We start from the raw sequence: 266,386 nt of genomic DNA, 5'->3' as shown, positions 1-266,386 counted from the left end.
CAACACTTTTTACCCCAGTGAATACACAGTCATCCGCAAACAGTCTCACATCACAGAAGAGTAAGCAAGAGTGGGTACATAATGTCAATGGCAATATCACAAACGTAAATATACTAAATACAAGGTGCAAAAAATACAAAAACTCTCAACTCAATGAGGAACATAAATAATATATAAGAGCATTTAAAAATCAAGAGAAGGTTAGTCACAAGATGGGCAAACGATTGTGTTGTGTTAGCATTAACCACTTCTTCCGGTAATTTTGTTCCGCAATGAAAGAGCATGAGGAATTAATGAATTTGATGCACGTTGAGGTGACTTAATGGTTGCCTAACTGTCTTGTTGTGATGAGTATGATCAAAGCACATGGACGGGGCAATTGTGTAATGTTCGGATGGTATTTTGAAGTGACCATGGTATATAGTTGATAAATTAATTTTAATCAGGAGACTATTCTATGATGGAATATATGCATAACAGAATCATCATATTGCATCATGACTATGATGCAACACACACACAACACACACACACGCACACACACACGCACACACACACACACACACATGGTGCTGTGATCCTCTGCATATAAATTGACGTCGATTGAACAAATCAGTTGTGAGCTATTAAAAGGACACCAGGTAAGAAAATTTTTATGATGCAATGCTACAACCATGTCGAAAACTGTCTCTATGCAGTTAATTCAAGCATAAGACATCTGTATAAGCTAAGATTTTTTTTATTACTACACATATACCACACAAGGCAAATCAATAGCATTTAATAGGAGCCAGGCCTCGCCCAAGCGTTTCAATTAATTTTTCTGATATGCTATCATAAGTCAGTTCTGAACAGTAAACGTACAACTGGTTCTGTATTGAAACCCCTCCCATGCCCTATAATGTCAGCCGCCACTGCTCCTTCATGTAGCTACAAGTAATTGACGCTACAAAATTTTCATGTAAACAAAATAAAGCGATAACTGCAAAAACAATAATATAAGTGCATACCATATTTACTCGAATGTAATGCGAGTTTTTTTCAAGATTTTTGCTACCTCATGTCGACCCTCGCATTACAATCGAAGACCAAAATACACATGAAATACCTATTTTTTCTTCCTGGGTGCAATAAAAAGTCACCCCTCGTGTTGCAATTGTAGTTGCGTTACAATCGAATATTGGTACATTTAGTATGTCCTTCATTAGTTTGTTGAAGTGGAACATGAAAAGCCTGATCATTTATTGAACTGATGCTAAAATTACAAATAAAACCATTTTAAAAAGGTTGCTTGATGTCAATATTGTTTGCTTCTGTGATTGGCTGCCAGAGTAATACCGACCCGAGCAGACCATCTGCCTTGTTGCCAAGTGCTATTTCTTTAACCTAAGTAACATAGCTATAATGTTGAGCCTGCATGCTCCATTCCGCCACATCCTTCGGCATAGAAAGCGAGAGGGGCATTGGCCCATTTCCTTCACTTCCTCAAGTTTCAGTTTTACATTCTCTCCAACGTCAGAATTAAGTGGGTCTGTAACTATATCATTTGTTATTGTCTGCAATCAACACATGCTTTGTGAAAATGATCATGCTTACTTTAATGTGCTTGTGTGCACATGTCACTACAACAGAAGTATGCAATGGTGCCGTGCAGTTTTCTGTTCCTTGCTACAATTGTGCTGCATGCAGAGGAAGTGGTGCCGTGTTGGCAATTGCGAATGACACTACATCTTTTATTATGTATTCAAGCAAGGATCTGGAAGCTGTCTGGCCATATGTATGTCGTAGTCATAAATAGTTTTATCATATACCATGCGTTATTGCTCACCCTCCACAACACCTATATTCTTCAATTAGCTATATGATAGTATTAAACCTTGTTCACATGTGATTTCTTTCGTAATCCATATCCTACTCCTGGGTGATTTCAATCTTACAAACACAACCTCGACCGATCCTCCTCCTCCGCTCTCTCTTTTCAGTCGTAAGCTAAGGAGTAATACTAGTGCCGAGCTTTTTCATTATCACAAATAGTAACACAACCGACACGTGTACCATCTGATGTTGCGTGTATACACCCGACCTTGACCTTGTTTGACCTTCTACCATGATACATAGATTATGTACCTACCTACTATAAGTGAGACTGCATATCTTCATTTTATTCATTTATTCACCTAATTATTCAGGATACCTCAAAGGTTCCGACATGGGACATTGCATAAAGGGTGGGCAGACAGAAAAAAATGGCCGGTCATGTTAGATTTCGTAACTTTACGGATCATCTTCAAAAACAGCTTTGAAACGAGAAATATACTGGTGATTAGGGCATCGTCAGGAGGAAGGGCATGACATTGTCAGGAAGCAGAAATAATTTATGAACATTGATAAGTAGTATTATGGGAACGTGGCAGATAAGCAGCATTCTGATGCATGTGGTGGGAGAAACGATGTGCTGGAATGATGAGTTAGTCTCCTGGGGCAGTGAATAAGAAAATAGCAAGAAAATTTTGTCGAGCACTTTTGCGGCAAGAGGCCTGTGAGAGAAGACACAACCTTGTTTTTAGAGCAGAAACACTTCAGTTGTATACGAGCAGTCCAAAAGAATGAATCTGGTACATTTCTTCTGGACCGATTCTAGAAAATTAATTATGCTAATTTGATGGTTGTCCTAAATAGTACAGGCATATTCTACTTTAGATTGAGGTTTTACATGCAGCTCGTCTGACTGCAGCTATAGGTGGTACTGAAGACAACTTTCGGCATAGATTACCAAGTAACCATTTGCAGGAATTCGTTAACTCATTCATATGATGGTTCCAGGACAAGTCACTAGGTACATATGCACTCCTAGATACTTAAACGCCTCTCACTGAGCTAAAATGTAGTTCTTAGTTGGTAGTGGGAAGGCACTATGTAATTACAACCCCAATGAAAAGACGTGTGGGAGTACCTACTCACACTGCATGATGATCGAACCTGCACGATTTGCTGCACCATGCCTGGATTAGGAGGATGTCTTGCTGGAGAGTAGAGCAGTCTTATGAATTTTGTTATTGGTTGGTGCAAAACACGATCATCTGCAAAAAGGCATATCTTGGACCACACTTTGAGTGGAAGGTCTTTAATATATGTGTGAAATAGGAGCAGCCCATGGACAGAGCCCTGGGCTGCTTCTCAATTATTTCAACCTCCAGAGCAGAGAAACTAAAGAAAGTGCACATATTTACAAAAAAGTAAACGTTACTGCCAATATATAGCACGCTAACTGCATTTTTCTACACTGAATTTTAAAAATTCTTTGCACCAGCAGAATTGAGACATGTTTGCTACTGAAGTTCCAGAACTAACAAAAATTACATTCAATCTTACTTCATTATCTCAAATTTTGATGGTCCTAGGTACAGTGACCAACGGAAGTGGCTATCTAACTGTAAAAAATGCCTGTATCACTCCACAAAACACTTGTAAACTGCTTATAAGTCTGCATTTGGCGCATATACTGTCACTAAAGAACTCTAAATCTAAGTTTCCTTATAACGACTAATGTTAAACAATTTTGGACTATGATCAACCTGTGCACGATGAACATATAATTCTGGAAAACCCATTGCTATATCTATCCCTGTGCATAATGAAGAATGCACTGCACCTCTTAATAGGACACATTTGTGAAAAAATTTTCTGTCTCCTGCAATGATTGCCTATGTCCTACTTGCCAGAATGATTATGTCGTGGTTACTCCAGTGATTGTTCATGTGGCTGGTGTCGCAAAACTAATTTATTTGCTGAAACAAAACACTCACATCCTGGTTCTCAAAATTATGAAGAAAATACCAGTGCCCTTCCAATATTCTAACAAAACTTTTTCAGCAATCAATATACGTCTACATTGCCCTACACTGCAGAGTACACTACTCCGTATGAATTTAAAAATACACATCAAAGTTAAACTCAGTTTAATTTTTTTTATATTTACTCATAAATTACATCATTCTCTCGATGCAATCATCTTCACAGAGTGAATTGTTTTAGAATTTGCTAACGCATTTGATAAGGTCTGTCATAAACATTTACTTTAAAAGTAAGTCATCTGGACTTCAGCACTAACATCCTTTATTGCATTGGATGCTTACTACCAAACTGCACTCACTTTGTAACCACAAGTGGCCATTACTCACAACTTTGAAGCATAACTTCTGGTGTACTACAATGTTCTCTACTACGCTAGGCCCAGTTTGTTCCTCATTTGTACCAAAAACCTCCCTTTCTCTTGTGCATGATTTTTAGGATAGTACTGCTATTCACAAACTAAATACTAGTTCATTTGTACTCACTCAAGATAATTCAATTTTCATCTTCTGTAATTACAATAGAACTGCAAATGAATCTGCCACAGAAACCAATCTCTCACTGATGTCACTGTTTCCTCATTATAAATTTGCATGTTTGGTTCTTTTTCACAAGTTAGGTATACCATTATCCAACACTCCACAACTAACTCATTCATCAACCACAGTATCATATCACATTGAATCAACCGTCATTGTACAGTCGGTCTTGAATCAAGTCACCTGTAAGACCCATAACGTTTTTCTTAAGGGGGGCCCTGTGCCCTTACGGTGCGCTGAGGCCACTGAAGTGTCAAGCAGGGCAAAAGGCATTTGCAAGGCTTGTTTGTAGGCACTGAACAAATTTGTTTACAAAATGTGGTAAAGGCACATGCATGTGCATATTTTTGTTTGGTCGTACAAGGATAGAATAAAGAAGTATTTTTAAGGATGGAGTGGCCGAAAATTTATGGCACAAGCCAAGCACTTGGTTAGCATATTGCTAATTTTGTAGTCAGTAAGGGTATTCCAGAATAAGTTAACAGACATCTGCACACCGAGGTATTTAAAATACCTAACAAGTTCCTAGGGACAATTACTTTAACAGGACACATGCATGACTTTACATTCGCTAACACCTACTTTCATTTAGCAATGTTCACACCAGTTAGCTACAGTAATTATGGCAGGTGATTAAAATCGTCTGTGTTTCACAAGCGATAACACCATTATCAGCAAATGATGAGTGAATGTTAGGTGATAGCAAGGAAGGGAGGTTGTTGGTATAAATGAGGAACAAACTGGGCCTAGCGGAGTAGTGAGCCTTGTAGTACACCAGAAGTTATGCTTCAAAGTTGTGAGTAATGGCCACTTGTGGTTACAAAGTGAGTGCAGTTTGGTAGTAAGCATCCAATGCAATAAAGGATGTTAGTGCTGAAGTCCAGATGACTTACTTTTAAAGTAAATGTTTATGACAGACCTTATCAAATGCGTTAGCAAATTCTAAAACAATTCACTCTGTGAAGATGATTGCATCGAGAGAATGATGTAATTTATGAGTAAATATAAAAAAATTAAACTGAGTTTAACTTTGATGTGTATTTTAAATTCATACGGAGTAGTGTACTCTGCAGTGTAGGGCAATGTAGACGTATATTGATTGCTGAAAAAGCTTTGTTAGAATATTAGAAGGGCACTGGTATTTTCTTCGTAATTTTGAGAACCAGGATGTGAGTGTTTTGTTTCAGCAAATAAATTAGTTTTGCGACACCAGCCACATGAACAATCACTGGAGTAACCACGACATAATCATTCTGGCAAGTAGGACATAGGCAATCATTGCAGGAGACAGAAAATTTTTTCACAAATGTGTCATATTAAGAGGTGCAGTGCATTCTTCATTAGGCACAAGGATAGATATAGCAATGGGTTTTCCAGAATTATATGTTCATCGTGCACAGGTTGATCATAGTCCAAAATTTTTTAACATTAGTCGTTATAAGGAAACTTAGATTTAGAGTTCTTTAGTGACAGTATATGCGCCAAATGCAGACTTATAAGCAGTTTACAAGTGTTTTGTGGAGTGATACAGGCATTTTTTACAGTTAGATAGCCACTTCCGATGGTCACTGTACCTAGGAGCATCAAAATTTGAGATAATGAAGTAAGATTGAATGTAATTTTTTGTTAGTTCTGGAACTTCAGTGGCAAACATGTCTCAATTCTGCTGGTGCAAAGAATTTTTAAAATTCAGTGTAGAAAAATGCAGTTAGCGTGCTATATATTGGCAGTAACGTTTACTTTTTTGTAAATATGTGCACTTTCTTTAGTTTCTCTGCTCTGGAGGTTGAAATAATTGAGAAGCAGCCCAGGGCTCTGTCCTTAGGCTGCTCCTATTTCACACATATATTAAAGACCTTCCACTCAAAGTGTGGTCCAAGATATGCCTTTTTGCAGATGATCGTGTTTTGCACCAACCAATAACAAAATTCATAAGACTGCTCTACTCTCCAGCAAGACATCCTCCTAATCCAGGCAAGGAATTTGTGGCCTTACGAGGCATAGGATGGCTGTCAGGTGCAATTATAAATGCAGGGCAATTTATTATTTCTCATGAGTTTCCTGGTCCGTGCAATTTTCAGGGTGTTCTTCTAGGGGAGAGCTTGAAATTCAAGAAGCAAGACAAATTCATTGAAATTCTGCATATTCTTGGGCATTGGGCTATGGTGACAAACTGTGAAGCCCCCAACAACAGTGTTTTTTTATATGATTCATTAGACCAGGACATTATGCCGAGTGTAGGAAAGGAGATGACGCTTAAGGGCTCGTTTTCTTTGTTAGACACAATGTTAATGAGAACTAACAGACAATAACGCCAAGGAAAGTATAGGGGGTGTTATCTGTAGTATATAGAATATAAAGGTGAAGAAAGTGGACCAAAAGATAACTTGCCACCGGCAGGGACCGAGTGTAGCAGCTCAAGTAATGAACATAATGCATCTTGCTTCAAACACTCTTACCATTCACACTAAGGCAGTACAGCATCAAGAGAACTTATACGACTGTGGTGTTTTTGCCATTGCTAATGCATTCACTATTGCATCTGGCATCAACCCATGTACCGTTGCTTTTGACAAGACCGTAACGTGCAGTCATTTAATATCATGTCTTGCGGACAATGAAATTGTGCTGTTCCCTCTTAGTACTATGCGAGTGCCCAGGGTAAAACCAAAATCAAGTTGGTATTTTAGTTCAAAAATAATGTCCTAATTATGCTGTTTCAACCACTTAGAAATCAGCCTTAAACTGAAACCCTACACTCCTTCGGCTATTGAAATGTAGGCCTTTCTATGGATACCAACTCTAGGTTATTAGTCAAAATGTACTTTTGGGCTAGTTGGTTCATAATCGTAGTAGAACAGCGCCGGCGAAAACAACAGACCAGACGAGGAGAAGGACACGTAACACAAGGCGCCTTGTGTTACGTGTCCTTCTCCTCGTCTGGTCTGTTGTTTTCGCCGGCGCTGTTCTACTAGGATCTAGGTTATTAACACTGTCATCGTCCTGAGCTCCTCAGCATTAAACCATTTCCTTGTATGTTCTTTGATAGTGAAAAGGCACTGCAGGTGTACTTGCTTCAATTAATTAACTGCTAGTGGATAAACTTTTTGAAGCAACTGACATTGGGAAGTACATTATCACTGAGAGGTTGCTGTGGTCAAGGAATGTTCAACTTTTGCTGCTTGTCTGCTGTATAAAGTTCTTTATGAATGAAACTCAGTTGTATCTGTGAATGTCTGCACAGGGCAAAGTTTAAAATTTTGTGCTATTCTCCCTACTTTCATTGTTGTGCACATGAGATAGCTATTAATACCGTAATTTTTCATACAGGTCTACAACATAAAACTAAATATGTCAGTAATAAAATCAGATTCTCCAATTTATATTAAGCTGAAGTATAGCACTCAGGGGCGTAGCCAGAAATTTTTTTCGGGGGGGGGGGGGGGGTTCAACCATACTTCATGTATGTTCGTGCGTGCGTTTGTATGTGTGCGTGCATATATACGCAAGCAAAACTGAAAAATTTCGGGGGGGGGGGGTTGAACCCCCCACCCCCCCCCTTGGCTACGCCCCTGATAGCACTGCTGTATGACATGAAACATCACAGTCTTTCAAGTGCTTTTCTTGAAGTGTTGGGGCTGTTCCTTTAACTAAAATATTGAAACTTCTGTGGATGCGCACTGCTCAAAGTAAGACATCTAAACAGTTCTTAAAGCTTGATGTTTGAAGACTCAATGGTGCATCTAGACCTGTGCGCTGCTGCGCCACACCGCCGCTGAAATCCCAAGAGCGATCACAACAATGACATGAAGTAATTGCACTGCGCTGCCATTTGTCTTTTCTTTCAAACCGAACGGGGTATCCAACCCTGCGGCATTCTCCAGCATTAAATGGCAATATCTCAACTCGTTGGATAGTACCTTTTCTTGGAGCCTTGGACCTATTACACTATGCATAAATAAATAAAATAAATAAGTAAATATATCGATGCATTTGTACTCTTTGTTCCTTTAATTTTTACTCGTGTAAACGATAAATTAATACAGAAGTAGACGATGAACTGGGTGCTGGGTTATTTGATTCTTCACACGGACGAATTCACAGCGGAGACGATCGATGCAGCTGGCCAGCAAAAACGCAAACCCGCTTCCACGGTTTTTGCATATTTGTTTATTGCGATAGCAGTTTTATGGACCCTCCATGGGTTTTTGCCGTGGGCGTCGCCGTCATGTTCTGTAAGAAGTCCAAATCGATAACATCGCTCCGCGCATCATATGTTCTACTCATGAGTAAAAGCTAGTGAGCGCTGGCGACAACGCAGCTTAAGCAGAGATGAGAGGAACCGCGGCCACCTCGGTCGCACAGAGGTAGCATGTGCGATAACATATTACCTCGCGTGCGAGGCCTGCCGTCGACTGCTCTTCAAGCAGAGAGAAAACGCCCTGCCTGTTTTTTGTTGGGCGAAGGAGCATGAACGAACACCGGGGAAGGGCCCGGGGGCGATATATCTCGGCAGAAATCAGCAAAAAATGCTGTAGTTTCAATGCTTCGTGTTGAGATGACAGAATGCACGAAAACCTTCTCTATCGGCGTTTTATAGTCGTTGCTCTTAATTACTTTGTATAACATTATGATTTGTTGCTATTGCATCATTATATTGCCATTTCGGCGAAACTGTCATTTGTTTTCTAAATGCAAGGGACTACTTCCCCCAATCTCTGTAATCTATAACCTCACTCCCTCTCTTCCACGCCACGCCACCGCCGATCCGGTGCACTTCGCGCCGTTTACACGCCGCTGCTGTTGGTGGAAACACTGGTGCACCGCCTTCGGTGATTTCTGACCGGCGCACAGGTCTCCACGAATGTGCATCACTCTTACTCAAGCTCCTCTTATAAATTACCGCAGAGTTATTTATTCTCATAAATGGAGCTGATAATTTTCGCCATATCTAACTTGCATATTTAAGATTACATTCCTTATTTCTACAGAGTAGTATTGTCACTCGCCCCCAGAGAACAGTTGTCAGTGCAAACCTTGAAGTGCCATATTATTAAAATTTACTCATATATGTATTGCATATATGTGTCCATACAAGTCACAAGCCAACTATCACTCAAGTTCTTCACCAGCTCACAAAGGCATATGCGTATTTCAAAGACCATTGATCTCAATGATTACCGAAAGTGATTGTGCTGCTGTGACATCAAGCATGAAGTGCTTTCTAAAATTTCTTTTCAACTTTTTGTAAGCTAAAAAGCTACAACACATATTTTTAGAAAAATTAATAATTGTTAAAATTAAAATTTTTATGGTAATGATAGTCATGACAATTTAGATCATAAAATTAAGAAGCACGTAGGGCATGCAAGTGAGGCTATCATCCAAAACTCATACACACAAAAAAATTTTTTCAGGACATAGTCGTGGAATTGCCTTTTTTATTTATTTATGCCGAATTCAAGGTTACTTGTGCATTGACAGCTTACCCATGAAAAGTCATGAGGTGCACTGATGCTGCAGTTGACATTTGCAGTGATGTACAGTAACTTACATTTGTGTTTTAAAATGAAAAAAATATTTTTGCATTTCTCATGTGCTTCTGCCCCACAAAAAATTTAAAATTACATTCTTTGGTCTGTGTTATTCAGCAAGATAACTTTCTGCAGGCTACTTATTCAGAAAATAATGTAAACCACTATACTAAATGCATGCACCTTGCTTATGAAAACTAAGTGGTTGCAGAAAAATTGAACCAGTTTTGATGCCTACTGGCCCAGTGAACTGTGTAAATAATGCAGACCAGAAAATTATTATTGTTGTGGTATTTTGTTGACAAAAAGCATCCAATTAAACATGTCACAACTTAGATGTTCTAGGTATAAAAATATGTTAAAGCACTTAAAAGGAACCTAAAGGCAAACGTTAAGTCAACATGAACATACTATTAACATACCATTCAAGAAATAGTGCAGTGTTTGTTTCGGGCTAAGAAAATGTCTAGTTCGAACAAAAATTATATTTAGTGGTCAGCATGACACTACAAATATTCAAACCACCATGCCAACTAGGTCCTGTTGACATTTTCTCCCTTTTGGCAGACAGTCCAGCTGGCGGCGTGAAAGGCAGAAGCAGGTGAGGGAGAAGGAGGGTTTAGCTATTGTTGTGAGCAGACACCACTGTCAGCAGCTGTGGAGAAACTTCTATGGCACGGTAGGTAGAGTTGAGTTGAGGGAGCCGGTCACTGACCGACACTTTTTGCGGTGATTGAAGCTATAGCCATGGATCTCATCGGTTCTTACTTCAAAGAATGAAACAGAAGGAAGCAAGCAGCATTTTATTCCAGGTTTTAATGCATTGAAGTGATCTTTTTTACTATTGGCAGTTTGAGTATCAGTGACTTTTTCTGGGACTCGACTATGTCGCCGCACACAGAGTTAGTAGAATATCCCGCTGGTGGTGCAAGCCTTGTCGTACATTTACTTAATTTCTTGGTGAACAAAGCCCTGGTGCAGATAATACTGACGTTTAGGCATTCGTAAACTTTCACCCATCATTCGAACAAAAAACGTTGTTGGCCTTTAGTATCCCTTTAAGAAAAAAAAGTTCTGTTTCTTTGTGACTGAGTGCCCGAGTTCATTTGCTAAGTTGTACTACGTAGACGCACATACTTAAGTAAAATTAAAGGTAATGCAGGCAGCTGACCATAACTTACATTGCTGTTCCCAGCTGTAAATAAGTTTCATAATTACCATGTTAGGTTTTCTAAATGTATCACTCTTTTTATACAAACATCACAGTAAACACATTATTAATATTCAGCACATTTCCTAAAGATCAACTTCATTCCCAGTAAAAGTCCTAATGTTTGCTATGACAGCGTTCAATTCCACTAGCCCGGCTACAGTTTGATGCAGCAGCTGTTTAGCATGGCCTGTATTAGTTTCATACTGCTCAAGTCTGTCGACGGAGCATGACCGCTAGAGAACGCGTTCTCAGATGGCGGATTGAGAAACGTTTCATGATGTGAGGTTGCCTAAAGCTGCTTCATTTTATGGTACGTACATTTATGCCCGCGGACCAACAGGCATATAATCATGGTTCATAGTAGTAATAACCATATTTTTGCTGCTGTTTGCAGTCATTGCTTTATACACATCACCTGAATTTAAGTCATTGCTCGTACTTAATGACATTGTGATGAGTGAGTGACATCAGTGCGGTGTTCATGGTGCTGTCCACGAGCCATGAGAACCTAACAAGGGCCTGCCGCCAACCACCAAGTCCTGTTCCTAAACCACCCATGGGAGGCTGACTTAGCTGTTGAGGTTTGCAAGCGGGTTCGTGCTATGCTACTAGCCACCAGCCACGAGACCATAACAATTAAGGGCCTACTGCCAGCCACCATGGTGCATATGTGCAGATCTCTCGGCTCACATTTGAAGGTCGCCTACCCGCTAGCATGACAGAAGGCACCTCTGTCCATGACTTCTGGGTGGACTTGGCTTCATGTCTGCTTCACAAGTGTCACCCACCACCGACAAATCCACCTGCCAAGAGTGAGTCCGCTGCTGTGGTTGATGCCAGCATCAAAACTAACAAAGACTGTTTTTGTTTCGAACGTTCAATGGAACTTCATTTAATTACCAAGCCTTGCTTGTCTTAGTAGTTTGGTAACATGTGTGATTTCACTGTGGTTGTTTTCCTTACTTTTTTCTTCATTCCTTTTGTTCTAAATGTTCCACTTTTCTGTGTGAAAAACTGCCTCGTCTTTTCCTGGTCTGAGGCCTTGCCTCAATCAAACCAGCTAACCTGCATTACAGACATTCAGCTCCATTTAAGTTTGCGCAAATAAACTGTATAAATCACACACTATATATTTATTTTGTAGTTAGGGATGCTAAAAACAAGCTGAAGTAATAAATTAGCACTCTAAAATATGCAAAGAAATATACGATTGCTGAACAGGATTAGTGCGGTAGTGATTCCACCCGTGCACCGTCGTGTGCTAAGCGGTATATTCACAGTGCCATCCTGATAAAATCAATGCAAATTGCATCAAATAGAATATCGGATGTCATAGAGACACCCTGCACACACCCCAGAAAGGGAATGGGTAATTATTTCAACCTGCTATTTCTTTCTTTGCCTTTTTCTCCCTTTTCTTTCCTATTTTTTTTTCTCTTTAGCTGTCTTGCTGTGTCTTGGTTTCTCTATATGTCTCAGTGTAGTCGGTCTCTCACCTTCTATGTTTTCACCTATTTCTTCTATCTGTTACTTCTTTCACTCCCCCCCCCCCTCTCTCTCTGTTGTCGGTCTCTCGCCTAATACCTGTTTCTCTGTTGCTTTGAAACTCTTTCTCCGTCTGTTTCTTTCGGTGCATTTCTGTCTTTTTCTCTCTCTCTATTCCCTTGCTTATCTCTATTTTTTTTCTCTTTATCTTTTTTTTCTATGTCTTTTGTTGTCTCCCTCTCTCTGTGCAGTTGGTTTTGTCGCCTTCTATCTTTTTTTTTCTCTGTTGCTTTTCTTTCTGTCTATTTCTCAGTTTCTATGTTCTCTCTCTCTCTATGTGTAGTCGCTTTCTCGCCTTCTAACTTTTTTCTCTGTCTCTTCCCTTTCTGTCTATTTGTCTGTTTCTATTTTTTCTCTCCCTCTGTACTCGTTCTCCCATCTTCATTTTCTTCCTGGTAACCCTCATGCCTCTCTCCTTCTCACCCTCACTTCCCTTTCTAATAACCTTGCTGAGCTGCATATACTATTCAAGGCTATGCTCTCCTCTGCAAGCGGGCCTGGATAGCCGAGTGGTTATGGTGCTCGCCTTCAAATAGTTAGTTCACTGGTTCGAATCGCGCCTCGACAAAATTTCTTTTTTCGCCAAGAATTTTTTGTTCTCTTTCCTTCTATTTTTTTCTGTTTATTTCCTCTCTCTCTCTCTGTGCTATGGTTCTCTCGCTCATGAAGTTATTGCATCGTTTGCCGGACAAATCGGCACGCGTCTTCTGGTAAAAAAGCAGAAGAGGAAGAAGGCGACGGCGACGACGAAGATGGCACGTGCTGGTTCATGGTGATGATCATTTTCTATCTACGGCACACGGCCAACCTCGACTTTAACAGCTGTGCTGTAAAAGGGTGGTTCGTCGTAGGTGGGGCCCATCTTCCAAAGCCACACTGGCCCAGGGTTGCCAGTTAGCTTCCCAGTATAGTCAGTCAAATAGTTGTGCCTCCCCAAACTACCTATATTGTGCGCACATAATGGACGACAATGAAGGCGTGGCTAAGCTTGTTGCTGACCTATCACCAGCCTTGCTGCAATTGTTTTAAACATACGAGGGCTATGTTTGTTTTCAAGTTCTAATTCGTTCAAGGTGAAAACCACAGCGAAATTAAAGACGCTTATGTTTGGAACATGTAGAAACACTTTCCAGTTGCCCCTGTTCATAGTCGCCACTGCAACTGAGGCATTTATTGTGGCGTTGTGCCAGCGTTCTTTATGGCCCCCACATTGAAGACAGCCACCTTTCAGCCAATTCTGTATGCCGCTCACTGTTGTCTACACATCCTGCTTCAATGTTCCTGCACTGTTGCTACACTTTGCTGTCACTCATGAAGGCTTTACCATACACAATACTCTTTCAACGATGAATTTCGGCTGTATTGCTGCATGCAGAAATCAAATGACACCACGCACGTCACACATAGTGGGAGACTTAATTGTTCGAGGCATGTTTGTGTGCCCAGTGTGTGCTCGGAATTCACAACTGCTACCTCGCAAGATCGGAGGACATACGAGAGGTGCTGTGCAACACGTCTGCACACAACGTCAGACTTTCACTATGGCTTTAATCGATTAAAAAAACTGATAGGACCTCAAAAAAAAAAAAGGAGAAAAAAAAATGAGCGCCGCTTTCACGTGCAAGGCAGGGTCACTGCAGAGTTGGTGAGCTTTTATCCTCTAAGCTCTCTCTTTCCCAGCCCTTTCGCTGTTCTCTCTTTTTCTATCTTCTTTCTTTGTGACTTTGTATCTCTTGCTCTCTCTCTGTTTATTTCTTTCTTTGTCTTTCTATCTTTTTCTCTCTTTTTTTCCTTTCTTGCTTGCTCTGTGCAGTCATCCCCTCACCTTCTATCCTTTTTTCTCTTCCCTTTCTCTCACTCTCTTTCCCTTCTTCCTATTTCTTTCTATTTCCATCACTCTCTGTCCTCGTTTGCCCCTCCTCCTTTCCTTTCTCCTTACACTCACATCTCTGCTCCTCATCCTCAGTTCCCTTTCCCACCCCCTTGCTATACTATATACTATACAAGGCTATGTTATGCTCTGCTAACGTGACCGGATAGCCGAGTGGTGACAACGCTTTCCTTCTATTCGTTGGTCCGCAGGTTTGAGTCTCGCCTCGCCAAGAAATATTTTTGCCGAGAATTTCTCTCTTTGTCTTTCTTTCTCTCTGTTTGTCTCTTTCTTTCTCTCTATACTCGTTCTCTCGCCCATCCGAGTTATGGCACCCTGTGCTGGAGAAATCGGCGCGCCTGTTCTGGGAGCGAAGCAGAAGGGGAAGAAGACGACGAAGAGAGCGTGTGCTGGTTCATGATGATAATTTTCTATGATAAACCTCAAGCATAACACCTCTATGGTAACTCTACTCTGCTGTAAAAGAAAAATAGCTTTCAAGCAGATACTTTACTATGCCCTAGCCAAAGACGAGGGCGTAGTAAAGTATTTGCTTGACCTATCTGCATAGTAAAGTATCTAGTATAACCTATATGCATAGTAAAGTACCTAAAGTAACATAGCTATCTGCTTAGTAAAGTGTCTGCACAGCATAAACTTTACTGTGAGTAAAGTTTATGCCACGCTGTGATAAATGTCTCAGTTGGAGTGACGACAGTTTAGAGGTACCTGGAAAGTATGTGTAAGTGTTCCAAATAAAACAGTTTTGAATTTCATTTTGGTTGAAATTTTGCGACCAAGTGGGCTTTGAAAAAAAAAAGGTCGCCCTCATACTTAAGGTTAAAAAGCACATATAGTTGTGATGAATTAGCAGTGCAGTCTACACTGAGCCATAGGGGTATGTTATATGTTGTGCTCACTGGTTTGCGTGTACTGCTAGCTATCACTTTAATATTGGCATAAAGGGAAAGTAAAAATATGTGCGTTCATCTGCTTTTTTAAGGTGCAAGCCTTTATGTCTCATGCGGAGGCTGCACCAACAAAATGGTGGCAGAAAACACGGTACAAAAATATGGCACAGATACAGAAAATAATGGTACTAGAAAAAAAACAAAAACTGGCAAACGTAAAATGTCCTGAAGCAGCACTGCTGCAACCAAAGCCGTGTCTGAGAGCACAAGGTGCCCAACCAAATGGGGAGAGTCGGGGTGGCTGGCGACGTGTCGTATGATGCGCCGTCGCTCCTAACTCATTTCTTGTTCACTTGGTATGAACAAAAATTGGCATAGAAAGGTAAGAATGTATGACTGATTGAATGTTAACTTTTACAGCCTATGCCAAATTACATTCGCTATGATGTTGGAATTCCTAGGTAAAACGCATCCACAGGAATTCTTTGCTTATTACGCAGTAAAAGGAATTGATGCTGAGAAGTGGTGCATGCACCACGTTTGAAAGGCATTTCAGACATGCACTCTGTCATGGCAGAACCTGGCGCAAATAACACCCAAAAGCTGTCGGCCACTGTTTGCAACATGTGTTGCGTATAAGACTCCATCGGCAACAAATATGATAAAAAATATTTCATCGCCTTTTCCCTATTGCCATTGCATGATTAGACACTCTGAATTGTAAGCTGAATTGTAAGCTTTCCATTGCAATAAAAAAACAAGTACGTTAAAATTTGGTTGCCTGTCTATTTAAGGTATAGATAAGAACTCCTAGAAATTTTAAAAACAGAAATACAGCATCTCTAGGAAGTAGTCAGGCCCTTCGAATCCACAGAACTCTTAAGAAAGGGTAAGTGGCCATTGTATAGCTGGTAAAATCACTTTCCTAGAGCGAAGTAGCCAGCTGCACTACATAAGCTCTCATGTTGAGTGCTTATAATCTACCAGCAGGGATGAAATTTGTCATACTTTTACACAAGTTTTCTGTTTATTTTGGTGTACTTAACATTTTGAAACATTCGTAAGCTATTAACAAAATATTCAGTTTTACGCATAATGGATACTGAACCGAATACGACAGTATTCAATTCGATGTGTTATATCATTGAATATTTGCACACCCATAGAATATTTGCAGTGTCGGAATTTTCCTGGTGCATATAATTCTCCGTGTTGGCTTTACGTGTTTCCTAGAGAAAGCTTTTGTGCCATGTTTTGGAATAGAAGAGCGAAAACTCGTTGATGTGCTACATCGACAAGTTTTCTAGGGTAGCTGTTTTCACTCACATTGACAAGTTTTCACTCTTCTATTTCAAAACATGTCTCACCAACTAGCCCAACAGTTCACGCTTCTGTGCCATGATCATAAACTATTTTAAGCAAGCCTTCATAGAGAGTGTTGTACTTGTACTACATTTGTTTATTGCAAAGCAACTGTATGGTTCACATATATTCATCTTCGACAAGCACAGTTGTTTAGCTAGGTGAATAATATAATGACCCATCTGGCCTATGACCAATGGGAGGGTGGAGGGTGGAGGGGGGTGGGGGGGAGTGTACTTACAGGCTGTTAAGAGTGGACAGGCAAATCTGTCTTATTGTTGCATGAGTGGCAGAGCATGTCAGTTGAGAATAAATATGAGGTAAGGATTCGAGGCACGGGTGGTGAGAGAATGGCATGTGAACTGTTGGAAGCATTTCATGATGGGGAAGGAGTGATGTGTGTATTAGTGACCCATCTGTTGAAACTCGGAAAGGCAGAAAAGTTTCTTGAGCATTCTCTTGTGATGGTTGTTAATGTTAAATGGCTGTGACGTTGCACCTTGCCCTACTGCGCATGTGTCTGTTCTAGAGCTGTGTGAATAGCAAAATTTTGGGTGGGAAGCGAATTGGAATATTAAAGTGTGAGTGCGAATCGAATCGAATATTTTTCGAATATTTCTCGAATATTTCTGGAATATTCTTCGAATGCTTCGAAGTGAAATCGCAGAAAAAAGGTTAGAGAGGATTCCTAAGCATATTCTTATGAGATATCAACATGAAAGTGTTTCTTTTCGCTAGGCTGATGAAGGACTGGTCGGATGGTGTTTCATAGTTGTCTTATCAAGGATGAGGCAATGTAGAGGCCGAATTCTATTTATGTACATGATTTGGTGCATTCAAAGTGTTGCCGACAACACTTTACACGTGATAGACAAAGATGCCATTTCCTCAGCCTCTCCTCCTCTTTCAACTCCTGTGGAAGCCCAACTGATGTGGCGGACAAGGGCGTGCTCCCTTCAAGTCTGGAGTTCCAAATCTGCCTTGTAGACGTCGATATATCAGAACATCTGAAATTTTGGATGCTAAAAAGCTTCGGCGTCCGATTTTTCTGACTTCCTGCCCAAATTTCAGGCCCATAACAGCATTAATTGAGCCTCCAACTTTGCCAGATCTTTCATCTCCATGTTGGAACCAGCGTTTTCTTGAGTTAATAGAAAGGAAGCTTTGCCGCAGTACGAGAGTGTATTGAGGTGAAGCATGTTGAAAATCTAGCGACCACTTCTAATCGGACGTTGACTAATTGTGTCTTGACAAAGTTCGATTGTAACGAAGCTTGAAAAACAGCTTTGCCGCAATACCGGTGTGTGATGAGGTGAAGAATATTCAAAATCTGGGGCCACTTCATTCGGGCGTTGACTGTCTCTTGGCAGTGTTCGACCGTAACGGAGATTGAAAGGCAGCTTTGCCGCATAACGAGAGTGTAATGAGGTGAACCATATTAAAATCTAAAGGGGTCACTTTCAATCGGACGTTGATTGTATTTGTTTTTGGGAAGTTCAAATAGGTTCGAATAGTAAAATTCCAGTGCGAATGGAATCGAATAGCAAACACTATTCGAAAAATATTCGAAATTTCGAATATTCGCACACCCCTAGTCTGTTTCCTTACATATTTGCTGGCAAAGCCACAAATAAAGATAGATGGAAGTTAACACATATCCTGTGTTTCTTGTCGTGAGTGTCATCTTCTGCATTTTATTACCTCCCTGAAGCTATGCACGTACATCTTGCTGAGTTATAAGCTTTGTTGAACTATTTATTGTATGCGGCATCGTTGACACAAGATGACAACAGGGCATATGCTGAAGCTCCTGTAAGATCACAGGCCGAAGGTAACAAGCAGCTTAACTATGTTAGGACAAAAAGCGCTGACATTTAGGATATCACTGTTCTCCTATGTTGTAAGTGCTTCAGTGGAGTCTTGTGAGATTAAAATGTGGTGCTCCCACAAAGAATTTTTTATTTCTGTACTGTCACCAACCTGGAAAACTATGTAGACAATAAGTAAAGGAGATCAGGGTTAGGCCGAATGATGTGATGCCTGACACTGCAAATGAATGCAAGAGTACTTAATTACCATTGTATTGCAAGTGGAATATTATATTCAATATGAACCTCAGCTTGCTTTGCCATGGTGTTCCTGTGGTTGTACACCTTCTTACCACCGTGGCAGGATTGCGAGAACTAACGTCTCTGTCAAAATCTTGTGCAGGTGTGTGACACAAGCAGTCACTGTTTACAACTTCAAGGTACCTCTTACCACCTGTGGCAGTATTGCCAGAACTAACGTCTGTGTCAAATTCTTGTGCAAGTGTGCAAGGGACAAAACAGAAGTGGTCACTGTTTACATCTTTAAAGTCCTAAACAAGCACACCAGACCATGAATGTACAGTGTCTGACAGCTCCAGTGGAATACACATCACGATGGCTGGAGCCATCCCTGTGTGGCACCAGCTAGCCTGTGACAAGCTGCATACTTTTGCTTGCGACAACTGTGTGGGAACAAAAAAGGGACACCGCACAAGGAAAGGCTTTTAGGCAATCTTAACGGCTTGCGGTGAGGGAATTCTGAAAAGGTCTGATGTGCCATCTTGCAATAAAGAAGCAACTTTTATACCTAGTCTGTCTTGTGTTAGTAGGAGTCTGATAAACGTCGACAGTACAAGTTCGTGGCTGGGGAAGGATGATGGTGAGGAGATGCCTTCTTGAAACGTCAACCTGCACCCTCCTCCCATCCCCTTCTTGGTGCACTGGAAGCTTTGCCCCTCTAGGTATTAGTTCCTTCAGTGGTGCTCCTGAACGGCTTGCGATTGAGCTTGCTCTTACTACCTGCTTTACCCAAGTACAATTCTGGCGTTGGATTTTTCTTGCTCCGTAGCAATTTTGAATAGAAAAAGAGGCTTCAAACATTACACAAACAAACAGAGCGTTAAATGATTACCATGGATATTCTGTACACAGACCTCCCCTATACAATTCACTAAAGAGACCCAAATTATATGCCTGATTAAACTGTAAGAAAGCATGTAGTTTCTTGATGTTATTTTTTTTAAACAGTACAATAACCTTGCAAAAACCAGAGTGTCATCAGTGGTGCTTGATATACAGTGCATGAAGCCAGTGAATATAAACTGCAATGATGCCACCAGAAGCATTAGCAAAAGTAAATTCACCCTGATAGAAACCTCATTCTGCATTAAGACTGTCCAGGCATTATTAACAAAGTATATTCAATAATTTCATTACTTCTAATTGCCCCATTTGCATAATCCTATCTCATCCATACCATGCTGTGAATCCAATAATTATTGACCTACGAGGGGTATTACTAAAGTGGCCAGCTCATTTAAGATACCTGCTAGCCCCAGTGCTAACCTCATTAAATTGGAGGCTTTAATAAGTACTGCGTTGTGTTAATTCCTTCAAGAAATTTTTAGCATCCCCTTGATAGCTATTTTTTGAAGATTTGATGATGCATCTCCCCATCTGATGACAGGCACTTGCCTAATTACCACCCCTTATTTCCAACAAGCAGCCCCTATAAGATGCTTCAACGCATGCTATAATCGCAGGTCACCATAAGTTTCCTGATACCACCTTGCTGTTAGTTCTGGCACAGCATAGTTTTCATAAATCATTTTCTTGCAAAGCTCAACTTGCTTCCTTGACCAACTGCACCTATAATTTTTTACCATTCTTCAATAGCTATTTTTCTTGATTACTCGAAAGAACGCAATAATGTGAACCATAAGCTACTAATTTTCAGAAAAAATTAATGAAATATAGATGATCATCTTCTATACCTAGCCTGAGTATATACTTCCTTAATAATCATTTTCATTTTGGAGCATATATATGTGAAGGCACGAAATCTGAAGTACCACTGGGGTGTGTCATAGGCATTTCGCACTTCTTTAAGGGTGCGATGCAACAATTTTGAATTAATCCTGCAATAAGTTAGAAGAATTACTGCCTTGCGAATCGCTTGCCACATTTTTTTTACAGAGTAAATTGATATGGGCTCGTTACAGAGGCTGGAGTTGGTGGCGATGCTGGCCACCGCATCAGCACTAATTAATGAGACAAAGGACGGCGCGTGTATAATTAAGAGACACACACGCGCGCGCGTACTATGTATGCTTCACTGCAATACATTTCGTGCACTTCGCCGCATGACACAACTGTATTGCGGCAATGTTGACATTTAGAAAGAAGTTTAGGTGTTGTGAATGTAAGCTAGACAATGCTCCTTGCAATAAAATATCTATTTTATTTCCCTTTTCATTTGTACACAACTAGCTAAACAGACACTGCTTAGAAAAACGATTGTCATCATCGGCGACAGCATCGTTAAACAGCCACTCGGTCAATAACGTCGGGTGAACGCCTGTTCATGTCCCGTCGCTGCCAACTTGCGCATTCCGTATCGGTCGCGCGCAGTTACGCAAGACGAAGCTTAAATAAAAGTGTTTGTTAAAGTAATTCGCCCAAATGACAGTCCAACTGTTAGCGATCGATCCTCGATCACGCAACACACGCACTTACCACACATCCACGCAAAATCGCATAACACATGGCTTTTATTTCATGTTCGCACAGCTCATTATCAATGCTTATAGATTTGGCAGCCAACACTTCGGGATATTGACGTTACCAACAAGTAACGTTGGGCGTTACCTACTATAAGCACCGCGGAGAAGGTCCCTCCGCTCATAAAAGCGTCTGCTGAACACGACGACATCGCAGGAAGTAACAAAAGCGCAACGACTTGCATATGAATCACCTTCTACTCTTACACAACGCGACCACGTCGACCACGTCGCCACGGGCAGAGGCGGTTCTCGCTAACGCACACAGCTCCCGGTCATAACCAACATCCACCACGGAGAACAAGCCACCATAGAGTTTTCACAAGTTAGTGAGAAAGTCTACGGTAACCACACTACCTAAGCCGCCTAAAAAAATTTCCAGCCGAGCTACTCTGCTGCCACCTACTTATACGCTTCAAGCCAAGTCAAGCCAGTTTTAAGCGGCTATATGGGTGCGCCGAACGCTTTTGCCACATTTTGCCTCGTGCGCCCTGGGCGTACGAGACACTGCCTATTTTGTAACGCGTACAAGATCGCACCACAGGATTGCCGGCATGGCAAGACGACGCGGCATGAGCAGCATGAGCGGCGACGCATACATAATTGGCTCTACCTGTTCCGTGGAATTCGCTGGGATCGTCTGCCGGGAAGTCACTCTGCTTGGCGGCTGCTTGGTAAGAACGCCTTCATTAGGTTCTTTTTTCCCTTCATTACTTTGCAGTGTATTTGTCTCTACAGCTTTAAGTTGACATTTGACGAACTTTGTGTTTTAGCGCCGAAAGCTTCTTTGTGCTTCACGCTTCGCGTATGATGCTCGTGAATTGCTTTGCATTAAGAAATAGCAACTTGAAATGCTGCGCAGCACGTTAGCGAAGAAATCGTTTCTTGGCGCCAAAAATGAGTCGCCGCTTGCGTCGTAAGGTTTTCTTTGTGCATACAGTGCCGTTACACGCAGTTCTAATTCACTGCATGGGTGTGCAAGTGTGTGAAAGAGTGCAGTTATGCTTAGAATCGTTATTTGTGGTATTCGCAGTTTGCTTGACGCCTATGTTAAGAGCCGAATTAGAGAGAACTTGAGAAATGAGAACAGTGTTCGTTGGCCGTGGCTACGACGTAATATTCTCGTTAAATACTGCCTCAGTAGTTCATGCTCCGAAGGTTGCTTTGTTTTCACTGCGGCAACTGCTTGGGGCTGTTTTTCGCGAAAGGGCGCTGACAAGTGCGTCAGAGACAATTTGTGCGAAGGCCAGAGAAAATACGGTAAACTTTTTTCTCTTTTTCCAGGTCATGCCGTCCGGAGTCAAGTACTACGGCAGCTACTGCTGCGCTGCGCGGTGCAACAACAACGGCAGGATAGGGAGAGAGCGTGGTACTAAGTGGTTCAGGATTCCGCGAGACGACAGGTAGCCCTTTGCACCTTTCCAAGATGTAATTTTGAAGTTGTGGTTGTCATTAGCTAACTATCAAAGTATGTCCGCATCTTTCGCACTATTTTGCCGTTCAACTAGTTAGTGTTTGGATGGTCATACATATTCTTCATTCGCTTAAATCGAGTGGCCCCTTTTCACTCTGAAAAATCGTCCCCTTTTCACTCTGAAACCCCTTTTCCTCTGTGATGCTAATGCTGTCTTCTGCCCTTTTATTGTATTGTGGAAATTTTCTAAATATCGCCTATTTATTCCTACTGTGCAATTTCTCAACATGTGGCAGCTGTCTTGCATTGTACAGTGCACCCATCTTTTGTATGTGCTTACTGAGAATGTGACTTGAAATAAAATGTTTCGTCTCTCCCAACGATTGTCATGTCTGCAAAACAATGGCATTGTGTGCTCGCCGCTCTGGCGGTGTGGCTTACACGGAGCTACTTATGCATGCAAGTAACGCGTTAAAAAATATATGTATGACCTCCGAGACAATCACACGAACAGAAGTGGGCTCGGGGGCCGAGTAATTTTACCTATAGCTAAATAACGGCCTCTGAGATCGGCATTTTAAATTTTTTTTTTGCGATTTCTGATCTCTGAGGCGGCTGTTAGGATTCCCCACTTCCGTTTGGTGCGCTGCGAACCCAAATCAGCTAGGGTGCCTGAATGGTTTCCCTCGCCCGCCGCGGGCGAGGGAAACCATTCAGGCACCCTAAAATCAGCCGCAGGGGCCTACGGGAGTGTCCTGTCTTAACCTTTTTTATATTACTCTATGGTGCAACTAGTGATGTCCCGCTGTTATTATGAACGTGCATGTCAAGCGAAAGTTGTTTTGCACGGTGAAAATAGCTGCGTCGCGTCCTTCTGCGTGCTCAAGACCTGTGACTGCGAGTGCCGCAAACAAGGGCAGGAGAGCAGCTGTATGTCGACCAGGAAAAGTTTCCACGGACCGAAAACGTGAAAATATATCTGGCTCTCAATGACCGGTCAGCTGAAGCTACTCAGTGTGGAGAGAGCTTGTCTAGGTAACGACCCTGGATACGCTCGCAACCGAGGCGTATCCAGAAGCTATCTTAAAAGCCAGGAAAACTGGATTGCAGAAGCGCATGAACTGCCAGGATAATAAGTTTACTGTCTCACTCTCTACTTTTGTAATTGTCAACGTAGGGGAACGAGAGTTCTTATTGTGCACTCGCAAAGACGTGGTCAGCGTTCAGATAGAAGTAAACAAGGTGATTTTTTTTTTCTCGGACGGAATCAGAAAGTCGTAAGATGCGGGGTCTGTGTAAAATTGCGTCGTATAACGAAGGTTTTTAATACGTAATTATTTCTATGGGGATCTTGCCGGGGCCAAACCGATTCGTCGTGAAAGGCGGGTCGTCGCAAATCCGGGGGACGCATAATCGAGAATCCACTACTAGGTTTAGAACCCAGAAATATCATTGAGGAACCACGTACAATAAAATATCTTCATGTATACCCCTCACTAATCGAAATATAATATTGACTTGTTCGCTTGATTGTTCTATTATACTGTTACGTGAATGACGACTCGGTAGACTGTAGTCCGTAGACTATTTACACGATATATTAAATGCGAAGCATTTCTTAGCGAACCTCAGACACTTTGGTCGTTTCTATCTACGTATCTATCTATCTATCTATCTATCTATCTAGCCGCCTACGTCTCGGCGCTCTCCTGGTCGTCTCCATAACTTGTAATATGCCAAGATTGGCGTAGCAGGGGATCAGTGTATGACGAACACAATTCACTGGTCGTGACATGAATAACGCCAAATACCTGTCGCGTACGTCATGAAACCCTTTCTCTCAGTCACGTGTGGCACATACCCGTACACCAGAGTTCATGTTATGCGGGTATGTGCCACAGGTGATACAAAGTCTCAACCAACACAGTAACCGCGAACACACACATCGACACGCAAGGAAAGTGATAATATTAATAACTGTTGGGCTTTTATGTCCCAGAACTGCGATGTGATTATGAGAGACGCCATAGCGAAGGGCTCCGGAAGTTTTGACCATTGGTTGTTCTTTAACGTGTACCGAGATCGCACAGTACACGGTCATCTAGCATTTTGCCTCCATCGAAATGCGACCGCCGCGACCGGGATCGAACCTGCGACCTTCATGTCAGCAGCCGAGCACCGTAACCGCTACACCACCGCGGCGGACGCAAGGAAAGTGAGGAAGCTGAAGACAGAACACCCGTGGAAGACGCTCAACTACCATCCACTCGTCCAAATGGTCCGCAACGTGGACCACGTGGATTACGCAAAAACCTGGGTCAGTGCTTTCTACAATAAATCTGCTAAGAGAACTAGGCCTCTCATTATTACCGGTGACTTCAACATTGATTTATCAAGACCCAACAATGATTGGTGCTTATACTGTGTGAAAGACGGCCTGGATGTGGACAGGGCATCAAAAGACCTCGCTGCCACGTCCACGACAGAAGGCATCATAGATCATTTCATCGTAAGAGGCATCCAGGATTTCCACCAGCTTCACAATATCTCGCACTTCACTACACTTAGATTCCTCATAGCCGCGATCACGAACGGATCCGATTAACAAGTCCGGTCCAGCTGCTGGTGCTCACTGATCACTGTGATGGTGACCTTGTTCAAGGACTGTCAAGAACCCCTTTACACATACACACGGGTTCGTGAAACGTGCGTGCGTTCTCCGTCATAACGGAAAAGTATAAGCATAACAACTGTAACTGTGACTGTAACGTACGTGCAGTGCGCCTGCGCGTGGCACTCGGCTATGTATATATCTAGGGAAACTATCCTGAATGAAGCTTAGTTGCGAGTAACGCCTGTCCTGTGCATCTGTGTTCTTTCTTTGTCCTGTTCGGATTCGTGCTATCCAGTATTGAAGAATAAAGCTTACCGCGTCTGGTGTTGGTAACACCCATGTTGCTGTTGGCGTCGTTACGCAACTGTAAACAACGGGTTATGTAATACATATTTTTATGCTATTCTTGAACATATGAGTGTGCGTATCCACTTCCACATTTCTGTAGTGTCATTCCGTAACGTTTCGCTCAATGTGAAAAATTACGCCACAGTCACCATCCTGCGCATGCTTCGCATCACGTCGATTCCCACGGCACGTGGGATCTGCCGAATATTTAATATTATCACTTTCCTTGCGTGTCAATGTGTGTGTTCGCGGTTACTATGTTGGTTGAGACTTTGTATCACCTGTGGCACATACCCGCATAACATGAACTCTGGTGTACGGGTATGTGCCACACGTGACTGAGAGAAAGGGTTTCATGACGTACGCGACAGGTATTTTGCGTTTTTACAGTAGCGGTTGCAGCGCTGACCAGTTCAGCTCAGAGCCCGAGCGGAGAGAGATCTTCCTTCTCTTCGTCCGGCGCACACGCGCATGGTTCGAGGGGCTGGCAATATGCATGTAGCAATATGACCTAATTGCCAGTAAACAGTTTAGTTGTGTAACTGCACATAGGGCAGCCCAAATGACTGAAATAAGAACTAGTATATGCATCTCCTGCTGGCCTTCTACTTCATTTAAAAACCCTGCACAACATTACTGAAGACCTATGAAAATGTCACTGCCTTGCGTTTACACGCAATGCCTGTGCATTGTTTTGTATTGTATTTTATTTATCTTTAAATATATATATATATATATATATATATATATATATATATATATATATAATTTACTTGCCTGAGTGCACTTGGGTATCAATTGCATTCCTTAGTGAGTCGCTCTGGGCCCGCACCCTGGTGCTTTCCATCACACTTATGCATTGTTCAGCGCTCACAGGTTGAAACTGTGCAATTTAAAGCTAAGCTATGAATGCAATTTCATATCTAGCGTCTTCAGGTCGTGTCGTTTTGGTGTAAATTCAACTTTAAAGGGACCGACAACTGATTTTTCTCGACCCAGTTTTTTACGGCGCGACAGGAAGCTCACCCTTCGTAGCATTTCTAGCTGCAGCGGTTTATCCGAAAAGCGCGTAGTTATTTTAAAAGCAGTATTTTTCGATCTGAAAGGCTCCAAACACGCATGGAGGCTTGCTGCAGCAACGCTGAGAATTGATAGCGATGCCGCAGCCCTTGTGAAAGCTGTCGTTGTTCTGCTTTCGCAGGAGTTACTGTAACTATGCTTAACCACCTTTATTTTAAGCTTTCCAACCAGTTTTGAAAATAGCAAGCTGTTACAATTAGATGTGTGGCTTTATACACCTTCCCGGTATTTGTACAGCGTTGTGTGCGCCTGCGCCCAAGGTTGCCCGCGCCTGTGTCATGGGTGGCTTGTCCCGGCGTCGTTACTCTCTCGGTACACGAGCCAAGCCAAGTAATCGAAAACGTAACTGTGCATACGCACGGCCGCACCGAGTAGCAGCGTGCGTCATTTCTGAGACGAAGTGTAGGTAGCAAAACTATGTCGCTCTAAAATCTTAGCGACCTGAAAAACTGCGTGCACGGATGCATGAGCACGCTGAAAAGTTGCTCAAGACGCGTTGACGAGCATGGGATGATTACGTCACGCGAAGGCCGCGCCACTTTAATGCATACTACTAACGCAGGCCTATATGTACATTATTATGGAGTAGTACCTTTTAATATAAAGAAACGTACAATATTTCAATACTAACAATAAAATCGTCGACCGCTTACAGCAATCAACGGTCACGTGGCCGTCTTCATCGGATCATGCATGTTTTTTCCGCCAGAGGCGCCCACAGGTATAAATACAACTCTCACGAAAAAAACAGGGTTGGTTTGAGTCAGTGCAACGGACAATCTTTAAATCAGTGGAGTCAACTCATTTCATATTCTGGGTAGTTGTCGGTCTCTTTAACCCTCAATCAGAGGCAATATTACTTTTGGCAGCTGCATTTGTAGCAACATAACTCACTTAAAGAAGCACTAACACCAAAATTTTGCACCTTGTTTTTTTGTTGCAATAGATAGCTTATGATCCACTTATCACGGCTGCGAACCTCGTTTGCGCGAGTGCGCGACGGTTATTTATTTAGAGACGTTTTTAGAGCGCCCAGTCGCAGTTTCGGTTTCAAAGAGCACCGAGCTAGGCAGCAGTACCATGGAGGAAGGAAAAGCTAAGGAGAGGCCCTATTGTATCCCACTGCATTGCGAAAAATGTGGCGGAAGTGACGTCAGATTTATGAGGCAAACAAACCGGTATGGGGCAAACAAAACAGCAGACGCCCCGCGGCGTGCTCTCCCGCGGCGTGCTCTTTGTGCAGGTGACATGCCTATCGTGTCGGCAATTAACATGTCCGGCCTGTCGAAGACCGGCGATAAACATTGATTATCGATCACCAGTTTTAATTCAGTTCGCTGCAGCGGCGGCGTCCAAAAATACCAAAATTGGCCCGAGCGTCAGCTTCTCCGCAGTGCATGGCTGCTAGCGGCGTTTGGAAAACAGATGCGCAACTCTGCTACCTAAAGGTAGCATATACAGTAACTCTAACGGATGGATGGATGGATGGATGCTATGAGCGTCCCCTTTGTAACGGGGCGGTGACATGTCTGCCACCAGGTTCGGAAAAAAAAAAGGCTTCCTTGTTTCATGTTGGCCTAATACCTTATCTACATTGATTAAATCTATGTTATTATACCAAAAAATACAAATTCACGGTCTATCTCTCTGCCTCTTAAGGCAGAATGACCTTATTATTCCCCCATTATTTATTTTTGTTCTTTATCTCTACTTTTCCGCCACCAATACTCTAACCGTCTCTTACTTATTTCTATTGCGGACATGTTCAGCTTTCCATTGTTGTCCCTAAAACCCAAGGCTTCATGTAGACTTCATGTAACGGGTCCGGCACGGCAGCGCCGCGGCGCGGAAGTTCACCGCAAAAGGTCCTCGCTCCTCCCATGTATTCGCGCGGCACTTTGGACACTCCCCCTATTCTAGGTCACTGTACCTCAAGTACCTCAAGGTCCGTTGCTCTACTCCGCGTGACGATCGCCGCCGGAAGCAGCTGTACGTCGATTGGATAATGGTAGCTAACCAGCATGTGGAATCCTTTTGGAGGGTGAAACTTCGTGAACTTCAACTATGTAAGAGGAAGATTTTTTTCTTTCACCGCAAATAGACGTCAGACTCTGGAGTTTCCAAGATGTGTGGCGCCACCTGTCGGAGAAGTATTGAGTAGTGCATAGACCGACTGTCTCGCACAGTTTGCTATGGGACCAGGTGCAACTAGCGAGTGCCAAATAACGATTGTGCTTAATATCGCGGGTGTTTGCGCATTTAGCACTCAGAACGAGAGCTGTGAATTGCTCTCCGCTAGTCAGACGCGCCACCGAACCGTCGTGAAGTGCTTGCTGGATCACTCGCCTGTACGACGGCGAAAACAGCAGCAGACGAGAGCCCTCCGCACGCTACGAAGAAACTCCGCAAAAGACGCACTGTTGCGTTGTGAATTGCCACGGACGTAAAAGACTGAATAACAACGTTCAGTTTTACCGATTTCCATAGTTGTCGTACGAAGAAGAAAGGCGAGAGCGCTGGATACGGGTCGTTGCGAGCGTGTTGGGTAAGCGAAGTACCCGCGTTCTCCCCAGCCGGTGGCATGAATGTGTGGCTCTGCTGTTGTTTTGCGTAGCCCTGATGCAAAACCGTGGTAACCTTGACTATGAAGCTCAGCAGAGGCTCTGACCGCGGTGCTTGTCGTGTAACATGAAGTGAGCAGCTAGAGGCAGACTGGAGACGCGTGATACGCACACCGCGACGAGTTGGTCGTAACAACACAGCATCGCGGACGTATGTACGTTTTGAAGGCTCAGAGTTCTGGTCCTAACTAGCTAACACCACGTGCATCATACAAGTAAATCGCAGAATGTTGGTCGTGACCCCCTTCAGGTTTGTTTCGCCCGTGTCCTCCGCGGTTGCCGTAGCTATCTCGGAGGCCACGGTTTTGCCTTTGGTTGTACCCCGCGAAAGTGGACACGCACGTATCCCCATTTACAGTACATACAAACGGAAGACGACCATAAAGAGACCACTTGAGGATGCGTAATAAAACACTCCAATGCACAGGAAGCGAGAGATGAATTAAGGGAGAATACAAGTGAAAAGGCGAAAATCGCCGGAGCCATTCGCCCCTGATGAACCGAGTTTTCTACCACTGATCGTAAGATGCATAGCTAAGTAAATTGATCGTGTATGTAGGTACTTTATCGCTGTGGCATACGTATATACCCGATTTTAACGCATTTAGGCTCTAGAGAACGGATGTCGGAGGGCTTGCCTCGAACTCGGTGTCGTGTGATGCTCGCTTGTACTTGCGAGTTGCAGCGCGCGGGAATAACTAAAACTTATTTTGCATTGTACTCGCAGTTCGCTTTGATCAGCTTCCTTTGTTTCTGAAGCGTGGATTGGCGGAAGAAGCTTTCCAGGTCCTTGATTTTCAGGAAACCGCGCCTCGACACCAACGAAAGAGGAGGGTTATATTGCGGCCTATGCACATTCGCTTGCGGGCGGCTCTCTTTGCACTACCCAGTTAGTGCCAGGGCTACGATGAGGGCGCTGGTGGCGGTGTTTTTCGCAGCGCCACCTGGGCAGAGTCTGACGTCTATAACTTACTAGTTCCGGAGGAGCTGTCTTAGATGATAGTCACTGCAAAACCCTAGCCTTAGGTCCGAAATATTCTTTTAGCATAACCTCAAACCGATAGACGCTTTAAGCCTGCCGTGTACATCGCTAGACTAGTACCTGAAGAAGAGGGCTCGCACTGCATTTCAGACTGCTTTGCTATTCGCCTCGAGATCGGGCTATAGGTGGCAGCACCGTCGCCGCGTTTTTGTGGATAGGCGGTGGGCGGCGCGTATACAAATGTAGGCAGCGGCGCTTCGCCGTATGCGGTTTGAGTCGATTGTCGGCGAATAAAGCGCGTTGACTGCAGCCTAATGGTGATGTATACGCCCTCCACTGCCACATTAATGCACGAAACCGGCCTAACGTTCCTATTACGTGTGACAGAAGCGTAATCTGCTAATCAATGGGGTACTGGCCTTCGGTTACACTCGTGTTTTGCACTGTGCTCAATGTTTTATCTTGCTTTATTTGCAACTTTTTAAATTGTGTTTTGCCTATACCACAATATAAATTGTGTTGCGCGACTGAGTATTTACTTCTTGCTCTAGCGGCTACGAAAAAAGAGAGCCTGTATTCCTGTAATTAGATGAAGTAGAACTTTGTGCACTCTACTTTTCTGTTCGCATGAATATACGCGTACTGCTATTGGCCGCGAGATCGAGCGGAGTCGCCGCCTAGCGGCTTCTGGCTAAACCGCGCCTAGTGTGGATTGCTCCGTGCGTCGTCTGCTAGCCCCGTTGTGTTTGCATGTGCGCGTACCATGCGGATCCTCAAAAGGCGGTTTGTTCAGTTGCGTTAGTGCAACTTTAACTGCTTGTACGTATGCCTAACACGATGTAAAGAAGCATTTGGCCTTGATCGGCTGAATATGTACTGTAATAAGATCAGAGAATGCACTTGTCAAGAGTGCTGTGTGTGGTCGTCGTACCCTCCGTTCACGAGAGTCATATCAGTGTAGGTGCCGCTCAGTGGTTCAAGCGCACTGCAAAGTGCACTTGGCGTTGCCCTAAAGATGAGAAGTATTAAATCTCATGTGAATATAGCCTTTTAGCTGCGCGGTGGTAAAAAAAGGCTCGCATGTACTTGAGCGTTGTGGCTAGGTGTTGTTTACACGTTACGCGACGAGCTTTAGTTGTGTACGGTCGTGGTCTCGCTAGAGAGAAATATTTCTGTTAAGTCACGTCTGACACTTCGGTACTAAATTGTCCCCTAAGAATAACAGAAAACGAAATGACAAGGAAATGCAAAACTGAGTTGCCTTGCGCAATCTTAACTTGTGGCGAAGTTTATACAAAAACACCCGTGTACTTAGATTAAGGTGCGCGTTAAAGAGCGCTGATGGTCAAAATTAATCCGAATGGCGTGGTTTACATTTATGTCGTTGTAATTTTACGCGAAGCCACATTTTTTTTTCTTTACATTAGCCTTGTTTAGATTGACGGAAGGCAGCGGACATTATTCGTATGAAAGAACGTACTTTGGTCCCGTGAAATAACCGGACCTTTGTTCCATTACTGTCGTGCAAGTAATCAATCGAAGAAATTTCCGTACTGTACAGTTACCTTTGTGTACTGTTACTGGAATAAAAACAAGCGTGTGCGTGTTAAACATCTCCGTAGCGCTAAAGCGCTGTCAGCCACGCAGCTTTGCTCAGTAAACCTATAAACTGTTCTACATTTCATGGAGAACTGAGTAAGAAATGCGAATGAATATTTGAGCACGCAGTCCACAAAGTGCTATTTCAACTCATCGCGCAGGAATACGGGCTTTCTTTTTGTTGAGCGGCATCTAAATGAACAAGAAGTAAATAGTTAATTCAGTCGCGCTATACAGCAGTGCGTAGTAGGTGGAACACAAGCTAAACATGTACAAACAAAACAACAAGAAAACGTCACCCATTGCGAAAACGCCGACTGTCGCCGAAGGCGAGCAACCCGTTCGTTGGCAGAATGCGCTTCTCTCACAACTAACTGTAACGTTCGGCGCGCTTCGTGCATTAATTCGGGAATGAAGAGCGCACATATTACCACAAAGCTGCCGTCAACGCATTCTGTTTGCCGGAAATCGGGTCACATCGCTCACAACGAAGCGCTGATACGCGCCGACAACCGCCTATCCACACTAGCGCGGCGACGGTGCTGCCACCTGTAGCCCGATCTCGCGGCGAATAGAAATGCGTGGCTTCAGGTCTTTTTTACCGCTAACCGGCCTCTACAGACGCTAGTTCATGCTTTGCGGCATCACAAGGATTTCCAAATCGCCAACACTTTACGAGATGATGTCGCTAAAATTCTGCATTCACACCTCGACATTTAGTACTTTTTTTTCTTTAGGACGGCGCCAAATGCACTATGTGATGTGCTTGAACGACAAAGTGGTACCCACATTGAAATGATATTGGCGAATGGACGGTACGATGGTTAGACCTAGCGCCATACCGACACGTGTATGCACTCACTTATTAGAGTGCATACAAGTCACGTAAGGCGAAATACTTATGTATATCATGTAGGCATACGTGCAAGGATTTGATACTCTACTAGCACAACGGAATAAGCTGTAATCTGAGGACGTGTATGACGTACGCGCACATGCGAACATGGCGTGGCTAGCAGACGACGCAAGGAGCCATCCACGCCACGACCTCCGTGATCCACGCCACGGGGTTTCATCCCCTCGCCGCTAGGTGCCGACTCTGCTCGATCTCGTAGGCAGTAGTATCAAGGGATCTAATATGCACCTCAACCAGGCCCGTAGCCAGGAATTTTTTTCGGGGGGGGGGGGGGGGGGGGGGGGCGCCCACTTGCTGAAAACCTAGACTTTTTGAGAAAAACACCTATTTTTATTCTTTATTTTCGGTACTTTGGTTAATTATCGTGTAGAGAAGAAACTCAGACCAATAATTTCAGATAAGGAAATGTATTTCGTAATTATGCCGGATTGTATGGTATCAGAAAAAGCGTTTACAGCCATAAAAAAAACAAAAAAACTTTAAGGCAACGAGCTGTCGACCTTTTGATAAGACAAACTTGAGAGGATAGCGTGTAATGTCAAAAGGCTAAATACTTGTTTAAAATAGTTTTCTTTCAGCTAAAACGCATAAGAACGAGATCCGTTTTCGAGCAATTGTTTCAGAGAAAGGCACCTGATAATTCGCTGGATTTAGTTACTTGCAGAACTGCTTAGCCTCTTCGGGTGTTTCAGACCCTCCCTTTTCTTATGCGTAATTCTCAGGCGCTAGTTCAGTGTCTCTCAGAGGAGAACCCCGGCGGTTCTAAACCTTTTAGTATGAATATTGAAGACCTTTATTACTCCATACCGAATGAGTCGTTGTTGAAATGTGTTAATGAGTGTATTAACGGACAAGGGCACAAAACGGTTATGTGTGGTGTTTCTACGGGGCCTTTTCAAGAAATATACCTAAAGTCGACGCTGGCAGCTTGGAAGGAAGGCGTTCATGTACAGAATTTGTATTGGTTCTAAGGTTGCCCCGATCCTTAGTGATTTATACCTTAGCAAGATTGACAAACCGTTTAGAAGGCGCCTTAGGCAATTCTATTACAGTAAAAGTTCTTTCATTCGAACTCGAAGGAGACTATAATATTGCTCGAATTAAGCCGAGGTCGAATTAGCGGGCGGGCGCCAGAATGTACGAACATCGCGCCACACTGCGCGGGCAGAGTCCACAGAAGCCGCCTCTAGACCCTTTATCGCGAACAAGGTGCTACTACACGTTTGTGGCCGGTGATTTCATAAATTAGGTTCATGGAGCTCTAACAGCGAACAGAAATGAATCGATCAGTCAGTGATACGCCAGAAACTAGCACCGACATTCACTCATGAGAGAAGGAAACCTTAATGTCCAAATATATGACGCTATTTATGCTCCAAAACACGTTTATTCACTAGGATGATTTGGAGGGCTAGTTGGTACCGCATCATGAAAGGTTACAGCGCACATCACACAACGCACGAACACACAACAGCGCACGTAGCACGTTGTAGTACAGCGCACGAACACACAAGACATAGCGCTGAACTACAACTGACACTTTATTTCTGATGGAGCAAACATGGGCTTCACAAGCCAACGACAGGCCCCTTAAGCCAAGCACCAAGAAACAAAGTTAGAATAAAACACTCATCATATTGCACTCTGCCTATGGCTCATATTTTCTGATAGCGTCACGGAAGGAGCGCTCACGCAGTTTTCTTTTGGACAATCAGTTTCATAAGCTTCTATTATTAGTTCTCGGGTGCCCTTCTCTTGCCTAATCCCCGAACACTGCCTGAAAAGCGGTTGACAACAGTGCAACGATAAGTGGCCTGAAACGAGAGTATTTCCAACAAGGTTCTTGTGCTCCCTGAGCCTGTCGTTCAGACACCCACCAGACTGTCCAATATACCTTTCGCGCGCTGGTGAAGCTGTAATCTTTTCCGCTCCTAACAAACTGTCAAAAAATTTTGATGACGAGCTTTTACTGTATTAAGGTTTTTCGTTAAGTGGACGATTACTTGATTTTTTGTAGCGGTGAGGACTTTGCATCCGTGACGATCCGTGGTTACCTCAGTGAGCGAAAAATTTGGATTAAATGGAGGAGGGCTGAGCTTTACTAATGAATTGCCTCAGAATAATGGAATATAATTTCTAGACATTTCCTTAGCGTTCCAGAAGAACCATGTATGCTGGCAGCATCCTCCTAGATCTTCAAAATCGCTGTTAAACTTTTCGTCGAAGCATTTTAAGGTGATACCAATTGGTATAGACATGCTCCCTCACCGAGTCGTGTGAGCACAAAATGAGTGCCAGCTTTAACGCACAGGCTATGCGTCTTTTAGACGTAGGTTGTCCTCGCGTTGCAGTGGCCACTGTCGCTGGACGTTTAAAGAAGTCCGTTTTGTTAAGTCCGAGCATGGTTGCAGAAAGCAGTAGGAAAAAACGTGTCGTTGCTTTCCCTTAGATTCATTGCGCATCTCACAGGCTAAAGAAAGTGAGAAATAGATACGGCGTTAATGTTGTTTTTACGGCTGCCAGTAAGCTGCGTAAGATTTGTGCCGCTGTGCAGAGAAAGAATGAGCGAGTAGTGGACAAGAAGCGGAGTGACATGTGGTTCGTAAAACACACCAACAAATTCACTGATTACTTTACAGGTGTGGTGTATAAGGTGCGGCCGCTTCTCCATAGGCCAGACGGGCCCTTGTGTTAACGATATATTATTAGAACATAAGAGATCGCTCACCAGAGGCTTACCTTCTAATCTCTCTTTATGTTGTCGAGAGTGTAAGTGCACGCCAAAATTCGATGTTTTGTACAGGCACAGGAACGAAGAAACGCGTCTAATGATTGAGGCATGGCATACCGATAATAGTGGCAGCGCATGCTTGAGCCAAACGTCGTTTAACTTGCATAAGGATGAAATCAAATGCCTTAACAGTTATCTTCCACGTAGACCACCACACGTGCCGGATTGATAAGTTTGCCTACAGCCTAAGCATGCGCAGATAAGCTTTCGTGCCGTCTTTCTTTTTCGCCGTTGTGCGCCTTTGCAGTTGTTAGTCGGCGTTTGTGGTGTCCTGACTTCTTCCGTGTGCCCGTGTTTGCACGCCCTGTCTTTCAGAATGAATATTTACGAGCCAGCTCAGCTCTCAGTTATACTAAGCTACATTGTTTAATTGTGAGTAACTCGGACTTTTCTGGTGAACAGTAGAGTCCCATTGTGCTAATATGCAGCTCGATGACGTTGACATATAAAGCCTTGTCACACCCACAGAGTCATATGAGCATGAAATGCGTGCTGTAATTCAGGTATATCTGCGAGTTCTTCGGCCAATGGGGCCATGGCTAGATTGAATAAGAGTGGCGATAGGACAACTCCCTGGGGTGTGCCCCTGCTTGGGAGGGTAAAAGCGGTAGATGTGAGTGACCCTGATAGAACCTCGGCGATGCGATTTTCAAAACGGCTTTGACATAATGCCAGGTCCTACGGCTGCAGCCACTAGTGGCCAGTGTCCTGAGGACGTATTCGTACCCTACGTTGTCAAAAGCCTTTTGTATGTCTAATGCGAGAATGGCTCTGGTTCGGGCCGTCCGTAGTTTGGGATGAAATAGGGTATCTTTAACATGCAGGAGGACATCCTGCGCCGATAGGTTGGGGTGCTAGCCAAACTGAGTGTTGGGGAAGATATTCTTAGCTTCTAAATGTGGTTGTAGTCGCCGGAGAACGACGTGCTCAACAAGTTTGCCTACAGAACTCGTGAGGAAGATGGGTCGTAAAATTTGGAGAAGTAATGATTTGCCCGATTTGGGAATCATATTAACCTGGGCATGCTTCCAATCGCAAGGTAGAGTGCCCTTGCTCCAGTGTTCGTTAAAGAGATTCGTCAGCTCCTGTAGATATATGTCATCCACATTTCGGAGGACCTTGTATGTTATACGGTCCGGTCTTGGTGCAGTGTCCCGTGTAATACAAGCAAGGGCCTGTTTTACCTCCACAAGTGTGACATCCACACCCAAGTTCTCGTCCTGATCGGAGGGTGTTAAAGGGAGTGCGTTCGGATCTACCGGTAGGGGCTGAGGAATGTAAAGATTTTTTTATGTGTGCCATAATGCCCGTGCCTTTTTGTTCTTCTAAGTAAATGAGCCTTTGGGTAGTGGTGTGCATGTGGTTTTTGGTCGACGTTGGACCTAGAATGGCCCTCAGGATTTTCCAAGTCCGTTTTGTGCCATGTGTTCCTTTCAGGCTGCCACAAAAGTCTTCCCAATTTGCTTTAGCTAGCTGGTGGCATATTGTGCAGCCTCCTCCGTAACTGCAGCGATACGTAGGTGAATTTTGCGGTTTAGTCTCCGGCGCTTTCAACGTTTAGACAGGCTTCGACGAGATGGGCGTCAATTTGGTGTGCATTCTTCGTGTTCTTAATCTTTTTACCAGTGGCAACTTGTGTAATTCAATCCCAGGGCTTGCGGTGTGGTGTCCTCCGCGGCTATGTACGTGAAGACGTCTACCTTCGCTGTTATCATATTTAGGTGCGAAGCACCTTACGCGCTCGTGCTGTCGGCGTATCCTGTCGTCGTAGCCCGTCACGGTAAAGCAAGTAGCAAATAAGACGGCGCGTTCGCACAGGGAAAGCCCTGTTTCTGCGATGGGCGCTCGACGCTGTCTGTGACGCTGTCTAGCAATGAGGGGACGCTGTCCTCATTGCTATTGACGTGTCCCTATGGGAATCACCGGTGCTTCGCACTTCCCAAGCTTCAACGTTAGTGGAGCTGATTTTTTATCTTTCATTGTCTTTATTTTTGATTTCATCTTCTGACCCTTAAGCACGCGTTGCTTTTCAGTAGTCTAGTACACTTTACTTTTCAGGCTGCGTGGAAACGGCCAGACAGATAGCACCGCTGAATGAAGGGCCCCACATTATGAAGTTGCACAAAAGGTCCCGACCGCAATTATTTCTACGACCTACAAACCGCCCGACGTGTGAGCCTTATCAAAGCACCAGACGGATGACTTGCTTCACAAGCTGTTTATTTTCTCACAGGACATATACATTCTACAAGTGTAAATAAATATTTTTGCATCGCTACCATGTTGACACAAAGCAATGACAGGCACTTTTCTGCTTTGATGAAAGAAAATAGCACAGCGAGTTGTCAGCACACATTTAAAACATAAAATATCAGGATATGTGACCCAGCAATTCCTTTGTGTATGTACACTGCAGACAAGAACACCTTACATAAACTACACTTTTGCACTGAAAGAACAATGGCACGCAACGAACATTCTACAAATAATCTGACGCATGCGAGGTCACGGAGGGCAGTGAAGGCGCTTCAACGCCACCTTGGAAGTACTACGCATCGCGTTTAGCTAGGGAGCTGCGAATCTCGAAGGCACTTGGCATAAGTACATGAAGCGTGGCGTGTTTTTTGTAGTCGAGTTTTACACCGCGAGTTTCTTTTTGCACACAATGACACATGTTTGTGCACGAACAGTATTTGTACAAGAGTGTCATGGAACCTCTTTAGTGAGGTATTAAAAAAGACGAACGCTTCCATTTGGCATCAAAGCATTGCCGCCGACGCACTGTGGCGCTCTCGAATCGCGCGGTAAAACGAATGTGCAGGCCGGCAGCATTCCCTGCGACGATGAATTTTTCGGTCTAGCCATATAAGTACTCGAGCAACTTTTCTACGCGGCACAGCACGAGCGTCGTGCGACGAGTCACTGAAGCTCGGCGGAAAGAGTCGAGCTCCTGACACACGTTGGGTGCTCGCCGATCCACTGCCGCTGTCGGCAGTAGAGGGCGCTCGCCTGGGCGTACTTGAGCGTGTAGCCCAGCAGGCACTTGTAGCGAGCCAGGACGTAGTGGCTTTGCGCTGGTTTGCCGAGCACCTTGCGCTCGTACTTGTACACGTACGCGTGCTTCACCTTGGGCGCGCTGAGGAAGGAGCGGCCACGCTTGCGGTCCTGCAGGCAGCTCTGGTCATACGTGGCCTTGGTAGACGACTCGGTCGATGTTTCTGACGAGGTGTCTTCGGTGGTGCTCTCCGTGGGCTCATCGGCGAGCATCTCGTCTGCTGACACTGCTGCGTAGAGAATTATTCGTCAGATGGCACCGTGACTAGAAAAACTTAATGACACACGTGGTTTGCCGTCACGTGATGCTCGTAAGGATATTACTATATTGCGCCTAATGAATCATTTATCAAAGATAAATTGTACAAAATTTGAATAGTCGCTTTAGGGGTTTCGTTACGTTGCAGAGGGCCGTCGGCGTACCGGTCCGTTAAGACACACGCACGTGTATATATATATATATATATATATATATATATATATATATATATATATATATATATATATATATATATATATATATATATATATATATATATATATATATATATATCCTCAGGAAACACGTGTTGTTCGTGTGTCATATGGTTAATTCCATTGGCGGATTCGCAGTGGCCGACGAACTCTACGCCGGAGCACTCCTCTCCGTGGAGAGCATCCGAAGGTAATCTGCCAATGGAACACAAGCGCCCTCGCCAGAGCAATCGGTAGGGGGCGCTAGCGCACATCTACTCCCAGCATTCCTCGCGATTCACGCAGTTTTCGCCTTCACAGGCGCGAGCGGAGAGAATGGGCGCGGTCGGACAGCGCATTTCATCGCACACGCGGTACGCCACGCTCTGCGCACGCGCCGGGAGCTTGCGACTTCCGGTCGAAACCGCCGCTTTTTCGCGGAGTAGAGAGAGCTGCTCCGTGGAGTGCATCTGGCGCCGGAGCTGCTCCAGATCTGCCAATGAAACATACAGGGAGCACTCTCAATCAGCCAATGGAACATACTTGCTCCGAATGGAGCAGAAAAACTGCTACCGGAAGTGCTCCGAATCTGCCAGTGGAACTCACCAATAGTATGTGCACTCTTTTTCCTTTTTTTACTTCTCTCTCTCTTTCTTTCTTAACCTTTTTTTACTTTTTTCTCTCTCTCGGCTCGGAGGGCGACGATATAAAAGCGCATCGACGCCTGGTAAATTTCGACTTGATGAAGATCGGTCTCCGATCGAAACGTCGACAATAAAGTTGTTTTTTATGAAGGCGCATCTACTCTTAAAGGGACCGACAACTGCCCAGAATATGAAATGAGTTGACTCCACTGATGTAAAGATTGTCCGTCGCACTGACTCAAACCAACCCTGTTTTTTTCGTGAGAGATGGATTTATATTTTTATTTCTTAATTCAAAGTCTCGAAAAATGACCTGTGGCGCTTCTGGCGGCAAGAACATGAATAATCCGATGAAGACGGCCACGTAACCGTTGATTGCTGTACGCGGTCGACGATTTTTTTGTTAGTATTGAAATATTGTTGGTTTCTTTATATTAAAAGCTATTACTCCATAATAATGTACATACTGGTCTGCGTTAGTAGTATGCATTAAAGTGGCGCTGCCTTTACGTGACGTAATAATCCCATGCTCGTCAGCGCGTCTTAGCAACTTTTCAGCGTGCTCATGCAACCGTGCACGCAGTTTCCAGGTCGCTAAGATTTTGGAGCGACATAGTTTTGCTACCGACACTTCGTCTCAGAAATGACGCGCGCTGCTATTCGGTGCGGCTGTGCATATGCACAGTAACGTTTTCGATTACTTGGCTTGGCTAGTGTATCGAGAGAGTAACGACGCCGGGACAAGCCACCCATGACACAGGCGCAGGCAACCTTGGGCGCATGCGCACACAACGCTGTACAAATACCGGGAAGGTGTATAAAGCCACACATCTCATTGTAACAGCTTGCTATTTTCAAAAATGGTTGGAAAGCTCAAAATAAAGGTGGTTAAGCATAGTTACAGTAGCTCCTGCGAATGCAGTACAACGACAGCTTTCACAAGGGCTAGCGGCATCGCTATCAATTCTCAGCGTTGCTGGAGCAAGCCTCCATGCGTGTTTGGAGCCTTTCAGATCGAAAAATACTGCTTATAAAATAACTACATGCTTTTCGGATAAACCACTGCAGCTACAAACGCTGCGAAGGGTGAGCTTCCTGTCGCGCCGTAAAAAACTGTGTCGAGAAAAATCAATTGTCGGTCCCTTTAAAATACTTATATATATATATATATATATATATATATATATATATATATATATATATATATATATATATATATATATATATATATATATATATATATATATATATATATATATATATATATATATATATATATATATATATATATATCAGGCAATTGCTTTCAGTGCTTCCAGACATTCATAAATAGTCGATTGAATGGACGAAAACTTTTATTTGTGCCTACCAAATAAATGTTTTCGTCCGTTCAATCGAATATACAGGGTGTTTTTTTTTTAGACGATACAGATTTTTTATGAAAATTTGCAGTGGCTTAGCTCGGCTATGCCAGGATATGCGTAGCGTTAGCAAAGGTTCAGCTGAATATTCTGTGGTAGCCTCGATGCTCACCGTAGTCGAAGACCACCGCGGGTTCAGGCTTAGCGAGCATCAGGGCCGCGTCTACCGTCGCCTGCTGTATGTTTAGCGCACCGCTTCGCGCACGCTCAGCTAGCAAAGGCGTTGAGCGCTGCGCGGCATAAACGCAGTGTTTGACCACTGGGCCTGGACCTGGTCGCGAGAGCTAGGGCAATCTCCGTACGCGTGGGTCTCCGGCAAGTGCGGCTCGGCGTGGTACGACCGCGCACGAGCACTAGGCACCGGTCTTTGGCCTAAGGTACGAACAGGAGCTAACACTGAGGTAAACTCAGTGTTAGCTCCTCAGCCCGCGAGGATGCCGAGGCACCCAGGCAGGCTACAGTCCGGCAATTCCCAAAGAGGACGTCGGACCAGAAGGAAACGCGTGCTTACCCAGCGGCGTCCGAGGAGAGAGAGTTCGTCCCGGCGTGCACGCGCGTCAGTCACGCCGAATCTCGCGGCTCCGAGACCGCGTGCAGCGCCGCCACGAGAGCCGGCGCGTAGCGCAAGATGGCGCCACTTGCCGTCGCGGGAGAACAGGAGGGGGAAAGGATTCGCAGAACGGCGGAATGCCCGCGCAGTGGCTTCGGGCGCGCCTCGGATCCCCACAATTCTTATCTTTCCAGATTGTCTAGGATTATTAGCCTGCTTCTGTTCATTCTTCGTACGCTGAACCGCTAATTGCCAGGCAACTACTTCGGGATCCGATGAGATAAGCTTCTCGGCTCTTCTGAGCCGTCGAGCAGCATTAGCGCTCTCCTTCTCCATGGCGTTACCCACCTGCAAACGCCAGTCAGAGGCGCTATCAAGTGGCCCCAGCGCAGTGTCAGACGGCGACTGAACAGCGAAGGCGAATAGCTGCGCGCGCGCCGGCGCCACTGTGTCTATGGCTACGACGTCACTCCTCTCGAATGCGGCGCAGACCAGCAGCGGCGAGCCGTGCGCGGTGGTGTTGGAGAGTGCGTGAGATGCCAGCTCCGGTGACCCAGCTCTGTGACATCACTGATCCTCGGGCATGCGTAGCACGGCTCATGACCATCCACGCAAAATCGGCTCCGGCTGGGAAGTGTAGCTAACGCTACAAAAACTCTGTGGCAATAAGGCTCCTGTAGTTTCCGCACACGAACTGCACGTCGAGGCGGAAATACTTTGCCCCAGTTAAATTGACACTGTTGCGACTAATTAACAAAAACTCGTTAATTATATTTTTAATTATTGACTTCAGGGCAGGTGTTTATCTTAAAAACTTGTAGTGCGTGCCAGTATATGGTACACCTATATTTTTTTTAAATCACAAAAGTTCGACGTAGTTCGAGATCGACTTTCAAGGGTGAAATCGAAACTGATTGCGCCAGGCGCGCAAGAAACGCGACCGTTCTGCCACGTCAGACCGAAACTACCCGTCACATGGGAGTGAAGGAATTTGAATGAGGGCGCGCTGCGGCCGAATGTTTTCATGAAAAGCTGCAAGTCATCTCTCTGTGCCTACGCGTTGCCTTACTTTTACGCGTAGTGTTTGGTGCTTATCCGTTTCTTTCGAACTGTACACAAGATAACCGCAATATCAACCTTTTCTTTGCCTGGGAAGCATAAAACTCAGGGGCAGCCACTGTGGCGCTTCTTGCAGACAGGCGAAACAGTTTTTCGCGCCTCAGAGTTTAAGAAAGAAACAGATAAGCACCACACATCGCTCGCAAACATTAAGCTATCTACTCGTGTATTCCAGAATGCTTGCCGGTTTTTCTGACCATATTATCACGGGGTCGTGACGTGGACGTAGACCGCAGGCGACGTGTCCGAGATGAAAGTGTTTATTTGGCCGAACTTGTGGCCGAGAAACGGAAAGGTAATTTACAGCAATACACACTGTATGCACTGATAGCGGCGAACAAAACGTCGACCATCGATCAACTAACAAGCGTTGAAGCGCGTCGGCATTTAAACATGTACCGTCGAATATTCCAGCGTTATCGCTGGCTGTCGCGAAAATTCTAGAATAAGCTCGAGTGTGTGCGTCTTGCGCGCAGTCTTAACAAAACGATCTACAATGATGGCGAAGCTTCTCGAACAATGAGGTGCGGTTCGCGCTGAGCGTTGCTTACAGTCTTTGTGGCCGAAAACCGAATCCAGCAAAAGTGATAAAGAAACGCACGTTGCAATATTCTGCTTCGGTGCGCCTTCATTCAAAATTCGTGACCTCCCTATCACGTGTCGTTCCGGTGTTCCGACACGCTTTGTGCGCGCCGGGCACCATCAGTTTCGATATCGCTCTTGAAATTGAATGCTGAATATCTCGAACTAGATGCAACTTTTGTGACTTCTAAAAAAATGGGAACGCCATGAATTATCACGCACAACTTTCTAATATAAACGACTGCCCTCAAGTGGATAATTAAAAAAGTTAATTAACGACTTCTTGTTAGTTAGGGAGCGCGCTGCTAGAGTTACTGTATATGCTACCTTTAGGTAGCAGAGTTGCGCATCTGTCTTCCAAACGCCGCTAGCAACCATGCATTGCGGAGAAGCTGACGCTCGGGCCAAGTTTTTTATTTCTCGACTCCACCGCTGCAGCGAACTGAATTAAAACTAGTCACCGATAGTCATTGTTTATCGCCGGTCTTCGGCACGCCAGCTATGTTAATCGGCGACACGGTAGGCATGTCAGCTGCAAAAACGCAGTGCGACTTCACCGCATAGCTCTGGTTGCTAGCCAGACCTATGCGCAACTCTGCTACCTAAAGGTAGCATATACGGTAATTCTAGGCACTGCTAAAGTCACTGGAATGGGAATACACCATCTCCCACTAAAGGGGACCATGAGGCGATGCGAAGCCGGAGCACTTGCACGATCGCGTTCCGTTGGCGTTCGTTGGGCATGCTACCGACCTCGCGTCGTGGAACGCGAAGAGGGACGCTACACGCGTCGTATCTTCCATCTAGCCTGGCCATTAATTCTCACAGGGCGAGCGGGGAACGCGGTCGACAGGCGGGCGAGCGGGGGGCAGCGTAGGAGAGGAGAGAGAAGGGGAGGGGACGCGCATGCGCTCGAGCTCATCGCGGCGTTGCGCAGGAGAGAATTTCAGCATGTCTAGCCCGCGTTTCAGAGGAAGAGTGGAAAGGGGGAGGGGAGAGGGGGAGGGGAGAGGGAAAGTGGAGAGGGAAATTGGGAGGGAAAGTGGAGAAGGAAAGTGGGGAGGGGAAGGGGAGAGGGGAAGGGGAGAGGTGTGTGGAGAGGGTATGCGCATGCGCAGTAACGGTGGTCACGCCGCACAGCACCACCACCACCACCGCCGGATTGAGCTCGACCTTAAGATACTTCGCATCTAAAAATACCGTGACCGCCCGGCCCGCCGCCATATTTGGTCCAGCGCGACTGAAAGGGACCGACAGCTGCCAAGAACATGGAATGAGATGACTCCACTGATTGAAAGATTGTCCGTCGCATTGACTCAAGCCAACCCTGTTTTTTTCGCGAGAGGTGGACTTATATTTTTACTCTTTAATTGAAAGTCGCGAAAAATGGCCTGTGCCACCACTGGTTGGCAAAAACATGAACGATCCGATGTACCCGGCCATGTGACAGCTAAATCCTGTACGCGGTCGACGATTTTTTTGTTAGTATTGAACTTTATATTAAAAGCTATTACTCCATAATAATGTACATACAGGTCTGCGTTAGTAGTATGCATTAAAGTGGCGCTGCCTTTACGTGACGTAATGATCCCATGCTCGTCAGCACGTCTTGAGCAACTTTTCAGCGTGCTCATGCAACGGTGCACGCAGTTTCCAGGTCGCTAAGATTTTGGAGCGACCTAGTTTTGCTACCTACAATTCGTCTCAGAAATGACGCGCGCTGCTACTCGACGCGGCTAGCCACCATAGGGCGGCCGCGCATATGCGTAGTGATTTTAAATGCGAAACATTTCTTAGCGAACTTCTGCGACTTTGAGCGTATCTATCTATCTATCTATCTATCTATCTATCTATCTATCTATCTATCTATCTATCTATCTATCTATCTATCTATCTATCTATCTATCTATCTATCTATCTATCTATCTATCTATCTATCTATCTATCTGTCTGTCTAGCCGCCTACGACTTTGTGCTCTCCTGGTCGCTTGGTTATTCGAATGTACACCAAAATTGGTATGACGTAACATGACTGTATGACGAACATAAATGACAAGTCATAACATGAAAATCATGACACGCATGTCATGTACAGCAGATTTACATGCCACGCTCATGGTGCGCTGGCGGCCGTTTCGCTAGTTCTATATACACCACAATTGGTATCTTGCGACTTGACTGTGTGACGAACATAAATGACACGAGTTAACATGAAAATCATGACACGCATGTATGTACAGCATGACTTACGTGCCACGCTCATGGTGCGCTGGCGGCCGTTTCGCTAGTTTGATCTACCCCGAAATTGGTATTGCGTGACGTGACTGTGAGACGAACATAAATAACACACGAGTTAACATGAAAATCATGACACGCATGTCATGTACAGCATGACTTACGTGCCACGCTCATGGTGCGCTGGTGGCAGTTTCGCTAGCTTTATACACACCAAAATTGGTATCTTGCGACGTGACTGTGTAACGAACATAAATAACACGAGTTTGCATGAAAATCATGACACGCGTGTCATGTACAGCATGACTTACGTGCCACACTCATGGGGCGCTGGCGGCCGTTTCGCTAGCTTGATCTATCCCGAAATTGGTATTGTGCGACGTGACTGTGTGACGAACATAAAAACACGAGATAACATGAAAATCATGACACGCGTGTCATGTGCAGCATGACTTACGTGCCACGCTCATGGTGCGCTGGCGGCCGTTTCGCTAGCTTGATATACACCAAAACTGGTATCTTCCGACGTGACTGTGTGACGAATATAAATAACAGGAGCTAACATGAAAATCATGACACGCATGTCATGTACAGCATGACTTACGTGCCACGCTCATGGTGCGCTGGCGGCCGTTTCGCTAGCTCGATCTACCCCGAAACTGGTATTGCGTGACGTGACTGTGAGACGAACATAAATAACACACCAGCTAACATGACAATCATGACACGCATGTCATGTACAGCATGACTTACGTGCCACGCTCATGGTGCGCTGGTGGCAGTTTCGCTAGCTTGATCTACTCCGGAATTGCTATTGCGCGACGTGACTGTGTGACGAACATAAAAACACGAGTTAACATGAAAATCATGACACGCATGTCATGTACAGCATGACTTACGTGCCACGCTCATGGGGCGCTGGTGGCCGTTTCGCTTGCTTGATATACACCAAAATTGGTATCTTGCGACGTGACTGTGTGGCGAACATAGATAACACGAGCTAACATGAAAGTCATGACACACATGTCATGTACAGCGTGCCTTACGTACCACGCTCATGGTGCGCTGGCGGTCGTTTCGCTAGCTTGATCTACTCCGGAATTGGTATTGCGCGACGTGACTGTGTGACGAACATAAAAACACGAGTTAATATGAAAATCATGAAACGCATGTCATGTACAGCATGACTTACGTGCCACGCTCATGGTGCGCTGGCGGCCGTTTCGCTAGCTTGATATACACCAAAATTGGTATCTTGCGACGTGACTGTGTGACGAACATAAATAACGGGAGTTAATATGAAAATCATGACACGCATGTCATGTACAGCATGACTTACGTGCCACGCTCATGGTGCGCCGGCGGCCGTTTCGCTAGCTTGATATACACGAAAATTGTTATCTCGCGACGTGACTGTGTCACGAACCTAAATAACAGGAGTTAACATGAAAGTCATGACACACATGTCATGTACAGCGTGTCTTACGTACCATGCTCATGGTGCGCTGGCGGCCGTTTCGCTAGCTTGATTTACCCCGAAGTTGGTATTGGGCGACGTTACAGTGGGACGAACATAAATAATAGGAGTTAACATGAAAACCATGACACGCATTTTCCTCAATGACAGACAAGACGATGTATGCAGCTCTTTGCGGGCTGCTTCGCATTACATCAATTCCCACAATGCGTGGGATCTGCCGGCTTTTTCGGTGACTTGACTTGGCTCGTGCATCGAGAGAGTAACGACGCCGGGACAAGCTACCCATGACACAGGCTCAGGCAACCTTGGACGCATGCGTACACAACCCGGTATAAATACAGGGAAGGTGTATAATGCCAAATCATCTCATTGTAACAGCTTGTTGTTTTTACAAATAGTTGAAAAGCTCTAAATAAAGGTGGTTAAGAATAGTTACAGGAACTCCTGCGAAAGCAGAACAACGATAGAGCTCTTTCACAAATCGCGAGAAGGGCTGGCGGCATCGCTATCAATTCTCAGCGTTACTGTAGGAAGGTACGTCCGTCTTTAGAGCCTTTCAGATCGAAAAATATTGCTTTTAAGATAACTACGTGCTTTTGGGATTAACTACTGCAGCTATTAACACTGCGAAGGGTGAGCTTTCTGTCGCGCCGTAAAAAAAAAAAAATGGGTCGAGAAAAATCAATTGTCGGTCCCTTGAAGCTGCGGCGGCGCGGTGTTGATTTTCCGCGGAGTAACGCATGTTTTACGCATTGCGTGCGCTTTTGCAGCCCCGCATGAAGTATACCGTTGTTCTCGAAGCGATTAGGAAAGAAATAGCGGCAGTTTTCACTTGCCTACACACCCACGCGTGCGTACTAGCGCGATAAAGAAATATGACTGCGCGGCATTTATGCGCAGTGCCCGATTCCCGCCGGTTGCTACATCCAAAAGCGCAGCAACCAGGCATTCTTCGATGCCTTGACAGCTGAGCGTCATAACGATACCGGACGTGGCAAAATTTCTGCACGCTTTTCTCGGGCTATAAATATAATCGCCCTCCAAATCGCCGTGTGTCGGCGGCCGGGAGACACTAGCGAGGCGAGCGAGCTGGGCCATTTATGGCGCGAAGAGAAAACGAATGCCGCACTTTTCGCGTTCTAGTGATTTTAGGCACCGCGAAACTCCGGCTCCGCACTTTGATACTTTGACCTACAGGGCGAGGTCGCCTGTGCTCACGCGCTTATTCCTAGCGGAGCGTTCAACAGACGGCTGATAGCTTTGTACACGTTATGCTCTCATCGCAAAGTTTGCGTTGATACATGCACTGATCAATACATAACAGCAGATTACACTATTTACAAAGTTTCGTTAAGGCCCGCAAGAAGGTCAACAGCGCTTTCGTGGCGCTGTTTGTTCTTTGCCATGGGCCGAGAATATGCTGCAACTGTAATGTCGCTTTCAGAGGCCGTCTCTCTGATGTGTATCGCCTGCAGTCGCACAGAACATGTTGCAGGTCTTCTGGGCCGTTAGATTGACATGTTCTATAGGCGGTAAAGCCACAGACCGCACGAAAGTCACTTGGCTTGCTGCAGCCGCTTGCTAAAGTAGTGAGCCTTTCTTCGTGTGCCCACCTTGTTGCTATCGCATTCATGACTTGCGCCCTCTGCCTTTTAAGGGGTATTCAGACGGGGGAGAAGTGCTCGGGGGATAAAGGCGGAGCCTAGTGACGTCAGCTCGCGAGGAGAAGTGTCCACAAATGCCCCCCACTCACACGGACGAGGCGAGCGGAGGGGGAAACCAATGTTACTAGACTACTCTGGTGGCTTGCACCACCCGTTTGACGAGCTGCTAACGACGAGCTGCAGACGACCATGTAGCTGCAGACTACACCCGCTGCCGCTCTTTGCAGGAGCAAGTGCAACAATGTGGCCAAACAAGAGCCCGAAATTCCGCTATATCCCCCCCCCCCCCACCGGGGGATTGTTTGTCCTTTCGAGGAAAAGGTCCCCGTCACCCCTGAAGAGGCGCGGGGGCGTCACGCCCACTCGCTAATCCATGACGTAGCGGTCACGTGATCCGCAATCCCCTCGTCTCCCCCGAGCATTTCTCCCCCGTCTGAATACCCCTTTAGGGGCGAAGCTCCTTATAGCATCACCTGGTCGGTCGTCGCTCCGTCCGGCGTTCCCCCGCCGTCGCGTCTCCCGTATTATTCAATAGATGGCGCTGTCCCATAGAGATGCATAGAGATGCGGAATGGGGCGGAAAATAGAGGTTTGTGAGGATGAGACGACAGAGAGAGCTGACGCCAAGTGTAAGCAATGCGAGTTAGAGGCGAAGATGGAAATAATGATGGCCGCCCAGAATGAGCTCAAGGTGAGAATATCCGAGCTGGAGAAAGCGGTAGCGACAGAGCGGGAAAAAACGATGGCTATGGCGGAAAGGCTTAAGTCAGCCGAGGAGGGATTGGCAAAGGTAGCCATGCCAGCAAAGGTAGCCATGCCAGCAAATGTAGCCACGGGGAACAGGGAAGCAGGCGACAGCGGGAAAAATGGGGCATCGACCCCCACAGTGGTAGGCGCGAAGGGGGAAACAGGTTTGGAAAAGACAGGTGCAAGGGACACAGGACCCACCTTCCGCGAAGTAGTCTTGGGAACGGGAGGGGACAAAACAACAGCAGTAGCACGCGCTAGTAACAGGTGCAGTGGCCAGGTGCGGGAGAGTCCACCAGAAAAGTCGGATCACGTGATAATCGCCGGGGACTCGAATTTAGCTACATGCGCAGAAGCAGTCAAGGAAAGGGTGAGAGGCGACAAACGAGTTTTAATAGGAAAGTTCCCGGGCCATAGGCTGGGATCAGTGATGAGACAAGCTAACGCAAAACTCGCAGCTAAGTCTAATGGACGTAACCTCGTGATAATCGCGGGAGGTCTAAACGACGTCTTGAGTAACGAATCAGCCGAACTAGCGACCACATTGGCGAAAGGGGTCGATGACATGCGCGCCATTTCCCCTCAGGTGCAGATAGTGGTATGCACAATACCGGAGGTACCGGTGCGTGACGGCAACCTGCAAAGAGCGGTTGTCGACGCAAACAAAGAGATATGGCAGATGAGTAGAGAGAAAGGCATCGAGGTAGTGGAAATAAACAGAGAGGTGCACAGGTGGGGTGGTTTTCGAAGAGACGGAATACACTTCGATAGGAGGCTTGGCCATGAGGTGGGTTGGCGTCTTGCAGGACGCGCAGTAGCTTTTTTGGGGGGCACGCGGGCCCTTCGGTGCCCATGGTAGCTTGTAATGAGGAAAACAACCAGGGGACTCTTTGACAGGTAGTATAGCGAAAAAACAGAGAAAAGGTAAAAGAAGGGAGAAGGCGCGTGTTGCAATTAGTTACATTAACATGCAGGGTGGCAGAAAAAAGGCAAAATGGTTAGAGATTGAGGGACAGTTAAACAAGGAACAGATAGGTGTTTATGCGGTTACAGAAACACACCTTAGAGACTTGGAAGAGCCACCACATATTGAAAATTATGTTTGGGAAGGATGTAACAGGATCACATCAGAAAGGAGAGGTGGGGGGGTTGGAATGCTAATTCATAGCAGAACAAATGGGAGAGAGTGAAACAAACGTGTTCAGAGCACATGTGGGTTTCGGGCACAGTAGGTGGAAAGAAAACGTGGCTAGGTGTAGCTTACTTGTGGACAGGCAATAACTGCAGAGAAAGAATCTGGAGATAGTGAAATGCATAAGCACCGATATTAAAGAATTTGGTCATGATGCCGAGATAATCCTTCTAGGGGACATGAACGCTCACATTCATGACCTTGACGGATATTCAGACACCAATGGCAAGTTATTGCTAGATCTCTGCGAGCAACATAGTCTTGAGATAGTTAACGTGGGGCCTAAGTGTGAGGGGCAGATCACGTGGGAAGTCAGAAACAGGCAATCGAGCATTGATTACTGTCTCATGACAGAAGGAATATATGACAAACTTAGAGAGATGAGAATAGACGAAGAAGGCATTAACAGCTTGGGTAGTGATCATAAACGCATAATATTACAAATGGGATATAAAGCTGAAAATAAGAACATAGAATCAAAGTTTGGCAGCTCGTATCTAAATGACAAACAAATAACAAATATAGCCGCAAGAGTCGAGGAAAAAGTAGACGAACTACCAGGCAAAGACTGGAAGTATAGTGAGCTGCTACATGTAATCACGAAAGAAATGGAAATAGAGAAGAAAACTATTTGTTGGAAAGGAAAGAAAAAGCCAAAAGTTGGTGGAACAAAGAAATCCGGGAAGCGATCGATATGCGACGTCAGGCATCACGGGAGCACAGACAGGCAAAAAAGGAGAAGCGGCCACAGGACGAAGTCAACCAAATATGGGAAATATATTTAGAGCAAAAATCCATTGTGCAGAAATTAGTCGAGGCAAAAATTAAAGGTGAAAGTGAACGCTGGATGACAGAGATTCGCGAAAAGAAGAAGGCCGCGCCTAGGATATTTTGGAGCCACCTAAAAGCGCTGGGTAGGAAGTCTGTCACAATGCAACAACATATGGTAGATGAAGGAGGAAATAAATTGGAAGGATATGAAGCGCTAGGTTACATCCGAAAGATAACAGCCGATACGTTTAAAAAGGTCCCCCAGGGATTCCCCCGGTGAGTAAAAGTACGCAAAGGAGTGCAACCGACGAAGATGTAGTACTAGAGAATTTCAATTGGAAGAAGGCCGAAGGAAAAATTCCTAAGCGCACTACTCCGGGCTTAGATGGGTTCCCGTCAGCCTCATTAACGAACTCGGACATAACACTAAAGAAGCACTGCTGAAAGCCGTAGAAAAGTGCTTACAGGAGAGGGAAATACCAGACAGTTGGAGAAAAAGTAGAATGAACTTAATCTATAAAGGCAAGGGAGAAAAGGATAACATTCGCTCGTATAGACCGCTAACAATTACATCGGTGCTATACAGGTTGGCGATGCAGGCAGTAAAATTAAAAATAGAAGCGTGGGTAGAACAAAATGATATTTTGGGAGAACTTCAGAATGGATTTCGAATCGACAGGCGGTTAGACGATAATCTGTTTGTTCTTACCCAGTGTATAGAAATATCTAAAATAGAAAACAGGCCCTTATACGTAGCTTATCTAGATATCACCGGGGCGTATGACAACGTTAATCAGGAAATTTTGTGGGATATATTGAAGGAAGTGGGCATAGGTGACGACTGTGTACAGCTTTTGAGGGAAATATACCGAGGAAATACAGTTTGTATAGAATGGGAAGGAATAAGTAGCAAGGACAGCGTTGAAATTAGCAAGGGGCTGAGACAGGGATGCCCTTTGTCCCCGCTGTTATTCATGCTGTACATGGCGAGGATGGAAAAAGCGCTAGAAGGTAGCAACATTGGATTTAATTTGTCACACAAACAGGTCGGAGCGATGGTCGAGCAGAAGCTTCCAGGTCTATTTTATGCTGATGATATTGTCTTATTTGCGGACAGTCAAGATGATATACAGCGACTGGCAGATATATGCGGAAGGGAGTGTGAGGCTCTAGGACTAGGATTTAGTGCAACAAAATGTGGATTGATGGTATTCAATGATCACGGAGACCATACGGTATTAATACAGGGCCAAAAAATACCGAGGGTAAGCGAGTACAAGTACCTCGGAGTATGGGTAAATGAGGGGGATAGATATATGGAGGTACAAGAGAAAGCATCGGTAGCAAAGGGAAAGAGGAATGCTGCAATTATGAAGCACAGAGCTTTATGGGGATACAATAGGTACGAGGTGCTTCGAGGGCTGTGGAAGGGTGTGATGGTTCCGGGGCTTACATTTGGGAACTCAGTGGTGTGCATGAAGTCAGAGGTGCAATCAGGAATGGATGTAAATCAAAGGATGGTGGGCCGCCTCGCGTTGGGCGCTCACGGGAAGACGACAAATGAGGCGGTAAAGGGTGATATGGGATGGACAGGCTTTGAAGTGAGGGAAGCGCAGAGCAAAATGAGATTCGAAGAGAGGCTGAGGAAAATGAAGGAGAGTAGATGGGCATTGAAGGTTTTCAGGTATTTGTATAGAAAAAGCGTTGACACGCAGTGGAGAAAAGAACTAGGAGGCTCACCAGTAAATATACGGCTGGCAGTGCGGGCGATATGGCAACAAGGAGCATTAAGCGGAAGGTCAGAGAGGCGGAGAGGACTTATTGGATGACAGCGATGGAAAAGAAGCCGGCTCTGAGTAACTACCGAAAAGGAAAAAACGAAATAAGGAGGGAAAGGTTTTATGATAATTCAAGGGGAAGCGCTTTACTGTTTGAAGCAAGGTCGGGCTGCCTTAGAACGCGTAGTTATAAAGCGAGATTTAGTAACGAAGAAGAACAATGTACATGCTGCGGGGGAACTAAGGAAACGATGGAACATGTACTGATTGAATGTGGCGATATTCACCCAGGTATACGTGTGGGCACGAGTCTACATGAAGCCTTGGGTTTTAGGGACATCAATGGAAAGCTGAACACGTCCGCGATAGAAATAAGTAAGAGACGGTTAGAGTATTGGTGGCAGAAAAGTAGAGATAAAGAACAAAAATAAATAATGGGGGAAAAATAAGGTCATTCTGCCTTAAGAGGCAGAGAGAAGGACCGTGAATTTATATTTTTTGGTATAATAACATAGATTTAATCAATGTAGATAAGGTATTAGGCCAACATGAAACAAGGAAGCTTTTTTTTTTTTTTTTTTTTTCTTCGAGCCTGGTGGCAGACATGTCACCGCCCCGTTTTAAAGGGGACGCTCATAGCATCCATCCATCCATGCATGCAAACTGCAGTTGGGTGACGATATACTAGATGGCGCTGTCCCATAGAGATGTGTGCAATATGGCGGTTGGGTGAATGCACGCTAGATGGCGTTATAGGTGCCGCTGCTCTCAGATTGGCTGCTGCGCCCTTTATATCTCTCATTCTCCTTGATTGTCGCCGTACGTGGAGGAGTGCGCTTGCCGGATCGTGCTGCTTGACGGACCATGGACGACGAGGAGCACCGGGTGCGGAAGGCCGCTGCGTCTCGTGCTCGTCGGCAGGATCCCGAGGTGCGAGCTCGAGAGGCTGCCGCCAAGCGAGCGCAGCAGTAATCAAAGCGGCTTATCGTTTTGATTACTGCTGGGCGAAACCACTGAACATTTCACGGTGTAACCATGATTGCTTGAAAAGCTTCGCCCAAGCTCTTCATCATTCACCCGTGGATATGCTGTAATTTTTCTTCCTTGTTTTATTTCTACTTTTAAAGCGAAGCTGTCCCATTCTACCCTGTGTCGTCGTCGTAGTAGTAGTAATGGCCGTGTAGTAGGCGTCACGCAGGTCACGGGACCAGAGGGAGCAGTTTATAAAGAAACAAATAAAGCGAAATGACGACCATGATGCGCGCATATTTCAAATCTAGCTGAGCATTTACGACACCACGTGACCTCGCCAGCCAACTGTCCGACGGGCTCAGAACGGGCTGACCTGCTCTTCTCGACGACGTATGACTGGATAGAGTGTTTATTTCCATAAAGTTTCTCATAATGACATCTGGGGTTTTACATGTCAAATCCACGGTATGATTGCGAGGCGCGCCGTAGCTCCGCCAATGTCGACCATCTGGCGTTCTTTCACGTGCATGGCACAGTACACGGGTCTCTACCATTTCTCCTCCACCGAAAGACAATCGAACCCACAGCCTTCGGGTCACAGCCGAGTGCCGTAACCACTGTACAACTGAGGCGGACTATAAAGTTTCCAAGCTCTGAAATATTTCAGTTGGCAATCAGCGCTATGTCGCGTCTCTTCTTGCAGACTGACATGTCAATCTTCGCTTCATTCTGCCATACGTATTTTCTTGTAGCTTGACAACCACCATACTGTGGTGGTTGAAACAACAGTGAACGAACCGTGAAAACAACCACTACCCTACGGTGGTGGTTCTCAAGCTACAAGAAAATGCGTATGGACCTCCTCAGCTGTAGCTGCCACGAATTAGTACAGCGCTCACCGAACGAAACGCGAAACTTTAGGGCTAAGTTATGCGCGTACTTTCGTTTCCCTCGTCTCGTGTCGTGTGGACATAATTTTGACTGGAACCCGAGCCAGCCTTACCATTCGCGGCCAGATTTGCAGCGGCATGACTCGGCTATCCCGAGCGATTACTCGTAGCAGTCGTTATACTAAAATCCAGGATTACTGTGCATGCTATCTGATTTATTAGTAAACCCCTGTTTCCGTAACACGCGCAAACACACTCGCCAAAAAAAAAAGCAGTCGCAAAGCTTCAATTTGGGCTAGTTGGTACGGCATTGTAATGTAGATGCGCTGAGCGAAATGCACAAACGAGAAACGTAACAAGAGGACCTCTTGTTACGTTTCTCGTTTCTGCATTTCGCTCAGCGCATTTACATTACAAAACACAGTGGGCTCAATTGTTTAGTGTATACTTTGAGCTAGATGCTGCACGTCTCGTCGTTGATATGCGACCGAATTTGATGTCATTTCATCCAAGAAGATTTTATGTTATCGCCTTCCTGGGTATTGCTGCGAAAAAAAAAGGGTGTTTTTCGTCGGGAATTGTCGTACAAAAAGCTCGCCCTCATGTAAAACTGATAATATCTTTCATGAAACCGAAACTCGAATATGCTCCTTCCATCAAGAACCTCGTCAAAGCCCTTGAATCCGTACAGAATCACGCTACTATTCACTCAGAATATGCGTATCACCCTTAAAAGCAGACTTCGATTCTTACGTATAGACGTCGCATTTCTAGTTTATCATTATTTCACAGACTTCCTCGCCCGATACATCTCACCACCGATACGAGTATCGCATCGCTCACACATTTGCGTCTTCTTTCTCATGCCTTTCAATCGCTACTCATCTACCTTCACGAAATAGGTGTTCGCTGGCATGAATGAAACATTCAGTATACAGGCAAGTTCTTTCTTTTTTGTAGCTTTTCTAGTATTAGGTCGTTTTGCGGTGCCTGAGTACTTACACTGGCTGCGATAGCGGCTGAGGAAGCGGTTGGCCCTCTCCGGGTCTGTCTCTTCCTTGATGCGTGCCTGGCGCAGGTCCCGCACGAAGCTGGCGCGCAGCTGCGGCGACAGCCGACTCATGAGCTCCAGGTCCTCTCTGCTCAGCCTCAGGGCTCCGCTCGTGCCTTGCTCGCCGTGTTGGTGCCTGTGTCGGTGCTCCTCAGTCGGCCTGCCTCTCGCCTCCTGGAAAGCAGCACCGCGCTGGGCCATGTCGTACTGCTGTCGCAGAAGCTCTGTCTGCTGGCCCGCCTTCTCCCCCGTGAGAACCTGCACGGGCCGGCCGAAGTGGTCGAACGGAGGCGAGCTCGCGGGCTGCACGGGTCTGCGATTGAACTCGACCGGTCTTCCCACGGCGTAGTCCGGCTCACTCGGTCTACTGCTCAGACGTGCCTGGTACTCCTCGTACTGCCTTCGCAGCATTGCCTCGGCCTGGGCAGCCTTGTCACCCGTGAGAACCTGCACTGGCCTGCCGAAGTAATCAACAGGCCTCGACGTGACTCCCGACAGAGGTTCCCTGTCTCCCCGGTATTCCCGCGCGTCCTCACTCACTCCCTGTCTGGGGAAGTAATCGGCGTCGGGACGCTTGCGGACCTCTTGCAGCTGGTTGTCCTGCATCCTTTGCTGTACCATCTCGTATTGGCGTTTGAGAAGAGCCTCAGCCTGGGCTGCCTTCTCGCCCGTGTGCACCTGCACTGGCCTTCCGAAGTAGTCTAGTGGTCGTGACGTCACGGCCGTGTTGTCAGGCGGAGGTGGTTCAAATCGCACCTCCTCACGAGCCCTGAACTCTTCTACCTTGGCGCGTCTGTGCTGCTGGGCCATCTCGTATTGGCGCCGTAACAGCGCGTCCTGCTGGTGCGCTTTTTCTCCGCTGAGAACTTGCACTGGACGACCAAAATAATCTACGGGGGAAGACCGCGAAGCACTCGGGTCGTACGGCTCCCGGTCGCCCTTGGGTCCCCTTTCGAACGTCACGGTACGCGGACTGTTTCTACCGTGCTCTTCCTCGTCGTCGTCGTAGGGACTCATGTCACCCCTGTGTGTAGACTGCGTACTGTCGTCGTCGTCGTCGAGGTCATAGTCGTCGTCTGAGTGAAGGTAGCTTCTCTTGAAAGCGCGGCTGACCGCCTTGTGACCCGTCGTTTCATTGTTACCAGAGCTGAGACCTTCCGCACTGTGCTCTCCATAGTGGCTCCTCCAGAAACGAGATATGTCTGACTGCTTCCGTAATGCTTCTCTGGGAGCAGACAGCTCAGCCGATTCAGTGAGCGTCCCATCTTCTCGGTCGGCTTGCTCCGCGCTCGACAGGGAGTGGTGGCCCTCCTCCTTCTTTAAGTGCTGCCAGCTGTCGGCTGAATGGACGCTGTGACGCGAGAGCACTTGTTCGGCTGCCGATTCGTCTCTTTCCCTGGAGCCGCGAACGCCGTGATGCCTCATCCGTTGATCGCCGCCGAGCTGCGCTTTCTTCCAGTTGGTAAGCGGCAACCTTTCCTTCGACGAGTCCCACTCGAATGGCTGCCGCTCACCGCGTTTATCCTCACCAGGGTGAGGCAACCTTGCGCCGCCACGTCGTGTAGCTGTGAACAAAACGAGCAAGCGTAAGAATACATTTAGTGAACGCACAAAAATGACCCTGATGATGGTGAGACAAGCCGTTTATGCCACTGCTGAGTGATTTCTGGACAGGTACATTATAGAGTACCCGAGGTAAGAGCCACAGAGTAGACTGCAAACATTTCACGAGGTAGGCCACACTATTGGCCGCGAGATCGACCTATAGGTGGCAGCACCGTCGCCGCGTTAGTGTGGAGAGGCCGTCGGCGGCGCGTATACAAATGCACACAACGGCGCTTCGTTGTGAGCGGTTTGAGCCGATTGTCGGCGAATAAAATGCGTTGATTGCAGCTTACTGGTAATATATACGCTCTTCATTGTTGAAATCGATGCACAAAGATTATCCAACGTTACCAATACTAGTTAGAGAAGCGCAATCTGCTAATGAAAGAGATGTTTGCCCTGGATGACAGTCTGCGCTTACGCACTATATGACGTTTTTGGTTGTTTTCTCTGCGCGTGTTTAGCTTGTGTTCTGCGTACTACGCACTGCTGTAGCACGACTGAATTACTTAAGTGTTCACTTCTTGTTCATTTGTATACCAACCCATGTTCCTGTGCAATGAGTTCAATAGCACTGTTCGCGCGAATACGCATATACATTTTTTTATATTGTTCAGTTCTCCATGAAATGTAGGACAGTTGATAAGTTTAGTCAGGAAAGCTTCGTGATGGACAGCACTTTGGCGTCACGGAGACGTTCAACGCGTACGCACTTGTTCTTGCTCCAGTAACAGAACAAAAACAGGTAAGAGTTTAGCACAGAGCTTTCATCGATTGATTACGTGCACGACAGTGATGCAACAAAGGTCCGGTTATTTTATGGAATAAGTGCCTTTTTTTTCGAACTAATGTCCGCTGCCTTCCACCTTTTTATAACAACTCCACACAAACGCTCAAGGTAATGTAAAAAAAAACATGGTTGATCCCTCCGTCATAGAAGTCGGAATAACACGAAAGTAAAGCGTGCCCTTACAGAAGTAAATGAATGTTTACTGTACATTGATATAAGAGAGTTTGCACAATGTATCTTGATGTCTGGCAGCTATAGCACCGTTTAACGTGGATGCACCCACTTTGATTATTGGTGGTACATCTCCATCTCGACGACTAACGTCCATGTTAAATGATTAAACAAACCCCTGTGGTAGCTGTAGTAGTCAACGGTGAAAGCGTAATCAAAGAACGAGGTGTGATAGCCAGAAGAGCGTCGCATATTGGACGCAGAACTTGGTCGCCATCCCGCGGCATGTTATTATGATTGAACACCATGGCCGGACTACAGCGAAACGCAAAGCGCGTCGTGCCGCCCCGGTAGCGCGGCCGAGATTCCTCTCGGAGCGCGTCAGCGGGGAACGCGGTGTTACAACCAGTTGAGGCAGGCGCGCGTCGCAGAGCTATTTTCGATTTGGATTAGCGTGATGCCATGAGCGAGGCCGACGCTTTTACGACGCTTGGGCCAATGTCGCCACCTCGCGGTGTGTTAAGACATTGACAAAACTGAACTTCTATTGAAAACGCGCCGAATGGGACGGACGTATAACGCGTTGCAGGGGCTAATCGCAGAGGCCATAGTAATGCCGAATTTCTTTACCTTACCGCTCCCAGAGGGCAACACCACCCCGCCGACCGGGATAGTGGTAGATATAAAAGGCGCGTTTGTAAAGCCTCTAGAGTCTCTGACCGTGGCGCAGTGGATAGCGTGCCCGGCATCTGTTGTTGCAGATCGAGCGGTCGTAGGTTCGATGCCCGGTGACGAAACATTTTTTTCTTTCACATCCGATCGCGTACCTTTTTTCGATGTCATTTCCATGACGGAAATACGTCATTGAAGTCTTGGTGGACCCCGGCATAAAACACTTTCATGTTAAAAAAAGGGACGAGGTTTTGCGTGAAACAGAAATGTAAGGCACGCCGTCGGGATTTATTTTGAACATTTGGGTTCTTCAAAGCATATCTAAATCTAAGCACACGGGTGGTTCCGCATAAATTTAGTCCCAAGTTAAAATTGCGCGCGGCAACTCGGTCTTATCACTGCCGTGTCATTCCTTTGTTTTTTTAGGGGATAGTTTGAGCACCGAAGTGTCAGACTTCACTTGATAGAAATATTTCGCTGTAGCGGGATCACGACCGTACAATAAAAGGACATCTTAACCACATAAAGCTTACTGCATAACCGATGAACTACAGTGCCACAGTTGTACACCTAACAACGTGAACGTGCATGGCCTAGATCCTCGTTTTTGTTTACCATCGAGTCGCTAAAACGGTGCCTTCATACACTGTTTAATGCTCCTCATGTTTGGGACTATGCCAAGCGCACTTTAGGATGTGCTTGAACCAGAGAGCGGCACCAACACTGAAATGATTCTGGCGAACGAAGGGTACGACACCAATACACAGCCCTCTCGAATGTCGCACTCACTGATCTTATTATAATGCGCATGCAGCCGAGCAAGCCCATTTGCTTCTGTACACCATGTTAGGTATACGTACGAGCAGTTAACTCGCGCAAACATAACAGAACAAACCACCCTTTGAGAACGCGGAGGACGTACGCGCACATGCAAACACGACGTGGCTAGCAGACGACGCAGGGAGCAATCCACACTAGGCGCGCTTCAGCCAGTAGCCGCCAGGCGGCGACTCCGCTCGATCTCGCGGCCAATAGTGCTTCTAGCGCTGCCATTTAAATTGAGCAGCGGCAGCGTTTCCACTGTTTGCAGCTTCAAAACTTGTAGAAGCCAGCGAGAAACTCCTACTAGTAAGCGTGCTTTTTCTCACGTGCAAAAAAAAAAAAAAAAGCTGCGTGACCCGTGACGACTCGCGTAATTCCCAATCTCTGCATTTTCCTGTGCACGAGGACGCTCACAATATATTAGCAAGGCAAACGCACAGACATCAGCGTGTGTGAAAAATGGGATCGACTGGAGGACACGCAAGCAGGTTATGGAACTAAACTTTCAAATTAAGTGGCAGTTTCCGCACCATCCCATCACTGAAGCCTCAGTGGGCGAAAAGAAAAAAAGTGTCAGTGGGATCTGACGCAGAGCACGAGTGCTTTCGCGTTTCGATTCGTGAATACTAGTCAAGGCGGTGATGCGGGATAGTTGGTTTGAATCACTTGTAATCATGTTCGTAGCGCAAAAAACAAGACGCAGACACAGGTAAGGAACACATACCAAGGACGGGCGCTGGACATCAACTGATTTATTACTGCAAGACAACATAAAAAAATCACAGCATATCCACGGAGTGAATGATGATGAGTGGGCGAAGCTGCGGAGGTTCATCGGTAAACCGTGAATCTTCCGTGAATTCTGCCCAGTACATCATCACCGACGTGAGATCGGGCGCGTTTATACTAAAGGTTCGATGAGTTATGACGACTTGCAGCTCACTTTAATTTTACATGTACGCTGTGAATTTTCATTGTTTAGAAAACCATTGCTTTAGAAAACATCTGGCGTCTTTCGTTAAACAGCTGGCGTCTTTTCGTTTTGCTTTAGAAACATCTGGCGTTCTTTCGTTTTGCTTTTACAAAACATCTGGCGTCTTTCGTTGGTTTATTTCATCAATCAACGGCGTTTTGAACAAAATTTTTATTGTTAAATCACGCACAGGAGAAATCTCACCAGGCACTACTTTGGAGGTAAACAATGGCTGCTAATGGGAATGAGAGGCAGAAGAAGTCGGCTTTTAGCTAACACTTACACTTCTACTTCTACTAACGTTTCCTACTGGAACATGCCAATGGCTGCTAATGGGGAATGAGAGACAGAAGAATTCGGCTTTTAGTTAACGCGCACGCTGCGAATTTTTTATTGTTCAACAAAGCACAGGAAAAAAATCACAGCATATCCACGGAGTGAATGATGATGAGTGGGCGAAGCTGCGGAGGTTCATCGGTAAACCGTGAATCTTCCGTGAATTCTGCCCAGTACATCATCACCGACGTGAGATCGGGTGCGTTTATACTAAAGGTTCGATGAGTTATGACGACTTGCCGCTCACTTTAATTTTACATGTACGCTGTGAATTTTCATTGTTTAGAAAACCATTGCGTTAGAAAACATCTGGCGTCTTTCGTTAAGCAGCTGGCGTCTTTTCGTTTTGCTTTAGAAACATCTGGCGTTCTTTCGTTTTGCTTTTACAAAACATCTGGCGTCTTTCGTTGGTTTATTTCATCAATAAACGGCGTTTTGAACAAAACTTTTATTGTTTAATCACGCACAGGAGAAATCTCACCAGGCACTACCTTGGAGGTAAACAATGGCTGCTAATGGGAATGAGAGACAGAAGAAGTCGGCTTTTAGCTAACACTTACACTTCTACTTCTACTAACGTTTCCTACTGGAACATGCCAATGGCTGCTAATGGGGAATGATAGACAGAAGAATTCGGCTTTTAGTTAACGCGCACGCTGCGAATTTTTTATTGTTCAACAAAGCACAGGAAAAAAATCACAGCATATCCACGGAGTGAATGATGATGAGTGGGCGAAGCTGCGGAGGTTCATCGGTAAACCGTGAATCTTCCGTGAATTCTGCCCAGTACATCATCACCGACGTGAGATCGGGTGCGTTTATACTAAAGGTTCGATGAGTTATGACGACTTGCCGCTCACTTTAATTTTACATGTACGCTGTGAATTTTCATTGTTTAGAAAACCATTGCGTTAGAAAACATCTGGCGTCTTTCGTTAAGCAGCTGGCGTCTTTTCGTTTTGCTTTAGAAACATCTGGCGTTCTTTCGTTTTGCTTTTACAAAACATCTGGCGTCTTTCGTTGGTTTATTTCATCAATAAACGGCGTTTTGAACAAAACTTTTATTGTTTAATCACGCACAGGAGAAATCTCACCAGGCACTACCTTGGAGGTAAACAATGGCTGCTAATGGGAATGAGAGACAGAAGAAGTCGGCTTTTAGCTAACACTTACACTTCTACTTCTACTAACGTTTCCTACTGGAACATGCCAATGGCTGCTAATGGGGAATGATAGACAGAAGAATTCGGCTTTTAGTTAACGCGCACGCTGCGAATTTTTTATTGTTCAACAACGCACAGGAAAAAAAACATGGTTGATCCCTCTGTCATAGGAATCGGAATAACACGAAAGTAAACCGTGCCCTTACAGAAGTAACTGAATGTTTACCGCACATTGATATAAGAGAGTTTGCACAATGTATATTGATGTCTGGCAGCTATAGCAACGTTTAACGTGGATGTGCCCACATTGATTATTGGTGGTACATCTCCATCCCGACGACTAACGTCCCTGCTAAATGATTGAACAAACCCTTGTGGTAGCTGTAGTAGTTAGCGGTGAAAGCGTAATCAGAGAACTAGGTGTGATAGCCAGAAGAGTGTCGCATATTGGACGCAGAACTTGGTCGCCATCCCGCGGCATGTTTGATTGAACGCCACGGCCGGACAAGAGGGAAACGCAAAGCGCGTCGTGCCGCCCCGGTAGCCCGGCCGCGATTTTTCTAGGGGCGAGCGCGTGAGCGGGGAACGCGGTGTAACAGCCATGTGAGTCAGGCGCGCGTCGCAGAGCTATGAGCAAGGCCGACGCTTTTACGACGCTTGGCTAAGGTCGCCACCTCGCGGTGTGTTAAGGCATTGACAAAATTGAACTTCAATTGAAAACGCGCCGAATGGGAGGGACGTGTAACGCGTTGCAGGTGCTAATCGCGGAGGCCACAGTAATGACAAATTTATTTTACTGCTCCCAGAGGGCAACACCACCCCGCCGACCGGGAGAGTGGTTGATATAAAAGACGCGTTTGTAAAGCCTCTAGAGTCTGTGACCGTGGCGCAGTGTAATAAAGAAAAAAAAAAGACCGTGGCGCAGTGGATAGCGTGCCCGGCATCTGTTGTTGCTGACCGTGCAGTCGTGGGTTCGATGCCCGTTGACGGAACTCTTTTTCTTTGCCATCTGATCGTGTATATTTTTTCTACGTCATTTCCGTGACGGAAATACGTCACTGAAGTCTTGGTGGACCCCGGCATAAAACACTTTCGTGTTAAAATCTCCCACCGGCACCACCTTGGAGGTCAAAGCGTAAGACTGGTTACGCACTACGACTACTACGACTACGAGGGACGAACGGGTGCCGCCTTAAGGAGCTTCGCCCCTAAAATCTCCCACCGGCACCACCTTGGAGGTCAAAGCGTAAGACTGGTTACGCACTACGACTACTACGACTACGACTACGAGGGACGAACGGGTGCCGCCTTAAGGAGCTTCGCCCCTAAAACGCCAAAAACCGTCGAACATGAGCGCATGCGCAGCGTCACACTCCGAGGTGCTTTCTTATACCTGCATCCCCACGTGTTACCACCTCACATGCGCAAGATTTCCTTTCAGATAGTCAAGCTCTCTACGGGACAAAGCTACCGAGGCAACACTGACACATTTTCTTTCATTCTCGCTTATACAATTTCTCGCTTCTATAATTTCTCGCGTTTCTGGAGTAACTCTGGAGCACAAACACACCGGCGGCAATGTTCACACCGGCGGCAATGGTGTTTTGAGATGCCTGAGAAGCACGTGTGCTGGAGCTACAAACCACGTTCAAAAAAGGAAATGCTCAGGTATGATTCGGGCCATTCAAAACTAATAAAAAGGGGGATCGCTGTCAGGTGCCTTAGGGCGGCCCTCACAAAGTCATGTGAACACCTTGTTGGGCAAACTTTACAGCGCCAAGTAGAACGCCTCGACAGGGCGGGTTTTTCCAAGGAACTCATCTGTTATGTGGCAGAAGTAAGGAGTCGGTGGTTTTAACACGAAAGTGTTTTATGCCGGGGTATAACAAGACTTCAGTGACGTATTTCCGTCACGGAAATGACGTCGAAAAAATATACACAATCAGATGGCAAAGAAAAAAGCTACCGTCAACGGGCATCGAACCCACGACCGCTCGGTCCTCAATAACAGATGCCGGGCACGCTATCCACTGCGCCACGGTCACAGACTCTGGATGCTTTAAGAACGCGCCTTTTATATCTACCACTCTCCCGGTCGGCGGGGTGGTGTTGACCTCTGGGAGTGGTAAGGTAAAGTAATTCGTCATTGTCGTGGCCTCCGCGACTAGCACCTGCAACGCGTTTACGCGTCCGTCCCATTCTGCGTGTTTTCAATAGAAGTTGAATTTTGTCAATGCCTTAACACACCGCGATGTGGCGACCTCTGCCCAAGCATCGTAGGGAGCCTTCATTTGTGCGCGCCGCGCACACATGAAGGCTCCCTAAAGCATTGTAAAAGCGTCGGCGTCGCTCATAGCAACACGCTAATCCACACCAAACATAGCTCTGCGACGCGCGCCTGCCTCACCATGGCTGTAACACTGCGTTCCCCGCTCACGCGCTCGCCCCGAGAAAAATCGCGACCGGGCTACCGGGGCGGCGCGACGCGCTTTGCGTTTCCCTCTAGTGTGGCCGTGGTGTTCAATCACATTTTAACATGCCGCGGGATGGCGACCAAGTTCTGCGTCCAATATGCGACGCTCTTCTGGCTATCACACCTCGTTCTCGGAATACGCTTTCACCGTTAACTACTATAGCTACCACAAGGGTTTGTTTAATCATTTAACATGGACGTTAGTCGTCGGGATGGAGATGTACCACCAATCATCAAAGTGGGTGCATCCACGTTAAACGGTGCTATAGCTGCCATACATCAATATACATTGTGCAAACTCTCTCATATCAATGTACAGTAAGCATTCAGTTACTTCTGTAGGGGCACGCTTTACTTTCGTGTTAATCCGATTCCTATGATGGAGGGATCAACCATCTTTTCTCTTTTCCAGAGAAGCTGGCCCGTACGTGCCCTGTGGTGAACTGTGGGAAAGAAAAAAGTGCGTGCGCCAAAAAGCACGCGACACCGTTCGTACCTTGGGAGATGGGTGTCGTGTACAAGGTACCCCTTACTTGTGGCAATGCTACATAGGACAAACCGGGCGCTGTCTTAATGACAGATTGCGAGAGCACTGTGCGGCAGTTGATGCGCATAGAGTGCCTCGATCTCCTCCTCGGGCGAGGAGGGCATCTAGGTACTCTAGAATATGCGCAGGCAGCGGGGGGATATCTGGCGGACCATTGCCGCCGGTGTGGTTGTGCTCCAGAATTCACCACTACACGCGTGCTTAAGAAAGGCAAGGATGAGGCAACGCGAGAAATTATAGAAGCGTTTGCTATAAGCGAGAATGAAAGAAACTGTGTCAGTGTTGCGTCGGTAGCTTTGTCCCGTAAAGAGCTTGACTCTCTGAAAGGAAATCTTGCGCATGTAAGGTGGTAACACGTGGGGATGCAGGTATAAGAAAGCACCTCAGAGTGTGATGGTGCGCATGCGCTCATGTCCAACGGCTTTTTGGCTTTTTAATGCTGTCTTGCAGTAATAAATCAGTTGATGTCTAGCGCCCGTCCTGTGTATGTGTTCCTTACTTGTGTCTGCGTCTTGTTTTTTGCGCTACGAATATGATTACAAGTAGCAAATACTAACATCCGTTCTGACATTTAAGATGCTCACTCTCCTCGCACGTCGGTTCCGCAGTTATTCCTCAGCTTATCCTGATCAATGTGAAAATCTCTGGAACACAGTCAAACCCTGTCGCGTGTATGGGTGCCACAAGCCTGGGCCGAGCATTGCTTCGGTATTCGCCATTCTGCTTGCGGTTGCTGCAGTGCGCAAAAACGTCGTCTGCCTTTTCCTTTACGGAAGACTTGAGAAATAAAAACATCAGAAGGCCTCAATTTAAACCATGCTTGCAAGTACTTTTCCAACTTGAGCAGTCCTGAAAAGATAGCGTCGTCGTGGCATCCTTTTCTGGAAGCGCCTTTAGAGGTTCGTTAGGGCTTCAAGTGCGTCACCAGACGGTGACGAGTAAAGTACGGTACACAAACTACAATTGCGCTTGGTCGCCGAGAAGCAAGGAACGAGCTTGGCACGTCATCATGTGACGTAATCACGGCGTCACAGATGGCCGCCGTTTGTGACGCTATCATGACATATGCATCCCATAACGTCGTCGCCTAATCGAAGGTGGGCCCATGCCGGAGGCACCGCAACAAGAGAATCAATACTGAGAAGAAGAATATTCAAATGAGTGTTCACTGGAGGGCAAGGAAAACATTAAAGCAAGGCTCGAATGAAGAAGGAAATGTGAAGGCCTTCTTAGGAAACGCCCAAGAATAGCGCCCATTCTGCTGCTCAAAAGGTGGCTGCTGCCTAGGGCTTTGTCACCGCTCCGGGAACTGACATTTTGACGCTCGCAACGGAAGTGGAGATATCTGCCTTTCTTCCTTTCTTTTCTTTATTTTTTTGCCATGGCGTTCAGCGTTCAGACTCGAGATCAGTTGCAAGTATCACTGTGCCATGGCCTGTTTTCTTGCCAATCAATTCAACCTAGCAATGTGCATGTTTGGGCTAGTTGGTAATCCATTGATGCTCGGCTTGTGCGAATAGTAAATTTTAGGTACGAAGCGAATTCGAAGCGATAGTGATTTTGTCGAATAATTTCGATTCGAATTCGAATAGTACATTTTTATTTATTTATTTATTTATTTATTTATTTATTTATTTATTTATTTATTTATTTATTTATTTATTTATTTATTTATCGAATACTGCTGGCCTCAATTTCCAGGCCTCAAACAGGGGTGAATGGGTTACACTTTCAGTACAAATGCACTTGAAAAATGAAAGAACAAAACGACAGAAAAAGTCAACTGGTTTGTCAAATACGGCTCTGCACACAATAAAACAATTTTTAGTGGCAAACATTCGGTATATCAACGTAAGTAGTGACGTTTTTACACAATGCATTGCTCAGCATTTCCCATGAGTGGAAATGGCTTAAGTGCGTTAGACACGCGCTGCACATTGTCAGAGAATCTAACTAAGAGCAAAAAAAAATCAAATAATGAAAAGCAAGAAATATGGACGACGCGTTGCTGCCTCACTGGAGATGAAGGCACTCGAGGCGCGGTAGCGGAAGGGCAAACGTTTCCTATCTCGGATAGGAAAAAGAATTCACGTTTTGCACGAAACCCTTTTTGAGCGGGAAGATCGAGCGAGACGCTGCATGAGAAGTTTCAAGTTTTGCTGATTCCGATCCTTCATAATATAACATACAGATAGGGCTACGTGTTTTCGGAGTTTATTTTTCTTGAAATTCGGAGGGTGTTTTTCGGAGTTAATTTTTTCGCGGAAACTCGGCATTTATCGGAGTTTATTTCTCGTAAATCCCAAATTCTCCGAAATTCGGAGTTTAATTATGAATTATTCTCAATACTCCCATAGCTTAGATGAAATTATATCTGATCTGAACACGATGTCATCACAACACACGAAGCGCTTTCTATAGTCGTCTGGAAGTTTTGAGCACACAAACACGTATACACACAGGCACAAATACTTGAATACAAAACACCTACGTTTGTGCGTATTACAACCTTAAAGCTTGTTGTAATAGACGCAAGCATACTTTACGAGGTGCCAGCAGGGGTCCCGACGTCTGTGCGCGACAAACCCTTTGTTAAATGAGTGCAGTCTACGTGAGGCAAAGTTTATCAATGGCCGCCTAGAACATGCCCTGTCGATGAATAACAGAGCAGAGTCACAGTGGCCGTTCAAATAAAAGTTTATCGGACAAATCCGAATTATGAAAAATTTTACCAGCGAGTGTTTATCAGATTTTTTCGGATTCAACCGAAAACAAGGAGCCCTACATGTAGAATATTTTTGGCATTTCGCGATAGCGTCTGGTTTGTAGGGATTCTAGATTTGCCGAAATTAAGAGTGCTTTCCAGCTGTATGAATTAAAAATAAACCTAGCTACCTTTCTATCCGTCCTCGTATGCTGTCCGTGTTTAAATTAGCACTGTGTTTTATGATGGACCCGTACCGACGAGCTCGCATCCAAACTCTGCTAAGTCATTTTTCTCTGAATATTTTCTAGTTTGCTTATGTTTGTATTTGTGCGCTGATCCCATACTGCTGCAGCGTATTCGAGTGTTGGCCTTACATAGTTTTCATAAGCCAAAAGCTTTACATCCCTTGAAGCCTTGGAAAGTGTTCGCCGTAAGTACCCTAGTTGCCGCACGACCTTCTTGTGTATGTAGGTGACGTGGTCATTCAATCAAAGATCGGCTGTAATGACAAGTATTTGTAATTGGAAACTACAGATAGATTATTACCGCCGATACTATTTATAGTACTTGTAGGTGAGTGGATTATTCTTACGCGTGGTTGTCATTGCTACCGCTTTGCTGTGCTTTATTTGCATCTGCCACGAGGTACACCAGTTTTTAATTTGGTCTAAGGATTTGTTAAGAGAAACCTGATCGTTATAACTACGGATATGTCACATGTTATAAAGAAAAATGAGCATGTTTGTCATGTCCCAACTAACCTGCAAAAATTTTTTTTAAATTGAAACAAGGCATGAGCAGATGTCATTCTTTTCGGTTCAAAGAAAATGGAAGCAACTTTGAATTTGACTTTCGGCAGAATAACCTGCAAAATATGTTACGTTTTAGAATTTACTATACTTAGAGCATATAAGCCGGTATAACAAGCTTTTAAACGTTAAAAAATGATGAATCGATGAGAGAGTAAGCTTGAAGTGGCGCTTCAAGGTTATCCTCACATTTAACATTGAAGTGGGGCTTCGCCCCAGTGCGGATTTTTCTTGAAAAGGTGTATTCACGGTATAGCAATCCTCCACTACAGTCAAACCAGCTTTACAAGGGGGTTACATGCGGACAATATACACCTATTCGTTCATTTCAAATACTTGGAAATTTCCAAGAATTTGAACTCGAATCGTAACGAATTCGAATATTCGAAGTGCTCGAATATTCGCACAAGTCCAATTGATGGTACTATAACGCGAACTTGAGAGACGAGTTCTTTCGTCTCTGCATCAATACAGCCTGATCGTCCCAGTTGCTGATGGTCTTTGTAAGATACGAAAAAATAATAAACTCTCCAGCCACTTATAGTCCAAAGTTGCTAAAGTTAAAATTTAAAAACTATAAACAGACCCGACGTTTCGGGACCAATTCGGTCCCTTCCTGTTAGTGTCACCGACCTCAGTACGCCAGCGACGTAACGGCCGGGAAAGCGCCCCCCACCTGCATTCTGCAAAGGGTGACACTAGCAATGAAGCCAGGTGGCGCACAAACCTGTTTCAACAAACAGGCGACTTGCCACGGCCAAAAGACCGGTTGCCAAAAAAAAAAAAAATTCTCCGGGTTAGTCTACGAGGTTCCATGCACGGACTGTGATGCCACTTACATCGCGGAGACAAAAAAACTTCCCCGAAAGGATACGACAACATCGAAACGACGTGGGTAGCTTCAACGCTGCGCGAAACGCTCTCGCAGAACACAGCGAAAAGATGGACCATCGCATCAATTCTGACGACGCCCGGGTCATCGACACGGAAGGCAGCCACACAAAAAGACAGTTCTTAGAGTCCTGGCATATCCAAACAACAGCTGGAAATGTTAACCGCTCAACTCGAACCTTACCGAGTGTGTACGTGCACGGTCTACGGAACCAGTGGAAAAGACACCTCAGCAACAAGAACGGCGGAAAGAAGGACGATGGAGAGGAGGACACCACCAAAAAAGGTCGCTAGCTTCGGAGCCGGCTGAGCAATCACCCCTGACGAAGGGACCGAATTGGTCCCGAAAGGTCGGGTCAGTTTGTAGTTTTCAAGTTTTAACTTTAGCAACTTTGGACTATAAGTGGCTGGAGAGTTTATTATCTTTTCTTATGAATTTTTACCCAGCCAGACAGATCTCTGTCGAATATGTTCACATTTAAAATTCGAGGCTTCTGAAGTTATATATTAGTCAATTACGCATGTTGGAAGTCTCTTGGCGTGGTGCAGATAGCAAGAGCGTTCACATGTATCTCGCCGGTCGAAGAGATTCAGGACACTCCAGGCCGCAGTCAACACGGTAGTGGCTCATGCTGGGAATGGTGTCATGCGCTACCCCCAGAAATCGGAGCTATTTATTCTGCCATCCGTCGTGTGGTCGGGTGGCGTGAAAAACACATTATTCTAACACACAGGTCAATCAAAACCACATCCCAGTTACTAGGGTCGGCATACTCCGGTTTACACATTCAAAGAAAGCGACTCGACACATATACCATTCAGACACTCCCGACCACACCCTGCGAGTTCTAGGACGAGTCACCAATAAATATGGCGGACTAAAGCAGGCCCTACTCTCGCGCTTCATCCAGGCCTTCGTTATCGGTAACACTGCATTCTACATTCTTCTGAAATCAGAATCGGATCAGATCGACGCACTTGTAAGCAAAATAGGTAAATTCGCCCTGGCAGTGCCCCCACAGGCACATCCACTAAGGGACTCACGCCTGCTTCCCAGTATAGGAGACACCTTCTGTCACTCCGGGATCCAAAACAGGAGGCCTGTTCAGCGCATACTGCAAACCACTTTACATCCTTAAGGCGTTTTCAAGCAAGCAAAACACCCTTTTGCCTAACCGAAAAACGAGGGCGTAAGGATGTTTTCCTTCCCCAAGTAGCCTTTAAGGGGCAATGTTCTACCTAAAACACCATTTAGGAGCCTAGGGTGTTATGGTTTATCGAAACACCTGTGGCCCATACGACAGCGTGCCAGATGATAACTGGGACTCGCTGAATAAAAAATAGTTGGATATTAGGCGAACTTAAATAAAAAGATATGTCTCTTTTAGGGCTATATACAAGCACACCATAAATTTAAGCCTATTCTGTTAATATTTAATGCTCATCTGTACGGATCAGGAATACTCTCGCCGGCACTAAATGGTGACATAGTATATATATATATATATATATATATATATATATATATATATATGTGTGTGTGTGTGTGTGTGTGTGTGTGTGTGTGTGTGTGTAGTTGGGCGCGTAAGTGCACCTTCTATGCTGATGTCATCTGTAACTTTACGGCTTTTCAGCGAGGATGTTTAGGCCATTGGCAAGGCAACACACCATGGTATGGGTGTTTTGATCCGTGAAAACACGTTTTTCCTAAGGTGTAAGGGTGTTAGCTATAGACACGGTAAAACGCCCTTAAGGATGTAAACTGGTTTACTGTGCAGGAGGATGCCAGCCAAGGCTCTCTAAAAACAGTTCTTCTCGAATATCTGTTCTATGTTGATCTCACTGATGCCGAAATGATTGTTAGTCATCAACTCTCGCGGCCGCATCCATTGCTACATCGCTCTCGGAGTAGGCAATCCTGCACAGGATCAATCCCATATTCATCAGAGACAACAGCCATATCCAAAACTTGAGGCAAGCCAGCCGTTTCCCTCCTTCTGGCCCTTCATCAATCATTAATTTGGACTCACGCGCATGCGGGCCTTGCCGGAAACGAGGCGAAACTCGCTACGGAGGAGGCTACGTGTACAGCGCGCGTGATCGCTTTACAACCAATTACTTGCGCACACTACCAGTTAGACCATTTAACTTTTCCGTCGCTCATGTGCAAATACCCACGCAGCTAGGTGCCAAGTTTTGTAACGACAGCTGCGGACTTGTCTCCTCATTCGGATCTCAATTTACCCTTCTGCCTGGATAGACCGCATCTGCCTTTCCTGAAACAACTGACTGCGAGTGCGGACCAGCTCCGACCTTCCATCCTGGCTGCGAAGGTAGGCCTACTCCAACTCTCCTCGTTCCTTTCCTGAGGATAAAAACAAAGCCTTTCATTCATTTCTTCTTCTTTTCTCGAAATCAAGACCAACCCTGGGCCTATTAGAATTTCACTATCGGCTCCATTGAAATAATTTTCGTTTCTCCCTCTGGGATTTTTCTGTTCCATTCCCCCGATTCTTTGGGACGCTAATTGAGCCGAAATAATCCAATAAAGAGGCCTACCATTTTTGGCGAGGCACAGTGGGGCGGGCCTATTCCAGGTGTTGTGGTGGCAGACCGCCTGACCGTGTCCACGTAGCGTGAATCCCGGGTGACAGCGGTAGCGCACCAGGCGGCCCCTGTTAAAGATGAAGCTCAGGCCGTTCTCGGGCGAACGGGGTGCCGGGCATCCCAGGTCCGGATCGCGACCAGACGACGGGCTCGCGTGCACGGCTGCTGCGGGCAGCGACGACACATTCCATCAGCCAGGTAGACACACTGGGGCGAAGGGCACTAAGAGGCAAGCACTGTCAAGGTCCACGCCTACAAGCGATCGCCTAACCCGGTTGATCAAAGCCCGCATCGCTTTGCGAGTCTGCGACGCGCAGGGCCACGGTACATTCTCTCCCGAAACCGGTCTGTTGCAGTCTATAGTTTCTTCAGCGCAGCGCGAAGAACGTTGCGTTAGCTCACAAAGAGATCACACAGTAGATGTCGTCACTGTTGCATGAGTCACATCGGACTTCCGACCGCGGCACATCGCACCCACCCTCGGCTATGCGTATGGACCCGCTTCTCACATATACAGAAATTCTACAACACCAGACTCGAAAGACGGAAACTTCCGCCTCCGGGGCCGAACCTCAGTAAGGAATCGCAGGTAGCGTGGCGTCGCCTGCAGACACTGTCCTACCCAAATCCATACGTACTATCTAAGATAGATCCCGACGCACACAAACCACAGTGAAGGTTCTGCGACAATAAAATAGCCACCCTGTACACAGTAAACCACTTTACACCCTTAAGGGGGTTTTGCCGTGTCTATATCTAACACCCTTACACCTTAGGAAGAGGGTGTTTTCACGTATCAAAACACCCATACCATAGGGTGTTGCCACTGGCCTAACACCTTTATCATGGGGTGTTTCCAATGACCTAAACACCCTTATCACTGAAAAATTTCAAAAATAAGATCTACCAGTCAGGGAACATGTAATTACAGATGACATCAGCATATAAGGTGCACGCACGTGCCAAACCGCGCACACAACAGAGCGTATTGTAAAATACCGCATGGATGGAGCGCTCGTGCAACACGGCCTTACACTGACCATCCGGTATATATAGCCGCAGTATCTTAAGCCGCCGTTCAGTGCCGGTGGAGATATTCCTGTTCCGTATAAATGAACATTAAACATTAAGAGAATAGGCGTAGATTGATGGTACGCTTGTAGATAACCCTAAAAGAGACATATCTTTTAATCTAAACTCGCCTAAGATCTAACGACATTTTAATCAGCGAGTCCCAGTTATCATCTGGCACGCTGTGGTATGGGCCATGGGTGTTTCGATAACCCACAACACCCTTAACTCCTAAAGGGTGTCTAGTTCGAGCATTACCCCTTAAAGGCTATATTGGGGAAGGAAAACACCCTTGCACCCTAATTTTTGCAAATTTTAGTTAGGCAAAAGGGTGTTTTGCTTGCTTGAAACCCCCTTAAGGGTGCAAAGTGGTTTGCAGTGTACCACATGGTATGGGAATGTCCGCACAATCCACCCATGCAACCCAGGACACAACTAAACATAAAAGGGTGGGAGGCAGCTCTGTCCAGCTCGGATCCGAAGTCCCAAGAGGCCCTCGTGAAACGTGCGAGGACAGCGGCCCACGCCAATGGGATCCCGGACTAAGGATCCCACTCACCGATCTTCTCAAGAACATCAAATAAACGCTTTATTCTCTCTCTGAAAGTGTATGCCATTCCTACGCGAAAGAAGGACACTTCCATCAGTTGAGCGCTTCGGGATAGTGCAACTGCAGTGACAGCGTCTGCATCGCAATGTAACTGCGGCGCTGTATGAGGAAGCAGAGGGAGCGCGTCATAAAGCACAAATATATTGTGACCATCCAACGTTATTCTATTTCTAGTCGAAACGCGCACGTTTTGCGCCACCGAAGGTAAATGAATAAAAGACGGATCCTCGATGCTTCTGAATTGCTTTAAAACGAATCCCTCGCACCCATTCTGAGTGGAAAAGTATTCCGGCAGATCACACCGAGGTCAATTTCATGCGACGCAGCCAAGGTTTTAATTTGATTCAAGCGCTACGAGGTGGCGACTTTGCGTACTTTATATAGTTGGCCTTACCAGGCACGTCGGCAACACTGGCGCCTAAAGGGCAGCTTATGGTGTGCTATTCTGGACACTGCCATTGGTCAACTTTGATTGATCCAGAGGGCTGCTACGGCCGCTCTGATTGGCTTAAAATGCCGCCATTACAAATATTTACAATATGGCGGAATTCGACAGTAATAGCACCCACGGTCTGATGTCGGTACTCGCGCTGCAGTAGAGGCGCCAATTTTGTTTAAACGAAGCTCGCGCTACGGTGCGATGATCTGAATATCATAAATAGCAATAGTCGGCGTATTCCTCCTCGCTTGAGCAACTCTTGGCTATAGCATTCACAGGATTACATATGTAATGTTTATTGCATTGACATAAAATCGGAACGCTGCGACCACAAACGATGTTGCCCTGATTTTCTGCGGCATGGCTGCTTAGCGCTAACGCGTCAAAACTTCCAGTCGATTCTCGCCGTTCCTTGTTTGATATTGGGCGCGAGGCCAGGGTTGCCACTGACTTTCGAGTAAATGTCGCCAAACGACGAGCAAAAAGTCGCCAAAAGTCGCCATTTTTTTATAAAATTTCGCCAAGAAAGTAGCCATTCTAGATATGTGCGGCATACCCAGTAATAAAAATTTCCACTCACGTATAGCCCTGTAGAATACAGTACCATCCAAGACCCTTAAATTATATTGACGTTTCTCGATGCCAGTCGTATCGCCCGCTTCACCATGGGAGTGCATGGTGCTGCATCTCCGACGAGCCGCAAGATGTGCGTGGTGGCGCAAGGGTGAATGAACGAAACGCTCATGATATCCTTCCATCCCTGTCCTCTCGTTTCAAAGCTAAAAGTGGGGTATAAAGCTTGGGCGAAAACCGTGCAAGCATTATTTGTAGACAGCTTTTACGTACCCTTATATGAATTGAAAGGATTAAAAGGTTTATTGAAGGTAACACGACAGAATTCTTACAGGAACCGATCATTAGTGAGTCTTACACCTTTTCAGTGTGAACTAATATGATACCGGACATCACCGACCCTTTCTTATAGTTACTTATATCTACACGCGATCCGATGCGTTATTGCTGTATAACAATGTAAAATGTTATATAGCAATTGTTTTTATTGCACACGCTCACCGAGAACAGTGAAAAATGCCTCAATAAATAATTTTTATTGCAGAAATAGCCGCGTACCCGCCTCTCTTCGCTATTCCAAAACAGTCTTTGTGAGCTGAACTGGGGGTACTGCAACAGTGAATAAGTCGCCAAGCTATTCAGAGAAGTTGGAGCTTTGGCAGAACAAATGGTCGGAACACGCGGCCAACCCGTCGTCTTGCCCCTTCAGATGCGAAACTTCAGATAAGCTTAAAGCACCTAAAGCCATAAACCTATAGTCAATCACTGCCCGCTCGCGGTTTGCAAGGCAGTCCGCTGACTTACATTTTGCTAGAATGTCGCTGGGGGACGTTCCAGTACCTCCTGCATCTAGATGGCATCCCGAACTAAGGATCCCACTCACTGATCTTATTTTCACAGAACATCAAATAAACGTTTTATTATCTCTCTAGATGAATTGAGGAGGTACACACGAGTTACAGGACGGACATACCGAATGACGCGTAATGTGCACATTCTACTCGTGGGTCTAAAACCAAGAAAAGTACTGAGAATGTTGCCGCTCATTCGTTGGGAAGACACTGAGCTTAGGATTCAAAACTCGGTGGAGACCTAAGCCGAAAATCGCCAAAAATTCGCCATGTCGCCATTCATAATTTTAGGTCGCCACGGGCCTCTCAAATTCGCCAATTTGGCGAAAAGTAGCCACCATTGGCAACCCTGCGCAAGGCCCACCACTGGAGACGCGGGCGCTGCAGTCGCTGTGATGTGCTGGGTTGGATCACGTGGTCTCACCTCGCTCTGGTGAAGGGAAGCGGACGGTTGAATGCGTTGTTTTAGATGCGAAGTGTCTCTTGCTCGGGGGTATTTAACGCGGCGTGGTAATCCGCACGCGGCGTAGTAGACCGCACTCATACTGCGCATGCGCGACTCTCCTCCTTCCCTCTCTCCAAGAGCTGCGTGTTACACTCTCCACTTCCCTACCAGCACCTGCTTGCGCTTCTCCTGCGTTCTCGCTTCTGCTCTCACGGCGCATACGCTACTCTCCTCCTCTAATATCCTCTCCTTCAAGTGGTAGAGCGCTGCACGCGTTCGGTCCAGCGCTTGCCTTGGTTGGCTCCTCTGAAATGCGGGCTCGACATGCCGAAATTCTCTCCTGCGCAGCGCCGTGATGAGGGCCATCGCATGCGCGCCCCTCCCCCTCTCTCTCCTCCCCTGCGCTGCTCCCCTCTCACGCGCCTGTCGACAGCGTTCCCCGCTCGCCCTGTGAGAATTAACGGCCAGGCTAGAGGGAAGACACGACGCGCGTAGTGTTCCTCTTCGCGTTCCACGACGCGAGGTCGGTAGCATGCCCAGCGAACGCCAACGGAACGCGATCGTGCAAGGGTTCCGGCTTCGCGCATCGCCTCATGTTCCCCTTTAGCGGGTGATGGTATAATTTTTAACCGCTATTTCGTGCTGTTTTTCCTCTTGAACAGCGTTGTTTTGCTCTCACTTCATGTGTGCGGACCCCTACAGACTACAGAATCCGAAAGAGTGCAGTAAAAGTTATCGGCGGCACGGTACTTTTCGGCTCCGTGCCACAGTGCGTTACGTAGGCGAAGGAGCCATGCGTGAGCTTTCACTTTTACCTCTACCCTGCTTTGCAAGAGCATGATACCGCTGTCACCTGTCTTTCTTTTATTGATATTTCAAGCCCATTGTGTTGAAATGGACACCGACCACGAATATTCACATAAAAGCCAGACGTTTCGGCTCCCCCACAGGAGGCTTGTTCACAACGAAAGAAATGAATGCGCGAACAGTACGGTTGTGTATGAATCAAAATGTGACGTAGGCAAGCAACGTGCGTACATGTGTGGAAAGTTGCCGTCATGACGCTTAAGCGTGTGCGCCGTTGTCTGGACTGTCAGAGATTCAAGATAAAGCCAAGAAGTCCAGTTCTCTTCTCGTTCCGTTATCTTTGTCATATCCCAGTCTATTTCATGGCCAGTTGCTTCTGCGTGTTCGGCCACCGCATCTGATGAAACCTTCTTTCTTATACCCCTGACACACGGGCAATAGTAAAGTACTTTGAGGTAAACCCCTTTTGTCGCCTAAAGGGACCATTTGCAGAAAGGAGTTGTGCCGATGACACACGGCACCGGACAACTGCTCACGGCCGGGCTAGACCGCGCGCGCGCGCTCGCGCGTGCGGTCTAGCCCGGCCGTGAACTGCTTTAAGTGGTTCCTCAGAAAAACGCTGTAGAAAAAAATGGCGCTGTTTGTGCAAGCAACAAAATAGGAAATGTATTCAAAAAATGCACATGTACATCATATTTCGCGATATTAAAGCATGAAAACTTTTTTTTTATTGTCTGGCGGCTTATAACTCGCATACTCGCAATTTCCGTTCGTTTTTTCCGTTTTTAGCAGCAACTTAACTTCGTCTGGCAACTATGAACAGTTGTTTTGCTGTATAAACGTTCGCTTTTCGACAAATCGTTCTACTGCTGAAAATTAAAACATTTTCGCTCGCAAAAAAAAAGTCACTAGGCACCTTAGTGTTGCAACATGTTTTCTTTTATTCATAAATTCTGCACACTGTGTGCGAGAGTACTCCCTTTCTGGCCGAAAAGTAGATGCGCGATCTGCCTTTCCGAAAAGGATCGTTTCTGGAAGGGAGTTACTCCTTTGTCGTGTGTCACTGCGCTCGAACGCCTTTCCGGAAGATGTCCCCTTTTCTAAAGGACTTTAGAGTGGCCGTGTGTCAGGGGTATTACATCAATCATACATGTACTGCATATTAGTGAGAACTAACAGACAATAATGCCAAGGAAAGTATATGAGGTGTTATTTGTAGTAATTAGAATATAAATGTGAAGAAAGTAAAGTGGACGAAGTGGTACAGCATCAGACGCGTTATTCGAAGGTCGCAGGTTCGGTGCCTGCCGGCGGCAAGTTATCTTTTCGTCCACCTTACTTTCTTCACATTTATATTCTAATTACTACAAATAACACCCCCTATACTTTCCTTGGCATCATTGCCTGTTAGTTCTCATTAATATTGTGTCTAACAAAGAAATACGAGCCCTTAAAAGTGGCCTCTTTCCTTCATTCATAGCGAGGGTCTCGTTCTGGCAGACTTTATGCATTCAGGTAGTATGCGACGGGTTATTGGTCAGCTGCCAGCTAGTAAAAAGATCACGTGCTACGTGACGCCAACAGGCAGAAAAAGAGTGTTCCACACTCGCCATCGTGGCTGCGATCGGCGCTAACACTCCTAGGGTTTAAATGCACATATATACCCCATAAAGTGGACGAGAGGATGACCGCCGCCGTAGATCAGTGGTAGAGCATCGGACGCGTTATTCGAAGGTCGCAGGTTCGGTCCCTGCCGGCGGCAAGTTATCTTTTTGTCCGCTTTACTTTCTTCACATTTATGTTCTAATTATTACAAATAACACCCCCTATACTTTCCTTGGCATTATTGTCTGTTAGTTCTCATTATTACTGTGTCTAACAAAGAAAAATGAGCCCTTAAAAGTCACCTTCTTTCCCACAAGTACTGCTTGAGCCTTTGCTGAAAGTTACCTGTCTCGCCGACGTAACTTCCACCACAGCCCGTAGCCAGTGTCACTTGTTCTTCTCTATGTTCTTTTACGCTACTGGCGAAAACGTGGCCCGTTCCAAACACTGATTCACCTTCTAACAGCTTCCGCGAAGTGTCATACTGCTTATCAATAAAGCTATAAAATGCTGGACGCTGGTATTTTCACTGAAACATAAAATTGCTATTTAGGCCACGGTAAGCCACACCTTGCAGCATGATAATTCAAGGGCGCAATGTAACACGGCCGGCTGGCGCACAGCGCCATTTGCTATCGCAATCGAGCCCTATGGGCGCCGTGTTTTTCGATCACGATTCGCACCTTTGTGCAAGCTGGAGAACAGAGTCAATCGTCGAAAATGTTCATCCCGACGTGGCTCGGTGGCGATCGAACATGCACCGTGTGACAACCTTGGAAAATTCGCGCAATGAGAAGCAGCAGATAGATATTAAAATGGCGCCGCAGACAAACTCATGTGAAATGTTATCTATAGCTACAACTCTGAATGAGGCGCGTGCGTGCATATGGCTCTCGTGCGTTTGTCTCCAATCATATGAGAAAGGTCGCAGCTAAGCATGCTGCATTGCTTCCCACAAAGCGGAGAAACCGCTTGCGCTGTGCTTCATAGGGCTATGTGTGCTAAACAGGAGTGTGAATTTGCCCATGCCTGTCGTGTAAATCGCAGCCCGTTTTTAGCTGCAAACCTACAATGAATGAAGTTGCACGGTTGCACGCATTTCTTGCAGAAGAAATCTGTTTCTTTACGGCAAGCATGCGCTAAAGCCCGTTTGATGCTTAGTTTTAATTCGACGCAAAATTATTCGTTACCCTTTACAAAAGCGGCGTGCTGGGCCCCCGTGGCTTCCATATCGGTGGCCATAGCAGTCTACCCCAGCAGCCATGCCGTTGTCTAACGCATTATGAGGAACGTAACATTTTTTCTGAGCAGTTATTTAGCATTTCGTGCAGTCCGTGTCCAAGCTGCAGCAGTATTTAACTGACTTTGTTAAAATGAAGTACAACAATAATAATAAAAAATGAGGCGCGAAAGCGGCTGCGCGCTTCGCGGGAGAGGGCTGGCCGAGCAATCCAACCTTGCACGTCACAGGGATGCCTCCGCATGGCGGCGCCACGGTATGTCCTCGCGCCCAATAGACTGTTAATAACTGTGGGTATGCGCCGCACGTGACTGTGGGAAAGTGTTTCATGACGTACGAGGCAGGCATGCCACGTTATTCATTTCATAATCGTCATGTCTTCGTATGCCAATTTTGGTATATACACCAAGTTAGGGTGACTACAAGAGCGCCCAGACAGCTAGATAGACAGAGAGAAATTGCCGAAGTGCCTTTGGTTCGCTAAGACATTTAATGGTTTGCCTCTCACATCTCTACGTAGCACGCACTTCATTGCACAAATTCTGTACAGTGCTTCACATACCCAGAAATTCGGGACATCGCTTCTAGTTCACCGTTTTTCACACCACGTGGCGTACGGACCTTCAACGTTCAAAATTCGCGCGATTACGCTTGCCGTAATCGCACTTATTGAGAACACCAACCACAATAAATAAAAAAAAAGCACGACGACGACATCCGCTACAACCAGCGAGCGCGAACCTCAGTGGCCGAGAGATAACCGCAGCGCATGCAACGAGCGGCCGGTTGGGCTACTCGACTGTGAATCAGCAGTTCTGTTGCAATGAAAGGGTGCACACGTATACAAGTCGCTTGGCTGTGCTTGGTGACGACGAACTCTCGAAAGAGAGCGCTGCCCTTCTTCTCATCCCCTGCCTTTTCAAAATATTTCGTCCGATGATGCCGTTGGCTCCAACGGGATTCCTAAAAGAAAGCAAGGACGTCCTTTAGCGCTGCTGTTATTGTAAATGTGAAAAAGCTAACTTCCAGAAAAAATGCAAGCTTGGGAGGTGGTGACGACTATCGCGGGTTTCCGAATGTGCAGAGAGAGTCTTGACGTCCCTGATTTCTGTTAGCGTCAGTTTATAAAATCTATATTTCGCACTATTACGTGAAGACGCCTGGCCGTGTTATATTCGCTGCCACAGACATTTTTTTTTTTTTTGCTCAATAAGAACAAGAAGGAAAGGAAGAGTACCTTTGCAAGCAGAATAGTGTTGGGTGATCTTCTTAAAAAGAATGGTTTTAATAAAGTCGCTTTTGTTTCAACAGCGCGCTTTTCGTTTCTAAATAACATAACTAAAGACGTCGGAAAGCACTGACTTCATTATACGCATGACATGCTACACCGGCCGCGTTTTCCTCTCTGTTAAGTGTTGGTGAAGGAGTAATGAGACAGATTAGATTCCTATAACGTATCGAGAAACCCGCCTTCTTGTTTGACTGCCTATGCTGGTCTGCAGAAATGCTGGAGGTCGCGGCTTGGAACCCCGCTCTTGCGGCCAGCCTTATTTGGGACAGAATAGCGCGTTCTATTTTTACATGGTAAAGTTCGCTAATATACCTGTCGTCAGGACCTGTTTAATATATTGATTACGAGCTGCAATATTTCATTTATGTGAGCAAGGACACCTAGATGGTTCTCGAAAAGCCGTTTTATTTTTATTCGCTGTGTCGTGTGTTTGTTTACCGTAAAGGCCGAAACATACACAACGTTTTTGCCGGCGTTTTCTGGCGTTGCGTACCTCGGCGTCGTCGCATCAACGCCGTCAGAGAGGGCGGCAAACAATATGAAGAGCGTTAACTCAGCGTCGCACAGTGTGACCAGAGGGAATGAACCTCACACCTCGTAAAGCAGTGTACAGTTTCCGTCAATGGACCAACAAGATATATTCCTGATTATAGCTTTTATGTCTCATTTTCAGTTCTGTGGTGCAAAAAACGAGTCACAGTGCCGCCTAAAAGTCTTTTTTTTTACCTGTAGCGCCAGCTATTGGCATTAAGAAGAACCACAAACTCGTAATATATGGCCTCTGAGCTTGAAGCTGCCGCACATCTTTGAGGCCACGTATTCGGCCAATACACTCATTCCTGCTAAGCCTACCGATGAACTTGAGTACGGCTCTCGGAAAAAGTTCAAAGATATCACGAGCGCTTTGCTGTCGAAGCTTCTAGGGAACAAGCTAAGTCAAATACAAGCATCAGTTGAGAACTTAAGGGCCACACAGCGCACGGCGACGACTTATTAGATCCATTAGCCATTTTGGCAGCAGCGACGACGCCGTTACGTAGCGGAAGTCGCTGCTAGCCGCACGCCGTGATGTCTGGACCGTGCAGAGGTGGACGCTTCGGCCACCGTCACCGGTAGCGTCGACGTCGAGGGACGCCGGCGTACGAAACGCCGGGAAAACGTCGGCAAAAACGCTCTATGTGGTTCAGCCTGAAGACAACGTATAGCACCTCACCAGGCGATGTTTGGGGCAAGCTGAGCAACCTTTCACAAATGTCTTTTTTTTTTTACAATAAGTTCGCTGTGCACTAGTGTAACAGTTCGAAGGCATTGAACTGCCCTGTTACCGTGCCGCCAGAAGATAAACGTTGCTGTCAACGCAGGCCTTGTCCGCCGCTATGGAGCAGTGATTATGGTGCTCGGCCGCTGACCCGAAAGTCGCGGGTTCGATCGCGGCCGCCCAATGGTACAAAAGTGCTCGGCACGACGCTGGCCCAAGGTCATTGGCCAACCTGGCCAACCTCGGCCATAGGTCAGCTGCCGACGTCGGCCCACGTTTGGGGATTGACACTGGCCTCAGGTTGGCCGATGTTATGGCCACCGACATTGGGCCGACCTAAATGGCCAACCTGGCTGATTGCCAGCCACCCTAGGGCCACGTTTGGCCCTGTGAAAATATGCTCATGGCCAGACGCCAGCCAGCCTAGTGCCAAGCTTGGGCCGGTGAAATTGCCGATTGCCAGCCACTGCGGGACCACGCCTGGCCCGGTGCTTATTCGCGCATACGGCCAGCTGTAGGCCACGTAGGACCCAGCTTGGCCGAGGAATAATTAGCCTTGATTTTTCGCGATGCTACATTTTCGTACATATGCAACAGGAAGCGAGCCCCGTATTGCACACCAGTAAAGTCGGCAGACACAAGTACAAAATGCAGGAAATTCTTTTGACCATTTATTGAAGAATTTTACACATCAAAACAGTGCAGAAACACACATGTTAACTAAGATTGTCTGTGTAGGAACACAAATGCAGTTCACCACATCACCAGTACATGGACGTAAAATGGCACAAGAAAGTTTGCACAAGTCTATTGCACAAGAAGATTTACGGCGCGAAAACTTTCACGTTGATACATGTGAGCTCGCTGCCTAGCTGCCGCCTCTGCGTTCCTCCATCTTCTCTGTTATGCGGTGTCAGGCAAGTAGATTAGCCCACCTCTTCAACAGCTCTCACACCTTCGGTCGGGACTCTCATGCTTTATTCGCGTCCCATATTTTCTTCACTAAGTGTAGTGTTCCAGCGTGTATTGCCGCGATGATTTCGCGTGTCTGTCACGTAATTGTTATTTCTTGAGAGTGGATTCCGACGTTGTGTTCTTTTCTTGCGTCGCGGCAGAGTGTGATTTGCTTTTGTTTAGTTTGAGTATTCCTTGGTATGTGATCACTTATTTCGGGGGCGTGGTTTTCTTTTGTTAAAGCGAGTGTATATTTTGACGTCGTCTTCCGTCCGATGCCCCTGGCCCGCAGTCGATCAGGCGTGGACCTTATCGCCGGTCAGCCTGTCGAACAACCCGCAAACTCATGTGGATGGAATCGTTGTCGCCGCATCCCTTCCGGAACGAATACTGCAAATAATTCAATTAACATATAAAATAGAAATTACACATAAAGGCTGATTTTCTGCACTATTCGTTCCGCAGGGAATTGGCGACAACAACTCCACCCACGTGCGTTTGCGGGTTGTTCGACAGGCTGACCGGCGATCAGGTCCACGCCTGATCGAATGCGGGCCAGGGGCATCGGACGGAAGACGACGTCAAAACATACACTCGCTTTAACAAAAGAAAACCACGCCCTCCGAAATCAGTGATCACATACACAGGAATACTCAAACTAAACACAAGCAAATCACACTCTGCCGCGAGGCAAGAAAAGAACACAACGTCGGAATCCACTCTCAAGAAATAAGTTACGTGACAGACACGCGAAATCATCGCGGCAATACACGCGGCAACCCTACAGAGACAGAATATTCGAAAAAGAAACACGAGATGGTTAACCAAAGCAAAGATTGAACGCGATTAAAGCAAGATGGTCCCGACGGAAGGTCCGAGAGCTGTTTAACAAGTAGGCTTATCTGTTGTGGAACGTCCGCATGCTGGTGGTTTGCCGCCGTACACCGCTGCCGACAGTTAGCAGGGACACGAGTCACACGCCGCTGCCGAAGGTGGAGATTTGATTCAACCCGTGGGTCCTGCTACGGGACCACGCTTCAGCTGCCAGCTAGCAGTTCGAGTCTTCGCCTCGCGTGCCGCTCGGCTCGACGGTTCAACAAAGTGTTCGTTCGTTCACTCTCCTTTGGAGTCCCTAGTCCCTCGCTCCCATGCTCATCCCCGCTCACTCACCGGTCACTCTATGTCCCTCTCCCCGTGTGCCGGCTGCCGCGAGCAAGAGGAACCGGTCCACCACGTGAAGAAAGAAGGGTGTGTTCGCTCCCCTCCCGCTGTGCACACAGCAGTGTCACGGTGGTGGAGCTTGTCGAGTACGCACACTTTGAAACCATTGGCATAGATGGGGGGGGGGGGGGGGGGGAGGATCCGAACCTTCCTAAATTTTCTCAATTTTGCATGTGTGTAGGTACACGAATTAACAGGTATAAATGGTGGCTGACCACCTCATCCCCCCCCTCCCCCCCCAATCTTCCCCAGAAAATATTTCTATCTACGCCCCTGTTAATGGCATATAGATGTACATAACCTACCAATTTACACCGCGATTCACGACATACCACTGCCTGCCTCAAAAAAGAAAAAGAAAACGCAGCAGGAATATCCGTTGCTACTTACACAACAGGCAAATTGACGAGTGCCAAGCACCCGCGTCCTAGCATAGCACACCAATCTAAAATAGAGGTCGGCCCACGCTCTTGTTCCGACCAAGCCCGCGTGGCGTTGGCAGAAGGGAAACAGGCGACGTCGGGCCAAGCGCGCTGGCCAACTCGCTGCCGACCTGGTCGATGGCCAGTCACGGGCCAACCTCTTTCTTTGGTTGTATGGCCGACTAGATTGGCCAACGACTGCTTCCCAACTCGTTGCCAACCGTCGGCCACTGGCCATGTCCCCTTGGGCGTCGCATTTCGATGGAGGCGAAATGCTAGAGGCCCCTGTACTGTGCGATATCAGCGCACGTTAAAGAACACCGGATGGTCGAAATTTCCGAAGCCCTCCACTACAGCATCTCTCATAATCGTATCAGGGTTTTGGGACGTAAAACCCCAGATAGTATTAGACCATTTCCATAAATACGACACCTGACGGTGGGCTTTTCGTCAGTTTCGCTTCGCAAAGGAGCGTGGGATAGCCAGCATCGCGAAAGTCGGAACGAAAAGTGGCCGGAAACCTATTGCGACAAACATCAACACCCGCGTGACGATTAAAGCGCTACTAGGTGAGGGGGGGGACAAGTAATGAAAACAAAAAAATTCGGCAGATCCCACGTACCGTGGGAGTCGATGTTATGCGAAGCATGCGGCGGGTAGGTGACTGTGGCGTAACTTTTTTTACTGAGCGACACGTTACAAAATGACGCTAAAGATTTGTATAAATTTTATACGCACACTTATATGTGTTGAGGAGCCGCATATGTGTTATATAACCAGTTGTTTACGGTTGGGTAACGCTGCCAATGGCGACGTGGGTATTACCAACACCAGAAGCGGTAAGGTGATATGTAGTGCTTATACGTGTCCCGAGTACGCACGCACGTTTCACGAACCCGCGTGCATGTGTGCAAGAAGTTCTTGACAGTTCTTGAACAAGGGCATCATCACCGTGATCAGTGAGCACCAGCAGCTGGTCATGACATGTTATAGGATCCGGTCGTGATTGTGGTGACGAGGAGTAACGTTGTGTGGTATAGTATAGAGCTGTTGAATTCGTGGATGCCTCGGTCATTTCGTCGACAAATTGTCTGTCGACAGAGCCGGCGACATGTCGGAACCTGAAGCCACCCTTCGCGTTGGTGAGGTATACTCCGTCGAGGCTGGTAGGCCTGGATAGTGCTAGGTAGACCAACATCAGTGGATGGTGTTTGTCGTATTTGTAGACTACCTGGGCGTCTGTGGCCTAGGTAGCCTAGTCTACAAAGCGGCTGTCAATCAATCTGGCATCATCCTCGATCAGCATGAGGCCATCGCCCAGCCTCGAAAGAAATGAAGAGGACACTGCGTCATTCTGGCTGACTAAGTGTACTTTACGGTGCAGTGATGTGGATATCATATGTAACTTTCGTTAATGTATTCATCCGGGGTAGAGCAACGCTTCAATATAGCTTGCTGAATCATAGGAATACAAACGTAATGTTTATTAGACTGCTATAAAAGTGGAGCCAACACTGGAACTTCAGACGTTAATCTGATATGACGCCTGTATCGTGGGAGTAGACATCGTAGGAGTATCATGTAGTGTTTAATGCTTTCTTGTAAAATTAGATAGCCAGCAGCAAACCACAATTGACGTTGCACCGATATTACGCCTGCATAGGCTGTTTTTCCAAAGCAATTTATAGACCTGGCGTGGCTCAGTGGTAGAATACTTCATTGCAACGCAGAATGCTTGGGTTCGATTCCTGCTGGAATCCTAATTTTCATTCTTTGCATTCGTTGAGTCAACGCTGCCTGTGTTGGTTTTCCTTAACGCTCTAGCATTTAAGTTAACAATGTCAGTTCTCGCCGCTCCTGGGTAGATATAAACTATCACCTGTGGCGCATACCCGTACACCGCGGCCAGTGGTAAACGGGTATGTACCACACGTGTCTAGTGGAAAGGGTTTGACGACGTACGCGACAAGATTTTAACGTCATTCATGTCATGACCCGGCAGTCATATTCGTCAAATTCTCTTACCCTCCCATGCAAATTTTGGTCTACACCAAGTTAAGGAGGCGATCATGAGAGCACCCAGACGTAGGCGGCTAGATAGATAGATAGATAGATACGTAGATAGAAACGCTCAAAGTGCCAGAGGTTCGCTAAGAAATGCTTCGCATTTAAAATTAATTAAACGTTTATTTTCATTAGTTTTAATTTTATTTGTCACGAATTAAATTAGTAGATTACTTTAATCCAACTTTAGTCTTGGGTATGTGGTTGAGTGGCCAATTTTTTTCGTTTATTTTCAGAAACAGCGGGCACATGCAGGCAGTCTGGTAACATGGGCCAACGGTTTTGCGCATTTTCAGATGCAAATGGCGTCGCTCGTTTTTGCGCAGTAGGTTTGTGCCTGTCGTCCGTAGGTGATTTCCTCGCATAAGCGTTGTTTTCTAGTCGTGGTACTTGGCAGAAGGTAATATAGCCCATAGCAGCCATCGGGAACCGTTTCAGTGACTGTGTTTTGCCAGCGCACGGCCAGCGTGCTGTCGCCCTTCGGGACGATGAGTCCGCCACGCTACGCGAAGAAACGCTGCGCTGTCTACGGATGCAAGAACAACACGTGTGCAAGGTTTGTGTGCACGTTGAATTGTTATGCTACTTCTGATTTCTGTGTTATATATTTTGGGGTAATATCCTGTTCAACTGTAATATTTCGCCAATAAAATACACCTTATTTATCAAATCTGTCTTTTTCGTCTACCCGTTATCTTGCAGGCTTCCATTATGGAGCCGTCATAGTGATAAGAAAAAGAACGTGCAGCTACAAAAAAAAAGTAAGAAGCGGCGCCCTGTCAAAAAATTTCATAATTTCGCGCCCATCGCGTTAAAACGTGACGTCATTTCCGCTTCCGGTTGTGACGTCATCTTTTTTCTTTTTTTTATTCTGTTTGTCCCCTCCTCACATAGATGGCGACTGTTGCACTAGCCACCGGCTTGATACGTGGGCTTCTACGGAAGTTACGCTACCAGTTTAGCCAGCCCCATCGTGAGGGCATGGAAAGCGAGCCGTCATATGCGTGAGTGCTGTGATGTTTGTGTTGGCGGCTAGTTCTCCGTGCCATCCGCTGAAATCTCACCGTTTGTGTGCTTGAACGAGCTCTTAGTACTCTCCGTTGGTCTTTCTGAGGTGCTTCCAATGCACAATGAGCAACACTTTGTACCCTTCAACGGGTTGGACGGGCAGTTTGGCTCGACTGCTGCGGTTGCGAGACCGTGAGCACAGCCAACTCGCGTGCGCGCCCGGACCGGGAAAAAAAGGCTCGCCGAAGCTAGAAACTTCTCACCGAAAGTTACAACCTACAAACTTCTAACCGAAGGAAAGGAAGGATGTCACTGTCGCGGAACTATGCGACCGCAACCGGTGAAAATCCTATCTGCCGCAAGCCACACCACGCAACTATTTTCCGGACGCCACGCAGCCACGCGTCGGGTATATTTGTATGCAGTGGCGTAGCCAGGGGGAGGGGGGGCACACCGGGCCCGTGCCCGCCCCCCGAAATTTCTTTTGCCATGGCACACAGAGCACAAAATGACACTCGACCACATCTGCCTGCCCGGCCCCCACTTCAGATCAAGGTGGTGCCTCCCCCCACCTCCCGAAAAATATTTCTGCCTACGCCCCTGTTTGTGACATCGTATGCGCCTCAATGAGCTCATCTATCACTCCGTGTCTACTTGATCATATGTTTTGGCTGTGCCCCAACCAAGGGGCCTCAGATCTCAACAGTGAGGAGGACTGGAGTAGGCATATAACCAGTGAAGTCCTCCAAGATCAACTCCTGGCCGTCCGGAGAGCTCACGACATCGGGAAAGCCTTTGGCCTACCGGCGCCGACGTGGCGGAGCCACAGACTTAGCCTGGGGGCTTTGCCCTCGGGCTGTAGTTTCTCTGGACCATAATAAAGTTCTTGCCATGCCATGCCATACGCCCCTGTTTGTCTGTACTAAAAAATGTTGACGCGTGGCTTACGATATGCGAGTACTGTCGCTACTAAATGAACGGTACGCAACTCCATTTTTATTTTTCTGGCTGGCCTTACGAACCCTCGCAGCTATTTCTGCACAAACAGTCTATCGCAATTCACCGCATACAGGCACTCGGGCGAAGACAATTCATTCGTAAAAGCAAGGCTACACATGGCGCTGTGAAATAAGCACGTCCGTTTCTGTAGCACGTCCGGAGAGAGAGCACGTGCGTCTGTTGTTTAAGTTTTATCGCGGACCTTATCGCTGTTCTCGTCGCGATATCCTCGATGGTGGCACATGGGAACGCAGCACGTCTGCACCATTGCAGCACCCCGTCTCTACGAAAAACGTTGATGACAGTTCACAATTCGGCGGTGCTGAAATGTCACGCACGGGGACGTTGCCGAAGCCTGCGTCGTCTGCTGCGGTGCCCTCACAATGGCGGCAAACTGTAGTTTGCGTGCGCGGCGCTAGGGGCGCCCTTTTTCGAAAAGGGTCTATATTAACGCTGCCCTTACCTTTGCGGCCTGCAAGCGGAGTTCTTTCCCAGCCTTCCCTTGCTATCGTAGGCAATGTACCCTGTTTTGCTTACGTGACGAGCCCCACCTTCTCTCTGTTTTTCTTCGCGGCGCCTTTAGAGTGACCGTATTCAGCATCTCGCAATGGGAGGTTAACTGAAGTCACGTACTGTAATCAATGACGCTGAAAGCAGTGTGCTGCAGTGCGCGACTCGCGTCTCGCAGGAAGTGGGTCCCCGTCTGAGATGCGCGGACTACTTTTTATTATTCGCATGCTTGGCAGACACGATGTTCACCTACTAATCTACAGACCTAATTTGTCAGAAATCTTAGATGATGAAATTCTTCGGTTTCCTCGACTACCATATCACTCATTCCATCGTCTCAATTATACAGTATTGTCAATAAACACATCACACCGTCAGCGGGTGCTCAGTAACTATTATTCATTAGGAGAGAGCCTTGTATGGCTGGTGATTTTAAAAATCTGGCGTTCGGCGGCGCGAATACAATTGGTAACAAAACTCGAGTGGGCCGATACCGAAGGCTGTGCAACAACGGGTGAGGTGGAAAATGCTTCAGGGTGAGGGTGGGACGAACAATGCAATGGACTAATAACGTTAAAGTAGTTTAATTAATGAACGTCTCTCCAGGGCATAGGCTACCGTGGTCTCCTTAGCGTGAGCTAAAGGGGTTAATTTTTATTCCAGCGCCGTCGAGATAATGTATATACCCTCCGTGGGAGCGATTGGCAGATAAAGTGTGGCGCTGCTAAGCGTGAGGTAGCGGGTTCGATTCCCTGTCATGGCGGCCGTATTCCAGTGGGGACGAAATGCAAGAACACCCGCTCACTTAGATCCTGGTGCACGTCCGGCGGGTGTTTAAGTCTATTACAGAATTCCCCACTGCGACTTGCCCCATAATGACAATGTGGTGATGGCAAGTAAAATCCCCTAAATTACTATTATTTACGTAGGACGCTACAGGACAACAGAAATAGTACGTGAAAAACAACCCCTTACACACGCTTCGTCATTAAGACGAAAGTGTCACGCACAGAGCTTTGCCTAAATTAATGTTGGGCTTGTTTTGTCATCTGCTTATTATTAATTCGCAAGTATCCACGTGTATGCGCATGTGGACACTTCGGAATTACGGATGCTCTTGCCGCAGGATATATATATATATATATATATATATATATATATATATATATATATATATATATATATATATATATATATTGTCACGGGGTCGTGACGTCGAAGAAGACAGCAGTCAGCACGTCCGAGATGAAACTGTTTATTTGGCCGTACTTGTGGCCTGGAAACTGAAAGTCAAACTACAGTAATACAATGATAGCGGCTAACAAAGCGTCGACCGTCAATCAACTGCTCATGGCTGGGGTGCACCGTCTTTTATACATGCATCGAACTTTCCAGTCTTATCCCTGCGTGTCGCGCAAGCACTGGAATAATGTAGACTATTCGCGTCCTGCGCGCAATCTTAACAAAACGATCTACTACAATCGCGAAGCTTCTCGAACACTGCGGAGCGGTCAGCTTCGAGCGTTGATAACCGCTCTTGCTGGTCAAACCCGAATACTACAAAAAAAAAAAAAGAAGCGGGCGTGGCATTGCCCCCCTCTGAAAAAGCATCGTCCCGATGCTTGCGGCAGAACATAGAAGGAAAAAAAAACAACTGCATACACAAATAAATTACAATAACAAAGGAAAAAGTAGAATCCCCAGGTTCGCTAACGCGCAAAAAACGGCTTAAGGCGCACGACATGGACGACTTCAGGTCGTGCGCGGCGTCGCTGAGAGTTCGTAATGCCGTCCGGGACGACCTCGTAGTCAAGAGCGCCGAGACTTCGAAGAACCTTGTATGGCCCGAAATATCGCCGAAGAAGTTTTTCACTGAGCCCACGTCGGCGTATCGGCGTCCAGACCCACACACGGTCACCGGGTTGGTACTCCATGTGGCGTCGTCGAAGGTTATAGTGACGGCTGTCGGCTCTCTGCTGGTTCTTGATGCGCAAGCGGGCGAGCTGTCGAGCATCTTCGGCGCGTTGCAAATAGGCGGCAACGTCGAGATCGTCTTCGTCGGTGGTGGTTGGTAGCATTGCGTCGAGCGTCGTTGCCGGGCTCCTTCCATAGACCAGCTTGTACGGCGTCATTTGCGTCGTTTCCTGCATGGCCGTGTTGTAGGCGAAGGTCACATACGGAAGGATGGCATCCCACGTCTTGTGTTCGACGTCGACATACATTGCCAGCATGTCGGCGATGGCCTTGTTTAGCCGCTCGGTGAGGCCATTGGTCTGTGGGTGGTACGCTGTTGTCCGGCGGTGGCTCGTTTGGCTGTATCTCAGTATTGCCTGAGTTAGGTCAGCAGTAAACGCCGTACCTCTGTCGGTGATGAGGACCTCTGGGGCGCCATGACGCAGGACGATGTTCTCAACGAAGAACTTCGCTACCTCGGCGGCACTGCCTCTGGGTAGGGCCCTTGTCTCGGCGTAGCGGGTGAGCTAGTCGGTAGCTACGACGATCCATTCTCGATTTGCTGGAACGGCCATCGAGGTGGCTCCACAGGCTGCAGAAGTCCGGCTGGCCTAGTCGGCGGTGTCTTGCGTCGCTGACAGTCCCGGCAGGTCTTGACGTAACGAGTTACGTCGGCGGCAAGGCGCGGCCAGTAATACTTTTCTCTATTCTTGCGAGCGTGCGAGAAACACCCAGGTGTCCGGACGTCGGGTCATCGTGCAGAGCCTGGAGGACCTCTGGTCGCAATCTCGAGGGCACTACGAGAAGGGAATCGGCTCGAATCGGCGAGAAGTTTTCCTTAAGGAGAACATCGTTGCGCAAGGAAAACGACATCAGTCCCCGCGTGAATACCTTCGGAACAACGGCGGTCCTGCCCACGAGGTATTCCACAAGGCCCCTGAGTTCTGGGTCCGCTCACTGTCGTTCGGCGAAGTCGTCGGCACTTATGGTTCCCAAGAAGCAGTCATCTTCCTGGTCGTCCTGCGGCGGTGGGTCGACGGGGGCGCGGGACAGGCAGTCAGCGTCGGAGTGTTTTCTTCCGGACTTGTAAACGACGGTTATGTCGAATTCTTGAAGTCGTAGGCTCCACCGTGCGAGGCGACCTGAAGGGTCTTTCAAGTTAGCTAGCCAACACAAGGCGTGGTGGTCACTCACAACTTTGAAGGGCCGGCCCTAGAGGTAGGGGCGAAACTTCGATGTAGCCCAGATGATGGCCAGGCACTCCTTCTCTGTTGTAGAATAGTTGATTTCTGCCTTTGATAGCGACCGGCTAGCATAACTGATGACCCTTTCCAATCCGTCGGTCTTCTACACAAAGACGGCGCCGAGTCCTACGCTGCTTGCGTCAGTGTGGATTTCTGTATCGGCGTATTCGTCGAAATGCGCAAGTATCGGAGGCGTCTGCAGGCGTCGTTTCAATTCTTCAAATGCTTGAACTTGCGACGTTTCCCACCTGAATTCGACATCGGCCTTTGTGAGTTGTGTCAGTGGCTCGGCGATCCGTGAAAATTCCTTGACGAAACGCCTGTAATAGGCGCACAAGCCGAGAAAACGGCGTACGGTCCTCTTGTCGGTGGGCGGCTGGAAGGCAGCGATGGCAGCTGTTTTCCGTGGGTCCGGGCGAACACCATCCTTGCTGATCACGTGACCCAAGAACAAGAGCTCCTCGTACGCAAAGCGGCACTTTTCAGTCTTCAAGGTGAGTCCGGAGGTCTTGATTGCTTGAAGTACAACTTCAAGGCGCCGAAGGTGTTCGTCGAAGTTTGAGGAAAACACAACGACGTCGTCCAAGTACACGAGGCAGGTCTGCCACTTCAAGCCGGCCAGTACAGTATCCATAACCCGTTGAAAAGTCGCAGGTGCCGAGCAAAGACCAAAGGGCATGACCTTGAACTCGAACAGGCCGTCTGGTGTTATAAAGGCAGTCTTTTCTCGGTCTCTCTCGTCGACTTCTATTTGCCAGTAACCGGTCTTGAGGTCCATCGACGAAAAGTACTTTGCGTTGTGTAATCGATCCAGTGTGTCGTCTATCCGGGGAAGTGGGTACACGTCCTTCTTCGTGACTGTTCAGGCGACGATAATCGACGCAAAAACGTAGTCTCATCCTTCTGCTTTATTAGCACCACCGGGGATGCCCGCGGACTCTTCGACGGCTGGATGATGTCGTCGCGTAGCATTTAGTCGACCTGTTTCTTCACAGCCTCGCGTTCTCGCGACGAAACTCTGTACGGGCTCTGACGGAGTGGTCTGGCACTTTCCTGTGTTAAGATGCGATGTTTTGCCACGGGGGTCTGCCGAATTCTTGACGACGACGAAAAGCAGTCCTTGTATTGCAAGAGCAGGGTTTTGAGCTGTTCTTGTTTGTGCTTCTGAAGGCTGGATTGACTTTGAAAACTGGTTGCGGCGCTTTATTCGTCGGAGTAGGCTCGGGAGAATCGGTGAACCCGAAAGCATTGCTGGCTTCTACGATTTCTTCGATGTAGGCGACCGTCGTGCCTTTGCTCACATGCTTGTACTCGTTGCTGAAATTTGTGAGCGTAACTGTTGCTTTCCCTGCCCGCAGCTTCGCTACTCCTCTTGCGACGCAAATCTTGCGGTTAATCAAGTGGTGCTGGTCGCCTTCAACGACGCCTTCCAGGTCCGCTGATTTCTGCGTGCCGACGGAAATGATGACGCAGGAGCGAGGGGGAATGGTGACCCGGTCTTCCAGCACATTCAAGGCGTGCTTTCATGACGGAGTGTGCGACGGTAGGGCCTTTTCCGTGGACAGTGTTATCGACTTGGACCTTAAGTCGATGACTGCACCATGAAGGCCTAAGAAGTCCATACCAAGGATGACATCTCTCGAGCAACACTGCAGCACTATGAAGTTCGCGGGATAAATCCGGTTGTTAATGGTGAGTCTCGCTGTGCAGATTCCCTCCGGCGTTACGAGATGACCTCCAGCTGTCCGGATTTCGGGGCCTTCCCAGGCTGTCCTAACGTTCTTCAGCTTCGTGGCGAACGGTCCACTGATGACATAATAGTCGGCTCCGGTGTCGATAAGGGCTGTGACGCTGTGGCCGTCGATAAGAACGTCGAGGTCGCTAGTTCGTCGTCTTGCGTTGCAGTTAGGTCGTGGCGTCGGGTCACGGCTACGTCGGTTTGTTCCGCTGCTTCCACGATGCGTCGTCAGGTCTACTTCGGTCCGCGAGGTTTCGTCGTCAGGGCTCTGTCGGGTTCGCGTCGCGTCCTGAAGGATTCGTCGTGGCGTCGTCGGCGGCGGCGGAGGATCTTCGGTATTTCGTCGTACAGCAACCGCACCTCCATCGGTTGCTGCCCTTAGTTTTCCTGATGCGGGCTAGGTGACCGGTCCCGGGTTGGGCCAGTGTATCGACGGCGTTGGGGAGAGGCGTAGCGGCCTGGCGACGGCGATCAGGAAGGTCCTTGGGGGGTCCACTGCGCACCTGCCAGATAGTCGGCGATGTCACGTGGTCGTTCTCCTTGCTGTGGACGCGGCGCGTCGATGGCGAACCCGCGCAGTCCCATCTGTCGATAATGGCAGCGGCGGTAGGTGTGGCCGGCTTCTCCGCAGTGGTAGCAGAGTGGGCGATGGTCGGGGGCGCGCCAAACGTCGGTCTTCCTCGGCGTGGATCGCTGGCCGGCTGGCGGGCGGTATGACGTCGGTGGTGATGGCGGTGATGCCTGGCGGCGGAACTGCTGGGGCGGCGTGGCGTCTTGACGTGGGCGAGGAGCGGGGGGGGGGGCGTTGCGTCGGGCTGCAGCAGCATAGCTCATTGCTTGCAGCTGCGGCGGTGCCGGCTGAGGAACACCCAGTGACTGTTGGATTTCCTCGCGCACAACGTCCGCAATCGACGTCACTTCGCGCTGTGCAAAAGGTGCGAGCTTTCGCAGCTCCTCTCGCACGATGGCTCGGGTCGTTTCGCGCAAGTCGTCGGAGCCGAGCGCATGAACAGCTGCGCTGTCTTGAAATGCGCGGCGATTGTACTGCAGGGTGCGCATCTCGAGCGTCTTCTCGATGGTCGTTGCTTCCGAGACGAATTCTTGAACTGTCGATGGGGGGTTCCGAATCAGCCCGGCGAAGAGCTCCTGTTTGACTCCTCGCATAAGAAAGCGGACCTTCTTGTCCTCAGGCATGACAGGGTCTGCATGACGGAACAGCCTTGTCATCTCTTCCGTGAAGAGCGCAACGTTTTCGTTCGGCATCTGCACGCGGGTTTCGAGCAGAGCCTCAGCGCGCTCTTTCCTGACGACGCTCGTGAATGTCGCGAGGAACCTGGTGCGAAAGATGTCCCACGTTGTCAGGCTTCGCTCTTGGTTCTAGAACCAGGTCCGAGTGGCGTCTTCCAAAGCGAAATAGACATGCCGTAGCTTGTCTTCGCTGGTCCAGGCATTGAAAATGGCGACTCTCTCGTAGGATTCGAGCCAGCTTTCCGGGTCTTCGAACGACGATCCGCGGAAGGTTGGCGGCTCCTTGGGAGTCCGGAGAAGGATCGGTGCGGGGGGCACAGCGTCTGTCATCGTCGTTGTGGTCGAGGTCAGGGTCTTTGGTTGCCGGGTCTTTTCAGGTAGAGGCCCGTGCTCTGGCGGTAGACCTTGTTGCCTGCGGATTGCTCGCTGCTCGGCCTTGGCGTCGACGTCTTCTTTGCGACTCGGGCTTGGTTCACGGCTTGAGGGGGGCGTCCGGAACATGGACGAACAGCACCTCCACCAGATGTCACGGGGTCGTGACGTCGACGAAGACAGCAGTCAGCACGTCCGAGATGAAACTGTTTATTTGGCCGAACTTGTGGCCGGGAAACTGAAAGTCAAACTACAGCAATACACTGATAGCGGCGAACAGAGCGTCGACCGTCGATCAACTGCTCATGGCTGGGGTGCGCCGTCTTTTATACATCATGCATCGAACTTCTCTGTCTTATCACTGCTTGTCGCGCAAGCACTGGAATAATGTAGACTATTCGCGTCCTGCGCGCAATCTTAACAAAACGATCTACTACAATCGCGAAGCTTCTCGAACACTGCGGAGCGGTCAGCTTCGAGCATTGATAACCGTTCTTGCTGGTCAAATCCGAATACTACAAAATAAAAGAAGAAGCGGGCGTGGCAATATAACGGGAGAAGGTTATGATATTCCTCTAGTTTTGCTTGCTTTGCTCGCTAGGCCGTCTTCTGGCGCTGCTGTCGCATGCGAAAAGCTACACCGCGGTGTGTATTTTCGCGGGTACATGTCAAGAAATGGCTTCTCCTGGCCTCTGTATTATTTTTTTCAGTCATATAGCAAGTTGAGAAATCGAAAACACGACTAGACGCTTAAGACGAGTGCGGTTTAAACCAATGCTCTGCGGAGAAAACATTAAACCAGGTTGAATATAAAGGCTTCGAGCTTTCATTTTTGGTAATTCAATTTACATGAACCAACACTTTAACAGTATTAAGTGTTAATAATAATGATAATTGTTGAGGTTTAACGTCCCGAAACCACGATATGATTGTGAGGGACGCCGTGGTGGGGGGCTCCGCAATTATTGACCACCTGGGGTTCTTTAACGTGCACCTAAATCTAAGGTTTATTCCAGTATTTTTATATATGGTTCGTCGACGCCCTGATTCCGTAGTTACTGCGTAACTGCTGTTACTCGACCGAATCAAATGCCTTCTCGTAATCTATGAAGGCTATATATAGGGGTTGGTTATATTGCACGCATTTCTCTATCACATGATTGATAGTGTCAGTGTTGTCTATTGTCGAGTATCCTGTACGACATCCTGCTTGGTCCTTTGGGTAATTAAATTCTAATGTTGTTCTAATTTTGTTAGCTATTATGTTTGTAAATAGCTTGTGGACAACGGACAGTAAGCTGATCGGCCTGCAATTTTTCATGTCCTTGACGTCCCCTTTCTTATGGATTAAAGATACTGTCTACCGCTCGGAAAAAGTTTTCCGATTGTGGTGAAAATGAGAAGATCGTTCGTCACATCGGCGGCGACAAGCATGCTTTTGTCCCATAAAAAAAGGAATTATATGTTTAATTTGATGTTGAAAATCGTGAAAGAATGACCGCTAGCGTCACCTAACGGCGATGTGATTCAGTCTACTGGTAGGACAAGAAATACTCGCAGGTAGACTCATTTTGCTTAAAAACAAACACGTATAACTTAAAATTGTATTTTACGCACTTGAGGCAGCTTTCGGTTGCATCAGAGAGTAATTTTTTGCCTTTTTTTCCACACGCGTCTAAAAAGGCGCCCGGTGGCACTGCTTGCGCCACCGCCCTCGATTTCGTCTGCTTCCACTCATGCGCTATTCCATGCGGCCCTCCGCGCTGGTCGTACCGTGCCGCTGTATTGCTGTTAGGATGTGTCACATGTGCTGCGCTGTGAAGGCGTGCATTTATAGTCTCCTTTTGATGAATCAACTTGGCTTGGGTTGCAGCAGCAGTGCTAAAAAACGCATAGTCTGCGATCACAGCAAAAGAAGTGTTCTGTAATCGTATAATAAGGCTTCATTTAACCGCTGGCGCGCTGAAAATGACTGTTACATTCATTACATTAGTGTTCAGCGAAAAGAATGTAATCCTACAGAAATCACATGCGCTTTCGGTTTTGACTTTTACTGGCACTACAATCGTCATCGCGTCCATCAACCAGTGTTGTGGGCATGTTTCACGCCAATCGAAGAAGACCGAACGCAGACCTAAAAATCGTTTTAAAAATTTCTACTCACTTTCCAGAGACACCGCTGCAGGTTTGGACACTTCAGGCTTCATGCTTTCGATTGCGGTTTGAAACAGAAAAGCGATGAAGGACGGTAGACAGTCCCTTTAAGATTATGTTAGCATTCTTTCAAGCTTCCAGTACCTCACCGTCAAGAGGCACTTCGTATATAGGGTGGCCAGTTTTTCTAACACATTCTGTCCACTGTATTTCAACGGATCTGATGTTACCTAATCCTCACCAGCGGCTTTGCCTCTTTTCCCTCCAAGGCCTTCTTTACTTCCCCTGTCGTTACTGGTGGGATGTCCCATTCCTCTGGGCTACTACTACTTTTTACATTATTGTCCTGGTTGCCGCGGCTGCTGTACAGATCTCTGTAAAACTCCTCAGCTACTTAAGCTATTCTATACATATTGTTAGTGACTTTGCCTTCCTTGTCCCTTAGTACATACATCTGGTTTTTGCCTGTGACCAGTTTTCTCCTCACCGCTAGAGGCTTCGTCCTTTCTAGAGATGACTAATAAAAGCATGGCACGAAGTCAGTCACGTGCGAGTCTGGCCGGGTCCCCCGCCCCTGCAGCATAAATTAAATAAAGCAATACAATTCTGCTTCCTAGATGAAGTTCAGGAGCGGTCTATGCAATTCGCGGATCCACTTGGAATCAACGTCCGTCGACACTGTCGATGAGCTGAAGGTGAGGCTCTGATATTTAAAGATTACTCGAGAGAGTATAGTAGGCGTTTACTAAAACAAAGTATACATTGATTAGACCGCGTGCGCGTCGCTCGCACCATATATGTAACAAACGGTAATCTTTTATCGCCCTTCGTTGATACTAATTGCAGTTGTTGCATTTTAGAAACGCTGGTTGTGCTTTCGCGCGTTCATACTTGTGTTCATACTTGTGCACATTGTCGATCAAAAAGCAAACATTACGCATATCTGAGGCGCAACATTACTAGGGGGTGTGTTCCTTTACCAGAAAATACATAGATACGTAATTCTAAAGACCCTAGTTTCTTAAGCTGCGCTGAAAATGTGACGCTATGCACGCCGACGAAAGCCCTCTGCCATGGAGGAAGGAAAAACTTTCCTTCTTCCGTGCCCTCTGGGCAAGCTCATGTTTCCCGACGTATTGCCAGATGGCGTCGATGTCTCACGTGGCAACTCCTCTATCGTGAACTACGGGTAAACAGCGCCACAACGGGACATAGAAAGAAGGGACAGGATCAAGGGCTGTCCCGTGTTTACCCGTAGTTCAGTATGCACCAACAAGCCCACATTAACACTCTGTATCCTCTATCGTCTTTCGACGACATTTGCAGCGAAGCACGCAGATAAGCAGCCAATTTTTTCTATTTTTTGTTTGTTTTCATTTTTCTTGTTATGGCCTCTTTCTTCTTCTTGGTGAGACAGCCGGCTCTAATATAGCCTACCTTCTGATGTTATTTTCTTTTCTATTTAAATAAAAAAAACTTTGAGCTCGAGCGAGTGGTCCAGAAAAGGTTTAGGTACTCCGGATGAAGGAAATTTCGTGAGTCTGAGTCTCAGTGAGCTCTCTGAGAGAAATATTTTTCAGTAAGCCAGCTCCAGTTTTTTTTTTTTTTTTGCCGACCTATGGTAACAAGTGCGAAATCTCAGTTGCCATGCATTTCCAGCTGAGCGTTGTTATGGTTATGTTCTGTGTCATGACTCACGCGTGTAAAATGTCATGTTGACATCGAGTGCCAGCAAAAGGTTGTAATGGTTATTACGTTCTATGTCGCAAGTGCATTAATCTTATGAATGTCAGCAAAAAATTGTTATGGTTATCACGTTCTGTACCATAAGCGCAAAACAATGTTGACACAGAGTGCCCAAAAATACTGTATTCCCCACTGCAGAAAAGCTTTCTTATTTGCGCTTGAAAGCCTATGTGGAAATGCTTTTGTTGTCGGACATAATGATTAATTTGAAAAAAAAATGTAAAATGATTTGTGAATTGTACAAGACTGATTTGTCACCGAAGCGTCTGGAAAATCCTGATTTAAAGCAACAAGAACTTTTGGTCTTTTTGTTTGCAATGTGCCTTCTTGTGCTGTAAAATATAATTACTTGCATTTGCTTTCCTGCTGTTTCAAATCACGCCTGGATGCAATGCAATAAAAGATAAGAAGGGATTTTTATGCTTTATTTTTTTCTACCAGTGACAATCGGTATTATGGACAATACCTGTTACATACTGCATGTACAGATGGAAAAACATCGGTGGCCGTTATGCTCTGTGAAGGTGTGTGACCAGCGAAGCTTGATAAAATAATCTGCGTCAGAGAGAGAGAGAGAGAAGCAACTTTTATTGAAACGGCAAGTGTCAGAGGAGTTTATCTCCCCTCCCTTAGATGGCAGCTAAGAGTCCTTGGGCCCTAGCGGCATCTTCGGCTTGCCTGATGACCTGTAGTTGGTCCTCGATGCTTGAGCTTAGCAGCGCGGTCTCCCACTGCTCCGTATTCATATATGTGTTGTTTGGCCCCTTCACGATGTTGGGGCAAGCCCAGATAATGTGTTTGAGGTCCGCCCGCTGATTGCAGTATTTACATCTGTCTGAGTAGAGGTCCGGGTAACAATGATTATAGGCGATTGGGTTTGGGAAAGTGTTTGTTTGTAATAGGCGCCACGCTGTCGCCTGCTGCTTATTTAATGAGGAGTGTGGTGGCGGGTAATGCTGCCTGCCTAATCTGTAGTGCTTTGTAAATTCATTATAAGTGAACATGCGGTCTCTCTCCGCACGCGGGCTCCGCGTCATTCCTGCCCCTGCTCGGCTCGCTAACTCTCGAGCGAGGGTGTGTGCGGTTTCATTGCCCGGGAGGGAGGAGTGGGCGGGCGTCCATATAACATAAACGTCGCGCTCTCCGCGAAAGTTATTTAAGATCCTTAACGCCTCTTTCGAGACCCTTCCGTTAGCGAAGTTATGAATCGCGGCTTTAGAGTCACTGATTACGACGCTGGCCGTTGTGGACGCAAGCGCCAGCGCTATGGCCGTTTCCTCCGCGATTTGCGAATTTCCTGTTTTAATGGTGCCGCTAGCCAGCAGGTGGCCCGCTTGATTTGAAGCGACTATTGCCATGTGTCGACCGTCAGCATATTCGGCCGCATCTACACAGACCACGTCCGCATCGTGTTGGAACTTCTTGTGTAGTGCTCTCGCTCTTGCATTCCTCCGCTCCCGATGATGTTCGGGGTGCATGTTTCTGGGTAACGGATGTATTATGATGCGCTCTCTGGTTTCTTTTGGTATATTGTATTTATTGCCGCTTTGGCCAGCGTACGTTATTGCAAGTTTGTGCAGGATGTGTCTTCCCGTGTTGCTTTGCGCAAGTCGTTCATATTGCGCTATCGTATGAGCCTCAATAAGTTCGTCTATCGTGTTATGTATTCCTAACGCTTCGAACTTTTCGTTAGACGTGGTGATCGGTAATCCGAGGGCTTGCTTATATGCCTTTTTAATCATGCATTCTATCTTTTGTTTTTCTGCCACTTGCAACTTGAGGATGGGGTCACATAGACTATGCGGCTGACGACGAAGGCTTGGATGAGCTGCACTAAGTTGTGTTCTTTCATGCCGTAGTTCTTGTTGGCGATTCTTCGAATCAATCTGATAGTTTGATGGGTGTTGTTATCCAGTAACTTTATTGCTTCTCCGTTATGTCCGTTCTCGGATATTCGGAGTCCCAGAACTCTTATGTGTTGTACCTGAGGTATCGGGTAACCCCCTGCTAAGATTGTGATGTTGGGTCGTTCTTGAATGCGCTTGCGTCCTCTGCTTGTAGGTCGGTAGAGTAATAACTCTGATTTTTGAGGAGAGCATTTTAGGCCAGTGTTCTCGACGTATTGCTCTACCGTTTTAACAGCTTGTTGTAAAATCTCTTCTATGTGACCGTCGCTGCCACCCGTCACACATAGGGTGATGTCATCCGCATAGAGACTGTGCTGAAGCCCTTCGATGCGTTCTAGCTCTGAAGGTAGACCGAGCATCGCCACATTGAAAAGGAAAGGGGAAAGCACCGAACCTTGTGGTGTTCCCTTGTTGCCTAGTTCGAATTCTTCGGATTCCGCTTCCCCGGCCATGATTATGGCTTTACGGTTAGTGAGAAAATCTTTTATGTAATCGTAAACTCTCCGACCTACGTGTAGATTTTGCAAATTGCGCAATATGGCCTCGTGGGTGACGTTATCAAACGCCTTCTGCAGGTCAAGACCCAGAATGGCTTTTGTATCCAGGGTGTCGGCGTCTATGATTTCATTCTTTAGCTGCAACATGACGTCTTGCGTCGAAAGTCTTGGTCTAAAGCCGATCATGGTGTGTGGGTATAGCTCGTTGTCATCCATGTATCTGACGAGACGCGTTAAAATTATTTTTTCCATTAACTTTCCGATGCAGGACGTCAATGAGATGGGCCTAAGATTTCCTATGAGAGGCTTTTTGCCCGGTTTGGGTATTAATATGATTTTGGCGGTTTTCCATTGCTGGGGTATGGCCCCCTTCTCCCAGCATTCGTTTATGTACTTTGTGAGAGCAATGACGGATTCGTCATCTAAGTTGCGAAGTGTTTTATTTGTTATACCGTCGGGACCCGGGGCGGACTTGGGATTGAGTCGTCCGAGTTCGTATCGAATCTCTGCCTCCGTTATGGAGGCGTCGAGGTCGACATTATCCTTTCCTTGGTACTCTGGGAGTCGTGTCTTTGTTGCATTTCCGACGTATGTCTGGCGTAGTTCGCGTAAGAGCTCTGCCTCTGTGCCTGCGTAGCTGTGTAGTATCCGTTGCAGGTTTTGTCTTTGTGCTGTTTTTGTGCCTTCTGGGTCAAGGAGGCCTCGGAGAATATTCCAAGTTTTGGACATTCCGAACTGCCTGTTCATTAAAGTGCACATGCCTGCCCACTGCTGCTGGGACAGCCTATTTGCGTGGTCTTCTATGTCTCTTTCGAGCGCGACGATTCTCTTTCTTAGACGCCGGTTGTGCTTTTGACGTTTCCAGCGCTCTTTCAGGCTGCGTTTGGCCTCCCACATGTGTAAGAGCTTGCTGTCCATTTCTTCCATGCCTGCCTCTTCGGGAACGTGTTTGGTGGCTTTCTCCACGCTACGCTGGAGTGTGTCTGTCCACTTCTGTATAACTTCGATTGTCTCTGTGGCATCGTCCTCTCTTATCTTACGAAAGGTGTCCCACTCGGTTAACATTATTTTTCTGCCTTTCTTTTTACGCGGGCCTGCTTGTAGCATTGTGCATACAATGTAGTGATCGCTGCCTAGATTTACGTTAGTGTTGGACCAATGCGCGTTGGATATATTCTTTGTGAATATCAGGTCCGGCGTGGTGTCTCGACTGACGCTGTTGCCCATTCTGGTAGGGTCTTGTGGGTTAGTTATTAGCGTGAGCTCCTCGTGCTGCGCATCGTTCCACAGGTTGCGGCCTTTAACGTTTTCGATGGTGTAACCCCAGGCGGCGTGTGGTGCGTTAAAGTCGCCCACGACGATCAGCGCCTGTCTTTCCGCTACGTTTAGCACTTTGCGGAAAAGCGAGCCAAACTTTACCTTTTGTCGTGGCGGACTGTATACGTTCAGCACAAACAAGCTTCCCTCCTTTTTTCGAGACGGGAGAATTTCTAGTAGGACGTGCTCTATGTTTCGTACGCCAGTGTCGTGTTCTACAGCCGTTATATTACGATGTATCAGTGTGGTGACTGTTGCTTTTTCAGCTAGAGTGCTATATGATTTGTATCCTGATAACTTTGCGGTCCCCCCAGTTTCCTGGAGGGCGATTACATCTGGTGCTTGCTTGGTTTTTACGAATTGCTGCAGGTTACCCCTTTTACGACGAAACCCACGACTATTCCACTGCCAAATTGTGTACTCATTAAGCGACGCCATGTTGGCTACTCGAGTTCTCTATGCAGCTGTTCTCAGCTGCAGCTGGTCTGCTGTACGGCTTGCTCTTGACTGGCCTAGCTCCTGCGGGTCGTGCGTCTTTCCATAAGTTTTCCAGCTGCGCTACTCTACCTTCGAGGGCGTCGAACCTCTGAGACATTTCTACTCGCATCTGCGTTATCTGTCCGCGCGCATCTGCGTGAATTGCTGCTGTAAACCTACGGACATTTCCTGAAACATGCCTTTTACTTCTCCGAGTGTAGAGTCGGTTTGCTCATCGGCGTTTTCCTTTGCCCTTCGCTTATGCGGTGGCGTCTCTGCACTCATCGACGCGGGAACGGGCGTCGCCGGAGCTCGAAGAGGTGTCGACGCCCTGATGGGTGTTGGCGTGGTATGGGTCATCTCTGAGTGTTTCTGATTCTTAAGCTTGGCGTTTTCCTCTTTAAGCATTTTTACCTCTTCCCTTAGCGTCGCGTTTTCTCGCGTTATTTGCTCTAACAACTGTCTGATCTGTGTTATTTCCTGTTCTAAGGCGGACCCCGCGCGTGTAGGTGTAACAGCAGTGCCAGAGACGTCTGCAAAGCTCACCTGTGCCTGGGGTTGTACCTCTCCTTGGGTGGATTGCAATCTTGACGTTGCCGTGGATCTTGATCGGGTTCTCGAACGGGTTTTCGAACGGGTTCTCGAACGTGTTCTGGACCGGGTCTTCGACCTGGGCCTGCGACCGGGCTTTTCCTGACTGTTCCCCTCGTATGGTCTCGGGGGTGAGCCTTCTGTTCGCTGGCCTTCTGATCCCTGGGTGTTCTCGCTCGTTGCCTTGCCAGCTCGTTTATTGTAGTCGTTGATGCCGTATGGTGTTTCGGCCTCCGCTTCTTCTCTTCTTCGTCGCTCCCAGCGTCTTCGCCGGACCAAATACGGTATCTTGTATTTTGCCTTGCAGCGTCTGTCTCCCGTAAAGTGACCTTGTCCGCATAGCTGACATCTTGCTTCACACTGGTGTTCTTGCGTCGGATTCGCCACGCCGCATCTTTTTTTTCTTTTTTAATTAAGCATGAGTTCTCTTTAAATCTAAACCCAATTCAGCGGCATCATGGTACTTGCATTCCGTATTTATTCGAATACAATGCGAGCTTTTTCTCCAAATTCTTGCTACTAAAGTCGCCCCTCGCGTTACACTGGAGCAAACGCCGTCGTATTCAGGCTGCGGTGTGCGCTTGGTGGCGTTCATCATAGTGTCTAATTTCCTTGTCTTCGGGCCGCAAGGACTCTTTGGAACGTTCCGCGCAGACCGCGATGCGATGTTCCAGAAGCGCCACGATTGTTTTAGATCTTTCTGTTAAGATTGCGCGCGGTACGCGAATAGTCTAGAGATTACGTGGCCACCAGCGATAACACTGGAACATTCGATAGAACATGTATAAAAGCCGACACGCTTTACGACTTGTCAGAATCATTGACGGACGACGCTCTGGACTGACTCGTTTCCCGCCCACAAGTGCGGCCAAATAAAGAGTTTCATCTTCGACACACCCACTGCTGCCTTCGTCAACGTAACAACCTTGTGACAATATACAGTACAGCAGATAGATGCATCTACGCACGCTGATGTTCCCATTCTGCATGTAGACGTGGTGCTAAACGCTCTAGCGATGCGAGCAAGCGAAACCGAATCTAGAACTGAAATCGGCTGCAAGATGCCGAACTACTTGCGTAGTAACACAAATGTGCGGATGCCCCGTCTCCGTAGCCTTCGCTCCAATGCCAAGATAAGTTGTCGCCGAGTATAGTGAAGTTTGGATCAACTTTATTTGCAGTTTATATTTCTTGTACATTTCTATAATTTTTGAGTGCCATGTGTTTGTTTAGTACATGTGTCTTGGTGTTCGACTAGTCTTGTCTCAGTTCATCATCAGCAACCACCCGAATCCGTGACAATTGGCGAGCCTGCCAGGATTGAACCCTGCCCAGTCACCGAGTCTCGTGTGTTGCGGAGATGGATTGGGACACGATCTTAAGAGTCATTGCAAAAGCTCAATAAAGAGCAGGGTTTAAAGTTTATTGAAGACGAGAGAGCGCGCGTTCGGAAAGAACGGGAGAACGCAAAAAAGGAGCACAATGCCGAACTCGAGGCAAAACGCGCCCAAGCTCAAGAAGGCTACGCTAGAGAGAAGCAGCTGCTGGAACGCAAACCGCGATTGGCTCGAGACACAGCGGGCATTAGACTGGATGAAAGAATGCCCACAGAGGTCTTATCAAGAGCAGTTACTATGCGTGATGTTCATTGTTGTGCTGCAGTTGAGCAAATGTGTAGCAAGCATGCGTTTAGGGTAAATGAGAGCAGTCATTTAAGTGATGACTTGACGGGAAAGGGTCCAGATGTTACACATAGTTGCAGTAAGGCAACATTAAATGAACTGTATGCCGATGTTGTTGTAGAGGGCAAGGAAGAAGCGAACGCGACGCATCCAGGCAACAAGGAGATGGAATATTGCTCTTCGATGATGTACATACCAGTTGAAGGAAAAAGCATTCAGAGTTCGCGAAATGTAATGCCAGATGGTAACAGGATCAACGACGTGTTGCAGACGCATGGTGTTAAAAGCTTAAAATTGGAGGAAATGGAGACACCACCGAAAGCACCTAAAACTGGTTGTAATTGTCAGCAGGACACAAGGAGGGTCGCCAAAGTTGCCAATGGCAGACGCGTAAGACGAAAAGAAAAGAATGCTCCGAAAATGCGTAAAGTAGGTCTAATTATCTGACTGAAAATAGAGTGGGTCAAGGAACCAGTAACGGACATCGAGGTAGGACGCAGCCTGGGAAAATTGATCCGAAGAAGACTCGGGTAATTAAGAGTAGGAACACAGGCAGCAGCTTTAGGGAGCGTTCTAGACGACATGTCGCGAGTAAACGCAGAAAGAAGTTGAACAAGACGCGGACCGTGAAAAAGCATAGGTTTAAGTAAGTCGTATCAAACTGGTGGCTGTTATAGTGGAAAAAAGATTTTGTTAAGGGGAATAAGTTATAGGCAGTAAAACGAGTGACTTTATTCTGAGTAGTGCTTTGTGCACCATGCATTTCTGAACATTTTTGAACAGTGAAGGCTGCATATTGTATGTAGTTGTGCTTTTTGTGTGCGTAGCCATATAGTTTTTCGGACGACGAACCGCTGGACATTGTAATAGGTTCAGTGTAGTGTTTGTGATGTTTCCGAAAGTGCGTTGTCATGACCAGTGAGTGAACCAAAGTGTCAGCGCAAGGCAAGCAAAAACAAGTGAGAAGTGACTGACCAAGGTTATGGCAAGCGCAAGATGAGGGCAAGAAGCAGTTTTTTGAGAAAAAACTCTTGGAAAAGGGGGCGTATGTCATGAGCAAGAGCCCCTCGGAGGCAAAAAGATGAAGAAGAAAGTGTTCGAATCAGCGCGAGCGCGCGCCTGTGGAAAATTCTAGAGAGCTCGCGTCACGTGAACCGAGGCGTCAAGGAACACGAAGAAAAGATAGCTGACTGTCTGCGTGGGCTCGGCAGAGGAAGGTCGGATCGCCAGCCGACGCACTGGCGACGGGAGCGACGGGCGTTCGGGTCTGCGGCTGGTGACGCGGGAGTCCCGAGGCGTGCCCGGCGTACTCGACGGCGTTCGAGCAAGGCACCTCGGCGGCGCACCTACCGCGCCCTGCAAGTACGTACGTACCCGGCGCAAGCCCCCTTCTGAAACAAGCCACCGAAGGCAGTGCCCGGAGGGCCACGTCAGCGGTGGAACGTCATGCCCGGCGAAGGATCCGACGACGACGTTAGGCCTAACGGGCCTAGCATTCAGGGCAGCGGACGGCCTGCTTGTACAGGCGGCGACGGCGGACTCGTCGGACTACAGACTGGACTCCGAGATTGGCGAGAGCATCGTGGGCTAATAGTGATGACCGACGGCGACCTACTGGACCTTGGCAACGAAGCAAGTCATCTGTAACAAGTAGGCCGGCCCGAAGCAAAAGCAGGTGTAAGGCGAGCGTAGAGAGACTAGTTAGGACAGTTTAATTATTAGTGAAGTTTGGATCAACTTTAAATTTATTTGCAGTTTATATTTCTTGTACATTTGTATAATTCTTGAGTGCCGTGTGTTTGTTTAGTACATGTGTTTTGGTGTTCGACTAGTCTTGTCTCAGTTCATCATCAGCAACCACCCGAATCCGTGACAGGGACCAACCACGGCTGCACGTTGCAGCGATGCCGGCGAAAGCCGTCTGGTACGCGTGGCTCGTTATATCCCGGAAACGACATCATAACTGGCCGTTTTAAACCCTCGTCGCCACTGTAATGAAGGAGTGACGCGACTCCCTTTAAATGACGTTCCACAATTATATGCAAGCACAAGGACACAGTGTTGTCAATCTAAACACTGAACCCAAAACTGCAAGTAACTATGCACAGAATACAACAGACAGACTTTGTTTTGGGCGACTGTTTATCAATATGACCATAGGCAAACTGCCAGCAAAGTTTCTTATAGTGTTTCTGTTAGTTGCGTGCCTCTTTGGTTAGAGCATTACTTTGTTTTTCTCTCACATGCACATAGCTTTCTATCAGATAATGGAAATTTGTTGAGAATCATTTTTCATTCATCTGCCTCCGCATAAGCAGTGTGTCTGGTTGGGCAGCTATAAATACCAATGCGTCCGTCCATGTCACTTCTTGTGTTCATCTCGCTTGCGCCTTATTCCTTCTGTTAAACATGCACCAACTAGCCCAACAGAAAGTTCTACTTAAGTACCAACAGGTACCAAGCAATACAATTTCTTGTGTGTGCAGGCCGCTCACATTACAAAACGTGTAATCTGAAAATTCCTGTTCGCATTATGGTCCACATGGTATAAATGACCTGAAATTGACATTCATGACCTCAGTGTTCTCGCACATGTCTATAACGGCCCAGTGTAAAAGCAGTATTTTCAAAAGTGCACAGAACTTAGAGCAAACAACACGTGAGCGAAACAGCAAATTTATGTTTGGCAAAAAATCTCTATCGACCTGCCGCGGTGGTTCCCGACTGCTGACCCGAAGGTTGCGGGATCGAACCCCAGCCGCATTTCGATGGAGGTGAAATGGTCCGTATGCTACGTTAAAAAACCCCAGGTGCTCGACATTTCCGGAAGCCCTTTATTACGGTGTCCCTCATCGTGGTTTTGGGACGCCAACAATTATTAATAGATCTTCTCTATCGAGATGGCTGACGAAAACAAAAACAAAAACAACGTATGTGCACGTTTGACACGACACAAGAAAATTAATACTTGCCTCAACATAGCGCATGACGACTTGTATCTCGTCAACATATTTGGTCAAGGGTCATGATCGAGTGAAGCGGCGATAACGACTCACATGTCGAATGGCGGCGATAACGAGGCAATAATCGCTACTGTCGTCACTGTGAAGCTGGTGGACGACTGCATGGCCGTTCAGAAACGCATTTTGGCGCGACGAACTGAAAGCACGTACAGTCGCGCTCAATATGACTTGCAACACGGGAGCGCGTGGCCTCACGAGTTTAAAGATTGCGCATTTCTTCCACTAGTCCTTATTTCTACAACTAGACGCTGTTCTGTCACTGGGGGATATTCCCAAATAAGAAAATAACATTTACTTACAGAAATGAAGCAAGTTGAAGCCGTGCGCAATCATTACACTCGTGAGGCCACGCGCTCCCGTGTTGCAAGTCATATTGAGCGCGACTGTACAAACAGCTGCACGCGGCGGTCGAGCGCGTTTGATTTTTGTGCGCAGTGAGCATCACGCGGAGATTACACGTGATGGTCCCAGACCAAGGCTAACGACGGCATAAAAGACGCCCACTCGTCGGCAATCGCTGATGAGGGCTCTCAATGAATACCGCCGCCGGTGCTGGCCGGCCCATCAAAATAACGTGAAAATAATCTTGTTTCTGCCGGCTAGGCCTCGCGCCCCGATTCACTTTTGCTCCGAAGAGGTCACTCCTTCGTTAACCAATCAGCGATCGAGAGAACGACCGGACGTCGTCTGGATGAACGGAACAGAGGGCGGAAGTATTCGCTTTGAGATGCCGGACGTGCGCGCGCTGCTGCTGCAGAACGATAGTGGGCTCTGCGCCTGTCTATAACACGCCTTCAACTGTCTGATTCACGAATCCTCAGGCAGATTGTGACGCGAAAAATTACAGCAACACTTGACTGACTAGCTTCCTCGAGCGTATTTTGACGATTCGTTCGCGGACTAGTTGATACGTGATCTAAGAACAATCGCTGTGGCTTTACGCGCCAAAGCCACGATATGATTATGAGGCACGCCGTAGAGGAGGGCTCCGGAAATTCCGTGGCCGGGATCGAACCGGCGACCATCGGGACAGCAGTCGAGCACGGTAACTACCGCGCCACAGCAGCAGCATTTTCATTTCAAGGTACCTTACTGGCCCCATGAGTAAGGGGGGCAATACACAAAATATATGTACACATGCATATCAAATTGGAAAAAATACAAAAGAAACAATTCCGAAATACTAAGTTAAACAGTAAGCATTACAGTTCAACATGCACAAAAAAAAAAAAAACACGCGCGGGAACAGTGAACGAAACGGTGCGTTTCTTGCGCACAAGAAACGGAGCGGCTACAAGGCGCAATGTTCGCATACGTAGCTGTGACAATCTTAAAAACGAATTCATATAAAAATATGTTTGCAACGGAGCATGGAAAATTACAGAAAAGAAAAATACTACCAGGCAAGATAACGAAAACGATAGATTTCATGGCAGCAATACAGCACGGCGCATTTCCTGCGCGAAGAAAAAGAACAGAGGCAAGAAGTGGCATAACTGCCGGACAGAACGAGGTTCAGTACACGGTTTGTGCAGCGCGAGTAAACAGCACTGCGTGTTTCTTCGTGTGCACCGGAGAGCAGCCACGCATGAATGCGACCCCTTCAAATCTAGCACTGACGCAGTTGGACAAGACTCTTGTCACGGCCTCAAGGCAAAACCGCCGAGCAGCCGCGTCGGGGCGGAGAAAGCATTAATGAAAGGAACATCGCCAGCCGAATGCCGAGCAGACGTTTCTTGCGAACAGGTTTTGCAGATTGCCGAAAGCTTCCTTCTCCGGCACACTGCTTTTGAGGGCCCTCCCTTCAATAAAGCCGGCAATGATTTCGACCGACCCTGGTTTGGCTTCACCGGAACGTCATCGACGTAGACACGCAACGATAAAAAGCCGACGATGTGGGTCTGGCAGCGGCATGGCAGGCTGTTCTTGCGAACACGTGGGCTTCTTTTTGCAGGTAAGGCCGATATATCCTTCTCACTTGTATCGGAGCGATGACCGTTTCACAGCGAAAGCTGTTATGAGATCACAACAAGGTCTGTTTTTGGCGCCGTAGCTGTCCGCCGCCGCCGTCGGTGTCCGTAACCACTATCGCTCGAAATAAGAAAAAACTAAATAAGAAAAAAATTCCAGGACGGAACGAGGTTCGAACCTGGGCCCTGTGCGTGGGAGCCCAGAATCCTACCTAAGAGCCATGCCGGTGCTTGAAATTGCTAAGCAAAAAGGCCCTATACAGCCTTCATGTCGGGAAGGAACCACATTAACATATGTAATGTAGTGTGGTAGAAGAGTAAAATAACAACCAGGCGTCACACGACGCGATTTCTGTAACCTGGCGTCACACAATGCGATTTGCGCAACGAGGGGGTTGTTGAATGCTTCAAACCCATTACAAAGGTCCCTGCCATAACTCTTAATCGTCATCAGCCACAGCATCAACAAAGTGCATATTATGCCTTACAGGTGCTTAGCGGGTACCACGGTTCTCCGCAGAATGCCAAAAAATTGCATAGTGGCTGCTTCCCTACTTCACAAAAACTATGATTTATAGCGTAGTGGGTTACTCGCAAGTAACCCACTACCAAGGAATGGGCCAAGGAAGCCCATGAGGTCTCCATCATCAATTTCCTCAGGGCCTCAATAATGTTATTTCCCCCTCTCTCTCTCTTTCTCACGTTAACATATGTTATAAAGCATGGTGGGAGAGTTAAATAACGACCGGGCGTCACAAAATGCGAATTACGTAACTATAGTGGGTCGTTTAAAGTTTCCAACCCATTACAAAGGGCTCAGATATAATTCTTCATCGTCATCAACCATCGCATCAACAAAGTGCACATAATGCCTTACAGATGGTACCTCGCTTCTCTACAGAATGACGAATAATGTCGTGGTGGGTGATTCCCAACTTCACAAAAATTATGATTTGTGGCATAGTGGGTACGTTGCTAGTGTACTTGTATTAGTAGCCACAAGAGAGTTTAAAACGGGCTCTAGAAATTCCGCTCTTCCAGCTTTCGCTGTGACTGTGCTGCGCAGGCTTGGCGTTTTGTTTTTTTTTTCTGCTGCCAGGACCTCAGCACTTTGTGTGAATTTTGTCATGTCTCTTATACATTCAGTGCGAATCTTGTTACAACTCTCTGGCGATGTCGGCCCTGATGGAAAGGTAGAAAGTATGCTTAAGAACTGATCACCGGACAGAAGCGAATCGGTGAAGAGCTTTTTACGCTCAGCTCAAGAATGACTTCTATTGAACAGCGTTTAGAAAACATAGAAACGTTGCCTTCGACTGTAAATGATGCCCTTCAGCGCGTTCACGAACAAGAGGTAGCCTAAAGGTTTGCAGAGATATAACCGATAAACTTGACCGCAGAAATTATGACTAGAGACCGGATTTTAGGCAAATGCCTATTTTGTTCCTTGCGCTCCTATCGTACCACTTTAATATATGAGCATGAATTAGAGGTTAAGAAAGGCTTTTATAGTGTTTTTATAGTGCCTATAAATGCCTCTTTTTGGCGTTTGTGCCTAAATGCTCACAAATGCCAATAAATGCCTATTTTCAAAATTGGCCCTTGTATTAACACTATTTAGATTCAAGTTGCGCTCCCGGGAGCAGTTTGAGACCGTTATTCACGCTACCGCGCAACACTGACTGTCCTGTAATTCAACCAACTCCCGGAAACAACTGCTAGCAGCCGTGAAGTGGGACACGCAAATTCGCCGCCGCAGAGACATGGCGTCTGCGGTTCACGAATGCGAGACCGTGGAGCAGAAAGTAGAGTGAAGAGCAAAAAAAAAAAAGGAAAATATGATGTGCAAGCGGCTTTTGTTTTTGTAAGTTAACTTGTCAGGTGTTCACTGCATAAGCGTAGCCAGAAAGTCTTTTTTCGAAAGGGAAGGGGGGGGGGGGGTAACCGTACTCTGTGTTCGTGAGTGCGCTTGTATGCAAGCGTGCATATATACGCATGCAAAACTGAAAAGTTTCGGGGGGGGGGGGGGGAGGGGTGTTGAACCCCCTCTCCCCCCTGGCTACTCCAATGATTCACTGGAGGGGAGAAATTGGCTCTACGCGATTCGACCCGGACAATAGGAGGAATCCCTCCCTTCTGGTATTTTAGCGATCTGGCTATCTGCTCGTGCTCTGCCCTTCTCAGTCATCCCGAGAAGACACCCAGGAGTGCGTTGATTCGACAGTCGAATCTTGACTCGCCGTGCAGAACACGGGAGAGACCGTGTTCTGCGAACCGTGCGGGACAAAGCATATTGCACGGCTATGTTCAACTGTTTAACGCCTTTGTGCCATCTTAAGCAACAACATTTTCGTTTTCCTTTCATAGATAGAGCTCGCGCACGTCTTCATTTCAAATTATTTGCATTTATGTGAAAATTTATTGTGTCTATATTTACTATTTTGGAAGCCTAAAACGTTGTTTTGCCTGCCTATTTTTGGCGCCTAAAACGAGCTTTTTTAGGGCCTAAAAACCCGGCCTGTAATTATGACCTTGAAAATCGATCCCGCAGGAATAACTTGGTCATTTATGGCTTGAATGAACCAACGGATGAAACTTCCGAAACTTTGTTCGTTTCTGTGACGAAGTTGCTGTCTTCCAAGATTGGAATACAATGCCATGGCACTGGACGATGCCACAGACTGGGCACGCGAGGTAATGGGAAGAAGCGCCCTCTAATTTGCTGGACTGGAGAACTCAGCTCAGAATTCCTAAAAATGCCAAAAAGGAACCAACATACACATTAACGAAGATCTTTCCTGGGGTGCTATGCAAGATGGCCCCAGCTTCTCGGGCACACGAGTTTGCTTCGAGCTCGCACTACGGCGATCATGATAGGAAGACAGTGCGGAGCGAGCGATATATCAGCGTTGATAAAAGCGGCTGCAAGAACGAGCATGGCGTCACAAACGAATGTGCGGCATTTGCGGCGGTTTTCAAAAGAACACCGCGTGCGAACGCGTCAGCGTCGCCACTCAGTGAACATTTCAACAGCGCAGCGACGTCAGCGTGATTGTTGCGCTATATTTGTGCCAAATAAAAATCGCGGGCGTGTTCGTGGGTGTTTGTCCTCTTTCGGGCAAGTTCTTTCGTTCCACCTGCAGCATGGAAATTTCCACTCTCAAACGCAAAGGTCGCACACGCAGCACTCTCGTGCAGCTCGTTTCACTTCTTTCGAATATCACGGATAAATAAGCAGGCAGGTTACTGCAACTTACATTACACGCCTGAAAAATTTTCTGCAGTAACGAATCGGTAGAAACAATGTCTCCACCAACATGTAAATAGTAACATTTCTCGCCGCAGATGCCTCCAGGGGCGCTTGCTTCATATCTGTGATAAAGTCCCTGAAAAATATAAAGTAGCGCCAACTGCGTCCCTTCGCCTCTGCCTCCTCTCTAGGGATGGTCGATTAAAATTTTTAATCGATTCAGCCTTTAATCGATTATTTGCATTCGGTGGAATGTTTGATCGATTAATCGATTAATTGACATTTTTTGTGGGTGCTTTAAAACATATATTTCTTTGTTTGAGAGGCATCGTTCGTGTTTGATACGGACCCAAATCTTTTTATCAGACGCACTGACGATCGAAAATTCCCATTTTCGAAAGCGTCGACGACGGGCCCCTTGTGTCCAGTGTGCGAAAATTTCCACTTTCGCGCACTGGACACGAGGGGCTCGTCGTCGTTGGTTGATGTCGCGGATTCAAGCATCTGTGGCCATCATCCCTGGACTATTCGGCAGCAGGTCGTATTTTCTCTAAGCCTGCCTACTCGAGCTCATCGAAACAGGCCTGAGGCGCGTTCGGGGACCACACTGGTTGGAAAGTCGCAGCTGAAACATGCAGTGTGGCGGAGGGTGAGGAAATCCCGAGAAAGGTAAAAGAGAGACGAGGAGGAAGAGGAATCAAATAAGACGCTCGCTGTCGTAAGCACGGCATCTTTTCTTGGTTTGTCGGTTAGATATCGTGGAAGCCCTACATAATACTATAATTGCGGACTGACGCGATCTTTTCCTTGAGGTCACCCATGCAGATTACACAAGAACATAATGACCTCAAACAGACCATCGCTACAGGCAACTGCGGGAAATAGAGTGACATGAGTTTCTGCCTCCCGGCTAGAATAAACAGCAGCTGCGCCAGTATACTCCGCAGGTTTCATCTGATCGTTGCCTTAACACGGCGCCACTCGCACCTTTTCAATCGTGCGTACAGCCTGAACTGTGAGCGCTATCTAGTGTATCAGACATTACAACATAAATTTCGCGACTGTCCTTCTTTCTTGTCACAGCAGAAGACGGGGGCCTCTAGCTGTAGTAGGGCCTCTAGCTCTAGCTGTATTTCTCCCTAAATATGCGACCATACAGTATTACTAAATGCTACAAGGTCACTTCTTCAATAGTAATGCACTGGATGCGAGACGTTCGGTAAACCGGCGCGTAAAGTTGCGGATTACATAAAGGGTCTATAAGACCCTTTTCAAAATTCGCGAGTGCGCATTCCTGCGCTACATTTTCTCTCAACTAATGGCAGCAACTTTCGTGCTTCAAGTGGAGACGAGGTAGTAGTTGCACGTGCTGTCTGTTATGCGTGTTCGTGTCAAGAGAGCCGAGTCTATATTTTCCGCGCCCCAGCGCAAGCAAACCGCGCTGAACACTCTGTTTGAAGAAGTGACTAGCTGTCATTAATTGGGCTAATTGCATCGCAGGAAAGCTAGCTGAACAATTATGAAAATGGCATATACCCAATAAGACGGACAGTTGGGCTAGTTTGTATACAGCATAATAAAAGATGGTTGCTAGCATTCTTGTCCACTTTACGCTAGCAAACGTGTCTTATTATGTATATTCGGATTACCTAATCCTCTCTCCATCACCGTACTTCATCACTCTTTTTCCCCCGTTGCGTTTTCCCCGGTGCAGAGCAGCAGGCAGGGGCATACTTGCTCAGGTCACCCTCTCTGCCTTATAATATATTTTCTCTCTTTCATTATATTTTTATTGGTAAAGAATATTTTATTTGCTGAAGAGTAAAACAGAACGGCACTAAGAACCAGCCAGGAAATAAGCAGCGCATATTACAATGCCGCACTTACACAAGAAACGAGTAAAATCTGAGGGTTTAATAAAATACAAAGAAAGTTGTGATTGACACTACAGGCGATGAAAACTACTCGTTTATCGAATGTAAGGAGAGATGCGTTTATGCGGCAACACGATGAAACAACGCGGCAAAAAACGAACACGACAAAATAAGCAACAAGACGATGCGCTGGCACGTATGAGGCAGTGGCAGCAGTAGACTGTGAGCCGGAGAGAAGCGGGCAAGTTCATTTCTGACTCGATGGGGTGGAGCCCCCTCCTGCCCGGGCTTGAAGCATTGGGTAGTGCTTGGAGTTGGACGCCGTACGCGACGGAGATCAGGGCTAGTTCATATCTTTCTCTATGGGGTATGGCCGCCGCCAGCTCCGGGCTTGTTCTGCTAGCGCAGAAATGTGCGCTGTAGTGAAAGCAGTCAAAGAGAGGCGACGTACACGGCATCCGCGTCTCAGGATAACGCGCCTCGCAGTCACGCGCTCTGGCCAAGGGGCGAGCTTGGGGACGGGAGTGGGGGGAGCCGTAATCGATTAATCGAATAGTTTTAATCGATTAATTTCATTAATCGAAAGCCGGAAATCGATGACGATTAATCGATTAATTGTGTACCTTTAATCGATTAATCCATTAATCGTTCATCGATGTTACCATCCCTACTCCTCTCCTAGCAGCTTCAGCAACGCCTCTAGAGTGTCCTCCCGGAAGCTACAGATTTTACCCGCTGTAGTGAAAACCTCTTCCTTCTGCTGTTGTACCGGTGGTTGGTGCCACTGGCACAGCAGGTCGGCATCATGAAGCATCCAGAACCACCGTACGAACTGACTCAAGCGCGGTCGACCAGGCACCGTGCACCGATCAAGTAAGCAACCCAGACGAGGACAAACAAGATGGCGCTCAGACAACCTTCTGAAAAGCTAGTGCGCCACTCTAGCGATTTCTTAGTGCCGCCGAGTTTGCAGTGGCGCTGCCATCAGGAGCGAGCAATTTTGCGTACTAAAAGATTATGTGCCGTACACTTTTATGCTGTCGGACACCATGAAAAGACGCCACTTGCTTCGATTACATTGCCGTATTTATCGCTATCAGGAGCTGGTTTGCCAGGTTCTTAAGCTAGGCCGCAGTTCCGCGCCGTAACCTGCATCCATCATTTCAAAGCGTCGTAGAACGCAAACAGGAACGCTACGCGTATCGTGTCTTCCCTCTAGCCTGGCCGTTAATTCTCACAGGACGAGCGGGGAACGCTGCCGACAGCCAGGCGAGCGTCGGGCAGCTATTTTTAGGGCCACTTTGTCATGCGCGTCTCGACGGCAGTTTTCAAATTGCAAGAACATTAGGAGCGTTGCATCTGCAAGTGTCGACAATAGAGAATCAGACGCTCTTGGATGTTTCTTATATATATACTTCATCAATATGTATATAATTGTAAATTGTGCATACAGCGTTATAGTTCATCAAAACTGTAAATAACCAAACCTTGTTTATGTATGTATATATAACAACGTGTGTCACGTCTTCATATGATGGTAGAGCAGTTGTACGGAAGATTCGCGGGTTTTCCCGATCTTCTCCAAGCCAGCTCCTCAATCATCATTCACTTCGTGGATATGGCGTGATTTTTTTTCTCATACCCTTTATTTCGCGGACTTTTCCAACTGCGTCACTTATAACTGCAGCGCCCTCGGGCGCTCTAGCGGAAGAATTGCACAAACCTCTCTTTGTGGCCAAGAGCCATGCTCTGCGAGCTACGCAGCTCAACTAACTTCAACTGCAATCTACAAAGCGCACGAGTGAGGAGGTGCCTGTACACTGACACGAATGGCGCTACTTTAGTTATTTTTCGGGGACTTTAATCTGTGAGTGGTACGTCGTGAGCGCGGTGCAATTGAATGCGAGACAGTGTAGCCACGTGATGATATAACCGTTAATTCTTCGTGCGGATGTGCATAGTCTGTGCGAATATTCTCATAGATCAATTGTGCCGCTCGCTGGAGTTTCGGCGTGAACACTGCTCCTCGGTAAGAGCAAACGTGGTGGGCGGACCCGATCTTCGCCGTGGGCGTCTGTCAATCAAACTGATTGACGCGCGAACTCGGGTACAAACTCGTTGATTCTGAAAAGGCCCCAGTTCAACTCGTGACTGCCGGTGTTGTTGCCACCGGTAGTCACGAGTGGCCAGTGTTGCTGTCAAGCGGTTCATGCGGTGGACGCTAAGCAGCAGCTTCTTTGCATATGAAATATTGTGTCAGCTTGCACTACTTGTGCAAGGCTGGAGCCATCGGACGAGCTTGTGATCACCTAGCTTCTTTCAGCTTTTTACGTGGCTCGTCTACTTAGTCTGCTTCCGCGGGAGTGAAGACCACGTCAGTTCAGACTCAATTTTGATGGTAATAATTAGCAAGGTCTTAATTAAAGTGATATTGAATAGCTTTCTCTTAATTGGTAACGTTTTAACCAATGCGACATTTTTACTCATGTTTAATTGACAGGGTTTAATTAGTCTGAAACTAATTAGCATAATACTGATTAACACGATCCTAGTTAGCGTGGTCTTAGTGAGTAAGGTCCTGATTAACTCGGTCTTAGTTATCGCACCCATAATTAGCGTCAAATTAATTAGCATGATCCTAACTAGCTCGGTCTAGCTCTACACGGCTTCATTAGCATTGTCTTAGTAAGATATGGCTTAATTAGCTCGGTCTTAGCATGACCTGGCTTAATTAGCTTGATTATAGCATGCCCCGACTTAATTAGCTAGGTATACCGCCCAGCCTATTGCCTAATTAGCTGGGCGCACGTGCTCGGGGAGCGAACAGACGATAAGTAACCGGACGAAGAGGGCGCGCGCCGGCCCAGCAACGCGCTAGAATGCACAGGCCGACCATGAAGATTACACACGTGGTCTCGGCAATTAGCTCTGGCCGCGGTGTTGTAACCCGCTCGGCCGGAGCTAATCTCAGAGCTCACGGTGCTGATTATTCTAAATGATACTTAGTGCTAACATTAAATTCCTGAAAAGGAATTTAAACAACCCGTACCTCTAAAAAATATCGTTAGTAAAAGTTTCTTACACTTTTCTTGCATGGGTGCACTTTTGCACTCATTGGAACGACAAACAAATGAAAGAAGATGCCTCTGGTTTGAAGACAGCACCCAACTTTGTCGACCGCCCTTGACGTGACGCGCCGTTTCATCGTAACCAATGAAACGCAGCGCGCGCTCAGGGATGGATTTGACCTTTTCGTACTGTTAGCTTGTTCAAAAGGGGGTGTTGCCAGAGCTCGGAAAGATTCCGAGTTTCGCCAAACTCGGGCCATCCTGCGTAGCACCCCTGTACGGCGAATCCGCGAAAGCCTTCATTCGGTTAATGCCCGCAGACAAGCTTTCTTAAACATAGATATTACAGCACGATTCCTTGATAGTCCACAGCGTTCGCAAAATAATTGCTCAGGCTCCTCCGTTTCTAGGGACACAAAGTGACTCAGTAGGGAACGGAAACTGACCCTTTCGAACATAAATGCTTGTAGTTTGCTTAACAAGATTGGAGATTTCAATAGACCGATCTCGCCAGATGATCTGCGCATGCGCGAGTTTCCGATAGCGGCTCTGCCGCCACCTTAGTTGGAGTACTCCAAGCACTGCTGGTGCGGCTGCTTGCTGCGTGCTGCAGGTATATATTGACGTTTGGCATGAATCCTCGGCACGGAAGACAACTAACTGAACGCTGTGTTAATCTGTGTCCGGACCTCTAATGTATGTTATTTTACTGCAGGTTACACTGCATATCCTAACGTTAAGAAAAAAAAAAAAAGAACAGTGGACGACGCTTACATGTCGCCAGGTCGTCTCGTCGTGTTGATGCGCTCGCGTCGCTTCGCTGAATAAGTATTAGTCAAAAAAAAAAAAAAAAACGGCAACTCAGGTTCTTCTTTAGTGAACTTCTTTGAAGTTGAAAAATCTTATTTAGGGAACGTCAGCAAGCGAGCGATACAAGCTACAGTGTGCGGAAAATAACTTGTCCAAACTGCGTAGAGCTCTCCGCGACTATACGAAGACGGAAAAAAAAAAAAACCGATGGGACGAAAAAATAAGAAAGAAAGAAAGCTTTTTGCGCTTCATTTTGTTCAAGCAGTACTTTCAATGCACACTGTGCTGGCAACGCAGGACTTCGATCACAGTGATGCGTTAAACGTGAATGAATATGAGACGGTCGCCGTGAAGCAGGTTAGAAGCGCGTCCGCGGGGGGCGACTGGCCGTATGCCGTTTGCAAACGTTTAACGTCACCGAAATCTTGTTAACGGCAAAGTATTTCCTGCTGCACAAGGGATGAATGAGTCAGTAAGAGGTTTTGGTGACACATACAATGCGGCGGATGAGCAGTAGCCCGAGCTGAGCCTGCGGCGGCAGCCTCAGCCGATGGCTCGGCGCCGATATCGTCGCTAGGCCTACACCGCTTCGAAGCTGCAGTGTGCGGTACGTTAAGAGCCGCCTACGCTTATACGAGTATAAGAAGCTAAGCTTTGCTACCGCTGTTGCTGCGTTCGCGAAAGTATCATATTTTGAAAGGAATAGAGGAAATCCCGGCGGCGAAGTTGGCTGCGATGCCGGCACGGTCGAGTTTTCGCCGTGCACTCCGTGGAGCGATCGAGTTGTACACAGCATGCAGTTTTAGGTTTGGCTTGTATCACAGCTCTCGTTCATGCTAGACACTTTACAGACGTCATCGCTTTTGATGAGAGGTCGGTTCAGGTATGGCTACATATTTAAGCGATCTCTGTTTTGCCCGGAAAACACGCTGCGTCGCCCCGGCGAGGGGATCGAGCACACGTTGTATGGAGTTTTGCTGTCGCTAATCAGTCCCGCAGAAAGCTTGTTATGACGCAGCGCTGCTAAATTACCACGGAATTCACAAACACGTTGAACAATACGCTGAAAGTGCGCGGTAGTTGCCGCTCCTTCCGACTTTGTTGACTGTCGCACACATTCCTGTCGGAGCTTGACATCCTTTGAGAACACGTCAAATCCGAGTCCTTTTGCTTCAGGTTGCTGTTGTAGCATCTCAGCACGCAGCACGTGAACCCAACCATTGCGATTCATCCGAACACGGCCGCTAAAGCTCGTTAATGCAGCTCGCCGATGCACCAGCTATATGCAGCTGAACGTACCCAGTACTCCAAGTACCGGCATGCACTGCGGCAGCGATGGGGTAGTGCAACTCGCGGTGAGATCGGTCTATTGGTTAGTAGAGTGTCACGCACCCCTCCGTTATTTGCATTACGGAAACGTGGCTAAACAACTCGATATCGGATTCCAAATTTCTGCCTCCAGCTTATTCGGTCTTAAAAAGTGACCGTCGAATGTAGTGGTGTCGCTCTATTTCTTAGGAAAGGCAGTGGATTTTTAGTGCTTCCGAATGCTGAGTCTGTTTAGTGCCGGATAAACTTTCTGGTTTTGTGACGACAGAGGGGCTGTTTGTTGTCCACCTGGTTCTGAAGATGTACTTTCCCATATTACAGGATATATAGCCCAAAACCGAACTAATAATTACAAAATAATCATCACAGGCGAGCTCCTTGTATTGACTGGGACTCGTTAACTTGAACGGGTTGTGAAACGGCAGTATGTGACTCCCTGATTAATATGGCTGTTTCTTTTGACTTAACACAAGTGGTTGAACGTCCAACCAGAGTTTACCGAAGAACTGCTGCAGTACGGTTTTGAGTGTGACATAGTTGACGGTTTATATCATCACAAGGGTGTCTTGATGCAATTTGACGTGATTCGTGAACCTTGCAACCCAAGATTCATCACCGTTACTGATTTCACGCATGCTAAAAATCATGCGATTGTTGAGTTGCTATAGAGTCCTCTTTTGGTGGCTCCGTGGCAAGCAGTGTTGATGCATTGTTAGAACAGTTTTATAGTTTGGTGCGTACCTGCAGTTCGTCCCTCAAAAATGTGTAAAACATAACCCGAAGCATCCTTGGTACACGCGTGGCATAATCCACCTCATAGGAGGCATCAAGCGCATGCGCAAGCGAAACCGCCTCGATCCATTCCTTTTTACGCTCAAGTCTGAGCTAAAGGCAAACATTACAGAAGCTATATTACAACACCACGTTAACAACGTTCATGAAGGATAGCCCATCGACATTTTGGAAATATCCTCATGACTCTGCAGCATCAACGATCAAACTTGCGCTGATCATGTCGCCAATTCTGAAGGCTACTTTCAAAGTAGCTGACTGCTAGTTGGTTGTGCATACTTGAAATAAACAGCGATGAGCTGTTTGATGTGTGAACAGCGATGAGCAAGTACGAGTAATCAGTGAGGCTGCGCAGATGACGCGAGAAAAGCACGGTTGCATTAGCAAGCCATCGGTTTTGCTATCTGACAGAGAGCTGGATTTTTTAGAATGCTCGGGTGGGCGCAGCCGGCTGCTGTGACTGTTAGTATTTTGCCTGGTTCCTTCATTGCATTCTTTTTAGTTCTGTTCTTTTTTCTGGTTTTAACTTTCCCGCAAGCACTTGCAAGATGCTTTCTTGTCAATAAAAATTCAGTTGGAAGTCAGCACTTGTCCTATGCGTTTCCTTTCCGTCGCCTTCCCTTTTTTGCGCTGTTTATTTCAAGCAGGCTACTTTCACTCTGTCTTTAGCCGCGATGATGGTTCTAGTCGTTTTGTTCGTAGCTCGGCACAGGCGTTACCCTACCTCGAAGTAACTTACGCTGGGGTTCATAACCTGTTGCTGAAAAATGACACGACTAAGAGCGCGGAGCCTGATGGCACACCTGACATGTTCTTGAAGAGATACTCAGAATGGAATGCCCATTACCTTACTGTGATCTTACATAAATCCCTTGACACGTCAAACGTTCCCAAAGCTTGAAAAATTGCCAGCGTCGTTCCAGTATTTAAATCTGGCGGTAAACAACTTATAGCAAATTATAGACCAGTATCTCATATTTCGACTTGCTGTAAGCTTCTTGAACACATTATTCATAAGCCCATTGTTCCGTATTTAACTTGTCACAATATTCTTTCACAAAAACAGCATGGCTTTCGCTCTGGTTTTTCCACTGTCGCGCAACCCATTCAGTTTACACACGACATAGTTTCTGCACTCAATTGCCACGATAAACGGTAGACGCCATTTTCATTGACTATTCGAAAGCCGTCGACATGGTCTGCTATGAAAAGCTTCTGCGTAAACTACGAGCAATATTAAATGGGTCTAAAATACTAGACTGGATCATTGACTATTTACACATAAGATCTCAGTTGGTAACTTTTAATCACTTGCAGTCTTCATCGGCAACAGTCACACCTGGCGTGCCTCAGGGTTCAGTGCTTGGGCCTCTGTTATTTGTTATTTACATTAATGATGTAGCATAGTAAATGTTATTAGTCACACCGCCGTCAAGTTGCGCCTATGACTCTGTCCTATACCACACTCTTACTAATGCTAACGATGAACAAGAATTAAACAAGGTTTTTTTTTTTCAATGTTCTGCGAATAGAGCGATACGTGGCGAATGAAAATTAATTTTGCTAAAACAGTCGCCATGACTTTCGGTAACAAAAAGAAGTCGCTGAATTACTTTCACAATGCAATGGCAGTTCCTTGTCCCAAGCTAGTGACTTCAAATATATCGGTGTTATTTTTAACATAACCTTTAACATAACATAACGTATGGCATAAAGCGACTAGAATCAGTTCAGAAGAAAAGCCGTCACATGCTCACACTGTGGACTTTGGCGCACACGCGAACGCGTAATTTTGCCGCACAAGATCGTCCACATGTCATTGAGGAGCCCTCGTCTGTTATATCCGCTAACGCACGTGCCACTAGACAAATCTACAGACTAAACATTATTTCTTTCAGGACACAGAGTTTTCGTTTTTTCCATTCACAGTTGAAATTTGGAACCAACTTGGATGGTTCGCTTTGTGCATTCACTTATGAAAAGTTCGCTGCTGAGCAACTACCCAACCCTGTCACCCTTTATGTTATGTATTATCTCAGCGGTTGCTCTTTTTCTTTGTAACATCTGTACCCACATGCATGGCACCTGATGAATGACTTGGTTGAACAGTTATGTAAGCATATCACATTTTAATCACTTTTATTGTTTGTACTAAAATATGTACCCGCTCCTGCTGTGTCTCGTATTCGAGACAGCAGTACTTGTGAATAAAATACTAAATCAGAAGGATGTTCGTCCTTCGCTGTTTCTAGTTTCTGGCATTTGGTACTTCTGCTCCAGTAAACAACGATGGCGTACACCCTATCAGGGAGGGCTACGTGCGTGGTATGTGGTTTTTATTGAGAACGGCACCTGAAGGAGTGACAGCGTGGCTCTCTCACGTACACAGTTTGCGAACACGGAATGTCTCTCCAGTGAAACGAGCGTACATTGGACACAAAGGCGCACTTATTAAGGTGTGGTTCGCGATGTATGCAATGTTCAGACAAGTGGCTGTCCAGCAGCTTGTCTACACAAGGACACGGAATAAAGAAGCCAAAACAAGCTGGTTGCCTACATTATTCGCGCATAGGGTTTCCCGCATTCCCCCCGTTGGTCCAGTCCCAGCTTACATTTTAGGTTTCGGTTAGCCATATCGATCTTCCCGTTTTCTAAGCAAACCAACAGGTAGACACATAAGCATGAGAACGGTCGGGTCGGTTCATTCCCAGTTTCGTCACCTTATCCATCCACGTCGCGGTATGCAAAGATACGAAAACAGTTTTTAACAGCCCAGGGTGGCGGCACCATGTGTCCTATGTACAATCGCTTATCGAGTGGGATCGTTTCAGCTTGTGGGGTTGCCTGCGCAACCCAGTGTCTTCGATGCGGCGCCTCGGCTCATGATATGTTTACGCGGCGAAACGGGTTGCGTTGGAGGGGGCATTTTGCCACCCCCGCTGCCCTGAGCTCATTCTGCAGCAGTTCCCTCATTCGCCTTTTGTGGGGAAATTCCTCCTCTCAACCAGAGAACGCGCATCGCTTCCTCCACTGTGTCTTCCGTCTTGGGAGGTGTGACTGACTACATCGGACCCAAGCCGTGAGCACCGCCGCCGCCATCAACCCCTGAAGCGCTCTGGCCATCGAGTGGGAACTGCCGCCCCGGACCAGAGTGCAAAAGCCGCGCGAGGTGAGCTGAGCACTCGCTCGACGTGTGCGTGCGTTAATTGTTGTTTCTCCTAGTAGTGCGGAACGCTCAGCCGCTGAGGTGTCCTTGTGTCAGTTGGACGTGGTACTGCATTTGTTACTATTGGCAGATGAGGTGAATAAACACCTTTCAGTTGAAAGACTTGTCTCTGTCCCCACTGGCCTCAAACCCGCCGCGGTCGCGACTCAACGTGAACCGCGGGTCACAGCTCTGACTGCGCTGCGTATAGTACTGGAGAGCGTGACTGCCACTCCGAGGCAAAGGAGGGACAAGTTGGCCTTGTTGTGTTCGTGTTTAATGAAATGTTTGCCCCATGCTGAGCGCCAAATAATGAACATAAAACACGAACCTAAAAGCGAAGCTCGACGCAGAGAGGGTGCTGGATGGCATAAGCTCGTTTGTTACGTCAATCGGCGGCAATATTTGCGCTTTTGTAGTCGAGTCATAATGTTTTTGTTCTGTATATATGCGGACCATGCTGTGTCCTCACTCGTTGGGAAGCTTATCTGCTCGCAAGAAATTTAGGAACAACTGCGCATGTCCCACATTCCACACCTCTAGATTGCTTTCTGTAGCAATGACACTCGTTTCCGAGTGATATACAAATGAATCTGCTCAATTTCTGGGAACTCCAGCCTGCGAGAAAAGGACGCAGCAAGGAGCCCTCCCGGCGCGCACAAGTGCCTGCTACGCGCTCGCCTTTTTGGATATCGTAGCCATCTCTGTTTATTTGAGCAGTACTGCCAGCACAAGAAGCGTTTTCTCCAGTTAAGAATTGAATGGCACATCTGACCACAACGTCGTTGCAACAAAATTTACAAAACATTGTGACGACACAGATTTCAGTAATGTAAATACCACATTAGGCTATACTGTTGGCGCGTTTCTTGCTTTATTTTGATGCATTCGGGTTTCACCCACAAATACTGTTAGCAACGCTCGGCGCGGACCGCGCCACAATGTTCGGAAAGCTTCGCGATTGTTTCAGATCATTCTGTTAAGTTTATGCGCAGGACGCGAATAGTCAAGATTATGCGAGAGGCGCGAGCACCAGCGATAACGCTTGAAGGTTCGATGACTGATGTTAAAAGACGGCGCGTTCCGCCGATGATCAGATTACCGATGGCCGACGCTGTGATCGCCGCTATCAGTGTACAGTGGGTATTGCTTGTACATACATACTTTCGTTTCCCGGGCACAAGTTCGCCCAAATAAAGAATTTCGTCTTTAGACCGAGTGCCGTCTTCTTCACGTGACACGACTACGTGACTATCAGCGTGCTAGCGGGCGTCAGTACGTCCAATGTTGGATGGGGATTCCGGCGTTCTTTTAACTGTATTACGATATCGCCGTTTTCAAATGGCATGCAGGAACTCGCCAGTAAAATAGACAAGAAATTATGACGTAACAATCTACCCACCGCAATGTGCGTGTGCGAGAAAAGTGGCGATGCCATCCGACCATGCAACGAGCTCTTTTTGCAACGGCCATTTGGGATGATCGCCCAACTCAGCTCAAGGCCGAAATTTTCTTATAAAGCGGCAGTTGTGTACTCTACAAGCGTTTTCCAAAACGATGCAGTTGAATTATTGTCAACGCCGCTCGTTTCTCTCTTTCTTTTAAGGAAGCACCCGTTTTTGCCATGACGACCTGTAGTCATCTTTGGTGAGCGGAGTTACAGGGCCCCCGGCATTGGTGCTTGCGGTTGCTGTCTTGGTTTCATGGCTAAAAACAGCACAATAGACAAGTAAGGACGAGCGCTGTTTTTAGACACGCACTAACTGGTAAGCATTCAGAAGCTCTCCAATTTCCCCCCGCTGTTTTTCGTGCCGCGTTCGTGATTTTTTATGCGCACGTAGTGACACACGCAGTGTTTGCGAAACCCTGGTTGTAGTTCTTGCAGAACAATTCCGGGCTTTGTCAGATCGGACGTGAGTAAAACAAACTTAGTTTCGACCCTTACAAGGCGAGTGCCCTTCACTACCTGCACGTAGCGACGATCCATGCTTACATAATGGTTGAAAATCTTTCATCTATGTGGCTCACATTTCCCGAGAAACTCTGGCACTGAATCACTAACTTGTACAGAAATTTGAGATCATTTGGCGAGGCCGGGGAAGACGGTATAGCAACCAATTTGAATAAAGATGGAGGATACTTCAGAAGCTTGCAGCCCTGTGAAAAGTATGTCCTAAAAAAACAAATGTACCAGAGAAAAAACTGTGAATATTTTACTACTAAACAAAAATGGAGACGTGAAAGACCTGAAGAACTACAGAGCGATCAGCCTTGGTTCAGCATTGCACAAAATATCCTCGAAGATGGTCCAGAATAGTGTAAGAGCCCCCTTTAGTCAACTTAGTGAACAAGCCATGGCTTCGAGAAATAAAGGCTATCCTACCGTGGATCACCTTCACGTGATTAATAATATAATTGAGAAAACTGCCAAATACAAAAATTCCACGCGTTGTGGGAATCGGTTTCATGCGAAGCAGTCACCGAGTACTTCTATGCTGTATTTTATGGCTTTGAGCCGAGCGTTACGATGTGGATCGACGTGTTTTTGTAAGTGCAGTAGCTGTGTGCACATCGTGAGCAAACAAAGCACGTCGGAAACACTGAGGTTAGAGGGTAGCTTATGGTGCGACGTAAGGTCAACCCTCACGTCAGAGTACATGCGTCAGTATTATCGAAACTAAGAGCACTTTACCGTGCAGTCATGCGAATATCATACGGAACTTTCGTTAATGTATTCCTCCAGGGTCGAGCAATACTTCAATATAGCTTGCTGAATAATAGAAATACAAATGTAATGTTTATTAGACTGCTCTAAAGCGGAGCCTACACTGCAACCACAGACGTTAATCTGATATGACGCCTGTATCGTAGGTGTGAATATGCTATTGCTTCCTTGTAAAATTAGATAGCAAGCACCAATACCACAATTCACGTTGCAGTGACATTACGCCTGCATAGGCTGTTTTTCGGAAACCAATTTATTGACCTGGCATGGCTCTGTGGTAGAATACCTTATTGGCACGCAGAATGCGTGGGTTCGATTCCTGCTGGGGTCCTAATTTTTATTCTTTCCATTCGTCGGGTCAACGCTGCTGATGTCGGTCTTTCTTCACGCTCTCGCATTTAAAAAGTGAGTGTCGCCACAAGGGCGAAGCAACGAATGCGATAGCAAGAAATCGAAATGCCACACGAAGAAGCAGACGCAGCTCGATACTTGCAGCGTGCCGCTGAAGCACAAGGAAGGACGCCCTAAATGAACGCACAGGCATGCACAAGGCAAGCGTGAACCAACAACTGTCACAATTGTCACGTCTATGTGCTTGAGCAACACGCTGCAAGTGTCGACAATGGAGAATCAGGCGCTTGCTTGACCCTTAATTCTTGGCTCTTAATCACTACTGGGGAATTGGCCATGAAACCGGCCGTTAATATAAGTGGGCAAATTTAGAATTTAGACGCTCTTAGATATTTCTTCTTTTAAACTGCGGCGCGTGGAGTGACCCTCTGCGTCTCCTACCACAGGGGGCGTCTGATGCAAAGTGTGCCTAAAGTCCCTGAAAAATAACTAAAGTAGCGCCAACTGCGTCCTTTCACCCCTGCCTGCTCTCCTAGCAGCAGCAGCAGCGCCTCTACGGTGTCCTCCAGGAAGCTACGGAGTTTCCCCGCTGTATAGTGAAAACCTCTTCCTTCTGCTGTTGTACCGGTGGTTGGTGCCACTGGCACAACAGGTCGGCGTGCTGCAGCCTCCAGAACCACCGTACGAACTGACTCAAGCACGGTCGACCACGCACCGTGCACCGATCAAGTAAATAACCCAGGCGAGGACAAACAAGATGGCGCTCGGACGACTTTCTTAAAAGTTGCGCGCCACTCTTGCGATTTCTTAGCGCCGCCGAGTTTTCATTGGCGCTGCCATCAGGAGCGAGCACTTTAGCTAACTAAAAGATTATGTACCGTACAATTTTATGCTGTCGGACACCATGAAAAGACGCCACTTGCTTCGGTATACATTACATTGCCGTATTTACCGCTATTAGGAGCTGGCTCGCCATGTTCTTAATCTGGGGCGAAGTCCCGCGCCGTAACCTGCATCCATCCATTCAAAGCGTCGTGGAACGCGAAGAGGCGAAGAGGAACGCTACGCGCGTCATGTCTTCCCTCTAGCCTCGCCGCTAATTCTCACAGGGCGAGCGGGGAATGCGGTCGACAGTCAGGCGAGCGTCGGACAGCTGTTTTAGGGCCACTTTGCGAAGTATCTAGATGCGAAATATCTCTTGCTCGGGGGTGTGTAACGCGACGTGGTAATCCGCACGCGGCGTAGTAGTCCGCACTCACACTACGCTTGCGCGCCTCTCTTCCTTCCCTCTCTCCAACAGCTGCGCGTTACTCTCTCCACTTCTCTACCAGCAACTGATTGCGCTTCTCCTGCGTTCTCGCTTCTGCTCTCACGGCGCATACGCTACTCTCCTCCTCTAGGCTCCTCTCCTTCAAGTGGTAGAGCGCTGCGCGCGTTCAGTCCAGCGCACGGTGCAAGATATATACGCTTTAGGTGGGGACACTCCTCGGCTTGCATGCAGAGCGCGTTCGACCAGATAGAGTAACAACGGCGCGCGTCTGTCGGTCCGGTGACCGCAGCGGGTATCTATCGGCGGGAAGACGCAACTTAAGTAGAAAAAATGCTTTCTGCACCGTTGCTATAGCAACCAACGTGGTCGGCGGCAACGCCGGCGTCCGCCGCATGTGTCGTTTTTTGCTCGCGAAAAACGCAGTATGCGTTTCTAACTTTACTTGCTGGCGTGCCATGGCCGCGTTCGCTGACTAGGAAATTCAGATTTCCCGCGAAGCGCCAGTTGCTACGGGAACGCGTTTTTGTGTTGAAGTTGCGTCATCCCGCCGATAGGTATCCGCTGCCGTCAGCGGACCGACGGGTGCTTAGCGTTGTTACTTTATCTGGTCGATGGCGTCTGGCGAGTGTCCTCACCTAAAGTGTATATATCTTACACCGTGGTCCAGCGCTTGCGTCGGTTGGCTCCTCTGAAATGCGTGCTCGACATGCCGAAATTCTCTCCTGCGCAGCGCCGCGATGAGGGCCAGCGCATGCGTGTCCCCTCCCCCCTCTCTCTCCTCTCCTACGCTGCCTCTCTCTCGCGCGCCTGTCGACCGCGTTCCCCGCACGCCCTGTGAGACTTAACGCCCAGGCTAGAGGGAAGACCCGACGCGCGTAGTGTTCCTCTTCGCGTTCCACGACGCGAGGTCGGTAGCATGCCCAGCGAACGCCAACGGAACGCGATCGTGCAAGTGCTCCAGCTTCGCATCGCCTCATTGTCCCCTTTAGCGGGAGATGGCGTAATATTTTTTTCCTTCCAAATCCCGAGTGGGTACAGAAAATGGCCACTTTGTCGTGCGCGTCTCAAGGGCAGTATTCGAAATGAAAGAAAATTAGGAGCGCTGCGTCTGCAAGTGTCGACAATGGAGAATCAGACGCTCTTAGATATTTCTTCTTTTTTTTAACTGTGGCACGTAGGGTTACACCCTGCGTGTCCAGCCACACGGGGGCGTCTGGTGCAAGGTGTTCCCGGTGTTCTTTCTTTTTTTTTCCTTCCACATCACGAGTGGGTACAGAAAAGGGCCAATTTGTCATGCGCGACTCAAGGGCAGTTTTCAAATTGAAAGAAAATTAGGAGCGTTGCGTGATAGAAAACACGCTCACGCTCCTCCGAGATTTGCTTACTACCAGCGGTGCATGGTGTATATAAATAGCTCGCCGTTATTTCGCCGGCGCATACATGGCACGTTCCGAACGGTTGCGTCTTTCATGCTCTCCGCTTCAAAGGCTTCATCGGCCTTAGGCCGAGGTGCTGCTCAGGCCTCAGCTAGCAGTAATGACTACCGTGTTGTGCTTTCTCGCCTACCTTCCGGTAAGCTGGTCGTCGACTCCGTTTTCCTACATGCAGACTTAGCTGGTCGCCCATACCGGGCTCAGGACTTCAGAGACGCCCTTCGGGATGTCATCGACATAAAGGAAATCAGTTCTATAGGCCTGTTTCAAATGTCACATGTGTGGATGGTGACGTGCAAGTCAATGCTAACGAAAACAAAGCTTGTGACACGTAGTGAACTCTTCGTAAAAAGCCGGCGATGCCTTGTAATCGACCCTGAACCCACAGAAGTGAAGATGAAGCTTCTATGGCTTCCCGAACATTTGGAGGATGCCTACATTCGAGAGGCGCTACAGGCTTTCGGGAAAGTCAGGACAATAACAATGGAAAACTGGAAAGTGGCAGACATGGAAGAAATGCGGACTCTTAATCGTGATGTGGTATTGTCCCTCGCCGATGGAGTTCGAGTGGGTGACATTCCACACCTTCTTACTGTCTGTGGAGTTCAGAGCCTCATACTGCTTCCTGGTCGCCCGCCACTTTGTCTACGTTGTAACAAGGTTGGATACATCCGTCGCAACTGCAGAACTTCCCGCTGCGATGACTGTCGATCGACGCTTCGGTCATTCCACCGAGGACTGCGTGGTGACGTACGCTAACAAATTACGGCAACGCACGCAGCAACAAGAAGATAGCTTACAAGAACATATTATGGATGCCACGGAGGTTTTGGATGCGACAGGCGACTCTCCGGCTACAACCGATGCGGATGGATTGAGCAAAATGCCCCCTGAAGGCACGCAAAAATTGCACCCTGATACGGCTGCGGGAAGTGCCACGTGCGAAGTAACAAGAGACCCATCCAAACAGCAGCCCAAAGGTAACTTTGAGAAGCCTGAGGCAAAGGAGGTAAGGTAGTCCCTGCGAAGAAGGCGGTTGAAGATATTCCACTTGCCTGTCCTTCAGTTCCTCAGCAGCCTTTTCATCACGGTGCAGCGTCAGAAGACGACATGCAAGGTTCTCCTGAGGCTACAATTCTTAAGCGACGCGCGACGTCCTACAGTTCGGAATCCAGCAAGGACAGCGACACTGCGAGTGTGAATAGGAAACCACGCCGTCGGCGAACTTCCAAGCACAAAGGAAAATGTCGGAGGTCAAGGTCTAGGAGGCCTGGTGGAGGTTCAAGGGAAGCTTCTCCGTCGTCCTCCAGGACTGACCACATGGGACAATAAGCATAACTGTAGGTAACCATCATGGCGCACTCCGAGCGACTCAACTTTGCGACTTTGAATGTACGTGGTCTTAGGTCTTCGCAGAAACAGGCGCAGCTCCGTAGACATATCGCACGAAAGCGCCTCGACTTTGTCGCCATTCAGGAGACAAAGATCGAGAGTGACGAAGAGACTGAGAGGGCCTTACGCCCTTTCCTGTGTGACTATAATGTTTGTGTTTCACATGCAAACGGTTTATCTGCGGGCTGTTGGTTGTTTCTGCGAAAAAGCCTACCCCGTTCAGCCATTACTACCAGTGTCGATAACGAAGGCAGATATATCTGCTGTGATATTGTATTGCAAGGAGTGCCATGGCGAATCATTAACCTATATGCGTTTAACGAGGTTTCACAGCGCCTTGATTTTTTCAACAATTTATCTAGTCTAATTGCTTCTGATCGATGTACTGTGTTAATGGGAGATTTCAACTGTGTGTGTGATCCTAACGACCGCAGAAATCGTGATAGTCGACGAGATAAGAGTGGCGAGCTTTTGTCTGACATTGTAGCTAACGCAGGGCTTATTGACATAGATACTTCGGGTCACGTAACTGCGTATACCAGACTACAGGGATGCTCTTGTGCTCGCCTTGATCGGATTTACGTGTCATCATCACTTATCTCTCGTGAATGGTCATGCAACACTGAACCGGTTTCGTTCTCAGATCATTGCATTGTTATTGGACAAATGGGTGCCAACCGCCTAAATCAATTCCGACCACAATGGGCGCTCTGGAAGATAAACTCAGAGCTTCTACGCGATCAGGAATTCATTTATCGAGTTAGAGCGGCGAAGATGAAATCGTTTTCCATGGTGTTGCATATATTCGCTGCTTGGGAATTGTTTAAACAAGAGGTTCGCTCAATAGCCATCGAGATTGGGTCTGTGAAATCTTACTACAGGAAGAATGAGGAAAAGACACTTCTTAAAAGCCTCTGTAACTTGTATGAGATGGAATGTGAAGGACCAGGCTAGTACACCAATGACATCGAAAACATTAAGTGTCAACTACAACTTTATGAGACTATCCGCTACAGAGGGGCACGTGTTCGATCACGAAACAGGCGGACACTAAATTCTGAGCAACCGACACGTCAAGCTCTGCTAGATGAACGTAATCATGCTATTTCTAAAGCAATTCCTGATCTATATGCTAACGGAACTCTGATAACAAACACAACAGACATAATTTTTCAGTTTGAAAGGTACTATGAAGCTTTGTTTAGTGCCATTTCATGCGATTCGGATGTCGACCTAAAGGCTACTTTTGTTTCTTTTTTGAACCCATTGAATGACGATGATTGTGCTGCCATGAACAGTCCAGTTACAATACAGGAAATTGAGCAGGCAATAGATCAACTACCTTTATCGAAGACACCTGGCCCTGATGGAATTTCAGCCGAGTTTTACAAAACGTTTAAAATTACTCTTTCTCCGATTTTGCTGGTTATCTTCAAAACAAGCTATGACATGTAGACGCTCCCACGGTCTTTCTGTAAACGTCATACGGTCTTGATACCAAAAAGCTCTGATTAAGAAAAACTGCGTTGTGTTGAGGGTTACAGACCAATATCGTTATCAAATGTTGATTACAAAATCTTTGCGAAAGTCCTATCAAATCGGTTGCAATTTGCGATGTCGATTCTCATTGGTCCTCATCAGACATGTGGAATTAGAGGTCGCTCCATACAAAATAATATACACGTCATGCGTACAGTTCTTCAGTACTGCTACAGTTGTCAAAAACAGCTGGCAATGTTGCAGGTAGACCTCGCAAAAGCTTTTGATCGTGTGAGCCATTCATTTCTTTTTTCTCTCCTTGAACATGTCAATATTGGTTCCATAGTACTTAAAGGAATCAGACTTTGTTATAATGATTCTTCGACTCGTCTAATTGTTAATGGTAATTAAATTGTATGTCTTCAGGTATGCTTTCTAGTTTTTGAATTTGGTTTTTATGTTCCTCCGACAAAAATGAGAAATATGTATTTTTTGTTGCACTGCTTCTGAGCAAATGTATGGGTGGAGGGACCCTAGTCAGGCAGACGTAATCTGCCTTTAGTCCCTTCAACCCAGGCAAACTTTCCTTTTGTCGAAATAAACTGAATGAATGAATGGTCACCTTTCAAAATCAGATGCTATTGGCTCGTCTGTAAAGCAAGGGTGCCCAATGTCACCACTTTTGTTTGCCCTTTATCTTGAACCACTGTGTTTGAGCATAATACAATCGAGTCGTATCCGAGGATTCAGTATATTAGGCAATGAAGTTAAAATATTAGCTCATGCAGATGATGTAGCGATCCTTTGCACCGATAAACCAAGTGTTGAAAATGCGATATCTGAAATTGGGAAATTTGGCATTGTTTCTGGAGCTCGTTTAAACTCCTCAAAAAGTTTAGGATTATGGTTTGGCTCATGGGGCAGTACGCCGAACCAGTTTGCAGGGGTTAACTGGACTCGCATTCCACCAAAGTACCTTGGTGTACCACTAGATGCGTATAGATTCAGTGCACGCTATTGGAAAGAACGTTTCCTTTTGATTGAACGGCAGGCCCAGGCATTTGTTCCATATCGCCTTTCAATTTTTGGGAGAGCCGAAGCTTGTAATACTTTTTTAGCAACAAAGCTTTACTATGTGCTGCAGCTTATTCATTGTGCTAGGTCTTACGTGCAACGCTTCCATTGTATATTTGCAACTTTCATATGGTCTTCGACTTTTGAGCCCATGCGTCGTGACAACATTTTCAGACATGTTAGTGATGGTGGTTTGGGTTTAATACATTTGTATCTATGGAAAACAGTTTCACGCTTCTTCTTTTTCCGTGACAGTTCCCATCCCATCATTCGTTCGTTCTTGCAAGTTAATTTTGTTAATTGTTTCCCTTACTTGGTTGTTTCCTCAAACTTCTCCGCACGCCCATGCCTGTGGGGATTTATGGAGGAAGTTTACTTTGCTGTTCGATTTCTTAAAGCCCCATTTTCAACAGAATATTTGTACAGTCGAAACCCGCGATAACGAATTCCCGAGGGAACGAAATTGTCACCGCAACGAAATATTTTCGGAGCACCGGCGAACGCCTATAGGAGTCAATGCATTTCATAACTCGCGACTACGAAAGATATTCATACCGCAGTCCCTCATTAACGAAATTTTTGAAACACGAGGGCGCAAATAATCTACTCTCGCAACATTAACTACACTCGAAAACTGCTAAAATGCATTCATGCTACACTTAAATTGTCCAAAACTATCGCTACAGCGCACTTGAGAAGCAGCCGCTATGGTTGTTTACAAAAAAAAACATAAAGCTGGCGACAATGATGATGATGATGGCTTGTCGAAACACCTGCTCGTTATCGCGGACAACGTAGCCAAATCCACATTCTTCGTGGAGTTTCGTTCGTTGGCTTGGCTCTGTGCTTGGCTTTGTCGGCTTTGAGCGCACATGGTCGCGTGTGTGGATACATTTGTGGAGCGTTTGCTTGGTCGCTTTGTGCAACGTGAACTGTGCGTTGCGATTGCTTCGTCCAATTGCGCTGCCTACGAAGATGCCGCCTCCAGCGAAAAAGCGGAAGTTCATCACGCTGGAAGATAAAGCTGCAATCATCAGTGAGGTGGAAAAGGGCAGGGAAAAAATGGACATCGCCGAAGGATTCGGCGTTGCGTGCAGCTCGCTGTCTACGATTCTGCGCTGATCCGCGCTGATCCAGCGGAGCCGGAAGAAGGTTCGCCTGTAGGCGCACTTGATGACGATACTGGTGACAGCGCATTGCCGTCGTCACTGACCAGTGCATGGGGCGAACTTTTTGCCGTGGCAAACGAGATTCCCGATCGAGAGGCATGAAATTGCTGCATGGTAAGGCCCGCCAAAGCAAATTTACTGACTTTTGGAAATAAAATGTGTTTTTTGGAAATTCCACGTCTTTTCTGCCGCATTCTCGCGCCAACGAAATTCCCGCAACAGCGAAATTTTGTGCTTTCCCCGCCGATTTCGTTATTGCGGGTTTCAACTGTATACCGTATCACGCAAAACACTATATAAGGACTTAATATCTATGCTCTTCCCTCCTCCGCTGTACCGATCATCATATTTTGATCTTCCAGGCCATGATGTGTTGAAACGCGTGCAAAAAATGTATATATCTCCCAATTCAGAAACATTCTTCTATAAACTCCATTCTGAAACACTCCCCGTAAAAAACATGGTTACAAACAAAAGCCATTTTTGTATCGTCAGTCAAGTGCCGTCTCTGTGATGTACCTGAAACAATAGAGCATTGCTTCGTGAGCTGCAAAGATGCGATTCTTTTCTGGGATGTCCTTCAGCGAACTCTGCAGAAAGAATTTGAAATTAATTCGTACACTATTCGTTATTTGATGCCAACACCTCTTGATGAAGTGCCGTACGATATGTTCTTTGTTATTGGTATGCGCAGTTTGTGGAAGACGCGAATGCAGGACCGTAACGCAGAGCCGACCACCTCATCACGTATACATTTCACCCGAATGGTTATTAACTTAAAAGAAGTTTACGACGAACTTGATTTCAGACCGGAATGGTACACAATCTTGGCGAGGTGCTTAGCCTCGCCACCTTTTCTGGGCAGCACCTGATGAAGAACTCTCCCTGGAATGAAGGACCATAAGTTAGTCTTCAGTTTTTGTGGTAGTGCTTGTAGTTTCATTGTCGCTAAGTGACTGTAGTAGTGTAACTCTGTGTTATAGACTGTTGTGATACTGTGTACCATTTCCATACGCATTCTATTAAATAGCATGATAAAAAAAAGAAAACAAAACATGGCGTGTGGCTGAGTTGTCTAACACAGCGCACTGGGGAGCGAGGGGTTGCCAGTTCGAATCCGCGGTCTGGTACTTCAGAATTTTTGCTTTATTTTTCTTTGTGCCTTTTTTTATGTATATACATACATATACATATCCGGGACATGATGGCGTCGACAGACGGTGACGGCAAAAATCAGCCGAGAGTGTCCATACAATTGCTATCGCAATAATACGAATGCCTCTTCTCGCCGTTCCTGGGTACATATAAACTGTCAATCACCTGTGGCGCATACCCGTACACCGCGGCCCGTGGCAAGCGGGTATGTGCCAGTGTGCCACACGGGTCTGGAGGAAAGGGTTTGACGACGTACGCGACAGGATTTTCACGTTGTTCATGTCTTGACCCGACAGTCATATTCGTCAAATCTTCTTACCCTCCCATGCCAATAATGGTCTACACTAGGTTAAGGAGGCGATAATGAGAGCACCCAGACGTCAGCGGCTAGATAGATAGATAGATAGATAGATAGATAGATAGATAGATAGATAGATAGATAGATAGATAGATAGATAGATAGATAGATAGATAGATAGATAGATAGATAGATGGATAGATGGATAGATAGATGGATAGATGGATAGATGGATGGATAGATGGATAGATGGATAGATAGATAGATAGATAGATAGATAGATGGATAGAAACGCTCAGAGTAGCAAAGGTTCGCTAAGAAATGCTTCGCATTTAAAAATCCCTCTATATGCTGGAGTAGCATGTCAGTCGAATAACCAAGCTAACATCTCCAGCTTTTCATTAAAACATTTTTGTTCTCTTTCTCTCCCTATATGACATTTTTAGACAACGAAAAGGCATTCGTATCGGTAGAGATACCAGAAGTTCTGGAGGCACTGCGTCGACAAGGAGTACTTGAAGCATATATGCATACCATAGCCAATATATACAGAAATTCCACATCTACTCTGCTCCTCAACAAGAAAAACACGAAAATTCCGATCGAGAAAGTGTCCATCAAGGAGATGCAATCTCTCCGCTGCCATTCACTGCTTGTCTAGAAGAAGTATTTGTAGTAGTCGTGGCCGGTGTAACTTAGGAACTGTTTATTGATACATGCTAGGTAGTACGTAATCGCTGATGCAGCGGCGCCGGCCAGTGAGTCTCCCCGCCAGTCTCTCAGTCTTTGTCGTGCGCTTCGCTTTCTTGCCGCTTGGAGCGCTGTTCTCGGTGGCGCCCATAACACCCCCCTTTCTTAAGAGGATTGGGTCCTACAGGCCCAAGCGTTCTGGTCTCCTGCTAACACGTCCACTCTTTGTGGTGCTCCTGCACTGCAGATGTTGCAGAGGTGTCTTGACGTGCATCTTGTAAGTCATCTGTCGGTTTATATGACGTAGGCCCTTGGTTGCGGTGCTGGCTGTGTCACCAGGCCATGTGATGCAGCTCCAGTGAATATGCGTACAGCTGCGCCCGGTGGTAAGCGACCTTGACACTGTGCCTTGTGCCGGGTGTCACATGTTTCTTTTACTTGCGCTCTATAGGCTTCGTTCCCTTTTCTGAACTCGCTGTCATTCCACTTCGGCGCTAGCATTCTCGGGGTGGTTGGTACTGTGGTGTTCAGGCGACGGCCCATTAGTAGTTCTCATAGGCGTGCGCAGGGTTTCCCATCAGGGGGGCAAGGCTTCATCGCAGCGCCCCCCCCCACCCTACTAAGTCAATGTATAGGGCCTATTTTGCGCCCCCCCCCCCTCCTAGGTGACTAGAAGGGTCAATGCACGGGGCAGATTTTGCGCCCCCTCTTAGGTGATTAGGGGGGCGGCCACTCCCCGTGCCCCCCCCCCCCTCCTGTGCGCACGCCTATGGTTCTCCTGGTGAGAACACCTCCACGCCGGGTGTGGCCCTGTAGGCAAGCAAGGCTTCGTTTACATTTGAGCACTTCCTCGGAATCTGCTTTGCTGTCTGCACGACCCTCTCAGCCATACCGTTGCTGCGCGCATAGTAAGGGCTTGAGGTCGTGTGTGTGGCTCCACAGCGATGTATTAGTTCCTTGAACTGAGTAGACGTGAACTGCGGGCCATTGTCTGTGCGTATTGTCCTCGGAACACCATACCGTGAAAATATTGGTTCCAGGACTAGGGCGATTTCTTTTGTAGTTCTCTTCAGCTGCTCCAGCTCACAAAATCGGGAGTATTAGTCTACTACTAAGGCATACTATTTCCCCTCCAGCATGAAGAGATCGATGCCGACTGTGTCCCAAGGGTGTGCTGGCAATAGAGTTCGAAGCCGGGGTTCGGTTCCTCTCTTCCTGTGCTCTTGGCAAGTTGGACGTCTGTCCACGAATTCTTCAATGTGCTTTCCTATGCTCGGCCACTATACGCTTTCTCTTGGCCTTGCTCGACACCTTGCTGTGCCCAAGTGGCCGGCATGGATTTTTCTAGTACTTCTACCCTGATGTCTGGTGAGATGATTATTCTGTCACCTTTGAAGAGCAGACCGTTAACGAGCAAAATTTCGCTCGCCACCCCGACATAGCGTTTCAGGTCAGGAGGCAGCCCATGCACAGTTGGCCAAGACATAGTGCAGAAGGTTGCTACCCTGGGGAGTGGTTCGTCTGACTGGATGCTTGCCCTGATTCTGTTCAGCAGTTGGTTTGAAGCAGGAAGTTGTTCAAGCACTAATTCTTCGAACTCGTGCACCGCAGCCTCGAGTTTTCTCTCACTTTCGTCGACTGGTTCGTTTGACGGCTTTCCGGAAAGATCAGCTGTGTACAGCTTGTTGCCAGAAGTGTGGGACATGGTGTAGCCATACTCCAAAAATTACTAATCATCTCCCCCTATGGGCAACCATGGTGGGATGCGAAAGCATCGCGGGGGGTGCGCATGGAGTTTCCGTTTCTATTATGTGACTTATGAGACGGTGGTTGTCGAGGCATTTGAATTACCGCTCGCCGACGAACGCTGACGTTTACGTTCGGCTTCCCGAGCCTTTCTCCGCTCCGCGGCGGGGGCGCTGCCGCTGCAACTAGCACCGGCGTTAACGTTGTTCATGGCGTTTCGCACACCGTTGCACAGAGAGAGAATGACGGAAGCACAGTGAACGCGCGCTTTCGCAGCCTCGCAGCTTCGAGATTCGCTTGCCGGCATTGCCGTTTACGTTCAGCTTCGCGAGCGTTCATAGCGCCGTTGCGAAGGAGAGTGCAACGCTTGCCGGCGTTGTCGTTTACGTTCAGCTTCGCGAGCGTCCATAGCGTCGTTGCGAAGGAGAGTGCAGCGGGAGCGAGCGCGCGCCGCATTATATACGAGCGCACAGCTGTGGCGCAGAGAGAGAAACGGGAGAGGAGAAACGAAGCGGATGCAGCGCTCATGCTGCCTCCTCCACCCCACCTCCTCCCGCCTCCTCGAGCTCACGCAAGGAGAGGGGGGGAGAGTTGGCGCATGCGCAGTATGGGTGCGGACGCCGTAGAACGGACATTGTTCCGAGCATAAGATGCGCATCTAAAAGACGTGTCGGAGCTAACGCGAGAAAGATCCAGCCCTGACAGCGTTCAGTTTTCGAACTGATTTTTTATTATTGCGCTGCACCCGACGCGTGGCCGAATGCCAACTTCTTCTTCTTTTTCGAGCGCCGCATTCTGAGGCGCTACAGGGCTCCCCCCCGTAGAACGAGAGCCATAGGAGTCGCCCAGTGGACATGCTTGGATGAGGGCATCCAGGCTGAAGATTGAAGCCCCGCGGACGCGAGAGCGGCGATATACGCAGGTTTTAGTCGATCGGCAGCCACGACGTCTTCACGGCCATTGATGTCCAGCGTGAACGTCTTAGGTGTACGATGGAGTACGCGGAATGGGCCATCATAGGTTGGTGTGAGTGGTGGCCGTATTTGGTCACGCCGAACGAAGACGTGACTGCAGTCATGCAGATCCTGGCTGACGAAGACAGACTGAGGGTGTCGGTCGGCAGGAATCACAGGAGCAAGGTCCCGAAACGTGGTGCGCAGCTCTCGAATGTACGTGGAGGCATCGTGAGTGGAAGGTGGCGATGATGGCTCGAAGAATTCTCCTGGAAGACGCAGGGAAACGCCATAGACTAGTTCGGCTGATGAGCAGCCGAGATCCGCTTTCAATGCTGATCGGATACCCAGAAGTACGAAGGGGAGGTGGTCGAGCCAACGTTCCCTTGGCTGGTGAGCAGTGAGGGCAGCTTTCAATTGTCGATGAAGCCGTTCGACCATGCCATTGGCGGAAGGATGGTAGGCAGTTGTGTGGATGTGTCGAATGCCCAAGATATTGGCAAGTGCGGTGAAAAGGGCCGATTGAAATTGACGACCGCGATCAGTGGTGACGACAGAAGGGCATCCAAAGCGCGACACCCAGCCGTTTGTGAAAGCCTTAGCAACTGTTGGTGCTGTAATGTCGGAAATGGGAAACGCTTCCGGCCATCTGGTGAAGCGATCCACACATGTCAGCAGGTAACAGGCTCCTTGCGATGACGGAAGAGGGCCGACGATGTCGAGATGGACGTGAGAAAACCTTGCGTCTGGAGGCCGAAAGGGGGATGTTGCCGTGACAGTGTGACGGTGAACTTTAACCCGCTGGCACTCAAGGCAGGTTCGCGCCCAGCGTCGGACATCAGCATTGATGCTTGGCCAAAGGAAACGAGATGTGACTAGCTTCTGGGTCGCACGAATACCAGGATGGCTCATGTTGTGCAATTGATCAAAAATTGCACGACGAAAAGCTGAAGGCACGAAGGGCCGAGGGACACCAGTAGACGTTTCGCACGTTATTAATGAGGTAGAAAATGGAAGCGGGCACTCCGTGAACGATAGAGACGTGGATGAAGAACGAAGACGATGCAGCTCAGGATCGTTGCTTTGGGCAGCTGCTAGTTCTTCCATGTCTAGTGGTGGCTGGGTCGACAAGGCATCGATGCGGGATAGTGCATCAGCAGCAGCATTTTCCGGCCCATGGACGTGTCTGAGATCCACAGTGAACTCGGAAATGAAGCATAGTTGACGGATCTCCCGTGCAGTGTAATTGCTGTGATTGCGATGGAAGGCAAACGTCAGGGGCTTGTGGTCTGTAACGACGTAAAAGTCCCGGCCCTCCAATAAATGACGAAAATGTTTGATGGCGAGGTATACCGCGAGGAGTTCTCGGGCAAATGTACTGTATTTTGCTTCCGGTGGCTTTAGTTTTTGCGAGAAAAAACCAAGGGGCTGCCAACCGGATACGTGCTGCTCGAGAACGGCGCCAACTGCCACGCTTGATGCATCGGTGATGAGACGAATTGGGGCATCAGGGACGGGATGTATGAGCATGGTGGCGTCTGCCAGAGCCTTCTTGGCAGTGCCGAAGGCAGATGCAGCGTCCTCGGTCCACTCCAGTGGCGCAGCCGGGTCTTTCTTTTTAGCCAATAGGTCGGTCAAGGGCTTTAGGAATGTGGCACACTTTGGAAGAAAGCGGCGATGGAAGTTTAGTAGGCCCAGAAATTCTCGGAGTCGCTTCAGTGAAGTCGGGGGTGGAAAGTCTTGAATAGCTTTCACTTTGCTGGCGAGTGGTTGGATACCCTGTGGAGTGACAAGGTGGCCTAGGAACTCTATTGTAGCGACGCCGAAGAGGCACTTATTGGGATTAATTACGAGGCCGTAATCATCCAGGCGGTGGAACAGGGTGCGCAGGTGGGCTTCATGCTCAGGGCCGGATGAGCTTGCTACAAGGAGGTCATCAAGGTAGGCAAATACGAAATCGAGACCTCGCGTGACCTCGTTGATAGTGCGCTGAAAGGTCTGTGCCGAGTTGCGCAATCCAAAAGGCATCCTCACATATTCAAACAGACCGAATGGGGTGGTGATGGCCGTCTTCGGAATGTCGGCGGGTTCTACAGGAATTTGATGGTAAGCCTTCACTAAGTCAATCTTAGAGAAGATTGTGCACCCAGCCAAATTTGATGTGAAATCCTGTATGTGAGGAAGTGGATAGCGGTCTGGTAAGGTGTGGGCATTGAGAGCGCGGTAATCCCCACATGGTCTCCAGTCGCCAGGATCTTTCTTCGGCACCATGTGGAGTGGCGACGCCCAGTTGCTTGAGGAAGGCCGCACAATGCCGAGTTCAAGCATGTGCTCAAACTCACGGCGGGCGATGGCGAGGCGTCCTCCAGATAGTCGACGGGGTCGTGTAAAAACGGGAGGTCCAGTGGTCACAATGTGGTGAGTGATGGAATGCTTCACCGGTGACTCTCTGGTGTGCGGCTTCGTGATGCTGGGAAAGTCGGCGAGTATTTTTGCATACGGCGAAGCAGGTGTGAGAGCTCGCAGTCCCGTTGACGAGGAAGTACAGAGTACACCGTTGATGGAGAGGCGGGTGTTGAGATCAATGAGGCGATGAGCATGCATGTCCACAGCAAGGTTGAAAAAACTGAGGAAGTCAGCTCCAATAACACCTTGCGAGACATCAGCGAGGATGAAAATCCAGCGGAACGTACGGCGTAGTCCAAGGTCAAGTGTAAGAGAGCGTTGACCGTATGTGCGAATGGCGGAATTGTTGATCGCTTGGAGTGGGCAGGTCTGTTCGTTGCGACGGCGATCTGCACACGAGGCCGGTATGACGCTAACCTGGGCTCCTGTGTCGACTAGGAAGCAAGCGCCAGTGACCTTATCAGAAACATAGAAAAGGCGGCATGAATTTTGACCAGTACCACTTGCCGCCGTCAGTGGCCGGTCGTCGCATTTCCCGACCAGGAGCACGGGCGAGTGCACTTGCGAGCAGAGGCACCGAATCGGCGGTGGTACCAGCACACGGTTGAGGATGAGACGTCCCGCGGCGCATCGGTTGACCGAAGTTCCGGAGAACGTGGGGGCGTCGACGAGCGACTGTGTATCTGGAACCTGGATGACGGTCGACGATGCGCAGGTACAAAGCCATCGAGGCGCCTGACAAGGGCGTCCAAACGGTTCTCGATGCTCGCGAGCGCCGGGTCTGCAGCGGTGGCCGGTGGCGGTGCGGTAACGGCGTTGAGGCTATGTGCCCGCGAGTAGTCCGCCACTCGGTCAGCCATTTCAGCGAGTGTGTCTACTGGGACATCTCCTGCAGCCACGAGGACCGGGACCATGCTCTGCGGTAAGCGCTGGAGGAACAACTCACGCAACAGCTTCTCCTCTTGAGGGGCAGACGGGCCGCCAAGGAGCTGGCGCATGCGTCGCAGGAGCTGTGATGGGCGACGGTCACCGAGCTCTGTGGCCGTGATGAGCTGTTGGAGTCTGCTGTGTTCGGACTCAGACTTGCGGGAAATGATAGCTGCCTTCAACGTGTCGTAGGGATGGCTCGTGTGCGGCGACGCTAAAATATCAGCTAAGTCGTCGGCTACGTCCGGAGGTAAGCAGGACACCAGATGCCAGTACCTGGTCTGTTGGCTGGTGATTTGCCGTAGACGGAAGTGCGCCTCGACCTGCAGAAACCATGTGCTGGGGCTGTTGGGCCAAAATGGTGGCAGGTTGACATGTTGGATCGCAGCGACCGCAGCACCGCTAGGTCTGGCGTCTTCTTGGGCGTCAGGAGCGGTAGGATTGGTGGCAGAGCCGGCGGGATCCATGCGGGATGATCGGGGCTGCGTGTTCTTTATCGGGTCACCATTAACTGTCGGAGCTAACGCGAGAAAGATCCAGCCCTGACAGCGTTCAGTTTTCGAACTGATTTTTTATTATTGCGCTGCACCCGACGCGTGGCCGAATGCCAACTTCTTCTTCTTTTTCGAGCGCCGCATTCTGAGGCGCTACAGACGCATCCTGAAACGCTGGAGGCGAGGTCTTCGCTCATCGAGTCGTTTGGTCGTCAGTAGCGGTACTAGGGGCTTGTGATCAGTCAACACGTGAAAGGTTGATCCTAACAGATACTTGCGGAAATGTTCGCAAGCCCATGTGATCCCCAGAGCCTCCTTTTCTATTTGGGCATATTGTTGTTCAGTCTCCGTGAGGGAACGTGATGCATATGCCACAGGTAGGAGTCTCGTTGTGACTGCTGTGCTGTAGCAGTACAGCCCCAAGACCGTATTAGGAAGCGTCCACTGACACTATATGAAGCAGCTTAGCATTATAGCAAGTGGAAATTGGTGTCCTGCTTACAGCTTGCTTGATATTGTCAAAACTCTGCTGTTGAGCTGGACCCTAGTGCCATTCAGCGTCTTCGTGGAGCATGTCTCTGAGAGGCTTCGTAAAGCCTGCTAGGTTTGGGAGAAACTTCACTAGATAGTTTGCAGAGCCCAACAAAGACCTGACTTCTGACACATCACGTGATGGGTATGGCCCTGACTTTGGGTCGGCGCTGATGCCTGTCGCGGATACAACGTGCCCTAGGAATGTCACTTCCGCTTGCCGAAAGGAGCACTTGTCGATGCTGAGGGTAACACCTGCATCTCCAAGCTTCCTCAGCACCAGCCGTAGGTCGGCGTAATGTTCCTCAGTTGTCTTTCCTGAGACAATAATGTCGCCTTGCAGACAGCTCACATCGTCTAGTCCTTCGAGAACGCGAAGCATCTCTCGTTGGTAGAATTCTGGTGCTGTGGAGATTCCGAAGGGAAGCCTCAGGAACTGGAACTTCCCGACTGGTGTGATGAAGGTGGTGTATTAACGAGAGTCCTTGGCCAAAGGAACCTGCCAGTACCCTGATCGCGCGTCTTGGCGGCTGAAAGCCGTTGCACCAGCTAGTTTTGCGAGACACTCGTCCACTGTAGGCACACGTTCACGTATTATTTGTTGATTCAGCTGGCCATAGTCAACGCAGATGAGCAGGTCATTGTTCTTCTTATGTGCAACGACCATTGGGAAACGCCATTCGGCTGCATGCTCAACCTTCTAGACTACTCCCATATCCTCCATCCTTTTTATCCCCTTCTTCACCAGTGGTAGTAGTGGAAGTGGCACGCGCCTAGGGTAGGACTACGTATGGCTTGGCATCATTTTTTACTTTGATGCGGTACTCAGTCTTCATGAATCTAAGCCCGGAAGTTAGCTTTGTGTAAGATGCCAAAAAGTCGGGCACATCCGTCGCTTGCGTGCATGTTTAAGCTAACTGGAGAGGACGTTGCAGAATTCCGAGTGATTCTATAGCTGGTCGACTAATCAGCGCTTCCTTTAGTCCTTTGATGATGAAGACTGTTTCTTGGATCTCAGTGTTGTGCCAGGCTACTGTTGCGTCGATGTATCTAACAGTAGCTATCGCCGTCTGACCTGGGCCTATCAATGGCTGTTGTGTTGCCTTGATGGGTCCCATGATATCGCTCGGTCGTAGTGGTTATGTGCGATTGCACTCACATCCGCGCCGGTGTCGACCTTGAAAGTGAAAGGCGACTTGTACAGAGTGGCTGTAATCCGCAACGACACATTTGCCCCCACAGTCATTTGCTCTTCAAGGCCTTTTGGTCGTTCTCGGGAGCTCGAGATACCATCCTTCGGCTTTGACAGGCACACGCAGGCATAGTGGCCTTTTTTCTCACAATGGTTGCATGTCTTCTTCGCCGCCGGGCACTGCGTCTTCGTGTGGTCACGCACACCACTTGCAGCGTTCATCTCCCTTCTTGCCCATGCGTTGCGGGCGCGACCCGGATGGGGCTTTCGCCTCGTTTCGGCGATTTTTTGAGTTCGCCTAGCTGTGCAGTTCTCCCGCGTCGAAAGTCGACTGTTCGATGGAGCGGATTTCCTTGTGTTGCAGCTTCACGCTCTCTGATTTGCGGGCAGCTGTGATCGCCTTCTAGAGAGTGAGTTCGGCAACAAGTTGCGGCCTCTCACTGAGTTTTACGTCTTGTGAGCCTACCACGAGCCTGTCCCGAATCAATTCATCTTTGAGAGTTCCGTAATCGCATCTTTCAGCCATTTTGAACAGGGTCGCGAAAGTATCGACGTTTGCGGCTCTTGTTTCCGAGATTGGACCACGCTCTCTCATAGATGACGTTCCTTCGAGGCAGAAAATGCTTTTCAAAAGCACTCACCACGGCGGCGTATGATGACATCTGTTCGTCGGTCAATAGACAGATTTAGTTGAGCGTCCGCAACAGCTTTACGGACGCAGCCTGCCATAGGAAATGGCTGGCAGTCTGCGTCCACAGAGCTGATGCGGACGCCCAACTAAATCTGTCTAATTTCAAGGCGGTGAACAGGTCTTCCGCTTCTTCACCCATGGCGTAGAGTAACGTGTTGATTTGCGTCATCTCGTCCTGGCCCGTCAGACCGGAGGTGAGATGCGATGGCATCGTGTCCAATTTTCGGGCTTGCGGAAATCAAGCTTTGACGACAGTTCCACGGCGAGCAGGTTGAGCGCCGTTCTCAGAGTGCCGCTCGCGCGCGCTTCGTTTCTGTCGTGAGCGCCTGGCATGACACCAGTTCGGTGTGCGTCCGTTTACGTTCGGCTCGCTGTCCTCAAGGGCTTCATCACGCTGCGTTGGTTATCCCTCCGCTGGCACCATGTAGTACTCGTAACCGGGGAACTGTTGATTGATACATGCTAGGTAGTACGTAATCGCAGATGCAGCGGCGCCGGCAACTGAGCCTTCCCGCCAGTCTCATCATCTTTGTCGTTCGCTTCGCTTTCTTGCCGCTTGGGGTGCTGCTCTCGGTGGCGCCCACAACAGTATTCAAATGACTAGTTTGGGAAGAAATAGGAATGGATATTAAAGAAAATCTTAGCAATTTGTTAGAAAAAAATAACGATTGAAGAATTGAAGCGAGAAACTAGGGTTGAAGATGAATGTGCAGAAGAGAATGATGGGTGAGCCGGCGAAAGAGCGCTAATTCGCGATAGACAACCGGACCCTGGAATCAGTAGTATGTCTATCTGGGCCAAATAAATCGACCGAAGAATAAGGATGGCGAGGTTATTGGTCTGGGATAAGCCAAGGGGGGTAGCCATTCGTCATAACCCAGCAGCTATTATAGTGCTGAAATGTGTCCTTCTTGACTAATCAGATGCGTTAGATTGGGTTTTCCTTTAAATTGAGCCCGCCTGCGCAATTGTGTTTTTTATGTTATAAACATGCACCCCAATTACAACAGAGGCAGAACAAAGGCATGAGCGGAGGCTTTGCTCCTTTCTTTCGGCAGGGAGAGGAAAGCACGCTTCGTCGACGCAGCCGAATATCACGAGGTCATAAATACGCTGCCGTATAGTCACAGACACAGACTCCAAAAATAAAATCGCATGCAGCTTATGCACAAAACACTCGGAAATAGCGGAGGAAGTAGCCATCGCACTGGCTCTGACAGACCAGGAATGCGAAGTTGTCCTATGCGACTCGCAAATAGCAGTAAAGAACTGCGCCAAAGGTAGAATTTGCAACGAAGCCCTCGCCATTCTGGTCAGAGCGGGCGGACCCCAAAGCGCGAGCTCGATGATCGTATGGTACCCCGCGCACGTCACCACGGAAAGCGACGCGCTCCCGAATCTAGACGAGACGGCGCGAGACATGACCCACCGCCGCCGAACAGGGACACGCCTCTCGCACGATAGAGAACACTCCTCGCACAGAGCGGGATAGTCTCATTAGATATAATGACGTAACAAAAGCATCATATCTTAATGCCAGAAGCCACCGCCGAGTCCCCAGGAGGCAGGCCGTCGCCTTTGGGCCTGAAACCGAGCCTGCCCCTCCTCTCGGGTTGGTTCAGGTGTGGTATGTGCCAGCCACCTACCCACACTATTGGCGCTTGCCATTGAAAGAAGAATCGAAATGTTTCAAGATTGCTGGGCACAATAAAGTGCTAGTGAACAAGATGCGTTCTTTAGCCTTGCCCCGACGATTCTACATTACTCGTTGTAGTTAAATCACAAGACGATCAAGATCGGCAATAACCTTGAGAAACTTGCCGTGTGTGGCGTAAATGAGCGCAAATGGACGCTATAGGCGAATATGAAGTCGATGTGGACTCTTTAAATACCGTTTCAGTGCCGGTTTCGTGCCGAGGAAGTTTTGGCGTTTTTGTCGTCTGCGTACCGCTAGCGCAATTCAAGTTGCCCGTCGGGTTTGCGACGTAGCATTCGCCATCTCCACCCTTAGCCGGCCCTACGCCAGAGTTTTTCGTCCTCTGGCAACATTGCGCCTGCACCGGAAACGCATGCAAGAATACTTGTTATTTTCTGGCCGCTGCTGCTTGTATTGTATTGCGATGTTTTCCTCTTATACTGGATGTGGTGACCGTGCCAGTACCGCCGGAGCATAGTTGGCCCATGTCGTCCTTTTTGCCGTCGCCGACACCATCGAACCATGTGTCCAACTCGGTATAACGAACGTCAATTTAACGAAATTTTCCAGGTAACGAATTTCTTTCATTTAACAACCTATGCGCCATTGAAAACCATGTCTTTTTTCGCGATTGAACGAGGCAATTTTACATTGCGCTCTTGACTTGACATCGCGAACACGTACCAGGCACCCCCGTGAGAGAGTGATTTTTCAGCTTGACAAACGGGACTTTCAGTTCAATGTTTGCCGGCGGGCTTCAATCCGTGGAGCAGAATGTTCCGCTGGCTGTCTGTTGTCTGTAGGAAGGTGACCACACCTTCGAACCAGTGAAATTCGTGACAAGCGGGAGGGAATAACTAATTTTGTGATTTTTGTATCTTCCCCAGCAATATTTTATCATATCTGAAAGGTACCACGTCCCGTCGGACGTTCACGAACAGCCTCATTCACCCAGCTGCAGCACTTGGGCCGTTCGGTGCACACGGTGTGCTGAGCGAAGAATTACGTCTGAGTTGACATTTTTGTAAACCGTGTATTCCACTTCCCTTTGACGGGCGCGAGGCATCCTGAAAGACCGAAGCGCTACGGGAAAGCGCTGCTTTGAAGGGCGCATTACACGACTAGCTTACGCGCAGGCCCGTAGCCAGTGGGGGGAAGGGGGTAAGGCCCCTAAGGGCCCCCCCCCCCCTCGAAATTTTGGTGAAGTAGGTGTTTTTACCAAAAATAAATAATGAAAGTAGGTGTTTTTCACAAATAGTCAACGTTTTCGGCAAGTGCCCCCTCCCCCCCCCCCCCTCCCCCCCCGCGTAAGTAGGCCACAGGCCTGCTTACGCGTAAACGAAAACGCGGCGTGTGCACGTTTTTTGGCTGTCGCACTGTCGCAGAAGCTTCCCTCCGTGGCGCCCAGAGGCAAGCCGTACACAACTGGGCCATCGTCACGTAGTTCTTGGAGCGAGAGCCGACTCTTGTGACGCGCGCCCAGCGGAGCGAGAACGAAACCTTTCGACAAGTTGTCGTTGTTTTTCATGAAGAGAACAGAGATGCGCAAGGTGCATTTTATACTGCCTTGTAATTCACTGGAGTGATCTTTTTTTTTTTTTTTGTGGGTGGTTTGAGTACTAGTGATTACAGGGCCTATTACGTCATAGGGCTAGGACTTGAAGATCTTACTGGGGAAGCAATTTCTGGATTGACGCTTCAGACGTTCTCAAGAATTAACCTTTCATTCTAGAGTAAATTGTTGTTGTTGGCCTTGAGAGCCACTTTAAAGGGATTAACAACCAGTTTTTATGGTACCTGTTTTCTTCGGCGCAACGAAAAGTTTACCGGCCAGAGAGTCCTCTAATCACGGAGTGGTAGCACGGAAAACGCCGCCAAACATTTATAATCAAAATTCTTCAATATGCGGCGACCATGAAGTCGTATACGCACAAAACACCCCAAACAGTGGTAGGTGAGCGCGAGAGCGGTTTGTGTTTGTGCGCGACAGTTTTCCTGCGCATGCTTGCACTGCGCGCGCATGCGCCGTTGCTCGACAGGTTACACTATAGTTTCCGCGAAGGCAGCGCCGCGTCTCAGCGTGCAACTCCTTTTATCTCGTAAGCAGCACAGAATGGAGCGGGGATGGATAATAATATGCGTACTCTAATTTTCATCATTAACTATGGTGTGCATGAAAGCATCAGACTACGTACATCAAAGTGAGCCAGCTGCAAGGCCCTTCCGCTAGGCTGCGCGACATACCGGTTGTTTGTTACTTTTACAAGGCATTAAAAATGTAAATCCTACTCTGATTGCAAAAAGAGCGCTAGAATCTGCCACTACAATTCACGATCTTTTCATTGCCACCAGAATCTAATCACACGTGCTGGCCAGTTGTGGGTCTCTTTAAACGCGAACAAATGCTCAGCTATGAAGAACAACATCTACGCCACGCATACGGAAATGCCTACAAATACTGCGACGGCAGAACATACCAGCTGGAAAGAGCATGTCCAAAAAAAAAAAAAACTAAAATTGCGCGAGTGCTCCTAGAACTGCGCGGGGCCTTAGATCGGTAAGGCTTCCAAGATCCACACACCAGTTATATTGTATTACAAAGAAGTGAGCTCAAGATTCACTACATTAGAGCGAGCCGGTCGCTCACAAGGGCCTCTGTAGTCAAGACTTGCGTTGTACGGACTGATCATGATCGCCGTTGCCCGCGCAAACGCTCGTCAAGAACCGCGGAAGGCCTTGCATGATGTCCATTTCTTGCCAAGAATGAAACAACTCGCCAAAGCATAAAAGTAGTAATGTGTAAATCAAATTACTAATTACTTTTGCAGAATTTATGAAATGTACATAAATTAGATTACCAACGGTAGAGGGCAATTACATTACATTGTTATTACTTTTCAAAAGTAGTGAAATTACATTGAAATTGCTTTACCAAGTTGATCATTCATGCTCTAACTCATGTACACTTTATTTACAGCATCGAAAACTCGGATATCTTTGTTCCAACGCTTGAATGAGGTGTGGCACTCACGTCTCCTTTCCAATTCTTTATGCCAGAAGGGAAGCTATATTTCAGTCTAAAGTGACTGGGAAAATGAGTGATTTTCACCAGCCCTCATTGCATTACACTAGCTGCGAGTATGGGCTCTGTTGGCCGACGTCGTCAAGAGGGCGGAAGCAAAACAAACAAGCTGGGGCGCGGCCCGCCGGTGAGAGCGAGACAGGTCCTCCTCGCAGCCGAGGCGCCCACGTGCAGCGACCTCCGCCGCGAGCTTTGGAATGCCACCGCCCGTGGTGTGCTCGCTGGCGTTCACCAACACCGCGTTCCAATGCACTGAATGATCACTACATGGCACGCACACGCGGAAACGCCCTCAATCGCGAATTCACTGAAGAAGGCCGCTCAACGACGGCGCAAGAAATAACGGCAACCAACTGAACAGCAAGCTCATCTGACGCGGCGTCATCATGAGGAGGATCAAGTCCAAGTTTCCGACACCGAACGTTGTTTTCCCATCGGCAAGGATGGAGGCGAGCGCGTGTAAACAAACTTTCGCTGCGCGTCATCTGCTGTTTTTAAATGATCCTGACATCCACAGCCAAGCGTGTGGTGACACCGTTCTAAACACGCATTTCTTTCCCCTTATCTAATAAACGTGGCAATCGATATGATGCGGTAAAGGAAGCATATTCGGCTTTGTTTCTTCCTCTCGAATCCTCGAGGAGCTCAGCATAATTGGTTGGCTCATCCTGAGAGCGTACGAAGACACTCACCTCCGAGGAGCGCGCAGAGGAGCCACGGCCATGCTGCGGTCATGCTCGACAATGGGACGTCAGGGCTGCGGCGCGCACACACAGCCAATACCAACAACGCCCTAGTGATCCATTTGCTCCGTCAGTGCGTTTATAAGCGACCGGCTCCCCGTTTTCCTCTCGGGCGGAAAGGGCGCCCTCTATGCGCCCATCCCGCCAGTCTTGAAGCTGACGTCACCGTGACGTCAAATAGAGGCCGCCGCCGAGACGGGGACCAGTTCCGGCAGCCTGTCGCTGCGGCTGCACCCTTGCACGGTCGTCGCTCGCCAAGATAGACGATGTGCTTGCTCATATCCGAGGGGTCGCGCGGCTATGCGACGCGGATCTTGCATTGCGCAGCGGACGCCAAGGATGTTGTGGGCGTCCTCTTGTGATTTGCGTAATGACGCTGGCTCGTGTCGAAACGGTCTTACGCACCATCTTTCCAGCGGTTCGAACCTGCCGATGCGAGGGCGTCACTTTAGGAGATGCGCCCGTGAGTGCCGCAGTCTTCCCAGCCTCTTGTTGACGGACCGTTCGTGCTCGCAGTATCAACTATCATGGAAGTCAGGACCGTATTACTGGCCGTCACTTATCTGCCCACATTATGACTGCACTTTTACAGCGAAAGCTGTTATGAGATCACAGCAAGAGTCGTTTTTGGCGTCGTAGTTGTCCGCCGCCGCCACCGCCGGTGTCCGTCACCACTATCGCTCCAAGTGACAAAAAAAACTATAAAAAAATTGCGGGATGGAACGAGGTTCGAACCTGGGCCCTCTACGTGGGAGCCCAGTATCCTACCTCAGAGCGATGCCGGTGCTTGAAATTGCTAAGCAAAAAGACCCTATACAGGCTTCACGTCGGGAAGGAACCACATTAACATATGTAATGAAGTGTGGTAGAAGAGTAAAATAACCAGGCGTCACACGACGCGAATTCTGTAACGTGGCATCACACAATGCGATTGCGCAACGAGGGGGTTGTTGAATGCTTTAAACCCATTACAAAGGCCCCTGCCATAACTCTTAATTGTCATCAGCCACAGCATCAACAAAGTGCATATTATGCCTTACAGGTGCTTAGCGGGTACCACGGTTCTCCCTACTTCACAAAAATTATGATGATTTATAGCGTAGTGGGTTACTCGCAAGTACACTACCAAGGAATGGGCCAAGGAAGCTCATGGGCCAAGGAAACCCATGAGGTCTCCATCATCAATTTCCCCAGGGTCTCAATAAAGTTATTTCCCCCTTTCTCTCTTTATCACGTTAACGTATGTTATAAAGCGTGGAGGGAGAGTTAAATAACGACCGGGCGTCACACAATGCGAATTACGTAACTAGTGGGTCCTTTAAAGCTTCCAACCCATAACAAAGGACTCAGTCATAATTCTTCATCGTCATCAGCAGTCGCATCAAGAAACTGCACATAATGCCTTACAGATGGTACCTCGCTTCTCCGCAGAATAACGAGTAATGTCGTGGTGGGTGCTTCCCAACTTCACAAAAATTATGATTTGTGGCGTAGTGGGTACGTTGCTAGTGTACTTGTATTAGTAGCCACAAGAGAGTTTATAACGGGCTCTAGAAATTCCGCTCTTTCAGCTTTCGCTGTGACTGTGCTGCGCTTTCCGCGCAGGCCTGGCGTTTTAGGGGCGAAGCTCCTTAAGGCGGTACCCGTTCGTCCCTCGTAGTCGTCATCGTCGTAGTAGTCCGTAACAAGTCTTACGCTTTGACCTCCAAGGTGGTGCCGGTGGGAGATTTCTCCTGTGCGTTGTTGAACAATAAAAAATTCGCAGCGTGCGCGTTAACTAAAAGCCGAATTCTTCTGTCTCTCATTCCCCATTAGCAGCCATTGGCATGTTCCAGTAGGAAACGTTAGTAGAAGTAGAAGTGTAAGTGTTAGCTAAAAGCCGACTTCTTCTGTCTCTCATTCCCATTAGCAGCCATTGTTTACCTCCAAGGTATACTGCCTGGTGAGATTTCTCCTGTGCGTGATTAAACAATAAAAATTTTGTTCAAAACGCCGTTGATTGATGAAATAAACCAACGAAAGACGCCAGATGTTTTGTAAAAGCAGAACGAAAGAACGCCAGATGTTTTTCTTAAAGTGTAGTAGTAGTAGTTGTATGTAGCCACCTCGCCCGATCGTCAACGGGCGAGGTGGACCGGCAACGGCGCGAGGACCCTGCCGTACGAGAGTTAAATCACACTAAAAGACATACTTTGCGGGCGATACACTCTAGTGAGCTTTCAACTTTTCGTCTTAATGTACATGATAAAGAAATTATTTCTACGAAAAACGCAAGGCACACCTTGAGCAATATATTTGGTTTTGGGACGCTAAATGGAACCATGAGGCGATGCGAAGCCGGAGCACTTGCACGATCGCGTTCCGTTGGCTTTCGTTGGGCATGCTACCGACCTCGCGTCGTGGAACGCGCGTCCTGTCTTCCCTCTAGCCTTGCCTTTAATTCGCACAGGGCGAGCGGGGAATGCGGTCGCTCTTGGCGCTCTTTCGCTCGGGAGCGGACTTCTTCCTTGCATTTCACCGATCACAAGTGATAATGAAGGGACCACGTAAACCAACAGTACAATAAAAGTTTGATGTTTAATATATACACGATGTTTCACACTCTTTATATTATGTACTGGGCGCATTTCACGGAAGAGTTTCACGGTTTACAGATGATTCCCTCCGTAGCTTCGCCCCACTCATCATCATTCACCCCGTGGATATGCTGTGATTTTTCCTCCTAACTACCCCTGTTCGTTGTGTGATCTCTTAACGGCACTACACCTATCATTTTTTTTTTTTTTCGTGCCATCGCACTCTCATCATCGCCGACCTGTTTTCTGTCCACTCCAACGCAGCTTGTCCTGCGCGAGCTGTTTCATATTAATTTCGTCACTTGACCGGACCTTTTGCTGTCCTCGGCTGCGCTTACCATCTCTTGGTAGGGCGTTCTGACTGACTGTCATTTGCCCTTCTCATGGCGTTACCTGCTCAGGTTGATTTTTTCTTCTCAATATCTTCTAGGATGTCGGCTACTCCTTTGTGTTCTCCGATCCACTCTTCCTTTCTCGTAGAGGGACGCCTATCGTTTCGCGGTCCATAGCTTCTTGTCGAGTGTTGTGGAGTGGTCCTTAATTTGTTGTCCTCCACGTACGTCTAAACCCCGTAAGCTGGATCTCTTAGAATGACACGGGTCTTCCCGTTTCCGCTGTAGGGACCGCGGTAATTCGCCTGTCCTGACTTGGGAATGTCCGCCTTTCAGCCCACCCTCATTCATTTAATCTTCATGAGCATTGCTAGTAAGTGGCATACATATTCTCGCACAAATTCTGAACGCTTGTTGCTGATTGTGCATTCTTGTTTTCTCGCCTAGCAATTTCTTCGTTTTCGGCATATTCATTTTTTTAGCTTTACTTTAAAACTCTCTCGTTTTAGACCCAGTCTCTTTCTTTTCGTTTTTTGCAATTCGTCGCCGTCGTTGCTGATGTCATCTGCGAAGTTAAGTTGTTCACACCATTGATGTTTATTCCTCTTTTCTTTCCCTGATATAGCCGTTTAAATACTTCGTTTGGACAAGCAGTGAATAACAATGGATTGGTTGTAATAATGGATTGAACCGTGCTGGTTGGTCTCTAGGTTGGTTAACTCTTTCCTGACCGTGTCTATAGAACAGGGGTCACCGGTGACCCGAACACGCCGAACGAGAATTTAAAAGTACGGAAGCTCCTATCAACTAGTTGCAGCATCTAGAACATTCTGTAAGCACTAGTGTTTCGTTTCCTGCATAGTCAGTTTTTTTACAGCGAAAGCTGTTATGAGATCACAACAAGGGCCGTTTTTGGCGCCGTAGTTGTCCGCCGCCGGTGTGCGTAACCACTATCGCTCAAAAAAAATAAAATCCCGCCATATCCACGAAGTGAATGATGATGAGTGAGTGAAGCTCCGGAGGTAATCTGGTAAACCTTCAATCCCCGTAAATTTTGCCCGCTCGATCATCATACAAAGATCTGACACACAAACGCGGGAGTCTCATATATGACGTTAAGCTCAGGGGAACGTTTGTTGTCGGCGTTGCCGTTTTGCCTTTCGAGGGAGACAGCGCGTTCACGATCGTTTTCATCCATGGCAGAAAGGGAATGTGTGGTCTGGAACGCGCTTATACTTCATGGTCATCAGCGTCGTCACTGTTATCACGTGTAGTGCGTACATTCCACCATACTGGAACGCGCTTATTCTTCAGGGTCATCAGTCGTCATCGTCATGGAACACGTTTATACTTCATCGTCATCAGCGTCATCGTCATCGTTATCACGTGTAGTGGGTACATTCCACTATACTGGAACGCGCTTATTCTTCAGGTCATCAGTCGTCATCGTCATCTTTATCACATGAAGTGGATACATCCCACTATGCGCGGCTACCTACTACTACATACTACAAAGGAGGGACAGGGCCACACCCTGAGGAGCTTCGCCCCTAAAAGGAAATAAGAAAAATTTTCAGGATGGAGCGAGGTTCGAACCTGGGCCCTCTGCGTTGGATCCCAGTGTTCTACCTCAGAGCCATGCCGGTGCTTGAAACTGCTTTGCAAAAAGACCCTATACAGGCTCCATGTCGAGAAGAAACCACATTAACATAGGTAATGTAACGTGGTAGAAGAGTAAAATAACAACCAGGCGTCACGACGCGAATTCTGTAACCTGGCGTCACACAATGCGAATTGCGCAACGAGTGAGTTGTTGAATGCTTCCAACCCATTACAAAGGGCTCTGCCATAATTCTTCATCGTCATCCAGGTGGCTCCACCCACCTGGATGACCTCCAGTCGCGTTCAGCTTCTGCCACTTTTGGACCAAAATAAAGTTCTGACTCACTCACTCACTCATCGTCATAAGCCACATCATCAACAAAGTGCACATAATGCCTTACAGCTGTTTAGCAGGTACCACGGTTCTGAGCAGAATGACGAAAAATTGCATAGTGGCTGCTTCTCTACTTCACAAAAATTATTATTTATAGCGTAGTGGGTTCCTCGCAAGTGCACTTCTACTGGTTGCCAAGGAAGCCCATAAGGCTCCCATGATCCATTTCCTGAGGGTCTCAATAAAGTTTATTCCCTCTCTCTATGTCCTTCTCACGTTAGCGCATGTTATAAAGCGTGGTGCATGAGTGAAATAACGACCGGGCGTCACACAATGCGAATACGTAACTAGTGGGTCCTTTAAAGCTTCCAACCCATTACAAAAGGCTCAGTCATAATTCTTCATCGTCATCAGCCGTCGCATCAAGAAACTGCACATAATGTCTCACAGATGGTACCTCGCTTCTCCGTAGAATAACGAGTAATGTCCTGATGGGTGCTTCCAAAATTATGATTTGTGGCGTAGTGGGTACGTTGCTAGTGTACTTGTATTAGTAGCCACAAGAGAGTTTATAACGGGCTCTATAAATGCCGCTCTTCGAGCTTTCGCTGTGACTGTGCTGCGCTTTCCGCGCAGGCGTGGCGTTTTTTTTTTCCCCGAGCGGCAGCGATTTTTAACAGCGACTCAAAGATAGCGGTTCACTTGGTTTGTCCGAGAAAATGGCAGACGAAACGGTAGCGAGACCTTCTCACAAGTGTTGTTCCTTGGAGAATTCTGTTGCGTCCGCAAGCAATTTTTCTGCAGTTTCTGGCAGAAGTTACTCCGAGGATGATGTCAAATCATGAAAATATAGTTTGGATTATAAAAATAAACATACCTGATCCCTCCGTCATAGGAATCGGTATAACACGAAAGTGAAACGTGTCTTCACAGAAGTAGTGCTTATTGTGTAATTATATATGAGAGCTTCTACAATGTATATTCGTGTTTGGCAGCTATAGCACCGTTTGACGTGGATGCACCCATGTTGACAGCATGTCTCTATCGCGACGACTAACGTCCATGATCATGATTAAACCGTTGTGGTACCTGACTGTGTGAACATATATTTGAACACAGCGAATCGTGAATCCCGCGTAAGGATGATATCAACAAGCTCATAATCAACACTGGTACCCGGTATGAACTTCTTGAAAGCGTCGTCAATTAAGGAGAGAAACGGCACCGTGTGCGCTTTCTAGTAATGGGTAGCCGACGCCTGTGCTCATGCATACATAACACACACTGCGCTTCAGCAACACGGGAGGTAGAGGTTCGTAGCCTGAGCCTCAAACGCGTGCGTCCCGCTGACCTCTGTCTCGCAGGCGCTGCTCTCGCTCCACCAAGGCACGTCATTCTCCACCAAGGCACGTGTCCTTTCTGTAACGCGTATTGCAGCAGTTTTGTTAGTCGGTGCTCTCGCAATTGAAGCAGTCGGCGGCGGAGAAATCCCGTTGGTGCACGTGGAAGCTGCACTACTCCGATGATCCGACGCACGCTAACACGAAGCCAAAGGCAAAGAACGTAACTGCGTCAAGGGTGCCTCGGCGACGCCAGCGCAGCCAGTCTACCTCTCTGGTGTAGAGACGCTTTAACCATGACCTCCGATATCGCTTGGAATCTCGGAGTAAGCGCTAGTAAATGTCGATCGTATCGTAAAGCATTACTTCTTTTCACCTCTCACAGACGGCGGCACCGCCCCGCTCCGCCCGCCGCGAAAGAGAATGTGTGAAAGATATAAGGCGCGTTCGCGCCGTGCCTAGCATCTCCCGAGTTGGCTTAGTCGGTAGAGCGTCGGGCGCTTGCTGTCGCGGCCGCAACGGCATGGGTTCGATTCCCAGCGGGGTATCTTTTTCTTGGTTTTTTTCTTTCTCGCCCGTTGGCGTCCATTTTATCAACGTCATATCCGTGACGGATGTACTTGGTGGACCCTGGCATAAAACACTTTCGTGTTAAAAAACGCCAGGCCTGCGCGGAAAACGCATCACAGTCACAGCGAAAGCTCGAAGAGCGGTATTTCTCGTGCCCGTTATAAACTCTCTTGTGGCTACTAATACAAGTACACTAGCAACGTACCCACTACGCCACAAATCATAATTTTTGTGAAGTTGGGAAGCACCCACCACGACATTACTCGTTATTCTGCGGAGAAGCGAGGTACCATCTGTAAGGCATTATGTGCAGTTTCTTGATGCGACTGCTGATGACGATGAAGAATTATGACTGAGTCCTTTGTTATGGGTTGGAAGCTTTATAGGTAAGCCAGCGTGTGCAACGTGTGCAGCCAGCGTGTCCAGGCTCGTTCTAACGTTGGTGAAGTCGCTTACGGGGGCTTTATAGGTTCTGTAACCGGCGGTTATTTTAATATTTCTTGGGTGGTTATTGCCTGCTTTGAGTTTTTCGCGCATTTCATTGTAGCTTCAGGTTTTTCTTGATGTCGGTCTCATCCCCAGGCCAGAGGGCTTCCCTCTGGTCTGCATCTATTCCCTCTCAGGATGTACCCTTGGAGCTCTTTCTGCGTAGCGGAATCAACAGCGTTCCTGTTGCTTTGGTGCCGACGAATGGTGGAGCTATTCGGATGAAGAACCCCAAGGCCATCCAGACCGAGCTTCGCACGGTGACCCCTCACTTTCTCCAGATTACCGAGGTCCGGCAGTTTGGTCGCGGCGGTATTCTTTGCTGCTCACCAGACCAGGCCTGTATCCAAGATCTTCTAAAGTGTACCTCTTTTGCCAATCATCCGGTGAGCTGCTTCATTCCTCCCCACCTTGCTTGTTGCAAAGGTCTAGTCCGTGGAGTTGATGCTAGTCTAACGCCGGCGGAAATCTTGGATATTTTTGCAGATGCAGGGGTAGTGTCAGTCTACCGCTGTAACAGGCAATCCAATAACGTGCGGATTCCCACCGAGACAGTTATCGCTACATTTGCAGGAACATCGCGTCCATCAGAGATAAAGGCATGGCCCCTAATCTACAGGGTTGAACCCCTTGCTCCACGACCTCTGCAATGTAGCAAATGCTGGCGATATGGTCACAGCTCTAACGGGTGTCGCTCTAATGTCAGATGCCGTATATGTGGGTCTGAACATAGTGTTGACGACTGCAAATCTGATATCCAGACATGCTGCCTATGCCAAACTAATCGCCCGGCCGACCACCCCGATTGTCCTGCTAGGGCTAAAGAAATGCAGGTTCTTGAAGTCATTGATAGAAGGCGATGTTCGCGCAGAGAAGCTCTAGCTGAAGTTCAGAGCAGGACCCAAGGATATGCAGGAGTTACAGCCCGTCAGCCTCTTGCTATGGATGCATCAGTGGCACAGTCCATTACTTCAATCGTAGAAAAAGCAGTGGAAAAGTCCCTAGAAAAACTCCTATTGAATTTATCAGAAACTCTGGCTCAAGTAATATCCATGCAGTTGAATGGGTTTTCGGAACAGTTAGCCAAAAGTATGCAGAATCCTTTCAGTGTAATTCATTCTTCCTCTGCGTTTCAATCAGATGCTGCCAGACATAAGGATAAACGACCTTCTAATACCCAAAGCACTGACCAAGAATGTCTGTCTGAGTCTAGCTCACAAGAGATTCAGGATATGGATATGGATGCTAGACTTCCTAAACGCAATAGGTCACCCTCAAACAAGAATCAGATTTCCAATTCTAAATCAAAAAAGTGTGTGAAGGAACCCTTGAACAAGAATGATTTTTTAAAAGATAGTATTTTGGATCAAGCAGTTGCGGCTGCTTGCCTATCATCAAAATAGGTCTTCTTAAGGTTCTTCAGTGGAACTGCCGGTCTATACTGTCTGCTACCACAGATTTATTATACCTTATTTCCCAACAGTCCCCTCACGTAATTTTGTTACAAGAAACTTGGCTGTCATCGGATCATAATTTTCATTTACAGAATTATAAATGTTTTCGTTTGGACAGGAACTCTAGAGGTGGAGGATTAGCGTGTTTTATATCGGCAAAATTTTGTCATAAAGCGAAAGTTGCTTATCAGTCAATATCGGGTGAACACGAAGTTTTGGTATTGGAATTAGCTTTACCAGGCTGTGCTCCACTTTCTATTGTTAACAGCTACTTTCCGATTGGCGTACAAGATGAAGGTATTCTTGACATCACTCAGAGCTTTTGTAGACCAAACACATTTTTTGCAGGAGACTTTAACTCGCATCACGTCTCTTGGGGTTACCGCACAGACTCTCCCGGTAAATTATTGTGGAACTGGATAAGTAAAAACAATTATACTTGTTTAAATTCTAAAGTAGCTACATTTATTCGATGTAATACGAGATCTGTTTTAGACTTATCATTCGCCAGCTCAAGCCTTTTTATCTCTTCTTGGGCTGTGGTTGATGCTGCAACAAACAGCGATCACCGTCCCGTAGTTATTGACATTAATATCCCCTTGGTCCCAACGGAATGTCAATCGCACACTTTTGTAAATTACTCACAATTTAAAAAAAGCTTACAGTCAACGCTATCCTCTCTGACTAACACTGAAAATGAAATTACAGCCATGAGTTTGTGTTCTGTTTTAAAAAGCACTATGAAAAAATCACAGTTTACGAAACCTTCCACAAATGGAAAGTCTGTAAGTGCATGGTGGAATTCTGATTGTGATCGAGAGTACAGGCGCAGAAAGGCTGCATGGAAAAAACTTTTAATTAACCAGAATCCTACTAATTGGAGTAATTATAAATATGCCAAAGCTAAATTTAAGAGAATTGTTTCCGAAGCTAATGCTAAACATGACGACAATCGTTATACTTTTCTATCTAAAAGCAAGAATAAACAAGCTCTTTTTAGATTTCTTAGATCTCGTAAGGCTATTCCTTCTCCTATTAACGTAGAATCAGTTGTTCCAACCCCAAAAGAATTGGCTGATTGATTAGATGATATTGCATTGGGACTAAAACAGCGATTTGCCTCTCAATTACAAACAAAATTCCAAAAACCTTTAGATGTGAATGATTTCATTGACGTAACCATAGAAGAACTGGCGCATGCTGTTCAGTTACTCCCGAATTCAACCCCCGGTCCTGACGGTATTACGTCAGGCATGTTAAAAATATTATTTGATGTGTCTCCTCAGAACCTTCTTAATCTTGTAAATCACTCACTTGGAAATGGTTGGATCCCTCCAGACTGGAGACTTGCAAAAATAATTCCCTTGCTTAAGAAACAAGGAGCAGGTATGCATATTGATAATATAAGACCTATAGCATTAACTTCGCATGTCATTAAATTAATTGAAAGAGTATTATACATTAGAATCATTAAATTTATTGCAGATAACTCGTTATTGAGCCCATGTCAGATAGGATTTAGACCTGGATACTCCATATGGCATGCACATGTAGATTTAGAGGGACGTATTAAGCTTGCTCGCCACAAGCGGCAATTGGCAGCATTAGTCACTCTAGATTTGGCTAAGGCGTACGACAGTGTCGAACATGTCATCTTGCTCAATGCCTTAAAAAACTTGAATTTTCCGGGATATATTATCAATTGGTTGTATGAGTTCCTAAACGGTAGGAAATTTTATTGTTCCCAACGTGGCTTATCATCCTCAAAATATGATCAATCTAGAGGGGTCCCTCAAGGTTCAGTTCTTTCCCCTGTTTTATTCAATATTCTATTAAGCTCAATTCCTTTGAACAATAACGTTACAGTTTATGTATATGCAGACGACATTGCATTCTTCGCTTCGGCAGGTGATATTCATTCACTGTATGCAGTATTACAATCATACTTGGGAAGTTTAGAATTCTGGTTTGAACATATTCGAATGACTCTAAACGTTAGCAAAAGTTCCTTGATTGTTTTTCCATTGAATGCTCCAGTTAGAATTTCCCTCCAGTATCGCCAAGAAGTAATTCCCCAAAATGACTGTGTCAAATATTTAGGAGTTTTTTATGATGAAAAACTCAGCTGGCGCAAACACATTGAGCACGTCAAATGTAAGGCAACACGCGCTGTTGGGATGTTACGTAAGCTTGGTCACCACCCTTCTGGGCTACGCAGAGACAAGCTACTTATGATTTATCGGATGTATGTTCGACCAATTTTAGAGTTTGGTTGCATACTATACTCAGGGGGGCCTGCATACAAGTTTCATCCCCTGGTTCTCATAGAGCGAGAGGCCCTTCGAAGTTGTCTAGGGGTACCAAAATTTACAGCAAACAGCATTCTATACCTAGAAGCCCGAATCCCCACTCTAGTTTGCAGATTCCGCATTCTCACCGTCAAAACATATTTAAAAATTTTTGCGTCCTCACAAAGTCGAGTACAGTTTATATTCCTAGCTGAATCGTCAACGTTTTTTAATGAGCCTTGGTCTCGAATATATAAACCACAAGTTTTGTTCGTACAGGACCAACTAGAATCATTAAATGTTAACATACGCGACATCGTAGCAAACGATAAGTCATCGGCCATAGCAAAAATTGAATTTGATGATATCTTCCCATCTAATGCCAAACTTTTACCTTCTAGATATTTAATAGGATTGTTAGAGGATCATTTACTTCGATTGGGCATAGATAACATAATTGCCACTGATGCATCCATGTGCGAAGAGAAAGCGGGAGTGGGCATATTTTCAGAGGCTTTATCATGGTCGTACTCCTTGCGCCTCCCAGATTATACTCCCATATTCGAAGCTGAGCTCCTCGCAATTATATTAGCCCTTCGAAAACTACCAGTAAATGAGTCATCAGTTGTTATAGTTACTGATTCGCTGACAGTATGTACATCTTTATCTTCTACTGCTTCTGAGTCTCCCGTTCTAAATGCATTCACTTCCTTAATCCCAAAAAATTTGAGTACCGTGCGATTGGTATGGGTCCCAGGTCATTGTGGCATACTAATAAACGAGATGGCAGACACTCTCGCGCGGTGGTCTCTGGGTGGTCCTATTTTGTCCATTGTACCTGATACAGCTTTTATTACTGATTCGAGATTTCGGAAGTATTCTCTAACTCAAGATGCCAAAAGTATGAAATTACCAGTTCCCGAATATGGTCATCTTTCATTCGGCTGGAATAATAAATGGTGTCCCACTCGAAGACTGGAAGTGGCTATTACAAAATTGCGATGCCGGATACCCCCACTAAATTTTTATTTATACAGGTCTGGTCTGGTGCCATCTCCTATGTGCTATTTTTGTCAGGAATCTGAAAACATTGATCATTTCTTGCTTACCTGCCGTCGATTCATTAGGCATAGAAAAAAGCATTTCGAAATTTTATTCAGAAACTTAAGAATTAATCTTAATTCTCAAAATATTCTTTCCCTTGGGGCGTCTTCTCTTGGTTTCAGCAACAGGAACGTCTGCTCAGCCCTATGCGAATTTCTCGGTGAGACACGAAGAATTCCCTGTTAACTTATTCCTTAACAAAATTTGATACTCCAGAATTCCTTTCATTCATTCGGTAATTGTTTCTCATATTGTGGTATTATTCTCCTCCTTATTCCATATCGACTAGTCATTCCTAAAATTTCGTTTATTCCTGCGGCAATTGATTTATTCCTCATTCTTTAAAAAATATTATTAAAATAACCGCCGGTTTCATGGCCGATCCCCCGTAGTGGGTAAGAGCCAACAAACGGGCACAAGCAAGCAAGCTTTAAAGGACCCACTAGTTACGTAATTCGCATTGTGTGAAGGCCGGTCGTTATTTCACTCTCGCACCACGCTTTATAACATGCGCTAACGTGAGAAAAAGAGAGAGAGAGGGAATTAACTCTATTGAGACCCTCAGGAAATGGATCATGGGAGCCTTATGGGCTTCCTTGGCAACCAATAGAAGTACACTTGCCAGGAACCCACTACGCTATAAATCATAATTTTTGCGAAGTAGGGAAGCAGCCACTATGCAATTTTTCATCATTCTGCCCAGAACCGTGGTACCTGCTAAACAGCTGTAAGGCGTTATGCGCACTTTGTTGATGATGTGGCTGATGACGATGAAGAATTATGGCAGAGCCCTTTGTAACGGGTTGGAAGCATTCAACAACTCACTCGTTGCGCAATTCGCATTGTGTGACGCCTGGTTACCGAATTCGCGTTGTGTGAAACTTAGTTGTTATTTTACTGTTCTACCACGCTAGATTACATATGTTAATGTGGTTCCTTCCTGACATGAAGCCTCTATAGGGTCTTTTTGCAAAGCAGTTTCAAGCACCGGCATGGCTCAGAGGTTGAATACTGGGCTCCCACGCAGAGGGTCCAGGTTCGAACCTCGCTCCATCCTGAAATTTTTTCTTCCTTTTTTTTGTTTCGAGCGGTAGTGGTGACGGACACCGGCGGCGGCGGCGGACAACTACGGCGCCAAAAACGGCCCTTGTTGTGATCTCATTACAGCTTTCGCTGTAAAAACCGCCGAACAAACGCCGATAGCCATAGGCGTGCGCAGGGGGGGGGGGGTCAAGGGGGCGAGAAGGGGGGGCGCAAAGTCAGCCCTATACATTGTAGGGGGGGCGAGAAGAGGGGCGCAAAGGCAGCCGCATACATTGATATAATAGGGAAGGGGGCGCTGCGACGAACCTTCGCCCCCCCTGAAGGGGAACCCTGCGCACGCTTATGCCGATGGCAGTCAGGTGTCGATCAGTGCGTCACGCTTCCTGTCACTCTGATCGAAATGTTGGGAGGATGTTGGCGCTATTTTATCCTTTATTTGTAGTGTCTCAACACTATATAGTAAAAATTTGGTGACATAACTTCAACCACCAGAGAATAATGTTCTGCCCAAGAAGGCTACCCGGCCGTGACCTCAGAGCAGTGTTGCACAGTGAAGCGATATGTGTCATAAGGAAAAACGGCGTTTTGGGAATCTTTTTCACAGCGGAGGTAATAAACAGGATTTGTGTTAACGAAAATGAGCGTGCGTGGTTGAAAATTCTGTAGAAGCAGTCTCGTGCGAAAAATGATGGTTCTAGGGAAATAGTCATGGCCGCAGAGATGGTGAGTTTCATTTGCCTGCTGATCTAAAAGGCATCGTCGAGCTTCCACGACTACACCTCCCCAAAAACAAGTACGTTCAGAACAAGTCCTACACACTGACGAAGCGGAGAAAGTACAAAAAGTGCTATGAGATCGGGGAACTTGACTACTGGACTATACTTGTAACGCCGGTTCTGCCCAATGGCACACCAACCTTAGAAAAGGATATTCTTTTTTTTATATTTTAGAGCTTTCAGACATGGTTCCCCTAATTTCAGTAATGTCAAACATTGAAATGTGAAGACTTTTTGGTAACATACAAGTTTAGCATATTTTTATTGTGTGTCGTGACGCCATTCTTGAGGATGTTTTGGTGTCGTGTTCAGTGCTACCTATTGGTATCTCATTTTTTTCTGTGCTGCTAGTTAGCATAATTCGATAAAATGCCTGTGGTTCACTTAATAAAACACGTTGTGGGGCTAGTTGGTGATACATTCTTTTTTAAAAATTGTAACGCTATATTAGACGAGGACAAGAAGAACGCCCGTCCTGTCGTACCTTTCTTCTTGTCCTCGTCTAATATAGCGCTACAATTTTTAATTAAGAACCTGTGGTTCAGTAGCGAATTTTATCGCGATAGCAATTATATGGACACTCTCGGCTGATTTCTTGCTGTCGCCGTCATGCCCCGGATATGTATATGTATGTAATATATAAAAAAGGCACAAGAAAAATAAAGCAGAAGAAAAAAAGCCGGCAGATCCCACGCATTGTGGGAAACGATGTAATGCGAAGCAGCCAGCAAAGAGCTGCATACATCATCTTGTATGTCACTAAGGAAAATGCGTGTCATGGTTTTCATGTTAACTCCTATTATTTATGTTCGTCACACAGTAACGTCGCGCAATACAACTTCGGGGTAGATCAAGCTAGCGAAACGGCCGCCAGCGCCCCATGAGCGTGGCACGTAAGTCATGCTGTACATGACATGCGTGTCATGATTTTCATGTTAACTCGTGTTTTTATTTTCGTCGCACAGTCACGTCGCGCAATAGCAATTTTGGGGTAGATCAAGCTAGCGAAACGGCCGCCAGCGCCCTATGAGCGTGGCACGTAAGTCATGCTGTACATGACATGCGTGTCATGATTTTCACGTTAACTCGAGTTTTTATGTTCGTCACACAGTCACGTCGCGCAATACCAATTCCGGGGTGGATCAAGCTAGCGAAACGGCCGCCAGCGCACCATGAGCGTGGCACGTAAGTCATGCTGTACATGACATGCGTGTCATGATTTTCATGTTAACTCGCGTTTTTACGTTCGTCACACAGTCACGTCGCATAATACCAAGTTCGGGGTAGATCAAGCTAGCGAAACGGCCGCCAGCGCCCCATAAGCGTGGCACGTAAGTCATGCTGTACATGACATGCGCGTCATGATTTGCATGTTAACTCGTGTTATTTATGTTCGCCACACAGTCACGTCGCAAGATACCAATTTTGGTGTATATCAAGCTAGCGAAACGGGCGCCAGCGCACCATGAGCGTGGCATGTAAATCATGCTGTACATGACATGCGTGTCATGATTTTCATGTTATGACTTGTCATTTATGTTCGTCATACAGTCATGTTACGCCATGCCAAGTTTGGTGTACATTCGATTACCCAAGCGATCAGGAGAGCACAAAGTCGTAGGCGGCTAGATAGATAGGTAGATAGATACGCTCAAAGTCGCAGAAGTTCGCTAAGAAATGCTTCGCATTTAAAAAAATTCGGCAGATCTCACGCACTGTGGGAATCGATGTAATGCGAAGCAGCCAGCAAAGAGCTGCATACATCGCCTTGTTTGTCTTTGAGCCAAATGAAATCATTCATACCATGGCATCTAGTCCACCATACATCGCATGTTTGCCATGCACGCATGCATGCGCAATCTAGTGTACACCATGCCAATGAAACGCATATTCTGGTATATAAATGCATGACCTGTCGTTTATGTTCATCACGCACTCGTGTCATGCCATACCAATTTTGGTATATATCACGTTAACGAAACGGCCGGAAGCGCACCATGACAGTGGCATGTAAATGATACCGTACATGACATGCATAACATGGTTCGCATGTTAAGACCTCTCATATATGTTTGTCATACAGTCACATCGCGCAATACCAATTTTGGTGTATATCAAAGGAGCGAAATGGCCGCGAGTGCACCATGAGTAGAGCTGTAAATCATGCCATACATGACATGAATATTATGGTTTTTCATGTTACCACCTGTCACTAATGTTCTTCATACAGTCACATCGCGCAATGCCAGTTTTGGTGTATATCAAGCTATCGAAACGGCCGCGAATGCACCATGAGCGTGGCATGTAAGGCATGACATACATGGCATGCATGTCATAGTTTTCATGTTACCACCTGTTATTCATGTTCTTCATACAGTCACATCGCGCAGTACCAAATTTGGTGCATATCAATCTAGCGAAAAGGCCACGAGTGCGCCATGAGCATGGCATGTAAATCATGTCGTACATTTCATGCATGCCATGATTATCATGTTACCACCTCTCATTTACGTTCGTCATACAGTGGCGTCGCGCAATACCAATTTTGGTGTATACCAAGCTAGCGAAACAGCCGGGAATGCACAATGAGCGCGGCATGTAAATCATGACACACATAACCTGCATGTCATGATTTCCATGTTACCACCTCTCATTTACGTCTGTCATGCAGTCGCGTCGCGCAATACCAATTTTGGTGTGTCAAGCAAGCGAAACGGCACGAGTGCGTCATGAGCATGACATGCAAATCATGTCGTACATGTCATGATTTTCATGTTACCACGTCTCATTTAACGTCGTCGTACAGTCGCTTCGCGCAATAGCAATTTTGGTGTACATCAAGCTAGCGAAGCGGCCGCGAATGCATCATGAGCGTGGCAATTAAATTATGACATACATGACATGCATGTCATGGTTTTCATCTTACCAACTGTCATTCATGTTCTTCATACAGTCACATCGCGCAATACCAATTTTGGTGTATATCAATCTACTGAAACTGCCGCTAGCGCATCATGAGCGTGGCATGTAAATCAGGTCGTACATGACTTGCATGTCATGATTTTCATGTTACCACGTCTCACTTACGTTCGTCATACAGTCGTGTCGCGTAACACCAATTTTGGTGTATATCACGCAAGCGAAACGAACGCGAATGCACCATGAGCGTGGCATGTAAATCATGACATACATGACATGCATGTCATGGTTTTCATCTTACCAACTGTCATTCATATTCTTCATACAGTCACATCGCGCAATACCAATTTAGGTGTATATCAATGTACTGAAACTGCCGCTAGCGCATCATGAGCGTGGCATGTAAATCAGGTCGTACATGACTTGCATGTCATGATTTTCATGCTACCACGTCTCACTTACGTTCGTCATACAGTCGTGTCGCGTAACACCAATTTTGGTGTATATCACGCAAGCGAAACGGACGCGAATTCACCATGAGCGTGGCATGTAAATCATGATATACATGTCGTGGATGTCATGGATTTCGTGCTACCACCTGTTATTCATGTTCTTCATAAAGTCACACCGCACAATACCAATTTTGGTGTATATTAATCTAGCGAAACGGCCGCGAGTGCGCCATGAGCGTGGCATGTAAATCATGTCATACATGACATGCATATCATGATTTTCATGTTACCACGTGTCAGTTATGTTCGTCATACAGAAATGTCTCGTCATACCAGTTTTCGTATGTATCCCTTCATTTAAACGGCCGCGAGTGCCCCGAGACCATGTCATGTAAATCATGCTGCACATGACATGCGCGTCCTGATTTGCATGTTAGGACCTGTCATTATGTTCGTCATGAACTCTTGTCACGCCGTACCAATTTTAGTATTTATGAAATTAACGGAACGGCCAGGAAGCCCAAAGGCCGTGGAATGTAAATCATGCTGTTCATGATATGCGTGTCATGATTTTCATGATATGACCTGTCATTTATGTTCGTAATAAGGCCATGTTATGACACACCAATTTTGGTATACATCCGATTAACGAAACGGCTAGGAGAGCACAAAGTCGTAGGCGGCTAGATAGATAGATAGATAGATAGATAGATAGATAGATAGATAGATAGATAGATAGATAGATAGATAGATAGATAGATAGATAGATAGATAGATAGATAGATAGATACGCTCAAAGTCGCAGAAGTTCGCTAAGAAATGCTTCGCATTTAAAAATTCCGAAGCACCCGACCGGAGATTTGAACCATCGACCCCTCGCTCCCCAGCCTGCTGCATTAGACAACTCAACCATGTCCCATTTTTTAGATGCGAAGTATCTCTTGCTCGGGGGTATGTAACGCGGCGTGGTCATGCGCACGCAGCGTTGTGGTCCGCACTCACACTACGCATGCGCAACTTTCCTCCTTCCCTCTCTCCAACAGCTGCGCGTTACTCTCTCCACTTCCCTACCAGCACCTGCTTGCGCTTCTCCTGCGTTCTCGCTTCTGCTCTCACGGCGCATACGCTACTCTCCTCCTCTAGTCTCCTCTCCTTCAAATGGCAGAGCGCTGCGCGCGTTCAGTCCAGCGCTTGCCTCGGTTGGCTTCTCTGAAATGCGGGCTCGACATGCCGAAATTCTCTCCTGCGCAGTGCTGCGATCGCGTCCCCTCCCCCTCTCTCTCCCCTCCTACGCTGCCTCTCTCTCGCGCGCCTGTCGACGTTCCCCGCACGCCCTGTGAGAATTAACGGCCAGGCTAGAGGGAAGACACGACGCGCGTAGTGTTCCTCTTCGCGTACCACGACGCGAGGTCGGTAGCATGCCCCGCGAACGCCAACGGAACGCGATCGTTCTGCTCCGGCTTCGCATCGCCTCATGGTCCCCTTTAGCGAGAGATGGTGTAATTTTTTTTCTTTATTGCCTTCTTGGCTACAGGTCAAGATATTCTAACAATCGCACCACATACCCGTTTCATGTCCGCTATGGCATCAAATATAGATATCACATCTTCATTTTCATCATAGTCAGACTTCTTATACCCATCATGCACTTTGACAGCAATTTCCACGAAACACTCATGAACAGATGAAACTTTAACATCACAGTGTATATACGCTAACATGCTGCGCCATACCGAACGCAGACCCAGTAAAAAGATAACATCCAAATGCGGAACAGAACATTCAAAGGGCAAAAAGCGAATTCCGTGCGGATTAAGATGTTATTCTGTCTTCAAGGTTCTCTGCAATATGTCCCGAAAGAATATGGCATAATTACAATCTAGGAATACATGTTGAATAGTTTCAGGCTTATTACAGAGAAAACACATGCTTCCCAATGGTACATAAATCCCTCTGCCTTCCAGCCACGTTTTCACTGGCAAGGTTCCTGTATGCAGCTTGAAAAACAAGGTCTTTACGTTAGGCGGTATCCACATGTTTTTAACTGTTTTTAGAACATCTTGGCCAAGTACTTTTTTAAACATTAACCGATAAACGGGCACAGGGAATACATTCTGTATTAGATCCTTCATAAGGCGCTTTCTTTTCACGTTAGATAAGTAATCTATGGAAAACCTTGCTCTTAGGAATCGATATGACAACACAACTTCACGGAAGAACGGCGAAAAGGAGTGTCGTTCCCCTCTCTCTGACGATACAAAGAAGTCAGGCGTTGATGTAATGAGATTGTTTGAAATAAACAACATAAAAAGGTATCTCTTTGATCTCTTATCAGCATGAAACGCGATACTAGTTGGTTGAGGAACAGATGACACACAGTAAGCCCACCTTGCTTAACTCGACGAAACAAATTAGTTCTTGGTGTGCACTCCCATTTAGAGCTCCAGATGAATGTAGCAAATATCCTGTGAATTTTTTTAATGTTTTTACGCGTACAACTAAGTGCTTGCAAAAGGTACATAATTTTAGCAGCCAGAAGAACGCTACATATTGCGGATCGAGAGAAAATCGATAATTCTGCATGCACGAGCGAAATAACGGCGAGCTATTTATATACACCATTTACCGCAGGTGGTAACCAAGTCTCGGAGGAGCTTGAGCGTGTTTTCTATCACGCAACGCTCCTAATTTTCTTTCACTTTGAAAACTGCCCTTGAGACGCGCACGACAAAGTGGCCCTTTTCTGTACCCAATCGTGATGAGGAAGGAAAAAAAATCACAGCATATCCACGGAGTGAATGATGATGAGTGGGCGAAGCTGCGGAGGTTCATCGGTAAACCATGAATCTTCCGTTAATTCTGCCCAGTACATCATCACCGACGTGAGATCGGGCGCGTTTTTACTAAAGGTTCGATCAGAGTTATGACGACTTGCAGCTCACTTTAATTTTACATGTACGCTGTAAATTTTCATTCTTTAGAAAACCATTGCTTTAGAAAACTTCTGGCGTCTTTCGTTAAGCAGCTGGCTTCTTTTCGTTTTGCTTTAGAAACATCTGGCGTTCTTTCGTCTTGCTTTTAGAAAACATCTGGCGTCTTTCGTTGGTTTATTTCATCAATCAACGGCGTTTTGAACAAAATTTTTATTGTTTAATCACGCACAGGAGAAATCTCACCAGGAACTACCTTGGAGGTAAACAATGGCTGCTAATGGGAATGAGAGACAGAAGAAGTCGGCTTTTAGCTAACACTTACACTTCTACTTCTACTAACGTTTCCTACTGGAACATGCCAATGGCTGCTAATGGGGAATGAGAGACAGAAGAATTCGGCTTTTAGTTAACGCGCACGCTGCGAATTTTTTATTGTTCAACAACGCACAGGAAAAATCTCCCACCGGCACGACCTTGGAGGTCAAGATCTGGTACTAGCGCTACGACTGGTTACGCACTACGACTACTACGACTACGAGGGACGAACGGGTGCCGCCTTAAGGAGCTTCGCCCCCTAAAAAACAAATAACAGTGGACACGCCTTACATCAGATGCCCCCGTGTGGTAGGAGACGCAGGGGGCCACTCCACGCGCCGCAGTTTAAAAGAACAAGAAATATCTGAGGGCGCCTGATTCTTCCTTGTCGACACTTGCAGGCGCAACGCTCCTAATTTTCTTTCAATCTCAAAACTGCCCTTGAGACGCACATGACAAAATGGCCCTTTTCTGTACCCATTCGTGATGTGGAAGAAAAAGAAACAAAGAACACCGGGCACACCAGGCACACCGTGCAACAGACGCCCCCGTGTGGCAGGAAACGCAGTGGGTCACTCCACGCGCCGCAGTTAAAGAGAAAAATTACACATCATCTCCCCCTACGGGCAACCATGGTGGGATGCGAAAGCATCGCGGGGGGTGCGCATCGAGTTTCCGTTTCCCTTATGTGACTTATGAGATGGTGGTTGTCGAGGCGTTTGAATTACCGCTTGCCGACGCTGACGTTTACGTTCGGCTTCCCGAGCCTTCCTCTGCTCCGCGGCGGTGGCGCTGCCGCTGCAACTAGCGCCGACGTTGACGTTATTCATGGCGTTTCGCACACCGTTGCACAGCGAACGCACGCTTTCGCAGCCTCGCAGCTTCAAGATTCGCTTGCCGCCGTTGCCGTTTACGTTCAGCTTCGCGAGCGGCCATAGTGCCGTTGTGAAGGAGAGTGCAACGCTTGCCGGCGTTGCCGTTTACGTTCATCTTCGCGAGCGTCCATGGAGCCGTTGCGAAGGAGAGTGCAACGGGAGCGAGCGCGCGCCGCATTATATACGAGCGCACAGCTGTAGCGGAGAGAACCGGGAGAGGAGAAACCAAGTGGAGGCAGCGCTCACGCCACATCCTGCCACCTCCTCGCGCTCACGCGAGGAGAGGGGTAGAGTTGACGCATGCGCAGTGTGGATGCGGACGCCGCAGAACGGACACTGCCCCGAGCATAGGATGCTTTCGCATCTGAAACAAATATCTAAGAGCATCTGATTCTCCATTACAGAGTTTGAGAATTGGTCATGTTGAAAAAGAAAAGGAATAAACGCGTGCAGGCGAGCACTGCAGTGGAAGAAGAAGAAGTTGGAACGATGAACGGCTGTCTGTGTGGTTCCTTGGCTGATCGATAGTTTCTTTATATTTTGGTGCCGAAAACCCTCGTGCGGACACGTCTCTCTCATCGCACTTCTCAAGCGGACCGTCTACTCGACCGCGTCGCTCTGCGGGCGGCGAGGACTCGCAACGGATCGCTCGTGATCAGCGTGGGCCCGACACTTCGACATCTGCACGGATGGATCGCCTAAAGACCAAGCGCGCAGCTAGACGAGCCCAGAATACCAAGCTTATACAGGAAGCACGGTCCCTGCTGACGGATCCTACCGCGGACAATCCCAAGCTAACAGGTATTTATGACCGTTTGTCGGCTAGCAACAGCGAGCTCTCGAAGATTAATGATGCACTAGAAGCGCACCTAGCTGACGAGGAGCTCGAAGCGGAGTACGTAGCGGCGGCGGAGTACAACGACCAAGCCATTAGCATGCTCGCCGAGATTCGATGCAGAGTAGCCGATTTCGGACGCGGAGACACAGCGGCGACTGCTCCTCAGAACGCAACCCCATCAGCTGCTGATGCTCCGACCAGAATTGGCCCAAGACTGCCGAACCTTGGCATGCCAACATTTAGAGGAGACATTCACGAGTGGTCAGCTTTCTGGGAGCAGTTCGAGCAGACTGTTCATCTCAACAACGCTCTATCAACTACGAAGTTTTTCTATCTGCGGCGTTACCTTGCGGGTGAAGCGGCAGCGGCGATATCTGGTTTTCCGACTTCCGAATCCTGTTACGCAGACGCCATAGAGTTGCTAAAAGAACGCTTCGGAGATCTGAAACGGATAGAGCAACACCACCTGTCAGCGCTTCGCAGTCTCCCTCACGTGAAGTCAGGAAGCGACGTTCGAGGCCTCAGCCGACTTTACGATGCCGTGCAGCTCAACATGAGGTGTCTGACTGCGCTAAACATTCCCACGCTCAGTTTCTCAGCGATGCTGATCGACATTTTACAGCAAGCATTGCCGTATGACATCGTTTTGGCCTATACACGTGGAAAGCGCAGTCAAGCGTTAAGGGAAAGGGGGTCTTCTGCAAACGTCTTCGAGCCAGCCGCGGCAGCTGCGTAATCGGATGCAGAGTTAAAGGAGCTGCTTACCTTTACACGCGTCGAACTAGAAAGCCGGGAGCAGTGCAAGTCATTTGCAGAGCGACCGGTTGATGACCGTGCACAGCGAACTCGAGGCAGCAGCACCAGCACCGCTTCTGTACTACACAGCGCATCGTGCAACTGGAACGAGTGTTTTTAACACGAAAGTGTTTAATGCCGGGCTCCACCAAGAATTTAGTGACGTATTTCCGTCACGGAAATGACATCGAAAAAATGTACACGATCAGATGGCAAAGAGTTCCGTCAACGGGCCTCGAACCCACGACCGCTCGGTCCGCAACAACAGATGCCGGGCGCGCTATCCACTGCGCCACGGTCACAGACTCCAGAGGCTTTACAAACGCGCCTTTTATATCTACCACTCTCCCGGTCGGCGGGGTGGTGTTGCCCTCTGGAAGCGGCGATATGGGAGGGTGAAACACCGCCTTCTTCCCAACCCAGGGAAAGCGGGAGAGGCACGCCCAGTTCGTACCATGGCGAGGGAGAAAACACTGCACAAACACTGCACCAGGCGCATGACACAGCGCAGCGCGAAGATGTTGGGTTCTACGTAGAAATCAATTCCGTAATCCGTTGCAATGAGGAGTCAACGGCGCCACGCAGACCACGACTTGTAGAAACAGCGGTATTAGGCACCACGGAGAACGTGGGAAATGCATCCCCAGACTGTTCTCAGTCGCTTGGCTCATTGTCCGCGGCACTCCGACGAACAGAGACGTACCGAGATAACCACCCTTTTTAAGCCGTTTTGACTGTAAACAGCCTTTCATAGGTCGCCAGTCGGTCGGGCAAGTTCCAAGGGTTCTACGAGGAGAGGCGGCTGCGCCGCAAAATTCCAAGTACGGCTTGCTTTGTTGTCGCTTTTGGGTTCACCTCTGGGAGCGCTGTCCAGCAACTGTCTCACGTCTAAGCGGCGCCATGTCAGGGAGGTCGATCACAACACCCTCATCAGGCCCCATAGCAAATTTTAGTTAGACGCTAGAAGTTGTTGTGTGCCGAATGAAGAGCAGTATACCATAAGAATTTTTCAAATCGGTTCATTACGAGCTGAGAAAAACAATAATATGTAGCGGCGCGAAACCATGATGCGAGGAGGCGAGTGTCACACCCTTGTCACTCACCCCGCGTAGCCTTAGCAAGCCAAATCCCTTCCCTGCCCTCTTCACTTGACACATACGCATGAACACATCATGCGCATGCATGGTCACGTGCGCATGACGTGCCCGAGCCAGCCCGAGCACGCTAGCGGCGTTGCACGGCCGCTACCTTTTTTTATGTAGCAGCCGTGGGCGTTTTGTCGGCGTTCTCTGTGGTGTAGTGCCTGTTTCTGCGGGACGGGCATGAAAGTTGAGACATTTGTACGGGCACGAGAGTGGCGGTATGAGCCAGTGCCGCATTAACGTTTACTTGGACGCAGTAGAAAAATTACACCATTTCCCGCTAAAGGGGACCATGAGGCGATGCGAAGCCGGACCACATGCACGATCGCGTTCCGTTGGCGTTCTTTGGGCATGCTACCGACCTCGCGTCGTGGAACGCGAAGAGGAACGCTACGCGCGTCTTGTCTTCCCTCTAGCCTGGCTCTTAATTCTCACAGGGCGAGCGGGGAACGCGGTCGGCAGGCGTGCGAGAGAGGGGCAGCGTAGGAGAGGAGAGAGAGGGGGAGGGGACGCGCATGCGCTGGTGATCATCGCGGCGTCGCGCAGGAGAGAATTTCGGCATGTCTAGCCCGCGTTTCAGAGGACGAGTGGAAAGGGGGAGGGGTGAGGGGAAGTGGAGAGGGGAGGGGAGAGGGAAGGTGGAGAGGGGGAGAGGAGGAGGGGAAATGGAGAGGTGAAATGGGAGAGGGAGAGGGGATGTGGAGGCGGAGGGGAGAGGGTGAGTGGGGAGGGTATGCGCATGCGCAGTAAGGGTGGTCACGCCGCACACCACCACCACCGAATTGAGCTCCGCCATAAGATACTTCGCATCTAATGAGCATAATGAGTGCTCGAACGCGCCAGAAAATTATTTTCTTTTCCAGGGCTGCCATCTACTCGATGCGCTAACCGCGGGGACACGAACGCATGGGAAAGGGAGGCACATTAGCCCCGTCCTCGCTGCAATTCACGAAAAAAGAATGAAACAGACGCACACATTCCCTTTGTTTGTCTCATTATTTCTCTCAAGTTTTATTAATCTATTCAAGCAACAAATTACACGAACTACACATGTCGTGTCAAATATTTATCGCAGTGTCACGTGCTACTGTTGGCGACGTCAGAGCACAGTCGTCCACGTAGAAGAGCGACGTCACAGCACTACCATCTACGTAAGGCCATTTTCTCATGTACGTCATCCCCTCCTTTGTTTAAACAGCGCAAAAAGACGAAGACACGAGAATGAGGACTACACAGGACCAGTGCCTGTCCTGTGTAGTCCTCATTCTCGTGTCTTCGTCTTTTAGGGGCGAAGCTCCTTAAGGCGGCACCCGTTCGTCCCTCGTAGTCGTAGTCGTAGTGCGTAACCAGTCTTACGCTTTGACCTCCAAGGTGGTGCCGGTGGGAGATTTTTCCTGTGCGTTGTTGAACAATAAAAAATTCGCAGCGTTAGCTAAAAGCCGACTTCTTCTGTCTCTCATTCCCATTAGCAGCCATTCTTTACCTCCAAGGTAGTGCCTGGTTAGATTTCTCCTGTGCGTGATTAAACAATAAAAATTTTGTTCAAAACGCCGTTGATTGATGAAATAAACCAACGAAAGACGCCAGATGTTTTGTAAAAGAAAAACGAAAGAACGCCAGATGTTTCTAAAGCAAAACGAAAATACGCCAGCTGCTGAACGAAAGACGCCAGATGTTTTCTAAAGCAATGGTTTTCTAAACAATGGAAATTTACAGCGTACATGTAAAATTAAAGTGAGCTGCAAGTCATCATAACTCATCGAACCTTTAGTATAAACGCGCCCGATCTCACGTCGGTGATGATGTACTGGGCAGAATTCACGGAAGATTCACGGTTTACCGATGAACCTCCGCAGCTTCGCCCACTCATCATCATTCACTCCGTGGATATGCTGTGATTTTTTTGCGCTGTTTAAACAATGAAGCTAAACCAACTAGCCCAATTTTACACACTGTTGTCATCCCCTCATTCTCTAAAGCACGCGCCCGCGAGAGGAAGGGCAAGCAGCGTTTACTTTGAAATTTGACCCATTTCCGCGGCGCGTAGCGTTGCAAATTTTGGCAGACGTGATCGTGAACGCCCAGTGTATGCATTCCGCTCGTTAACTCAAAATTGTCAAACCTGGTGAGGGGCCCTTTAACACACCGCGAGGTGGCGACCTTAACCCAAGCGTCGTAAGAGCGTCGGCCTCGCTCATAGCATCACGCTAATCAAACCAAAAATAGCTCTGCGAAGCGCGCCTCCCTCACCTGGCTGTAACATCGCGTTCCCCGCATACGCGCTCGCCCCGAGAAGAATTGCGGCCAGGCTACCGAGGTGGCACGACGCGCTTTGCGTTTCCCTGTAGTGCGGCCTTGGTGTTCAATCACATTTTAACATGCCGCAGGATGGCGACCAAGTTCTGCGTCTAATATGCGACGCTTTTCTGGCTATCACACCTGGTTCTCTGATTACGCTTTCACCGTTAATTACCATAACTACCACAAGGGTTTGTTTAATGATTTAACATGGACGTTAGTCGTCGGGATAGAGGTGTACCACCAAGCATCAAAGTGGGTGCATCCACGTTAAACGGTGCTATAGCTGCCAGACATCAATATACATTGTGCAAACTCTTTTATATCAATTAAGAGTAAACATTCAGTTACTTCTACAAGGTCATGTTTTACTTTCGTGTTATTCCGATTCCTATGACGGAGGGATCAACCATGTTTTTTCTGCAAATAGAAGAAGCACGGCACACGCGCCTGCGACGCCGACCTCTCTGTCACGTCTAAGAAAGAGATGCTGACTAAGGACAACTGCTGCTATCGATGCACGTCACGAGGTCATCAGGCACGGTCCTGCCAAGTCAAACTCACGTGCTCGAGTTGTCATGGGAGGCACGCATCAAGCATGTGCGACCCTAACTACAGGAAGATCGTGACAGTGACACCTCGACCAGTGGACGCCTCCGGGAGCACAGTAGGAATGGTGTCATTACAGGCGGTTATGATGTGCGACAAGGATTCACTGAGCGGGAGCGAGATAAATGACAGAGAAATATACTTGCAGACCTTTCGCGCCTTTGTCGTGAAAGATGACAGCTCAAGGTATGTCCGAGGGATTCTCGACGGAGGCAGCCAGCGATCCTTCGTCACGGAAGAGCTCGTCAGGAAGTTACACCTGCAGGTTCTGGGAGAAACACGGATTGCACTGAACACGTTTGGCTGCGCATCACTAAGTACTGCGGAAAGACGGAAGGTTGTAGAAGGTCCCCTGCGCAGCCAGCACTCTTCCGACACTCGCATAGTGCGTGCGATTGTTGTCCCAGTTATTTGTCACGACAGTTCTTCCCCGAAAGATGACAGCCACTTCCTTCAGAACCTGCGGCTCGAAGGGAAGTTCTTCGCGGACGAAAATAAGTTCGACGCGGAGACGAAAAATGGCCTCAGCTTGTTGATAGGAGCTGACCATCTTTGGCAAGTAATGTCTGGAGAAATTGTAAAGAGCGCAGAAGTTCCAGGACTGGTAGCGATCGACACAGCGTTTGGATGGACGCTACAAAGACCCAGTCAGCAAAAAGCCTTTCTGGACTGCGACTCCAGCCTCATGGTCTGCATTCTAAAAGTACAAGCAATTGGTGATGACGAAGCGACGTCACAGATCTTGCAATCGTTTTGGCAACTAGAAGCCATGGGCATTACAGATTCGGGGGAATCTCCGTCCCCTGAGTCTGTTGCAGGATTCCGTGGATCTATTAGCAACAAGAAGAACAGATACACCGTGGCGTTGCCTTGGAAAGAAGAAAAGAAACCGCTCTTAGGAAACAACCGGGAAATCGCGCTGTCACGTCTGCAAAGACTAACACGGATGCTATCGACGAAGGAAGGACTGTTGCAGCGATACGACATAGTCATCCCGCAATATCTGGAGTTGGGTCACGCTGAAGTGGTGCCTAAGGATAGTCCTCGGGATCGGGATCGGGCCATATATTATATGCCACATCGCGAAGTCATAAGAGAGGAATCGTTAACTACCAAACTGCGGGTAGTGTTTGACGCATCGTCACACACTCAAGGCGTACCATCCCTTAACGATTGCTTGGACAAAGGAGTGAACCTCAATCCAGAATTGTTGCAAGTCCTCCTTCGCTTTCGGTGGTTCCCGGTCGCCATAAACTCGGACATCGAAAAGGCATTATTACAAATTGAGATACAGGAGACTGACCGAGATGCCTTCCGGTTTCTGTGGTTTGATACTACTCCCATAAACCAACACAGCAAGCTTGTCGAATGGCGCATGACACGGGTGCCGTTTGGATCAACATCAACTCATGGCAACTATACACTACCACTTGGATAACGCGTGCGAAGACAAAGCACTCGCTTTTACATTGATGAAGGCATTTTATGTCGACGATTTATTGGTGGGTGCGGAGACATTTCATGAAGGTCTGGGCATCTATGAACAGTCAAAGGCAATCATGAGAGATGCAGGCAAGAACCTCAGAAAGTGGAAGACCAATAACCATCAGCTGCAGAACATTTTCGACAACCAGGAGGAGCAAGTAGAAGGAGCATCCAGAGAAGCAGCTGCGGTCTTGGGAATGCAATGGGATATAGAAAAGGACTACTTCAAGTTTTCTTCCAAATCTGTGGCACAATATTTAGTCGCTGGCCAGCCCGACACGAAACGTACTCTACTAAAGGTTGCTTCTCAAATTTATGACCCGCTTGGCATTCTATCGCCTTTCACCGTAACAACGAAGCTTTTGTTTCAACGTCTTTGGGCTTTAGGCCGTTCCTGGGATGATCAATTACCCGAGGAGATCAAGACGCCGTGGTCAGCCTGGTGTGCGGACGTGATTCAGCTTGGCCACATAAAGATTCCGCGCTGCGTGAGAGACGGGCTTCATGGAGCAGTGGAAGAGGCTGAACTGCACATATTCGTCGACGCCAGCCTGAAGGCTTATGGAGCATGTGCCTATTTGAGAGCATTCGACGAAGCCGGGAACTCGGCTACTTTACTGATAGTAGCGAAGTCAAGAGTGGCACCTATTAAGACATTAACACTACCAAAGCTCGAGCTTATGGCCGCGGTAGTGGGAGCCAGATTGCTAAAGTACATTTGTTCCTCATGGGATTCAAGAGATTTCCACTGTGTCGTGTGGACTGACTCTATGATCACATTGAGCTGGATCCGTGGTGACCATAGCAAGTTGAGTCAGTTTGTAAAACACAGAGTGACTGAAATAGCAAAAGCTACTGAACCAGTGCTATGGCGCTACTGCCCGGGTAAAGACAACCCGTCAGATGTACTGACTAGGGGCATACCTTTGAAGACTCTACGTGCATGTCGCTGTTGGTGGTATGGACCTGAATGGTTGTCCCAGCCGAAATCAAACTGGCCTACCGAACCGAACCAGTGCACACCGATCACCGAAGAGGCAGAGACTGACACGCAACATGTATTTTTTCAAGCATCACCCAGCAACTTACACCCTGTGATTGATTTAAGCAAGCACAACAATCTGCAGAAGCTCCTGCGCGTCACCGCCTGGGTCTTGCGCTTTGTGGATCGATGCCGTGGTATTCAAACATCGCTCAGCGAAAGAATTTCGACACTGGAGCTATGCAAGGCTGAAAGGTTTTGGGTACAACGAGTTCAACTCGAAGTATTCGCGAAGGACGTCGAACAGCTTCAACTTGGAGACACTCTCTCAAAACACTCGAAGCTGCTCGATCTTCACCCTTTCTTGGACCAAAGCGGACAGCTTCGGCTTGGCGGACGACTTGAAAGAATCGACGCTACGTATGACGAAAAACATTCGGTCATACTACCACAGAGGCATCCCTTCACGGCTTTGGTAGTGACAGAGGCTCACTGCACAGCTTTGCATGGTGGTGTGGCAAGCACTATGATGCAAATACGACAGCGTTATTGGATTATCCGCGCTCGAGAAGAAGTTAAACGAATCATTAATGCTTGCTTTCTCTGCCGAAGGTACAACATGAAACCTGTAAACGTACAATATGCGCCGATGCCTGAGGACCGGCTTCTCTCGTCACGACCGTTTAATGTAGTGGGATTGGACTTTGCAGGTCCACTATATACAAGGGCGTCCGCAGAACTTTTTCCAGGGGGGTGCCTCAGCAGAGTGTGGGGGAGGGGAGGGGGCATACAGCATAGGTAGCTTTTGTTTCATTGCCGTGACATGACCGGCAAGATTAGTCCATAGCAGTATGTAACGTGCAAAGTTGGCTGGTAATCCTGAATGATGTTTCACGCGGATATGCGGGACTGGAGTGTGCTAATCAAGCTGTGTAGCTTACTGCTACTGCATAGAAAATTATTATCCAAAATTCCAAGGGGGGGCAGCTGCCCCCCCTTGCACCCCCCTCCGGACGCCCATGACTATATATAAAGCAACAGGAGCTACATGGTGATGCATCGAAAGCCTACATCCTGCTGTTCACCTGTGCGACGACGAGAGCAGTACACCTTGAACTGACGAGTGCGATCTCGACAAGCGCTTTATTACTAGCGTTCCGCCGGTTTCTGGCTCGCAGAGGCTACGAGCAACACTGTACTCCGACAACGCTCTTGCCTTTAAGAGAGCATCACGGGACCTCAGGAACATCTGGAATGTCATGAAGAGCTCTCCGTTCGCGTCTTTCCTACTGACCCATCGCGTCGAATGGAAGTTTATCGTTCCGGGTGCACCTTGGTGGGGTGGTTGGTGGGAGAGGCTTGTCCGAACAGTGAAGTCATCGTTGCGCAAGGTGATGGGAAAGAGCAAACTCACCAGCGAACAAACCGAGACGATGCTACTGGAGGTTGAAGCAGTTGTTAACTCAAGACCATTGACCTACACGTATACGGACGCCAAAGAGCCTTCTCCGATATGTCCGGCGCATTTTCTTGTTGGACGTTCCTTGTTAGCTTCTCCAGAGCGGCCCAACAATGACTACGATGCTATAAGTGCTCAGACTACTCGAAGTGACATCAGCGAGAAGTTGAGACACAGACAGAAGCTGATAGATCACCTGTGGATGCGATGGAAAAAAGAGTATTTGCTAGAACTGCGGGCACTTCACCTATACCCTGCACATCCCAGCAGCTGTCTCCGAGTTGATGATGTGGTAATCATCGAAGAGCCTGGCATTTCTCGAGGTGTTGGCCCCTTGGGCGAGTCACAGACGTTTACCCTGGTCAAGATGGCATATTCAGAGCTTGCCGGGTGAAAGCCCAAGACGGAAAGTTTTTAAGAACGCCAGTACAGAAATTGTACAAGCTCGAATTGAGCGACACTACTGGGGGGCCGGAGTATGTTGAAAAAGAAAAGAAATAAACGCGTGCAGGCGAGCACTGCAGTAGAAGAAGAAGTTGGAACGATGAACGGCTGTCTGTGTGGTTCCTTCGCTGATCGATAGTTTCTTTACAGGGCACAAAAGACACTGGGTCACCAAGCTGAGTTGGGTTAGAGTTACTGTATATGCTAAAAGGTAGCATATACAGTGACTTTAAGTTGGGTAGGCTGCTTTTGCCTTCGGAGGATCAGCAGAGTTTGATAAGTGGGTTAAACGCAAGCTGCGTTGGCGCAAACGCACAGGGCGCCACACGTGAGAGGGGGAAGTGGGAGAGGAGGTGTGTGGGGTGGGTTTGCGCATGCGCAGTAGTGGTGGTCACGTCGCACACCACCACCGGATTTAACTCCGCCATAAGATGCTTCGCATCTAAAAGGCGGCAAGCGTGGATAGCTGACAGCGCTGTCTCGCCTTCTATTTTGGCTGTCTGAGGTCATCGCTTTCGTTTATTTCGACTACATGAATCAGTACGTAACTCGGCGCATGCACGCAGCGACTACCGTAATGATTACTCGCTGTCTTCTCGCATTGTGAAAGTCCAGTAACGGTTGTAGGTGAAACAACTTTGTGCTTTGATTCCCCGTGTTCCTGAGACCTGTTGAACGTTCACACTCGCGTTACACCGTTAGCGTTGCACAGTTGGTTGAATTCAACTGAACTCAGCACATTGTCAGAAGTTCAGCGCCTGCAATTCACGCGTCGGGAAGGCTGCTTTATCACGCCGGCACGGACGTCTGTGCATTATCAGCAAGCTTTGACATCATTCTGCAGGTTTGCTTTGTTTTTGTCACTTTATTAGGTTGATATGTATTTAAGCCGCTAAATATAACTGGCACTTAATACATGGTTTGCATTTGCAACCTTGAAGTAACCACCTTCTGATTTTGTGCGATTTTCTAGCTGCGTTCGCGCAGCAGGTTTTACGCCTGTCAAGTCGATACGTCTGTCAAGTCGATATCCTCATAAAAAGAGAGTGCAAGCATGACGCGAGAGCCGAAAAAACGGGGCGAGCAGTTCATCTTGCTTCACAGTGGTTAAAGCTCAGCTAGGTGCCTCGCGTCTTAATCGGCGGGTGATTCTCCAGCGGCACAGAGAACTTCACTAACCTTCTCAGGAAACAGTGTCATGGCCGTATCACATCCTCATCCGCAAAGCCTATAAAATTGCCATGGGACTTTCGCCGCCCACATCCACGACAAAACTCCTCAAGATGGGGGTTCACAATACCTGGGAAGAGTTAATTGAAGCGCAGAAGGTGAACCAGCTGGAAAGACTAAAGCTTACAAAAACGGGACAAGCACTTCTAAGGAACCTTGGCTACACAGTCGAAAAAGAAGCACACCTGCCCCAGTCGATTGCCCATGAAATCAAGGATAAAATACATGTGTGTACAATACCTAGGAACGTGCACCCGGAGCATGATAAGGGACGAAGACAAGCACGAGCACAATTGTTACAGCAGAGGCTAGCGAGCTATAACAACAATGAGAGCGTACGATACACGGATGCTGCAGAATATCGAGGAGTAAACCAATATGTAGCCAGCGTGGTGGATGAAACGGGTAGAGAGCTCGCTGCTGCTTCGACACATGCAAATGATGTAACCACCGCAGAGGAACTGGGCATTACATTAGCTCTCAGTACAAGTTCTTCGTCAGGAACTATCGTGACAGATTCACAAAAAGCGTGTCGAAGATTCCTAAAACGAACAATTAGCAGATCAGCCCTTCAAGTTCTCCTCAAGTGCGACTTCGAGGACGGAAGTATCCTCTGGACACCGGGGCATGAATCTCTAGCGGGGAACCGAGCGGCGCATGCCGCAGCCCGAGAGCACACACACCGGGCTACCCCGCAGCGATATTCGGACTCCCGAAACGCAGAGGAGCGAATACCGAGGAAATATTGAGAAATACTCGCGCACTACAGGAAGCAACGACGCCACTAACCACCTGCTCACAAAAGGCTGACTAGAGAGCAAGCAGTGACTTGGAAAAGGCTCCAGGCAGGCACCTATCCGCACGGTACACTACTCCACGCAATGTACCCCGGCAACATCAGTAGGAACTGCAGATACTGCCCGCAGAGTGCTAACACCCTTTACCACATGGTATGGGGATGCTGAAACAACCCAAGTATCCCGCCCATAGACGAACAGAGCATCAAAGAAAATCCGGAAGACCAGTGGGAGGCCTTGCTGACGTCACTAAACCCTGAGGACCAGCTCCGACTGGTGGACAGGGCTCTGGCATCAGCTGCAAGCCATGGCTACCTGGAATAAGGAAGTCACCCACCTCTGGGCGAAGAGAACGCGCGCCTGGTCAGACAATAAAATTTAATTCTCTCTCGCAGGCCGGAAACGCTTGTTCACGAAAGTGCACGGCTGCTACTGCAAGCATGCCATATCAAAACAACAATCATATGAATCATAGTCCACAAGGCAGAACATCGATAGCGTGCACGGCTTAATTTCGGAGTACATGTGGACCATTACGCATCTTTAGCGTGACAGAATGAGACTTACCTCGAGGTATACGTCCTAACGGTGTTATCGCGACTTGAGAAATGCATTTCGCTTTGAATCGGGTGTCGTTGTCGTCGATTGTCTGCTCTTCACCGTAAACGTGATTGACGAGCCCAGGGCTGGGCAAAGATACTTTGAAATCGTATCGCGATACGATACAAGATACTCAGGCAAGAAGTATTGGAGATACAGATACAAGATACTGCCGCAAAAATTGTATCCGATACGATACTTCGCAATTGTATCTTAAGATACTTCGATACAATCTCAAATTTGTTATTATAGATCCGTATAAAGCAGCAGCAAACGCCTATGCACGAAAATGTCTGCTTGAAAATTTCTTAACTGTGACATATTTTGTTTCACTTGAATGAAATGTCTGTTAGTGTCTCATATGTTCTGCCCTTCTTGCTCAGAGTACACTAGTTTCCTTCCAAAACAACTTATTGGGGTTTGTTTTAGCTTCTTCACAGGACAACTCTTTGTACACTTCGCTGACAGCGGCACTTGCTTTGCACAGCTTGCCGACCATCTAGCAGGTTGCCATATAATCACAATAACTTCAATAAGGAGCCTTCGCACGACGGAGCAAATACCGGTGCGGACTTTTACCTTGTCCGAAAAAGACAGCTTGCACAATACCGTATATCCAGACAGGTGTACAGCAGCAACAGCGCTGGTAGCGACATTTTTCGTTCTTTTTTTTTGGGGGGGGGACGCATGGTGTATACTAGGGGTTTGAGACCTTTCGCTAGCAGCCCGGACCGCACACACGACCGTCTTCGTCTCATTTGTTTTTATTTTCTAAATAAATATGTTCGTGAGCTTCCAGACATGACTGGTCTAAAGCATTTTTTCGTGAGGAACATGTGGTCACCATGTGCTGAAACATAACCGTGGAACAAAAACACTATATTTCAGAATCCGCGTCCAGTTATCAGTCATTCTGTACATCGGTATCGATGTTTCTCGAATTCTGACTCCAAGTCCCCTTCAGAAATGACCTATATATGAGATATGGGAAAGGCTTCCTTTCAAACGTCATTTTGTTCAAACTCTCTCCCACCGTCTTCACTGTCCCGGCCCTTGCAACTAAATTTCGCGACTGTGGCCCGCTGGCTATAAGCTCAGTTTGATACCCCTGGTGTATTCGTAGATGACGTAAAACTGCAATGAATTTGCATATTCTACTTATCTGACAGCGTAAATGATTCTTTGTTGATATACTCACTAACGTGCAATCTTTTTAGCAATTTTTCTTCAACGAGAGAACATGTGCACCACAGAAACGTCTCAGACGTATTGTATAGTTCCACAAAACGTCGCAGGACACCGCCGCTAATCGCGCTATTGCCACGTATAGCTCCCATTACGTGGCGATTAGTAATGTGAAAAATATTTAAGAAAGCCTAAAACAGGAAAACAAATATAAGTAAAATAGAGAGGTGGTTGTGTATCAAACATTCACATTGAATTAGTGTAGAAACACAATACAGACGGCGCCCTGAATAGCTATGAGCATGAAGTATTGTCAGCTTACCTGCTGACACAATAGGAAATTCACTACCTATGAAAAATTGCCTGAAACGGCTCGTTGGTACGCTCATGAGCAAAACAGAGCATTCTGTAAAACAATGTTTCTCGAATCCCCTTCCTAACATCTTAAAGATGGCTCCTAATGATTTCCAATATTATAATGCAAACTCAATTTCGCTATTTTCCTAAGCGGTAAGCAGAATGTTCTGTACTGTTTACTCAAGGTATGCCCACATAGTTATACACTTGTTTTCAACATCGCCTTTGCAACGTGTAACTGTGTAAACAGTAGTGGAAATAAAGTAGACAGAAGAATAAAGCAGATATCTTATTTTGGGAGCGCGTTACAAAAGACATACTGCAGTGACCAGACCGGAAAAAAACAGTGCAGAGACTTAGGTAATGTAGGATGCAAAATTACTGCTAAGAAAGCACTCGTGCTAATAATCAATTTATAATTTCATATATTCGTTGAATGAATGTAGCAAGAAGTAAAAAATACGGTACGTCAAGATATTTTCTGTTAGGTAAACGCTTGCTCTTTTTGATATAGCATCAGTACCAGTGGTGCTAACGTTGTTAGATTCTCATTTGCATTAAGTTAATTCATGGCACGCAAGTCAAACTTACATCCACGATATCCTTCAAATTGCTGATATGTAAAATCCACGCGACGCAAAGGAACTTCATTCTTGCACGTATCACATTTCGTTACGGAGCAAGACGCAAGAGAATCCTCAATAGCGACACTGTAGCAACATCAGAATTTGCGCGATAGACGCGGCGCAGGACAGTGGCTAAGAGCAAGTGTCGCGGCATTGGCGCAACTAAAAAGAAAAGGAATCGAACAAACAAAAGGTACGTGGGCTGGGTGTAGACGTCCGCGCGCTTGTCTTCCTCATCTTCTGCCCTCACTGGAGTACTCTGGCGGAAAAATAAAATTCCGTCACTGCCCTAAGACTTATTGGGATGGCTTAGTGGGAGCAGTACCAGCTTGAGAAGTGGAGCTTGGCCAGCGATTATTGTTTGGCACGGTTGTGTTGCGATAGAAGTATCTTGTATCTTAAGATACACGATACATTATCGAATGTATCGGAAATACAGATACAGATACTCGTATTTCAAGAAGTATCGCGATACAGATACAAGATACCCATAGAGTATCTAAGATAGTATCTAAGATACATGTATCTTCGATACTGCCCAGCAGTGGACGAGCCTTTCTCCTTTTATCAATTTCGCTTTTCGGAAGTGCCAGTCAAGCATGAAGATCCTTTTGAAGCCGCACTGCAAGCGGTACAATGTGAGACGCCGCAAATGCACCGCGAGAGCTCTGCACGAGCACGGAAGCGAGCGGCAGCGCATTGGAAGAAGGAAGAAACGCCAGGCCTGCGCGGAAAGCGCAGCACAGTCACAGCGAAAGCTGGAAGAGTGGCATTTCTAGAGCCCGTTATGGACTCTATTGTGGCTACTAATACCAGTAAATTAGGAACGTACCCACTACGCCAGAAATCATAATTTTTGGAAAGTTGGGAAGCACTCACCACGATAATATTTGTTATTCTGCGGAGAAGTAAGGCACCATCTGTAAGGCACTATGTGCATTTTTTGATGCGACGGTTGATGACGATGAAGAAATATGGATGAGCCTTTTGTAATGGGTTGGAAGCTTTAAACGACCCACGAGTTACGTAATTCATATTGGCCTGGCGTTTTTTCGTCATTCTGCGGAGAACCGTGGTACTCGCTAAACACCAGTAAGGCATTATGTGCACTTCGTTGATGCTGTGGCTGACGACGATGAAGAATTATCGCAGAGACCTTTGAATGGGTTGGAAGCATTCAACAACCCACTCGTTGCGGAATTCGCATTGTGTGACGCCCGGTTACAGAATACGCATTTGTGTGACGCCTGGTTGTTGTTTTACTCTTCTACCACACTACATATGTTAATGTGGATCCTTCATGAAGCCTGTGTAGGGTCCTTTTGCAACGCAGTTTCAAGCACCGGTATGGCTCAGAGGTAGAACACTGGGCTCCCACGCAGAGGGCCCAGGTTCGAACCTGGTTCCATCCTGGAATTTTTTCTTAATTTCCTTTTTTTCTTATTTCGTGCGATAGCGGTTACGGACACAGGCGGCGGCGGCAGCGGCAGCGGACAACTACGGCGCCAAAAACGGCCGTTGAAATGATCTCATAACAGCTTTCGCTGTAAAACGCGCGTTGCTTGCACCCAGTTTGTATTTTAATGCCAGGGATGACGCTGCCTTTCAAGAGCAGCAGCGCCACTAAGCGATGCTTGGGGAGCCTATACAGTGTCGTGGCTAGCGCGGCGTCTGCATAGTGTCGCGGTGACCCAAGACGTCTTGGGGACCCACGCTAGCTTTTGATTTTTGGATCTCGGGCCAACGCGAGCGCAAGAGCCCAAGAGTGGCTTGGGTTCTGCGCATGCTAACCTGGCGGCTCGCAAGCTCCTTGGTCCCCAAGCTTTTTGGGGCCCCAATTCTCAAACTCTCTATTGACCAGTGCTACTGGAATGAACGGGGACCAGTTGGCCTGCAACTGGGACCATTTGATCACCGTTAATACCAGTTGAACCCAGTTGGATTCCCAGTTACACATTTTCACCTGGGTGTCGACACTTGCAGAGCGTTGCTCAAGCACAAAGACGTAACAACTGCTGCAGTTGTGAGTTCACGCTTGCCCTGTGCATGCCTGTGCGTTCTTTTCAGGCGTCCTTCTTTGTGCTTCAGCGGCGCGTTGCAAGTATCGAGCTGCTTCTCGTTCTTTGTGTGACATTCCACTTTCTTGCTATCGCATTCATTGCCTCGCCCTTGCGGCGACACTGTGACTTTTTTTCCTCTTCTCAGTTATGTTTATTGTATTGCTGTGTTTGAAGAGTTTGTTGAGGAAAAAAATATAACCTTGTACCCTGATGGAATAATGCAGTTTTCACTGGGCAGAAACAAAAATGGAACTCATGCGCTTTTCGAGCTAGACCATTCAAACTTTCCTCTAATACAGGAAGCTGTTGAGCAAATATTTTGTATATCTCAGATTATTTTTTGCTTATTTTTCTTTCATGTTGGGGGCGTAACATTAAAAATGTCCTACGCAATGTTCAATAAATGTAGTTTTTCATAAAAAATCTTACATGGTATGCCTTAATTTGAATTTTTCAAAATAACACCATTAAAAAGTACAATCACTTAGCTTCATATTGATGTATAATATTACACTGGATCTCTCATATTACTCATAACAAAAAATAATTACATACAAAATGTGCCCAGTTTTCCCATGGTCAGGAAAGAGTTAAGCGTCACACTATTCAAAGTTACATTTGCAGCATACTGAGAGTATGCAGCCTGACGTCCCTTTTCGTTCTTACATACTAATATTATATAGGCGTTTTTCCCGCTCATTCGTGCACCTGAGGTATTGAGACATCTATCTTTCATTACGTAGACTGTTATGCCCTCTTGTACGGCTGCCTTTGCGCGGGACATGCCTAACCTCATCGATAGTTGCAAATAGAGCTAAATATGTATCCTGTTCGGCTTCGATTTCACTTGACAAGCTTGGATGACCTATCCGAGCGCTGTACATTTCACAAGTCTTCTGACAGCTTCACTAAGTAATTGAAGTTGCTAATAACACTTCCCTACTTATGTTTTTAAATCAGGAGTTTTAGTACTTCCCGTGCTGAGTATCGTTTTAGCCGATTCGATGCTGTCGCTTTTCCTTAGGGCTTCTTCCACCTGTTTTCGATGTAACGTTATAATTCCGGATGTCTCCGTGTCTGTAGATCAACCTTAATAGCTCGGGAATTTCTGTTTATCTTTCCCCCTCCTTTCACCCGATGAAGGTTCCTTTTCCCCTCGACCACTGCAAAAAATAAATAGAACTCAACCAGAAACCCCGCAGCTCATGGCAAGAGGAAGTGGAAGATTAGAAACAGCCCAACAAATTCAAGCGAAACACCTCGCCAACATACGACGGTGCACGTCCGCCACGCTCGACGCTCCTGCAGAGACGGAATTGCGTGAATGCATTGGCAAACGCGTGCGCGCAGCCCGCCATCTACGTTGACGCACTGCACGTGTTTTTGTGTAAACGTGACAAAAGCACAGATCCGCTAGAAAATGAAGCTGGACTGTTCACCGTCAACCAGATTTCACCACTTGACGCTCGAATGGTATTATGGTAACACTAGTAAACGATTTCGGTCTACTGCTTCCAAAAAAAAACTGCTGCACATTTAATGTTCCTACGGGCTTGTTAGCTGGAATGTTCCTAATTACTCTGTGCTTGTCAACAACTTTATTTTAGTACGACATAAACTATGTGCACCTGCGATACACCATCGTTCATCATTCCACCATTTTCAAAAAGCAGCTATCCAAGAATCCTTACTCGGAAAGCGATTCAATTCAAAAGCACAGCCACGCACGCCGAAAAATTCAGCGTCAGGCCCCCCAATCAACACCACCACAGAAATGCCTCACTCTGCCATATGTCCGAGGGTCCAGCGAAACCATCGCCCGTATCCTCAGAAAAGAAGGCATCCGAGTGGCTTGTGAACACATTAGTGCGTTCTTTACCTGTTCCCGAAAACAAGCCACCGAGAGAGTGGGCGCAAGAATTCCTACTCGAGCTACATCGGCGAAGCGAAAACCCTTTAAAAAATACAACACAACGACATCCGCAATTTTTGCAAGAGATCGCAACCCGATAGCCGAACACTCCAAAGACACCGACAACCGAATCAATTTTTATTGCGATAGCAATTATATGGACAGTAACTGCGGGTTTTTGCCGTCGCCGTTGCCGTCGCCATCATGTCCTCTGGTATGAAGTCCAAACTGATAAGATCCCCCCCCCCCGCGCACTGTATGTTCTACCGCGGGTAAAAGCGCTCGAGCGGGGGCGACGAACGCGGCCGAAGCAGATATCAAACGAGCCGGCCCATTTCCGTCGCTCGGAGGGTGCATGCGATAACATCACCCCTATTGGGAGACCTGCCATCGAAGCAGACAGGACACGCCCCGCCCGTCTTTAACCATGAAATAATGCGAGGTGGGGAGCGGGGGGGGGGGGGCGGGGGTCGCGCGAGCAGCCACTTTGAACTTTGAATCTAAGGGCATGGTCGCGATCGCTGGCGCGCGCGCTATCTCGACAGCCATCACAGCGGGCGGCTCGTATACCCTTCTACGTGCTGCGCTCTCAACGCGAAGTGATTACGCGGAGAGCATCTCTCCCTGCAGCGGCCGTATTCTCTTACACCAGCGTTTTGTAGTCACGCCACATTGGATACAAAACAGTTAGCTGCCAGCCTCACTTCGTATAACACTACAATTTGTTGCTTTCGCATTCATTGCTTCGCCCTGGCGGTGAAACTGACACTTTTCTCACACAGCGGTCATACCAACTGAAACCAATAATGAAACACGACGGTTAATTAACTAAGATCACTTATGCAACTTCTTTTAAATATTCACTTTATGACCAAGTGCATTTCATTACGTTTTGAAGGGCATTCCGAAACAACGCATCCAATTTTTTGCGGAAACGTACATGCTGCATAGCAATTTTTTCAGGCGTTTAAAGAAAGCCTGCGAGATATGAAATTATACTACGCGACGGCCGCCACGCGCTTCCGTAATACAGCGTTCTCAGCCATGCTTCACCGTCAATCCATCGCTTAACAGGGATGATGGCGCGTGAGGAGCCTTGTTTATTTCTTTCTGGCATGCGGCTGCCGCTCCAAACCAGGGGTCCAGCCGTTTCGAAACCTCGCCACGCTTACCCTGTGGCCTGCAAGGAAGCCCATTCATGCGCAGTGGGAGACCACCGAATGGAAATTCGGTGGTTAGCACGTCCCCTCACTTTCTGTGGCTGCTAGGGTTGTGGCTGGCGGGTTCCTGTGTCAAAACACCAGGTGCGCCCTGCTACCTCTTGAGTTCTGGAACTTCGCGGAGCCACGTGCACGCATCTCGGTATGTGTAGTTCGGGCCAGTAATACGGGCCCGTAGTTCCCCGTCAGGTGTCCGCAGAAAAACCTCGCTCAGCGATGACGTCACCATGCGTCGCCTAGCAACGCGTCGGAGGAAATGAAAGGAGGAGAGGAGAAGGGAAGTGGAGAGGAGGATGAGAAGAAATAAATGAAAACACGGCTGAGCCCTCCGTCATAGGCGTCGGTATAACATGAAAGTGTGTAATGATATATGAGAGCTTGTACAATGTCTATTGATGTTTGGTAGCTATAGCACAGTTTGACGTGGATACATCCACGTTGACGCCTGGTGACACATCTCCATCGCGACGACGATTTAACCGCTGTGGTAGCAGAAGTTTTTACCATATATCTGAATAAGCACTTCTTCAGAGCGTCGTTAGTTAAGGAGGGAAACGGCACGGTGTACGCTCCCGAGTAATATTGTAACCTACGCCTGTGCTCATGCATACACTACCACACTGCGCTTCAGCAACACGGGTGGCAGAGGTCCGTAGCTCGAGCCGCGAACGCGCGCAGGCGTTCCACGTCCCGCTGGCCTATGTCTCGCTCCAACAAGGCACGGCTTCGCCCATCGACATCGTTGCTTTCTGCAGCGCTTAGTGCAGCAATTTTATTATTAATAACGAGGGGGCGATTATTAAGGAGGAGAAGAGAGGGACGAGCATAGCATAATCGTCTGTACTACAAATAACGAGCGGGTGGGAGGAGGAGAAAAAGGAGGAGAGAGGGACAAGCACAACACAGTCGTCTGTACTACAGAATAAAGAGAGGGTGGGAAAGGGAAGTGAGGGTGAGGAGAAAAATGAAGAGAGAGGGAAGAGCATAGCGTGCTCGTCTGTACTACAGAATAACGAGGGAGTTGGAAAAGCAAGTGAGGCTGAGGAGGAGAAAGGGACAATTAAGCATAGCATAGTCGTCTGTACTACAGAATAATGAGGAGGTGGGAAAAGCAAGTGAGGGTGAGAAGGACAGAGCCTTACTACTGTGTACAGCCGGTGCGAGTGTCAAACGAAAATGAGCCCGTGAAAAAGAGAGAAAGAAAATAAAGACATGAAATGATAAAAAGACAGAAACATAGGCAGAAAAAGAGAGCTACAAAGCGACAGAAAGAAAGAGGCAGAATAAAAGGAATGAAGGCATAAAAAAATGAAGAGACACAAGAACATGGACAGAGAGCGAAAGAAACAGAGGCTTGGCACCACTAAAGCTGCCATAATTTTTGTCGACGGTGTGGGGTCTTTATCACGCTCGAGGAACAAACGGACGCAGCACACATCGTAATGCAAGCAACACATGCACATTTTCTAGCACCTTTTACACACAGCCAGCCCCCCAGCTGAACCATACAAATAACTAAAGCAACACGACAAACAACGCAGTAGAATACCAATATAACAAATACACAAACAAATAAGCAACATAACACACAGTCTATCGAGGATGCGGCGTCGCCGACGTTCGACTCGCCACGGGAGTCTGCGGGGCCGAGCTGCGGATCGCCCCCACGGACCTCCGCACGTGAGACGACGATCGACGCCAGCCTCCAAAGAGCGTCGCCCCTCATGGACCCGCCTAAAATCTAGATACCCTAGGCACTCCTAGAGTGCCTCGATGCGCGCGCCCCCGCTTAGAGTGGTGTCAGCTTTTGAAAGGGCATGTGCCGCCTCCTCGGCCTTGGCGGCAGCATAGCCGCCATTATGACTCCTCCGCCGGGTCACTTGTGCGTGGCGTGCGCACTATTTTAGGCTGGTGCTCGTTTCCCTCCAGTTTTATGCGCTCGCTACGGTCACCATGGCCGGGTGTTGCGTGCCGCAGTGCACCAATCATTCCAACCCTATTGCAAAACCCAGCGCCACTGGGCACCAGCGTCCAGTGCCATGCCTGATTATGGGCCCAGCGTCGCGCTGGATACTGGGCCGCTGGAGAGGCGTTTTACTGGGAGGCGCTGGGTACTCAAGTGCAAAACGGCTCTGGAGCGTAAAAACGGCGGTGCTTACGTGCCATACACAAATATATTACTAAAGAAAGTCATATAGAAGGCATTAGTTCAATAAAAAAAATCCGTATGAAAAACAAAAAAAAAAACTCCACCACCAGGATTCGAACTCGCCACCTGTCAATCTCGAAGCGGCTACACTACCACTGCGCCACGCTGAAACACGTCAACAGCGCTGTGAAAGGGCTAGTCAATACAGTAAGACAGCGTTTCGTTTCATATTTCCGTGTCGCGTATACAAGGAAGACGCGATCTTCCTTTCCAAATCACGCTTGCTTCTTTATTAGTATGTGGCCGGAAACGAATGAAATGCCCAAAATGGGAACTCTGAAAAATATCAAATGGATCGAGGACCAGCGTACTGTTTGACGGCTGTTACTGCCGATTTTTAACAGCCGTTTCTCGCCCTTGCTAATGATGAACATGTACAGAAGCTTTATGATGACTCGTTCAATAAACACGCGCCTGCATGAATTCATACTGAGTATTTCTCGCGCGAGCGACGATATTACTGCGGGCGGACGCGTCTGTATTCTGACTTGCAGTTCTATCGATAACTACAACTATAAAACCGCTACGCAAAAACAAATACAATAAGTTGAAAAAAGATGCCAGTGTGTTAGTGCACTAACGCGTACCAGTTGACACGTATGTGTTATGACGTATGAGTGAGAGAAGTACCGGCGAGTGCGGCCGGCTGCTTTCGGTGAGCCTGCGTTCGTTGCTGAAAGCTCGTCGCAGCGATGGTCATCGCTCCTTGTGCGGACACCGTACACAAGAAAAAAATGGTTAATTTAGATTAACGGATGTCCAGACTACACTTTACAGTAAATGTTACACGTTGGAATTGCGTGTACTTGAACGAAGAAGCGCCGGTGGCATGTAGACGGACTCGGCCGGTACGCTAGGCCTAACACTCGCTGGGAGCCGCACTGGGTTGGGCCGATCTCGACGCAAATGAGTTGCGATGGTTGAAGTTTCTGCATTTTAGCCTCGAAACCTTTTTAACTGTTACCTAACGTATTGCTGAAGTAACTGGAAGTGCGAGAATTGCCCGAGATGCGTTTCTGGTGTGGCGATATCGAACGACGGCTGTTTTTCTGGCCTCCGTTGGGAGAGGTCGCGAAGCCAAAGCTCATTTACTTCTTGCCAACTGCACGGCGATGTAACCGTTTGCTCTGTCCAATGCCTCCAATGCCTCCAGACCAATGCCTCCAGACTTATAAACATTAAAATATGAAGTCATTACCGCAACACATCACGAATGCAAAACTGATATATATGAGCGGCATGCACGAACTGTGTATTCGCTGCTGCTACGTGCTCCGCAAAAATTAACGACTTCATTGGCACTGCACGAATAAAAAAAACCGTGATGGAAAACAAAATTATTAGTGTTGGCTGCTTTTGGTTATTAACATATTTTGCTCCACATTCGACAGCGAAACAATAAAAGTGACCGTGATTTCACATATGTCATATCACGTATATTATGAAAATAGTGCGCATCTCCTCGTCTTTCTCTGCAAAGCTAGAATTTGTGACACATGTTTGGGACCCGTTAGGATAGCATCTATCGGTACCATCGAATCAGACATTCGATATTCAACGATACCAAAGCATTCCGCCGCGCACAATACTGAAAACAGTGCTCAGCACTGGCAGAACAGTGCGGGCTCCAGTATGTGCCAGCGCATGCCAGTGAGAATTCCAGCGTCTCCAGCGCTTCCGAGTGAGCGCCAGCGTCACAGTGGCAAAGCCAGTGGCTCTACCACTGCGACCCCGCTCTCTCCCAGTGCTTTCACCGACGTCCCAGTGAATTCCAGCGTATACCAGTGTTCCCAGTGCGGTCCAGCGCCAAAAAACGTACTGGTATCACGCTGGGGGTACTGGAACGGCGCTGGTTTTTGCAATAGGGAAGGATGCTTGAAGCTGTATAGTCTTCCAAGAGACCCGAAGAAAAGGCTTCTTTGGACAGTAAAAATCAAACGGGACAAGTGGCATCCGACAAACACAACATCCACTTGCAGCGTAAGCTTCCAGCCGGTATTTCGAATGGACATGCAAACAAAACTTCTGCCGGAGTCAACCTTGCGTAAGAAAATGGACACACGCATATCCGCTGTATGCTTAAAAGATTTTGGTTCACGTGTGCATGAATCCTGCATTTTACTTCGTAAACATTCCTCACTGCACTTTGTTGGTCGTGTATCTGCCTTTTCTGATGTGAGGTGTATCGTGCAATATATTATGCGTGTTTGTCTGCAGGTGATATACTTCTTTTTTGTAATAATAATATTTTTGGGGAATTTACGTCCAAAAACCACGATATGATTATGAGAGACACCGTGGTGGGTTCCGAAAATTTCTACTACTTGTTGTTCTTTAACGTGCTCCTAAATCTGTACACGGACCCTCTGGCATTTCACCTCCATCTAAATGGGGCCGCTGCGGCCGGGATTCAATCCCGCGACTTTGGGGTCAGCAGCCGAGCACTATAACCACTTGAAAACCACGGCGGTTTCTTGTTTTCTAAATTTCCTTCCCGTGGTTTAAGTACGCCCTCTGTTTTGTCTGATGCCCATGTATGTATCTGTGCAGTTAAATTTTTTTTTAATTCTTGACTGTTTCTGTGTTTCAAGGTTACCTTTTTGTCCTGTCTTAAATTGTTACGCAGTTCTTGTTTTTTCAATCATTCACGATCACTGTGAAGTGACTAGTGGCAGTCCTCGCCATATTCTGCCATGGAGCACTTTATTTGTGTAATTGCTTCTGTCAGCGCAGCATTAATGCGCACAAATAAATGACCTGTACACTGCATATTCATAGGGAGAACGGAAGGCATTTACACACACACACACACACACACACACACACACACACACACACCACACACACACACACTCACTCACGCACGCACGCATTCAGTATTTAAATTCGTTGGGCATAATTCATTTATCTATTTTTATTTATTTATTTATTTATTTATTTATTTATTTATTTATTTATAATGTGAGCCATGAAGGCTCATACAGGAGTGCGCATACCAGCAGTACTCGCGAAGCGTCTATACGAAGAAGACGCATGAAAACAAGAAGCCGATGCAGCATTGTGTACAGCATACACGCTATCTTCTCAGTCGATGTATTGATCCTGCCCCGCAACTGTCCGAAAGCTTTACGCACCTAGCGTGGTTTTGCATTGCCTCCAGGATCGGAGACACCTGACCTGGCTGTGCACTGCCTCCTTGATCTGCGCACTTTTGACCAAGCTACGATGTAATATGACGACGGCATCATGTGATGTCACGCAAAAATTCGTGACGTCGTGATGATGTAATATGGCGACGTCATCACGTCACGATGATTTTTTGCATCACTTGTCCCCGACGCTACGGGACGCCGTAGACGCGGGATGCCACCGCCGACGGTCATATTTTGCGTTTGATTAGGCATTTAAGGCTTTCGCCTTTAAAAAACGTCCGCCTCGGTGGTACAGCGGTTACGGTGCTCGGCTGTTGACCCGAAAGACGGGCGTTCGATCGCGGCCGTCGCATTTCGGTGGAGGCGAAATGCTTGAGGCCCGTGTACTGTGCGATGTCATTGCATTTTAAAGAACACCAGATGGTTAAAATTCGTGCAGTCCTCCACTACGGCGTGCCTCATAGTCATATCGTGGCTTTGACACGTAAAACCCCAGATATTATTATTAATGGAAGAGACAAACGACGCAGTGCATCTGCTGCACAAAATGCAAAACAGTTTTGGAAACATTCAATAACACGTGCATGCAATTGGGCATGCAAAAAAAGAAGAAAAGCTGCAGATACAGAAAAAGAAACTGCAGATACAAAAAAAAAGAACAACGCACAGATACTGCACGTATGCAGAGTTTCGGGCCATACTACACAAAAACGTATTCATCTTTTTGATAAGGACTCAAAGTGTAACTCGAGTGCAGATACAAATGCGGCCCCAGATTGTGAGCAAGAAATGTCAGCAACAATACTGATAAAGAAACTTTCATTTGAGTGGGATATTTGCACCACACTGCCCCTCGGCCCTTTATCCTGTGTGCTATATGTGTGATGTCATTTATAATAAACGAGTAAATTGTTTGTAAACTTAGCAAAATAAGCCGCCTTAATCGCGCTTAGGTAACTTCGCAACACTAAAATGCGCGTGTTGAGATACATGTACGACTGCTGCTGCTGACATGTACATGAATACATTAAAGGATTACCTGTGTATTATTTTGAAATGCTGAGTTTACGAGAAAGTTAAGTAAGGCTTTAGACTTAACTCTGTCGTTTCCGGCGTAAGGATGAGGGTTCATTTTCATCATAACAGAGTCTACGCCTACCTCTAGTGTATAGCACATGTACAGTCCGTCAGCTTACGTGGATTACATGTTCCCTTAATAAAAATTTAGGCAATAACAGCACTAAAAGCTGTCCAATCTTCAAGAAAGAAAAGAAAAATAAAAAGCTCGCTAGCGTGCACTTATTTCCAGACGCACCTGTGCATCGCAAGCGCGTTATATAGCACGTTTCGCATGCTGCCCAGCTGCGACGGGAGGCGCAATGGCGGCCGTCGTAGCAGACGACGCAGTTGTCCTCATCCTCAGCGGAGCGCGCGTGCATCAACGCACCCTAGGCACGGCGGTAACACAGCGCCCATCTCCCTCACGGCGGCGGATACGCTAACTACGCCGACAACTGCTTGTCCCGCGGTGAAGCGGTCCCGCAAGGACGAAAACAACATTACAGGGGGTGGGAGCACCTCCAAACAAACAGACAAAATATAAACAGGCAAATACGTAGAGGCCTTCCATGTAATAAACTTGGGCCATAAACGTATTAGCCATGCCTCCATTCCGCTATAAGACAGGGAATTTGCCTTCCTACACAGCACGCGTCTAACGTCCATCAATGTTCTTTGACATATGCTGTTGTTCAGTATGTAAATGGTAAAAGTGATAGCGCATTCACGGCGTCACAGTACGGTCATGCCTTTATTCGTTAAGTTTTACCTCCAGGTGTGCTTGTGATAGAGGAGTATTTAAGTGCTTTTCTTGTTTATAAATAAATTAGTTCGCAGTTCGCGCTCGTGTCGCTTCTTTTTCGTCTTCGTCCACATCTAGTGTTGCGCATTGAAATGTAAAAGCGATAGGCCGAATTGATATGATTTGGTACAGCTTTGATGGCATCATCGTTTCTTTCAGCTTTCTCCCTCGTATTTGGTGACTTGTGGAGCATACACACTTCATGGTAAAGAGACAGGGCGTGCAAACAGGGACACATGAAGAAGTCAAGACACCACAAATGCTGACTAACAACTGACTTTTCTCTTGTGTCCGTGTTTGCACGCCCTGTCTCTTTGATAGGAGTACTTACCAACTAGCTCAGCTCTCTTCCGGCACCTTCCTGGGTGGAGCCGCCTGGCTGAGCTAGTGGGACCTCCACTCCGGTTCAGCTTCTGCCACTTTTGGGCCACAATCAAGTTCTCACTCACTCACTCACTCTGTTATTTTAATACACGTGTAGCGAAGCCTTGGAGCTCAGTAATGGGTTGCACACTCCAGCGGCGGCTGGAGAGCGCAATGTCCGAGCTGGACGAGTCGTCGTCCTCGTCATCCCCTGAGCCGTCAATTTTCATCGGTCGCGAAGGCGGCAGCTGGGAAGTCCCTTCACTACCGTTGCCTTTGCCGACCTCGGCAGCTGCGGACTTGCCCGGGCTGTCTCCCTTTGGGCCCACTCGGAGTGGGACGTCCTCAACAACCTCCGTTATCACAGCTTGCTTACGTTACTGTGATCTTACGGCTACAAACGGTTAACCGAGGCTTCGGACGTCCTGTGGTTGCGGGTGCGACACAAATACAAGGGGAGTGACGGGGCCCAAGCAGACTGTCCGAAACTCCCACTGTTTTCTTCTACTCGCCGCTCTCCGTCTCCACGGCGTCGCTCACTGTCACGACAGAACGTGGCCATGCGGCCACGTTCTGTCGCACGAGAGCAGAAAAACTAGTCGTCGCAGTCCGCAAGGCAAGGGCTGCGACGCTATCGAACTGTGGAAGCCCTTAGCGAAGTCCATCGAATGTCATAGACATGTTTGTGGACGCTGTTCGCGCATCTGCCCTTATCGACACTGGAGCCGCCGTATCCGTTATGGACGCAAAACTTAGCCGCATCCCGGAAAGCGGCGTAAGCCACTTTCTGGGATGTCCCTCCGTACCGACAGCTCCCAAATTATTAGGCCTACAGCAGTATCCACAGCTCGCCTCGTCATTCAGGACGTTCTGTACGACGTCGAGTTCATCATAATTGCTGCATGCTCTCACGACGTCATGCTGGGATGGGATTTTCTTCCCGCCACGACGCCGTAATTCATTGCGTACCAGCCGCAATCGAATTCTCACCATTCTAAGATTTGACGCCGGCAGACAGTCCATCGGCATTGACCAAGTTCCTCGTCAAAGACGATACCAAAGTGCCTCCAAACTCGTCAACGGCTGTACCAGTCAACAGCGCTGGTCCCTCCGACACCATGCGGAAACCGCGTTTGCCGCATTGCATCAACCGCGTTGCATCTGACCGCGTTTGCACTAGGAAAGGGTTGCTGGTACATTTCCCGACCGTGCAAGTCACTCAGGGCAGCACCGCTATTTTTGTTACCAACCCATCCCCGTACATTGTTACGTCGGTTCTAGGGGAATGTCTCGGCAGAGTGGAGCCCCTCGAAGACGCACAAGTTCTGGACGCACCCGATGACTCACACTGTACCAGTTCCCGTACCATCAGTGCTGTTTCCACGTCTGATTCGTCACCCGCTGATGTATTTGGTCCCTCCATTGCTGACAACCATACGTCGGTCCAGCGTTCCCGGCTTCTGTGCCTGTTGGAAGAATTCCGTTCTTCTTTCGATGTCGGGCAAACTTCTCTCGGTCGCAAGTCCGCTGTTGGGCATAGCATCGACAGTGGCGCCCAACCACAACTGCGGCAACGTCCATATCGCGTGTCTCCCGCAGAACGTCGGGTAATTAATGAGCTAGTCGACAATACCCTTCGACGCGATGTTATTAGACCCTCGGACAGCCCATGGGCGTCTCCTGTTGTTCTGCTTGCGAAGAAGGGCGGTTCTTTACGGTTCTGTGTGGACTACCGACGGCTCAACAAGATCACTCGCAAGGATGTTTATCCACTGCCGCGAATCGACGACGCGACTGACAGCCTCCAAGGAGCAGAATTCTTTTCATCTCTCGATTTGCGCTCGGGGTACTGGCAAGTACCCATGGCTGATGACGCTCGTCCGAAGACAGCCTTTGTCACGCCCCACGGCTTGTACGAGCTCAACGTCATGCCGTTTGGTCTGTGTAATGCGCCCTCCACCTTCGAGCGCATGATGGACACCGTTCTGCGCAACCTGAAATGGCACACGTGCTTGTGTTACGTGAACGACGTCGTCGTTTTCGCTCCGGACTTCTCCACGCATCTCCAACGTCTGCGGCATGTTCTGACGCGTTTGAGCAACGCCGGCCTCCAACTGAATCTGAAGGAATGCCGATTTGCAGCACGGCAGCTGACAATCGTAGGCTACGTCGTATCCAAGGATGGAATCCTTCCCAATCCGGCTAAGCTTTTGGCCGTGGCCGAATTTCCCAAACCTACGTCCGACAAAGAACTGCGCAGTTTCATAGGACTGTGCTCATACTTACGACGCTTCATACGCAACTTTGCCACCATCATATCGCCGCTGACGAAGCTCCTTGGAAGTAACGGGCCCCTAAATTCGTGGTCGTCCGAGTGCGACGACGCGTTCGCAAAGCTCCGTCGTTTGTTGACGTCTCCTCCCATACTACGCCACTACGACCCTATAGCCCCAACGGAGGTACACACGGACGCCAGCGGTGTAGGCTTCGGCACTGTTCATGCGCAGCGCAAACCAGGGTTCCCCGAATATGTCGTGGCATACGCAAGTCGTACGCTTACTAGAGCCAAGACCAATTACACCGTCAAGGAAAAAGAGTGCCTGGCGATCATCTGGACCCTTCAAAAGTTCCGACCTTATTTGTATGGTCGCCCATTTGATGTCGTCACCGACCATCACGCAGTATGCTGGCTGTCGTCATTGAAAGATCCCTCAGGCCGTCTCGCCCGCTGGACACTTCGCCTGCAAGACTACGACATCCGCGTGCTGTACCGCAACGGACGCCAGCATGCTGACGCCCTCTCGCGCTCGCCCTTGCCTGACGACAATGCCCCGTGCTCAGCATCTAACATTGCTGTTTCTGCCATCGACGTTCACACCACCGCTACCGAACAGGGCAAGAATAAATGGATTGCCTCGCTGATAGACTTGCTCACTGATCCGTCGGCAACAACAACCACTCGCGCGTTGCTTCGACAAGCCCACCATTCCGCCATTCGTGACTACCTACTGTACCGACGCAATTACAACGCCGATGGCTACTTGTGATACCCCGCAGACTGCGTTCTGAAATATGTGAGTCCTTCGACTCTGATCAGCAATGCGCGCATTCTGGGGTATCGAAAACTTACCACCGCATTCGACAACGATACTTCTGGTGAGGGATGTACCGTTACGTGCAGAAGTTCGTTCGCTCCTGCCTCGATTGCCAACACCGAAAAACCTTCAACGCACGTGTCACTAGCCGGTCTACAACCATTACCTTGCCCTAACCGTCCATTTGGGCGCGTCGGTATCGATTTGTATGGACCACTTCCTGTGACGTTGGCTGGTAACCGCTGGGCCATCGTCGCTGTTGACCATCTAACGCGATACGCCGAAACCGCCGCCCTACCAGCGGCTACAGTGCGAGATGTTGCCTCTTTCCTGCTACACCGACGTCATGGTCCACTCCAGGTGCTTTTCAGCAATCGAGGCCGTGTCTTCTTGTCGGAAGTCGTCGAAGCCACTCTCAAAGCACGGCCCCAAGAGTGACATGCTGCTCACCGCAAAACTACTGCTTACCGGCCGCAGACGAATGGCCTAACCGAACGCTTTAACCGCAGGCTCGGCGACACGCTCTCAAGGTACGCCGCCGCCGATCACACAAATTTGGATGCCATTCTGCCCTTCGTCACGTACGCCTATAATACCGCCCCTAAGAGCCAGGGTGTCCGAACGGAACGAAACCAAAAACGAAAAACGATAAAAACGATATTTTTGACTGGAACAAAACGTAACCGAAACTTTATCTATTATTTCGTTCCGGAGTGAAGCCGAAAGATTTAAAATCGTTTTTTGGTTCAAGAGAAAACTTCGCAATCCGGAACAACTGAGGTCATGCAACGTGAGCAATTATGCACATCTCAGATCAGAGTACGTACAGTATGAGCGAGTACCTCAGGCAGGAATTCCAAAGCAAAGATATGTTGAAATTGTGCGAAAAACAAAAACTGTGGCAACCAGAGATGTTTATATTAACGCAAGTGGACTTTTGTGCGCCTGTCACGGAGGGAGGGAGGTAGAGGAGAGGCCTGCTGCCGGCACGGCACGAGCCGAGCATGCGCAGGGGGGTTGTGGACGGCGGCCAACGCGGCAGGTGCGACTAAGAAATGCTCCGCTATTTAAAAATGAAATCAGAAACTAATTTCTGGGATCGGATGGATTTTAACCCGCGCCCTGTGCGGGCCATTCGAGTATTTCACCACTGTATCACACTGGTGCTTGTAACTTCTCCACAAAAATACTCTATACAGGCGTCATGTCGGCCAAGGAATCGTGTTAACATATGTTATATAGCGTGGCAGAAGAGTAAAATCGCAACTTGGTGTCACACAATGCGAATTGCTCAAGGAGTCAGTCGTTGAATGCTTTGAACCCGTTACAAAGGGCTGAGCCATAATTATTCATCGTCGTTAGTCACAGCACAAAGTGCACATAATGCCTCACAGATATGTAGCAGGTACCACGATTCTCTGATGAATGAGGAAAAATGGCATAGTGGGTGCTTCGCTACTACAGAAAAATTGATTTATGGCGTAATGGGTACCTTGCATGTGTACTTGTATTAGTTTTCCTAAGAGAGCATAGAACGGGCTCTAGAAAGGCCACTGTTCCAGCTTACGCTGTGACTGTGCTGCGTGTTGCGCGCAGGCCTGGCGAATTTTACAGAAAACTGTTATGATCACAAAAAGGGCCGTTTTTGGCGCCATAGTTCTCCGCCGCCGCCTCCACCTAAGCCCGTCTAACTTCGGAAAAGTACAGCTTTCTCTTGATCTACGCCGCTTCCTCCTCTCCAGGCCTCCGATAGGGTGGCTGCGGTCACGTGGTAGCGCGCACCCTTTTTTCTTGGTATTTTGTTTCCTCCGCCCCTCAGCGCCATGTTGGAAGCTCCAACGTGCCATGTGCTGTGTGTTCGCCGCATGCGAAGTGCACGATGTGTGAAGTGCACGCGCGCGTCTCGCTCAAATTGTCACGCGATATTTTGTGTAATTTGTCATGCACCAAGACAATCATTTGCTCGGCAAGTGACTTTTGTGGCTAGGAAGGGCCTCTAGCATTTCGCTTCTATCGAAATATGACCGCCGCAGCCGGGACCGAACACGCGACCTTCGGGTCATCAGCCGAGCGCCGAAACCGCTACATCACCGCGGCGGGCAGGCCGAGGAGAAATAACGTATGTAAAATGTCATGAAGTTTTGATCGAGTACCTTCATGGTATTGCAGGCATTGCTGCAGTTATATACGATAGAGATAGTTCATACACACGGGAACTATTCCTTCTCAAACGGCGTGGCTTGACACCACAGCTGCCATGTAAATATTTCTTACCGTTGCAATAAATAGCACACCGTGTTTACAGAAATTCATTTCAACCTTTTTTTTTTTATGTAAGCCCACTTACCGATATCCGCGCCAGATACACGGGGAAATGCTGCGCTCCGAAAAGACGCGTAAACGACGTGCTATTCGTTACGAATTGTGCACGGCTTGCAGCAGCTCTTCTGGCGTGCTATATCATTAGGGAATCAAATGGTGCGCACACCCACACCACCTGAGAGAATCAACGCCGAAATTAAGAGTGAATCTTTACATACAGCCATATGCAAGACACGGCACGCGGCCACGGCTGGACTAGAGAGGCTGTGGCTAATGTGGCATTGGCGGCGCGCAGCCGGTCTGGAAGCCGCACGCGTTCACTTGGTGTGTTCGAGGGGGCGCCGTTGTCGCACGCGAAAGACGCGCAGGAGAGGAAGAGGCGGAGGGGAGAGCGCATAGCGGTACTTTTACGAAGTATAGGGGCTTTACCTCCACCGCCGCCGGTGTCCGTAAGCACTATCGCGCGAAATCAGAAAAAAAAATGTTAATGAGAAAAAATTTCTAGAATGGAACGGTGTTCGAACCTGGGCCCTCTGCGTTGGAGCTCAGTATTCTACCTCAGAGCCGTGCCGGTGCTTGATGCTGCTTTGCAAAAAGACCCTATACAGGCTTCATGTCGCGAAGGAACCACATTAACATATGTAATGTAGCTTTGTAGAAGAGTAAAATGACAACCAGGCGTCACACAACGCGAATTCTGTAACCTGGCGTCACACAATGCGACTTGCGCAACGAGTGGGTTGCTGAATGCTTCCAACCCATTACAAAGGGCTCTGCCATAATTCTTCATCGTCATCAGCAAGAGCATCAACAAAGTGCACATAATGCCTTACAGGTGTTTAGCGGGTACCACGGTTCTCCGCAGAACGATGAAAAATGGCATAGTGGCTGCTTCCCTTCTTCACAAAAATTATGATGATTTATAGCGTAGTGGGTTCCTCGTGGTGGGAATCGTTGCGCATTCAATCGGACGAACACAAGAAGGAAGGACAGAATAAAGGGAAAGAGCGCAAACGGAAAGAGTGGGTTCCTCGCAAGTGCACTTCTATTGGTTGCCAAGGAGGCTCATAAGGCCCCCATGATCCATTTCCTCAGGGTCTCCGTAAAGTTCTTTCCGCCTCTCTCTCTCTCTCTCTTTCTCACGTTAACGTATGTTATATAGCGTGTTGCAAGAGTGAAATACTGACCGCGTGTCACATAATACAAATTACGTAACTAGTGGGTTGTTTAAAGCTTCGAACCCATTACAAAGGGCTCAGCCACAATTCTTCATCGTCATCAGCCGTCGCATCAACAAAGTGCGCATAATGCCTTACAGATGGTACCTCGCTTCTCCGCACAATTACGAATGATGGTGTTGTGGTTGCTTCCCAACTTCACAAAAATTATTTGTGGCGTTGTGGGTACGTTACTAGTGTAATTGTCCCAATGGCGTTTATAACGGGCTCTAGAAATGCCGCTCTTTCGCTGTGACTTTGCACAGTCACAGCTTTCGTTGTGACTGTGCTGCGCTTTCCGCGCAGGCCTGGCGTTTTTCTTTTTTATCAGATTTATCAGATCAGCGGTCTCGCACACAGAGTGCACTCAATGACGTGCTGCTTTTGAGATCGTGCTCACTCCCTTGACACAACGCATTGAGCCCGCTAAAAAAAAGTCGTAATTGACTTTCGCCTCGGAACTTTATCGTGAATTCTTTGAAACTTGAAACTCTTCTATGTACACTGCCCCGCCACGGTGGTCGAGTAGTTATGGCGCTGGACTGCTGACCCGAATGTCGCGGGATCGAATCCCGGCCGCGGCAGCTGCATTTTCGATGGAGGCGAAATGTTTGAGGCTCGTGTACTTACATTTAGGTGCACGCTAAAGAACCCCAGGTGGTCGAAATTTCCGGAGCCCTCCACTACGGCGTCTCTCATAATCATATCGTAGTTTTGGGACGTTAAACCCCAGATATTATTATTCTATGTGCACTGTTATGACTGCCACTGGCGCCACGTCATCTCTGAGAGTTGCCCGGCGGTGACTTTCCACTCGACTCGAGACACCTTGATTTTTCCCGAAGACGAGCTCCCCACAATGGAAATAGAATGGTGCAAGCTCATTTGAACAGCGGGGCGACGGTAAAGCTGGCGCCACCTTCACAATGGGCCGCTGTGGCTTTTTGGGAAGCTATGGCGCCGAACGGGCTCGAGTCTTTTGACCTGAGCAATTATGGGAGACCAGCGCTGGATAGGTGGCGCGCCGAAAAAGGGCGCCTGGCGGGGAGTCGCGGCATAACTCAGCCGCTCGCATGGCCTCCGCGCCGCCGGCTAATCTCGGAGGCCATGCCGCTCGCGCTCAGACGACCGGCCGCACAGCCCGCACTCTACCGCGGTGAGCGCACGCGCGTGCGCCGTTCCCGTGCTTCATTTTGGCGCGAACAGCTCGAGCAGCCATTGCGCCAGTAATACTGATCTATGGTTCAGAAAAAAAAATAACTGTCTGAAGGCTACTTTCTCAGGAAAGCACTGGAAAACGGAGAGAAGCCCTGTAAAGCAGACTACGTCTGTGCATACGGCGTCGAAGAGACAGTGGTGTGCCGTGGTGGCGACTCCGTCGTCAATATTTTCTGGTTGCGTCCTGGGATTTGTGTCAAGCTAGTGCAGGCTCACAAGCCTCCATTGATAAGTACGTGCTGCGTCGATACCAGCTGCCCACTACCACAGTAAAAAAAAGTAAGAGGCAAGGGGTAGGTGCGTCAACGTTTTTCTGCCGTGGTATGTATGCCCAGCCCGCGGTGTGTATGCACGCGGACGTTGATCAAGCAAACCACCGTGCTAGCATAGCATGTATGCTGTCGCGCTGTTATGCTCGAGGGCGCGGATAGATTTCAGGCCACCGTGGCCGCATTTCGATGGGGTTGAAATACAAAGAACACCCGCGTACTGAGATTTATGTGCACATTAAAGAACCCGAAGCGGTGCGGTCAAAATTAATCCTGATTCCCCCACTACGGCGTGCCTCATCATCATACGTTATTTGGCACGTAAAACGCCAGCAATTGTCGATGTTGATCGAACACGTTTATTCTAAGCAGACACAGGCAAGCGAAAAAACTAACACAGTACATTAGGCGAATTAAACAGCGAGTAGAAATCCAAGACATTTGACCCTTTTCTAGCGAGGCATAAATTGCGATGTCACTTCGCCGCGGCAGCCAATGCACAGAGGAGCTTTACCTCATCGGCTGACTCCAGAAAGCTAAGATTCGAGTAGTTTGCTGCTTTGTTCGTGACAACAACCCTGTCTGTAGCACAAGTGAAGTTCAACGCAGGCATCCATCGCGTGCGTATTTCTCATAACAGTTCAGCGGCTTCAGCGAACGTGCCCCCGTACGCATCTCGTAGACAGACAGCTTTCCTTCTGCGTAACTGTTTGCAAATAATGTAGACTACCCAAGGTCGATTCAAATAGGTCGCGAAGCTTCGGGCGAAAAACGGTTCAGAACCTATTGCCAACGACACCAGCAAGGGGATTTACGGGTGCTGCGATTGAAGCGCAACAATGTTTGGAGGGAACAAACACTAATAGCGAAAAACCAAGTTTTATTGTAGACGTAAAGCAGTTTTTATGTTTTACAAATTACATTTATTTCGCGAACGATATTACGTAGGTGCAATGTGCCAAGAATGTACGACAGTGTTTAATTCTTACGAAAAAACCTTTTTCTTAGCGCCCCCTGAAGAGAGGCGCACGTCATTGTCATTCAGTGCAGCGCTTGCGGTGCATGGAAAGGCGCGCTCGTAAGTTCGTCTGCGGCGACACGCCCCCTCAGGTGTTCTGGTGTTTCGCACTTGCATGCGTTCTCTGAATTATTGTGGTGAGAATTTGATTTTGGTGTGCGCGAAGTTGCGAGGTGCGTTTCATCGTTGGTGAACGTGTTGGCTACGGTGTTCAACGGACACCGGCACGAGGCGGCTAACATTTCGCGCCGAACGCTTTCCTCGGTACTCGCGGAAACGATTTGGTGTTCCAAGGATGCAATAGCAACACGTGTACGCCTGACGAGCCCTCTCTTCTAGATAAGACACCGGGGCAACGGTTCGGAGTAGTGTGCTTGCTGTATTTTCATGGATCAGTATTCCTGCTGCCCGGTTTCCTTCGTGAACACGCGGTGCCTACTATATTTCCTGTTATCGGTGAGCAGATCGCTGAGTTATCTGTCGCGCTACAATCACTACAATTTGCATGTCTTGATACGTTGCACGTAAAGTTAATTTATCGGAACAAAAGGCAAAACATAGTACACGTAGTGTACGCACCTTTTGTACTTATGACATTTGTTGCTCATTGTGTAGGGTGTGTTAAATTGCGTTATTGTGACCATTGAATAAAACTGAAATATCATTATTATGGCGTGACCAGGCGTCATTTCTTTTTATTAGAACTGAAGCACACATGCAATGCGCTCTTTAAGATAGGGCGTCGCGCTCCATTTCGAAGGACGCGTTCTGAACGTCGATGTTGTTGGGCCTGCACGCAGCCACAATGGCCTTGAAGCTCTACACAGGCACACTTTCGTCACGCGCGACTCTGAGACGACACGTCGGTTTCTGTGGTGCTTTTGTGGAGACCTTGGGGAGCGACTGGCGTCAACAAGCCTTGCCAGCCAGCTCGTTCCTTTCGCTCTGCATTCCATTCCGGGCTGTCCGTGGTAACTCCACTTCCCCTGCTGCTTTTGACTGTCGCGTTTGACTGTCGGCGAAAACACCACCTCCTGGGCACTTCTGTGAATGCTTTCGAAACGAGGGAGCTTCGCAAAGTAAAAATAATAAGCTCGATTGGATAAAAAGCGCACAATTGTTTACAGGCGCTACCTGTTTACAGAATATTGTCATGCAAAATTCAAGAAGCACACTTTAATTGATAGCTTAAACTGGGCGAACTTGTGCCCTATAAACAAACAAGTCAGAGAAAAATGCATATGTGTGCACTGCAAGAACGCCTTTCCCTTCCTCTCTTCTTGTCCCGTGCAGTTCGCACGTGCCTGAGTTGTCAGCGGTGATCCTGGCGTGCTCCATCGACGATTTGCTTCCTCTCTTTCTCACGCTCGCCGTAGACAACGTGGAGGGCGTAGCAACTAACTGCTGGTGCGCGTAATTTCAATGTATCTTGCGTCAATATGTACAACGAGCGCACCTTGCGCACGATGGAGTATCCCCAAGCAAGCTCATGGCGTGAAATGCAGGCAATCCCTGAAGCCACACTCTTGCATTGGTCTGTCTGTATAAATAAATAAATAGGACATGCCAGAATAAAGCGTCAATTAAGCGATCGCGCGGCCGCCGCATAATGAGTATCTTAACTGCATACACAAGTAACCGTTGTTGCGTGGACGTTATCAAAGCTCTTCAAAAATAATTTCTTAAGATCTTTAAGGAAATTGGCGCCTACGGCTATTTGAGCGCGCCGTCAGTCGGATTCTTTTTTTTTTTTTCGTGCGAGTTCTTGGACGTTTCATTATTGCCCCAGTGGCGTCGCACTGTACGTTTATCCGTCTCCTCAGCGAGCAATTCCCCGCTACTTTTTTTAAGCCAGTACATCCCTTGGTTTGGGCTGAAGCAAACATAAGCATATGCAGTGCTTTCTGTTTTAGCATGATTCCAACCGCTACCTTACCATTCCAGTGAACTTGCCAGTATACATGGTCTGTCCCAAAAGTTTCCGGAATTTTTTTTGTTTTGTAAATAACTAATTTAATATCAGTCGACATCATAACATTTCAAAGTGCTCTGCCCTTGGTTTGCCAGCGCTTCAGCCAATCATTGAAGGCGCCCTGGAAGCCGCCAATGGGAACCTCCTTCATTGAGGTCGTCGCAGGTGCTTTTACCGTCTCCAGCGTCCCATGCCGAGTTCCTTTCAGGGTTCTTTTGAGCATTCAAGTCCGGTGGTGCCAGATAGATGTTTGAATGAACGATTGTTTTGGGCACTCCCTTGCGGTCACCCCAACCGCCTGCCCTTGACGCGCAGAGGGGTCCGTTTTCGATGGGCGTCCTGAGCGGTCGTTGTCGTTGCCACATGACAGTTTGGCTCTGTTTCATCGCAAACTGGCCAGTAGCATAGCGCGGGAAGACACAAGGACAAAGAAGAAGTACGAGACGAACACAAGAGCTATGTTTACGATGAACCAACAAGCCCATATTGGTATCCTTGTTTCATCGCGTCGTCACCGTACACTTCCTGAAGCATTGTGAGCGTCCGTCCCGTTTTCTCCCAGTTTCACACAAAAGTTGATTGCATAACGCCGCCCCAAAAACCTGTCCATTTTTTTCCTCGACGAGGGTGCAGTAGATACCTCTGCGCACATGCTAACAACAACTGCCCGAAGACAACCTAAACGCAACTCGTTTTGAAGGTTATATCATCCGCTAAATTCTCCGCCTGAAGCGCCACCCTGCCGGGCGGCGTTGGCGACCACCAAAAACTTTGCGCATATCTCAAATGCGCATATCTCAAAGCTTAAAAGTTCGCAACTGCTATTAGAAGCAGTCTGCGAGGCGAAAAAAAAACATGGTTGATCCCTCGGTCATAGCATCGGTATAACACGAAAGCATAGAAGTAATTGAATGTTTACTCCACAGAGATATAAGAGAGCTTGCTGAATGTCTAGTGGTGCTTGGCAGCTATAGCACCATTTAACGTGGATGCACCCAATTTGACGCTTGGTGGCACATCTCCAACCCCACGACTAACGTCCATGATAACGATTTGACAAACCTTTGTGGTAGCTGGCTAACGGTGAGAACGTCATCAGAGAAAGCGATGTGACAGCCAGAAGAGTGTCCACTAAGGTCCATTTTGCTGCCATTCCGTGGCATTTCAAAGAGTAAACAGAGCACCACGGCCAGACTAAAGGGAAACGCAACGCGTCTCGTGTCTGTCCTCTAGCCCGGCCGCGATTTTTCTTGGGGTGAGCGTATAAGCGGGGAATGGTGTTACAGAGGCAGGCGCGCGTCGCAGAGCTAATTTAACGCGAAAGTACTTTATGCCGGGGTCCACCAAGTACATCCGTTACGGATATGACGTTGATGAAATGGACGCCAACGGGTGAGAAAGAAAAGAAACCACCAAAAGATCTGCCGCTGCGAATCGAACCCACTGCCTTGCGGCCGCGACGGTAAGCGCCCGACGTTAAACCGACTAAGCTGACTTGACAGATGCTGGATATTTCACGAACGCGCCTTATATCTTCCACACATTCTCCTTCGCATGGTGCTCTGTTGATGGTGTAGGTAGGCGGGGCGGAGCGGGGCGGTGCCGCCGTCTGTGAGAGGTGAAAAGAAGTAATGCGTCACGATCGACACTTCGCTTACTTCCAGATAGCGCGCGATATCGGAGGTCACGGTTAAAGCGCCTCAATACCAGCGAGGGACACTGGCCGCGCTGGCGTCGCCGAGGCAACCTAGACGCAGTAACGTTCTTTGTCTTTCGCTTCCTGTTAGCGTACGCCGGCTCATCGGAGTAGTGAAGCTTCCACATGCACCAACGGGATTTCTCCGCCGCCGACTGCTTCGATTGCGAAAGAACCGACTAACAAAACTGTTGCGATACGCGTTGCAGAAAGGACACAATTTCGACGGGCGAATGTCGTGCCTTCGTGGAGCAAGACAGAGGCCATCGAGACGCACGCGTTTGCGGCTCAAGCTACGAACCTCTGCCTCCGGTGTTGCTGAATTGCAGTGTGGTAGCGTGTGCATGAGCCCAGGTGTCGGTTACCTACAACGAAAAAGAGCACACCGTGCCGTTTCTCTTCTTAATTGACGACGTTTTCAAGAAGTTCATGTCTGGTACCAGTGTTGATTATGAGCTTGTTGATGTCATCTTTACGCGACATTCACGATTCGCTGTGTCCAAATATATCTTCACAACTTCAGCTACCACAACGGTTTAATCATGATCATGTGCGTTAGTCGTCGCGATGGAGACATGTCACTAGGCGTCAACACGGGTGCATCCACGTCAAACGGGCACCTGCTACAGCTGCCAAACACGAATAGACATTGTACTAACTCTCATATATCACTACACAATAAGCACTGCTTCTGTGAAGACACGTTTCACTTTCGTGTTATACCGATTCCTATGACGGAGGAATGAGCCATGTTTTAAATGCGAAGCATTTCTTAGCGAACCTCAGGCACTTTGGCCGTTTCTATCTACGTATCTATCTATCTATATAGCCGCCTACGTCTGGGCGCTTTCCAGGTCGTCTCCATAACTTGTAGTTACCAAAATTAGCATAGCAGGGGATCAGTGTACGACAAACACGATCCACTGGATATGACATGAATAACGCAAAATACCTGTCGCGTACGTCATGAAAGCCTTTCTCTCAGTCACGTGTGGCACATACCCGCATACCAGAGTTCATGTTTTGCGGGTATGTGCCCCAGGTGATACAACACACTAACCGCGAACACACACACACAGACACGCAAGGAAGGCGATAATAACAATTGTTGGGGTTTTATGTCGCAAAACCAGGATATGATTATGAGAGACACCATAGCCAAGGGCTTCGGAAATTTTGACTATCTGGTGTTCTTTAACGTGTAACGAGATCGCACAGTACACGGGCATCTAGCATTTTGCCTGCATCGAAATTCAACCGCCGCGGCCGGGATCGAACCCGCGACCTTTATGTCAGCAGCCGAGTACCGTAACTGCTACACCACCACGGCGCACCCAAGGAAAGTGCGGAAGCTGAAAACAGAACAGCCCTGGAAGACGCTCAACTACCATCCACTCGTCAACGTGGTCCACGTTGCGGACCACGTGGATTACGCAAAAGCCGACATCAGTGGTTCCTACAATAAATCTGCCGAGATAATCAGGCATCTCATCATTACCTGTGACTTCAACATTGTTTTATCAAGACCCAACAACTCCTGGTCCTTATACTGTGTGAAAGACGGCTAGGATGTGGACAGGGCATCAAAAGACCTCACTGCCACGTCCAGGACATGAGGCATCAGATGATTTCATCGTAAGAGGCATCCAGGATTTCCACCAGCTGTAATATACCTCGCACTTCACTGCACTTAGACCCCTCGAAGCCGCGATCATAAACGGATCCGAATAACATGTCCGGTCCAGCTGCTGCGGCTCACTGATCACGGTAATGATGACCTTGTTCAAGAACTGTCAAGAACCCCTTCCACACATCCACACGGGTTCGTGCGTGCACGGCCGCTATGGTGCGTGCGTGCGTGTGTCCGTTCTCTGTGCGCGCGTGCGTTCTCCGTCATAACAGACAAGTATAAGCAAACAACAGTAACAACTGCCACTGTGACTGTAACGTACGTGCAGTGCGCCTGCGCGTGCCGCTCGGCTGTGTTATATCTAGGGAAACTTTCATGAATGAAACTTAGTTGCGAGTAACGACTGTCCTGCGCATCTGTGTTCCTTCTTTGTCTTGTTCGGATTCGCGCTATCCAGTATTGAATATAAGCACTACATATCAGCTTACCGCGTCTGGTGTTGGTAAAACCCGCGTAGATGTTCGCATCGTTACGCAACTGTAAACAACTTGTTATATAATACATATGCAACTCTTCAACACGAGTGTGCGTATACCACTACCATTTTTCTCTAGCGTCATTCCGTAACGTTTCGCTCAATGTGAAAAAAGTCGTCACAGTCACCATCCCGCGCATGCTTCGCATAACATCGATTCCCACGGTACGTGGGATCTGCCGAATTTTTTAATATGGATGGATGCTATGAGCGAGGCCGAGGCTTGGGCTAAGTCGGCACGTCGCGGTGTGTTAAGGCACTGAAAAAATTACACTTATGCTATATATTGGAAACGCGCCGAATGAGACGGACGCGTAGCAACGACGCGTTGCAGGAGCTAATCGCTAAGGCCACGGTCATGAATCATGATGCATTACTTAACTTGTGCTGTCGCCGCTCCCAGACGGCGACACCACCCCATTATGATACAAAACTTTGAGTGCAAATAAACGACGCAGGACGAAAAAGTTTATTTGCGCTCAGAGTTTTATATCATAATGCGATACCAACTAACCCACCTAGCTATCCTGACACCAACCCCGCCGACCAAGAGCACTGTGAGAGGAAAGTGTGAGATCTAAAAGGTGCGTTTGCAAAACCTCCGGAGTGTGTGACGGTGGCGCAGTGGATAGCATGCCCGGTATCTGTTGTCGCGAACCGAGAGGTCGTGGGTTCGACCCCCGTTCATTGAACTTTTTCCAAGTATTTATCTGCCATCTGATCATGTGCATTTTTGTCGACGTCATTTCCGTGACGGAAATACGCCACTGAAGTCTTGGTGGACCCCGGCTCAAAACACTTTCGTGTAAAGATGTGGCGTTGTGCAACACTAAGGCGAACAAATATCACAACAACATTGGCTGGACGAGTTCTCCAAACAACGGCGGTAGACAAGGACCCGCATGAGCTAGGAATCGCATGAAAAACAGAGAAGTCACTACAGCAAGTAGCTAAAAACAATGTGTAGAGACCGCAATGTAAAGTTTGATGTGCAATATTTTCGGTAAGTTCTGCAGTGCAAAAAACGTAGTACCTTTCCGACAGGAATACGTACGGTTCTGCTGAAAACAAATAAGGTTGTGATGTGCCAACTTGAATTTTACAGCGAAAGCTGTTATGAGATCACTTCAACGGCCGTGTTTGGCGCCGTAGTTGTCCGCCGCCGCCGGTGTCCGTAACCGCTATCGCACGAAATAAGAAAAAAAAAGGAAATAAGAAAAAAATTTGAGGATGGAACGAGGATCGAACCTGGGCCCTCTGCGTGGGAACATTATGCCTATATGGTTAGGTAGCGCACTTTCGACGGGGACAAAAGAAACAGAAAGGACACGACACTCGCTACACTCGCAACTGAATTTATTTCAGCAAAAATACTTCAATATATATGCACCCAAGCACCCCCGAGCGACACAGAAATGAACCAACCCTCAACGTCACCTGATTAAAGACAAAATTTTGCACACTCCTGTGAAAGGATAGGCATAATGATCAGTCACCAACTAGCCCAGCTCTCAACCTTATTGATCCTCTGCGTGGGAGCCCAGTGTTCTACCTCTGAGCCATACCGGTGCTTGAAACTGCGTTGCAAAAGGACCCTATACAGGCTTCATGTCGCGAAGGATCCACATTAACATATGTAGTGTGGTAGAAGAGTAAAATAACAACCAGGCGTCACACCAATGCGAATTCTGTAACCGGGCGTCACACAATGCGAATTGCGCAACGAGTGGGTTGTTGAGTGCTTCCAACCCGTTACAAAGGTCTCTGCGATAATACTTCATCGTCATCAGCCACAGCATCAACAAAGTGCACATAATGCCTTACTGGTGTTTAGCGAGTACCACGGTTCTCCGCAGAATGACGAAAAAACGCCAGGCCAATATGAATTACGTAACTCGTGGGTCGTTTAAAGCTTCCAACCCATTACAAAGGGCTCATCCATATTTCTTCATCGTCATCAACTGTCGCATCAAAAAATGCACATAGTGCTTTACAGATGGTACCTTGCTTCTCCGCAGAATAACAAATAATGTCGTACTGAGTGCTTCCCAACTTTCCAAAAATTATGATTTTTGGCGTAGTGGGTACGTGCCTAATTTACTGGTATTAGTAGCCACAATAGAGTTCACAACGGGCTCTAGAAATGCCACTCTTCCAGCTTTCGCTGTGACTGTGCTGCGCTTTCCGCGCAGGCCTGGCGTTTTTTTGAGGGAATCAACGTAATTTTGGGTTCGATATGGAGGTCATATGTGGGCCAGCTCGCGGCAGCAAAGAATCATTAGCGGGCCAGAGTGTGCGGGCGAGCGCCTCAGTGAGCGCTTTCTGCCACTCACCTAACGTCGTAGCGCCACGCCGAAATCTTCATCGCGAAAGTGCTGGCTGCAAGCGCGTGTTATGGCCGATGGCTGTTCACCATTTCGAAGTTTCAAAATCGAAGCTTCGCGCACCTTCTTAATCTTAGTACACGTGTGAATGCCGACACCGGGCTTTGTTGCATACGTCCTCTCAATTCACTTGCCTACCATACAAAACAACTTCAAAGACATCGACTGCATATGGCAGTGCTCTCAAGTCTTCTCAACGCACAACCGAAGCGGGAAAACTCCCTATTTAACCAGAATTACAGCCAGTGGCGTATCAACTTGTTCGCCAGTGGGGCGACAAGCCTACCTCACACGGTACACACACACATGCACACGCACGCACACACACACTCACACACACACACACACATAATATACATATAGGGCGAGAAAGAATTTCATTCACACTCAATTTGATTAGATTTTTCACATATATAGAGAAAACTTGTTTAGCCGTGTTTAATAACATTACAGAAAAAGTAGTCAGTTTTACATAGCATACACTGGAACAGCCGTACATATGCGTGTTATGCGTGTGACAGTATTACAAGCAGCACTTTTTATACATTGACCACACAACTTTATGATAGTATCTATAGTATTACAGACTTTTATCATTCAATGAAATTTCGCGAATGTGTCTAAACGCTGCTCACTAATAATTGGTTTTAAATGCGAATGCATTTCTTAGTCGGGGGCTATGTGAGGCATCCGGCGTTGTCCGCGCGCCTCTCCGCTCTCACTCCCTCTCTCATAGCTGTTAACAGCTGCGGGCGCGCGCGCTTATCCTCACCCCTGACCGGAACAGGTGGTGCGGGCGGTGTAGAGGAGAGTGAGTGGAGAGGAGGAGCGCGCTCTGGCGTGTGAGGGCGCTCGCATCGCAGGAGCTCGGCGGAGCTCCCGCGTGGGTGGAGAGAGTGTAGGAGAGGGTAGGTGCAGTGCTTCGCCGCTCTTTCTCTTGCCGTTCGCTCTCTCTCCTCCCTGCGCCACCGCATCAATGCAGTGCGTTTGAAACGCTTTTGTAGCGTTTGTGCTGCCTTGGCACAGCCTGAAAACAGCGCGTTCTAAACGCGTTTGTGCTGCATTGAAGGCGGTGGCAACATCCCTGAGGTGATTACGAACGCACGTAGGAAGCGTTCGTTGAAAGAGGCGCCCAAAAGGGAGACACTTGAGCGTGTCGATGTGTCCAGCTTTACGCCATTAAAATTACTACGCCGTGTACTCTCGGCGCAAGAAATGCATTCGCATTTCCTCACGATTCCCTTCGGGGAGGTGGGGGCATTTTTCTTTTTCAATGTAGACTGCACCTTTTCTTTTCCATAATTGAAACTTGAAACTTGTGGAGATAGGTTTGCACTAGGCTTACCTACGAGCGCGACCGTGCAGGGACGCGACGTTCTCCACTGCCGCTGCGTGCGACGACGCTGCGGCCGGGTTCGTCGTTTTCTCCGACACGGCGCAGAAACCACGCACGAGGCAGGGTAACAGCAACAACGGGTTTATTAACCCAAGATGCAGCACAGTACGACACTCACGGGCTTGCAGGCCGTAAAGGGAACTCCGCAAGACCGAGCAAGTACGCTTGCCAGCGGCGCTACGACTCTCACACAAAGGACAGCAGTCGAGCACACGAACGAGAAGCCGCCTGCCAGAGCAGCGCGTCTACCTCTCGTGCTAGCCTGAGAGCATCTGCCGCCACGAGCGAATCGTCGGGCGCATCTTAGCTCGTAGGAGAGGAGGATGTCACCAGCGGCCCAATGGGGAATGGCGCTGCGTTGTGACGTAGGCCCGCGCAGCGCGCCAGCGTAGCGTGCCCGGACATGCCAGCGCGGGACGGAGCCGACGCTTGGCTCGCCCAGACAAAGAGGCGCCCTGGCCGCCATCTTGGCGATTGCCGGTGCCTAAGTGCGGCCGGGCTACGCGGCCGGCCCGCGCGCGGCAGCTGGGGAACGAGGCGCCAGGTAGGAGGACGCTCTCGATCCCCACAAACTTTGAAACTTTATTCATTCCAACATTCCATAATTTGGGATGCTGAGGGCCGGGGTCAAAAAGCCTCTTCACGGGCTTGACTAGGACCACGACCCCATACAAAATGGCAGGGATAGGCACGCGTACAGGTCAATAAAACAATGTACAGAGTGAAAAAATAACATATCTAGTTCAAATTTCATCGAACATGAACAGAAATAGCTCAGTGAAATTCTTTTTAGGCGAAAATACACAAACAGCCACTGCATTTAGAATTTGCCAAAACATGAGTGACATCCTTCGTAATCATATAACAGAAATCAGACAACACAATGACGTTAATTTATAACTCTAACCAGACTGCATATATATATATATATATATATATATATATATATATATATATATATATATATATATATATATATATATATATATATATTTATATATACATACATATATATACACATATATACACATGCACATACATACACATACCAAAAGCAATGCATGTGAAACCGAGAGATATAAAGCGGCAAGAAAATGTGTCAACTTTAATTCGATAATCACATAAAATGCAGGGAAACCATACAAACGAAAAAAACACAAAATATTAAACGATATGTAAGCCAAAAAATATTTTTCGCAATATTTTTATATTGTCATTTGATTTAAGTAAAGCGGCAAGAGAAAACGAAGCATTTCTTTGCCGTATTTAGTGCGCGTGCGTGGAAGAAACCACGTGTGAACATGACGAGTGTTGTAAAGAAGGGTCCGCTGGTTTATTCGAGCAAGTGTGCCCAAAAAGTTATCACTTTTTAGTCCTGTGTGGTAGCGTTTCATAAGACTTGTGTAGTAGTAATCTGGTAGGGTTAGTAGGTTCATTTCATCAAAGAGCGGGGAAGTGTGACTTCCGTACGGAACATCTGCAATGGCGAGAACTGCCCTTTTCTGTATTACATGCAATTTATGAATGTTCGTTAAAGTTGTCGTACCCCAAACCAGATGACAATAGTTTATGTGCGATAAAAACAAGGATTTATAGATGAGAAGCTTAACTTTTTTAGGAAGCAGAAAACGCACCCTAGACAAAATTCCGGTTATCCGGGACACACTCGAAGACAGTTTTTCAATGTGTGCATTCCATGACATATGCTCATCGAAAATTACACCCAGACATTTAATACGCGGTACTATCTGAAGTTCCGAGGTGCCTAGCATTAACGGTGTATGCAAGGGGGACGGTTTATTTCTAGGCCTAAAGTAGATAGCTTTGGTTTTCGAGGTGTTTAATTTTAAAGAATTAATGCATGTCCAAGAAGCCAACTTTAATAATACCTGGTTCGCGTCATTGATCAGATCTTTATAGTGTTGCGCAGTGAGAAGTAAGGTTGTGTCGTCCGCATATATAACACACTTTACAGAGGCGTCAATGTTTACAATATCATTTATATATATGCAGAATAAAAGGGGTCCCAGGATACTACCTTGGGGCACACCTGCTGAAATTGCTTGTAAATTGGAGGTGTGATTGTTGATGACGACCACCTGCTGCCGATACTTTAAATAAGATTCAATTAATTTTAGAAAGACACCTCGGAAGCCGTAATGATTGCATTTCTGTAAAAGTGTAACATGATTTATGGTGTCGAAAGCCTTTGAGTAATCTATAAAGATAGCAATTGTGTGCAGTTCGCGTTCAAAAGCATCTAATATGAATTCCTTCTGCTCTAGGAGAGCATGCTCAGTTGTGCGGCCTTTAGTGAAACCGAATTGCGAAGAAGTGATGATATGGTGCTTATCTAAAAAAGAAGTCATACGTTTCTGAACCAGTTTTTCTAAACCTTTGGATATCACTGGCAATATCGATATAGGCCTGTAATTGCTCAGTGAATTCTTATCTCCTCCCTTGTACAACACTATTACTTTCGCCACTTGTAACTTTTGTGGAAAGATTCCAGTTGAAAAAATGAGGTTGAAGATATGTTCCAATAAATCAGCAATGAGATCCAGCACGTGTTTAATGGGTTTAATCTGGATATCGTATGCGTCGCAGCATGTGCTGTTTTTTACAGACGAGAAAGCGTGCGCGATTTCTCTGGCTGCTGTCGGCGCCAAAAACGCGCTCTCAAGGGTGCTGTCTGATAAATATGTAGTGCAAGCTGGATTGTGCGCTTGCTTTGTTAGGGAAACAAAATAATCATTGAAAACGTTCGCTAAATCAGCATTGCGAATAGTGTCACCATCTACCGCAAGCTCAGTGGGACTGAAGTTGTTACCGTTACGGCCAAGAAACTCATTTAGCCTTGACCAAGCTAACTCCGATTTGTTCATTACGTCATTGTTGAAAGTTCTGCTTAGATACTTTCGCTTTTCGTGACGCAGCATACTGTTAACTTTGTTTCTTTGGTCTTTGAAACGTTTTAGCGTGTCTTCATTTTTATTTTTCAAAAACAGTTCGAATAATTTATTTTTACGTTTTATTTCCTTGATGCAAGATTTAGTAACCCAAGGTTTCTTAGCTCTGCGCGCAGGCTTCAGTTCTTTGTACGGAAAGCATTTCTTGTAAACTCTTGTTAGTTTTTCGTGGAAAGAATTATACGCAGGATCGGGTTCCTGCTGACGAATAACGTCTGACCAATCAGTCAATGATATCTGATTGCGAAATTCAGCCAATGTGTGCTCATTAATGTGTCGAATAACCACTGCTTGTTTTTGCTGCGACTGTGCATCACACACTGTTTCGTTTATCATCATAAATATGGGAAGATGGTCACTAATGGGTACGCTCAATACGCCAGATAAAGAATTCGTAGCTTCTATGTTAGTGATGAACACGTCGAGTAAAGTTGCGTTGTTTTTTTCAATGCGAGTTGGGGTTGTGATAACATTGGCAAAGCAATTGGATTCAATTATCTGACACAGCTCAAGCTGAGCCTGCGACGATCTAGCAAGATCGATATTCAAATCGCCTGCAAGGACTAGCTTACAACCAGTGTCACCAGCCCAACATAGGTATGAATCTAAGAATTCTAGGAAATTTGGCTTATTGCCGCTAGGAGGGCGATATAAAACACTAATAACATAACGATCACTTCGTACAGTCAGAACTTCGTAATCGTCAGTGATGCGAGAAAATTCTAGAATCAAAGAACATTTTAAGGAATTCCTCGTCATTAGCAGCACTCCACCGCCTGTTTTCGTTGAGCGATTCAAAAAATAAGTTGCATAGCCAGGTATCTTCAAAACTTCAGTTTCATTCCGGTACCATGTTTCAGTTATCATAAGATATTCAGGATCAGAAGCAAGAGTTGTAAAGAGAGCGCTTATTTGATCTTCCTTATTGCGTGCTGATTGAGCATTAAAATGAATTAACTTCGTGCTATTTCTATACATCGAAAACAATGCGCCTAATTTATCGAGGGACACATAATCGTTGATTGCCATGTTAGTGTTTGATAACCGTCGTTCGGTTGATGGCTAGTGACTATTCCCTAATAACAGACAGGTCCTGCATGTTGGCGATGATGTGAACTCGGCTGTCCTCAGATTTTCGTGCCTTGATACGACCAATGTCAACCCATAGAAATTTCCAATGCTTTTCCCTCTTCAGGGAGAGCGCTTGTGCAAACAGTCTCTTGTTCTCAGGCGTCAGGTGGTCATTTACATAAACGTTAGCACTTTCCGACTGAGGAAAGCCGAGTGTCTGGGTTGTTAGGCGAGCTTTGCGTGCTTTACGCAGAAATTCGTCTTTCTTGTTCCGGGAACAGAATCTAGCGATTATGTTTGTGTCCTTTTTCGCAGGCACACGGTGAACTGCATCAATGTCAGCTTGATCCACGGGACATCCGATTACGTCGCCCATTTTCCGAAGAATGGCGATGCAGTCTTCACCTTTCTTAGCGGGCACACCCTTTATCTCGATGTTGTTAATTCGCGAACGCTGTTCCATGTCGACTATTTTAGCAGTCAGTTGATCATTAGATTTATGTAGGGACTTGTTTTCACTAGTGACAAGCTCATTTTTCCTTTTCATTTCTTCGTAGAAAGTGTTCATGACTGACACACTTTCACGAAGCTGCTCGATTTCAGCGCGAAGCTGTTGCACTTCACGCGACAGTTCCGCATTCGAGGGCATCATGCAAGAAATAATAATAATTTAAACAATTGAACTATTGGCAGTAGCGACCGCGGCAAGAAAAGAGCAAACCGATGATACAAGCAGTGCTCAACCAACCTGCGCAAACGAAGAATGTTGCTTAGTGGATTGGACTTCGAGCCGCCGTGACCGCCACTGCCAAAATGCGGTTCGTGGCAAACGATGTCCGACTTATGTAGCCTCTCCGGTAGGTGGCCCGGTGGTCTGTGACGGCGCAGTAGCTGTTTCCAGTTGATTGTCTTGCCAAGGTAGTGACGTTGATTCACTGGTCAGTCCGAGCAGACGTGCTGACGATCCAGAGGAAATCCCAGATAGCCACGAATACGTCGATACCAGATAACCGTCACAGTCAGCGCAAGTGAAACACCTGCGCAAACGAAGAATGTTGCTTAGTGGATTGTACTTCGAGCCGCCGTGACCGCCACTGCCAAAAAAAAATAATAATAATAAAAAAAAATTAGTGCTACAATCTCTTGCACATGTTCAGGTTCACGTATATTATATTTTGCCTTGTTTGCTCCTAGTCGAAGTAGTGTTTCTAGCCCGTTGTTAATATTATTATAACTATCCTTGTATTAGTATTATTGCTAACTTGTCAACCACAGGTGTTCTTTAAAAAAAATCACAGCATATCCACGGAGTGAATGATGATGAGTGGGCGAAGCTGCGGAGGTTCACCGGTAAACGGTGAATCTTCCGTGAATTCTGCCCAGTACATCATCACCGACGTGAGATCGGGCGCGTTTATACTAAAGGTTCGATGAGTTATGACGACTTGCAGCTCACTTTAATTTTACATGTACGCTGTGAATTTTCATTGTTTAGAAAACCAATGCTTTAGAAAACATCTGGCGTCTTTCGTTAAGCAGCTGGCGTATTTTCGTTTTGCTTTAGAAACATCTGGCGTTCTTTCGTTTTTCTTTTACAAAACATCTGGCGTCTTTCGTTGGTTTATTTCATCAATCAACGGCGTTTTGAACAAAATTTTTATTGTTTAATCACGCACAGGAGAAATCTCACCAGGCACTACCTTGGAGGTAAAGAATGGCTGCTAATGGGAATGAGAGACAGAAGAAGTCGGCTTTTAGCTAACGCTGCGAATTTTTTATTGTTCAACAACGCACAGGAAAAATCTCCCACCGGCACCACCTTGGAGGTCAAAGCGTAAGACTGGTTACTCACTACGACTACGACTACGAGGGACGAACGGGTGCCGCCTTAAGGAGCTTCGCCCCTAAAAGTGGGGCAGCTATGCGGTGGGAAGACTGTGGAAACAGCCGAGCAGATGGCCACCTCCGGCGTTACGAGCATGCTCACAGCCTGCTCGCATTGCGATGCAACAAAAGACGCTGTTTCCAATACGGCATATTTTTGGGCATTCTTTCTTTGATATTAGTCAAAAGTTTTCGGTGTGCCCTAATGTCGCCTGCTCATTACGCGACGTGCAGTGGCTAGTTATAGACCTGGCGAGATAGACTCATATGAGCATAATAGATATTTTCAGCTGTAGTATAACAATGTTAACCTGTTTGTGCGCGTAAACTACAACTCTGTGAACTTATCCTTGCTAGGAGAGAGGGAGTGAGAGAAACAAACAGCGCTGCACGTGTGTGCGTCGTTGTCGTCCCAGTTGTGCTTTGCGCTATCCAAGTCAATTCAGGATGAATCAGGACTGGTCTTACTTCTTCTTGTGTCCTGTATGTAGGCGTAGTTTTATGTTTTCCATGTATTACCAACTAGCCCCCCACCGTGCGCTTCTTGAAACGGGACCAACTAGCCCGGCTGTCGATTCAGTCTTCAACTCCAGAAAACCGCGGGCCCTGACCATCTTCCTGGTCCGGTTGATCAAGTAGCGGAGCAAGCTTGACAGCTGGGCTTTTCAGTCCGCTCTAGTCCACTGCCCTGTTCGTTGCTTAACTTGTTGCAAAGCGCCACGATCGCTGCAAGCTACCACATGATAAGCAAGACGAAGCACGTCGATCAATCCGAGACTAAAGCGTAAATTTTTTAGCTCTCCCAGTTCGGCCGAACTAAAACACCTAACACTTCTGAACACTCATCCACTCACATCAGCTTCGATATAGAGCAGCGGTGATGTTATTCCCTTTCGACGAAACAAAAATTTTCTGAAACAGGAGAAGCGTTTGGTCGGTCCATTTTACTGGTTCTCGCCCGTATTTGTGTCGTCGATTATGTCAATTTCATGCCAGGCAGAGGAGAATGAAAGCATGAGAGAGCGCTCTAACGTTATATAGCCGCTGTTCAGCGGTAGCCTCCTCTGCAATACTGGAGCTGAAGGCGCGACAGCGTCGCATAGGCGGCCTGCACCGCAGAGCTACAGTGCGATTCGCGATACACGGCACTGCAAACGCAAACTAGCCTAATTGGGCGCTTGGGCTGCAATCCTCCTTAATACTACCTTCATCTGGTCAATACTCCCTTAGGGTGTAATTAGGTGGGTGTAATATGGTACTGCGTCCTCAATTTTACTTCGTTAAGAAATTATGTGGAAAAAAAAGGAGGTAAATTCACTATCTGACGCCATTCGTCAAATGGAGTTCATAAACAAGAAACTCCCATCTCACTTCATCTGGCATGTTTTCTCAATTTTTTCCGAAGCTTTCCATAATGCCTTCAGTGCTCGCGGGCTTGTACGCAGCTGTGCGGGGGAAAGAAGTAAAAGAAAGAAAGGAATAAACAAATAAACTAAAAGAAAAAGCCTGCGAACCCTCGATGTGGTCAATCGGCACCGCACGAACACTCAGTATACGCTTGTGTATAACGAATTGCCTAGAGGCGGCATGCTTCGGCGCACTGAATAAAATCCCGTGCACAGATAGCCCAGAGAAAGAGATATAGGCGACTCTTCGAGCGGCCCCTCTGAACGGGTGCTGTATTCGTTCGAGAGGAAACGAGGGAGCGCCCTTTGACCTTGGCAGCTGCGGCGCACTGCGGCCGGCCCCCGCCAGCTCAAAAGGAAGCCAGACGAGGCGCTACCGAAGTGAAATGGCACAAAGCTTCGCGACGCATGCGCAGCATGCGAGCGCGAAGGAAAAAAATAGAAAAAAGAAAGAAACGCGAGGAGAGAGTCGTTGAAGTTCGGCGGCGTGATGGTACCATCGTACCGTGGCCTTGCGAACGCCACTTCTGATGTGCTCAGCCACGGCTGCTACATAAAAAACAGGTGGCCGTGGCTCAGCTGTGTCGGCCCTGTGTGCGCGTTTTGTGCCTGCAGAGCAATAAAGATATCACCACCACCACCTCACTGTGTTCTCGCCGCTGGATGTGAAATGCGTGGTTTGACGACAGTGCAACACGCTGCACTCCGAGTGCGATAATCGCGACGGCCCGTCGACTCAAGCGAGCGTGCCGCTGTGTGTTACCAAGCAGATGATGGGCACCCTGCGTGCTCGGTACAGTCAGGAACAAAAATGGTAAGTAATACTGATGTTCTCTCTCTTTGCGAGTCCTTATCGTCGCTCACGCACCTTTACATGTCGTCCTGCACACTGCGTCGCGGGAAAAGTGCAATGAAAAGCAAAAAAAAGAAAAAAAAAGAGTCGGCATGTCAAGCTTGCGAAATGCCCGCCAGCGCACCATGAGCGTGGCATGTAACTCATGCCGTACATTTCACGCAGGGGCGTAGCCAGGGGTGGGGTTGGGGGGTTGAAACCCACCCCCGAAATTTTTTGAATTTGCATGTGCATATATACACGCACGCATACAAACGCACGCACGAACATACGAAAGGGATGTTTGAACCTCCCCCCCCCTCCGAAAAAATTTCTGGCTACGCTTCTTTTTACACGCATGTCATTGTTTCCATGTTACCAGCTGTCATTTATGTCGGTCGTACAGTCACGCTTCGTAATACCAATTTTGGTGTATATGAGGCAGGCGAAACGGCCGCTAGCACCCCGAGACCATGTTGTCAAAATCTCGCCATACATGACATGCCTGTCATGAAACTGTCATTTATGTGCCTCATGCACTCTTGTGACGCAATACCTATTTTTGTAAATATCAAGTTAACGAAACAGTCGCAACAGAACCAAGGGAGTGACGTGTAAATCATGTCGTTCATGAAATGCATATCATGATTTTCAAGTTATGACCCTTCATTTATGTTCTTCATACAGTCATGTCATTTAGGAGGTTGATATGGCTCCAGCCAAGTTTAAGAGAGCCCGACGTTTCGGGATGGATTCGGTCCCTTCCTCAGGGGTTGACTGGTTTGGTCATGGAGGCTTCTCCCCGACTTGTTCCACCGCGGCTCCGGATTTCCCTTTCCCTCACGTTTCGAAGGCCGTGAACGTAAACCGAAGGCATTGGGCAGCAGCAGCGGCGCAGACCACACACGTGTCTTATTCTTCGTACTCTATTTTACAGCCGGTGTCACGCCGATCAGCAACAGAGTTTAGCTACAACTGCTGACGCCTTCTTGTATTCGTGACTTGGCCCGCCAAAAATCTGACGATCTGCAACCCCGGTCTGCCGTGCGAGGGCATCACCGTGCCCACCTATAAAGGACCGCGCAGCTTCTGCAAATCCTACTTGGGCAGCAGCAGCGGCGCAGACCACACACGTGTCTTATTCTTCGTACTCTATTTTACAGCCGGTGTCACGCCGATCAGCAACAGAGTTTAGCTACAACTGCTGACGCCTTCTTGTATTCGTGACTTGGCCCGCCAAAAATCTGACGATCTGCAACCCCGGTCTGCCGTGCGAGGGCATCACCGTGCCCACCTATAAAGGACCGCGCAGCTTCTGCAAATCCTACTTGGGCAGCAGCAGCGGCGCAGACCACACACGTGTCTTATTCTTCGTACTCTATTTTACAGCCGGTGTCACGCCGATCAGCAACAGAGTTTAGCTACAACTGCTGACGCCTTCTTGTATTCGTGACTTGGCCCGCCAAAAATCTGACGATCTGCAACCCCGGTCTGCCGTGCGAGGGCATCACCGTGCCCACCTATAAAGGACCGCGCAGCTTCTGCAAATCCTACTTGGGCAGCAGCAGCGGCGCAGACCACACACGTGTCTTATTCTTCGTACTCTATTTTACAGGTGCGTTACGATCACTCTTTGTATAGCGAAGTTCTTTTTTTTTTATCTTTCTGTGCTGCTGTGTGCTGCCCTTGCGAATTCTGAGAATGAGTGATGCAGAGCACGACGAGTGTTGCTTTGAATGTGGTTTGCAGATAGAGCCCAACGCAGGCCATACTGTGTGCAATGAATGCCTGAGCTCGTATCACCTAGGTAAATGTTCGGGTATTTCAGAAAGAACATTTAAATCGAGAAACGACGCGGCTCGTAAACAGTGGCGATGCCCAATGTGCAGAGGTGTGAGGCAAAAGAATGCAGTTGACACAATTAGTGCTGCTGCAATAGCTGAGCTTCAAGAGAAAGTCGCCAGCCTCACGAACACCGTGAAAGGTATCGAGACAAGCGTACAATTGTTGTCTGATAAATATGATACAATACTGTCTCAAATAAGCAAGCAAGGTAACGAGCTAAAGGATATCAGGCAGCGTGTGGATGGACACGAGGCTGGGCAGCAATCACAGCAAATATGTGAGCTGAGAAAAGAAATGAATGAACTCGAGTGGCACAATCGAAAACTTAATTTGGAATTCCACGGGATTCCGAAAACGGAACATGAAAACCTTCTCGAGAAAGTAAATGAAGTTTCTGCCTCGCTTCAACTGCCGACACTCACTCCCACTGATATAATCGCTGTGCACCGCTTGCCATCAAAGCCTGATAAAACACCCGGTGTTATCATTCGTTTTGCCAGACAGTCCGTCAGGGACGACTGGCTTCGAAACCGAAGCAAGCTGCGAGCTCTTCAATCAGATGTACGCATCCAGGAAAACCTAACTAAGCAAACGCGTCAGCTTCTGTGGGAGACGAAGCAGTGGGCACGAGAACATGACTTTCGTTTTGTCTGGCACAATGGTGGGAAAGTGCTAGCTAGGCGGAAAGAAGGCGAGTCAGTGATCGTTGTCAGGTCAAGAAACGACTTAACAGCTTAAGTCTTTCCACGCTTTCAGCAAAGACCACATCTAATTTTATTCTAAACAATCATGTATATCGAACCTAACGATGTAAAGAAGCACCTCGGCGAAATTGGTTTGTCAGGTCTAAAAGTTTTTCACTTAAATGCACAATCTGTTCGAAGTAAATATGTCCACTTTGACGCGTTTTTTGATCAACTTGGTTTTGAGTTTGACGTGATTATGCTATCTGAAACCTGGTATGTACGTGACAGTGACGTATACCAGCCACCTGGCTACAATGCTTATAAGCTTAATCGCTCAGGTCGTCGCGGAGGTGGTGTGTCTGTTCTGGTCAAGGAAAGCTTGTCATGTGAATTTATCAGCGATTTTACGTGTTCAAATGGTGACTACGAAATACTATCCGTAAAAATTAATCAGTGTATGTTTTCTAACGTTTATCGCCCTCCAAGTGGGAATTCTGGTCCATTTTTCGAATACCTGGAAGAGTACTTTCACTACTGTGTTAGAAATAAGCTGGCTATTGCATGTGGTGGTGACTTTAACATAAATATGTGCATTAATACCAAAGAAAGTAGCCAATTGACCTCTCTGTATAAAAGTTTTGATTTAATCAATGTTATTAATTTGCCAACTAGAATCGGTCGAAACACTGCAACTTTAATTGATTTCTTTCTTGTGAGTTCTCATATCCCAAATGTGCAATCCGGTGTTATTGCAAGTGACCTTAGTGATCATTTACCAATATACATGGTATTGCCGCAAGCCCACAGAGTCCCAAAACCCCGATCTTTAGTGCAAAGTATGTCTTCTCAGAACCTCGAGCGTTTTCGCCAAGAATTGTTGACTACTTGCTGGACTGATGTTCTTACTTCTAACGATGCTTCTGTGGCTTTTGATAACTTTCTTTGTAAATTCAAAAATTTATACGACACACACTTTCCGTATAGATACTACTCACGTCCTCGAGGGATACGAAAGCCTTGGATTACTCGCGAGCTACACGCCAAAATCAAAATAAAAAATTCCATGTATAACACATTCATTCAACTTCGTGACCCTGCTTTACTTAAAGAATTCAAAAAATACCGTAACCATTTAAATAAAGAAATTCAGCGTGCTAAAGATACCTACTTTAACAACATGTTTTCAGAGGTGTCGAAGGATGCTGGTGCAACATGGAGAAAGCTTAACTCAGTACTTGGGAGAAGCAATAATATTACCACACATGAAATTAATGTAAATGGCGAAGTAGTTCGAGGTACCGAACTAGCCAAAATGTTCAATGAATATCTTACAAATTTATCTTTTTCTACGGCTCCAGGTAATCCTTTGAGATACTTGAAAGGCGACCACGCTGATTCGGTGTATTTAAACCCCATATCAGAAGATGAGGTTTGCCTTCTGATAAAGCAGTTAAGAAATAGTAGTTGTTGTGATATCTTTGGAATTCAAGTGCGTCCTGTTAAATTCATTGCAGATTTTATTGCTAAACCTCTAGCGCATGTATTTAACCTTAGCATTTCGAACGGTATATTCCCTGCTAAACTTCAGAAGGCTAAAGTTTGCGTCTTGTACAAAAAAGGAGACAGGAATCACTTAGCGAATTATAGACCAATTTCAATATTGCCCGTATTCTCCAAAATTCTCGAAAAAGCTCTGTATTCTCGGTTGGTGTCTTTTACCGATAAACACAACATAATCACAGAATCTCAATTTGGCTTTCGTAAAAACTATTCCACACAACTAGCACTCCTTAATCAAAAAGAACTTATACTGCAGAACATTGAAGATAAGAAGTATGTACTTGGTATATTTATAGATTTTACGAAAGCATTCGATTCTCTTAATAGAGATATCCTTATCCAGAAATTAGAATTCTATGGCATTCGTGGTCAAGCTCGACAAATCGTCATATCTTATCTTAGTCACCGTAAGCAGTGTGTCTCTATCGACAACACAGTATCTTCATTTAAAAGCACTTCTTCTGGAGTGCCGCAAGGTAGCATCTTAGGACCATACCTTTTCAATATATACATTAACGATATAGTTAATGTGGACCCCAATGTTAAATATATTATCTATGCCGACGACACGACGCTTTTTTTGGCCGACGATGAGAGTGACCGCTTATTCCAACGCGCTAATCAGGTTTTGCTTAAGCTGGCGGAATGGGCGTCGTGTAATGGTCTAGTTATAAATGTTTCTAAAACGCGAGCTGTAGTATTTCGGGCAAAATCCAAGAATTTTGTACCATGCAATTCACTCCTGCTAAACGGAAGCCCCATTGAAGTTGTTAACGATTTTAAAACTCTTGGTGTAGTATTTAATCAACATATGTCATGGGACTCGCATACTGAGCATGTAGCTAACAAAGCGGCTCGTGCGTTAGGACTTCTCTACCGTCATCGCGACTCATTGCCAATAAAGACCAGACTTTTAATCTACAACTCTTTATTTATTTCTTACATCGAATACTGTTTTCTTGTTTGGGGAACAACCATTTCTACAAACATTTTGAAACTTAAAAGAATCCAAAACAAAATAATAAGGGTAATTGCTAACACTGCTCCCGATCATTCAGCTGAACCGTTGCTTAAGAAGTACGGCTTAATTAGTATAGACAACCTCTATAATTTTAAACTAAGTTTGGCACTGCGGAATGAAATTAAGAAACACACACATAGTCTACGCACCCTGGCTAAATTAAAAGTAAACGCGCGTAGCTATAACACTAGGCATCTTGAATATTGGGATGTGCCTCTCAGTAGAACGAACTATGGTGAAGATAGGCTGTGTTGTCTCATTCCTAGAATGCTAAATAATTTTTATGCACAGAACATACATATAGAGCACTTCACATTCGACCAGCTTAAGCAATATTACATATAACATTAATTATATGCTTTATTCTATTTTTTTATCTCCATTTTTGTGACTGTTCTTTCTTTCCTTTATTCTGAAATAAACTAAAAAGTTTCACAATTTGTTACTGTATAAAGATGTATGCAGCATCACGTACTATTTATTCATTGTATTGTTTTCTTTTTGTACTACTTTTTTCGATGATAATAGTGTGCAAACTTGTTATTTTAATGACTTGTATATATTCAATTGATGTATTAATAGTGTCTGTGGCCAAATGCTGACCAAAGTCCAAGATACAGGGGGTGAGAGCTTTGTCAAGCTGCCTAAAAGCAGCTTTTTCTCTCATTCCTCATGATCTGTATTGCTCATGAAATAAACATCTATTCTATTCTATTCTATTCTATTGTTCCCAGGGACCGGTTCACATTTTCCGGCGTGTTTTGAATGTGCCACGACTCGAGCAAGAGCCTCCATCCCAGATTCCTTTCTGTTTCCAGAACAGAAGCGCCGTCGAAGTCGATCTTATGGTCGTGCTTTTCACAGTGCTCTGCAAGAGCGCTGCGTTGCATTTCCATCTTCCTGACGCCGTTCTTATGTTGGCGCATTCTTTCTCGGAAGCACTTGCTCTCGCCTATGTAGCTAGCTGGGCATTGCGAACACGGCACCCTGTAAACTACGCCCTCCCCGGCCACCCCACCGGCTACAACGGAATCCAAGAAGCCAGCCCAACGCATTGTCATACCATATGTGCCGGGCATCAGTGAAGAGCTCGCCAGGATTCTTAGAAAAGAGGGGGTCACGGTGATACACAAGCCAGCGTCGACGCTCACCCGCCTGCTACCGCGGCCGAAGGATCGACCCCCGAGGGAACAACACCAGGGCGTAGTTTACAGGGTGCCGTGTTCGCAATGCCCAGCTAGCTACATAGGCGAGAGCAAGTGCTTCCGAGAAAGATTGAGCCAACATAAGAACGACGTCAGGAAGATGGAAATGCAACGCAGCGCTCTTGCAGAGCACTGTGAAAAGCACGACCATAAGATCGACTTCGACGGCGCTTCTGTTCTGGAAACAGAAAGGAATCTGGGAAGGAGGCTCTTGCTCGAGTCGTGGCACATTCAAAACACGCCGGCAAATGTGAACCGGTCCCTGGGAACAATGCCCTCGGTTTACGTTCACGGCCTTCGAAACCTGAGGGAAAGGGAAATCCGGAGCCGCGGTGGAACAAGTCGGGGAGAAGCTTCCATGACCAAACCAGTCAACCCCTGAGGAAGGGACCGAATCGGTCCCGAAACGTCGGGCTCTCTTAAACTTGGCTGGAGCCATATCAACCTCCTAAATATTCCACCCAGCCAGACAGATTTCTGTCGAAATGTTTACATTTAAGTCATGTCATGCCACACCAATTTTGGCATACATACCATTAACGAAACGACCACACGAGCAATGAGTCGTAGACGGCTAGATAGAAAGGTAGATAGATCCGCTCAAAGTCGCAGAAGAGTTTAAGAAATGCTTCTCATTTAAAAGTCATTAAACTCGGATAGCAATGATGTGTGATGCATGTTTTGGAACTCCTGTGAATATAACTCATGCTTCACATGACCAGTCAATCGACCCACGAGTGCGCCCTGATAAAGTTGTTTGCACGATATAATTTTCTTGCTTGCAATAAAACATGAATGAGGCATGATGCTTTCAGGGAATATACACTAGAGCAAAAGGCCACGGTCATCACATTGTCACGTGATGAAATGTGCATAAAGGACAACTTTGTTTTTCTGTTCTCCAACTTCATTTGTTTGTTTTGATCCTTCGTCGTGGTGTCAATTTGCGCGCATTCACATTGGACAAGACCGTGTGCTATCGTTTTGCAGCATTTACCTTGGATACAGTCAATTACCCTGGACATTCTTCTGCCGCCATGCAACTGTGAGAAATCACCGAAGCACAGATTATCAGGAAGTGAAAAAACTTTTCGGCAACAATTTTGCATTGCGCACTCTGCCCATCTCCTGAAATAGCATATTAAGGTACATAAGCACTGTACCTTGATACATATGCATCAAGGAACAGTGAAATAGCATATCAAGGTACATTAACATCATTAGCTTGGATTCATTTAGCTAGAACGAATAAATCATGTTAAAGCTATACAATGGCGGCCATATCATGTGTGGGGATTGAGGCTTGCCCGTCGCCATTGCGCTGGTTTTCGCCTATTTCTGCCATCCCCACGTCCGATCATACCGTTCCTCTCCTCCGCCGTCTTACGGCTCTGGGCGAGCGGGGAGTGACGTTAACCTCCTCTCTCCCGGCGCCGGACCTCGATGGGGGGGGGGGGGGGGGGGCGCTGCGCTCGAGTTTCGCGTCTCGCGAGACGTTCCGCGCGCCGGAAGGGAGGAGAGGCCCTCTCTGGACCTCGTAGGGTAAGCACGTATCTTCTCTCCCGTCCGTCGGCTCCTCGTTTGGGCTCGCTCGGACGGGACTCGCTAACGGTGCCTTGCGCCAGCGGCGAGCGCTTACCTTACGTTGTCCTTTTCCGAACGCTAGGCTGAAGAGCGCTGCGGTGCATTCGCGCGTGGTCGTACTACGCCGAAACCGTACTTATCGAAGCCAACGCGAGCGGAGTTTGCCCTCACTCGAGCGATCAGGCCCTGTGGTCGCGGATCGTAAGAGTACGCAGCATAGTCGCGAGAGACCCGTTTTCTCTCAGCGGCGTGTCGCCGTGAGCCCGTTGCCCGCGGAGACGTGCTAGCGGCACCCTTTGTGTTGTACTTTCGCCCGTGGTGTGGGGAAGCCTGCGGACTCTGTTTTCTGCAACCGAAGGCCCTCAGTTACTTTCTAGCCTCAGTATGCTAGCTTCTTTACGGCCAGTGCTCGTAAAGAAGTCGGCCCGCCCAGTTTGCTGCTAGTGTTTTATGTTTTATTTGAATATTCATGTGTATTTAATACGTTTTTCCGGTGGTGTTTGCCGCATATTGACTGTCATTTTGCTCTCTTTACTTTCTTTCCGTGTTTTATATTATTGTGCCTGCGGAAGGATTCTTGAATAGCGGTGCTTTGCGGGGGGAGAAGAACGAAGGACGCTTTGCGCCTTCCCACGCGAGCGAGCGCGGTTGGCGACATGACACCGTGAAAAGTGAGGCGCAGTGGCCTTGGACGGCGAACTAGGGCCGCGCTTGGTGAAAGCGCTGCTATGTGCAGTGACGTGTGTGTGTGCGTGCGTACGTGCGTGGTGCATTGGTGCGTGCCTAGAAAGAGTGCGCGTGGTGAATTCACCTCATCTACGTGGACACTCGGGTCAATGACCCGCTGACGCCGGACAGACCAGCGGTCCCCTGCTCTCGGCCGTCGTCGAGAAGCCTGGCTGCCCTCTCCATCATGGCTCCTGCGCTAGGCCAGCTGACATAGCAGGTATGCCTGCTCTCTGCCGACTCCAGGATGCCTCGCAGCCAGTTCGGGTCGGCCTTATTGATTCAAAAAAAGGGCCGGCTGTCCCAGCGAGGTCTCCCGTTGTTCCAGCCGAAAATTCGGGACCTTCGCACCACCACCGAAGCGGCGTTCGTCGGACTCTCAGGCTAATCACCAACAAGAGCGACGAGCCATCAGTGAGCCCGTTCCGCCATGAGGACTTCAAAAAAGACTCCTGCCTCGCACTCTGGCATTCACCCTGCTGACAATTATTACGCTCTGCCTCCCCGCCGCGCTGTGGACGCTCTTTCGCGCAACCATCACGAACACTTGCCTTAATTTTCTTTACCTTCCTTCCGCAGTGCCATTTTATTGTATTATGTGTTTCAAGCGTATTGTTTTTTTATTATTGATTTTTCTCGCATTATAATGTATTCTTTTTTAGCAGCAGCTCCAGGGCTGGATGAGGCTAGTGGTTGCTCATAGCAGTGTTATTTTAACTGCATGGGTGACCGCCGGCTGCCTTGGCAGACCGGTAAAGGGCAAATTTAGGAGAGGGGGATGTGGGGATTGAGGCTTGCCCGTCGCCATTGCGCTGGTTTTCGCCTATTTCTGCCATCCCCACGTCCGATCATGCCGTTCATCTCCTCCGCCGTCTTACGGCGCTGGGCGAGCGGGGAGTGACGTTAACCTCCTCTCTCCCGGCGCCGGACCTCGACGGGGGGCGCTGCGCTCGTGTTTCGCGTCTGCGTGTATCCGAAACATATCCCCTAGAATGGCTGGGGCCCATACTGCGCCGCTATTGGCTGGAGATGGTCACGTGATTACGTGCGCTTCCGGTATTTTTTTGTTTGTTTTCAATCAACATGGCGGCGCCCACGTTCGCGTTTTGTTTTGTGCTGAAGCCACTGAAGCCGTGCCCGCCGTAGAGATGACGCTGAAATGTTTTAGCCTTTTGCTGACAAGCGCCCATACGCCGATCGTTTTACGATGGATGAAGTGGTAATCAACATTAATCCGGGAGCGTGTACACGGCGTCGCCCCCTTTGGCGTGCTTTATAACGCGATCGTGTGCTATTTCTCGTGGGGTTGTCCCTCATGTGCTACTGGACCTACTGGATACCTACGCATGTGGGTATTGCCGATCACCTAGCTTCAAGTTGTGCCCACAACGAATGTGACTGCCGAGAAATTTCATGCCTGTTTGACAACGCTCGTCTGTTCATCCGCTGACATCTTCTGAAGCAGCACCCTGACCAGCGTGTAGCAAGCGGATTGTTTCCTCCCCGTATTCGTGGTCGTGGATTGCCTCGTCGTGACAGAGCCCTCTTATATAAGTTGGCTCTGTATGAGTGCGTGGGATATTATTCCGTCAAGAACGTGTAGACAGTCCGTCATGTGGGTCATGTGAGACACTAAGCACAATTTTTAGCGTCCCGCATTCCTTATGCAGCGAGCACGTGCTAATTTGTGTTTACGTCTGTGTTATTTGTTTTTTTTTCTCCTCTTTCTTTCCCCCCTATCTTCATTTCCTCTGTTCCCCCTGCCCGTTCAAGGAGCAGACAGGCATTGTGCCCCTTTAGGTGGCAGTTGTCAGCCTGTACCCTCTCTGTTTCCTCTGTGCCTTCGTGTTCTCTATGTATTAAAACCTAATAATAATAACAATAACAATTGACACGACGCAAGAAACCCTATAACTTAATTTTGCTGGCGTATGAGTGCATTCTTATTCAGCTACGGTAAAAAAAAATGATTAAGAAAAGACAGGAGGCACTTTGTGGATATATTTGTTCATTCTTCACAACACAGCTCGATGCCATTAAAATTAAAATTTAGCGCACGCAAATGTAAAAAAAAACGTGCTTCGGGAATTGCGTTTTCTAAATGATAAACTTCCAAGCTTCTGGTAAGTGTAGTACCTCATTTTGAAAAAGGCAGGGAGCAAAGCATACTCTTTTATGTGAACTAATGTAATTTTAATGGGTGCTCTGCTGCATTGAACTAATACTTCAACATGTAATGGGACATGTTATGTACATGTCAGCATGCAATGCATCCATCACAGTGAATTGGACATGCAGAACCAAGTAGTAATGCCAATTGATTGCCCATCAGGGCCCAAATATCGAAACCAAAACAGGACACACATTGAAATGATGGACGGTTAACAAACTTAACGACATGATCAGAAAAAAAAAAGAGCACGAACAGAAGAAAGCAGAAGTCGATTCAAGAAATGATGTACTTGGAGAATATATACCTATATTTTGCAAACTCTCAACGTGGTACATTATAGTAGGAACATGTTTGCTGTAAGAAATATGCAAAGACAAAATATACAGCACCCCTAGAACTACCCCCCACCCCCTGCCCTCCAGTAATTACTCCAGTAAATGGATGCACATACCACTTGAATATGAAGTACAGAAATAACGACATATGTCATGACATTGGAGCACAGACTCTTCTTTATTAATGTGATGTTCAAGGTTCACTAGTGACATTAAAATAGCAAGCAAAATCCCATCCCATCCTTAAAAAGTGTTTTTTTTTTCCTTTCCGCTTGTCTAACAGAACAGTGCACTGTTTATTCTGACGTATACATCATTACCTGCCCAACAGCACATATATTTCTTAACGAGAAACCAAATGCCAGCTGGAACCTCTTCAACTTGTAAACCATGCTGCTATTTTTCTGTATATTATCATTTTACACTGACTGCGACTTTCCATTCAATTGTATATTGTGTCTAGCTTTTATCAGGCTTGCTTATCACATCAGTAAGTAGATTGCTAGTACAATACATTGTTTGCTAAGGCTCAATACTTTGTTAACGATTTGCTGTTTTATTAGCAAAAGTATAATATATAGCAGGTTCTTGATGCAAGCAAAAGTATCTGTGAAAGTGCTTCAGAGAACTATTACCGACTCTTCATTCTAAAAAGACAGGGCGTGCAAACACAGACACAAGAAAGAAGTCAGGACACCACAAATGCCGTTTGTGCTTTGTGGTGTCCTGACTCCTTTCTTGTGTCCGTGTTTGCACGCCCTGTCTTTTTAGAATGAAAACGTACCAACTAGCTCAGCTCTCTGTTATTCTAAAATACCGACTCGTTACAAAATAGGTGTGTGTTTTCAAAGTAGGTTACAAGTTATATGGACGCTATAGTACTTTTTCTGGGAAAAAGCGTGACAAATTTTGAATGAAATGGACAAGGATGGTTAACAGGTCAAGTAAGCTCTTAATTGAATAAATTATAAGACATTTGGCATTATTTGGCACTAGTGTATTTATTAAACATATATATGAACGGGGGTTTGAAACAGGGCCGTAACTAAGGAGAAGTTGAGGGGGTTCTGACACCCCCCAAAATTTTTTCGTGCTTTAACTTTTCGTGTGACACTAAAATAGTTCCATGCCTTCACAGCGACCACCAGTTGCCGCAGTTAGCCGTTCTACACACGAACACCCTTTGAAAAAAATTCCTGCGTACGGTCCTGGTTTGAAATATGCATTACTCATGTTACGCTTCCTAAAAGGCCCTTGTGTTTTTTATTATGGATAACAAGGCGCTTTATAATTGTCATGACATGACAGGCGTGAAATGCAGATTAAGAATGCTTCCAGATTTGATGCTTTTATGTTACTTATAATGAATTGGATGACATTCATTCAGGAAGAGACAAATCGGCATGAGCACTACAATAAGAGAGAGCTGAGCTAGTTCGCATTCATGTTAAAAGACAGGGCGTGCAAACACAGGCACAAGAGAGATATCAAGACACCACAAACGCCGACTAACAACTGAAAGGACACATAGCAGCGGAAAAGAAAGTAAACATAAAAACTTGCCTGCGCAAGCCCAGGCAAGAGGTGATACCTATCGATAACTGTTCAGGATTTTTATTTCTGCTTTATGCAAGTTAATGATGCATGCATCTATCTTGACATTGTCAAGAGTGTAAATGCACGACAAAATTCGATGAATGCGCAGTTTTCTACAGGCACAGGAATGAAGCAACACATCTGATAGTTCAGGCATGGCGTGTAAATAATAACGGTAGTGCACGCGTGAGCCAGCCGTCAGTTAACGCGCATAAAGAAATTAAATGCCTGAACGGTTATCTCTCACGTGTACCACCACGTGTGCGGACTGATAGGTATCACATCTTGCCTGGGCATGCGCAGATAAGTTTCGTGTCTAGGTACTTTCTTTTCGGCCACTGTGTGCCTTTTCAGTTGTTAGGCGGTGATTGCAATGTCTTCTCTCGTGTGTCTATGTTTGCACGTCACGTCTTTCAACTAGAGCACTACCTTGTGGTAGAGGTTCTAATCTGCACATCTTCAGTTCGATTCAAGCACTTTGTTATATCTGCATTAGTTCATTGCCAAAATACTGTTAGTCCTTTTTTCTCATGACATATGGAAGCATCTCTTATGAAACATTTGCAGAGAATTACAAGGAATCCACGACTTTCAACCTTTCTTGGGAGCCCTTAGCATGTGAAATGTAAAGCGTTATACTAAGCATATTGTGACGCAACGGTTAACGCGACCTTTATTAGGCCCTGAAGGCACGGTGAAGCGACCACACCCGAGGCACAGATCTCACAATCAAGCAGCGTTCCCACCACCGATGAAGATGACGAACACTCATGATGATGAACATGCATGAAGAGGGTAGATGTGTCTAATGAACACCCACACTAACTTCCCCCCACGCGAGAGCGGTCATCCTGACCGCAGTTTAAAGCGAAGAAGAACGCCTTGTGAAAGGCTTCATGCGCGATACGTGGACTATCTCTGCGGCCCGGCAGCGGCGGTCCGCTGGAAGAACAACGGGTGCCACGCGATAGTTGACGGGAGACGTTTGCTCCAAGACCGTGTAGGGGCCAATAAAGCGTAACTGAAATTTCTCGCACAAGCCAGGAGTGCGAACGGGTGTAAGAAGGAGCACTTCATCGCCAGGGCTGAAGGACACGGCGCGATGAGATGCATCATAGTCAAGCTTGCGGTCCTGTTGCCTTGCTTCAGTGTTGACGCGGGCCAGCTGGCGGCAATGAAGCAGCCGGGACACGTATTCTTCACTGGTGGATGGAGATGGTTTAACAGGCGCAAAGAAGGAAACGTCGAGGAAAGAAGAGGGGAAACGACCATGGACGAGATAGAACGGGGAGTAGCCGGTTGTACGCTGTACGGAGGTATTGTACGCGAAAGTCACAAATGGCAAAATTGCGTCCCAGTTTCTGTGATCCGGTTGGATATACATGGCTATCATGTCTGAGAGCGTGCGATGAAAGCGTTCAGTCAGCCCGTTCGTTTGCGGATGGTAACTGGAGCTAGTTTTGTGGGTGGTGCCGGATGCCTTGAGCACTTCGTCAACGAGTTGTGAAAGGAATACCTTTCCACGGTCGCTCAGGATGACACGAGGAGCACCGTGACGAAGGATTAGGGCTCGGAGCATAAAAGCAGCAACTTCGGAAGCTGATGCAGAAGCCACGGAAGCTGTTTCGGCGTAGCGTGTCAGATGGTCGACAGCTGTAACGATCCATCGATTACCGGTGACTGTCATAGGAAGCGGACCGTACAGATCGATGCCAACTACCTCAAATGGTTCCAGCGGACACGGGAGTGGTTGTAGTTGTCCGCTTTGAGCTGATGTGGGGAGCTTTCGACGCTGACAAAGCGTGCACGAAGCAACGTACTTCGCTACACTTGTGGACAAGCCCGGCCAGTAGTAGTGACATCTGACGCGATCGTACGTTTTCTGAAATCCCAAGTGTCCAGCGGTCATGTCGTCGTGGTATGCCTTGAGGATTTGAGCGCGAAGAGAGCGAGGGAGAACGGGCACCCAGCGTTGACCGTCAGGATGGTAGATATGGCGGTACAGGACGCAGTTGTCGAGCTTGAATTGCGTCAGCTGTCGACGAAGACGGGCGTTAGGGGGCCGAGAAGTCCCGTCAAGGCGGTCCATAAGGCGGCGACAGTAAGGATCGGCGCGTTGGTGAGATAACAATGAACCACACTCGTTCGAATAAGTCGGGCCCATAGTAGCTAAGCATGAAACGTGTGGAGAAGGGACGGCCGAGAGCTCGTCGCGTGCGGTAGTGGTGGTGCCGTTATATGGTTCCGAAGGAAGCGGGCAGCGGGAAAGTGCGTCGGCGTCTTGGTGTTTTTTCCCCGACTTGTATGTAATACTGAAGTCATATTCTTGCAAACGAAGAATCCAGCGACCAAGGCGGCCAGACAAGTTCTTGAGTGTCGAGAGCCAGCATAAGGCGTGATGGTCTGTAACCACAGTAAAGTGGCGGCCGTGAAGGTAAGGTCGAAACTTCTGTACAGACCAAACGACGGCTAGGCACTCCTGCTCGGTGATGGTATAATTCTTTTCGGCGGGTGTCAGTACACGGCTGGCGTATGAGACGACCCTCTCGCGTGAACACTTGTCTCTCTGTAGCAGAATACCACCAATGCCATGACCACTAGCGTCCGTGTGCAGGAGTGTAGGTGCGGTTTCGTCGAAATGGCAAAGAACTGGTTCGGACGTGAGGGCACACTTCAGATGAACAAACGCCGATTCACATTCAGGAGACCACACAAAGGGAACGCCGGAGCCGAGCAGCTTGTGCAAAGGTGAAGCGATTGAGGCGAAGTCTCGAATGAATCGACGAAAATAGGAGGCGAGGCCGAGAAAACTGCGCAAATCTTTGGCTTTTGCAGGACGCGGGAAGTGTTGGACAGCGGAAATCTTGTCTGGATCAGGACGAATGCCGTCCTTGCTAACGATGTGACCTAACACTTTAATTGTCTTGCTCGCAAAGCGGCACTTCTTGGTGTTCAGCTGAAGGCCTGCGTTGGCAAGACACGTGAGAACTTCGTCCAAACGTTGCAAATGCTGATGAAATGTTGATGAGAAAATAACTATATCGTCCAAATAGCACAAGCAAGTTTTCCATTTCAGGCCTCGCAAAACGGTGTCAATCATTCGCTCGAATGTTGCTGGAGCATTGCAAAGGCCGAATGGCATGACGTTGAATTCGTAGAGCCCATCTGGTGTTGAAAATGCTGTCTTTTCTTTGTCGTCCTCGTGCATGGGTATCTGCCAATAGCCCGAACGCAGGTCTAGACTTGAGAAGTACTCGGCACCCTGTAGTGAATCCAAGGCATCGTCTATGCGCGGCATGGGGTAGACATCCTTGCGGGTGATCTTATTAAGTGCCCGGTAGTCTACGCAAAATCGCACGGAGCCATCTTTTTTCCGCACTAAAACAACGGGAGATGACCAAGGACTCGCTGAGGGACGTATGATGTTCCGTTGCAACATATCGGCGACATTTTCTTCAATGACCTTCCTCTCGGATGAAGAGACGCGATATGGTCGACGGCGTACGATAGAAGTGCCCTCCGTCTCGATCCGATGCGTGATAACGGACGTTTGTCCTAAAGAGGAGGAGTGAGCATCAAACGATGTCGCATGTTTCTGTAGCAAGGCAAGCAACTCATCTGACTGCGATGAGGTCAGGTCGGGACTGATAGTCGCAGCGAGAGCAGAAACGCATGGGGAACGTGCAACAGAAGTAGGGTCAGAGGACGCCGGCACGAGCGGAACAACAGAGAGAGGCTGGGATTCCGTGACGCAAGCCATTGTGGTGCCTTTAGGGATGAGAATCTTCTCGGACGTCTGGTTTGTAGCGTAGAGAAGTCCGCAGCCATCGTGGAACCGCACTAGCCCTGACGCAAAGGCTATCCCTCTTGCGAGACAGCGTGCAGACGGTAGGACAAGCACGTCACCATAGTCGATCACGTCAGAGGCGATGGTAACTATTCGTTGATGACCAGGTGGTAGCTCGGTATCCTGCACAGCGAGCAAGCGAAGTGGCTTGTCATCCGCAGAAAGGGCATAGTCAGTTTCCGTCATGTGAAGAACACGTTCTCGACAGCAGATGGAAGCGTTTGCCGTAGACAGAAAATCCCACCCCAATATCATCTGGTGGGCACACGAACTCAGCACGGCGAACTGTACGTAATGGAGGAGTCCATCAATGAAAACACGAGCGGTGCACATAGCGGAAGGTTGAATGACGTCCCCTTGAGCAGCGAACAATGTAGGTCCATCATAAGGGGTGGTGACTTTCCGGAGACGGGAACACAAAGAACGATCAATAACCGATAAACAAGCACCAGTGTCTATCAAAGCGTCCACGTATACACCCTCTACTAAAACAGATACCATATTATATGGACGCACTGGAGGAATTTCTGTCTTGTCGTTCAATGCAGCTTTTCCTCCAAAAGCTGCATGGGTTAGTTTTCCGGGCGATGGTCGGTGAACTGCGAGACAGGTCGCAGTGGTGACGTAGAGCGGCGAAGGGGCGACGGTGAGCGGCGTCTAGTGGGGCGGTAAGTTGGTGCCGTCTCGGAAGTTGCAGTTGGCGATGGAGAGCGACGTGGCGGCGGAGCGTAAGAACGGCGTTGAAAAGTGGCCCCGGCGGCACCATCATCCCGTTCGTAGGCGTCGAATCCACGGCGCTCGTCCTGCTGACGCTTACGACAAAAGCGTGCAATGTGGCCACGATACCCGCAGTAATAACAGATCGGACGAGGCGATCGCCATGGTGGGTGAAAGGGCTGGCTAGGCGCACTCGGTGTCATCGAAGCCAGGTGGGCAGACGTCGAGTGTGCAGACATCGATTGCACAACACCTGGTGAACCAGCGACGACTTGCGCGTACGTTGGTTGGAGTCGAGGGGTCATAGAGTCCACATACGCTGGAGCGGCCATGGACGCCAACTCCTCCTTGACCAGGTCGCGCAAAAGAATGCTGGAGGCGTGAGGTGGACTCGGGGTCGCTGATAGGCCAAGAGATTGTAGCTCTTCCCGTATGATCGCGCGGATCATAGCACGCAACGAGGGATCGGCGGTGGCGGTGTTGTCAGGGATGTCCGGCGGCAACCGCTGGGACTCGAGTTCCTCTAGGCGTTGGCACGTGGCAACAACAACAACGTCGGCGACTGTTGTCGGGTTCTGAATGGCCAACGCATTGAAGGCGATTGTGCCGATGCCTTTCAGCAGATGGCGAACCCTCTCTGATTCGGTCATGGAGGTGTTGAAACGGCGGCAAAGAGCAAGCACATCCTCAATGTATGAGGTGTAGGATTCGCCAAGTCGTTGCTTGCGAGCGTCCAAGGTCTTCTTTGCGAGGGCAGAACGAACTGCGGGAGTGCCGAAAATTTGGCGAAGCCGTTGCTTGAAATGGGTCCAGTCCGTGAAATCAATTTCGTGATTAAAATACCACGTTTTCGCCACGTCCGTGAGGTAGAAAGGAACACGGCGAAGCTTGGCCGGATCATCCCAGTTGTTGGTTGAACTCACACGGTCGTAGTGGTCCAACCAATCCTCCACATCTTCACCTCGAAGTCCGGCGAACATGGGGGGATCACGCTGGTGCCCACTGATAATCCATGGTGGATAGGCCGCGGTAGTCGGGGCAGTGGCGGTAGATGCAGGTGCGCCGGTTGGCTCGTCCTGAGGCATGGTACCGGACACCTGGTACAGACGGCGACCTGAGCGGAGCTCCAGGAGGTAGAGCAGGATGGGAGAGGAAGGAAGATCGCTTAGCAGCCTCCACCACTTGTGACGCAACGGTTAACGCGACCTTTATTAGGCCCTGAAGGCACGGTGAAGCGACCACACCCGAGGCACAGATCTCACAATCAAGCAGCGTTCCCACCACCGATGAAGATGACGAACACTCATGATGATGAACATGCATGAAGAGGGTAGATGTGTCTAATGAACGCCCACACTATTTTAATAATGACAAAGCTCTCATAAGCCTCATTTGTATTTGTACTGCTAGATTCACATACAGAATGAATTTACTCAAGGAATCTTGTAACTAAGTTGTCCCATGTCTAATTCTAGATTGGGCCACAGACACTACTTACTTTTCAGTGACTCCAAGGTCAGATAGTGTATTTTCAATTGCAGACCCATGTACTGTGTCCTTTCGTAAACCCTGTGCTCTAATTACAAAAGTATATCTCCTGTGGTTGCTAAATAGCTATGACATTTTCATGGGTGGGACCAGTCCATGTGGTAGTTGGTATCCTGGCTGTGAATAATGGTGGGTGTTGGGGAAGCAACATAAATGGGTCACAAAACAAATTAGACTTTGAAGAAGTTTATTTGCTGTAAGCGCACGACAACTGCATTTATTCTAGTAGAGTGTGTGTGATCTCATCATTTATTGCAATAGTGGGAACAATGTCAGAAAATACTCGGGGGCCTTGGGGTCACATCACTGTATGTTCTGCAATATGGTGTTGAATGGAGTTTCCAGTGCAGTCTTCTGGCTCTCTGCTGAAAGTAAAAATAGGAGCAAGACAAAGGCAATTAAAAAAAACTGCGTACAGCAGACTGCAGGGTCGTTCTATGCTTTCCCAGTACCAAAAACTTTCTAAGGTCTTCCTCTTCAAACATTTTTACACAAAAGCAGAATTATTAGGTCGTGAGAGCAATTGTTGAGCACTGTAAATAGACGGGATCATGGTGGCCGGCAATGCTTATTCAACCTGTACACATCCCAGTGACGGCAACAGTTCCACCATCGGTGACGTGTGCGGCTTTAGTTATAGCAGACATGAGTACTTTTTTGAGTCGGAGACAGAGAGAGCACTCATTATGGACACCTGAGCTCCAGTATCGACTAATGCCGTGAAAGAAATACTGACAACATGCACTTCTATTAGGTTCTTGTTCGTAGGGAGTGTCAACAGAGGATTGGGATCAGTCGAAAATGATGCAGCACTACGTCTAGGAGCTGCATGATCTCGTTTTCCGTCCGAGATGATACTTAGTTGGTCAGCATGGAATAGCGGCGTGGTTGGGGTGACAGTGAACGAGCAGTAGGGCGGCTGTTAGCAAAGTACGTACGGCTGGGCGAACACCAACGAGGGTCTCCATATGTATTAAATTGAGTTAATGGTGATGAGCAAGTAAATTGCAGCAATAATGTTCATACCTATCCGTCATTTGTGCTATAACTTTGCCCATTGCAACGACCTTGAGCAGCAAAGACATGAACACAGTGCTTGCCGCCATCTCATGCAACCTGGAAGGTTGTATGAGAGTTTGTTGTACTGACCCAGACCGCAACACTGGGAAGGGGGAGGTGGAAGCTGAAGTTGCTATGTATCATGAGTAAGCAGTGTAGAAATTTGGGCTAGTTGGTGAGCGTTCATCTTGGTTGAATTGACTGTTGGGGCAGGAGACTAAGAAGGAAGTGAGACAAACAAGCACAGACTTACAAGTTTTTGTGTGACTCCAGTCTTTTATGTGAGGACTGACTGTATTAACTACAGTAAGAAGTATGCACATGTGATTAAAACATGGTGTTCGAGTTGGGTAATTTTAGAAAAAATTTGATTTTGATTGCTATTTCTTCTGACTTCTAGCGAATTTATGCAGGTCACTGAAGTTTTAATATCATACAATGGACAGAATTTATAAACAATGTCAGCCCACTGCAGTGGGCGGCGGGCTTTTGCTGGGATAGCACGGTGAAATACAATACAAATACTTTTCAGCAAAAGTGCAAGTTAAGAAAACCTGTTTAAATAAAATGCGAAACCTTTCATTCTAGCAAATTTCATGTTGCTCATTGTTTGAATTTACAATATACCAATTATTTATTAACTGCAAAAGAACCAAAAGCCTAACGAGTCTGGCCATAAAGTGCGACAGCATGTACTTCTCCACTTAACTCGAATGCCTAGGCTGCATTGAAAGCACAGGCGTCATCACAAGGCTGGTTCTTTCTGATAGTAAACAGTATATGAGTGGAAAACTAATGCATCTTGAAGCATCAGGGAAAGCCTTACTGATTAGCAAATGAGATGTATATCACAAGGAAATGTCGGGCAGCCTGATGTCATGGATATATAGAAATCTAGGGCTGTCAGCAGAAAGTCGAGATGCTGTGGGTTAATTTCACCTTTTGGGACATCATAGACAAGTATACATGCATGTGTGCATATATTTATTTTGTTAAACATGGTAAACTACTCGTGTTTAGCGACTTAATGTGTGTTAGAAAATGCGTGACTGGCAACTGCTCGGAAAGGCTGCTTTCCTGCTCGAAAGTGAGGTTTTAGTTGCTCCAGAAGCTGCGCCAAATTGGTTACAATTGATCGCATCCCTAAGTACACATTAGACCACGCCATTTGAAAGGACCTCGTGCTGGGCATGTCCCTGTTGGTAATTTCATTTTTAATGACAAGCAATAAAAAGAATTATATTATACTGCAGATCCTGCCCAATCTTTTTGAAATTTTAGTCCCTAGCCTACTGAAATCCAGAGTTATAATGGTTGACATAGATAGTAGGAATAGATCAACAGAACTAGGAGCAGATAAGAAACAGTGCTTTCCAACAGTACAGAAGTGGCAAACGTGGGCCTTTCATCCAATGAAGGTCAGCGAATATCGGCACAAAACATGTTCATTCGCAGTAGTACCCATATTTCAAAGGATCTGCCTGCCGAGGTGTCTCAATGCCGAATTAGTTGGTTTTTCTTGAGTGCATTCGATTGTTCCCGTTAATAGTTTTTGCGGCCTTCCTTACACTTGTCATACACCTTTGATATGCGGTAATTCTTTTTTGTTTGTTTTAAGCAGCTGTGTTTTTTTACTCCTTACTTGTCATACGCGACGACATTAAGATGCTGTGTATGTGATTTTTTCAGATACAATCTCGTACTGCTTGCTGTGATTTCTCCTCTCGTATCTCTTTTTCTTGTTTCTGATCAACTAGGTGTGTAATAGTATTCTTTGCTTGCTTTTGATAAACTAGCTATGCCATTTAACATTTGCTTTGTCGTGTGCAGTGCCGAGTGCTGTCACATGCAGCAGTAAGGTTCCGTACACGACAATTTCTCTTATGTATTCTCATGTTGTTTCATTTATTCTTGCATCGTTTTATATTCACTCCTGCCCAAGACCGACAGTACGTACGAGATAACTAAAACAAACAAACAAACAAATAAATCAATAAATAAATCAGATTTTCAGGTTCAAATCTGTGCTTACCAAGCTGTATTGTATGCCTAGTGCTACCTCCAAGGCAAGACTGATGTTCAAAAACATTTTCTTGGGGGAGTTGATGCTTGCTGAACAACATACCACGCAGAAAATTACTAGAACAATTAAGACTAACCCTAAGCTGCAGACAGACCATAAAGAAAGCTACATCGGGTGGACCATGCATTTGCATCAACCGGACGAGGGAACACACTATTTAAGAAAAGGGTAAGAGCACATGTCTTTCTGTGAATGGTGTTCTGGTGCAATTTTATGGCATCTCTTCAAGGTATTAGAACACACAGTTTGTTCCAAAATTTAACACCGCTTCACGTATTGTGGTGTTCTAATCCTGCTTCAAGTAAAAGATCTTCAGCCTTGTCGTCTAACATAGTATTTTAAATAGGGTCCCGGAAGTGTCCTTTCAATGTGGTCATGACATTATGTCTTGGATAACATGCACTGTGAAGTACTCTTCTCTCACAGTCATTTCTTTCAAAACATGTCACAGTCTAGGAAAGCTTCCTGCAGTTAATGCTTGTTTGTGGGCTAGTTGGTTTTGAAGCACAGCGAAATGATAAACGGCGCGAAATGGCACAGACAGAAGGAGACAGACGTGTGCACTGACTCGCAAATTATTTCATTTTCAGAAGTGCATGAAATATAGAGCGTTTCTTTTTTTTTATGAGTGCACATGTCTGTCTCCTTTTGTCTTTGTCTTTTCATACTGTCTGTCACTTCACTATGCTTCCTCGCAGTTCTTTTTTTCATGCAAAACATATTTGCAGTTCATTTCTCATATCTGTATCAGCAGCACTCATGTGTAATATGTTCAGTGACAGTAATAAAAGGAATGTGTACAATATTTCTAATAACTGTGTCTGCAAATATCATACGTGTCTGTACTGTCCAATTATGTTTTTGAATTCAATAACCACCTTTTGTTTCACAATAATACACTTTTTTTTTCTCAATATTCATGTTGCATGGGCAACAGTGGACACTACTACTTGCACTGCATGTCTGATTCAACATGACAGAGATATGCATTGAAGCTGGCATGTACGGTTTACTGCTTCTTATTTCAATTTTTCAAAACAGCACAAAACTTTTTTGGACGTTAGTTCAACCATCAGTCTATGAGAAGGAGAACTGCGCTCCCTACTTTTAATGTGATAGAGTGATCAAAGGCTTTGAAATTTTACGGATTGGCGAAGAGATAATCGGACAGGCTAAGTTACTATTTTCGAAAGACGATTTATCTTCACCGTGTATTTTTTACTGCTAAATGTTGACAGCATCCCACTAGTCTGTGTTAAAAAAAAAGGGAGGGGGGGGGGAGCAGCCGCTATGCGCTCCAACCGCTACTATGCGTTTCATAAGCAGTGGTACTATACAGCGCGAAAGCTGGAAGGCGGTGCATCGCATCATAACAAAAAGATGACAAAGGACTCTTGGGTGAACGTGCGGTATAGCAAGAAGCAGCACCCCGTCACAAAAGACTGCAACTTTGAAACACATGTAGATTACGCGCGGAACAGAAGACCGCAGCGTAAATACCACAGGTAAGACAACTACTTACCTTAAAACAGCTAACATCCGAAGGCGTACAAGTGCTGCGTCTTCCACGCCCGCCGACAGCGGACATAAACGCCGCCGTCCCAAAAGCCCAAACATATCGGCGTCATCTCTACGGCGGGCGCGGCTTCGCTTATGGACGCCGCCATGTTGGCGTAAAACAAACAAAAACAAAAAAAAATTCGGAAGTGCGTGTAGGTCACGTGACCATCTCCGGCCAATAGCGGCGCAGTATGGGCCCCAGCCATCCTAGGGGATATGTTTCGGATACACGCTTCGCGTCTCGCGAGACGTTTCGTGCCAGCGGGGAGGGAGAGACCCTCTCTGGACCTCGTAGGGTAAGCACAGGGTTGCCGTTGGTGGCTACTTTGCGCCGAAGTGGCTACTTTACGACCTCGTTTGGCGACAAAATTTTCAGGTTGGCTCCATGGCTACTTTCTGGCTACTTTTAACTTCTGTTTTCGCGCATCAAGTAGCTATATTTGTTAATATTTGCAGGTAAAATGCAGCGTTTTGAGGCTTTTCTTTCGTGTCAGCCGATGCGCGCGCGCTTCCTCCCGCCACCAGCAGCGTAGTGCGCATCGAGGCGTTCCAACGCAACGCGCCTGCAAAGACGAAGTGGCGAAGTAGCACGTTTGTAGGCGAACGCGTGGCTAGCACGCTGCTCACGCTTCCCGCCATCTACGATGAAGCTACAAGGAAGTTTTTAATTCTTATGCGCGGCGCGTGTTCACTTGACTAAAACTGAAATCCGCAACGAAATGAAGCTGGGCTGTTCATCTTAAGCTACATTTAATTATCTGAAGCTGGACTGATTTTATGGAACTCTACTAATCAAATTCGGTCTGCGGCGTCTAGGAAAACTACTTTGTCGTTTAATGTTCCTACTTCGTTTCCTGTAAGAACCTGATTTATTTTACATAAACTACATGCAGGCGCCTTGAATTTATAATAAGTTATTCATTTTTTGCATCTTATATGTGGCTTAAAGAGCAAGCAGAAGGGAAAACAATTCAGCTCTTATTTGTGTGGTCTTGCTTACTCAAGATAGTATTATTTACTGTTGAATAACAAAAAAAACTCGGCTCATAATACAGCCTCTGTTTTAAATGGCTACAAATTTGGCGACAAATTTAAATTACACGGCTACTTTGGCTACTTTTAGGTAAAGTTCTGGCTCCTTTTCAAGTCCAACCAACGGCAACACTGGGTAAGCACGTATTTTCTCTCCCGTCCGTCGGCTCCTCGTTTGGGCTCGCTCGGACGGAACTCGCTAACGGTGCCTTGCGCCAGCGGCGAGCGCTTACCTTACGTTGTCCTTTTCCGAACGCTAGGCTGAAGAGCGCTGCGGTGCATTCGCGCGTGGTCGTACTACGCCGAAACCGTACTTATCGAAGCCAACGCGAGCGGAGTTTGCCCTCACTCGAGCTATCGGGCCCTGTGGTCGCGGATCGTAAGAGTACGCAGCATAGTCGCGAGAGACCCGTTTTCTCTCAGCGGCGTGTCGCCGTGAGCCCGTTGCCCGCGGAGACGTGCTAGCGGCACCCTTTGTGTTGTACTTTCGCCCGTGGCGTGGGGAAGCCTGTTTGCTTCTCCCGCCGCCTTTGGGAGCGGGTGTGGTACTGCGTTTTGTGGTGTTGCCGCAGGCAATAAACTGTTGCGGATCTCGAGAGCAGCGCTGTGTACTTGCCGCGTTGCGCTCGGCGCCTTTGCGCTCGAACGTACGTGTGCAGCGGCGCGCTAGTTCACGCGAGGCGACGGCAAACGCGGCCCTGTGGCTCGCTAAGTCCGAACCCACGCTAGTGGCCGTACTCCTGTGAAGTACGTGCACACTACACATGTGACAGACATCTGCTAAGCACAGTGTGTATTGTGAAGCACATGCCTTTTATGGCATTGAATGAATGAATAAATCTTTATTCCACCAAAATACAGGAAATTGGCCTCAAGGGAAAAGCGACAATGGTAGCTTGAGAAGTGCACAAGGCCCAGTAGAGCAAAAAAAAAGACACAGCAGCAGAAACATGTGCACATTCAAAGGCAAAACACATACGTGATCTGCAAAATGATAAATCACAAAGGGTGAACATTTACGCTAGTGAAAACAATGAAAATCAGAAAACACTGAAAGCAAAAAAGTATGAATGGCCATTCAACGGCATGGAAGGAATGCAACTTCATTGGTCACACATCAACAGTGGAATTTGCCAAGGTTACATGTGCATATTCTTGGCCATTAGAAGATTTGCAAGGCTAATTTCATCGCATTGATACAAGTCAGCTGTTGAGTCTGTTGAACCAGATTGTTTAATCACCTTGTTTATTCCCTCTCGTTAATTTGCTGTTTTGCATTATGTTGCTATAGTTTTTAAGGTCAGTACATAGTATCATGACTGTTGACACAATTTGACAAAGTGAAAGCGCTGTTATTGTGCCCAGGCCTTAGTTTATCCTCATTAGAAGTGCGCTGCCTATTTTTGCCATTGTTCAATACCAAGTTGCCCAATCTTCACTCTTAAACAGAGTAGGTGTGGTTGATCAAGACCTTGCTAACATTCACAACCCTTTGAAAGTGTACTTATAATGATAAATTTACTGACATCAAAAACTACGCAGATAATGGTAAACATGAGAAGAGTACACTTCTGGTGGTGTTTCGCATTTTTTTACCTCCGTTTGTTTTTCGCCCCGTGCACATTAAGTGAAGAGCTCACGAGGAAATACTTAGCGGCATCTCAATTTTGTATTTATTTCGTGTTTTGACAAAAAGTCTGCAATAAGGATAGTCAAGTGCGAGTCTTTGGTAAGACATTCATTTTTATTGATACAGATATCTTAGTGGACTGCTTTTTTGTGTAATTTTCAGGAATACGCTTCTGGCAAAGCAGCAAGTGTTGCTTGCCCACTGGTCTGTGTTCAAGACAAGTGTATTGTGGGCATGAGTATCGGCAGGAGTTTGTCTTGGGGGGTGCAAGGCGGCCTAATGTAGCGGCCTGGTGAGCTGAAGAGCATTGGTGTAGCTTGGGTGGGGTCAAGTTCTGGTGTGTCTTGTGGGGCCCTTTGTGCACAGAAATATATAAACACAGAAAGATATAAACACACAGTACGAAAAAATTACAAGATTAAACAATCACACATCCACAGAAAGAGCATGAACATGACTAAAAAGCCAAGCACATGCTCAATTTCAGTTATTAGTAGTGTGCCGTTCCGTCCCCTTTGTTGCTATGTGTTGTGGTTTCGTTTCCGCGTTTTCCTTAGCTCTGAACTTAACTCCTGACTGTTTTACAGCCTCTATACATGTGTGGTCAATTTTTATTCATCCTCATGGCATATCAAGTTCTAGGATCCAACGTGCAAAGCGAAGTCACTATTTATAGGAAATTTTTTATTTAGTGCATGTGATTGCCTAATTCCAAGTTGACGTTGCAGCTATAGTGCTTAGATTATTTTCAATGTGGCAATTACGCATAAGTCATCAAGTGAGGAATTAAAGATGAAGAACTTTTGAGTTACAGATGGCACCCGCTGGCATTAAAACATAAAAAAACATAGCTTTACTAGTTATGCATATTAGAAGTATTGGTACATTGCAGTCATGTGATTATGCCGAGAAGTTCCCAAGCACACTTCCAGAAATTTACGATGGCTTCCAGGTATCTGTGAGTAATTATGTACAGCAACATATGAAGGCAACCTTGTCATTTCGTGGGCATTGCTGAATGCTTTTATGCATCTTGGTAAGTGGACCTACAGTCAACACCAGAGGTTAATTTTGGGCTTTTTCATAAGAAACTGAACTACAAAATCATGTGCGACATGTTTTGATGCCACAGGGCAAACCAATGCAATAAAAAACTATACAACTGCCTGTCTACACGGTTTCATATTTCCCGAAAGTGATACTAGCCTTATTGATGCTAGCATGCTCTGTTTCTGCACACTACGCGCGTTAACACCATTGCAGTACGCGAAAGACCGTGGCGGATTCATCAGCGCTGCCAGTCATGATTTTCCTAGGCTTTTATGTACTTCTGCAAGTAAATGAATCGAGTCTCCGATCATGCAATTCGTTCTACATTCTTCGTGCCCCACCTTCGCAGCGAATTCAAGGTTTCTTCGCTGCCAGTCCTTTTAAACGAGCGTCACCAGGTGTTACTGCAGTTCGCGCGTTTTCCGTCGGGCTTACCCAGCTACGAGAAGTGTTCTCAGTGTTTCGACGTATAAGTACGAGCACCGAAACTCGACTCGTCGAGCTTGTGCATGATCTCGTACAGGGTGAAAAAAAATGTCGTTTCGCGAGCCAGAAACGGACGGACCGTGTAAAAGATGAATGAACATGCGCAAGCGAGTTTATCGCCATGGCTCATGCTGATATATTTGTTCTCTGAAGTATTTTCAACGGATCTTACAGAAATTATTCAGACCTGATATACTGCCAAGGCTGACATTCTAGTAGACTGTATTAAATGCGAAGCATTTCTTAGCGAACTTCTGCGACTTTGAGCGTATCTATCTATCTATCTATCTATCTATCTATCTATCTATCTATCTATCTATCTATCTATCTATCTATCTATCTATCTATCTATCTATCTATCTATCTATCTATCTATCTATCTATCTATCTATCTATCTATCTATCTATCTAGCCGCCTACGACTTCGTGCTCTCCTGGTCGCTTGGTTAATCGAATGTGCACCAAAATTTGTATGGCTTAACATGACTGTATGACGAACATAAATGACAAGTCATAACATGAAAATCATGACACGCATGTCATGTACAGCATGATTTACATGCCACGCTCATGGTGCACTGCCGGCCGTTTCGCTAGCTTGACATACGCCAAAATTGGCATCTTGGGACGTGACTGCGTGACGAACATAAATAACACGAGTTAACATGAAAATCATGACACGCATGTCATGTACAGCATGACTTACATGCCACGCTCATGGTGCGCTGGCGGCCGTTTCGCTAGCTTTATATACACCAAAATTGGTATCTTGCGACATGACTGTGTAACTAATATAAATAACACGAGTTAACATGAAAATCATGACACGCATCTCATGTACAGCATGACTTACGTGCCACGCTCATGGGGCGCTGGCGGCCGTTTTTTTATTAGCAGAAGCTGCCTTGCAAGGTGCGCTACAACAAATTGTGATACGCGCTGCGACGAACCATATCTGAACTATTTTTGTCTCGTCAGTCAAGTTGAGGTAGACTTTTTTCTGGTTCTTCCTCAGCCCAGACGACTGGATCACGAATGTGGCAACATGCACGGGACCGTCACAGAAGCACGTAGAAGAGGCTGCACTGAATTAAATGATGTGGCCCGCCGCAACAACCTCGTCGCCTTCGACGATACACGTGACATGAGTCAGAATTGGGCTCAGAGGCAATTAAGGGCAACGTAGCACAAAATTACAAATGTTAGCCTCACAACACGTTGAAGGTGTGTGCGGTGCGGTTGCAATAAACAAATTCTTTTCGCACCGCTACTCAAAAAAAAATTCGGCAGATCCCACGCCATGTAGGAATCGGTTTCATGCGAAGCAGTCAGCGAGTACTTTTATACTGTATTTTATGGCTTTCAGCCAAGCGTTACGAGGTGGATCTACGTGTTTTTATAAGTGTAGTAGTTGTGTGGACATCGTGAGCTTACCAGGCACGCCGACAACACTGGCGTTTAAAGGGTAACTTATGGCGTGACCGTAACGTCAGCACTCACGTTAGAGCACGCATACGTCAGTACTATCGAAACGAAGTGCACATTATGGTGCAGTGATGTGAGTACCATATGTAACTTTCGTTAATGTGCTCCTACAAGGTTGAGCAACGCTTCGATATAGCATGCTGAATCATAGGAATACAAATGTAATGTTTATTAGACTGCTATAAAACCAGAGCCAACACTCGATATGATGCCTGAGACAGAGAGAGAGATAATAAAACGAGAGAAAGGCAGGGGGGTCCACCAGAATTGCAGCATCCGGTTTGCTACCCTACACTAAGGGGAGGGGGAAAGGGAAAGAAAGATGGAAAGTAAAGCGGAGTGTCACAAACGAGCGCGTCAATAAAGCGCGCGCGCGGCCACTTTCAAACGGCAGCAGGATAGCACGGCGCCCGCCGCTCACCCAAGAAGCGCGAACAACGAAAAAAAATTACACCATTTCCCGCTAAAGGGGACCATGAGGCGATGCGAAGCCGGAGCATTTGCACGATCGCGTTCCGTTGGCGTCCGTTGGGCATGCTACCGACCTCGCGTCATGGAACGCGAAGAGGAACGCTACGCGCGTCTTGTCTTCCCTTTGCCTGGCCATCAATTCTCACAGGGCGAGCGGGAAACGCGGTCGACAGGCGTGCGAGAGGGGGGCAGCCTAGGAGAGGAGAGAGAGAGGGAGGGGCGCGCATGCGCTGGTGCTCATCGCGGCGTTGCGCAGGAGAGAATTTCGGCGTGTCTAGCCCGCGTTTCAGAGGAAGAGTGGAAAGGGGGAAGGGAGAGAGGAAGTGGAGAGGGGTATGGGAGAGGGGTAGTGGAGAGTGGGAAATCGGAGAGGAGAGGTGGAGAGGGGAAGAGGACAGGAGGAGGGTGAGAGGGAGTGGAGAGGAGGTGTGTGGAAAGGGTATGTGCATGCGCAGTAAGGGTGGTCACGCCGCACACCACCACCACCGGATTGAACTCCGCCATAAGATACTTCGCATCTAAAAACAAGTATCAAAAGGCGCCGACGCGCCGCATCCTCCTCGACGATTAGCAGTCTCAGATCAAACGCCGGGCAAAGCCTGGAATAAGACCGAAAGACGAGCTAGTTGGTAGAAATTCATCTTGAGTAGCTTTTAGCGCAAAAAAAGGACAGGGACACAGAGGGAGGGAACAAGACCAGCGCTAGTCTTGTTCCCTCCCTCTGTGTCCCTGTCCTTTTTTTGCGCTAAAAGCTACTCAAGATGAAAGCCTGGAACTTTCTATACTCGGCGATAACTTTTCTTGGCACCACTGTGGAAGCTACAGAGCCAAAGTGCCTGCATGCGCGCGCGCTAAGAAATAGTACCTATATTTATTTTCTAATTCGAAAAGTTACCTAGCTCGAATAAATAAAGATTTATTCGTTATAAAAAAAGAACGAGTATGGGAAGCCATTCGTGAAAAAATGTTATTGTAACCTTCAAGTTTGTTTCTGTCTTTATTTTTTGGACAGCACCAGGTTTTCCTCACGCCTGCACCACATTTTCCTCACGCCTGCTCTCTCAGAGTCTCAGTAAACATAGCGTCTGCGATGCCGCCTGAACCGTTGGCCTGAACCGTGTGCGGCCGCAAACTCGCCGTTTCGTTCTCCGAAGGAGCTGTACTCTAAGTGTGACAGAAAGTGGCTATCAAACCAGACCACACAAGTTATCTGCAATGTCGTCGCTGGAGTGAGGCGCCGTCAGCGTGACTCGTCTGGAAATGCAGTGTGCCGGACTGTCGCCGAGCTCACCGGAGTGAGTGAGCGAACAGTTAAGCGTATCAAGGCTGAAGCTCTGCGCGCCCAACTTGCCTCCCCGAAGCGCAAGAAATTGAATTTCTCGGGCCAAAGTGAGAAGCGCATCACCGGCAAGACGCGGCTGCTGCGCTATTACACGTTTGCGTTGGCAGCATTGCGACGCAAAGTGCACAGCTACTTCATGCGCAATGAAATCTCTACGGCTGAGAAACTGCGCTCTATGAAGGTGTGTGACCAGCGAAGCTTGATAAAATATTCTGCGTCAGTCTCTTTTTAATTAAGCGTGAGCTCTCTCTAAATCTAAACCCAATTCAGCGGCATCATGGTACTTGCATTCCGTATTTATTCGAATACAATGCGAGCTTTTTCTCCAAATTTTTGCTCCTAAAGTCGCCCCTCGCGTTACACTCGTGATCGCGTTACAATCGAGCAAACACCGTATTCAGGCTGCAGTGTGCGCTTGGCGGCGTTCCTCATATTCCCATGTGTCTAATTTTGTTGTCTTCGGGGTTCACCCGCAAAGACTGTGTGGAATGCTCCACGCAGACCGCGATGCTATGTTCCAGAAGCGTCACGATTGTTTTAGATCTTTCCATTAAGATTGCGCGCGGTACGCGAATAGTCTAGAGAATACGTGGCCACCAGCGATAACGCTGGAACATTCGATAGAACATATATAAAAGCCGACACGCTTCACCACTGTCAAAATTATTGACGGACGACGCTCTGACTGACTCGTTTCCCGCCCACAAGTTCGGCCAAATAAAGAATTTCATCTTCGACACGCCCACTGCTGCCTTCGTCAATGTAACAACCCTGTGACAATATACAGTACAGTAGGTACATGCATCTACGCACACTGATGTTCCCATTCTGCATGTAGACGTGGTGCTAAACGCTCTAGCGATGCGAGCAAGCGAAACCGAAACTGGAACTGAAATGGCTGCAAGATGCCGAACTACTTGCGTAGTAACACAAATGTGCGGATGCCCCGCCTCCGTAGCCTTCGCTCCAATGCCAAGATAAGTTGTCGCCGAGTATAGAAGGAAAGCATGACGCGATGCCGAGTGACGCCGCCGCGAGTAGAACCGGCGAGAGAAATCTCGATCCTTCCCTAGCCTTGGCTGTGTTGCACGCCGGAGAACGCTCCCGACGCTTCTAGAACCCGGGGAAGAGGATATAAAAGCGTGCGCCGGAGTCAGTCGGTCCGGAGATGGTGAAGTTATGCTGAGTGTGGCTCCGTCAGCCAAATAAGACGTGTTTATGATGTTGTGCGGTCAGTCGATCGTCGATCTGGAAGAATCGGGATGACGACGCCGTGTGAGCCGTGACAAGTTACGACGACGGAAGGAGCAACGACAGACAGCGCTGGAGTTGGCGTGTTTCCTAGAAGAGAAGCATTCAAGTACCGTCCAAGAATTGTGGACTGGATACGCCGTTTAATATTCAGGACTTTAAATGTTCTTGAATAGTTGTAATGCATGAGATTGCATTCGTAGCGCGTGATCTGATCGTTTAGTTCCCGTTGTGTTAACACCATCTGAGTTAGATTGTGTGTATACCAGCCGAGTGCGCATGTGTTTGTGATGTTTGTACTGACTTAACGCAGAATATATTTCGTTTGTGTTATCGAATCTCGGCTCTGACTCGGTCTTTGGACCACAACCGGCGTTCGCTGGTGCACTAAAAGGACCAACTATAAATTGTCCGCGCTTTCGTGGTGCGTTTCGGGGGGCCGCGATACGTCTGCCCCTGGAATCCGCCCAGCGATTGCCATCCTCAGTGGATCAGTGACACGGAGAGAAGAGCGGGCGCGCGATAAAAAATGTGAACAAAAGGAAGGTGTAGAGCGGGAGTACTAAAGCCTATTCAATAGGCCACTGATGAGATGCCTGTATCGTAGGAGTACATATATAGTGTTTATTGCTTTTTTATAAAATTAGATAGCCAGCACCACAACCACAGTTGACGTTGCACCGACATTACGCTTCAACAGGCTGCTTTTCCAAACCAGTTTCTAGACCTGGCATGTCTCTGTGCTCGAATACCTGAATGCGACGCAGAATGCTTGGGTTCGATTCCTGCCGGGATCCTAATTTTTAGTATTTGCGTGCGTCGGGTCAATGCTGCCAGTATCAGCTTTTCTTAACACTCTCACATTTAAGTTAAGAATGTCTGTTGTCGCCGTTCCAGGGTACATATACACTGTCAATCACCTGTGGCGCATACCCGTACACCGCGGCCTGTGGTAAACGGGTATGTGACACACGTGTCCGGAGGTAAGGGTTTGACGACGTACGCGACAGAATTTTCGCGTTATTCATGTCACGACCCGACAGTCATATTCGTCAAATCCTCGTGCCCTCCTATGCCAATTTTGGTAAACACCAAGTTAAGGAGGTATTAGAACATTCCTTTATTGTCTTTTCAGAACACTGACTTGGGCAGCAGCAGCGGCGCAGACCACACACGTGTCTTATTCTTCGTACTCTATTTTACAGCCGGTGTCACGCCGATCAGCAACAGAGTTTAGCTACAACTGCTGACGCCTTCTTGTATTCGTGACTTGGCCCGCCAAAAATCTGACGATCTGCAACCCCGGTCTGCCGTGCGAGGGCATCACCGTGCCCACCTATAAAGGACCGTGCAGCTTCTGCAAATCCTACTTGGGCAGCAGCAGCGGCGCAGACCACACACGTGTCTTATTCTTCGTACTCTATTTTACAGGTGCGTTACGATCACTCTTTGTATAGCGAAGTTCTTTTAGGGGCGAAGCTCCTTAAGGCGGCACCCGTTCGTCCCTCGTAATCGTAGTCGTAGTGAGTAACCAGTCTTACGCTTTGACCTCCAAGGTGGTGCCGGTGGGAGATTTTTCCTGTGCGTTGTTGAACAATAAAAAATTCGCAGCGGTAGCTAAAAGCCGACTTCTTCTGTCTCTCAATACCCATTAGCAGCCATTCTTTACCTCCAAGGTAGTGCCTGGTGAGATTTCTCCTGTGCGTGATTAAACAATAAAAATTTTCTTCAAAACGCCGTTGATTGATGAAATAAACCAGCGAAAGACGCCAGATGTTTTGTAAAAGCAAAACGGAAGAACGCCAGATGTTTCTAAAGCAAAATGAAAAGACGCCAGCTGCTTAACGAAAGACGCCAGATGTTTCCTAAAGCAATGGTTTTCTAAACAATGAAAATTCACAGCGTACATGCCAAATTAAAGTGAGCTGCAAGTCGTCATAACTCATCGAACCTTTAGTATAAACGCGCCCGATCTGACGTCGCTGATGATGTACTGGGCAGAATTCACGGAAGATTCACGGTTTACCGATGAACCTCCGCAGCTTCGCCCACTCATCATCATTCACTCCGTGGATATGCTGTGATTTTTTTTTTTTATCTTTGTGTGCTGCTGTGTGCTGCCCTTGCGAATTCTGAGAATGAGTGATGCAGAGCACGACGAGTGTTGCTTTGAATGTGGTTTGCAGATAGAGCCCAACGCAGGCCATACTGTGTGCAATGAATGCCTGAGCTCGTATCACCTAGGTAAATGTTCGGGTATTTCAGAAAGAACAGTTAAATCGAGAAACGACGCGGCTCGTAAACAGTGGCGATGCCCAATGTGCAGGGATGTGAGGCAAAAGAATACGGTTGACACAATTAATGCTGCTGCAATAGCTGAGCTTCAAGAGAAAGTCACCAGCCTCACGAACACCGTGAAAGGTATCGAGACAAGTGTACAATTGTTGTCCGATAAATATGATACAATACTGTCTCAAACAAGCAAGCAAGGTAACGAGCTAAAGGATATCAGACAGCGTATGGATGGACACGAGGCTGGGCAGCAATCACAGCAAATATGTGAGCTGAGAAAAGAAATGAATGAACTCGAGTGGCACAATCGAAAACTTACTTTGGAATTCCACGGGATTCCGAAAACGGAACATGAAAACCTTCTCGAGAAAGTAAATGAAGTTTCTGCCTCGCTTCAGCTGCCGACACTCACTCCCACTGATATAACCGCTGTGCACCGCTTTCCATCAAAGCCTGATAAAACACCCGGTGTTATCATTCGTTTTGCCAGACAGTCCGTCAGGGACGACTGGCTTCGAAACCAAAGCAAGCTGCGAGCTCTTCGATCAGATGTACGCATCCAGGAAAACCTAACTAAGCAAACGCGTCAGCTTCTGTGGGAGACGAAGCAGTGGGCACGAGAACATGACTTCCGTTTTGTCTGGCACAATGGTGGGAAAGTGCTAGCTAGGCGGAAAGAAGGCGAGTCAGTGATCGTCGTCAGGTGAAGAAACGACTTAACAGCTTAAGTCTTTCCACGATTTCAGCAATGACCACATCTAATTTTTTTTAAACAATCATGTATATCGAACCTAACGATGTAAAGAAGCACCTCGGCGAAATCGGTTTGTCAGGTCTAAAAGTTTTTCACTTAAATGCACAATCTGTTCGAAATAAATATGTCCACTTTGACGCCTTTTTTGATCAACTTGGTTTTGAGTTTGACGTGATTATGCTATCTGAAACCTGGTATGTACGTGACAGTGACGTATACCAGCCACCTGGCTACAATGCTTATAAGCTTAATCGCTCAGGTCGTCGCGGAGGTGGTGTGTCTGTTCTGGTCAAGGAAAGCTTGTCATGTGAATTTAACAGCGATTTTACGTGTTCAAATGGTGACTACGAAATACTATCCATAAAAATTAATCAGTGTATGTTTTCTAACGTTTATCGCCCTCCAAGTGGGAATTCTGGTCCATTTTTCGAATACCTGGAAGAGTACTTTCACTACTGTGTTAGAAATAAGCTGGCTATTGCGTGTGGTGGTGACTTTAACATAAATATGCGCATTAATACCAAAGAAAGTAGCCAACTGACCTCTCTGTATAAAAGTTTTGATTTAATCAATGTTATTAATTTGCCAACTAGAATCGGTCGAAACACTGCAACTTTAATTGATTTCTTTCTTGTGAGTTCTCATATCCCAAATGTGCAATCCGGTGTTATTGCAAGTGACCTTAGTGATCATTTACCAATATACATGGTATTGCCGCAAGCCCACAGAGTCCCAAAACCCCGATCTTTAGTGCAAAGTATGTCTTCTCAGAACCTCGAGCGTTTTCGCCAAGAATTGTTGACTACTTGCTGGACTGATGTTGTTACTTCTAACGATGCTTCTGTGGCTTTTGATAACTTTCTTTGTAAATTCAAAAATTTATACGACACACACTTTCCGTATAGATACTACTCACGTCCTCGAGAGATACGAAAGCCTTGGATTACTCGCGAGCTACACGCCAAAATCAAAATAAAAAATTACATGTATAACACATTCATTCAACTTCGTGACCCTGCTTTACTTAAAGAATTCAAAAAATACCGTAAC

At 47.3% G+C, this 266,386-nt stretch overlaps 1 protein-coding gene across 3 annotated transcripts; it reads right to left on the bottom strand.

Annotated features, from left to right (window-relative positions):
* Positions 1-34,511: 34,511 nt before the first annotated feature.
* LOC119382403 (uncharacterized) lies at positions 34,512-154,165 on the bottom strand. 3 transcript variants are annotated; one of them, XM_037650091.2, is made up of 4 exons: positions 154,010-154,165; positions 72,901-73,110; positions 56,334-57,947; positions 34,512-39,063 (listed from the first exon to the last, which is right to left on the bottom strand). In XM_037650091.2, exons 1-4 carry the CDS (start codon positions 154,050-154,052, stop codon positions 38,699-38,701), a joined length of 2,232 nt encoding a protein of 743 aa, XP_037506019.1. In that variant the 5' UTR covers positions 154,053-154,165; the 3' UTR covers positions 34,512-38,698. The 3 variants fall into 3 exon arrangements, with proteins under 3 accessions (XP_037506019.1, XP_037506018.1, XP_037506020.1); XM_037650090.2 differs by having other exon boundaries at positions 72,901-73,113; positions 154,010-154,150; XM_037650092.2 differs by having other exon boundaries at positions 34,512-39,060; positions 72,901-73,113; positions 154,010-154,150.
* Positions 154,166-266,386: the final 112,221 nt, after the last annotated feature.

Source organism: Rhipicephalus sanguineus, chromosome 2 (genome assembly GCF_013339695.2).
Source record: "Rhipicephalus sanguineus isolate Rsan-2018 chromosome 2, BIME_Rsan_1.4, whole genome shotgun sequence".
NCBI lineage: Eukaryota > Metazoa > Arthropoda > Arachnida > Ixodida > Ixodidae > Rhipicephalus > Rhipicephalus sanguineus.
The sequence above is the reverse complement of the archived record's forward strand: the minus strand, read 5'-3'. Positions and strand labels throughout refer to the sequence as shown.

What these genes read in the sequence shown, in the direction of transcription:
- LOC119382403 (XM_037650090.2), bottom strand. Translation starts at nt 154,052, where the DNA reads ATGACCGCAGCATGGCCGTGGCTCCTCTGCGCGCTCCTCGGAG. An exon ending in CCTCTGCGCGCTCCTCGGAG is followed by an intron (nt 73,114 to 154,009) that starts GTGAGTGTCTTC and finishes CGCTGCCCGCAG; the next exon opens with CAGCCGTGCACGCGAGCCCG. An exon ending in ACTGTGCCTCGCCAAAAATG is followed by an intron (nt 57,948 to 72,900) that starts GTAGGCCTCTTT and finishes TTTTGTTCACAG; the next exon opens with CTACACGACGTGGCGGCGCA.